This window comes from Dunckerocampus dactyliophorus, chromosome 10 (assembly GCF_027744805.1).
Source record: "Dunckerocampus dactyliophorus isolate RoL2022-P2 chromosome 10, RoL_Ddac_1.1, whole genome shotgun sequence".
Taxonomy (NCBI): Eukaryota; Metazoa; Chordata; class Actinopteri; order Syngnathiformes; family Syngnathidae; genus Dunckerocampus; species Dunckerocampus dactyliophorus.
This window is the reverse complement of record NC_072828.1, coordinates 3,782,737-4,071,094: the sequence shown is the minus strand read 5'-3', so window position 1 is coordinate 4,071,094 and position 288,358 is coordinate 3,782,737. Positions and strand designations below refer to the sequence as shown.

Genomic DNA, 288,358 nt, shown 5'->3' with positions numbered 1-288,358 from the left:
AATATGATGACATAAAAATACAACTTTTTCTTGGAGTCTTGACTTTGTTCTTGTCAAATGAAATGGAATTGAATTTGAATAATGGCTGTGTGTTGACTCCTGAATACTACATCTGTACTGCTATATGTGCACTGACTACTCTAAAGTATATCCAACTTTACTTTTGATAGTACTGTATTGTCTCTTAATAAGATATCATAAAATGTTGAGCTGTGAGGGCTGTACTGTACTGATTTTTGTATGTACAGGTACCTCCTCGGCATCCAAAAGGGTAAAGAAAAGCCTTGAGGAGGAGGAGGAGGAGATAGACTCATGGAGCACACATCCATCCTGGTATAGCACTCATGCAGCAGATGACCTCCTTTGATAATTGCAACCTCCCTTTGAATTATTGAAATACTTGAGAATGCAAATTGGATCCTTTGGCCATGAATAAGACATTAAAGACGCCATACGCTTGCTATTTTCATAGCGGAAAGTTTATCCAAGACGGCCGCTTATTATTCAATTATTTATTATTACTACACTATTACTATTTTTCTTCTTTTTAATATTACTAGTTTATTAATATTTTAGTATCATTAGTATCATTATTACTTTTTTTTTCTTTTTCTTCTTATTACTACTGCTATTTTTCTTATTATTGTTATTACTTGTACTTCGAGGAAAAGGCTTCTTGAGACGTCATCTGTACTTCTGTGAAAAAGGTGTCGGACGTTTCGCTCCTCATCCGAAGAGCTTCGTCAGCAAACTAATAAGTGCTGGTAGCTTAGGCCTTAAATACAGTAAGAGTGGGCGGAATTGGTGTGCCAACACCCTCCTCCTATTGGTTCGTTACACTAAGCCTGGGCGGAGTAGTGGTATAATCCTATCCTGTTATTCACACCTCCGATAAAAGGGAAGTGTCGCTCCCTGAATTGGGTATGAACGACTCTGATGCTGGCTTGTTAGCATCTATTGTTCTGGCTCGGCCCTGCCTTCACCTCATTTGCAAGACTAAGAGCTGTGGGTTTTGGTCTCAGTAACCTGCTGAACACAGGGTCCAAATTAAACCTCAAACCACCATTCCGATTCAATGATGGGTTCTGTTGTTTGACAAAAATAGCTTCCTTTACTCCTCTTTCAAACCATCTGTTTTCTTTGGCCAAAATCTTTACCTCGCTGTCCTGAAAAGAGTGATTGGTAGCTTTCAGGTGTAGATGTACTGCTGATTGAGGACCACTAGCATTGTCCCTGCGATGTTGATAAAGCCTTTTTTGGAGCATTTGCTTAGTTTCCCCAATGTAGTGCTCTTTGCATTACTCATCTTTACAGTGGATGGAATAGACCACATTGCTCTGTTTCTGGTTTGGAGCCTTGTCTTTAGGATGCACTAATTTTTGTCTCAGGGTATTTACTGGTTTGAAATAGGTAGGAATTTTGTGTTGCCATAAGATCCTCTGGAGTTTTTCGGAGACCCCCGCTACATAAGGGACTACCACTCCTCTCCTTTTTGCTTCTGTGGGCTTTTGGGTTTCTTTCCCTACTCTCTTCTTTTGACATTTGTTAAAAGCCCACCGTGGGTACCCACAGGTTGAGAGCGCTCTCTGGACATGTTGTGTCTCCTTTTTCTTTCCCTCAGCACTAGTTGGTATTTGTTCCGCTCTATGTTGGAGGGTCCTAATAACCCCTAGTTTATGTTGTAGTGGATGGTTTGATTCAAAAAGCAGGTATTGGTCAGTGTGTGTGGCCTTTCTAAAGACCTCTGTAAGTAGCTGTCTGTCCTTTCCAATAATTACCTTGCAGTCTAAGAAGGCTAGTTGGTTTTCTTTAGTGTCCTCGCGAGTAAATTTGATATTGGTGTCCACCGCATTGATGTGATCTGTGAAAGACTGAATTTCTTGTTTTTTTTTTATTATGACAAAGGTGTCATCCACGTATCTAAACCAGTGCCTTGGTTTTGTCCCTGAGAAGGATGTGAGAGCCTGTTTCTCCATCTCTTCCATGTACAGATTCACCACTATGGGTGAGACTGGTGAGCCCATAGCACAACCATGAATTTGTCTGTAGAATTTCCCTCTAAACTGAAAATATGTGGTGTTAAGGCAAATTTCCAGTAATTGGCAGATGTGGTCAGCACTAAGTTTTGTTCTCCGATGCAGAGTTGAGTCCTCGAGCAGTCTCTTCCTCACCACCGAGACTGCTGCTGAGGTGGGGACAGATGTGAAAAGTGAAGTCACATCATAAGACACCAAAGTTTCCTCTGGCTCCAATCTGAGGTCTTTGATGCTCGCCACAAACCCTTTTGTGTTCTCTATATGATGATCAGTGTTGCCTACCAATGGGGATAAGACTGTTTTTACATATTTCGCTACATTGTACGTGGTAGAGTCAATGCTACAGACAATGGGTCTGAGGGGAAACCCTTCCTTGTGGATTTTTGGAAGGCCATAGATACATGGTGTAGCCTCCCCAGGGTATAACCTATGATACATCTGTCTGTCAATTAGTTCTTCCTTCTCTAACTTTTGGAGACAGTGTATGATTTCTTTCTTATACCTACTGGATGGGTCCCTTTTAAGTTGCTCATATGTGTTGGCATCACTAATTAGACTTGTTATTTTGGCCAAAGAAAACAGATGGTTTGAAAGAGGAGTAAAGGAAGCTATTTTTGTCAAACAACAGAACCCATCATTGAATCGGAATGGTGGTTTGAGGTTTAATTTGGACCCTGTGTTCAGCAGGTTACTGAGACCAAAACCCACAGCTCTTAGTCTTGCAAATGAGGTGAAGGCAGGGCCGAGCCAGAACAATAGATGCTAACAAGCCAGTATCAGAGTCGTTCATACCCAATTCAGGGAGCGACACTTCCCTTTTATCGGAGGTGTGAATAACAGGATAGGATTATACCACTACTCCGCCCAGGCTTAGTGTAACGAACCAATAGGAGGAGGGTGTTGGCACACCAATTCCGCCCACTCTTACTGTATTTAAGGCCTAAGCTACCAGCACTTATTAGTTTGCTGACGAAGCTCTTCGGATGAGGAGCGAAACGTCCGACACCTTTTTCACAGAAGTACAGATGACGTCTCAAGAAGCCTTTTCCTCGATGGACAACTCCTGTACGACTGAGAGCCTACACAGACGTATTACTTGTACTATTTTCTTGTTGTTATTTTTACTACTACTATTCCCTTATTATTTTTATTACTACTATTTTCCTTTTTCTTATTAGTATTACTACTGCTATTTTTCTTATTTTCTTTTATTATTACTACTATTTTTCTTATAATTATTGTTATTACTACTACTATTACTCCTATTATTATTATTATTATGCCTGCTATTACTCATATTATTAATATTACTGCTGCTACTCTTCTTCCTGTTCTCATTATTTTCATTCTTATTACTTATTGTTTTTATTATGATTATGGCGTTTTGTTTGTATTATTATGCCTATTTTGTAGTTAATTTTCTTCCGCTGCGCCACTGTTGTCCTTGAGACATACTGCGGCCTGCCACTAGATGGTGGTGTTTCCTCACATATTAGCCTCGCCTCGCAGGCATCATATTCCGTGTTGTGTTGCGTTATTGGATGCTAGTATGTTTTCCTTATGTTTGCTGCTTGGCTATGAGAGGAAAGTGTCGCCGTAGGTCAAAGGTGAGAGATATAGGGAGTAAGAGTAATGTTTTGCCTTTGTGTTTTAAATGTATGTGAGAGGCTGCGTGTGTGAGATTACTGAAAAACACACACACTCACACACACAATTAGAGTGTGACTCATCTGACATTGGAGCTTTGTCAGACAATGTGCACTTTATGTGAGAGCTGATAATGTTTCCTCAGCAAACATCTGCACTTTAATTTTGGTGGTGGAAAAACAACATGCAGGGTTGCCATCACACTGAAGGGTAATGAGATGTGCACAGTTACTTATGTAACATCTGCATACTCAAATGACTCATTCTTTGCTTTCATATTTCCTCCATTAATGAAAAAGATCATCAGAATCAAAAGTTAGAGTATATTCTATTGCATGTCAGCAGGCATGCTTTTTTATTTTACTTCCTGTTTGTTAGGATAAAAATGTTTGTAAAAAAAGTTTATACAATAAAACTGTCTTACACGCACGTAATGTAAGTTAAAAACAAACAAATAAATCACATTAATATGACATGAAAGGAGTAACAAATAGAGTACAAATTAGTATCAATAAGAAAATAAAGCAGATTAATAACGCAACAAAGTACAATTCTACAAATACAAGTAAGTCAAGTTATTTGCGGCCTGCGGCAGTTTTTTTATTGGCCTGTGGCACATTCTAAAAATATAATTCAACAAAAAAAAGCAACAACAGCAAAAATGGAAAAATCAGCAGCAATGAATAATTTTACTACAATAAAGTTCAAAAATACATTAAGAGGGAAACAGTTGTAATCTAACCAGAAAAAGTCATAATTTTACAAGAATAAAGTAATTTTATGAGAAAAAATAACTTCATTTCACTAGCTGAAAAAATACTTTTTCTTAAATCATAATATTATGAGAAACAAACAAAATAAAATTGTAATTTTTGGACAATTAATTTGGAGAAAACTTGATATTGTAGGAATAAAGTCGTAATAATAGAAGAAGACAATTTATAAAAAAGAAAGCTGAAAAACTGCAAAAATGGGGGAAAAAACAAATTTTACAAGAATAAAGGCAAAATATGAAGAGAAAATATGTATTCTAACAAGAAAAAAGTTGCAATTTTATGACAATAACTTTGTAATATTATGAGGAAAAATAGCCTAATTTTAGTACTATAGAGTTGAAATATTAAAGAAAAAATATGTTGCTTTTAAAAGTCAATATATTGAGAAACAAAGAAAATTAATGTGCAATTTTCTGAAAATAAAGTTGGGAAAAAATAATATGCGAATAAAGTAATAGTGCAAAAAAGAACATTTACAAAAAATATTTGTGGGGTGGGGGCGTGTGCCCTGGGGCCGGGCCTGCTGGGGAGGTTGTGCTCTGCCGGGCGCTTGGGCGTTTGTCGCCGCTGCTCTTTGTGCTGTGCTGGGCCGTTGTCTGTGTCTTCGCCTCCCCCGGTCTGTCTGCGGGCTTGTCGGAGGTGGAGCTCCGGTGTGCGAGTGGTGCGCCGTCAGCTTTGGTGGCATGTGGTTGGTCTGGCTTCTGGTGGCTGGTGGGGTCCGTCGGCTGGTCTGCTGCTGGTCTCGCCTTCTCGGCTCTGGTGCTTGGCCTCCCTGCGGCTTGGGGTGTGGCACTCCTGCTCCCTCTCCGGGGTTTGCTGCCCCGCAGGTGTCGGCTGCCGCTGTGTGGTGGTTTGCCTGGCTGCTCACCCGTTTGCTCGCCCGCTTGCTCATTTGCCCGCTTTCCACCTCGCTAGCTCCTCTGTCTGCCTTGCTGGAGGCGTAAATATATATGTATATACAGTATGTCACAAAAGTGAGTACACCCTTCACATTTCTGCAAATATTTTATTATATCTTTTCATGGGACACCACTGAAGAAATGAAACTTTGCTGCAATGTAAAGTGTACAGCTTGTATAACAGTGTAAATTTACTGTTCCCTTCAAAATAACTCAATACACAGACCTTAATGTCTAAACTGCAGGCAACAAAAGTGAATACACCCCAAGTGAAAATGTCCAAATTGGGCCAAAAGTGTCAATATTTTGTGTGGCCACCATTATTTTCCAGCACTGCCTTAACCCTCTTGGGCATGGAGTTCACCAGAGCTTCACAGGTTGCCACTGGAATCCTCTTCCACTCCTCCATGACGACATCACGGAGCTGGTGGATGTTAGAGACCTTGTGCTCCTTCACCTTCAGTTTGAGGATGCCCCACAGATGATCAATAGGATTTAGGTCCGGAGACATGCTTGGCCAGTCCATCACATTCACCCTTAACTTCTTTAGCAAAGCAGTGGTTGTCTTGGAGGTGTGTTTGGGGTCGTTGTCATGTTGGAATACTGCCCTGCGGCCCAGTTTCCGAAGGGAGGGGATCATGCTCTGCTTCAGGATGTCACAGTACATGCTGGCATTCATGGTTCCCTCAATGAACTGTAGCTCCCCAGTGCCGGCAGCACTCATGCAGCCCCAGACCATGACACTCCCACCACCATGTTTGACTGTAGGTAAAACACACTCGTCTTTGTACTCCTCACCTGGTTTCCGCCACACACGCTTGACACCATCTGAACCAAATAAGTTTATCTTGGTCTCATCAGACCACAGGACATGGTTCCAGTAATCCATGTCTTTAGTCTGCTTATCTTCAGCAAACTGTTTGCGGGCTTTCTTATGCATCATCTTTAGAAGAGGCTTCTTTCTGGGATGACAGCCATGCAGACCAATTTGATGCAGAGTGCGACGTATGGTCTGAGCACTGACAGGTTGACCACCCATCCCTTCAACCTCTGCAGCAATGCTGGCAGCACTCAGGCGTCTATTTTCCAAAGACAACATCTGGATATGACGCTGGGCACGTGCACTCAACTTCTTTGGTCGACCATGGCGAGGCCTGTTCTGAGTGGAACCTGTGATGTTAAACCGCTGTATGGTCTTGGCCACCGTGCTGCTGCTCAGTTTCAGAGTGTTGGCAATCTTCTTATAGCCTAAGCCATCTTCGTGTAGCGCAACAATTCTTTTTTTCAGATCCTCAGAGAGTTCTTTGCCATGAGGTGCCATGTTAAACTTCCAGTGACCAGTATGAGAGAGTGTGAGAGTGATAAAACCAAATTAACACACCTGCTCCCCATTCACACCTGAGACCTTGTAACACTAATGGGTCACATGACACTGGGGAAAGAAAATGGCTAACTGGGCCCAATTTGGACATTTTCACTTAGGGGTGTATTCACTTTTGTTGCCTGCAGTTTAGACATTAAGGTCTGTGTATTGAGTTATTTTGAGGGGACAGTAAATTTACACTGTTATACAAGCTGTACACTGACTACTTTACATTGTAGCAAAGTTTCATTTCTTCAGTGGTGTCCCATGAAAAGATATAATAAAATATTTGCAGAAATGTGAGGGGTGTACTCACTTTTGTGACATATATATTTTAGAAGAAAGTTATTATATTTGGAAAATGTAACCCCCCCCCCCCCCCCCAAAAAAAAAAAACTGTAAAAATGGTGAAAAAAAGAGCAAAGTTGATCGTCATAATTAAAGCTGAGATGCACTTTTTTCTTGAAATATATAGAACTTCTTACAAAATATTCAAGTGGAAAATTTGCATCCTTTCATTTTTCACTTTGTGACCGTGGCTGGAAAAACGTTTGGACACCCCTGCTGTATATACGTATCATATCATATCATATATAATATAGTCCAGTGTGACTTACATGTTTTTTTTCTCTTCATAACACATTTTTTGACTGATGCATCATATATGCCAGGGACACTTACCGTTGTTAAAGTAGGGTATATATTTTCAAATACTGTATATGTTTGGATGCCCTTTTGGTGTATGTTTTGTCAGTGGAGAAAACACAAACATTTTGGCTGATTCGTCGGACTGTTAGAAGCGTTTGAAGACGTTTGGCAAGTCTCCCGCTCCCACTATGGGTGTCCCGCCCGTGAAAAAACATCCAATCGATGAACGAACCTCATGAACCTCAAGCCGTCTGTGGCTGTTGTATACCACATCGTCGTGACAGACGCTTGGCAAGACTCCCAGTCCCGCTATAGATGTCATTTAACGACTTCAATGCTTGCACTAAGATGGGGGCATCTCGTTTTCACCGTGGGCCACATCGCAGTTATGGTTACCTGCACCTGTGAAACCATATACTGAAAATGTATTATCACCTCATGATATTATTACACATCGGATTATTACAATATTCATTTTGTATCCCTTTACCAACACATTTACATTGAAATTAGAAACCAAGAACACATTTTCTGTCAAAATTGACAGAACAAATATATTTAGCAAGAAAGGCTTTTGGAAATTATTTTATTTCATTATCTTTTACTTAATGTAATAGAAATATACATTTAAAAATTACATGAATAATAGTAATAAAATTGTAATAATTTAAATAAATAAAATTTAAAAAATTTAAAAATAAAAAAATTTTAATAAATAAAAAATGCCTTTAAATAAAATTTAAAGGCATTCGGCCGTGTCCCTCGTGGTGTCTTGTGGGGGGTGATCCAGCAGTATGGGATTGGTGGCGCGCTACTACGTGCCATTCAGTCCTTGTACACCCAGAGCAGGAGGCTGGTTCGCATTGCCAGTAGAAAGTCAAGCCTGTTTCCGGTGAACGTTGGCCTCCGCCAAGGCTGCCCTTTGTCACCGATTCTGTTCATAATTTTCATGGACAGAATTTCTAGGTGCAGCCAAGGTGTCAAGGGAGTCCAGGATCTCATCTCTGCTATTTGCAGACGATGTGGTCCTGATGGCCTCATCGGGCTGTGACCTGCAGCGTTTACTGGGACGGTTTGCATCTGAGTGTGAAGCTTCTGGGATGACACTCCAAATCCGAGGCCATGGTTCTCAGTCGGAAAAGGGTGGATTGCTCCCTCCGGGTTGGGAATGAGGTCCTGCCCCAGGTGGAGGAGTTCAAGTATCTCGGGGTTCACGAGTGAGGGAAGGTTGGAGCGTGAGGTCGATAGGCGGATCGGCGCAGCGTCTGCAGTAATGCGGTCGCTGTACCGGACCGTCGTGGTGAAGAGAGAGCTGAGCCGGAAGGGAAAGCTCTCAATTTACCGTTCAATCTATGTTCCCACCCTCACCTATAGTCATGAGCTTTGGGTCATGACCGAAAGAACGAGATCGCGGATACAAGTGGCTGAAATGAGTTTTCTTCGTAGCTTGGCGGGACTCACTCTAAGAGATAGGGTGAGGAGCTCGGTCATCCGGGAGGAGCTCAGAGTAGAGCCGCTGCTCCTTCACATCGAGAGGTGCCAACTGAGGTGGCTTGGGCATCTAGTCCGGATGCCTCCCGGACGCCTCCCTGGTGAGGTGTTTCGGGCATGCCCAGCCGGGAGAAGGCCCCGGGGCAGACCTAGGACACGCTGGAGGGATTATGTCTCACAGCTGGCCTGGGAATGCCTTGGTGTCCTCCCGGTGGAGCTGTAGGAGGTGGTCGGGAACCGGGAGGTCTGGGTTCCCTACTGAGACTGCTGCCCCCGCGACCCGGATAAGCGGAGGAAAATGGAATGGAATGGAACATATTTAAATTTAAATATGTATAAAAGTTTAAAAATATATATGTAAATGTAAATTATTAATTAAATTGTTTGGAAGTGTTTTTTTTATTTTAAAAACTATTTTATAATTTTTTTACTGAATATATAGAATATATTATATATATCACATTTTTTTATTTAAAAATGTACATAACAGTAATAAAATGAAAATATGTATAAAATATTTTAAAAAATAATAATACAAAAAATTCTAACAGTTAATAAGAACATAATAATAATAACAACAAACAATTATATGAAAATGTTTAAGTATTAAATTATAAATTACTTAAATGTATGTATAAAATAGAATAAATATGAATATTACAAAATACAAATATTACAATAGAAAAAAATAATTATTAATAATTACAATAATAATTACAATAATAATTAATAAAATTATTTTAAAACATTAAAAATGTGTCTTTTTGATGTGCAATATTTGCAGGCCACAAAACGAATCTGACCCCCACAGGCCTTGAGTTTGACACCTGTGATATAAATGTGTTATCGCCTCATAATTGCACATTGAATTATTGTAATTTTCATTTTGTATCCCTTTAGCAACACATTTACATTGAAATCAGAAACCAACTGCATGTGACACAAATATTCTGGCAGCACAAATACATTTAGCAAGAAAGATGACGTGTCTTTTTGCTTTTTAAAATGTATTTATTTTCTTATTTTTTATTTTATATTTCTATATATAAAAAAGATCAAATATACATAAAATATAAAAAAATACATATATTTACAAGAAAATACTACAAATAATAAAATGATATAAAAATAATTTGGAAATTTTTTTAAATTTTAAACATTTGTAATTTAATTATTTTCTACTTATAATATAGATAGATTTTTAAAAATTAAAAATGTACACCTAATTCAGGTGGTTCGTTCCCTGTATGACCGCTGTCAGAGTCTGCAGTGATGCGGACTCTAAGTACTGTACATCGGTCCGTTGTGGTGAAGAGGGAGCTGAGTCGAAAGTCAAAGCTCTCAATTTACCGGTCGATCTACGTTCCTACCCTCACCTACGGTCATGAGCTTTGGGTAGTGACCAAAAGGACAAGGTGGTGGGTCCAAGCGGCCAAAATGAGTTTTCTCCGTAGGGTAGCTGGGCTCTCCCTTAGAGATAAGGTGAGAAGCTCTGTCATCCGGGAGACACTGGGAGTAGAACTGAGTAGAACTTCTGCTCCTCCACCTCGAGAGGACCCAGATGAGGTGGCTCGGGCATCTGGTTAGGATGCCTCCCGGACCCCTCTCTGGGGAGGTGTTCAGGGCAGGTCCAACAAGTAGGAGGCCTCGGGGAAGACCCAGGACACGTTGGAGAGACTATGTCTCTCAGCTGGCATGGGAACGCCTTGGGATCTGCCGGGAGGAGCTGGACGAAGTAGCTGGGGAGCGGGAAATCTGGGCTGCCCTGCTCGGCTGCTACCCCTGCGACCCGATCTCGGATAAGCGGAAGAAGTTGGATGGATAAAAATGTACATAAGTAATAGTAATAAAATTTAAATATATATACAGTAAAATATCAACCAATATATGTATAAATATTTTTCAAATTTAAAATAATATTATAAATAATAATTATAAAAATAATTTAAAAAATGTAAGAAGTGTCTTTTTAATGTGCATTAGGCTTTTGCAGGCCACATAAAAGGATAAGGCGGGCTGAATCTGGCCCCCGGGCCTTGAATTAGGACAGCTATGCAGTAAAAGGTTTGGATGTGCAAACAACAGATGCACTGTTGGAACGATGAGCTATTGCACCTCATGTTCAGGATGTGAACAATTTTGCCTGTTTTGATGCCCCTGCTGCTGAATGATCACATTTCTCACTTTGTTCGTTGAAGTGGCGCTCATGCACCGTGCTGCATCCTAGCGCACTCCTTCCAAATAAATCCCCTCGCATCGCCTTTTTTGGATTTGACTGCTTGATGTTAAGAAATAACCACAGATAAACGCGAGTGATTAAGATGCTGACTCGCTCCTCCCCCTCCAAACCATCCTGCTAGCTTGATGTCGGATGACGGAAAAATGGGGGGAAAAAAACAGTCATTTTACAAGAATTATTATGGAAAGTTAAATATTCTACAAATAAAGTCATAATATTATGGAAAGAACATTTATGATGATTATTTAAGAAGAAAGAAAAAAAACAACAGCAAAAGTGGGGAAAAAAACTTCTTGAAATATATGTAACTTCTTAGCATACAGTAGCTACATGTGTTGCTTTACAAAATATTAAAGGGGCAAAGTTGCATCCTTTCATTTTTCACCATGTGGCCATCCACTATGTGGGAAAAGGTTAGGACACCCCTGTCTGGCCTAGACTGTGACTCTCATTCCATGTGTTCACGGATCATCTAACGTGATCATTGGTTAGTGGTGATTACATTTTAAACTTGTGTGAGCCAATAAAGCTGGATTGCATGAACAATGGCAATTGAAGAGAGAAGGCACTCCAGCGGGTGATCAAGACCTCACAGAACATTGTTGGGGCAGCCCTCCCCTCACTGCAAGACATTTATAAAACTAGAGTCCTACGAAGAACACACAACCTCATCAAGGACAGCACACATCCACAACACTCATTATTCACACTCCTACCGTCAGGCAGACGCTACAGGAGTTTGAAGTCCAGGACCACAAGACTGGCAAACAGCTTTTACCCACAGGCCATCAGGCTTCTCAACGAAGCACTCACACACGCCGCACGCAACACAAGCACACACTCATAGCGCTTTATTTATTTATTTATTTATTGTATTAATGTCTCTTCTGTTTTTGTTGCTTAATTTATTGGTATTTATGTTTATATTTTATGTTTCTTATGTTCTTATTCTTTCTTGTGTTTTCTTTCTTTTCTTGGGAGAATGAACAGAATAAGATTTTCATTGCATGGTATAACTGCTGTTTTACCATGCACATGACAATAAAACTCTCTTGAATCTTGAATCTTGAATCTTTTCCAATTATTTGAACTATTTATTTTTTTGTCTCAGAAATATGGCTTTATACCCATAATATTTGGACTTTATTCCCTTTACTTTATTATTTTGTAGCTTTTTGTGTTTTTTTTTTTTTTGTTAAATGATATTTTTAGAATGTGCAACATCTGTGTTGTGTGGAGGTTTTTCAGTCAGTCTGTTTGTCATGTTTGCTTACTCTGACCTTGCCTCAGGCGTTGATGGTGTGCTAAACCAATCAATAAGGCGCCTGATAACATTCCCGAGTAGGCCTGGCATTGTGCGCTCGCTCATTCACTCACGTTGTGCCGATACCCAACGTTTACTCGCATACTTTTCATTTATCAGTGTGACGCCTTTTCACTCCGCCAAGACATCCAAGCCATATTCAATATTTGAAATCAAGGTCAAAATTTTGGTTAAGAAGATATTTTTTATGAGCAGGCACCAGTGGGCTTATCTCATGTCAGACAAAGCACAATGTGAGATATTCTCCTTAAAAAAATACCCCAACTGCTGGTGCACGTGCCTCGGCGCACCACGGAGACACGTTATGAAGATTAACCCACATTTTGCTCTGCAGAAACATCCTGAGAGACTAAAAATAAAGTCATACTCGTGTCCATTTGTCATACAGTAATATCCTCTTTTATCGCAATCCAGACCCGACTGTGATATGTGACTCTCTACCATGTAGGATTTCTTTATAAATGGAATATTGTGATAGTTGCAGCATAGAAACCCTGTTTACCACCTTCTAAATACACTTTTTAACATTATTAGAGCCCTCTAAACAAGAAACACCCCTATAGTCACCTCTACACTCCTATTTTCCAATGTAGTACATATAATAAGAGAAAATGAGACATATAAGACATAGAAAACCTGTTTACCACCTTTTAAATATGCTTTTCAACATTATTAGTGCCCTCTAGACGTGAAATAACACCCTTATAGTCACCTTTAGACTCCTATTACTCAATGTAGTAGATATAATAAGAGAAAATAAGACATATAAGACATAGAAAACCTGTGTGCCAACTTGTAAATATGCTTTTTAACATTATTATAGTCCTCTAGCGATTAAATAACACCCCTGCAGTCACCTTTAGACTCCTGTTACCCAATGTAGTAGACATCATTAGAAAAAATAAGACATATAAGACATAGAAAACGTGTTTACGACCTTCTAACTACGCTTTTTAACATGATTAGAGCCTCCGAGACATGAAATAACACCCCTATAATCACCTTTATACTGCCATTGCCCAATATAGTAGATATCGTAAGAGGAAATAATACAAATAAGACATAAATAAGACAGACGTACACATGTGAGCACTGGAAGACTTCCTTGTTCTTCTTCTTTTTGTACTTTGTACTATTATGTAATAATATTACAAGGACAAATAATGTTATTTTAGTAGCATAAGTTACATGTTTGACCAGGAAATAGCAAGCTCAAAAGAAGACAGCTTTTTTATGTGGAACTGACAGTTTGTGTGGATCTTGTGAATGATTGTGACTGAGCTAGGACTCAGTAATTAAAGTCTACACACGACGGCTTCATTGATTGAAAAACCAAACTTTTTCGTGCATGAAGCTTCTACTCGAGTTGGTAATTTGGCCACTATATGCAGTCAGATATAGACCAAGGGAGACAAAATGGGTGGCCGCTGGCTGCGTTAGACAGGTGACTGCTATACACAGGGTCTATAACATGTAAATTTTCTGCGGGGGATTTTTCAGTGGCTGCTATAGGCAGGTGGCCGTTCTATAAAGGTGGCTGCTAAGACAAGTTTGAGTGTATATATATATATATATTATATACTTCACTTTATTTCCGTAACATAATTTTTACTGCAACAAATAAAAAAAAATGCAACTTTATTTGTTGTTTTTTATTATGACTTAAAAAAATATACTTAATATTTTAATTTAATGCTACTAAAATGTTATTTTTCCTCACAATATTATGATGTTATTTTTAGAAAATTTAATTTTTTTAAAACTTTTTTCTCTTAATGTTTTGACTTTATTCATTCCATTCCATTCCATTCTATTCCATTTTCCTCCGCTTATCCAGGTCCGGGTCGCGGGGGCAGCAGTCTCAGTAGGGAAGTCTAGACTTCCCGGTCCCCGACCACCTCCTACAGCTCCACCGGGAGGACACCAAGGCATTCCCAGGCCAGCTGTGAGACATAATCCCTCCAGCGTGTCCTAGGTCTGCCCCGGGGCCTTCTTCCAGCTGGGCATGCCCGAAACACCTCACCAGGGAAGCGTCCGGGAGGCATCCGGACTAGATGCCCAAGCCACCTCAGTTGGCACCTCTCGATGTGAAGGAGCAGCGGCTCTACTCTGAGCTCCTCCCGGATGACCGAGCTCCTCACCCTATCTCTTAGGGTGAGTCCCGCTACCCTACGAAGAAAACTCATTTCAGCCGCTTGTATCCGCAATCTCGTTCTTTCGGTCACGACCCAAAGCTCATGACCATAGGTAAGGGTGGGAACATAGATCGAACGGTAAATTGAGAGCTTTGCCTTCCGGCTCAGCTCTCTCTTCACCACGACGGTCCGGTAGAGCGACCGCATTACTGCAGACGCTGCGCCGATCCGCTTATCGACCTCACGCTCCAACCTTCCTTTACTCGTGAACCAGACCCCGAGATACTTGAACTCCTCCACCTGGGGCAGGACCTCATTCCCAACCCGGAGGGAGCAATCCACCCTTTTCCGACTGAGAACCATGGCCTCGGATTTGGAGGTGCTGAGTCTCATCCCAGAAGCTTCACACTCAGATGCAAACCGTCCCAGTAAACGCTGCAGGTCACAGCCCGATGAGGCCATCAGGACCACATCGTCTGCACATGTAGACCGGTTGGCCAAACTCCCAAGTACCCTCCAGTACCCTTGCAAGGGTGTAGAGCTGGTCCAGTGTTCTGCGACCAGGACGAAAACCACATTGCACCTCCTGTAGCCGAGGTTCGATTAACGGTCGTACCCTTCTCTCCAGCACCCTGGAATAGGCTTTCCCAGGGAGGCTGAGGAGTGTGATCCCCCTATAGTTGGAACACACCCTCCGGTCACCCTTCTAAAAAAAGGGGGACAACCACCCCAGTCTGCCAATCCAGAGCTACTGTTCCCGACTTCCACGCAATGTTGAAGAGACGTGTCAGCCAAGACATTTCGCAATATCCAGAGCCTTGAGGAATTCAGGGCGAAACTCATCCACCCCCGGAGCTTTGCCACTGGGGAGTGTTTTGACTACCCCAGATACCTCAGCCACGGTGATGGAACTGTCTGCTTCCTCTATGGAAGGTATGTCAGTGGGATTGAGAAGGGCCTCAAAGTAATCCTTCCACTGCCCAACTATATCCTCAGTCGAGGTCAGCAGGCCCCTGTCGCCACTGTAAACAGTGCGTATCGGGCACTGCTTCCCCTTTCTGAGGCGCCGGACGGTTTGCCAGAACCTCTTCGAGGCAGACCGAAAGTTGTTTTCCATGGCCTCACCAAACTCCTACCACACCCAAGTTTTTGCCTCGACCACCACCGAAGCCGCGTGCCGCTTGGCCTGCCGGTACCTGTCAGCTGCTTCAGGAGTCCCACAGACTTTATTCATGTAAAATTAATGCTGATTTTTCCATTTTTGCTGTTTTTTTTTGTTTTTTTTTTTACTTGTCCTGTTAAATTATATTTTTAGAATGTGCCATTGTGTGGCTGCAAATGGCCCCCGGGCTGCACTTTGGACACCTCTGTCTATATTATGTTTAATTTAGGTATTATTTTCTGTTACGATTTTGGGAAAGAGGAGTGTAAAGGTGACTATAGGGGTGTTTTTTCATGCAATGATGTAATGTTAAAAATCCTATTTAGAAGGTCATAAACAGGTTTTCTATGTCTCATGTCTCAAACAGGTTTTCTGTGTCTTTATGTCTTATTTTCTCTTATGTCTGCTATATTGGGTAATAGGAGTGTAAAGGTGAGTATAGAGCTATTACTTCATGTCTGGAGGGCTCTAACGTTAAAGCTTACTTAGAAAGTGGTAAATAGGTTTTCTATGTCTTATTTGTGTGATTTTCTCTTATGTTTACTATATTGCGTAATAGGAGTGCAAAGGTGACTATGGGGTGTTATTTTGTGTCTAGAGGGCTCTAATCATGTTAAAACTGTGTATTTAGGAGGTAGTAAATAGGTTTTCTATTCTCTAACTACCAAAATATTCAATTTATAAATAAATATAATATAAATAATATCCTACTTGGCGGAGATTCACGTATCATAGTCAGGTGTGTGGAACTAGTTAACATATTTGTGTTTTTGTTGTTTTTTTTTAGATGTGTGCTGCAATGTTTCCTGAAATGCACAAAGGCCCGATGCTGCGCGTATGAAAGGTAAGGTCGATGTTTAAATAAAAAGTGAAAGAGAATGTGTGGTAAAACATGGCTCGCCCTTCAAGTGAACTCGTGTGGAAAGCTTCTTAAAGCTTTTATAGCATGTTAATCATCATTTCATCATGCGGTGTACTTCCAGGCTATTTGCAAAGTTGGAGCCAATTTTCATTGTTATCTTTGTCAAGGCAGAATGTTTTGTACTGGATGTCATTGTTAAAAAGAGTATAATGATAATAAATGACAGCAATAAAAGATGAAAGTCCATGATGGTTGGTGCTGGCGTGGCGCTCATAAAGTGGAGGGAGGGCAGCGAACAGCGTCATCAGCATTGTTGCTAACCTTGGACCCGCAGTCACAGCAACATTTTTCTTTTTTAAAGAGCACAAGTCTTCTTCCTCCTCCTCTTCTGGTTGTCAGTCAGTCAGCGTTATCTGCTTTAGACGAGACGTGGAGGCGGCTGGGTGACACCCCAAAGCTGGTGTTCAAAGGCACATCTGATATGAAGCCGCTTATCACTTCGCCACTATCAGCCTCGCTGCACTCTATGATGATGATGATGATGATGATGATGAGCGGCAGCAACTTGCACTGCCTTATTTGAAGTCAGCTCATCAAATTACACTTTTGACACCAGGGGTGTCCTAACCTTTTCCCTAGCGACGGCCACAAGGCATGCAACTTTGCCACTGACATTTACCTCCGCAAGCGTAGCGCGAAGATTATGTTTTTCCTGGCGTTTGTCTGTTTGTTTGTTTGTGTTCAAAATAACTTTAAAAGTTCTGAATGGATGACATTTTCAGGAACTGTCGGAAATGGGATATGGAAGGACTGGTTAAATTTTGGGGGTGATCCAGATCACCGTCTGGATCCAGGAATTTTTTTAAAGGATTCTTTAACATTGCAAGACAGGACTATTTTTGGCGTTTGTGCATATAACTCCACACAAAATGGTCAGAGCACTTAGAAAAAAAATACAGGACAAGTTTCCAAAAGGTTCTCCAAAATACCAAAAGTGCTTTTTTAGTTTCTCATAACATTACAACTTTTTTTAAAACTATTTTTCTTCAATATTTCAACTCTGTGCTACTAAAATATAATTTTTACTCCTAATATTACGAGTTTATTCTCGTAAAACTACAGCTGTTGTTTCATTTTTGCTGTTCTGACCCAACTATTTAAACTTTCTCCTCTTAAATTTTCTTTTTGTAATATTATGACTTTATTCCCATAATATTTTGACTTTACACCCATATTCTAACTTTTTTCCCCAATCTAATAAAAAAAAAATGCTACTTTATTTTGTATTGTTTCTCATGAAACGACAACTTAAAAAAAAAAATTAAAAATTTTCCCTAATATTTCAATTGTATGCTATTAAAAAGAGATAATTTTTCTTCCCAATATTCTGTATTTATTGTTGTTACATTATGACTTTTTTCTTGTTAGAATACTTTTGAATTTACCATAATTTCCGGTGTACAAGCCACTACTTTTTTCTTAAACTTTGAACCCTGCGGCTTATACAGCACTGTGGCTAATGGCCACGTTCCAATCTTGTGACGTCTCTTTTACTTCAGCACTACTAATCATTTAAAATACTCGCGAGTCAGTGAGGAAACGGCAGCTCTTTCTTTAGCAGGAGCCAATCACAAAATATACAATACACGTACCAATACGAGTTTAGAATAAAAAACAACTAACTATTTTAACGGTTTCCCATCATGCTCCGGCAGCCATGGCCAATGAAATGCTTTGCTGGGAAGAAATGCATGTTGGGAAGCCGTTAAAATACTTTTTTATTGTAAACTTGTATTGGTACTTGTATTGTTCTATATATTTCTTACCTACCTTTTGAGTGTTAAATTGCTGTGTGATAATTTTAGCGTTCTTTTGAAGATGACACCGTGTGTCAAGACTGTTCTATTGAGTGATGACCTTCTGCAATTTCCGATGGGTTGACAAGCTCGTTGTGAGTTTTTTCATTGCTCATGATTGTCTCCCGTCAAATAAAGACGGACTCGTGCGTGCCATAATATGCCATTTTATGACGTGGACCTATGCGGCTTATAGTCCGGTGCGGCTTATATATGAACAAATCTGGTTTTCTCTCTCAATTTAGTGGGCTTGAATGGCAGCGCGTCTTATACACCGGAAATGACAGTACTCTAAAATACAGTACTGTAAAATGACAGCTGTTTTCTTTTTTGTTTTTTGCACGGATTGTTTAAAATTCTCCAATTATTTTAACTTTCTTCATGTAAATTTTCTTCTTGTAATTATGACTTTATTCCCATAATATTTGGACTTTATTCCCATAATATTATAACTTTTTCCTCAACCTAATTTTTCAAAAATTACAACTTTATTCATTGTTTTTTTTTTCTCATAATATTACAACTTTTTTTTTAACATTTCCATTTTATGCTGTTAACATGCAATTTTTCCTCATAATACGAGTGTATTCTTGTAAAATTGAAATTTTTTTGTATTGTTACTCTTAATATATTAACTTTATTTTCAAAAAGTTACAGCATTTTTTTTCATTTCTGCTGCTGTCTTTTTTTATTTTGATTTTCCAACAAGTTCAACTTTCTTCTTGGAAATTTTCTTCTTGTAGTTCTGACTTTGGTAACCTCATTTTACAAAAATTGAAAAAAAAAACAGCTGTAACTTTACAAGAACAAAGATAAATTATTTGAAGAAAATGTCACAATTTAATGAGAATAACATTGTCATATTATGAGGAATATAACGTTATTTTAGTAGCATAAAGTTGAAATATAAAAAAAACAGCGTAAATGGGAAAAAAGAGTAAAGTTCAAAGCTGAGATAATATTTTTCTTAAAATATATATAACTTAACATATCAACATTTGTTGCTTTACGAAATATGAATGTGGCAAAGTTGCATCCTTTCATTTTCATGTGGCTCTCGCTGGAAGAAAAGTGTTGGCCACCTGTGGCTCACACAACCACACATGGTGACTATGAAATGATTACAATGTATTAAATAAATAAGAATGTACATAAAGGCGTGTTAGAGAAAAATAGTAATTTTTTCATTCACAAACATGATTCAGCCTTAAATAGTAAAAATGTAAATGCTACGCTTAACATCCTGGAGTTGAAATCAGTTTTTAAACGTACAGAAAAAAAAGTAGCAAGGAATAGGAGTGTTGTAGAGAGAGGTGGATATTGATCATGACAGAGCGGGTCCAGTGTTCACGGTAGGAGTTCATAGCGGCCCCACACTTGTCATGATTACAGTGCAGAGCAGATACACTAAGGTGCACAGGTGTGAAACTCAAGGCCCCGGGGGCCGGATTTGGCCAGCAGTATCATTTCATTAAAAGCTTGGAAGCAAATAATGCACATCAAAAAGACACTTATTTTTAAAATTATGTTATTTTGTTATTTTAAATATATATATATATATATATTTTATATGTGTGTTAATGTTATTATGATTATTAATATATATTTCAAATTTCTTTATATATATATATATATATATATTAACAATTAACATATATATATATATATATATATATATATATATATATATATATATATATATATATATATATATATATATATATATATATTAACAATTAACAGCAATTAGCAGCTATGCCCTGCCAATGATCAGATACCCTGCTGGGATAATAAGCTGGCCAAAGGAAGAAGTTCAGACCACAGATGTTAAAACACTGAAGCTGCTCACCATGCACGGAGGGTTCCACTCCAAATCCAGTATCCAGAGGCTATACGCTAAGCGCAAAGAGGGAAGCCGAGGATTAGTGAGTATCAGGACCACTATCCGAGACGAAACATTCAATCTCCACGAATACATCAAGAAAATGGCCCCAAGAGATGAAGCACTTAGTGAATGTCTCAGGCAGTGGAAACTGGAAAAGAAGGAGTTGGAGGAACCATCATGGGAAGAAAAACCCCTGCATGGGATGTACCACCGACAGATAGCTGAAGTGGCGGATATGAACAAGTCCTACCAATGGCTAGAGAGGGCTGGACTGAAGGACAGCACAGAGGCGCTAATCATGGCAGCACAGGAGCAGGCCTTGAGCACCAGAGCAATAGACCAGGTGCAGGATCCCAGGTGCAGGCTCTGCAAAGAGGCCTCTGAAAGAGTCCAGCACCTAATAGCAGGGTGTAAGATACTGGCAGGAAAAGAATACATGGAACGGCACAACCAAGTAGCCGGTATAGTGTACAGCAGGGGTCACCCATGTGGTGCCCGCGGGCACCAGGTAGCCCCCCACGACCACATGAGGTGCCTGCAAGCCTGCTTTTCATTCAGGTTTTCAGTTAATAATGAAAGAACAGTAGAAAGAAATGCATTCTGAAATACAAAATGTGAGTTGTGGACACCAGCATTTTGTTAATGTTCTGGTAAAACAAGCATATTCGCTTTGTTTGGGTTTAAAATAAGCTCAGAAAATAAATGTTACAAAAATGAGTAGCTCTTTCATTTTGTAAAAGTAGCTCTCACAAGGAAAAACTTTGATGACCCCTGGTGTACAGAAACATCTCTGCAAAATATAGACTGGAGACCCTGAGACCGCAATGGGAAACACCTCCCAAGGTGGTGGAAAATGAGAGGGCTAATATCCTGTAGGACTTCCGAATAAAGACCGATAAGATGGTTGTAGCCAACCAACCGGACATCATGATCATGGATGAGCAGCAGAGGACAGCCACTGTGATGGATGTAGCTATCCCCAATGATGGCGATATCAGGAAAAAGGAACACGAGAAACAAGAGAAATACCAAGGGCTCAAGGAAGAGCTGGAGAGAGCCTGGAAGGCGAACGGAACAGTGGTGCCCGTGGTCATAGGAGCACCGGGGGCCGTGTCCCCCACACTGGAGAAGTGGCTCCAACAGATACCTGGAGAAACATCAGACATCACCGTCCAGAAGAGCGCAGTTGTAGGAACAGCTAAGATACTACGCAGGACCCTCAAGCTCCCAGGCCTCTGGTAGAGGACCCGAGCTTGAGGTGAACAGCCACCCACCCTACCAGGGGTGATGGGGGGTGGGTGAGGGAAGAGTTTTTTTAAATATATATTTTTATTTTTAATATTTGTACAGTATAAATGTATATTTTTAAAAAGTATATTTTTAAAAACACACAACATCTTTGAAATATTTTCAATATTTTCAATAATTTAAATAATTTAAAACAAAACAACGTGCATTATTTACTTCCAAGTTTCGTGGGCCACGTGAAATGATATTTTGGGCCAAATCCGCCCCTGGGCCTCCTTGTTTGACACCCGTGACTTACGGCAATTATGTGAATGTCTTAGACGTGATGCCAGCACATCATGCTTATTAAAGATGGGTTCCTTGTATGACCTTAGGGTCGTCATCCACGGTCAGTGCTGGGTTATCGTACAAATCCAGGCTCTTCTCCCTCTCGACCTTCTCGCCCTTCTCACCCTTCTGGCAGCACTCGCAGCATCTGCAGAAGCAGCAGCAGTAGTGGCCGCAGAAGCCCATGGTGGAGGTCACCATGGCGTCCCAGGGCGCCAGTGAGTGCAGGGGCCGCGGCAGGAAATTCCAGGTGCGCAGGAAGCGGGGCAGGAAGCGCGGGCAACGGGACTGCATGATGTTCACGATCACCACGAAGATGACCAGCACGATGAAGGGCGCCCCGATGCCCACCAGGACCTGCCAACCGGCCAGCGACAGGCCGAAGACAGTGAGGGGAAACACCAGGAAGCACAGGATCAAGTAGAGGATGGCGAACCAGCGGTACTTGGCTGTGCGGTTCCCCAAACCTCTAGCCAGCCTGATGGGCACGCGTTGGAAGGGGATGGGATACCAAAGGAGAATGCCCATGATGTTGAAGAAGAAATGGCAGAGGGCAATCTACCAAGAGTCAAGACTATTAGATCGCCGAATAACAAAGAACATACACCAGGACTCTTTCTGCCATCCTACCTGCAGTGAGTTGGCGAGCGTTTCTCCGGGGCTAGCCATCGCCGCGAGGATGGCGGTGGTGGTCGTACCGATATTTGAGCCCAGAGTTAGAGGATATGCCCTCTCTAGGCTGATGACACCGATACCTAGCAAGACAAGACATAGCTTTTAGGTACACCAAGGGTGTCCAAACCTTTTCCTCCAGCCAGGGACACATGGTGAAAAATGAAAGGATGAAACTTTGCCACTTTGGTATTTTGTAAAGCAAATACTAAGAAGTAATATGCAGTGGTGTGAAAAAGTGTTGCTCCCCTTCCTGATTTCACACTTAAATGTTTCAGCTTATCAAGCAAATTGAAATATTAGTCAATGACAACACTCAAGGTACTTTGACATGATCCCGGCAGGACTGAGGATCGAACCCTATGTCACTAAAATTACGTATTTTTTTCTCATAAAATTTATTCTCGTAAAATTGTGACCTTTTTTTCTCATTGGAATGCGACTTTTTTCTTTATATTTTGACTTTATTCTCGTAAAATGACAGATGGTTTTTCCCATTTCTGATGTAGTTTTTTTTTTTATTTTACAACTATTTCAACTTTATTCTGTATTTAATTTTGTAAGTCTTTTTTTGTAAGACTTTATTTCCGTAATATTAGAACTTTTTCCCCAAACTAATTTTCCAAAAAATATTTTTTTCTGTTTGTTTCAAATAACATTACGACTTTAAAAGAAAAAAACATTTTGTCTTTGATATTTCACATCTATGCTACTATAACGAAATTATTTTACATGTTTATTCTCAGAAAAGAAGAATACGACTTTTTTTCTGTTAATATTTTGACTTTATTCTCGTAATGCGTCTGTGTAGGCTCTCAGTCGTACAGTAGTTGTCCATCAATTTTATTTTATAATTGCACCTGTTTTTTTCTGCTGTTATTTATTTTAGATTTTCCAATTATTTCAACTTTCTTGTTGTGCATTTTTTTCCCCTCATAATTCTGACTTTATTGCCATAATATTTTTACTTTTTTCCCATAATAATATAACTCTTAACCCAAACTAATTTTCCAAAAATGACAACTGTATTTGTTGTTTTGTTTGTTTGTCATAATATTGTGACTTTAAAAAAAGAACATATCTTTTCTTTAATATTTCAGCTCTATGCTCCTAAAATCACATTATTTTTCCTCTACTCAATTCTATGACCTCATTTTTGAAAAATTATGACTTTTTCTTGCTTTTTTTCCTCCTAATATTTTGACTTCATTCCCGTAAAATTGCAGCTGTTTTTGTTCCATTTCTGCTGTTTTTTCTTTCCTAATTATGACTTTATTCCCATGTATTTTAACTTTATCATGGTGACAGTATAACTTTTTCGCATACAAATTTTACAAAAATGTATTTGTTGTTTTGTTTGTTCTCATAATATTAGTATTTAAAAACTATTTCAACTTTATGCTACTAAAATGGCATTATTTTTCCTCATAACATTACAATGTTATTGTTGCAAATTTATGACTTTTTCTTGCTTTTTTTCTCTTAATATTTTGACTTTATTCTTGTAAAATGAGTGCTGATGTTTCCATTTTTGCTTTTTTTAAAATGAGGTTTTCTTGGTGAATGATATTTGTAGAATGTAGAAAAGCAGCTGAAGCCTGAAAGTGGCCCCCTGATTTAGAATCTTTGTGTTTTTGGTGTGATCTCCTTCCCGTTCCCAAACCAAAGCTGGGGGACAGCAGAATGAAAGGGTGGCTGTCCGAGCTCCAGCAGGCTTTTGGTCGTGACGTGAAGCAGAGGTAGCGAGGAGGTAGCTAGTCCAAGCAAGCCTTGGAGTGAAGCAGAATGAGCAAACTCACCAACAAGAGGTGTTATGGCTGAGGTGAAGACGGAGCTGCTCTGAACGATGAAGGTCATGCCCGCTCCCACCAGGATGGCGATGTAGCCGGTGACCCAGGCGAAGGGAAATGGGAAGTCTGCGGAGAGAGCGACCCAGAGGTGATTGTGATGAAGGCAGTTTGATGAAAGCGTGCTTTTGTTCCTGACTTTCTCCATCACACAAGTCAGGACTCGGAGGACCTGAAGGTGAGGCGGAAACATCAGAGTTGGCTTTGCCTGCGTCGCTCATCAAGCATCACCACCAAAGCAGATGTGCTGACTATCAAGCAGGCGGGACGGGACGCACACTACAGTACGTACGTTCATCCTTTTTACAAGGGATATAAATGTAGACCATTCCATACGCACCGAGATACACGAGTTACCGTACCATTCAAAAAGCATGGATTTTAAAAACAGAACCATTCCATAAAGTGTACAAACCATACGATTCAATTTGATTCTACGGTTACATTTCTTGATGTAGACATTCATCTTAAATTATAAAATAAAGAAGCCAATTGTATAAAAGTATCAACATCCAACCACCGGGCCGTGGGAAACATTCAGGCGCAGTGATAAAAAATAAAAAAAAGTGTCAAATGTTATATAAATGGCTATCAATTTTGGAAATATGGGACATTATTTATTTATTGGGTCTACGAGACGAGATTTTAATATTGCTTGAAGAAAAGTACATTTAAAAATATGACAATATATTGCAGTCTAGTAATTTAATTTCTACTACGTTACACTCTTCTGCACTGTGTATGCTAGCCTCCCCGCCTCCACCCACTGAGACAAAGAGACTGTATGACTGACAAAAGAGCTCACTCTGTTCATGCCATTGTTCTATGGAACAAACGCACCAAGGTCCTGAAACCAATGCACAGGGTGAACTCTCTTCCCGCCTAAACAATACAAGCATGCACATGGCAATATATTGGGGCCGGCAAAATAGGTCATTTTCATTTTTGTGTGACTAATTCATTTGCTATCGTCACAGGCCTAGTGCCCAACGCCACGAGAAAGTTTGTCACGTTTTAATCTGGCGAGATTATGTGACACCCCTAATTGTTAGCAATCCCCCAGTTTTGCATGTATATGTTGTTTGTGACGAGCGGCGACTTGTCACACTTTGTTGGAAGGTCCTTGAATGCACCATCTATCTTTCTCCCACACTGCACAGACAGACAACTGTATTTTATTTTTCCCTTTTTTCTTTCACCTCATATTTGGTCCCAAATGCCGATACTACTTGTAAGTGGGAATGCATAAAGGTAAGATTTGATGACCTTATTGAGTGCTAATGTGCATATTTGTTTGTTGCACCTCTATGAAAAACAAAGTCCAGGCTGGTACTGGTGGGTGTGACTCTGTATTCATTTAGTGCTTTTAATTTGATGTTGTTCCTGTCTTAGTTTTACACAATACAAGCACATAATAAATAAGATACAGTAAATGAGATGGCTATAATGTACACATGTTTTGCTGAAGTGTTGAAAATCTTTCGGTCACTAGCTAGCACACTGCTAACGCTATTTACATCCATCCTGGTCTTCAGTCATGCTAAGCTACGGAGCATGCACGACAATCCTTGTTTGTTGCACCTTGTTTAAGGACGGACTGACAAGCAGTTGCCATTCTTGTGATACCCGGTGCATGTTTCTACAATCCATTCATCGAAGGATTTATGGCAGATTCTTATCCATCCAGGAGGCTGCTACCCATGCAGACGCATCTCTCGCAAGTCAACCCTAGTTTTTACATACACTTTCTGCTGCCATACGTGCTTTTTGTCTTTTTATTATGCTTTTCTTATCAGCAAACACAACATAAGGTACACGTGTTAGTTATGAAGCACGCACTTCGCTTTATTTTGATTATAGTAAGGGAATTGCTCGGCTTTTGTGTTTCATGATTTTCAAAATGAAGCATGAAAATAACCAAACATAACCATCAAAAGTAATTTTTTGTCTTGTACCAACGTAATTAAACTATGTTACTATATCTTTATTTTTATTATCATATTTCTTTATATTTATACCAGGGTGATATAAACATTTCCCCAATGAAAGGATGCAACTTTGCCATTTGCGATATTTTGTAAAGATATGCTAAGAAGTTATATATATTTCAAGAAAAAAGTCCATCAGCTTTGGTGAAAAAGCCTGTTATTAATATCAACTTTAATATCAACTCAGATTTTTTTTTCTCCTCACCATTTTTGCTGTTTTTTAAAATGTTCTCAATATTTCAACTTTCTTGTTAAATAATCTTTGGAAATTTTCTTCTCATAATATTATGACATTGTCCCCATAATATTTTGACGTTATTCTCATAACATTATACGTTTTTCCCCAACCTACGTTTCCAAAAATTGAAACTTTATTTTGTTTGGTTTGTTTCTCATAAAAAAATAAAACTTTTTCTTTAATATTTGAACTGTACGATACTAAAATCACATTATTTTTTCTCATAATGTTACGACGTTATTCTTGTAAAATTGCAACTTTTTTTCTTGTAAGACTATATACTTGTAATTGTTACAGTTGTTGTTTCCGTTGGTGCTGTTGGGTTTTTTATCTATATATATATATATATATATATATATGTTTTAAATTTTCTTCTTTAAAATTTTCTTCTGTTAATATTTTGACTTTAGGACCATAATATTATAAAAAAAATTTTTTTACTAAAATCAATTTGTATTGATTTGTACAGATTTATACAATTGTGGCTTTTTTCTCGTTAGAATACGACTAAATTCTCTTCATATTTCGACTTTATTCTCATAAAATTACAGCTGTTTTTTTTCCATTTCTGCCATTTCCTGGAAATTATGACTTCATTCTGGTAACATTATAACTTTTTAGCAACCTAATTTTACAAAAATACACAACTGTATTACAACTGTTAAAAAAAACGAATGTTTTTCTTTAATATTTCAACTTTGTGCTACTAAAATTACATTTTTCCTCATAATATTGTAAGTTTATTCTTATAAAACTGTGACTTTTTTTCTTGCTACAAGACAACGTTTTTTTCTTAATATTTTGACTTTATTCTCGTAACATTATGGCTTTTTTTGCAACCTAATTTTCCAAAAATAACACGTGTTATAATTTCACCTTTAAAAAGTCTTCCTTTAGTGTTTAAACTTTATGCTACTAAAATGACGTTATTTTTCCTCATAATATTACGATATTCTCATAAATGTGACTTTACAACAGCAAAGCTGGGAACATCAGCAGTAATTTTAGAGACTGAAGTCAAAATATTAAGAGAAAAATATTGTAATGCAACGACAAAAGAACACAATTTTACAAGAATAAAGTTGTAATATTATGAGGGAAAATAACGCCATTTCAAAGTTGAAATATTTTTTTAAATACATTTTTTTAAAGTTATAATACAAGTAACAAAACAACAAATAAAGCTGTCATTTTTGGAAAATTAGGTTGCAGAAAAAGTTATAATGTTACAAGAATAAAGTCAAAATATTATGGGAATAAAGTCACAGTTACGACAAGAAAGTTGACAAGAAGAAAGTAAGTAGTTGGAAAATTTTAATAAAACAGCAAAAATGGAAAAAACATATTTGGAGAGTAAAATAGTTAAAAAGTCATATTCTAATGAGATAAAAAGTCACAATTTTATGAGAATAAACTAATAATATTACAAGGAAAAATATCATTTTCGGTGGCATATTAATGATTTTTTTTTTAAAGTTGTGATATAGAAACAAACAAAACATAAGTTGTCATTTTTGGAAAATTAGGTTGGGGAAAAAGTTATGTTATGGGAATAAAGTAGGGGTGCACGATATTCTTTTTTTCAAACTGATACTGATAACTTTGTGCTTCTCAAGGCCGATATGATAACTTTTTTATATCCACTTTTTTTAAAATTTAGATTTAAGTGTAGTTTGGCACACCTGAAGGTAAGAAGAACTGGAACAAATTAGGATTTGACCAACTGTACCTGTTGATTTGTCCCAATCAAGTATCATGATATTACTACTACCACATCACCAGAGTATAGAGTGGGAGGAGCCACCTGGCGTGGCCCGGCAAGGTGCACTGTATTCGGACACACACACCGAGCAGCCGGTGTGACGCCACGGAGGTCTCTGGCAAACCTTTTGCACTTTTCAAACATCGCAGTGCTGGCGTTTCCGGCGGCTGGTCAGGTTTTTTTGTGTGCTCGATGGAGTTTTTTTCCCTCATCATGGAGAATTTGGTACAACTAGCACGTGAAATGTCTTCCTTGGAAAGTGAATGTTTGTGTACAGGTGAGGTCATGGGAAGTTACATCACAGGCAGGAGAAAAAAGGAGTGCTTGTTTTGCTCACCCGGACAGTACGGGTAATTTTGCCTCATTGGAGCCTTTTTATAAATGATCAGTTATTGGAGCTATTTTTAATGTTATCAGATTTATCAGTATGACGTCATAACTCCCTCATTTCGACCTGATAATCATCGGTCCAATGATTCATTGCTGATATTAGTAATAAGCTGAGATGCACTTTTTTCTTAAAATAACGTCTTAGCATATCTATCATGTGTTGCTTTAAAAAATATCAAAGTGGCAAGAATGAAGTCAAAATATTAAGAGAAACAAGCCGCCATTTTACGAGAATAAACTTGTAATATTATGAGGAAAAATAATGTCATTTTAGTAACATGGAATTGAAATTTATTCATTCATTTTCTATGCCACTTGTCCTTACTAGGGTTGCGGGGCTATGCTGGAGCCTATCCCAGCTGACTTTGGACAAGAGGTGGGGTAATCAAACTTAAATATTAAATAAAAAACGCATTATTTTCTGAAGTCGTAATATTATGAGAAACAAACAAAACAAAATAAAGTTGTCATTGTTGGAAAATTAATTTCCAAACAAAGTTAGAATATGGGAATCAAGTGAAAATATTGTGGGAATAAAGTCATAATATCACAAGAAGAAAATGTATGAAGATTATTTAAGAAGAAAGTTTAAATATTTGGAACATAAAAAACCCTGCAAAAAGGGGAAAAAAAGAGCAAAAAGTGACATTGATATTAATCGGCATTTTCACCTTTATGACAAAGCTGAGAGAATATAAAATATAATATAATAATATAAAATATATATGACTTCTTGAAATATATATGACTTCTTATGTGGCCCTGCCTGGGAAAAGGTTAGGACACCCGTGCGTTGGCGTCTTAAATAAACAGAGCATACGTGTCAAGACAATTTCGGGTGTTTTTCTCCAGCGCCAATGAGAATTTCTTCTCGGATCAACATAAGGCACACGGTTTTGTTGAAACTGAAGCGGATTTGGAGAGCTTACCTGTGTTGAGCACCTTCTTGATGACCAGCGCCACCTGGCCCTTGAGCATGGAGTTGAGCAGCTTGACGATGAGGATGAGGCAGGTGCAGAGGACAAACAGGGACAGACCCAGGAGAATCAGGCCCACCGCTAAGTCGGGCAAGTTGGCGTTGACAAAGATATGTGTGCCTGGAAGGGGACAAGTCAAATGACAGGACATTTCGGGATACACATAGATGTCCCACTCTTGAAAATAGGGGTGTCCAAGGTGCAGCCGGGGGGCCATTTGTGGCCCATGGCTGTTTTTTTAATGGCCTGCGGCACATTCTAAAATGATCATTTAACTAGAAAACTAAAAAAAACAAACATAACAGCAAAAATTGAAAAATGAGCAGTCATTAAAAAAAAGTTGTAATCTAACAAGAAAAAAAGTCAAAATTTTACGAGAATAATATCATATTATGAGGAAAAATAATGCCATTTTAGTAGCATAAAGTTGAAATATTAAAGAAAACTTTTTAAAGTCGTAATATAGTCAAAATAGTTTTTTCTCTTAATACTTTTGAATTTAGTTTTGTAAAATTACTGCTGATTTTTCCAGTTTTGCTGCTGTAAAGTCACAATTTTACAAGAATAATGTAATATTATAAAGGAAAATAAAGTAATTTTAGTAGCATAAAGTTTAAATATTAAAAAATAATCATAAATGAAACATCAAATAGTAATTTTTGGAAAATTAGCTTATGAAAAAAGTTTGAATATTATGAGAATACGTTCAAAATATTATGAGAATAAAGTCATAATTATCAGGGAAAAAATTAAAACAGCTGTAATTTTATGAGAATAAAGTCAAAATAGTAAGAGAAAAATGTCGTCTAAGGAGAAAAAAAGTTGCAATTTTAGCAGAATAAACTCATAATATTATGAGGAAAAATAACGCCATTTTAGTAGCATAGAGTTGATATATTAAAAAAAAAGTTTTTTTTAAAGTCGTAATATTGTGAGGGGAAAAAATTAAGTTATCATTTTGGGAAAACTTGGTTGGGGAAAAAGTTACAATATAATGGGAATAAAGTCCAAATGTTACTGGAATTAAGTCATGACGTTACAAGAAGAACATTTCTGAAAATCGTTTAGGAAGAAAATTGAAATATTTGGAAAAAAAAAAGAAACAGTAAAAATGGGGAAAAAAGAGCAAAAAGTGAAGTTGATATTAGTGATAGGGATTTTCACATATTGGCAAAGCTGAGATGCAGTTTTTAAAAAAGACATAATTTTTAGCATCTTTACAAAATATGAAATATTTCATATTTAACTACGTGGCCGTGGCTGGGAAAACTTAGGACCCCCCCTGTTTGAAAGCAGTGATGAAGTTTTGAATAGTCTAGCAGTAGGCTGTGTTTGTGTGTGTTTTGTGTGTGTTTGTGTGTGTGTGTGTGTGTCACAGGGCATGAATAGCTTTTTTGAGCAGGTAGAAGGAATGTGCTGAGTCAGCAAGCAGATAAGTGAGAGGTGCTCATTGTCCAAGCATCAGCAGGTCTCCGTGTAGGAGGTCTTTCACCGTGCGCTCATATTTCCAACACGACCTTAGCTTTTGGCTTTTTTTTCTCTAAAGGTATTCATCGAGGGAGGCGAGCTTACATTTCTCTTGGTAGTCGATCCAGGTCATGTTCATCTCCGTCCACGTTTGGTTCATTTCCTCCCAACAGACGGCGCCGGCGGGGCAGCTCTCCACCGTGGCATTCCAGAAAGTCTTCATGATCAAAGGCGGGCAGAGGTCACATGATTTCCATTGGGAAGGAACTCAGCAGTCATCGTACGCCACGTTCCGCTTTCAGAACTTCCGCTTTTACTTCTTACCGTGTTGGTCTTTTTCTTGCACCATATTTTGATCAGACTCCTGTTTCTGGCGTCCGGGTCCCCGGTGGCGATGCCGGTGATGACAGATTTATCCAGCTAAGAAAGAAAGAACATAAAACCTCCGTAAACACAAAGTCAGCGTTACGTATTCTCTCACTGGAAACTATGACTTCTTCTCAAGCCACCTACAAAAGTCATATACAGTAATGCCTTGCAATATCGTGGATTGATTATCGCTCCCTCGCTATATTGAGGTTTTGCAAACATTAATCAATTAATAAATGATCACTGTTTCGTGGCTGACTTAAAAAAATACAGCAATCCTTCGTTTATGGCAATTAATTGGTTCCAGACCCCACCCCGATAGGTCAATTTCTGCAAAGTAGGATTTAATAATAATAAATGAAATATTGTTTTAGCTATGTCACAGAAAACCTGTTTACAATTTTCTAAATACGCTTTTTAACATTATTAGAGCCCTCTAGACATGAAATAACACCTCTATAGTCACCTTTACACCCGTATTACCCAATATAGTAGACATAATAAGAGAAAATAAGACATGTAAGACATAGAAAACCTGTTTATTATCTTCTAAATATGCTTTTTAACATTATTAGAACCCTCTGGACATGAAATAACACCCCTATAGTCACCTTTACACCCCTATTACCAATATAGTAGACATAATAAGAGAAAATGACATATAAGATATAGAAAACCTGTTTACAATCTTCTAAATATGTTTTTCTTAACGCTATTAGATGCCTCTAGACACTTCTATTACCCAATATAGTAGACATAACAAGAGAAAATAAGACATATAAGACATAGATAACCTGTTCATTACCTTCTAAATACACTTTTAAAAATTCTTAGAGCCTTCCAGACATTAAATAACACCCCTATAGTCACCTTCACACTCCTATTACCCAATATAATAGACATAATAAGAGAAAATATGACATTCTAAGATATAGAAAACCTGTTTACAATCTTCTAAATGTTTTTTTTTTCATTTTTAGAGCTCTCTGGACATTAACACCCCTATAGTCAACTTTATATTTGTATTACCCAATAAAGTATTCCCTCGTTTATCGCTGTTAATTGGTTCCACATCCGGTCGTGACAAATGAATTTCTGTGACATATGAATCAATGTTAATAAATGGAATATTTTTGTACTCAGAGCAGACAAAAGATGTTTAAAACCTTCTAAATAATTTTTTTTAATCATTATTAGAGCCCTGTGGACATGAAATAACACCCCATAATCACCTTTACACTCATTTAAGCAAATATAGTAAACATTAGGGATGAGCAAGAACACCACGATCTGTATCTGTTCCCCCATCTAAATTATCCCTATCACTATCTCTACTCGGTGTGACGAGGCATAAAACGGAAGTGGGCGGGGCTTAAATAGGTACATTATTTTAAGTGTGAAATTGACATGGATTGATCAGAAGTTGCAATATTTATTGTTTATAATTCAGCTATATGTGTGCTGTGTATGTGTGGAAGTGATCTGTAAGGCTTTATTTCATGATTTTTTAATGATCTGTGTGAAGTTGGTGATTCATGCAAACATCCAGTGATGGCAAACAGGGAAATAATCTGTCAGCCTTGTTCACTGTAGCTTTCTCAAAAGCACCGCCGTCAGTACTACAATCAGAATTTTCCAACTTTATATCACAAGCCAAATTATAAGCAAGCAGACGGGGAAAAAAAAAAGGCAATGACCGACACACGAGCTGTCTTGTGAAATGCATCACAAAATTTAAGATTGCAACATGCATTATGCAACATATTGAGAGGGTTGTAATATTTGACCACTCTTATGTATGTAAATATGCATATTTTTAAACGAATAGGCCATATCAACCACAAAACAGTGATCATTTATTAATGTAAAAAATGTGATATAGCGATGAATTACTGTAAGCATATTTAAGCCAATTGTACTCAATCTTGGCTTTACTTTAACTTATTCCCACGATATTTTGACTTTATTCCCATAACATTATGACTTTATTCACTTTATTTTGATCATAGCTTTGTCCCAACCTAATTTTCCAAAAGTGACAACTTTATTTTATTGTGTTTGTTTCTCATAGTATTACAACTTTAAAAAAAAAGAATATACTTTCTTTAATATTTCAGCTACTAAAATTGGATTATTTCCTCATGTTATGAGTTTATTATCATAAAATTACAGCTGTTTGTTCCATCTCTGCCATTTTTTTTCTCGTAATTATGACTTTTTTGGAATATATTTTGACTTTATTCTCTTAAAATTATAACTTTTTTGCAACCTAATTCTCCCAAAATGACGACTTCATTCTTTTGTTTTTCATAATATTACAACTTTAAAAAAAGTATTTTTTCTTCAATTTTCTTTAATATTTTAACTTTACGCTACAAAAATGTCATTTTTTTTCCTCATACTATGACTTTATTCTCATCAAATTGCAACTTCTTTTTGTTAGTTTACAATTGTTTCCTTTAATATTTTGACTTTATTCTTGTAAAATTTGCGCAGATTTTTCAATTTTTGCTGTTTTTAAAAATTAATAATCTTACATTTTCTTCTTGCAATATTCTGACTTTATTCACACAATATTTTGACTTTATTCCCATAACATTATAACTTTATTAACTTTATTTTGACGAGAACTTTTTCCCCAACCTAAATTTCCAAAAGTGACAACTTTATTTTGCATTGTTTCTCATAATAATACAACTTTTAAAAAAGAATATATTTTCTTTAATATTTAAACTCTAAAATGACATTATACTTCCTCCTAATGTTTTGAGTTTATTCTCCTAAAATTGCTACATTTTTCTCTCAATATTGTGACTTCATTCTCGTAAAATTACAGCTGTTTATTCTGTTTCTGCCATTTTTTTTCATAATTATGACTTTATTGCAATAATCTTGTAAAATTGAAAATTGTTCTCGTTAGTTTACTAATATTTTGACTTTATTTTTGTGAAATTATTGCTGATTTTGACATTTTTGTTGTTTTGTTTTTTTACTGGTTTTCTCATTTAGTTGATATTTTTAGAATGTGCCGCGGGCCAATAAAAACAACAAATAAACCGGCCGCGGGATACAATTTGGCCCATGGCCTGCACTTCGGACACTCCTGATTTACAGTCAAACCTCGGTTTTTGCACGCCCCAGTTTTGGTACGATTCCAGGAAAATGTTTGCAGAAACGGTGGCTCGCGTATGTTGGGAAATGTAATGAAGGTCCGGTACATGATTCAGGTCATGACTAGAACTGAGGGTCTTCACCTGGATGATGGATTCTGTGAGGGGGTCAGTGATGATGTTGAGCAGGTCGGGGGCGTCCTCTCCGGTCTGGATGTGGAAGGACTCGATGATGAGGAGGGTGAGCTTGTACAGGACCCCCGTGGCCACCTCCAAGGGCAGCAGAACCAGCACGGACAGCCAGTTGAAGAAGTCGTGGACGGTGGCGCCGGCAAAGGCCCTGCAGGTGACAGAAACGTCGTCTTCCGCACCAAGTACTCTTATGCTTTGTTGTTGTTTACCTGCGGAACTCGTTGCGGTCGCCTGCCTGCATCATGGCCACGATGGTGTTGGTGACCGACGTTCCGATGTTGGCGCCCATGATGATGGGCACTGCCGACTGGACCTCCAACACTACCAACATGAAGGCAGCGTGAGCCTTCAACCAAGTGTTTTTTCCGTCACCAGTCAAGACAATTTCATGTTTTCTATCACGCTCGAGCACATTTTCCTGCCGGGATCCATTTGCGACCTGCCGGTAGTTGTTTTATTCGCCCGTAGCACAACACAAAAAATAATTTATCAAGAAAATTACAAAAAAGACCGAGGAAACAAAGGAAATGGAAAAATCTGCAAGAATTTTACAAGAATAAAGTCCAAATATTAAGAATAAAAGTTGTACTCTAACAAGAAAAGGTCATTAATTTTACGAGAATCTAAATGGTGGAAATATTATGAAGAAAAATTTGACGATTTTAGTATTGAGTCGAAATAAGTTGAAATATTAAGGAAAACAAATGTTTTTGAAGTCATAATATTATGAGAAACAACAAATAAGGTAATTTTTTTTATTAGATTGCAGAAGAAGTTTTAATGAACAATAAAGTCTAAATATTACAAGAAAAAAGTTGTATGAGAATGAAAAGAAAAGTTGCAATTTGAATGTGAATTATTAAAGAAAAAAGTTTTTTTTTTAAGTCGTAATATAATAAGAAACAAACAAAACAAAAGAAAGTTGTCATTTTTGGAAAATTAGGTTGGAGAAAAAGTCCAAATATTGTAGGAATAAAGTCAAAATTACAAGAAGAAAATTGAAATAGTTTGAAAACTAAACAAAAAAAATATCAGAAAGGGAAAAAAACAGCTGTAAATTTTTGAGAACCAGGTCAAAATATTAAGAGAAAAAAAGTTAGAATAACTTGGTAATATAAGGAAAAAGGAAATATAATTCCATTTTAGTAGCACAGGGGTTTTAGTAGCATACAGTTCAAATTTTAAAGAAAAAAAATGGTTATTGCTTTAAAGTCATATTATTATGAGAAACAAACAAAGGAATGAATAAAGTTCTGTCATTTTTGGAAAATCAGGTTGGGGAAAGGTTGCAATGTTAGGAAAATAAAGTCTAAATATTAGGAATGTAGTCATGAGATGAAGATTAAATAACAGCTGTGATATTACAAAAGTCAAGTCAAAATATTAATAGAAAAAACACGTATTCTAACATGAAGAAGTGTCGCAATTTTAGGAGAATAAATTCATCATAAGAAAAAATGAACGTGATTTTTGTAGCACAGAGTTGAAATATTAAAGAAAAATATGTATTTTTTAAAAGTCGTAATATTATGATGTTATTCTTGTTAAATTACAGCTTTTTCTCATTAGATTACAACTTTTTTCTCTTAATATTTTGACTCTATTTTTGTGAAATTATTGCAGATTTTGCCATTTTTGCTGTTGTCGCTTATCCTTTTTCCTTTTCCTGTTAAATGATATTTTTAGAATGTGCCGCAGCCCAATAAAACAACAGCTGCACTTTGGACAGCCCTGGCATACAATGTTTTCATAAACAATGAAAAAGATTTAAACCTCATGTACGAGAAGAAAATCTACAAGATGAAATTTGAAATAGTAAAAAAAAAAAAAATAGAAATGGGAAGAAAAAAAACATAACAGTAGTATTACAACAATAAAGTGAAAATATGAAGAGAAAAAAGTTTAAATGTTCTACTGTTTTTTTTGTTATTTCTGATGTCATTTATAAAAAAAATTCTACTAGTTCAACTTTAATTGAACTAATCGTAATTGTGACTTTATTGCCATGATATTATTGCCATAATATTTATCATTTTACTTCGTGTTTGGAACGGTTGCTAGGCAACCGTTTTGAACTTTAGCAGTTAGCCGGTTAGCTTGACTCGCTAGCAGCAAGCAGCACTTGTAACTAGTTTATTTCAAGGAATGTGTACCTCTCACCTATCCGAGTTCAAGTTGAGGGAGCCAGCAAGCAGTCCTGATCTTATGTTGGTGAAGTGTAGACAGTAAAGTACCAAATACATTGCTCAAAAAAATTAGAGGAACACTTCGAAAACACATCAGATCTAAACTGGGGGAAAAATGATCTTGAATATCTTTCCTGATAATAAGTGGGTGATGTATTAGTAACAAAATGATGACACATAATTTGATAGAAATTAAAATGATCACCCTATAGAGGGGGGAAATCAAAGACACCCCAAAAATGAAAGTGAAAAAATGATGCAGCAGACTGGTCCATTTGGCTAAAATGTCATTGTAGCAACTCAAAATGATTCTCAGTAGTTTGTGTGGCCCCCACGTGCTTGTACGCATGCCTGACAACGTGGGGGCATGCTCCTAATGAGACTACGGATGGTGTCCTGGGGGATCTCCTCCCAGATCTGGACCAGGGCATCACTGCGGTACCTGGACGCATGGAGGAGATTCCAGGAGACAGGTAGTTACTCCAGGAGAGCTGGACAGGGCCGTAGAAGGCCCTTCAACCCTCAGCAGGATCGGTATCTGCTCCTTTGTGCAAGGAGGAACAGGATGAGCACTGCCAGAGCCCTACAAAATGACCTCCAGCAGGCCACTGGTGTGAATGTTTCTGACCAAACAATCAGAAACAGGCTCCATGAGGGTGGCCTGAGGGCCCGACGTCCTGTAGTGGGCCCTGTGCTCACTGCCCAGCACCGTAGAGCTTGACTGGCATTTGCCATAGACCACCAGAATTGGCAACTACACCACTGGTGCCCTGTGCTCTTCCCTGATGAGAGCAAGTTCAACCTGAGCACATGCGACAGACGTGAAAGGGTCTGGAGATGCCGTGGAGAACGTTATGCTGCCTGCAACATCATTCAGCATGACCGGTTTGGTGGTGGGTCAGTGATGGTCTGGGGAGGCATATCCCTGGAAGGACGCACAGACCTCTACAGGTTAGATAACGGCACCCTGACTGCTATTAGGTATCGGGATAAAATCCTTGGACCCATTGTCAGAACCTACGCTGGTGCAGTGGGACCTGGGTTCCTCCTGGTCCACGACAATGCCCGACCTCATGTGGCTAGTGTATGCAGGTAGTTCCTGGAGGATGAAGGAATTGATACCATTGACTGGCCCCCACGTTCACCTGACCTAAACCCAATAGAACACCTCTGGGACATTATGTTTAGGTCCATCCAGCGCCATCATTTTTGGGGTGTCTTTGATTTCCCCCCTCTATAGGGTGATCATTTTCATTTCTATCAAATGATGTGGCATCATTTTGTTACTAATACATCACCCACTTGTTATCAGGAAAGATATTCAAGATCATTTTTCCCCAAGTTTAGATCTGATGTGTTTTTGAAGTGTTCCTTTAATTTTTTTGAGCAGTATAGTTCAAATTTCCACTATCGTCAACAGAGCTCCTCCTCAGTCCACAGCAAGGAAAAGAAATAACCTTATTCTTGTAATATTATACCATGTTAATATTGTATTTTATTTTATTGTAATTTTTTTGCGAAACTAATTTTGTAAAAATGACAATTTTATTTGTTGTTTTGTTTATGTTTCACAATATTGCGACTTAAATAAAAACGTTGGTTATATTCCAATTTTGTGCTATTAAAATTTCATTATTTTTTGTCATAATATTATGTTACTTTCATAAAATTACGACTTTTTCTTGTCAGAATACAACCTTTTTCTCTTAATATTTTCACTTTATTCTTGCAAAATTATTGCAGATTTCTCCATGTTTTCTGCTGCTTATTTTTTGTTGTTTTCTTGTTCACTGATATTTTAGAATGTGCATTCGTGGACCACAAATGGCCCTGGGGCCGCACTTTGGACCCCCCAGCCATACAGTATTTTCCGAAGCAGAGTGGCGACACACCTAACGTAGGTGTTTGTGTAAACAAGGCCGGTAGTCTTGGATCAAATACTTCATTGTCAGAGCTAACAATATCATTCATGGTGACGCCACCCTAATTAGCACTTACATCCGGAGGACACCATGCTGACCACGATGGACGAAGACGTGCTGGAGCTTTGCACCAACACCGTGACCAGGACTCCGATCACCAGGCCGGCCACAGGGTTGGACAAGATCACGTTGTCCTTGAAGATGTCCCCCGCAGCTTTGCCTGCGCACAAGCAACGAAGTGGTGGCTTCAACAAACAATACAGCGCTCATCAGGAGGACCCCTCCAACATCTCACCTCCCACCAGCTGGAAGGCCGAGCTGAGGATGTCCAGCGAGCAGATGAACAAGTAGAGAAGTCCTACCAACAGCGCTAGCTTCACGATAGCCGTCACCACGCGCAGGATCTTTCCTTTGGTGTCCAGTTCTGCAAGAGGAAACACCGACCGTCACAACCACAACGTGGAACCGCCGCCGTCCACACGAACAAGTTCTCACCTGACCACTTGACCCCTGTGTTTTTCAGCTCCGGCAGCTCCCAGGGATCCTCCTGAGCCGGATCCTCGTTGATCAGGTCCACGGTGGAGTAGGATGGCAGGATGGCTGCATCTTTCACCTCCTCGCGTTTGTCTTCTGCAGGATGAGACAGGTAGGAACATTCTAGAAAGGAAACAATATGGACAGAAAGCGCCCAAAAGGGAAGAACGTACCAAAGCTGGGGGAGGAGTCCGTCCCCACTTGTGGTCTGGGACCCATGACTGAATCTGGGGATGGAAAAGTCCACAAAATTGGTTTGGGTTAGTCTTTTGTAGTGTTGTGAAGGATAAACCGATGCAACCGGATGTCCACTTTGACAAGCGAGAGATGCGGTGGCATGGGCAGCAGCCTCCTGGATGGATAAGAATCAGCCATAAATCCTTAATGTAAAGACATGCACCGGGTATCGCAAGACTAGCAACCGCTTGACAGTCTGTCTCTTAAACAACGCGACAGCCTGGGCTGCCGACGAATGGATTGTTGCACATGCGCATAGCTTAGCATTAGCAGCACGCTAATTATAGCTACATTATAGCCATCTTATTTATTATGTATTGTGTAAAGCTAAGGCTGGAACACCATCAAATTAAAAGCACTAAATGAATACAGACCCACCATCCACCAGTACCAGCCTGGACTTTGCTTTTCAGAGAGGTGCACCAACAATTATGCACATTAGCACTCAGTAAGGTCATCAAATCTTACCTTTATGCTTTCCCAGATAGTATCAGCATTTGGGACCAAATATGAGGTGAAAGAAAAAGGGGAAAAATACAGTATAGTAGTCAATCTTGTGTTTTCTTTCTTTTCTTGGGAGAATGAACAGAATAAGATTTTCATTGCATGGTATAACTGCTGTTTTACCATGCACATGACAATAAAACTCTCTTGAATCTTGAATCTTGAATCTTGAATCTTGAATCTGTGCAGTGAGGGTGAAAATTATGTGGCGCTTTCAAGGCACGTTTAACAAAGTGGGACAAGTGACCGCTCAGAACAAACATGCAAAAACTGTGAGATTGCTAACTATGTATCATTTTTTTAAATAACAATGGCCCATATTTCCAAAATTGATATCTCTTTAAATAAAATTTGATGTAGTTATTGACAAATTATTTTATTTTTTTCAGTGTTTTGTTTTTTTATTACTGTGCCTGAACGTTTCCCGCGGCCTGGTGGTTGGTGACCCCCGTCTTACAGCATGCTTGGGGATATGATGTGCTCTTTTACACATTTGAAAATACTCGAAGAATGACACTTTTATACGATTGGCTTCTTCAACAAATACAACCATTGAATCGTATCGTTTGTACACTGAATCGAATGGTATCGAATCGTTCTATTTTTAAAATATATAATTTTTGAATCATACCCTAACCCGTGTATCTAGATGCGTATCGAATCGTCCCACAAAGAGATGTACAGTAATCCCTCGCCACTTCTCGCTTCACATATTTTTCCAAAACTAATTTTCCAAAAATAACTTTATTTTGTTTGTTTGTCATAATGTTATGATTTTAACAAAAATATTTTTTGACTTTAATATTTCAACTCTATGCTGACTTTCTTCTTGCAAAGATGCTTCTTGTAATTATGACTTTATCACCATAATATTTTGACTTTATTCTCGTAACTTTAAACTTTTTATGATTTTTTTAATTTTTGATTTTTTTACATCAGATCACGCAGAAAATGTCACTGAATAAAAATTCATAATGTTTAATAATTCACTTTGTACAGTGTTTACAATACAGTGTTTTAAAATTCAGTGCCTAAAAAAAAATCAGTATGTCAAAATTCCAGAGTAAATAAAAATTCAGCTTCTAAAAATTCCATACTTAAAAATGCAGACTAAAAAAGATGTTTTGTTTTGTTGTTTTTTTACGTCAGATCGTGCAGAAAATGTCACTGAATAAAATTTGCAGTGTTTAATAATTCAGTTTGTCAAAATATGTTTTAAAATTCAGTTCATAGTAAAAAAAAAAATTCAGTATATCAATTCTGAGTAAATAAAAATTCTGATTATAAAAATTCCATTCTTAAAAATGCTGAGTAAAAAAAAAAAAGAAAGAAATTATTTGGATGTTTTGTTTTTTTACAACAGATTTTGCAGAAAATCCCACTGGATGAAAATGTTTTCAGGTTAAATAATTCAATTTGTTAAAATACTTGGTTTTAAAATTCAGTTCATTAAAATTAAAAGTAAAATAAAATCAAATAAATAATAAAAATAAATACAAATACAGGTTATAAAAATTCAGAGTAAAAAAAATCACAACAAATTATTATGTTTCAAAAAACACACACACACGTGCGCGCGTGCGCACACCCCCACACACACATTTTCTGTAAGACCTGTGAGGGTTAATTTGCTTCTTTATGACCAAAGCTTTCTTTAGACACTCAATTTATGTAACTGAATTTTTTTTTACATGATTTCATGTTTCATTGAATAAATCTGCAAACAAAATGTATTCCGCTTATTAAAATATAAAGTTAAAAAAAATTCAATGCAAAAAATCTGATGTTGAAAAATTCGCACATCAGGCATCTTTAGAGCAAGTCAGTGGATTGTGTCTCAGAGGCAGCCAATCAGGCATAGAGTGCATGGTCACATGACAGGGGTCTTACAAAACTTGGAAGTGTAAATAAGAGTTTTAAAACATCCAAATTATTTGCACTGATTTTTTTTTTTTGTACTGAACGTTTGCATTCATTTTTATTCTGTGAGATTTTCAGCATAATTTTGATCAGAAAGAAAAAAACAATCTGTTGACAAAACTCAACTACACAAAAATAGAAACTTTGGTAGTAAAGAAGCAAGTGAACCTTCCTCCTGTTTTCTGCTATGAATCGGTAGAAAAAGACCACACCTGCTTAATAAGCCAATGAACTCACCTGAGCAGCTGCTCCGTCAGAATGGAACCTGCTCCCTCTTCAAATGCAGCGTCTCTAAAAGGAGGTCCTGCCGGCTGGTGCTGGTGGGAGTGGGGGAGGGGATCGTGTACGTGCGTCCCAGTTTAGTAGGTGGGCGGCAGGGTGGTCTCGCGCACCTGCAGCTGCACCTGCGCCTGTTCGTGCGGAGCTCTGCCTGCCTGAGGCCGAGGAGGGCACGCTTCACCTGGGACACCTGTTGCGGGGAGTGCGGGCCGCCGGCTGCTCTTATAGCCACGTCAGCAGCGCGCAGGGGTGTCGCGCTGGGTGCAAAGGTGAAGCGCACACATGTACAGCCGGCAGCTGGGTGCATGCCCGCGTGCGATCACGTGACCGTGCAGCTATTCAAAGGATGGAAAGAGGTGATAAGAGACTTTTAGTGCACCTCCAACATGCTGCCCCCAAGTGGTGCTTAATGGAACACCTCTCATTCTTACGATAATGTTTCGGCCAAAAAAAAACAAATTTTAAATAGGAGAGATACTGGGGGCCACACCGCCCCCAAAATATAAGCACCTAGTAATATAGATGCAACAAATAAAATGTTATCATTCATTTAATTTCTTTGAAATGTTTTTTACGCGATTCCTTGACACACCTTACAGACTTTGTCTTTCCCAAGCCATCCATTTTTAATGTCCTCGACGAACAGAACACACTTTTGGTCATAACCACGGGTGACAAACCTAATGTACATGTTTTTGCCCAATTTGGCGTCGTCGTGAAGGTAATACATGTGTTTTCGTCACCACCGAAGAGGATTTCAGGTGTGGCGTGAGGTGAATGTACGTGTTTTCACACCCACGGACAACATTTCAACGCCTTTAACGAGCATAACAGACCGTTCAAGCTAAGGTACGCCGAATTGTCACCATGGAAAAGCTTTAAGGTGAAGCAAACGTATGTTTCGTAACCACTGAAGACAATTCTGAGTCTCAACGAATCCAACATACGTGTTTTTGTACTCATCCAAGACAATTTAGCGTCGTGTTTTTGTCACCACTGAAGAGGATTTCATGTTTTCAACAAGTCTAACAGACTTTTTTTGTAAGCAGTTAGAGAATAAGGTTTGTATTTTTAAATTTTGTAACCACCGAAAAGGATTTAAGGTGTTGAGCGAGGCTAATTTACATCTTTTCATACCCACTGACAACATTTCAACGTCTTTAACAATCCTAACAGGCCTTTTTCGTAACCATTTAAGCTAAGGTGCATGTTTCCGTAAGCACTGAAGACGATGTAATGTTTTCAACAAGTCTAACAGACTTTTTTTGTAACCATTTAGGCTAAGGTACGCAGATTTGTAACCACAGAAGAGGATTTAAGGTTTTCACAGAAGCAAAATTTCCTTTTTTTGTAATAACTGAAGATAATGAGTCCCAATGAATTCAACAAAAGTGTTTTCATACTCACCGAAGACAATTTAGCATTGTTGTGAAGCTAATACGTGTGTTTTCGTCACCACTGAAGAGGATTTAAGGTGTTCATACCCACTGACGACATTCCAACATCATTCACGAGCCTTTTAACGAGCCTGACAGACTTTTTGGGTAATCACGAATCCAACATACGTGCTTTCGTACTCATCAAAGACAATTTTGAGTCATCCTGATTGTAATAAGTGTTTTTCATCACCATTGAATAGAATTTAACATTTTCTACAAGTGTAACAAACTTTTTTGGTAAGCATTTAGGCTAAGGTATGTAATTTTGTAACCACTGAAGGGGATTTAAGGTGTTCAGAGAAGCAAACTTTCCTTTTTTGTAACCACTGAAGACGATGAGTAACAACGAATCCAACATACATTTCCGTACTCACCGAAGACAATTTAGCTTCCTTGTGAAGCTAATACGTGTGTTTTCGTCACCACTGAAGAGGATTTAAGGTGTTGAGTAAGGCTCATCGAATCCAAACTACGTTTTTGAGTGCTCATCGAAGACAATTTAAGGTTGCCGTGAAGCTAATACGTGTGTTTTCCTCAGTTTTCTAACCACTGAAAAGAATTTAAGGTGTTCAGTAAAGCTAACGTATGTCTTCCCATACGTACTGACGACATTTTAACATGGTTACACAACCTAACAGACTTTTTTGGTAACCATTTAAGCTAAGCTATGCAATTTTGTCACCACTGAAGAAGATTGAAGGTGTTCAGAGAATCGTGAGAAGCGTATGTGTTTTCGTAACCACTGAAGACAATTCTGAGTCTCAACGAATCCATCATATGTGTTTTCATACTCACTGAAGACAATTTAGCGTTGTTAAGTTAATACGTGTGTTTTTGTCACCACTGAAGAGGATTTAAGGTGTTCAGGGAAGCTAATGTACGGGTTTTCGTCAACACTGACGACCATTTAACGTCCTGGAGGATCCTAACATTCTTTTTTGTAATCACTGAAGCAAACGTACGTGTTTTTGTCACCACTGAAAAGGATTTCAGGTGTAAAGTGAAGCGTGTTTTTTTTAACCACTGATGACAATTTATCGTCTTCAAGGAGCCTAGCAGACTTTTTTGTAACCATTGAAGCAAATGAATGTGTTTTTATCACCACTGAAGAGAATTTCAGGTGTTCAGGAAAGCTAATGTGTGTGTTTTTGTAACCACTGACGACAGTTTAACGTCCCAGAGGAGCCTAGCAGACTTTTTTGTAACCACTGACGCAAATGTGCGCTTTTTCGTCACCACTGAAGAGCATTTCTAATGTCCAGTGACGCCAACGTACGTGTTTTCGTACACCGTAGTCCCAATGTTGCGTGTTTGGTGTGGTACGATGTTGTGAAGTACCCTACTAATCCAATGTTTTGGTGATAGCAGACACTTCAGATTAGTTAGTGCTTGAAATGATCTGCGCTCGGTTTTGTCTTGTCCCCGCTTCTACAGTACTCTGCTGGCCGCACTCGTTTATTACTCATTAGTTTTATGGAGTGCCATCGTTGCAGAGATACAGGCCACTGCAACAACAACAACACTGCAGCGTCAAATAAACGGTGTGAATATAAGTTAATGATTGAGCGGCTCGCAGTTGCTCCCAGGCGGCAATAAAAAGACAAGACAAATCACTACAGATGTAATCCTTCACTCATAAAAAGCCAACACAGGGTTCAACGGGTTGATGCCACCAGAATCAACTTTTAAAGGCTCGTTTAAGAGTGAATTGTTTGACTTGTGAAGCGTCGGTGAGTGGTTTGGAAAATGCGGGGATGTCTCAGAGCGACCTTCAGACCTCAAAGTCCAGCTGGATTAAGATAATGTAAGAGCAGCTCATCACGCTCACAATTAGGCATTGCGTAATGTCCAGGAAGAATTAGGACAAACCTCGTTCCAAAGTCACAATACCAACTTTTCTACTTTGTCGTTCTACAATATTGTCGTTTTCGTCCACCTTTGCACATTTCACACAACTCAAAACACACACCTTAACTGGCGAAACATTTCTAGCCTTTTCTAACCTTTTCCCACATCGCGGAGGGCGGCGTCGTGAAAACTGACAGGATGCGTGGATGTCGTGTAAAGCAACACGTGGATATGCTAAGAACTTACATAAACTGCAAGGACAAAGTGAAAAATCGTTCATATGAACTTTTTTCACATTTTTGTTGTTTCGAAATATTCAAAATATTTCTTCCATTTCTTCATGAATAATCTTTGGAAATGTAAATGCTGACTTTATTCCCATAATATTACAACTTCTTCCCCAACCTCATTTTCCAAAAATGTTTTATTTGTTTCTCATAATATTCCAGCTGTGAAAAAAATATTTTTTCTTTAATATTTCAGCTCTATGCTATATTATTTGGGTACACGTCCACTTTATGCTTACAAAAGGACAGCTGTTTTTCCTTTCCAACTTTTCAGCTATTTTTCCTTTTTTTTCCTCATAATTATGACTTTATTCCCATAATATTTGGACTTTATTTTCCTTAAATTTCAACTTTTTCTGCAAATTAATTTTCCACATATGACAACTTTGTTTTGTTTTCTTTCTCTAATATTACAACCTTAAAAAGCCTTTTTTCTTTATTATTTCAGCTCTATGCTACTAAAATGACATTATTTTTCCTCGTAATATTACGAGTTTATTCTCAGAAAATTTCTACTTTTTTTCTCGTTAGAAAATCTGTTAATATTTAGACATTATTCACGTAACTTTACAGCTGTTTTTTTTCCCTTCCTGCTGTTTTTTTCCCAATTTACTTCTTTTACATTTACTTTTCATAATTATGACTTTATTCCCATAATATTTGGACTTTATTTTCCTTAAATAAAAAGTTTTTCTGCAAATACATTTTCCAAAAATGACAAGAGTTTATGACTTTATTCTTGTAAAATTGTGACTTCTTTTCTCATTAGAATATGACTTTTTTTCTTAATATTTTGACTTTATTCTTGAAAAATTTCAGCTTTTTTGTTCATTTCTGCTGCCGTTTTTTTCTCCTTCACATCTATTTAAATTTTTTTCTTGTCAATTTTCTTCTCGTAATATTATGACCTTGTTCCCGTAATATTTTGACTTTATTTGCATAATAGTCTAACTTTTCCCCAACGATGCAACTAAAATGACATTATTTTTCCTCATAATATTATCAGTTCATTCTTGTAAAATTGCAATTTATTTTCTCATTAAAATACAACTTTGTTCTTGTAAAATTACAGCTGTTTTTTTTTCCCATTTCTGCTGGGTTTTTTTATTTTTTATTTTTTATTTTCCAACTTTTTCAACTTTCTACTTGTAAATTTTCTTCTCGTAATTAGGACTTTATCAATAGTTTAAATTTATTTTTCGAACATCACAACTTCTTCCCCAACTTAATTTTCCATAAATTACAGCTTTTTAAAAATGGTTTGGTTCCCAAAATATTACAACTTAAAATATATGAAATATATTAATATATATATAAATATATTTCTTTAATATTTCAATTGAATGCTACTAAAAGGACATTATTTTTCCTCATAACATTACGAGTTTATTCTTGTAAAATTGCAACTTTTTTTCTCTTTAGAAAACCACTTTTTTCTCTGAATATTTGGACTTTATTCTGGTATTCTCGGGCCGCAAATGGACCCTGGGCCACACTTTGGATGCGCGTGCCTTAAATATTCACACATAAAAAAAAGCCATTGCATTAAAAAAGAAAAATGTGCACCTTTTGAAGTGTTTTGAAGCCCAAATACAAACAACCTTTCACAAGTGCAGTCAGTGCAAGCAGCCATTGTTTTATGCTGCGCGTGTGCGTGTTTAAGTTATTAGCTCATTTCAGGGATGATAATAGAACGGTAGAACGGCGTGGTCATGCGAGCTGCTCTTCTTCAGCTGCACGAGTGCACGTAGGAGACGATTAATAATAAGATGATGGTTTATCTTGAAGCCATAAAAAAGCAGCTTCGCTAGCGTTCGTATCTATTTATCATCAGCTGCTGATAGCGTGCCTGGAACGTACACGGCTGTTTTTTTTCCTATTTATCTTTGTAAATTGAATGCGACCTTGACCTGGGGTCACGCACACGCCGGCAGGGGGTGGGGGTCGTGGGGGTGGACAAAACTCTCCAAGTGACTTTTATTTTCTTTTTTATTTGACTTGGTCACTGATTGACGGGAGCACTGATGCCATGTTTGCTGCCCCCTTCAGGAGACCCACAGAGACGACTTCTCAGATGACGACTTACCTTTGACCTTTGGAACGCCGTCCGCATAAAAGTCCTTTTCCACGCCCGTAAATCCATAAACGTCAGCCGTGTCGCCCGACCTGGAATGTCCTGGACGGAGTGCGTGGAATCTTTTTGCTTCTTTTACAAGCAGGGCTGTCCAAAGTCAACATCAGCAGTCATTTTACAAGAATAAAGTCAAAACATAGCTTGGAAAAAGTTGGCATCTAACAAGAATAACGTAAAAAAAAATACAAAAACAACTCGTAAATGTGTCATTTTTGGAAAATTAGGTTTGTGGAAAAGTTATGTTACAAGAATAAAGAGGGGTGTCCAAAGTGTGGCCCAGGGACCTTTTGCATTTGTTTTATTTGCCTGCAGCAAATTCTAAAAATAGAATTTAACAAGAAAACCAAAGAAAACCCCAACAAAAATGGAAAACTCAGTCGTAATGTTTACATTTTATGACAATAATGTCACAATAATATAATATACAAAAAATATATAATATAATATAATATAATATAATATAATATAATATAATATAATATAATATAATATAATATAAAAACAGTAATATTGCGAGGACAAATTTTACTAGCATAAACTTGGCATGTTCAAGACAAAATAAGTGTTGTTTTTAAAAGTCATAAGATTATGAAAAACAAAAAAAACACGGAAAATTAGGTTCACAAAAATTGTATGAGAATAAAAAAAAAATGATGGCAGTGATGTCCAAAGTGTGGCCCGGGGGCCATTTGCGGCGCCGGTGCCCGTTTGTCCATGTGGCCGCGGCACATTCTAAAATAGAATTTAAGAAGAAAACCCAAAAAAACAAATGTGTAACTTTATGAGAATAATGTAATATTATGAGGGAAAAGTTAGCATAAACTTGAAGTGTTCAAGACAAAAGAAGCTATTTTTTAAAAGTCTGAATATTCTGAAAAAACAACAAAATGCATAAAGTTGTCATTTTTGGAAAATTTGGTTTGTGGAAAAAATATCAAGGCGGGGTATCCAAAGTGCGGCCTGGGAGCCATTTGCGGCCGGCAGCTGCTTTTTTATGTGGCCGTGGCAAAAATGGAAAAATCTGCAGTAATTGTACAAGAATAAAGTCAAAGTATTAAGACACAAATGTTATGAGAATAATTGTTGGATGACAATTAACGTTGTAATATGAGGGACGTTTTAGTAGCATAAACTTGAAATATTCAAGACAAAAGAAGCTTTATGTAAAAGTCATAATATTATGAAAAACAAACAAAACAATGCGTAAAGTTATCATTTTTTTCAAATTAGGCACACAGAAAACGTTACAATGTTATGGGATTAAAGACGAATATTATTGCAGGGGTGTCCAAAGTGCGGCTTGGGGGCCATTTGCGGAAGGCAGTGATGTGGCTTACGGCACATTCTAAAAATAGAATTTACCAAGAAAACTAAAAAAAGAAAAATAGCAAAAATTTCATGATTTGAATAATTTCATGAGAATAAAGTCATATTATGGGGGAATTTTTAGTAGCATAAATTTGAAATAGTCAATACAAAAGAAGGCATTTTTAAGTCATAGCAGTATGAGAAAAAAAATTGATTTTTCATCTTTAGCAAATTAGGTTGCGAAAAAATGTCCAGTGTTACGACAGCAAAGCCATTATGGGAATAAAGTCACGATTACCAGGAGAAAATTTACAAGAAGCAAGTTGAAATATTCGTAATGTTAAGAGAAGAATGTCATTCTAACAAGAAAATATTCACAAATTTACAGCAATAAAACTATTATGAGGAAATACAAATATTATTATAAAAGTTGAAGTACTTTGATGAGAAACAAGCACAACAGAATAAAGTTAGCATTTTTGGTCAATTAGGTTGGGCAAAAGGAAAAAAGTCATAATATTACGAGAAAAAATATACAAAGATGATTTAAGAAGAAATATTAAGAAATATAAGAAGAATATTTGGGGGAAAAAACGCCAGCAAAGATGAAGAGAGCAAATAGTGAAGTTGATAGTAATAATAGTATTTTGTATTGTATTGTATTTTGTATTTGTACTTTATTTATTTATTTACATTGTAACAAGACTTTATGACAATTAACGTGTACAAATATGTGGTGCATACATAAGGTGGTCATTGTACCATACATTTCAAATATGAAAGAAAAAATGTTTTTTTGAAGGTGTCAAATAAAAAGACAAAATAAAGTTGTCATTTTTGGTCAAAATTTTACAAGAAAATTTATGAGAAAAGTCATAATTGAACCGCACAAATGGCAAAAAACATCTGTAATTAGAAAAATCCCCATTCTAATGAGAAAAAAGTCACAATTTTAGATGAATAAACCCGTATTATTATGAGGAAAAATAATGTCATTTCATTAGCATAGAGTTGAAATATTAGAGAACAAATACTTTATTTTTTTCAGTTGATTTGAGAAACAAAACACAATAAATTTGGCATTTTGGGAAAATTAGGTGGGGGAAAAAGTTCTATATGGGAATAAAATCATATGAGAAGAAGGACCAGTCAGCCGGGATCGGCTCCAGCATACCACGGCGACCCTAAGCAGCATACAAAAAGAATGGAAGGGTGGGAAGAAAATTGACAAAAATGATTTATTATTTGGAAAACGCAAATAAAACCAAAAACTCTAGCAAAAATGTTGAGCAAATATTCACTATTTGATACTAATAGGCTCCTTCACCTACAGAATATCACACAGCTGAGATGCACTCATTTTTTGAAATAAAACTTCTTAGCATATCTTACAAAATATCAAAGCAGCAAAGTTGCATCCTTTCATTTTTCACTGTGTGGCCCTCCCTGGAAAAACGTCTGGACACCCCTGCTTTAAAGGCTAGATGCACTCTGACCTTTAGAAAAATTTGGTGATTTTTATTAAGAGCGCCATTGCTATTTCTTATGATAATTTGCTGCCACCTGCTGGCTACAGCGTGAACTACGGTATCTTTTTCTTCTCGTCCAGTACTGAACCACTTCCCACGTACTTAGCACACAGCGTGGACGACACGTGTAATGTCCGTGACCATGGAACAAAATTTGAGTGGTTACATGCAGATACAATAGTTTTACTCAACTCACCCTACAGTTCCCACCATACCTTGCCAACGTGTCTCTTAAAGTGACAGCGTACATTACGTCGCCCCTCCTTTAAAGACTACAGCCAGTATATACATTTCTATCACTTTAAGACATCAGCATTAACATTTCTTTTTTTCCCCTCCTGTACCAAACCAAGTAAGTCATCAATACTGAACTTTCGTCTTCTTCCCTGAAATAACACTGCTCGGCTTGCGCTAGAATAACATGACGCACATGAGGTTGCTAATAACATATGTTGCCAACCTGAGCATCTGCACCCCATGAACGTGTCACACATTTTACACTCGTTCACAGGTCACGTTTAACAACTTGGCTCGCACACTCTGCCAGAGCGAGTAACCTTAACGCCTTGTGGTGGAGTCTCATGTGTCTCTGTGTCTTTGGTCGACTCCACGTCTACAGTCACTGCTGGGGTGGTCACCTCAGAATTCCTTCCGTCTGGTGTGAGGTGGTTGGGAGTGGCCAGCGGACGGCGCCTGTTCCTTCTGTGGCAGTCACCTTGAGCTGTCTCCACGATGTAGGATCTCGGTGTGGAGCTTGTGCCTTGGACAACAGCCGGAGTCGTCCACTGTTTCTGTCCATCCGATTTTGTGAGTACAGAATCCTCTGAACTCAGCGGTGGCAAGCGTCCGTACTCCATTGCGGCGGCCATGATAAAATGCCTGCTTTTGTTTGGCTGTCTCATCCGCTTGTCTAATTTTGTCCATGTCAGGCCAGCCTGGTTTCAAGTTTTCCTGCAGAATGGGCAAGGTCGTTCTGATTTTCCTGCCCATCTACAGCTCGGCTGGACTGGTTCCTGGAGAGGAGTTGGGTGTGGCGCTAAAGGTCATCAGAGCAGGGAGGGGATCATCCTGCTGTAGGATGCTCTTTACAATCTGGACGGCCCTCTCTGAATGGGTGTTGCTTTGAGGCAAGTGGGGACTTGATGTAACGTGTGCAAAGTCATAGTCATCTCACTGTCGGCCATTATCGCTCACTAACACCTCTGGGATGCCATACCGTGCAAATGTAGCCTTTAGCCTTGACACAACCTGGCTGCTGGTAGTGGTAGGTAGATGTAACACCTCCACAAATCTGGAAAGGCAATCTGGCAATCACCAGGTCATTCTGTTTCTTAAACTCACATAGAGCTACTACTACTACTACTACTACGCCACTGCTACTCTCTGCCACGGTCTTGATGGTAACTCAGTAGGAAGTAAAGGTTCTTTCCTGTGTATGTTTCTATTGTCCATAAAAAATGCACAGTTGCACTTTAGTAATGATGCTGTGTCTCATTTTGGGCCACCAAACTGACTGGTGTGGTCTCTGTCTACACTTACTTAAACCTACGTGCCCGTCGTGAATTCTTTCTAGAATCACCTTTCCAACCAGCAGGGATAACAACGTGGCTCCCTCTCACAAATAAGCCGTCTATCTCACCTAGCCCTCCTCTGACCTGGTAAAAAAAAAATCCCTCAGTGACTCTGAGACTTTGTCTATGTACAGACCCTTTCCAAAAAATTAGAATGTCATGGAAAAGTTGTTTAATTTCCATAATTCCATTCAAAAAGTTAAACTTTCATAGATTATAGATTCAGGGCCCACAATTTAAACGATTTCAAGTGTTTGTGTTTATTTTTACGTAATTTGGGCTTCCAGCTCATAAAACCCATGAAAACAGGAATTCAAAAAAATTAGAATACTGTGAAGAAATCACCATTTACTTCTCAGTTTTTGCAGGAAAAAAAAGAAAGAAATTAGGATCACATCAAATCAATCAAAATATGGTACTTTCAAAACGATATGTCAATCTTCAATGCTTGGTTGGGAATCCCTTTGCCTTAATCACTGCCTCGATGAAATGAAATATGCATGATGAAATATGCATCTCCATGCAGATCCACTAAAACATTCTGGTAGACTGTTGCGGTGCCCTTGGATTTAAGAAAGCAGAGTTTACCAACACCTGCACCGGACATTGCACCCCAAATCATGACGGACTGTGGATATTTCACACTGGACCTCAGGCAGCTTGGGTTCTGTTCCTCACCCGTCTTCCTCCAAACCCTTGAACCTTGGTTCCCAAATGAAAGGCACACTTTACTTTCATCGGAAAAGAGGACCTTGGACCACTGGCCAACAGTCCAGTCCTTCTTCTCCTTGGCCCAGTGGAGACGCTTCCTACGTTGGCTCAGGTTCAGAAGTGGCTTGACCCGAGGAACCCGACAGTTGTAGCCCATCTCCCGGATGCGTCTGAATGTGGTGGTTTTTGAAGCTGTGACTCCCGCCTCATTCCACTCTTTCTGGATCTCTGCCAGATTCTTGAATCTTCCCTGTTTGATAATCCGCTGAAGCCCACGGTCATCTCTTTTGCTGGTGCATCTTCTCCTGCCACATTTTGCCCTTCCTTTAGACTTTCCATTGATATGCTTGGACACAGCACTCTGTGAACAACCAGCCTCCTTAGCTATGACCTTTTGTGGCTTACCCATCCTATGGAGGGTATCAATGATGGTCTTCTGGCCAGTTGTCATGTCTGCAGTCTTCCCCATATTGAACCCAACTGAGACCAAACTGAAGCAATTTAATGACACCTGGGGAAGCCTGTGCAGGTGATTTGAGTTTAGTAGATGATTAGTGTGTGACACTCACTTTAAAACATTCATGCCCTGCAAAATTTGGGCTGATTTCTTCACAGTATTCTAAGTTTTTGAATTCCTGTTTTTGTGGGTTTAATGAGCTGGAAGCCCAAATTATGTAAAAATAAACAAATAAATACTTGAAATCGTTTAAATTATGGGCCCTGAATCTATAATCTATGAAAGTTTAACTTTTTGAATGGAATTATGGAAATTAAACAACTTTTCCATGACATTCAAATTTTTTGGAAAGGGTCTGTACTCGGGCCACCCAGTCCTAATGAAACTGCGTACAGTCTGCAGCTGTGAATCGTTAGCCGTGCTGTGCTCTATCTCACTGATCCTTTGTGGTGTAGCTGCTACCTGACTTATAACAGCATCTGTGTGTGCAGCTACATCGTATCACCATAACTGTAGACATGTCCTCTAGACAGAGCATCTGCTACTGGTGCATACTCTGCTACTCCACAAACTCTCATGAGCCCATCAACAGTCTCTGACATCAAATGGGGACATTGTCCAAGTCTTTGCTGTTAAAAGGGGCGCTAGGGGATTGTGGTCAGTTATCAGTCTGAAGTTGTCAAGTCCAAACAAGTATTTGTCAAATGTTTCATACGTCCAGACGCTCGCCAGCCACTCCTTTTCAGTTTGAGCGTACCTGGTCTCTGTGTCTCTCAGTTGTCCGGATGCATAAGCATAGATGCTGGTGTCAGCTGACACAACAGTTGGTTGTTGGCGTCATAGAAAGTTAGAAGTGGAGCCGTGGCCAGCAGGGCTTTGAGCTTGTGAAAAGCAGTGTGTTGCGCGGGCTCCCACACCCACTCTACGTTGCTTTTCAACAGCGCATAGAGTGGCTCACCCACTGTGGACAGCTCTGGAACATATTTAGCTAAATAGTTCACCATCCCCAGGAATCTTTTCAGTTCCGTGAGGTCGTTTGGTCGAGGAAAGTTCTTGATCCCTGCTTGACGCCTGCCTTGTCAGTAACGTGTCCCAGGAAAATAATCTGGTCCTGCCGGATTCTGCACTTGCGTTCATTCAGCTTGAGACCTGCTGCATCAGTGACTTTAGCACTGGTCATGGATTTCCTCATTTTCTCCATGAATAAGAATATCGTCCATGTACATGTCAGCCCCTCCCAGCTCCGGCAGGGTCTCAGCCATTTTCCTCCAGAAGATATCCGGCACACTTGCGATCCCAAACGGGATGCATCGAAAGGCGTACCTCCCAAACGGTGTGATGAAGGTGGTGAGCTTTTTACTATCCTCTTACAAAGGTATCTGGTAGAAGCCACGAGCTGCATCTAGTGACGTAAATCCCTTGGAACCGGCAAGTCTAGTCAGTATTTCCTCATGAATTGACAGTACGTACTTCTCCCATTTCAGTGCAGCAGCAAACTTCCTGCCTGTGGGGCTTATGGACCAGCACCTCGGCTGCGCACCAATCCATTGGTTGCGTCACCTTTTCTATGATGCCTTCACTTTCCATACGGTGCAGCTCTTTCTTCACAAGAGGAACGAGTAGTAAAGGTATCCGTCTTGCTGTGTGCACTGCATATGGTTGGGCGTCATCTTGAAGGACTGTTTTTACTGCTTCCTCCGCTCGACGCGCTTGCTCAATAACTTCATCCAGTGTCAAATCCGCTTTGAGTTGAAACTTACGAGACAGCTCCTCACCCTGGACGCCCACAACCAAGCCGTCTCTGACGTGTTCATCACGCTTGTCCCAAACCCAGTGCTTGGCCAGCTCATACAGCACTCGTATTCAGTATTCTGCTCCGCTGTCTCTCCAGGAAGCTGACTGCGTTGGCACAAACATGCCTGCTCGTGTACCGTATGACGTTACGGCGAGGAATGAAGTACTCGTCAAACTTCATGAGAACCGTGTCAAAGGTTTTCCTTTCGTCTTCAGTGGCTACGTTGAACGAGCTGAATGTTTTTTCAGCTTTGTTCCCAATGGCGTAGATGGGAATAAAGTCAAAATATCATGGGAATAAAGTCATAATTATCATAAGAAATTTTATCGCAAGAAAGTTGAAATAGTTGGAAAAATACATTTTAAAAACTGTGGAAAAATAGGTTGGGGAAAAAGTTCTATTAAGCAAATAAAGTAAAAATATTATGGGAAAAGTCATAATATTACAAGATGAAAATTTATGAACATTATTTAAGAAGGAAGTTGAAATATTTGAAAAATTAATTAAAAAAAACAGCAAAAATGGGAAAAGAGCAAAGAGTGAAGTTGCTCTAAATAATAGTCTTTTGCGCCTATATGACAAAGCTGAGATGCACTTTTTTTCTTGAAATATAAGTAACTTCGTAGCCATACACCGCTGGAAAACGTTTGGACACCCCTGCTTTAAGAGAATGTTTCTGTAGTTGTTCAAGGCTCGGCCAGCAGATGGCGACAGAGAAAGTTCATAGGTCATGTTGGAGTGGCTTGAGTACACCAATTGTTGTTCCAGTGGTTTCTCCATTTGTTTGTAAGCTAGCAGGCTACGTCCTGCTTCATGGACAATTGAGTACCGTCGAGGATGCTGAAACGTTTCTGTAACGACTTTCCCTCCTTCAATAACATTTTTTCTTCACATCCAAGAAGAGGCCCCGCTGCAGAATCTGGACCCAATTCTTCACGCCTGGCTGAGACGTACACTTCTTCTTCTCCTTTTCCTGCCCAAGGAAGTTCATATCGCTCCCCGGGGACGGCAGGGAGCGTCAATAAATTTCCAGCTTTTTATGAGGCAACTCAAAGCAGCATTGCTTCAACCACCAGAAATGATTCCCGACTCATTTTCTTCTCCCTCGTGTTTGCGCAACACGTCCGTGGCTGAGCGCACGACAGTTGTCGCTGTTGGTCGTTCACCTCTTTTACATTTGTGACAATCAAGAACGTTCACAAGAGAAAGGCTTGAGGCATGTCTGTGACACCTCTTACCTCGAACCACTCATCTCCGTCTTTAAAATGAGCACTCCTAACATTAACAGCGCTTAGCTTATTTTTACACTTGTGTGACAGTTTAAAACCCAGCCAAAAACATTTGATGTGCACTAGAGAAATATTCCCCCGCGACCCTAATGAGGATATAAGCAGTATCGAAAATGGATGAATGGATGAATATTCTCTCTGCAAAGTTGAATGGAAAAATGCTTTTTTGTGTAGTCATGTTGACAAACAAATGCAGTAGAATGGAAAATTTAATTTAATTTAAAAAATATGGATTTCATTAAATACATTTAAAAAATATATTTACACAAGTTACTGTATTATGAGAACGCTTTTGTGTAAATAAAAAAATTAAAGCTCAAATAACTCATTTTAATTCAATTAATTAAATACATTTAAAAAAATATCTCAAAATAATGCACAAGTTTTGTTTTTGTATAAATAAAAACAAAACTGCCAAGAGCAAAAAAACTGAAACAATTTAAATTAAACTAATTGAATGAATACATAAAAAAATAAAAAAAATAAAAAAATATATATATATAATGTACCAAATTTTGTGTAGATTTGTCAGTTTTTGTGTAAAAAACAAAACTGCGTAAGAGCAAAAAGCTAAAACATTTAATTGAAATTATAATAATAATAAAACAAATACACAAAATAAATGATCACAAAAAATAATGGACCAAATTATGTGAAAGATTGGTTGTTAGGTTCTCTGTAAATTAAAACAAAAAATCTATGAACATAATTTACCAAATTTTGTGTAAATTTCAGAGCAAAAAAAACCCCACTTCAATTAAACATTTATAATTTAAATAATATTTGATAATATAATAAGTATAATATAATAATAATTGATCCATTTAAAACATTGTTTCAAAGGTAATGTACAAAGTTTTGTGAGCATTTTTTGTGGAAATTTGTCAAAAGCAAAATGGCAAGAGCAAATATAAATATACAGGGAAAAAGACAAGCTTCCAATCATTCTGCCAGGAGTAAAACACGGGTGGTGGCGCTAGAGGAGCCACCAGCAGGTCTGCAGAGTCGTCATCTATTGACAAAATAGCAAAAAGTGCAGAACACAACGCAATAGAGACGTTTCAGGCTTGGATCAAAGTGGACAGTTGGCACATTTAAACAGTGTGGTCTTCCAGGGCGCAACATTTTATGGCATTTATACGTTTGGAACAGCTGGGAAAATGTGTCAAATTGAATGAGCCCTTCATGAGCTCCCCCTCGAGCGCAAAAGCCTTTTTTTTGGTTTGTCCAAATACTGTATTCCATTCACAATGAAAGAACATTTCCGTGAAGACTTTCTGTAGAGACGGACAGCGTAAATCATTGCTCGCGAGGAGGAAGACGGAGGGACAAAGATGGATGATCTGCCAGCGGACTCCCGAGTTTAAGGCCAAATTTATACCGGCGTGGTCACCAGGAAACGCTGGCAATTAAACCTTTGCAACATAAATCATGCTTTAGCGCTCGGTGGCGTCAAGCGGACAATACCGGGCCTCCGGTGCCCGGAAGACGGAATATTATTAATAGCAGCCCTGAAATAGACTCTTATGCTTCTGACTCTGAATAATATTCATGCACAGACGCGTAAAAAACAGATGGCTGTCATGGTGATTATTTATTATCAGGGACGTTCCTCGCTAAACTAAGGAACTTGGTGGATGCCCACGGATCCCCAAGCCAACGGGGGCCCCAAGGCGGCATGCTGAGCGTCATGTGAGGAGAATGAAAATAACATCTACAGTATATCAACAATGTTTCAAAGTGTCCCAGCCAGGGCCACAGAGTGAAAAATGAAAGGATGCACCTTTGCCACTTTGATATTTTGTACATATGCTAATGTCACCATTTTTGTTGTTTTTTAATTCCAAATAATAATCATCTTCATACATTTTCATCTCGTATATTATGACTTTTGCCATAATAATTTGTACTTCTTTTTGTAGTTTCTTCTTGTAATATGACTTTATTGCCATATTTAACTTTATTCCCATTTTATTAGAACTTTTCCCCCAATCTCATTTTCCAGAAATGACAACTTTATTTTGTTGTTCCCCAAATTCAAAACAAGACATTTTCCCTCCTAATGTTATGATTATATTGATTTTTCTCATAAAATTGCAATTTATCATTAGATTACAACTTTTTTTGCTGAATATTTTGACTTTATGCTTATAAAATTACAGCTACTTTTTCAATTTCTGCCCATTTTTCCTTGTAATTATTCTTGTTAAAATACAACTTTTATGCTTGTAAAATAACGGCTGTTTTTTCAATTTCTGCCCAATTTTTTTCCCTGTAATTCTGACTTTACTCTTTTCCCTCCACCTAGTTTACCAATAATGGCAACTTTATTTACGTCTTTAAAAAAATGACCATTTTTTTTCTTTTAACATTTCAACCTTATGCTGCTAAAATGACAAAATATTTATGACAACATAAGTTTATTCTCGTAAAATTGTGACTTTTTCTCGTTAGAATACAACTTTTTTCTCTTATTATGCTTGTAAAATTACGGCTGTTTTTTCAATTTCTGCCCATTTTTTCTCTGTAATTATGACTTTATTCACAAAATATTTTGACTTTATTCTCGTAACTTTCAACACACTGCTTTTTTCCCCCATTTTTGCTGTTTTGTTATTATCCAAATATATATGTGTGTGAAATGTATCAAATATCAAATATAAGAGTGTGATCATGAAAATATCGTCTTGTAATATTTTGGCATTATTGCCATAATATTCTAACCTAATTTTCCAAAAATAACTTTATTTTGTTGTTTGTTTCCCATAATATTACGATTTTTTTCCCCAACCTGATTTTCCAAAAAATTTAATTAAAATTTGTTGTTTTTTTTGTTTGTCATATTTCATGCCGCTGCTTATCGAGAACATGCAAACCCTTTTTCCCAAACTCACAAATAAAATTTGATGATCTAGTAAAAACTTTGAAATGGCCAAAATTACGCATAAAGCAAACAATAGCCTGCTACCCAAAAAGGAGTAAAATAAATAAAAATTTTTCTCAACAAGAGAGGAGAAAAAGGCAAAAATGAAACGTAACACTTCCAAGCGAGAACAATGCTATGTCATGATGAAGGGACGCTCTTGGGGCTGAGTGCTATCTTGCTAGGTGCTAGCATGCTAACTGTTAGCATGGTAGCATTTTAGGTAATTTCCTCATATCTAAATGCAAACACAGATATGGCTGTGCTAATGATGTAGGGACATTATAGGGCAGCCATGGTATTTTTGATGCTAGCATGCTAACTATCATTTAGCATTTTATTATCAAGGTCAAGTTCAAGGCAAACTTTATTATCCCCGAGGGGCAATTTGTTGTACAGCCAACAGTACCACAATAAATATAACAATAAGTATAACAATAAATACAATATTAACACAGCACCAACATTAAAAAGAGTTATTCAGCAGAACAATGGCTGCCGGAACCAAAGAATTCCTCATCCTGTTCCTACATTTAGGAACACCCTATGTGCGACCCAATGGAAGCACCTGAACTCATGCAGGGGATGACTGGGATCATCAAGGACTGACCGAGCAGCCATACCAGCTGAAAAAAGAAAATGTCAGCGCAGGCTCAATAAAAAAAGAATAAAACCTTTCCATAAAAGTGTTATCCACTTTAAAACTGCAAAGCTTACGATAAAAATACATCGTCTGATGAGTTTTACATACAGCACCCACCTGACCACCACACTGGAATGTTAGCCTGTGGTCCAGCACCGCTCCAACATGTTTAAACTGCGGAACCACCCCAGCAGCCTCAGCTAGAAAACTGTGCGTGGAAATCTCACTAAAAGTCTGCGTACGCCAGAAACCCAAAATGTGCGTACGGACAAAAATATTCAGACCTAAAAAAAAAGTGGCGTGTGGTTTATAGATTGCACCTTGAAGAGAAGTGTGCGTACGCAACTCCGCCTCAAGTCACGCCCTTTCCACGCCTCCGCTTCACCACAGAAGGTGCATGCAGAGCGCCTGTTTTTAAAGAGCCTCGACTGCATTGGAATCACGGCTGGTGGGAAGACGACGAGGATGAAGAAGCGGGCTTTCATGGAAGGGAGGTTTGGAAGACACAGCAGTGGCATAACAAATAACACGCATTAGTTCCTCATAAAATAATGATGACATACAGTACCTAAAGGTTAGTTAGTGTTAACGTCATCATTAAGTTGAAACATTTTCAAATATCCGTCTGGAATTACAGCAATTCATTTTCCATATTAATTCTTCATCCCCGTTTTTAGTCTTTGTGTCCACCTTTAAATGAAAGCTTTTTTATTGAGTTTAAATAAGTGGTCCGATATCAGGGCACGTATTTCCATTTTTAGTGAACGTGTTTCTACATTTTTCCTAATTGAGAGCACATTTTCAAAGAATACAAACTTAGCAAAAGCTTTCATTTAAAGGTGGACGCAAAGACTAAAAACAGGGATGAAGAATTAATATGGAAAATGAATCGCTGTAATTCCAGACGGATATTTGAAAATGTTTTAACTTAACGATGACATTAACACTAACTAACCATTAGGTATGTTATCATTATTTTATGAGGAACTAATGCGTGTTTAAGAAATCATTTGCGGAAAAGGAACGAGTACGTTTACTCACACGGCCCTGACACTATCCACACAAATGAAGGCCCCGGTAAATAAAAGTTGCTTTCGACGACATACTTGACATATGCGACGGAAAACTGTCAGATTTTTTGATAAATTGTCCACGGAAAAGCGACAAACGGAACACTGAGGACATATTAGCTCAGTGTCCTGATGTTTGTTATAATGAATATTAATCCAACACCTTATATTGTCACGATTCTAAAATGAAATGATTCCACTTCACCACTTAAATGCGTCGCCTGTTTGTCATGTGTCACAGAGGTGCGCACGCCAGATACAGAGGTGGCGTACCGGTGCGCACACTCTCATGTCGAGTTGTGTTTTTATAGGTACCACACTTGGCGTGGAAAACAGCGGACGCAAGCTCTTCGGACCCATTTTGTGCGTACGCAAGCTTTATAGATGAGGTCACTGGTCATTAATGACAACAGGAGAGAAGATCTTCCTAAACTCTACCGTCATCTCTTTGCTTTTAGAGAGGTTCACATTTAAAAGGGGGGTGCAACACCAGTCAATAAACTCATAGAGGGCCATGATCAGGGTCGTCCTCTCTGAGAAGGGACACAATCACCGAGTCATCTGCAAACTTGAGGATATGCCGGCGTAACCCGCCCTCTTTCGCACCGCCCACACCGGGGATTGAAAACTGGACCTTCGTAATGGGAGGCGAGGGCGCTGACCACACGACTAAAAGCCCGGACTGTCGGTCGTGTGTTCAGTGCCGCTCTTGAGGCAGAGGGAGTGAGGTTTACCAACGTACACTTGCACAGCCTCACAGGCTGGCATCCGTTACGCGGGCGCAGGTATTGAGTTTGCCGCTCATTAGTATACAACACAAAAGGGGGGAGAGGACGTACCCCCATGGCGACCCAGTGGACGATAAAAAAAACTCACACACGCTGCGAGGGCTGAAATAAAAAGTCCAACCAGGATATGAGGCGGGGCTCGATGCTGTGGTTGCTCTTCAGTCTTTAAGCTACAATATGCGGTTGGATGCAATTAAAAGTTGAGGAGAAGCCAATGAAAATGCGTCAGGATCAGATGAAGCAGCGTACCTGTCGCATCATCGACACCCCTGCCAGGCCTACAAGCAAGCTGGCATGGATCCAGATTTGCCTGAGCACCAAATCTCCCCCTTCACAACTTTCTCAAATGTTTCCATCACCAGAGAAGTGAGAGCCGCAGGTGTATAATCTTTAAGAGCCTTAGGACAGCTCATTTTTGGCACAAGAAGAATAGAATCCTTCCAAACACAAGGAATCTTTTGAAGTTGGAGAGACAACTTCAAAATAAAAGAAAAATGTCTGCCGACCGGTCCGCACAATATTTGAGGATACGACCCCACACCCTATCAGGGCCAGGGCTTTTCCTCTCTCTGATACCTCTAAAACGTTTCAGGACCTGATCCCTGTCCACCTGCACAGTGGTGTGTTCAGAGGTATTTTTAAAATCTGACAACTCCTTACTGAAATCGTGGTAATTAAAACCGTTATTAAAAAATGCTAATTTGCCAGCTCAAGATCAGGTGAGATGACATTCTGGGAGATGACACTTTTTTAGCGGCATCCCCATCATGGATTTGACCCCCCCAGGTTGGGCGAGAGTTTCCAGAGCTGAGAAGGTTCTCCACTTTGTCCTGATAGAACTTTGCAACCTTCAAGTCACGGGGGTATGCTGGAGCCTATCCCAGCTGACTTTGGGCGAGAGACGGGGTACACCTTGGACTGGTGGCCAGCCAATCACAGACAAGCCACCATTCACATCACATTCATCCCTATGGACAATTAAGAGCCGCCAATTAACCTAACCTGCATGTTTCGGAATGGAATGGAATGTAGTAGGAAACCAGAGTACCCACGCACGCACGGGCAGAACACGCAAACTCCACACAGAGATGCCCAAGCGAAGATTCGAACACAGATCTTCCCGATCTCCCGGCTGTGTGGCCAACATGCTAACCACTCGGCCACCGTGCGCCCCATTATTTGGATATAAGGAAATTCATTTCCGGGGAGTGACCAAGCTTTCACAGAAAGTAACATTTGCAGAAACTCAGTCAGTTCATCCAAATCCACACAGGCTTCTTTCAACACATCCCAGTGCGTACGTCATAACAGTCCTGGAGACACTCAGTGGAGTCCTCCGACCAAACCGGACCTAATCTTGGCTCTGGCTTGTTCCTCCTTAGGACCGGTTTGTATGACGGAAATAAACAACATTATGGTACCACATGGCATTTATAAGCTCCCTTCACGGATCCAAAACAAAGGTCCAGACATTTCGTCAGACGTGTTGGACAAGTACTGGTAAAAATGATCCACCCCCCCAACTGTGATTACCCTCACCCCATGATCCTCACACTTATATACAGTACGCCCTTCGTTTGTATTTTAGAATTCCCTGTACGGTGGTGACAAAAAGTCTTTTGATTTCTTATTTGAATAAAGCATTGGATTTAAGCACAGCAGGCTTTATATGGATGTGTTTTTTTAGCACGTTTAATGATTAAGACGTAAAACGTTACCCAACTCAGTCTGCCTGTTGGTGATGTCATTGTCTTCCGGGTATGTGCTGGTCATGGGAGCAAATACAGTTGATTTGCTTCCTCTTCGTCTTTTGCTCAGTTGATTGACTTCATTCAGTATTCAGATGTAACTCATCTGTCCTTACTTGAAACTCCTATTAAATGCCGAGTTCAGATTTTTTGACATGAAGTTGTATGACATCCCAATCAGCAGTGTACAGCAGTGTAGTGTATCAACACGGCCATCGCGGGTCTTCTCTGCTGCTTTGAAGCATTTGTCTGCTTCTGTAACCTACAAGCACAACCTATCAACACCAGCATGTCTTTTTCTTGATGGCGAACATGTCATAATGGTGTTAAACGTGTCACAGATACACTAGCATCACTATCAGCAGTCATAACAGTCATAAAAGGTATGTGTCAAGTGGCCATCTTTATCTTTAATACTATTAGTGATGTCACAGTGTGTGTGTGTGTGTGTGTGTGTGTGTGTGTGTGTGTGTGTGTGTGTGCATTCTGTGCGTAGAGAATGAAGAATGCAGAGCATCTTGACAAGTGCCATATATACTGTAAACAAAATGTACGCAGCATCACTGAGCAAAATAACTACATGCATTCCATCTATAAACGATAAACAATAAACGATAAACGATTCAGGCATAATGATTAAAAAACAACAACTACTAAATAACTCCATCAAAATTGATTCAAATGGATAGCAATTTTGGAAATATGAGGCATTATGTAATTCAAGAAAATATACAGTTTGAAATCCCACAGTTTTTGCATGTTGCTCGCGTCTTGTCCCACTTAGTTCAACGGTCCTTGAACGCACCATCTGACTTTCTCCTGCACAGATAGGGTTGTGAAAGATAAACCAATTTATCTCAAAAAGAGAAGGGACCATTTTATTTTAGTGGCTGCTTTTCTATAAGATTTACAACCGTGCACGCATATTTGGCTTCGCCTTTGACTAAATTCACTTTATGGATGAATTTGACACCCGGAATGAGTTGTGTGATATACAATATGAACTATGAAAGATAAAACATTGACTATTGAAGAGTGTGTGAACTTCTTAGACAGTGCAGCGGGTAGGTTAAGTTGTGTGTCACACATTTGTTGACTTGTGTTTGTTGGGCGCCATGGGTGAGGTCGTAGTCTGGATGGCTGCATGTGGAACGCTACTTCAACCATCAAAAGGTTGTCTCAGATCAGGCGTGCCTCTTACGTCGATCGCGAGCTACCGGTAGATCACCAAGGTAGTTTGGGTCGATCGCGTGAATGTCACTTTGTAGTTGTCATATGGCATCAGTCAGCTGACATTAAGCTCCCCTCCTGATTCGCTCTTGCTCCTCTGCGGCGTTTCAAGCTACACACGGAGATGCAATTTTCATCTTTATTATTCTGATTACAGATAAACTAAGTCAGTGATACAGTAAGATGCTTTTATCTATAACAAAAGGTATCCGTTCACTTGTAGAAAAAAAGTGACGTTTGATGAACTCCACTACGGAAATCAATGTTTTCTACACGCCCACTTCTTAAACCTTTGTTTCATAATGAAATGGAACGTGTCCATTGCTGAAACCTTTTTAATACGTTGCCTTGACTTCGGCTGCATTGTCTTTTGCATAATCATTTTCACGTCTTGTATATCAGTAATGTTTGATAGACACATATGCATGATTGATGGGCTACAGCTATTAAGTCATTGGAAATACAGTAATAATATAGTATTACATATAATATATTATATAGAATATTATATTATATAGTAATATATATAATATAATAATATAGCAATAGTGTGCCAAAAACAAATATAGAGTGATGTTAAAAAAAAAAAGATAAACGCTGTCCACTTATGGCCATGTTGTTTACATCTTTTATTTAGCTCACTTCCTGACCATGTAAGCTGAGTACAACAAACGTTTCTCACCATGAGAATTGTTGGTGGACTACAGTGGCTATAATTCACAGCAAATTGGGATTCAGCCTTATAGTGATGGTAACAACTCTTCAGTACAGACTGCATTATTTACACAATTCAACATTCTGTTCCCAAACTGGACACATTGCATGCCCTTCCAGAAAGTTGTTCAAGACTTTGTGTGTGCCTGCAAGCCCTGTGGGTAAGTTCACGGTTAAGCACATATTTAAGAACATTGCCAGGTAACATTCATGATTAATAACCTGGTGTATGTCATGTGACTGATCTGATGTGTTTGTGTGCCTTCTTCAAGTCAGCAGATTTCTACGTCTCCATCTCCTTCATGTAAGTTTTTTTAATTGTCTAATGCACATGTGTCAAACTCAGGTCCGGGGGCCAAATTCGGCCCGTGCTGCAATTTAATCCGGCCTGCGGAACTGTTTGGAAAATAGCATTGAGTTGGCCCGCCTCACGGACCTTATCAAAGAAAGTGCTTACAGCGATCTGTGTAATTAAGAGATTCCTCCAGTATCAACTACTCATCTGGCATTTTAATTTCAAAAGTGGAAAGCATGAAATTCACAAGCATTCTTAACAGATTCAGATCAAAAGTCAAAATAATTTAACTGTACACGACTGTAAACGTCAGCACCCTATTACACCCTGCCTGTCCCATAACACCTTAAAGAGGCATAAGAAGTCAAAAGTGATCATTTCAACTGCAAACTCATTACACATCTCTCGGATTGTGATGTATTTGTGTTGATATAAATACATTGAGATTGATTGATTTATTGATGTATTGTCCTATTTGTCCCCATTTGGGCAGATAGTATTGTTGATCTAAATGCTCTCGCGTGCTCAACAGATTTGCTGTGTGAGATATACTTTTACCTTTGATGTTTTGTTGTTATGCAAATTTGGAGCGGCCGGACCGGAGCAGGAGGGGATAGAGAAGAAGAGAGAAGACAACAGAGGAGGGAGTGCGGGGACAAGAGGGGGACAATAAAGAGAGAGACAAGGACAACAACAGCAACAACAATTGCGACAATAACAATAACAAAACAACAGAAACAAACAGGACTACATCAGCAAATGTGTCACGTCTTGTTCTTGGCATAGTGGCGATGACCCCAGTATGCAGAAAGCAGGCACTCGTTGCAGGAAAAACTTATCTTTAATGATGGCTGCAGCGCAGCGGCAGGAACTCGATAAAGAACGCTTTGCAGTAGCGTGTCAGGCTTACACAGACACCGACACGAACGAACGAAGGAACGAAACGAACGAAGGAACGAACCGAAATGCAACAACCCAGAAAGATGCACGCACCTGAACTAAATAGGACAACTTAAATTAGCAACAGGTGCAAGACATAAAGAAGAAAGCAAAGCAGGCGGACACAAACCAGGCAAAACAGGAAGTACTACCAAAATAAGAGCAAAGAACAGGAACTAAGGCATAAAAGTGTAAACACACTAAACTGTCACGCAGGCTAACACATAGATCGTGACAAAATGTCTGTGATGACTATAAAGACCCTGACGGAAAGAGCAAAATAATATCAACAAACACAATGATAATACTGCATTGAAACAGTCACACATAATAGTAGTAATGAAATGATGAACTATGATAGTGATCACAATGACAATACTGCATTGAAACAGTCACACATAATAGTAGTAATGAAATGATGAACTATGATAGTGATCACAATGACAAGAACTGTAATGCACATCATTGTAAAAACTATCATCATATGCTGACATCACCGTCGCTGTAATAAAACCAACAACATAATAAGACCCTGGTTAACTCAGTGAGTAATGTGGGGAAGTACGTACGTACTGTGAGTGTACATGTACATGTACGTGTGTACAGGTATCTCTGTATGTGTGCAAGTCTTCATGTATATGAAAGTGCTCGAATGTGTGAGCGCGTAATTGTAATTGTGTAATTGACTACCTCCCACCACCCAGCAAGCTCCGCCCCACACAGTCAGGCCGAGCCCCCACCACCAGAAAGCCACCGGCCCCACAGGGGCGGGCAGCACCAAGCCCAGCCCCCAAGAGCTAGCCCACAGAGCCCTCCGCCCCGGGAAGACCAGCAAGGGGCCGCAGAGAGGTAATCAATGCTATATGTATTCATGTAAGAACTTTCCATGTACTGTTTGTACTGTTTAGCAGTACAATGCTATGTCTATTCATGTAAGAACTTAAGTGATTTTGGTTCTTATCAAGAAAAGTATTTAAGTTGCCAGATATCAGCTATTAAATTCAACTCTTATGAACTATATTTGTTATCATCATTATATTTGTCCAAACAAATGTACCTTTAGTTGTACCAGCCATTAAAATGGATCAATAACCTGAAGAAACAAGGTTGCTGTCACGTTCGGTAGCGGCTGTCGAGTGTTTGACCCCCGGTATGCAGAGACGAGGCAGCAGCTTGCAAAAAATCAAGATTCTTTAATGATGACTAAAGGTTAACAAAAGGCGAATATGAATAATAAGATGATATAATGCATCCCTGTGGTTGCGTTTTCAGGTTGGGACAAAATGCGCTGGTGACAGCTGGCGAATGCGTCTTTGTTGACATACATTTTTTGAACACTTCACTTGTGTGTGGATGGACATTTGTTTTGCATCGGAGGGGGGGAAATGCATTATTTGTGTCCATTCATTCCTGTTTCAAACTTTCTACTTTCTGATAACCTGCGGATATACAATATAGTTGTTTTGCCGTGGTTGTTCGTTTCAATAAAGTCATTGTTGATCAAGCAAGCAAGTGTAGGATGACTCTGGTGGTGAGGAAGATGAAGAGGACAAAGACAGAGCAGAGGACGAAATGGTGGAAGCTGAAAAAGGAAGAGTGTTGCATGACTTTTAAGAAGGAGTTAAGACAGGCTCTGAGTGGTCAGGAGGTGCTTCCAGATGACTGGACAACTACAGCTAATGTGATCAGCGAGACAGGTCGGAGAGTACTCGGTGTGTCATCTGGAAGGAAAGTAGACAAGGAGACTTGGTGGTGGAATAAGTAGGTACAGGAGTGTATACAGAGAAAGAGGTTAGCTAAGAAGAAGTGGGACACTGAGAGGACTGAGGAGAGTAGACAGGAGTACAGGGAGATGCAGCGTAAGGTGAAAGTAGAGGTAGCAAAGCCAAACAAGGGGCTTATGATGACTTATATGCTAGGTTGGATGGTAAGGAGGGAGAGACTGATCTATACAGGTTGGCAAGACAGAGACACAGAGATGGGAATGACGTGCAGCAGGTTAAGGTGATTAAGGATAGGGATGGAAGTATATTGACAAGTGCCAGTAGTGTGATGGGAAGATGGAAAGAGTACTTTGAAGAGCTGATGAACGTGGAAAATGAGAGAGAACAAAGACTAGAAGAGGTGACTTTTGTGGACCAGGAAGTAGCAAAGATTAGTCGGGATGAAGTGAGGAGGGCATTGAAGAGGATGAAGAGTGGAAAGGCCGTCGGTCCTGATGATATACCTGTAGAGGTTTGGAAGTGTCTAGGACAGGTGGCAGTAGAGTTTCTGACTGGGTTGTTCAACAGGATCTTAGATCATGAAAAGATGCCTGAGGAATGGAGGAGAAGTGTGCTGGTGCCCATTTTGAAGAACAAGGGAGATGTGCAGAGCTGTGGCAACTACAGAGGAATAAAGCTGATGAGCCATACAATGAAGTTATGGGAAAGAGTAGTTGAAGCTAGACTAAGGGCACAAGTGAGCATTTGTGAGCAGCAGTATGGTTTCATGCCAAAAAAAAGAGTACTACAGAGGCAGTATTTGCTTTGACGATGTTGATAGAGAAGTACAGAGAAGGCCAGACGGAGCTGCATTGTGTTTTTGTAGATCTGGAGAAAGGTTATGACAGGGTGGCCAGAGAGGAACTGTGGTATTGTATGAGGACGTCTGGAGTGGCAGAGAAGTGTGTTAGAGCGGTGCAGGACATGTATAAGGACTGTAAGACAGTGGTGAGGTGTGCTGTAGGTGTGACAGAGGAGTTCAAGGTGGAGGTGGGACTGCATCAGGGATCAGCTCTGAGCCCCTTCTTGTTCGCTATGGTGATGGACAGACTGACAGACGAGGTTAGACAGGAATCTCCATGGACTATAATTGCAGATGACATTGTGATCTGTAGTGAGAGCAGGGAACAGGTGGAGGAGAAGCTAGAGAGGTGGAGGTTTGCCCTGGAAAGGAGAGGAATGAAGGTTAGCCGCAGTAAGACAGCATACATGTGTGTGAATGAGAGGGACCAAGTGGAAGAGTGAGGTTGCAGGGAGAAGAGATCAAGAAGGTGGAGGATTTGAAGTACTTAGGGTCAACAGTCCAGAGCAATGGAGAGTGTGGAAAAGAGGTGAAGAAGCGTGTACAGGCAGGATGGTACGGGTGGACAAAAGTGTCAGGTGTGATGTGTGACAGAAGAGTTTCAGCTAAAATGAAAGGAAAGGTGTACAAAACTGTGGTGAGACCAGCGATGTTGTTTGATCTAGAGACAGTGTCAATGAGGAAACGACAGGAGACAGAGCTGGGGGTAGCAGAGATGAAGATGCTGAGGTTCTCTCTGGGAGTGACCGGGAAGGATAGGATCAGGAATGAGTACATCAGGGACAGCACATGTTAGAGGTTTTGGAGATGAAGTCAGAGAGGCCAGACTGAGATGGTTTGTACATGTCCAGAGGAGAGATAGGGAATATATACTGTAGGTAGAAGGATGCTGAGTTTGGAACTGCCAGGCAGGAGACCAGGCAATTGATTCGCTGTGGCAGCCCCTGAAAAGCCGAAAGGAGAAGAAGAAGAAGAGAAGAAGATTGTTGATCAAGCACCTGTTTGACATTCTCTCAATGTTCGGTAATGATCTGAATCTTAGAGGAAACGTAGGAAATGGCTGGTTCATCATTTCATTTTCTATTTCTGTTCTTGTTTACACTTATTTTGTTCATTACTGTATGTATATTTTTATTTCCTTCCTGTTTTGCAGCAGCCTGCTCTGGCACTATTTTATTCTGGAAATGTACTTGAGAGTGATGCTGGTACGGGGGTGAGTGAGGTGGGCCACAGAATGCGGAGGCAGGAGGAGCGAATCACCGTTATTTAATACAATGCTTCCAGCAGGTAGTCACAGGTAGAGTATCAAAAGGCGCTGAGAACCCCAGGAAAAAACAGTCACAAAGACAACCAAAATACTAAAAATGTCCAGGTTAGGGACAACAGGAAGGGACCCAGCTGTGGAGACGCCGAGCATGGAAGGTAGGTGAGACGACGTGCCGTGAACAGACTGGAAAGTCCTGCAAGGAACCGGCGTCTCACAGGTGCCCCTACTTAGTCTTAAGTAGGGGCTGGACCAATTAGGTGGAGGTGTGTCCAGTTGTCCCAGCCTTTGCTGTGTCCAGCTGTGGGCGAAAGAGAGAGAGAGAGAGAGAGCATAGGGCGCAGCAGCTGGTGATCGTCACAGATGCCACATCTGCAGCATGTGCTACGCAAGCACGTAATGTGCTGTTTATGAATTGGGTCACACTTTACAGTAAGGTACACAAAAGTGCAGTAGTTACTGAGGAACTAATGAAGAACTAATGAGGAACTAATGGGTAGTGGTTAGGCTTAGGTAGGTTCATTCCTCATTAACTACTGTAATTTTGTGTCCTTTATTGTAAAGTTTTACCATGAATTGATTGGCTGCATAAGCAAAAACGTACCAACAGGATCTCGTCATTGGCTGGACTGTGTTTGTCCTGGCGTTGTTACGCCTGTCACTCAAGGAGACGCATTGCAAAATGGTACGAAAGAAATGATGTGTTTATTTTATTTACAGGTCAGGTTGGATTTTATTTTTTTGCGCTGCAGGGATTTGCGGTGCGCTGAGAACACACGATCAGTGCGCGATTCCGCACCCGCGCAGCTTAGAGGGAACGCTGGCGATTTACTCGCTGTTGTGTTCATTTATTGACATAACCTGCAGCCGTTTTAGCAGCCGCAGCTGCTTTATTCCCTCTAGCAATGCACGAGCTCCCCACCTGATGCCCTGGACATTTCATCATGGCCTCTCCAGCTGGGAGGGCCGCAGCTTCCTGCAGCATAATAATGAGCTCAAAATGTTTCATGAGCTTTCCTGTAGATGTCATATAGTCTGTCCTCATCCAATGTTTGTATTCACTGTGTACGGCTTTGGAGGCATAAGCTGAGTCTGTGTATGAGTTCACTGTCTCTCCCTCACTTAATTGGCATGCTCTAATGATGGCCATCATTTCTGCAAGTGGAGCGGTAGCTGGAGGTGGGATAACATTTGCCAATGTGCCATTGCACAGGAGGGCACAATGCCCCCTGTTGGAATAGAGTGACCATGACCATCAGTACTGTATACCTGTATATTATATTATAATATATTTATGTATATATAAGTTATAAGTTTTTGGTATGTTCAGTCTGCTTGTTTGTGACGTGTGGGAACGCATCATCCACTTGTTCTGTCATTTCGGCGGTGTGGAATGTCTGCAGGTGTGGGAGTTGTCATGTTTCTTTCTGTGGCCTCGAAGTGGATGTTGGGCGCAATCAGTAAATATTGCAACGTTTGTTTTCTTTGCTGACTGAGTGTGGATTTGCTGCTTTGCCGCTCGAGGTATAAATTGCAACAAAGTGATGTGCGTGAACAATTATGTCTTGTCCACTGGTTCTGTGTGCCGTGCCCAATCACACTAACAGCCTCTGTGCCGCTCACTCGTGGCAGAATCTCATCAAAAACAGGAACCCACCCCCTTCCGAACTAAACTTGTCACAACGGCGGCGAAAAAATTTGGAAACTTAGTTTAGTAGAGCATGCTGTGTGTGTTCGACTCAGGCTGTGTTGTGTTTTACCGCTTTAAAGGGATAGTTGGGATTTTTTGTTCACATGAAGTTGTGTGACATCCGCATCAGCAATGCGGTGCATCAACAGTGACTCACCCTCCCAATTGCTTATTTGCTGTGATTATTTAAGTAAAAAGGCTTATTAAAACAATACTCGTTCAAAAGAGTAACGCATTTGACTCACAAAAATGACTCCTCAAAAAAAGACCTGACAAAATGCTCAGTGTTATATTTGCCTCTTGCCGTTACGCTGCGCACTGTCGCCTGTGCATTCTTGTGCATGTGATGAAGACGCTCGCATCTTCTTCCACGATGTAGTGCAGCGGCCATCTTGTTACGTGTGTGTTCCACAACCTGCGTGGCCCTGTGTGAAAAAGTGAGTGCCCCCTAAAACCTAATATGATTGGTCCCCCTTAGCAGCAACAACTGCCATTAAGTGTTTGTGATAACTTGAGTCTCTTTCAGCGCTGGCGAGCAATTTTGGCCCACTCATCTTTGCAGATTTGTTGTCTTATATTTACAAGAATAACGTAAAATTATGAGGTAAAATAAATTAAGTAAGCTGAAATAATAAAGCAAAACGTAATTTTTTTAAGGTGGTAATATTATGAAAAACAAACAAATAAAGTTGTCATTTTTGGAAAAATGAATAGTGTGATAAGAAGAAAGTCAAAATATTATGGGAATAAAGTCGTAGTTACAAGACGAAAATGTGCAAGAAGAACGCTGAAAACTAAAACAACCACAGCAAAAATGATAAAAACAGCAACAGTCATTTTGAGACGAGCCTTAATGTTGTTTTTGTTCAGCAGTGGTTTTGGTCTTGGAACTCTGCCATGCGGGCCGTTTTTGCCCAGCGTCTTTCTTATGGTGGAGTCATGAACTCTGACCTTAACTGAGGCATGTGAGGTCTGCAGTTCTTTGAATGTTGTTGTGGGGTCTTTTGTGACCTCTCGGATCAGCTTTTGCTGCGCTTTTGGGGTCATTTTTGTTGGCAGGCCACTCCTGGGAAGGTTCACCACTGTTCCATGTTTTGGGCATTTGTGGATAATGGCTCTCACTGTGGTTGGCTGGAGTCCCAAAGCTTTAGAAATGGCTTTATAACTTTTCCACACTGATAGATGGGGGGAGGGGGGTTAATCACTTTTTCACACATGGCCATGTAGGTTTGGATTTGTTTTCTCCCTTAAATCATTTAAAAACTGCGTTTTGTGTTCAGTTGTGTTGTCATTGACTAATTTAAATTGTTTAATCATCTGAAACATTTAAGTGTGGCAAACATGCAACAAAAAAAGAAATCAGGAAGGTTTTTCAGAAACAGTTTTTCACACCACTGCATGTTCCACTTTCATCGTGTCCTATTATATGGTTGGAAAATGACTTTTTTGTCTTTTCAATAAAGATATTTCAAAATAATACGTATTTGAGCTGTAATTACGATATCGTGAAACCGTCAAACGGCGATATTTTTATCATACCGTCACCACCTCATGCCAACACATGCTACTTCTGTCCCCATAAAGATTCCAGCTCGGACGGGAAACGGCGCTCAGTGACGCTTTGTGTAGTCGTCTTTGTCCGTCAGTCACAGAGACGTAACTTGAGCCGCCGCGGGGGCCGACTAACGAGGCGGCTCGTGTCTCTGGTGTTCTCTTCGCCGTCCTAGCGGGATGGAAGGAGCGTTTCATTGCCGTCTAATCCAAGCCGACAGGCCATTTTGGGGCCATTAGCCATCAGAACGTTGCAGTTTAGGCCTCATTACGTCCATTTGCTTTTGATGTTTTGCACCGCGAAATTGCGGATCTGTTCGGTCCAATTTGATGTCACGATAACCAGATGGCTGGCGCCCAAACATGGTCGTCTTGCACCGCAACACGGCGGGAACCTTGACGCGCTCCATTGGCTGTTTATGGGCTCCTGATAAAAGACTAAAGTGTTTTTCATTTACCCCAATGAGCTTTCTGAAGGGGGGGGTGGCGATGAATCAAAGTGAAGCATGACACCCTAGGGGGTTGGGCGGAGGGGGGCGGTCCACAAGCGGACTCGATTACATCCAACTTCAAGTGTCCGGCAGGGGGCCGAGGTGTTGAGGTTTTGTCGTCAGAGTGCGGGTAATAAAAGTTGGGGGCAGGTGGGCGGCCGTGCTTGTTTTGGGTTTGGGTTTCCTTCATCTCTCAGCACCAGTTATCAGCTCGGACCTTGACGCTTCTTCTCGTCTTGTCCTCGAGGCCGCGAGCAAGTCCACTTGAACACAAACACAACAAGCTGAGTGATGGCTTTTCATTTTGGGTGACACCCATCCCCCACAGGGGGGCAACGCAGGTCTGAAGCCGCCAGCTGCAGACATCTTCACGTATGAACCACAAAGTGCTGCACATTCTTGCCAAATCGAGTCGAAACGGGACACCATGAAGATTGGACGTCACAGAAAAAGTCTAAAAAAAAAAGGAAAAGGCAACTGAGGTTTGACGTATTTGACTTTATGGATATTTATTTACACAAAATTATGTTTTATAAATCATTTTTTTGTAAATATTTATCATGCACGAAAAAGTTAAGTATCTGCATTTTCAATATTTTCACGTATGTTATCGCCATTTCATCGTTTATCATTTTCCACTTAATCATTTTCCTTAGGACTGCAATGAATTATTCGGTGTAATTATTGAGCTGATGTGAGGGAATCAAGGACGTCGGGCTGATAAATCCGATAACATTAAAAGTAACTCCCATAACCGTTCATTTTAAAGAAACGCTCCAATGAGGCGAGATTACCGCTACCGTGAGGGTGAGCAAATCAGGCGCTCCTTTCCCCCCCCCCGTGACGTTAACGGCCTGTCACAACTTCCCCTGAGCTCGCTTTTAAACACACATTCACTTTCCGAGGAAGACATGTCGCATGCTAGTTGTGCCAAATGCTCCGTGATGGCGGGAAAAAAAAAACATGGAGAAAAAAACCTTATCAGCCACCTGAAACGCCAGCACAGCGGCGTTTGAAAAGTAGCGTCACTCCAGCTGCTACGTGTGCCTGAATACAGTGCACCTTGGTGGGCCACGCCAGGTGGCTCCTCCCACTCTATACTTGGGTTTTTCTGACCTCTGTAGCGGCACACCGGCTGCTCGGGGCATGTGTCCAAATATAGCGCACGTGGCTGGGCCACAGCAGTTGGCTCCCTGTGTTCTACGCTCTCGTTCCTCTGACAGTAGTGATGTGGTAGCAGTAGTCATAATTAGGGATGTCCGAAAATGTAATTTCGGTAGATATCGGTATTTTTCCTATAATGAAATCTGATTTTAGAAACGGCTGCATATACGGCCTATGGGCTCCCGTACTGGCCATCGTCAAGGCATTCAGTGCGGTCACTACGTGGAAATACTTCGTCACGTCCTGTGTTAATCCTCGCAGTCGGAACTGGACTTGCGTGTTTTGAAACCATGGGCGTGGGTTGTGTTGCCGGCGCTGATAGCACTGACGTTAGCCAACCATTAGCTTGTTTAGCAAAAAAGTCAATATCTGACCTCCCCAGTCATGATATATTAGGACCAAACAGGCACGGTTGGTCAAAACCTAATTTGTTTGAGTCCTTCTTACCTCCAGGTGTGCACAAACTACATCTAAATTTAAAAAGTAGATATCGTTATCGGTCATCGGTCTTGAGAAGCAGAAAGTTATCGGTATGATTTTGAAAGAACGGAACGTATCTCTTGTGTTTTTATTAAGCATTTATTTCAAAAGCTAAATTGGAATTTTCCCCATCATCCACAATCCTTATGAGACATGAACACACATGTCTTTCTCTTTTCCGTACGTTCTAAAGATCTAAAAACAGCTAAAAGAGGCAGCTAATAAATGCATGTAATGGGACACACCTATTCCGCCTAGAGAGCCCGCTATTAAAACACCCCCAACAACCTCCAACAAGGTTTTATGGTTTTCCATCCATGCTGTGAGCATGTAGGAACAGGCACATTCATGATAACAGCATTTTGCTCATTTTAAGCATTAGCGGAACTTCCTTCCTGGGCGCATTCGTGTCACATAGCAGCATATAAAGGAACGCTACACCTCGCGTTAACTTTTCCAAACTCAAAAACAAAAACACAACAGCAGTAGCAGCAGCTCCAATATGTAGCGGTACCTTTCGCTAGCGGCCTGAGGCGTTGTGAGCGAAGCTAGTCATCAGCCGGCGAGTAGCTAGCCAGTAACGTAGTTCTTGGGCATAACGATGTTAATCACGATGATAACAATGTCGCCTTAACTTTGTTAATATGCAGGTCACTTTAAGTAAAAGGAGCGTTGCTGGCGGACCACCCATTCCCAACCCCCGAATGCAATCCCCGCACAACCGCCGCCCTCCAAAAAAGGTTGAGAAAAAAGTCATAATATTGAAGAAAATTTACAAAGATTATTTTAAGAAGAAAGTATAAATATTTGGAAAATAAAAACAAAATGTAAAAATGTACATTTTGCAAGAATAACGTCAAACTATTAATAGAAAAAACTTGTAATCTAACAAGACAAAGTCGTCATTTTACAAAAATAATGTAATATTATGAGGAGAGTAGCATGTTAGTAGCATGAAGTTGAAATGTTAAAGAAATAAACAAAAGTGAATTTGATAGTAATAATAGGATTTTTCACCTACAGTCAGGGAAAAAATGATGAGAGCGCCCTCATTTCTTCAGTTTATTGATGCATTTTAATGGCTGGTACAACTAAAGCTACATTTGTTTGGACAAATATGATGATGCTAACACATATAGCTAGCTGATATCTACCAACTTTCGTGCTTTTCTTGATAATAACCAAAATCACTTAAGTTCTTACATGAATAGTTCTAGCATTGTACTGCCAACAAATTGAACTCTTTTGCGCTATTTTTGTTGTCATTCTTATATTTTATCCAAACAAAGGTACCTTTAGTTGTATCAGGCATTAAAATGAATGAGAAACTGAAAAAACAATCATTTTTTCCATGACTGTATATGACGAAGCTGAGATGCAGTTTTTTCTTGAAATATATCAAACATCTTAAGCATGCGTCACTTTACAAAATAAGTGGAGGAAGAGGTTGGACACCCCTGCTTTAAGGTCTTTGGAAATCTTCCAAATGGTGTCAGAAGTGCTGCAGTGTGTGTGATTGTCTACCCGCAAGTAGTGAAGCATCGAGAGTGTTATTTGCAGGTGTGAACTTGATAAAGAGGCCATTGACCAGCTTGACTTCTTCGCCTCACAGCCGCCCTGACACCTGGGGAGGGTCAACGTCGTGAGCATCCACGAGTCCATAAATCACAAAGCGGGCACGCAAACAACTTTATTAATCACGACGAGATGTGAGGGAGCTCACGGCGGGATGCAAATCAATGCCCGTCGGCGACGCAACGTCACTGCGGGTGACCTCGCCGTCACGTGACACCCCCGCGCCCCCCCGCCGCCCGCTCATGAAACCGACGACTCATGAAACCCGACGCTTAGGCAAACAAATCGCGGCGCCGCCGCAGCAACACCTGTTTACTTATCATTTTATGCTAACATTATATAAATATGTTGGCAACGTCTGAGACACCACATTGGAGCCTGCAGGCCGCTGAAGGTCAAACAACACAAAGAGCTCTCTGTGGAAAACACACACACACACACACACACACACACACACACTGTGTGGTGTTCACAGTTTACACAGCAAACTTCACGTCTTCTCCCATAAATATTCTAATATTCGAAGCGTCATCACGTTCTTCCAGTAGCCAACTAGAACTCATCCAAACGTATCTATTTGATGCAGTTCTAACGTGTGCGTGAAAGGATGCAACTTGGATATTTTGTCTGAAAAAAGTGCATCTCGGCTTTGTCATCCAGGTGAAAAAAGCCTACTATTAATATCAACTTCACTCTTGGCTCTTTTTATTCCCATTTTTGGTGTTCTTTTTCTTAAATAGTGCTAATATTTCCGCTTTCTTTTTAAACAATCTCCATGTTCTTCTTGCAATATTAGGACTTTATCGCCATAATGTTAGGACTTTTTCCTCAACCTAGTTTTCCAAAACGGACAACTTTGTTTTGTTTGTTTTTAATATTACAAGTAAAAAAAATATATATATATTTTCTTTCATATTTTAATGTTATATGAATAATAGAAATTTGATTCATATAAACATGAATGACTTTCCCCTCATATTGTGACAAGTTTAATCTCATAAAATTGTGACTTTCTTCCTGTAATTCGGACTTTATTCCCAGAATATTTTGGCTTTATACCCGGAATACTTTTTCCGTAACCTTATTTCCTTTATTTGTTTCTTATAATATTACAACATTTAAAAAATGACTTTCTTGGATATTTCAACTCTGTGCTACTAAAATAATTTTTCCTCAGAATATAACAAGTTTATTCTCGTAAAACTGCGACTTTTGTTCTCATTAGAATAAATTTTTTCCTCTGAATATTTTCACTTTCTTCTGTTTTTTCTCTTTCCAACTATTTCAGCGTTCTTCTGGTAAATATTTTTCTGCTAGCTATGACTTCATTCCCGTAGTATTTGGACTTTTCATATTCAAACTTTTTCCCCAACCTAATTTCCCCAAAATTACAACTTTATTTGTTGTTTTATTTATTTCTCATAATATTCCGACTTAAAAAAAACCCCTAAAAAAACGTCTTTCTTGAATATTTCAACTCCGTGCTATTATTTTTCCTCCGAAAATTTCAGTTAATTCTCCGTAAATTGCAAAATATTTCTCTTAATATTTTGATTTTGTTCTTGTAAAATGACTGTTGCTGTTTTTATCATTTTTGCTGTAGTTGTTTTAGTTTTCAGCGCTCTTCTTGCACATTTTCGTCTTGTAATTCTGACTTTATTCCTGTAATATTTTGACTATTCATTTTTCCAAAAATGACAACTTTATTTGTTTGTTTTTCATAATATTACCACTTTAAAAATGACGTTTTGCTTTATTATTTCATAATTTTACCTTCTTCTTGTAAATATAAGACTTTTCTGCTGATTTTTCCATTTTTCTGTTTTTTAAATTTATTTATAACTTTTATTTTCTACACACGGCCCCCCTCACCTGAAATAATTAGCATGGGTGCCCTTCCCAGTCGCTCCAGAGGGGGGCGCTGTCACAAAAGACATGGCCCCCTGCCAGCTTCACTTACTGTTGTGTTTTTTGTTGTTTTTTAAAATACTTAAATTATTCAGAGTGCAACACTTCCAGCAGGTGCGACATTGTGCCCCAGGTTTTTCTTTTCTTTTTCCTTTTTTTCAAGTTGCATATTGACTTTTTACAAGCGTCCTGTGCCGCAGAGCAAGCGAGTGTTTTCACTTCCAGAGGAGGAAACCTGAGCTGGGAATGAGTGGGAATTTTATTTATGAGCCTTGCTGGGCTGGGGAAGGAGTGCTCGGCTTCTCCTTTTTTAAACGTGCACATGCACGACCCCACAGGACTGACTTCATCGTGCCTTTTTTTCCCACCCATTTCATTTTTATTCGATTTTGTTTTGTGGCAAAAACCTCCACGCCAGTGCTGTGAGGTCTCACCGTGGATGTGAGCAGCCGGCAGAGACGCTAAAACACACTTTGTGTTCACTTGAAACCCATTTTTATCTCTCTTAACTTCTTTTTACACTTGCATGGCTCGACTGCTCTCTTCTTCTTACCTACTGCTTCACTTCTTTTTACGCTTGCATGATAAGGTAGACTGTTTTATTGTTTTCATTTTTTTACTCTCACTCTCTTTTTACACTTGCAACATAATTACTCATTTTAAATCAAAATGGTTTACGTCCTAATTAGTTAGCCTCTTTTTACACTTTTGTGATTGTTATTCACTCTAAATCAAATTTAAAGTGGACTATATTTTTAGGGCTGTCGAAGCATTACAATTTTAAATTAGATTAATCATGGTTTTCAAATGAATTAATCGTGATTAATCACCATGTCACACTATCTCTGAAATATGCCCATTTTTACTGTATTTTATTGAACGAAAGCTAAATGTTAGGGCAGCATTATAGATATTTGGATGTATTAGCAGCGGCAAATGAACTGGAAATTGATGGCACACATGTCTGAAAATCTATTTGCTGTACCCAACACTGGTTTCTTTAATAGCAGAATATTTGAATCAGACTTCAACTGTCTTATTATGAGCAATGAGGAGTTGCGTTCAAAGACACCACGTCACTTAAGTTGAATTCACATGTTTTGAGTGAATTTTCTGGGATTTCCGAGCACACTTCAATGCAGCACATTGTCCTTCCGCATGAAGACCAAGTGAGTGATAAGAATATCCACTGGTTTCTGTTTATTTAGGCCACTCATACACGCGTAATAAAGACGTTGTGATGTTCGGAGTGTCCATGAATGCGTCTCGCTGCCTGTCTTGTGACAAGGAGTCGCAAAGTGTCGTTGCAATGACGAACGGATTAGAGACTGTTTGTTTGGAGCTGGAGATCCATGCATGGTGTTGGATTGCACTGCTGTTGATGTGTCAGGTCTGAATAAAGTTAGAAAAGAGCGGCAAACTGAGCTCCGCTGTGCTGCCGTCTGTCGTCCTAGCCGAGAGCCGTGTCTTGCCATGATGCGTATGTGTTCATTTTGCTAAAAAATGTAACGTAATCAATGAAATAAATTAGTTACCGCCGCTGACGCGCTATTTTTGACAGCCCTAGTTTTTATTGATTTTACAGTAGGTACTGTTAGCTTCTTTTTACACTTGTATGCTAAATAATCATTTTAAATCGAAATGATGATTGACTATTTGATTTTTTTATGCTTTTCATGTACTAAGGTTCCAAGCAACACAAGATGAGATGTAGATTTCCTGTGCGAGCACAAGTAAAAATAACAGTAGACTTGATGGAGGTTGTGGGAAGAATTGAAATTTACGGGACGCATCCTCAGTAGTGTTCCTCTGGGTCATAGGGTGTTTCGGCCTTTTACACTATGCACCCTCACCAGAGGCGGCCCGCTGTAGGGTGATCAGTCCTCATCTTGCGTCCCATGTCCAATTAGCCATGAGAATCACCTTGGACATCTCATGGGACTATGCGTGGCAAGGGCGTCCTGTTCCCTGAGTCAAGCCTAAGCCGGCCGCATACCTCCTGTCAACCTACTTGGCCCAACTGGGGTCGTTCCTCTTCAGCCAGAGCCACTGGCTGCTTCTTTCCGATGCAGCTTTGACGGCTGCGCGCTGGTTCTTGCCCTTAACTCCCAAGTCCCTCAGCAGTTTTGTGGTGGATGTTCCCACAAACCCTCTGCACCCAACCTCCACTGGGTGGACTTCCGTGTTCCAGCCACGATGCCTTGCGTCGGCGGCTAAGTCGGCATACCGCAGATGCTTCCGCTCAAAAGCCTCCTCCATAGAATCCTCCCAGGGTGCGGTAAGTTCGATTATGTACACCTTCTTTATGGAGGGGGACCAGAGCACCAGGTCAGGCCTCAAGGTGGTGGTGGCAATGTCTGAGGGGAACACCAGCTGTTTGCCAATGTCTGCTAGCATCTTCCAGTCACGTGCAAGGGACAGCTGGCTTCTCTCTGATGGAGTTGAGTTACTTCTGGTAGCTGTAGCCCCTTCATGGACAAAGGCCGTTGCCCGTGGTGTTGTTGGAGTGTTAGACATTGGCAGTGCTAGGGCGTTGGTGCTGGCTCGTTTTTCCTCCAGTGTAGCAGCAAGGCTCTTTAGGACTTGGTTATGGCGCCAAGTGTATCGTCTTTGAGCAAGGCTGGTTTTACACCCCGTGAGTATATGCCGGAGGGAGGCTGGCGTGGAGCACAGGACGCACCCGGGATCTTCCCCAAACCACTGGTGGCGATTAGTTGGTGTTGGGAGGACGTCATATGTGGCCCTGATGGCAAAGCTCAGGCCCCTTGCTTCCATGGCCCACACATCCTTCCAGCTCTCCCACCGTGTCCACAGTCCCTGTTTGCCAAGGGCGACTGCCTTGGCCCATCTTGCCATCTCCTCCTGACGTCGCACTTCCTTCACCACCATCTTCCTCCGCACTGGAGCAGTGGCATTCCTCCAGGCTGGGCGGCTAGTTGTTAGGCCAAGGCCTCCCCTTCCTTGCTGAACGTTCCCTACGATATCAGCATGTCTAAGAGCTGCTGTTGCCTCCTCCACTGCTCTTGCGGGTCTCCACTTGCGCCCAGTAGCCAAAGTCGGTGCGTTTTCTCTGATCACTGGGTCTTTGGATTCGTTCAAGGTCATCTGCAGGCGTGTTTTGGCACACTTGAACTCCTCTGTAAGGCTCGTGAGGGGTAGTTTGAGCACACTGTCTCCGTAGAGGCCTATGGTGGTGAGGCAACGTGGGACACCAAGCCACTTCTTGATGTGGACAGTGACTTGCCTCTCTAGCTTCTCTACCGTTGAGATGGGCACCTCATAGACTGCCAGGGGCCACAACACATAACACCCGGGGTAGCAGACCAAACTGGAAACACCAGGCCTTTAGCTTCCCAGGTAGTTGGGTTTTGTCAATTGCCTGTAGGCCTGCTTTGATGTCATTACGCAGTTGCTTCCCCTGGTCTTTGTCTTTCAGGCTAGCATCATAGAGCCTTCCAAGGCTTTTAACTGGCTGCTCAGATATGGTGGGGATTGGGTCATCACCGATGAAGAACTGCAAGTCAGTAAGCGCTCCCTTCACCACTGAGGTGCTGCGTGACTTAGATGGTTTGATCTTCATGCGGGCCCAGCTGATGTTCTCCTCAAGTTTTCTGAGTAACCTTCTGGTGCATGGGACGGTGGTGGTCAGGGTGGTGATGTCATCCATGTTGGCTCTGAGGGGAGTGAGGCGCCGGCCAGAGTCGAGTCTTTGTCCTCCGACAACCCACTTTGAGGCTTGGATGATGACCTCCATCGCCAAGGTGAAAGCCAAGGGAGAGACTGTGCATCCGGCCATGATGCCTACTTCAAGGCACTGCCAAGAGGTGGGAAATTCAGGCGTAGTAAAGCAAAATTGCAAGTCCTGAAAGTAGGCTTTGTGGTAGTTATCTTCTTTTTACTTTTGTATGACAATTATTCATTTAAAATCTATCATCTATCATTTAAATTATTTTTATTTCAAGTGTTTATAACGTACTCTTCATGGTAGCTAAGTTCTTTTTCCACTTTTATTACAGTTCATCATTTCAAATCAAAATGAAGGTTGACTATTTTATTGTTTTTCTGTACTAATTAGTGGTGGTTAACTTCTTTTTCCACTTGCATGACAATGTTAGATCAAGGTCAATGTTCTTCTGCTAATCGTGACTTTATTCCCATAATATCATTTTCCTCATAATACTGTATATTAGGTTATTTTGGTAAAACTACGACTTTTACTCGTGAGATGTAACCTGTTTTTCTTCATAATTTGACTTTGTGCCTGTAAAGTTACTGAAGACTTTTCAATTTTTTGCTGTTTTTTGTAGTTTTCTTGTTAAATGATATTTTTAGAATGTGCCACAGGCCAATTTAAAAAAAAAAAAAGCCGCGGGTCGCAAATGGCTCCCAGGCCACACGTTAGACACCCCTGATGGAGACGGTGATGCCTTGGAGGTTGCTTTCGCTTACACCACCCGTCAGCTCCCGAGAGGACAAAAACATCATTTTCCAAAAACTGCTCTAAACACGCAACAGATTCAACTAACTTTTTTTTTCCTTTTTTTGCATAAATCTAAAAAAAACCCCAAAACAAATATTGAAATATTTTCAACGATTTAGATTTAATTTCCTTTGAAATAATTAAATATTATTAATTGAAATAATTAAATTATGACTTATTTTCATATATATTTTTTCTGTTTTTAGCACATATCTTTCAATCATTCAATTATAAAATATATTTAACTATAATTTAAATAAATATTACTAAAATAGCCTCTCACCCAAAGTCAGCTGGGATAGGCTCCAACATAACCCTGCAATAAGTATTCAAATGAAATTATTATTTTAAATTAAATTCAATTGTATTATATTTTACATAAATATTTATAATATCCATCCATCCACTTATTTTCTATGCCGCTTATCCTCATTAGGGTCGCGGGGGCATGCTGGAGCCTATCCCAGCCGACTTCGGATGAGAGCTGGGGTGCACCCTGGACTGGTCGCCAGCCAATGGCAGGGCACATAGAGACAAACAACCATTCACACTCACATTCATACCAATGGACAATTTAGAGTCGCCAATTAAGCTAACATGCATGTTTTTGGGAATGTGGGAGGAAGCCGGAGTACCCGGAGAAAACCCACGCACACACGGGGAGAACATGCAAACTCCACACAGAGATGCCCAACGGAGATTGTAACCCAAATCTTCCCAATCTCCTCACTGTGTGGCCAAGATGCGAACCACTAGCCCACCGTGCAGCCTATTTATAATATATATTATATGAATATGTTGTATACAGTATTTATAAGGCGTTATAGTCCATATATAACAAATGTCTGTGGGTTTATATTTAAATACACATCAGATTAGTAATGCAATGGATTTTGATGCATTGGTGGCGCAACTTACTGCCCCTTCATGTCCCTCGAGGACAAAAAAAGCCCTCTCCCAAAAAACATAATACATAGGCATTTTTTTCTACTTTTTTTTCTCAACTTCAGTCCATAAAATACCAAATATTTAATAATTAATTTAATAGCGAGTGACGGGCTTGCGTTAGTTGCCTTTCGCGAGGCCTGCTTCATGGAGGCCATTAAGGGGGAGGGGCATAGGGCAGGCCGTGGGGGTGTGGGGTGCTGGCGGCCCTGGCCACGACCCTGAGACAGAAGGTCAGAGGTCACGCAGTCCATTAGTCGCCTCGTTATGTGGCTCGGCTTCACATCTTCACAAGCAGAGCGTGTGTGTGTGTGCATGCGTGTGCAGCATTAGGGGCAAATAGGAGAGTGCCCCACTACATCCACCATATACAGCATATATACAATGTATATATACTGCTCAAAAAAATAAAGGGAACACTTAGTCAGTCACAATGTCAATCACAATGTGAGCGAGAATGCTTGTTTGTCTCTATGTGCCCTGTGGACGCCATAGTGGATGTGGCAAGAGTCGGAGCGGAGAAGATGCCTCATTCATGTGATTTGGCCGTTATAACATCGTTTTGAGAGCATCATTTGCCGACGTTGTGGAAAACACCGTGTTCCCGCCCACAATTCATTCATTCATATGTCTATGGGGTAGCGATAGTGTGCTTACGCGAGATGTTGTTTACAGCCACGTCGAGAAGCTAATTGCTGATGCTGTAACCGTCAGCTTCACAACAGACAGGAGATATGTCATGTTACACATATCGGTATCGCTTGATACTGGAAGTGGAAATTGAGAGTTGGGACAATATCGGATATCGGCAAAAAAAAGCCAATATCGGACATCCCTAATTAAGGCATAAAAATTAAATACGAAAATGATAAAAAATATATGACGGATATATTATCAACTTGATTTTGTGACTCCGAGCGGCGTTCTGATTCATTCCACTGCTGCTCAAAAGATGTCAAGTGGGGGCGGGACACTCGCACGCTTTTTCTTACTTGGGACACAAAAATCCGTCCGTGGTCTGCACTTGATTGTGTTCCCAAAACAAATCACATCATCAAAGCTCTCACGTGGACCAAAGGTCGCCACAACAAACAAAGTTGCACGCCTGGCAGCAGCGCTTTATGGGTTTAGTCATTGATTGATTGATTGATTGGATGGAACGTGCTCCTCAGCGCTTGTCACTCATAGACACAACACCTCCCCAAGCCTGTCATGCTCACTCTGATAACACACACAAACACACTTTGCATCGACAGACCACCAAGCAAGTCCATCTGACCTCACAGTGACCTGCCGTGAACTCTGACACACACACGCACACACGCACACGCCCCCTCACAGACACACACACACACACACACTCCTGGCTTTCGTTCTATGGAAAAAGAAATCCTGGTCGAAGATCCTCTACATGCTGTTTTTAAGAAGATCATGTAGCTGACATAAGATCTCTGCTGGTTGGGAGGACATACAGCAAAGAAAAAGATCTTCTATATGAGAGGACCACTCTGCCTTTACTTATTAAGAACCTTGTTCAAAAACTCTATTCAAAGATCCTCTATATGACAGGGGCACTCTGCTGTTTTGAAGGACCTCCTACCAAAAAAAAAAAAAAAAGATCCTCTACACGACAGGAGCACTCTGCCGCTTCTAAGAACCGATTACAAAACACCAATCAAAGATCCGCTATACAACAGAAAAACGCTGCTATTTTTAGGGATCTGCTGCAGAAACACTTCAAAGATCATCTATGATAGGAGAACTCTGGCGGTTTTAGGAATCTGCTGCAAAAACACAGATCAAAGATCATCTATATGACAGTAGATCTCTGCTGTTTTGAAGGACCAACTACAAAAACTCCAGTCAAAGATCCTCTACATGAGTATAGGAGATATCGACTGGTTTTAGGAACCTCAAGTCAAAGATCATTTTTATGGCCGACAGCCTCTGCTGTTTTGAAAAAACGACTTCAAAAAAAGATCCTCTACATGACAGGAGCCCTCTGCCGTTTTTAAGAACCTACTACAAAAACTCTAGTCAAAGATCCTCTTTATATACAGACTCAACATTTGGGAATCTGCAGCAAAAACACAAGTCAAAGATCCTCTAAATAACGGGCGATCTCTCTCTCTCTCATCAAAGATCCACTGTTTCTAACCCTTCTACCTACCGCGCTACTTCTCTAGTAAAGATCCTTTATATGACAGAGTTGTGCTGTTTTTCAGCAGGACTATTTTTGTGTTTTTCTTTTTGAGTGAGCCGCGTTGGCTTTGCGTCAGGAATGGAGTCGGTGGGTGGGGGTGTAGGACAACAACAAGGTTTCTGTTGCAAACCAAATTGCGAAGTGGTATTTTTGGACGGGACTCCCTGGCCTTGCTGATGTCAGAGAACTTACGAGTCCCAAATTGAGTTAGTTGAGTGCCCTTGTGTGACAGGTGGAACAAGGTCTTCTTGCTACATGTTCTTCTTCTTGGTGTGACAGGTGGAACAAGGTCATCTTACTACATGTTCTTCTTCTTGGTGTGACAGGTGGAACAAGGTCATCTTGCTACATGTTCTTCTTCTTGGTGTGACAGGTGGAACAAGGTCATCTTACTACATGTTCTTCTTCTTGGTGTGACAGGTGGAACAAGGTCATCATACTACATGTTCTTCTTCCTGGTTTGACAGGTGGAACAAGGTCATCATACTACATGTTGTTTTTCCTGGTGTGACAGGTGGAACAAGGTCATCATACTACATGTTATTTTTCCTGGTGTGATAGGTGGAACAAGGCCATCATACTACATGTTCTTCTTTATAAACAGTCCTTTTTACAGCCCAGAGTTAGCTATCTTTTTGTACCTGACAGTTTTCACTGCCCACTTGCAGCCTTCCTCAGAGACAAACAACTGACAGGAAGACAGCAACATCTGTATAAATCAGCTGACATGACACGGCACAGGAACACCATGTGAGCACTCTCAGGTAGACTGCAAGCAGGCAGTCGAAACTGTCAGGTACAAAAAATCTAACTCTGGTCTGTAAAAAGGACTGTTTAGAATGTATGAATGTTAGACCAAATTAACCTCATTGGACTACATGTTGTTCTTCCTGGTGTGACACGTCGAACAAGGTCATCTTACTACATGTTTATCCTTGTTTGACGGGTGGAACATGGTAATCTTACTTCATGTTCTTCCTGGTGTGACAGGTGGAACAAGATCATTGTACGACATGTTCTTCTTCCTCGTGTGACCTGTGGAACAAGGTCATTTTACTACCTATTTTTTTTCCTGGTGTGACAGGTGGAACAAGGCCTTCCTATCTACTACATGTTCTTCTTGGTGTGACAGGTGGAACAAGGTCATCTTACTACATGTTCTTCCTGGTGTGACAGTTGAAACAAAATCATTTTACTACATTTTCTTCTTCCTTGTAGACAGGTGGAACATGGTCATCCTACTACATATTCTTCTTGCCGTGACAGGTGGAACAAGGTCATTTTACTACATGTTCTTCCTGGTGTGACAGGTGAAACAAGGTCATCTTATTACATTTTCTTCTTCCTTGTAGACAGGTGAAACAAGGTCATTTTACTACATTTTCTTCTTCCTTGTGGACAGGTGGAACAAGGTCAACTTAATACATTTTCTTCTTCCTTGTAGACAGGTGAAACAAGGTCATTTTACTACATTTTCTTCTTCCTTGTAGACAGGTGGAAAAAGGTAATCCTACGACATGTTCTTCTTCCTTGTAGACAGGTGGAACATGGTCATCCTACTACATGTTCTTCTTCTTGCCGTGACAGGTGGAACAAGGTCATCTTACTACATGTTCTTCCTGGTGTGACAGGTGAAACAAGGTCATCTTACTACATTTTCTTCTTCCTTGTAGACAGGTGGAACAAGGTCATCTTACTACATGTTCTTCCTGGTGTGACAGGTGAAACAAGGTCATTTTACTACATTTTCTTCTTCCTTGTGGACAGGTGGAACAAGGTCAACTTATTACATCTCCTTCCTGGTGTGACAGGTGGAACATGGTCATCCTACTACACGTTCTTCTTCCTTGACAAGTGCACACAATGCCAACCACGCTAACCTAAGCGGCTCACACAAGTTTTCGGCGGCCTCGCTCTCGCCTCAGGTGTGTTTGTCTTGTCCGGCCGTTGGCAGGACAGCCCGCGTTATTTACGACAGCGTTGGGAGGAACATGGCCCAGAAGAACCTTGAAGGTCTTGGCTCTGCTGCAGTAATTCACCACCGTCGACTCTCATCTCAGCAGCGTCGTAAAACACCTCCTGTTTTATTCGCGCACGTCGCAGCCCGGCTGTATTTTCAGAAAGGGACATCATCTATTCCGAGGACGTGTCCACTTGTTGCGGCCTAAAAGGTCATTGGCGTAGTCAGCATGTCTTTTTCCGTGGCTTGCGTTTCTCTTCAAGTCCCGTCTCCCTGCTTGGTGGGGCTCGAGCAGGAGTGTCAAACGTTTCCCTCCAGCATCTTGTCGTCTCTCATCAAAAATTATTAATATCAACTTTGCTCTTTTTTCCCCATTTTTGCTGATGTTTATGTTTTTCAATTTTTCCAAATATTTCAGCTTCCTTCTTAAATAATCTTTCTATATTTTCTTTTCACAATATTATTTCTTTTTTCAAAACTTTATTTTGTTTTGTTTGTTTTTCATTATATTATGACTTTTTTCCTTTAATAAAGTCTCTATGCGACTAAAATGACATTATTTTTCCTCATAATATAGTTTATTCTTGGAAAATTGCAACTTTTTTCTGGTTAGAATACGACTTTTTTCTCTTAATATTATGACTTTATTTTTGTAAAATCACAGCTGGTTTGTTTTCATTTCTGCTGTTGCTTCTTTTTCTATTCCAACTATCTTTGTAAATGTTATTCTTGTCATGATGACTTCATTCCCATGATAGTATGACTTTATTCCCAGATTTCGACTTTATTCTCGTAACACTATAATTTTTCCCCAACCTAATTTCTCAAAAATTACAACTTTAATTGTTGTTTTGTTTTGTTGTAAAAATTTGGCTTTTTTCTTTTATATTTCAACTTTATGCTACTAAAAATATAATATTAGGATGTTACTCTCATAAAATGACACATTTTTCTCTTTTTCTCTTCATACATTTTTTTTTTTTAGTTTTTTGGGTGAATAATATTTTTAGAATGTGCCGCGGGCCAACAAAAAATGGCCACAAATGACTGGACAGGAAGTAAATAATATTTGGAGAGAGGCTGTTATTAACTACTGTAAATATAAAAAGATTATGTTCATAATAAATGTTTTAAATTTAAATTAATTTAAATGAATCATTATTTTATTTATTTATCTTATCATGATAATGACTTGGAGTTCATGAGAAAGTGGAAAGAAAAACTATGCACCGCATGCTCATTTCGGAGCAGCAACAGATCCAATGTCTAAGGAGCAAAGTGCTGAGTCGGCATTGCTAGATCTTAAACAACCACGTGACAACCGGCAGTGGAGTAGCAATGCTTTATTTTTTTCGTATTTTTCCAGTCCAGCCAGTAGCAACACTTTAAAGCGCACGCAGAGCTAGCTAAAGCTGCTCATGATAATTGTGTTGCCTTCAGGCGCAGGAGCTAATTAGACCCTGGTGGTTCTTTGCTTGTGTAGACACCCGCATTCAGTCAGGTTCCAGCTTTCTGTTTCGATGGCCGTGGCTCTAATACTGTCCCGCCATGAGCATACGTTTGTAAACGTTCCATTTTTGGGCAGAACATTCCTGCTGCGCAATGTTGAGTCACGAGGCGCAAGCTGGAAGTCACAAAAGGCGCGTCCACAATGAGAAGCCTTTTACGGGCAGAGCGCACAATCACCTCTTGTTGCTTTCAGCCGTCCGCAGACACTCAATGGCGATGTGTTCAAGGCCTCTCTCTTCTGCTTCTGTGTGGGCCCATAAAGCCCGGCTGGTCATGTGACAGATCGTAGCGGGTTCAGTGCCGCCACCAAGTTTGTAGGAGAACTCCATTGCTCTTACAGGTGACCTGCGAACCACCCCTCACTCACTTGACTGACGGCTTAGAGGAAAAAAGACAAAAAGCAGGAGTCTGAAAGCTCTTTTGGAAGATGAAATATTCTAATCTGCCCCAGTGGGAAAAGATTTATCCGGCAAGACTGCGCCACGTTAAGCTCCGAATAATGACGACACGTCCTCAATGAGACTTGCTCTTCACGAAAGCCATTCTTTTCATGTTACCAAAAAACACTTGGACATTTTCCATGAAACTTGGTGGCGAGCTAGCTAGCACCTTTGCAATGTCAATCACCCGCAACATCCTGGCTAACATCTGCATGGAAGTGTAAAAGTCCCAAAAGTCCCAACATGCTCGCCATCCAGCACCTGCAAATTGGAGGATTTTTGGTGAAAATAAATAAATAAATAATTTATTTCACTTTTTTTTTTATGTTTTGTATTTTAATTTTAATTTTGGAAATTTGGCAGCAGTGTAGCCCATTTTCAAGCCAAGAACCCACAACATTTTAACTCGCATCCATGGATTATTGTTACCAAAAAAGAGTTTTTATCTGAATTTGAATTATTTTAATTTTATTTTTAGAAACTTGGGGAGCTCATATTCAGCGCAAGAACCCACAACATTTTGACGAGCATCTGAATAAAAGGGTAGATTTACAAGAATGAGCTCATAACATTATAATGATTTTATAAAGTCGTAACAGTATCAGAAACAAACAAAACAACAAATTTGCCATTTTGGGGAAAATAGGTTTGGAAAACGTTTTAATATTACGGGTATGAAGTCAAAATATTATGGGAATAAAGTCATAATAATCAAATGAAACACAACATCAGAAATCTGTAATTTTATGAGAATAACCTCAAAATATGAAGAGAAAAAAGTCACAATTTTCAGAGGAAAAATAATATCTTTATATAATAATAACAAAAATAATATAATTTATATATATATATATATATATATATATATATATATATATATATATATATATATATATATATATATATATATATAAATAATATATTTTAGTACCATAAAGCTGAAACGTTAAAGAAAGGTGTCATTTTTTTTTAAGTTGTAATGTGATAAATAAAACAACAAATAAACTTGCCATTTTTGGGGGAAATTGGGTTGCAAAAAAAGTTAGAATTGTACAGGTATAAAGTCATAATCATAGTCATAGTCATAGTCAGACATTTAAAAAAAAAACAGCTGTAATTTTAAGACAATAAAGTGAAAATATGAAGAAAATAAGTTTTATTCTAACGAGAAAAAAAGTCACAATTCCCCGAGAATAAGTTCTGAATATTCTGAAGAAAAATCATGTCATTTTAGTAACATAAAATATTTAGTCATATTTCTATGTAACTAGCCGCTACGAGAGAACAGATAACTTTTGTTATCAACATAAGCAATAAATATTCAAAATAAATAAATAAATAAATATTCAAAATTAAAATTAAAATTTAAGAAAAAAACCAACAGCAGAAATAAAAAAAACAGCTGTAATTTTACAGGAACAAAATGAAAACATGAAGAGAAAAAGTATCCTACACAGAGAGCAAGCTGCAATACTGTATTACTGTATTATTAATACTGGCTCGTATTAATAAAGATGTGGACAGCCAATACTTGTTTCAACGGTCACCCTAAAACCGGTGACGATGGCGTAGCGTTACACCCCTGGTCGTAAGCCCCCCCAAGGATTTGATGAAGTTTGGCCTTGGTGGAGGTCTGCGCTCCACTCAGTGCGCTTGTAGTTGAAAAGTGTCATTGTGCAGGTGTCACCAGGGACCAGCATTCCCATGCAGGTCTCAAGAGAAAGCAGCTCACTTGAACCGGAAACGTGTCAATTTGGGAACGCCGCAATGAATTGGAGGAAGGGTGGCTGGGGGGGACGGACAAAAGGGGTCAAAGGTTTTTGTGCGTGTGGTTGAATGGAGGCGCGGTGACGGCGCAATGAAGACAGAGCGCCATTTAAAGGGCCCACAAAGCTGTGCGTGGAAATAAACAGGCCCACGTCCCCATGAAGTCCATCAAAGAAGATGGTAATGTCCCCCTCCCCTTGAAAGGACACACCGACTCCCAAGCGCCCCCCCCCAGCCCCTTTCACTGGCCGTGAAAGAATGTGCCGTCATAAACACGGCCCGTGAAAAACACACATAAATTGAGCTTTAAATATTTGCTGCCCCGGTTACAGCGTTAACTCATTAGCCGCGTTGCCATGCAGGCCCTCCTGCATTGTGGTGGTTATTTGTAGGTGGGGGGGCGGGAGGGTCATAAGCTGTGTGCTGCCCTCCATGAGTAAAAACAGGAATCAATAATGGCGTCTGCGGGGCAGTGGGAAGCGCGTCCGACCGTGAACGGAGTCTGCTTCGCTTCCTGGACAAACCCTGCAGTCAGGCAGCAAGCCAGCGGGGGGCGCCCAAGTGTCAGGCCTCCCACCTTGCCCCTCCTCCGTTGGCAAAGTCTGTATGAACGTTGCAACGTTGCTTACAACGTTGAATCGGCGAGACGATATCATCACCACATTATGTACATTATTTGCTGAGATGTATTTCACGTTTCTGTTGTCTTTTGATGAACAAAGCTAACAGCACTAGCTTATGCCGCTTGTCTGCAAAAAAAATCAACAGTAATAACAAGAATAAAGTCAAAATATTACGAGAAAAACAAGAAAAAGTCATCATTTTGCGAGAATAGTGTAGTAATAATAGTTGTAATATTAAGAAAAACAAACAAAACAACAATCAAAGGAAATTAGGTTGTGGAAAAAGTCATAATATTACGGGTATAAAGTCCAAATATTATGGGAATAAAGTAAGGACGCTCCAATCAGGGTTTTATGCTGCCGATTCCGATCACCCATGTGTGAACTTGCAGCTTTCTCGTGGGGCAAAAACAAGCTCCAAACTAACCGCATTGCTTGTTTGTTTTAAAAACATAATGTCACTGTGGTAAAAAGTCACATTTGGAGTCCGACGACCAGAAGCTAGCTGGTGAGCTAGTTAGCTGCCGCCAGTAAAGCTTTTACACAAAGATGCAAGATAAGTCGGACGGCAATAAGTTTGATAAATAATATAAATATAATACAAAATCATATTCACTAGGTATCGTACACATTTTAATTCCTGTGGGGAAATTTAATAATAATTCAATTTTGAACATTTTTTTCTAAATTTTTCAGTGAAGATAACTCTATTTAGAAGAGATATTTTGTTATTTATTTTTCAATGAGATATTTAATATATTAATTATATTATATTCATTATTATTATTTTTCTATACTATGAATATAGTTAGAAATATAAAGTCATATAAATAAGAAATATAAATAAGAAATTCAGTCAGTGACAAAAAAACGAATAAATAAAACAGACAATAGACAATTAAATAAATAATTAAATACAGCTTTTTAAACTCATCACACAGCAACTTAACACTCAAAAGGTACCTAGGAAATATACATTACAAGTACCAGCACAAGTTAAAACTAACAAACAGCAGCTATTTTAACATCTACCCATAATGCATTACTGCCAGAAGAGCAGTTCATTGGAAGACCAGCAGCATAGAAAATGGTGGATGGCGCTGCAATGCTGTCTCTGTCCACCAGAGGGAACCAGAAGACTCGGAGCCCAGATGCCAGAGGGAGGCTGACGTCAATGCAGCGTAATGCATTATGGGAAACCTTTAAAAGAGTTGTATTTTTCACTTGGTACATGTTTGTAGATTTGTCAGGTACACAGTTTGAGTGTTAAGTTTCTGTGTGATGAATTTAGTGTTGTTTGTAAAGTGTTCATAGTAAGATGACACTGTAAGTCAGACTGTGATATTGTTATACTGTTACATACAATTACCTCTTGTGATTTTCAATGGATTGGCAAGCTTGTTGTGGGTGTACTGATTGGCTCCTGCCAAAAAAAGAGCTCCCGTTTGCTCACTGACTCTCGAGTGGCACAGTATTTAAACAATTAGTAGTAATTCTGAAGTAAAGGAGATGTCACGAGATTAGCATTTAGCCATAAACTAGCTTCACCGCCGTATAAGCCACAGGGTTGAAGGTTTAAGAAAAAAGCAGCGGCTTATACATCGGAATTTACGGTAAATAAATAATAAAAACAGCCTTTTAAAAAAATTGGGATTTTTTTTTAATTTTTCAGTGAACATAAATATATTTACAAAATAGATGTTTGAGGTATTTAAGGTATTTAGGTATTTTTGAGGTATTTAACACATACTTTTTACTTTTTTTCTATACTTTCTATACTTTTTCTATACTTTCTATGACATGAATACAGTTATAAATATACAGTCTGGGTCCATTTTTTGTTCATTTCTCATTGAACAAAACTATATTTAGAAAAAATATATTTTATTATTTCTTTTCCAATTACGTGCTTAACATATTCACTATTTTCTATATTCCTTCTAAATATGCAAGCTCATATTCAAATAGGTCTTATAGTCCTTTTAATTGAATGAATTTCATGTAATTCAGTTCGAGACCAAATGATGAATATACTGACTGAATGAAGGAAATGAATGAGGATGTTGAAGTGAAAAATGGACGTACACATAAAGCAGGAGGTGTGTGTGTGTGTGTGTGTGTGTGTGTGTGTGTGTGTGTAACCGTGGCGCAGATGCTAATTAGCATGATGAGGCCTTGGCGGAGGTCTGCGCTCCACTGAGGACGTGAGCAATGTTTCTAGCGGATGAACAAATATTGACTGTGTTTTTCAGTCTCCGGGGGAAATAAACACATTGCCCCCTCATGTTCCCCCACCAGCTGCGGGTATTAGTCGACACACACGCGCTCACACAGATGCATGCAGAAAATCTGCTTTACGACGTCCCACACAGCACACAGGACAGGTGTTCCCTGGCAGTGTTCCCAGCGACGGACACATGGTGAAAAACGAAAGGATGCAACTTTGCCCCTTTGATGTTTTGTAAGGCAACACATGTAGCGATGCTAAGACGTTAGATATTCGCTATTTCAAGACAAAACTGCATCTTCGCTTTGTCATCCAGGTGAAAAAGCCTCTGCTATTTTTTTTCCCAAATAATCTTTGTAAACTTTCTTCTCTTAATATTATGATTTTATTCCGTCATATTTTCAGTTTTTGCTCAACCTAATTTTGGAAAAATGACAACTTAATTTTGTTATGTTTGTTTCTCATAATATTACGTAAAAATATTAGATTTAAAAAAATAATATTTTGACGAACTTTCAAAAACAATACATTTTCAGCTTTATGCCATTTTTTTTCTCATAATATTAGAACTTTTTTCTCTTTTCTTTCGTAATATTTTAACTTTAGTCTTGTAAAATGACAGCTTTTATCCCCCCCACTATTTCAACTTCCTTCTTGTAAATTTTCTTCTCGTAATTATGACTTAATTGCCCTCAAATTTTGACTTTATTCTTGTAACATTATAAGTTTTTCCACAACAGAATTTTCCAAAAATAACAACCTTATTCGTTCTCGTTGTATTATGGCTTAAAAACTAAACTAAAATGATATTGTTTTTCCTCATAATATTACAATTTTATTCTCTCAGCTTTATGTCTTGTTAGTAGACGTTAGTAGACATTCTTGTAAAATGACAGCTGTTTTTTACATTTCTGCTCAGGTTATCCGCGACATGTAATGGATCGTGGCGCAGCGCCACGCAAAAATAAAAGCATTTTTTTTAACGTGAAAACAATGTTAAGTAATACACTGTATGAATGAACATATAGTGGTGTGAAAAAGTGTTTGCTCCCTTCTTGATTTCTTATTTTTTTGCATGTTTATCGCACTTTAATGTTTCAGATCATCAAACAAATGTAAATACTAGTCAATGACAACACAACTCAGCACAAAAATAAATGAAACTTTTTATCATGAAGAGAGAAAAACATCCAAAGCTACATGTCCCTGTGTGAAAAAGTGATTGCCCCCTAAAGCTAATAAGTGGTTGGCCCCCCTTAGCAGCAACAACTGCAATCAAGCGTTTGTGATAACTTGCAATGAGTCTCTTCCAGCGCTGTGGGGGAATTTTGGCCCACTCATCTTTGCAGAATTGTTGTCATTCAGTCACATTGGAGGCTTTTCCAGCATGAAGCACCTTTTTAAGGTCATGCCACAGCATCTCAGAGGTGGACTTGCTGGTGTGTTTTGGATCATTGTCCTGCTGCAGAACCCAAGTTGCTTTCAGCTTGAGGTCACCAACAGATGGCCGGACATTCTCCTTCAGCACAATTCATGCTTCCATTTATCACAGCAAGTCTTCCAGGCCCTGAAGCAGCAAAACAGCCCCAGACCATCACACTACCACCACCATATTTTACTGTTGCTATCACGTTCTTTTTCTGAAATGCGGTGTTACTTTTACACCAGATGTAATGGGACACACACCTTCCAAAAAGTTCAACTATTGTCTTGTCAGAACACAGAGTATTTTCCCAAAGGTCTTGGGGATCATCAAGAAGTTTTCTGGCCTTAATGTTGTTTTTGTTCAGCAGTGGTTTTGGTCTTGGAACTCTGCCATGCAGGCCGTTTTTGCCCAGTGCCTTTCTTATGGTGGAGTCATGAACACTGACCTTAACTGCAGTTCTTTGTATGTTGTTGTGGGGTCTTTTGTGACCCCATAATGAGTCGTCGCTGTGTTCTTGGGGTAATTTGGTTGGCCGGCCACTCCCGGGAAGGTTCACCACTGTTCCATGTTTTCACCATTTGTGGATAATGGCTCTCACTGTGGTTCGCTGGAGTCCCAAATCTTTATAACCTTTTTTTGCATGTTTGTCACAATTAAATGTTTGCGTTCATCAAAGAAATTTAAATATTAGTCAATGACAACACAACTGAACACAAAATGCACTTTTTAAATGAAACGTTTTATTATTAAGGGAGGAAAAAAAAATTGCCCCACCCCAGAAAGAAAGTAAGGGAAGGGATTCATATCGCTAACCAAGTTCCTCTCCTCAACAGTCAATAGTTGTTGTTTTTTTCTTGAAATAATAGCTCTGCGGGGAGGGGGGTGGGGGGGGAATCACTCCCTCTGCACTTGTGGAGCCCGCCCCCCATCCCGCTGCGGAATGTCTCGTTTGGATCACCTCCCTCTCCGCTTGGCAGCTTCCCGACAGGTCCCAGTTGTGTGTTGTTAGTGGTTTACCACATTGCTTGGGGGGGTGGTGGGGCTTTTCGGAGTAAGTCATGAATTGGCAACAATGTGGTGCATGTGCACCAAAGCAGAAGCTTTGGGGGAGGAGATGTTATCTGCAACATGGATGGACAGAGTGAGCCTATTTGCCATCCTTTTATTGGAGCGGGAGGGGGTGAGAAGGCCATGGAGGAGGTAAATATTGTACAGAAGCCACCTCTGACCCAGAATACAAACGCTGGGGTGGGCGTGTGGTGGAATGAAAAGAAATGTGCGACATTTTATTCCTGTTTGTTTACTCATGGCTCTGCAAGCTTGAAGCGGTGCTTTGTGACAAAAGTCATGGCTAACGCCTTTCACTCCTGTAGCGCTTTTCCACCTCCAAGGCACTCAAAGCGTTTTGACACTGCTAGCACATTTACCCACTGAGGACGCAGCACCAGGAGCAACAGGGGCTTCAGTATCTTGGCCAAGGCTCACGGGAGGACGGAAGATCGAACGTCGGGGAAGTTTGGAGACGACCACTCGGCCACCTGAGCCACGCCGCCCCAAGTCATGTACTCAGATCAACAAAAACAGCATTCAATGTCGGTGACTGTCATAACATTCGATGTGCTCCAAAACCATTTAGAAGTAGAAACATGAAAGCGTAACTACGGTGGTGCCGTGCATTGGTAAGTGGCGTACAAGTGTAAAAAGAAATTCAGCACCTTTCACAGTAAAGCATAAACGTATGAAAAACACACATTCACACAGGAATTCATGAATTCACTTGTAACCCAATGAGGAATTTTAAAGCATAAACCAAATAAAACCCTCAGTTTTTTAATTTATTGACAGTAATTCCTCAACGTTAATTTGTTGATAAATGAATTTCCGCAAAGTAGGATTCCTTATTTATAAATGGAATATTTAGGTAGTTACAGCATAGAAAATCTTTTAAATACGCTTTTTGACATGATTAGAATAACACCCCATAGTCACCTTTTATTACCAATATAATAAGAGAAAATAAGACATACAAGTAGGGATGGCCAATAATATCGGCACACCAATATTATTGGCTCGATATTGGCATAAAAATGTAATATCAGTCAATATCGGTATCGGGATTTTTCCCTATCATGAAAGCCGATAATAAATATAATGCTGTATTTAGGCCTATGGGCTCCCGTGTTTGCCAGCGTGCAAATGATGTCCTAGCTTGCGCCTTCCAACCATCCATTTTCTCGATACGCCGCTTATCCTCACTAGAAGGAATATAACAATTCCAGGAAGAAGCGACGGTAAAATCTGACACTGTGTGTGCGCTCGATTAGGAGAGTCCATGGGGACGTCCGTGAAAATGCTGCTTTTTCATGTGATATCGGGTGTATTTCCCTTCGAATACATGTTTGTTAGGTAGACTACTTCTTCCTCTTCACTTTTGTTCCCCCTCATTTTTCAAGTATCTGAGCATACACTAAACGACCTGAGCATTCTTTGGACCTCGGTGAGCGGCATCATACGTGCACAATGTAGTATCGCACCTGTCCAAAACCTGAGAACTGAGAACTTCCATTCTGTCACATTTTCGATATGAGTGGTGTCAAACAGACGGCAAGGAGGATTCCAAAATGTAGTTTCTTTATTGTCAACTTCAGGCAAAACAAGCCATGGTCTCCTACAATCAACCATCTGAATCTTGTAGGACACCCCCACTTTTATCATTTCATTTTCCATTTCCATTCTTCTTTACCATTTGTATTGTTAACTAGGTATACTTTCATTTCCTTATTTGACTTTCACTTTCTGTTTTAAAGCAGCCTGTGGTGGCACTATTTCATCCAGAAAATGTACTTGAAATTGATGCCATGTTTGTTGTATATGTTTACAAAACAAAAACAAAACAAAAAAAACCTCTCAACCGACCTTTCGGTCCCTTCAGCAACACAAACTCGGCGTAACACTTTCTGTATCCGCCACACTCGGCCATCAAAATAAAACATGCGCAGTTACGCCACGCATTCAGTCCACACGTTTCACTCCGAAAACTGGCGTGCTACTTTGGCTTTGCAGCAGGTTTCTTTCTCATTCCAAAAACCCCACCCAGCTCCACCTCTTGTTCTGTTTGCACATACTCAGCCATCTGTCCAGCCATCTATTTTCCATGCCGCTTATCCTCAGTAGGGTCGCGTGGGTACGCTGGAGCCTCTCCCACAGCCGACAGACTCCAAAAGACCCGCTTTTGTTTTTACCTTAGCTTGGTGACTCCCTGTTGCCCTGCTCGTTTGTTTCACCATAATACAGGGTTAGCAAGCAGCATTAGCTATATGCTAACCCGCAATACAGCGGCATGTACTCCGTAACGCGCTGTTAATGGATTGATTGGCTGTGGAAGTAAATACGTGCAACAATGGCTGCATACTAGTGTTCATCATTGTGTTATATGTTAGCTCTTGTTAGCTCTATGTTAGCAAAATGGTACAGAATAGACGTTAATGTGTTTATTTCATTGTGTTTTGTAGGCAGCATGAGAACTCGAGAGCAGTGTGCGATGAAAGTTAAGTCCAACTTTAAGCCTTTCAAATTCATGGATCGGAGCTTCAGGACAAGATAAAAGGTATGTAGGATATTTAAATTATCTTAAATATCTACAGTATCTGTAGATGAAATTTCATATGCGAAATATGTTAATTTTGGCCCGGAATTACTGTGAACATGCAATTTGTCGTGTGGCGGGGAAACCAATACAGCGTGCTGCTGCACAGTGGAGGAGCTACGCGGTGGTCAGTCACCCCTGGTCACTCTCCGGCCACCCCACTGGCCTTCTACAAGGTTCAGGTATCAACTTATTGCCACCCCCATGTGAGTAGTGGTCTCACCTTGGCCACACCAGTGAAACGTTTCACTGCTTCCACACGAAGAGTGCAAGGCCAACATGAAAATTATAACTCTTGATTTTCTTCCCCGGACGTTTTGATGCTAAAAAAAAATGTAAATGGCTACTCTGTTGACTTTTAAAACAAATGTCACAGCCTAAGTCTATCAAGGGAAAGGCTTCTTGAGACGTCATCTGTACTTCTGTGAAGAATGTGTCGGACGTTTCACTCCTCATCCGAAGTGCTTCGTCAGCGAAGTCTAATGACAAGTATTTCGCAAATGTTGTACAATGTTGTACTATGTTGTACTATGTTGTACTATGTTGTACAATGTTGTACAATGTTGACCAATGTTGTACAATGCTGTACAAAGTTGTACTATGTTGTACAATGTTGTACAATGTTGACCAATGTTGTACAATGTTGACCAATGTTGTACTATGTTGTACAATGTTGTACAATGTTGTACAATGTTGTACTATGTTGTACTATGTTGTACAATGTTGTACAATGTTGTACAATGTTGTACTATGTTGTACAATGTTGTACAATGTTGACCAATGTTGTACAATGTTGACCAATGTTGTACTATGTTGTACAATGTTGTACATTGTTGTACTATGTTGTACTATGTTGTTTACAGCAACATTGAGAAGCTAATTGCTGATTCCATCGGCTGCACAACAGATTGTTTATTCCAAGACAGGAGATATATGATGTTACACATATCCGTATCGGTTGATATCGGTAACGGAAATTCAGAGTTGGACCCTATCATATCGGTTATTGTCAAAAAAACCAAAATCAGACATCCCTACATATACAACATAGAAAACCTCTTTACAGCCTTCTAAATACACTTTTTAATATGATTAGAGCCCTCTAGACATGAAATAGCACCCCGTAGTCACCTTTACACTCCTGTAAAGGATGAGCATACATCTTTATTTGCCGTAGTACTGCGTGTGCGTGTACATGTGTGTGTGCGTGTGTGTGTGTGTGTGTGTGTTGTTGGATGGGGGTGTTGTTTGAAGTCGAGGGGTCAAAAAGGCACGGGCAGATCTTTTTCCTGTCATTGTCTAAATGCAAACACTGTTCTTGCAGTGATTAAAAGTGTCTTTAAAAGCGCAGGTGGTCCTTGGACTCCCTTCTTACGCCTCAATCAGGGGTGTCCAAAGTGCGGCCCGGGGAGCTGTTTACAGCCCTCGGCTGTTTTTTTATGGGCTCACGACACATTCTAAAAATATCATTTCACAACAACAGCAAAAATGATCTGCCAAAATTGAATCAAGAAAAAAGGAGTAATTTAACAAGAAAAAGTGGTCATTTTTGGAGAACAGAATACTTTTGAACGTGGATGCAAGCAGCAAACGCCAAAACTTGGAAGGCCGTGAACTTAAATGCACATGTCTCGTACTTCAGCAGCTGTAGACAGCGTTTCCCCGTACATTCACAATTCCCATAATATTCTCACTTTATTTATTTTCCCCCAACCTAATAAAATAAAATGACAACTTTATTTTGTTAGTTTTTCATAATATTATGACTTTTTAAAAAAATCTTGAATATTTCAACTCTACGCGACTAAAATGACGTTAGTTTTCCTCATAATGTTACAACTTTATTCCGTAAAATCACAACTCTTCTTCTCGTCAAACTACGACTTTTTACTCAGAAAACCACAAGTTTTTTTTCATTTTTGCTGTGTTTTTTTTTTTTTGCAACTATTTCAACTTTGTTTTTATAAATTTGCAGCTCCTAATTATGACTTTATTCCCATAATATTAGAACTTTTCCCCCAACCTAATCAAAAAAGACACATTTATTTTGTTTTGTTTTTCATAATATTATGACTTAAAAAAACATATTGTTTCTTTCATATTTCAACTTCACGCTACTGAAATCATATTATTTTTACTTGTCATTTACACTTTTTTGTCATATGAAGACAACTTTTTGCTTTTAATATTTTGACTTTATTCTCATAAAAATACACCTTTTTTTATTTTCCAACTATTTCAACTATCTTATTGTAAATTTTCTCTTCCTAATTTTGCCTTCATTCCAGTCATATTTTGGCGTTATTCTCCTAAAATTAGACATTAAACAGCCATACCCCTTTTCCACTGTAGCGAAATTTGGTGTGGGTGGGGGATTAAGTTTGAGGCCGGGGTGGAACCGTGTTGCCTGCGATCTGACTCCGACACCCGTTTTCTGTTCCATTGTCCCGGGGAGCCGTGTCATTACGTCACGGGGGTTACGCCTCCGATCAGGAAATAACAACAGGAAATTCAACCGTCAACCATTTTTTCATCAAAACACACAACTCACTCTAGTCCTTGACACTGCACATTATTCACAGGTAAAAATAGAATTATAAAGGTGCAAAAATGTAAAAATTAAGTTGCAAAAAGCAAAACATTTCCACATAAAGCTAGCATCCTAACGCTAACAGCAGGCTAGTATTTGTGCCGTTAGCATTAAATTAAAGAAAAACAACTTAAGGGAGTCCATGCAGGTCTGACTTGTGCCTGGGTCTTCTTTTGTGATGGCTTTCGGTGGAGTTTATTTAACCCACCAGCAGGTCTTTCGGTCTTTCTTTTGGTCCCTGTAGTCATTCTTTAATTTAAGTTTGTTGTTTATTTGTTTGAAAGACCGAACAAAACCCGCAGCAGCCATCTGCGTCTCTGGTGCATTCCAGTAGCCTGTTGGCCGGGTTCTTGTCGCCGTTTCAAACTTCTCTCCACTTCTTCGGTTGTCCAAATGGACAAGAAACAGAGGGTGTCCTCTGGTGTCCATGTTTTGGGGGCCGTGATAAAGATGGGGTTAATTCGCCCACTTTTTTTCGGCAACCCCACCCACCTCGCTGTGCAAACGGTTCGCCCACTCGGCCCAGCGAGCTTTTGGAGCCAGAGTTGAACCAAAAAAGGCAGCTTCAGTTCCAACCAACTGAGAACCAGCTCCAAAAAAGCTCCGAAGCAGGCACAGTGGAAAAGAGGTAAAACTGCAGTCGGGACACTCCTGCCATAATATTTGGACTTTATTCTTATAACAGAACTTTTTCCGCAAACCTAATTCTCCAAAAAATACAACTTTGTTATATGTTTAGTTCGTTTTTCAGAATATTACCACTTTTTAAAAAATAGCAGCTTTCTTTCATTTTTCTGTGCCGCTTGTCCTCACTAGGCAGTATGCTGGAGCCTATCCCAGCTGACTTTGGGCAAGAGACGGGGTACTCCCTGGGCTGGTCGCCAGCCACAGTACCCGGAGAAAACATGCACACTCCAAACAGAGATGCCCAAACGGAGATTCAAACCCAGATCTTCCCGATCTCCAGACCGCGTGGCCAACATGCCAACCACTCGGCCACCGTGCTTCCCCAATTTTAGCTTTATGCCACTGAAATTATTTTTCCTCATAATATCAGACGTTTATTCTTGTAAAATTACAACTTTCTCTGCTTAGATTACAACTTTATTCTAATATTTTGACTTTGTTCTCATAAAATGACTGCAGATTTTTCCACTTTTTTCCGTTTCTTGTGAAATGATATTTTTAGAATGTGCAATGGGCCAATAACAAAACAGCCACAGGCTACAAATGGCCGTGGGGCTGCATTTTGGGCCCCCGTGTCTTAGAAGATGCTTAAGGTTTTCCTCCACGTGAACTCCAGTTCCTTCTGGAAGGTGTGGCGTTTAATGAGCGGCATGAGGCGCGTGTCACCGTCACGCTTCCCCGGCCAATTCGCAGCTGGATATTTCGGCCTCACCTCTTCACCCTCGGCGTAATTTATCTACGCCCCCTGGGGTGACACGGAATGGTTCATTCTACAAAGTGAGGAAAAACGCCGGTTGTTGAACAGGATTTAGTTGTCACGCATGACTTCCCCACACGTCCGAGGGGTACCTTGGCGGGACGGGGCCTGAGCAGCCACAACGCCAGCCTTTTTGTCTGCCGGGTGTTTTCTCTGCTGTCAGGAGGGAAGTGTGATAAAGTTGCCTTTTCTCTGCGGGCACACAAGGCGATTGTTTTACGCCGGGTTACAGGAAGGTCGCATCGGAAATCAATGAGGAAGCAGCTCCGCTTGCTCGCCGCTCTATTTTTGAGCGGGATCCTGGGAGAGGAGCCGGGATATCAGGGGACGGATCGTTAGCGTGACAGATGGACGTCCTGGTGATGAGCACTGATTTATCCTCACAAGTACACCAGGCTCTATTTGGCACAGCTCTACAATTCCAGGGTAGAATCACACATCCTTTGCAAAACAACCTTTCCATCAAACCCATCATGCAGGCCAAGTCTCCTGCATAGTCAATAAATGCAATATGAAGGCAAGTTAAACTAAAGCACGGGTGTCCTAACCTTTTCCCACATAGCGGAGAGCCACATCGCGAAAAATGAAAGGATGCAACTTTGCCATTTTGATATTTTATAATAGATATGCTAAGAAGTTATTTATATTTCAAGAAAAAAGTGCATCTCAGCTTTGATGACAAAGCCTGTTATTAATATCAACTTCACTCTTTGCTCTTTTTTCCCATTTTTAACATTTTTTTCCAAATATTTCAACTTTCTGTTTAAATAATCTTTGTAAATGTTATATTATGATGTTATTCCTGTGATATTATAACTTTGTTTTGTTTTATTTTTCATAATATTACAACTTCTAAAAAATAATGTCTTTTTTCTTTAGCATTTTGCCTTTTATTTGATTTTTCCTCATGAAATGGTTCATTCTCATAAAATTGGGACTTTTTTTCCTTGGAATACGACTTTTTTCGCTTAATATTTTTACTTTATTCTCATGCAGCAGTTTTTTTTCCATGTTGTTTTTTAAATTTTCCAACTATTTCAACTTTCTTCTTGTAATTTTTTTTCGGAATCATGACTTTATTGTCGTAATACTGTAACCTTTTCCCCAACGGAATTTTTCAAAAATGACAATTTAATTTTGTTTTGTTTGTTTCTCATAATATTACAACTTTAAAAAAGAAATAATTTAATTTAATTTTTAATATTTCAACTCTATGCTACTAAAATCTTAATGTTATTTATTTCCATAAAATTGCCTCTTTTTTTTTCGAATGCAACTTTGACTTTATTCTTGTAAAATGCTGTTTTTTTTCATTTCTGCTGGGTTTTTTTCCCAACTATATCACTCTTCTTCTCGTAAATTTTCTTCTCGTAAGTATGGCTTTATTTCCATGATATTTTGACTTTATAGTCGTAATACCGTAACTTTTCCTGCAACCTAATGTTCCAAAAATGATAACTTTGTTATTTTCTTTGTTGTTCATAATTTTCCAACTTTGAAAAAAAAAGTCTTTTTTTTAATATGTCAATTTTGGCAGTAAAATCACGTTGTTTTATTGCATAATATTAACACGTCATTCGTGTGAAATTAGAACTTTCTCGTTTTTCTATTAACATTTTGACTTTATGAAAAAAAGTAGTAATTTTACAGGAATAAAGTCCAAATATTAAGAGAAAAATGTATCTTAAAGAGAAAAAAAGTTGCAATTTTACAAGAATAACTCGTCATATTATGAGGAAAAATATTTCATTTTCTTAGCATACAGTTGAGATATGAGAGATTTTTTTTTTTAAGTCAGAATATTTTGAAAAACAAAACAACAAATAGAATGGCAACTTTTGGAAAATTTGGAAAAAGTCAAAGTGTTATGGGAATACAATCATAATTTACAAGAAGAAATTGTTGGAAAATTTAAAAAAAACTGCAGAAATGAAAAAAAAACAGCTGTAATTTTACGGGAATGAAGTCAAAATATTAAGAGAAAAAGTTTTTTCACTATTTTAATGAGAAAAAAGTCACCATTTTACGAGAATACACTCGTAATATCATGAGGAAAAATAATGTCATTTTCGTAGCATAGAGTTGGAAATAAAGTGAAAATATGAAGGGAATAAAGTCATAATATTACGAGAAGAACATTTTCAAAGATTATTTGGAAGAAATTTAAAATATTTGGAAAATTAAAAAAATAGAAGAACACAAAAATCATTTTACAAGAATAAAGTTAAAATATGAAGTGGAAAAAGTTGAAATCTAACGAGAAAAAGTCATAATTTTACAAAAAATAACATTATGAAAGAAAATAACATTTCAGTAACATAAACTTGAAACATTAAACACAAAATAATTTGAATTAATTTAAAAAATCAATTAAAATTAAATACATTAGGGAATTAATTTTTTTAAAAATAATTAGAAAGTTGTCATTTTTCAAAGGTTAGGTTAGGAAAAAAGTTATAATATTGAAGAAAGTTAGAAGTGATTTTTTTAAATTTTATTAAAATGTTAAAATGTACAAGAATAAAGTCAAAATATTAAGAGAAAACAAGCGTCATCTACAGAGAAGGAGTCGTCATTAAGAGTGAAGTTGATATTAATGACAGACTTTTTCACCAAAGCTGAGATGCACCTTTTTCTTGAAATATAAATAACTTCTTAGCATATCTGTGACAAAATATCAAAGTGGCAAAGTTGCATCCTTTCATTTTTCACCACGTGGCCGCTGAGAAACGGTTTGGACACCCCTGAATGCAATTCAATTCATTAGAATGTTATTACAATATGTGTTATCAACAATAACACATGCAGGGTTTTTGTTAAAGGGGAAGTTGGATTATGCGGACTAACGTTTGCAGCGGGAAACATCCAAGTGTTTGATGTCTGTGGCGAGCGCCTGCAGACAGCCGATTGGCTGCAGTGATCCAGCAGCGCTTGAGAAAACATCAATTCCACACACAGATTGTTGTCCTCTTTCGTCTGGCGGCCGGTGGTTTTGGCTGAGCCGTCTGGAACCAGCCCAGCCCGATGTGTTTAGCGGGCTGTGACGCGGTCCAGGCCTTTGTAGATCCCTGTCTTCAGCGCCGGCGCACGTCTCCGGGGAGTCGGCAGATTGATGCCGCTCTCGCTGAACTCTGGGATATCCGTGTCCTTGGCAGGGCGGGATTTTGTGGGTAGTGGCGGGGCTGGAAAGGCTTGTTAAACGCGAGCATGAGATGACACGATGCGCCGGCCTGTGCATGGCGTCGGCGTGTCATTGCTTGCATCTGTTGGAGGGCGTGCCCGCCTTTGGTGTTTGTTTGGATTAGTCCACAAATCCTCCAACTCCTTTGACGAGGACACCAGTGGAGAGGATGGTTTGGGCTTTCACAGGACCTTGGCCTGACAAAGAACCCCATTCATTTTTCAACTATATCACACACGCTAGCTGAAGCTAGCAGCGGCCAATATTGTAGGGCAACGCGTGAGCCGTCCCTCGCCATTTCACCCGTCCAATTTCACACCTTCATTCTGGTTTTCGCTAATATCGTCCTTAATGAACCGCCACTGTGAAAAGGAAATGAACAGTAAAGAAAAGGAAAAAGAAGGAAATGAAACAAAATCAAATCAAAATGAAATGAAACATGAAATGAAATCAAAGAAAAAATAAAATGAAAATGAACTGAAATGATATAAAACAAAATCTAATAAAATAAATAAACAAAATAAAATATATGAAATAAGAAATAAAATAAAATAAAAATTAAATAAAATCGTATAAAATTAAATAAAACAAAATAAAGCGAAACAAAATGAAATTACATAAAATTCAATTCAATTTAAAAATAAAATGAAATGAAAATGAAATCAAATCTAATTTGCTGCTTCCTCATTGACTGAGAGCTCATGATTCGTCAAACAATGATGCTTAAGTAAATGTGCGTCTTCATATGCAGTCAAACAAAAAATGGATTTGAAATGCTGCTTTTATTTACCAATCAAAGAGTTGTTGTCATAAAAGTATCCGTCACATTCCTGCAAACAAACAAAACTCTTGAGAACCACAAACAAAACTTCCGAAAATGCAAATATAAATGATAGTTTCATGAGAAACATTCTTTGATTTGTAAAGAAAAGCAGCTTTTTTAATTTTTGATATAAACAACTTAGTTGGCAAATAAAAAACACACACATTTCTCTGCAGGGTTTTTGGCCTAAATGAAGCATTTTCAAGCCTAAAAATGTAAATGAAGTAAATTAAGTCAAATACCAATGTAAGGCATTCAGAAGATGCATTCAAAGACATTACAGTGGTCAGTAATGTTACATTGATGAGACAATAGCCACTGCAAGACGTGCTGCCCAACAACAAGGAACTTTATGTATTATGTCTTATATTCTCTTATTATGTCTACTATATTGGGTAATACGGGTGTAAAGGTGACTATAGGGGTGTTATTCCATGTCTAGAGGGCTCTAATAATGTTAAAAAGTGTATTTAGAAGGTTGTACAGTAAACGGGTCTTCTATGTCTTATTTTATATGATTATGTCTACTATATTGGGTAACAGGAGTGTAAAGGTGACTATAGGGGTGTTATTTCATTTCTAGACGGCTATTATATAATATTATTACCTTTTAATAATATTAAAAGGTGCATTTAGAAGGTGGTAAACAGGTTTCCTATGTTTGATATATCTGATATTCTCTTATTATGTCTACTACGGTATATTGGATAATAGGAGTGTAAAAATGACTATAGGGGTGTTATTTCATTTCTAGAGGGCTGTAATAATGTTTTAAAGCCTATTTAGAAGGTGGTAAACAGGTTTTCTATGCTCTAACTACTAAAATATATCCATTTATTTTTTTAAATATTCCATAAATAAGGAATCCTGCTTCACAGAAACTCACTTATCACGTTTGGGTCTGGAACCAATCAACCGTCAGAAACGAGGGATGACTGTGATCAGTTCCAGAGACAAACGATACGCCCCCAGCTAGATGAGCCCACCTCGTGTACACACCCGCCACACAGGCTTCGCTACACATCCTGAAATAAAACTTACAGATGTGGAAGCTGACATTAAAACTTTTTCCCCAACCTTATTTTCTAGAAGGTACTACTTTATTTGTTGTTTTGTTTGCTTGCCATAATATTACATAAATATGCTTTATGCTTCTAAAATGATGTAGTGACTGGTGTAGTGTAGGTGTCACTACACCAGTAGTGACACCTCGCCACACCACACCCGTGAGCTACTAGCCGGCTCGCGACTAGCTTCACCACACACTTGCTCCCAATGCCTCAGGCCACTAGCGAAAGGTAGCGCTGAATTTTGGAGCTGCCGCCACTGCTGCTGTGTTTTACTTTTGAGTTTGTAAAAGTTAACGCGAGTAGCGTTCCTTTCTATGTTGCTATGTAAAATGAATGCGCCCTGGAAGGAAGTTCCGCTAATGCTTAAAATGAGCAAAATACTGTAAGTATTACATGTTATCAAAAATGTGCCTGTTACTATAAAACCATAAAATCTTGTTGGAAGTTTTTGGAGGTGTTTTAATAGCGGGCTCTCTTGGCGGAGTAGGTGTGCCATATTATGTGCATTTATTAGCTGCCTCTTTTTATCTGCTCTTATATCTTTAGAACGCACAGAAAAGAGAAAGACGTGTGTTCATGTCCTCACATAAGGATTGTGGATGATGGGCAAAATTCCTCCAAAAAGTGCAGTTTTCCTTTAAACAATAAAAAAAGAAAATAAGTAAAATAATAAAACCATTAAAATAAATGATGACTCATTACGCTCTACGAGTGAAATCATGGCTTCGTATCGGACAAACATGACCTCAAATGATCAATATTTTGATATGAGCGTCGATTTTAGAGCACAAAGTGCTGATCAAAAGTACTGATATTTTAGTATCGATCCGCACATCACTACTCCGCAGGAATCCATGAGGCAAGTGTTTGAGATTCCCGGGACTATCAACCCTCGGAAGGCGAGAAGATGACGGCACATAGCGTGGGTTTGTCGGAGGATCACCAAACATTCTGATACAAAGTCTTTCCTTCTCTTTTCTCCGCTGGCAGTGGATGGAGCCTCTTATTAGGTCAGCGGAAAGAGGAAAATTAGCACAGCTCCCCCAGGCTGGGATTTATCCCACATCTCTTCCAATTAGCTTCCAGAGCTCAGGGAGATAATTGCGTGGATAGAAGCTCGCCGCCGCTACGTCCCCATCTCATTCCGCAGCCAGTCATGCACACAAGAAGAAAGTTCAAGTGACGACGGCATCAACATCCCATCGCTCCCGCTTAATCCAGCTCCAAGCGAGCCTGCTAAGTACTGGCATACGCTAGCAAGTTAGGACATGTGTTGTCATTTAGCGCGCTATCATCTTAAAGAACGGGGAGGGATTAGCGTCCTTGCCTTTTTCATCCTATAATCCACACTCCTCAAATCCCAAACTTTTAGCGGCTTCTCCTCTCCGAATCGACCTCAAACGAGGGCGCCGCCGTCCCGTCCAATCAGGCGACAGGTGACGGCTGAAATTCATGGCGGAGGGGAGAGAAGTTGGCCCGGAGTGGCCGGCGGGGAGATGAGCTGTGGGCTCAAACGGTGGCTGTCGTCAAGGAGATTAAATGACTTCATAAATATACCATTCCACCTCGCCGCCGCCACGTATATCACTGGGCCGCATTAATCAGCGTCGGCCATCCCGTGGTGCCGTAATTGCATCCCAGGATGAATCTGAGGGAACTTTATCTTTCCGCTGGTAACGTACATCATGTCACGGATATTTCATGTGTGACTGATGGCCGCACCCTTCGGAGGGTGCGGGAAAATAAGGGAATATTTACGACGTTACTTACTACACTCTCTGGAAGCACGTCTGCTGAGAGAGCTGGATGAAAAACTACTAACGCATGGTGGTATTTTTTAGTGGATGTCAAATGATTAAAAAATTCAATCGGATTAATCACAGTTTTTAAATGAATTAATCATGATTAATCACCATTAGCAGCTATGTCTGAAATATACCCATTTTGACTGTACTTAATGAACAGAAAGATAAATGACAGGACGGGATTAGGTATATTTTTGCGTGTATTAACAGCTGCAAGTGAATTGAGCATGTCAGTCAAGCTAAATCAAGCTAAAAGATACCACACAAGTCTAAAAAATCTATTTCTTTAACACTAGTCTCTTTAATAGTAGCAGAACATTTGAATCACACGTTAGACCGCGTTATCATGAGCAATGAGAGGTTGCGTTCAAAGACGTCACGTAATTCAAGGCAGACGTACTTGTTTTGAGTGTATTTTCCAGCATACTTTAATGTATCAAATTGTACATTCAAATTAGGAGTTAAGAAGGGAGTGATAAGAATGTCCACCTCATGTTTTTATTTATCTTCCTTTTTATTTACACACACACACACACACACACACACACACATATGCATTATAAAGCCGTTTTTGGATATGCTGTTGGAATTGTACTGCCGTTGATGTGTTCAGGAAAGAAATTAGAAAACGGCATCAGACTCTGTGTGACTGTGTGGGGACACTCCATTGTGATGCCGTCTGCCGTCATAACAGAGGCACGCTTGCGCATGCGTTAATGACACAAAAAAATGTAACATCATTAATGAAATAAATTAGTTACCGCATTATTTTTGACAGCCCTCGTATTCTTACTACAGCATTTCTAGCCGAGGGACGATACTGTACAGCAGGGGTGTCCAAACCTTTTCCAGCCAGGGTCACAAAGTGAAACATGAAAGGATGCACTAAAGTGTAAATATTAGGAGTGTTCGACAGGCCTGTCACGACAATAAATAAATAGATTAATCTCACAATAAATAAAAATGAGGTGGATACTTTTGTCATGTGCATGCGTGTTTGTTTCCCTCATCTCTCTGTACCACACAGGCTGGATGCCAAGAGGCTTCCCTCTGCATGTGTCTGTGTGTCTTAGTTCTATAGTGGAATGAACGGCGAGAGTGAACCCTCATCTCAGACATTCAGCATCTTCTTCGGAGGCGGGGCTACTAGTGAGTGGATACACAGAGAGTTCTGCGAGTTAGGAATAAGGGCAATATGACATACTGTACAGTTTTCCCAACTGGGAAAAAAACTACAGATGGAGGCGGAGCGGAGCCTTCGTCCCGACAGTCAACACTTGCATAATTGCATAATTAATTTAGTTATTGCTGTTAAAGCACTATTTTTGACAGCCATAATAGTTGTTTTCTACAACTTAAAAAAATACTTATATTTTTTAAAACTTTTGGAACTAAAATGACATTATTTTTCCTCATAAGATAAGTTAAAATAAGGTATGCCTCCATTAGTCCCACTAGGAGCAATTTCAGGTTTAAAGCCGCAAAAGCAGAGGACGAAAGCACACAATAGCATAGAAAATGCAAAATATCCATCCATCCATCCATCTTCTACTGCTTATCTGAGATCGGGTCGCGGGGGCAACAGCCTAAGCAGGGAGGCCCAGATTTTCCTCTCCCCGGCCACTTTGTCCAGCTCCTCCCGGCGGATCCCGAGGCGTTCCCAGGTTAGTTGGGAAACATAGTCTCTCCAACGTGTCCGCGAGGCCTTCTACCGGTCGGACTTGCCCTGAACACCTCCCCAAGAGGCATTCTGACCAGATGCCCAAGCCACCTCATCTGGCTCCTCTCAATGCGGAGGAGTAGCGGTTCTATTCCTCGTCTCTCCCAGATGACAATGCTTCTCACCTTATCTCTTAGGGAGAGCCCAGCCACCTTGCGGAGAAAACTCATTTCGGCCGCTTGTACCCGCGATCTTGTCCTTTCGGTCGCTACCCAAAGCTCATGACCATAGGTGAGGGTAGGAACGTCGATCGACCGGTAAATTGAGAGCTTTGCCTTTTGGCTTAGCTCTCTCTTCACCACAACAGGCTGATGTAAAGTCCTCATTATTGCAGACGCTCTCAGTGGGTACCTAAACTCCTCCACTTGGGGCAGGATCTCATCCCCGACCCGGAGATGGCATTCCACCCTTTTCCGGACGAGAACCATGGCCTCGGACTTGGAGGTGCTGATTCTCATCCCGGCCGCTCCACACTCGGCTGCGAACCGATCCAGTGAAAGTTGAAGTTCCCGGTTCGATAAATCCTGCAGCCACCAAACCGGAACCCCCAAAGCCCTGAAATTAGAAATTCCGTCCATAAAAATAATGAACAGAATTGGTGACAAAGGGCAGCCCTTGCGGAGTCTAACCCTCACTGGAAACAGGTCCGATTTATTGCCGGTAATGCGAACCAAACTCTGACACCGGTCATACAGGGAACAAACAGCCTGAATTAGCTGCTCCGATACACCATACTCCCGGAGTATTTCCCACAGAATTCCTCAAGGAACACGGTCGAATGTCTTCTCCAAGTCCACAAAACACATGGTTGGGCAAACTACCATTCATCCTCAAGGACCCTGCTGACATTGTAGAGCTGATCCACAGTTCCACGACCAGGACGAAAACCACACTGCTCCTCCTAAATCTGAGATTCAACTACCCGGCGGATCCTCCTCTCCAGAACCCTTGAATAGACCTTACCAGGGAGGCTGTGGAGTGTGATTCCATGATAGTTGGAACACACAGTACCTCTGCCAATCCAGAGGTACGGCCCCCGATGTCCACGCGGATCTCATCCACCCCCGGGACCCTGCCACCGAGGAGCTTTTTGACAACCTCAGCAACCTCAGCCCCAGAGATAGGAGAGCCCACCGTGGAGTCCCCAGGTCCTGCTTCGTCATAGGAAAACGTGTCGGTGGGATTGAGGAGGTCTTCGAAGTATTCTTTCCACCGATCCACAACATCCCGAGTCGAGGTCAGCAGCACACCATCCCCACCATGCACAGTGTTGACTGTGCACTGCTTCCCCCTCTTGAGATGCCGAATGGTGGTCCACAATCTCTTCGAAGCCGTCCGGAAGTCGTTCTCCATGGCTTCTCCGAACTCCTCCCATGTCCGAGCTTTTGCCTCAGTGATGTCAGAGCCACAGACCGCTTGGCCTGCCAATACCTGTCAGCTGCTTCCGGAGTCCCATGGGCCAAAAATCCCGATAGGACTCCTTCCTCATCTTGACGGCATCCCCCACACTGGTGTCCACCAGCAGGTTCTGGGATTACCGCCACGACAGGCACCGACCACCTTACGGCCACAGCTCCGATCAGATGCCTCGACAATAGAGGCACGGAACATGGCCCATTCAGACTCAATGTTCGCGACTTCCCTCGGAACATGGTCGAAGCTCTCCCGGAGGTGGGAGTTGAAACTCCTTCTGACAGGGGACAAAGTCAATAATGGAAGTGCGGCCTAGGGTGTCCTGGTGCCAAGTGCCCATGTGGACACCCTTATGCTTGAACATAGTGTTTGTTATCGACAATCTGTGACGAGCACAGAAGTCCAATAACAAAGCACCGCTCGGGTTCAGATCAGGGGGGCCGTTCCTCCCAATCACGCCTCTCCAGGTCTCGCTGTCGCAGCCAACGTGAGCGATGAAGTCTCCCAGCAGAACAAGGGAATCGCCTGAGGGAGCACTCTCCAGTACTTACCAGAGAGGTGACATTCCATGTCCAAGAGCTAGGTTCTGTAGCTGAGGATCGGACCGCCAAGGTCCCCGCCTTGGCTGCCACTCAGCTCACTCTGCACCTGACCCCTTTGGCCCCTCCCATGAGTGTTGAGCTCATTGGAGGGGGGGCCCACGTCGTCTCTTTGGGCTGTGCCCGGCCGGGCCTCACCTAGGACCTGTTTGTCGTGGGTGACCCTACCAGGGGCATAAAAACCCCTGACAACTTAGCTCCTAGGATCAGTGGGACACACAAACTCCTCCACCACGATAAGGTGGTAGCTCAGGGAGGAGGAGTGCAAAATCAAGGTCATACAAATCAAGACGTTATATACACAAGTTATTTACAGCATTTACAGGTTTATTGCATGATTATTGCACGGTTATTGTGCAGGATTTTTAAAGTAGTTCATATTATGGAGTCAGGAAGGAAAGACCTGTAATACACACACTTTGGATGTACCGTCCTGTCACTAACCTCCTTAGTGCAGTAAGTGTGTGTTGGAGGGGGTGGGAGTATTTCAGGTTTGTCGTATAGGTAAAAAAAAAAGCCTATCAATATCAACTGCTCTCTTTGCTCTTTCTTTTCCCTTTAAAAAAAAAAAAAAATCTTTCAGATTTTCCAACTATGACTTTATTTCCAAAATAATTTAACTTTATTCTTGTAAAATTACAGCAGATTTTTCCATTTTTAAAGTTTTTTTTTATTATTGTACGTTCCAACTACTTGAACTTTCTTCTTGTAAATCCTTTGATAATTATGACTTTATTCCCATATTTTTTTTACTTTACTCTGGTAACATTATAACTTTTTCTCCAACCTAATATTTAAACTTCATGCTACTAAAATGACATTATTTCTCCTCATAATATTCCAACCAAATTTTGGTGAAATTACGACTTCTTCTCGTTAGATTGCAACTTGTTTCTTTAGTATTTTGACTTTATTCTAATTATATTTGGAGAATGTGCCGTGGCCCATTTAAAAAACAGGCCGCACTCAGCTGTCTTATACAGGTACATACACTGCTGTACACTACTACAACTACTACAACTACTACGACAACTATGCTACTACAGCTACAATGACTACTACTACTACTACATCTACTACAACAAGAAGAACTACTACTACCATTACGATCACAGTTGTGTGACACCTCCCAGCCTCGTCAGTCCTTGTAGAAGCAAAAAGAAGGAAATAAATGGACTCATGACACTCGAGTCTTTGCAAAGCTCACAGCCCCACAATGCCACACTTGACTCTAATATCCCCCCTCGTGGCTCTGAGCCCATGAAAAGTAACTCACACACACACACACACACACACACACACACACACACGCACGCTTTGCAGCTGAAACCTTCAGCGGCTATTCTGGGCTGCGGCACCATGTAATTAAGTTCCTGTCGCTCTCCGCTCTCAGACGTTGTCGACATAAATGCGGGCCCGGTTTAGTTAATTAGTTCCAGTGTGCGACCACGCTCACACACGAGCTAAAGCGCTGTGCTTTGCAGAGAGGAGGATGGAGGGAAGGGTCATACATAAAAGTGGGACATCAGTCCAGAGGAGGGGGCGAGAGAAAGTCTGTGTCACATTTATGAAGGGGGAAAAGGGGACGGCTAGTTGTTTTTTTTATACATTTAATTTAGCATCCAACTACAGCAGGGTTGTCCAAAATGTGGCCCGGGGCTCATTTGTGGCCACTGGCTGCTTTTTTATCTGCTTTTTTATTGTCCCCCAGCACATTCTAAAAATATAATCTAACAAGCTCCTTCCTGAGCCACCACCTTATTGTGGTGGAGGAGTTTTCGTGTCCCTATGACCCTAGGAGCTAGGTTGTTGGGCCTTTTATGCGCCTAGTAGGGTCACCCATAACAAACAGGTCGTAGGAGAGGGATCAGACAAAGTGTGGCTCAACAGACCCCAATGAAGGCAAAAAACAATTGGCCTAATTTTCTCTCACCGAGGTCCCCCTCTGGAGCCAGGAGGCAGGCCTGGTAGTGGGGAACGATGGCGAGGGTCTGCGGGCCAAAGCGGTCAGGTGCAGAGCGAGCTGGGTGGCGGCTGAAAGCAGGACCCTTTCCGATCAGAGCCTCGGCTGCAGAAGCTAACTCTTGGCACGTGGAATGTCACCGCTGTGGTGGGGAAAAAGCCTGAGCTGGTGCGCGAGGTGGAGAAGTTCCGGCTAGATAGAGTCAGACTCACCTCAACGCACAGCAAGGGCTCTGGAACCAGTCCTCTCAAGAGGTGCTGGAACTTATTCTACTGTGGCGTTGCCAGCAGTGAGAGGCAACAGGCAGGGGTGGCAATTCTTGCTGCCTCCCCGGCTCAGGGCCTGTGTGTTTGAGTTTAACCCGGTGAATGAGAGGGTAGTTTCCCTTCACCTTCGGATCATGACTGTTGTTTGTGTTTATGCGCGAAACCGCAGAATACCCGCCCTTTTTGGAGTGGGTATCGTGGCCATAACGAACACCATGTTCAAGCATACGGGTGTACACATGTGCACTTGGCACCAGGACACCCTAGGCCGCAGTTCGATGATTGACTTTGATGACTGACAGGTACAAGCAGACCAAGAGGTCTGTGGCTCTGGTGGTCGCCAAGGTAAAAACCCGGACATGGGCGGAGTTCGGAGGAGCCATGGACAACGACTTCCGGATGGCTTTGAAGAGATTCTGGACCACCATCTACCATCTCAGGAGGGGGAAGCAGTGCGCTGTTAACACCGTGTTTAGTTGGACTGTGTGCTGCTGATCTCGACTCGAGATTTTATGAACTGGTGGAAGGGATACTTTGAAGAGTTCCTTAAGGCCCTTATTGCTGTTGGGTGTCTTGGTTGACACAATTCTGCAGCTTCACATGGACATTGGGAGGGGTGCCTCTGCACTGGCTCCTTTTTAAGAAGAGGCACGGGAGGGTGCATTCTAACTATCGTGGGATCACACTTCTCAGCTTTCCCGGTAAGGTCTATTCAGGGGCTCTGGAGAGGAGGATCCACCGGATACTTGAATCTCAGATTGAGGAGAAGCAGTGTGGTTTTCGTCCTGGTCGTGGAACTGTGAACCAGTTCTACACTCTCAGCAGGGTCCTTGAGGGTGCATGGGAGTTTGCCCAACCAGTCTACATGTGTTTTGTGGACTTGGAAAAGGCATTCGACCGTGTTCCTTGAGGAATTCTGTGGGGAGTACTGTGGGAATATGGGGGACCAGACCACCTAATTCAGGGTGTTGGTTACCTGTATGACCGGTGTCAGAGTTTTAGCCGCATTGCCGGCAATACGTTGGACTTGTTTCCAGTGAGGGTTGGACTCTGCCAGCGCTGCCCTTCTGTTCATTACTTTTATGGACAAATTTTCTAAACGCAGCCAGGGAGCTACGGGGTTCCGGTTTTGATGGCTGCAGGATTGGGTCTCTGCTTTTTGAAGATGATGTTCTCCTGCTGGTTTCATTGGGCCGTGACCTTCCAGTCTCCCCTTGCAGCCGAGTATGAAGCGGCCGGGATCAGATTCAGCACCTCTAAGTTCGAGTCCATGGTTTCTCGCCCAAAAAGGCATGTTCGACCTTTAGGAGGCCTGGTGTCCTGAAGACCCAGGACACGTTGGAGAGACTATGTCTCTCAACTGGACTGGGAGGAGGAGGAGCAAGGAGGAGCTGGACATTGTGGGAAGAGAGGGAAGTCTGGGCTTCCCTGCTCAGGCTGCTGACCCTGTGACCCGACCTCGGATAAGAGGAAAAATATGGATGGATGGATAATCTAACAAGTAAACTAAAAGAAAAACAACAGCAAAAATGGAAAAATCAGTAGTAATTTTACAAGAATAAAGTCAAAACATGAAGAAAATAAGTTGCAATCTAACGAGGAAAGACGACATTTTGTGGGAATAAACTCCTAATATTATGAGGAAAAATAATGTTATTTTAGTAGCAAAGAGTTGAAATATTAAAGAAAATAAGACGTTATTTTTTAAGTCATAAAATTATTAAAAACAAACAAAAAAACAAAGTTGTCATTTTTGGAAAATTATGTTATAATGTTACAAGAATAAAGTCAAACTATTACTAGAATGAAGTCGGGAATTATGAGAAACAAAACTATATAACGTGGTAATTTAAAAAAAAATAGAGAAAATAAACTTTTTGAGAAATTATGAGTAACCAACAAAACAAAGAATAAAGTTTTAATTTTTGGTCGCCGAAAATATTGCATATTACAAGAATGAAGCCCAAATAATTGGGGAGTCATAATTACGAGATGAAAATCTACTAGAAGAATGTTGAAATATTTGGGAAAAAAACAGCAAAAATGGGAAAAAAAGATCAAAGTTGATATTAATAATAGGCTTTTTCACCTACATGACAAAGCTGAAAGGCACTTTTTTTTTTGTTTCCCAGCGAGGACCACAGGGTGAAAAATGAAAGGATGCAACTTTGCCACTTTGATATTTTGGAAAGCAACACATGTTGATATGCTAAGTAGTCATATATAGTTCAAGAAAGGAGTGCATTTGCCATTCCAGGAATGAATTGAATTATCTTTGAAGTGTAAGAGGGGGTCATGCTAAACACACCTTAGCCTTTTAGTCACGGACATGAAGGCCTTGGCGCTGTCCATCCATCAACGCTAACCCCTTGCTGATCTGACCCGCTGTTATATCTTCCTCCCACCACGGCATCACGTGTCCGCTTCCAGCTGTCAACACGAGGAAGCCGCTCGGAATTCCCCCGAGCTGGAAGGATGCTAAACGTGGGCCCGGTGCTTGTTGTTTGACACCCTGCGTATTTTAGTCCGCCAACCTAATTACATACAAATCAACCAGGTGGGTGTGGCCCGGCCCCACGTTCCACCCCCGAGCCGCGGCATTGGTTTGTCGGGCGATTCCGCAAACCTCACTTAGCCATCGTCGCACGCCGCATATCTGCCACTTTCCCATGCCCTCTCGCTGTTCTGGCGGCCAGCAAATTGAGGGATGAAGATGATGATGGACAGGAAGAAAATACAGGACTTGTGGTATCGTGTCGCAGCTGTGTATTATTACCTACGTATTATTTATGCACGACAAAACCTAGCGGTCGCATGCGTTCCTTCCCACGCAGCACATCAGTCATTCTACTCAACAGACAAGCTTTGAAACGTCACATTTGTCACATCCCTGGGAAGCAGCGAGCGTGCAGCGTCCGAGGACCAGCGCTGAGGCACTTTTTTATTGGCTCACAGCACATTTAAAAAAATACTATTTTTTACTAACAGCAAAAATAGAAAAATCAGTAACTTCACCAGAATAAAGTCAAAATATTAAGAGAAAAAAGTTGGTATCTAACTAGAAAATTCATAATTTTTCCAGAATAACAATGGAATATTATGAGGAAATATTAAAGAAATAAGAGATTATGTTTTTGCCCGGAACACCTCACCCACGGGATCTTCCCCCTGTAGACCTACCACCTGCGGGGGCAAGCATAAGGGTGGCGGTCGAGGGCGGGCGCTTGGATGAACTGGTCTTCGGCGGCCAAATCTGGTTAAAAAAAAACAGCTGTAGTTCTATGAGAGTCAGGTCAAAATATTAAGAGACGTCAAACGTCATATTCTAACAAGAAAAAAAGGAGAGTAAACGTGTATTATGAGGAACTAATGTCATTTTAGCAGCATGGAGTTGAAATATTACAGATAATATATCATTTTTTTAAAAGGCGTAAAAAATAATAATAATAAAGTTGTATTTTTAGAAAATTTAGTTGGAGAAAAAGTAAAATTTTATAAGAATAAGGTCAAAATAATATGGGAATAAAGTCATAATATTACGAGAAGAAAATTTACAAACATTTTTTTACGAGACTAAACTCGTAATATTATGAAAAAACACAATGTCATTTTAGTAGCTCGTAGTAGAGTTGAAATATTAAAGGAAAAAAATGTTTTTGTATGTCGTAAACAAACAACAAAACAAACAAGTTTTGGAAAATTAGTTTGGGGAAACACAATATTATAGGAATAAAGTCAAAATATTATGAGAATAAAGTCCTAAAAGGCCACAAAAACCTTTACAATAGAAAGTCGAAATTGTTGGGAAAATTAAAAAAAAAAAAACAATATTAGAAATGGAAGAAACAGCTGTCATTTTCTGAGACTAAAGTCAAAATATGAAGAGAAAAAAGTCATCTTCTAACCAGGACAAAAGTTGCAATTTTACGAGAATAAGCTTGTAATACTCTGAGAACATTTTTGTAGCATAGAGTTGGAAATATTAAAGACAAAATAAGTAGTTTTTTATGTCGTAATATTATAAGAAACAAAAAAAATAAACAAATTAGTTTGGGGAAAAAGTTATAATTTTATAAGAATAAAGTCAAAATGTAATGTGAATAAAGTCAGAAATATGAGGAGAAAACATTTTTCAAGAAGAAAGATTACATTTTTGGAAAATTAAAAGAAAAAAAACACAGAAATGGAAGAAACACTGTAATTTTATGAGAGTAAAGTCAAAGTATCAAGACAAAAAAGTAACATTCCAACCAGAAAAAAAGTCACGATTTTATGAGAATAAACATCATGAGGATACATGATGACATGTCAGTGGCATAGAGTTGAAATATTAAAGAAAAAATCTGTTTTTTTAATAATCACATAATATAATCATATAACAATATTATATGAAACAAACAAAATAAATAAAGTTGTCATTTTTGTAAATTGAGGTTGGGGAAAAAGTTAAAATATTATGGGATTAAAGTCATAATGTTACCAGAAAAAAATTCTGAAGCGTACTTAAAAAGAAAGTTGAAAAAAAGTATTTGAACATGCATGCCGGTTCCAATGGAATACATCTCATGAATCATTCTTTCACAGTTCCACATGTCCAAAAGGAGGAGGAAGAAGCAAAGCTTATTTAATCCTACCCCCCATCCATTCCACATCTTATGCAGTACATTTTATTTACTTCCTGTATTCCATGTCATATTATTCCATATAATAATCAGTGTAATAATAAATAAGAAATAATAAAAAAACAAACCTGACAGAACAATCATTGTGATGATCAAGACTCTTCTGCCTTGTATTTAGCAAACATCAACTGCTTGTATTGTTTATGAATTTGCTCATCTCTGTACATTGTTTGAGTTCCTTACTCAATCCGTTCCATAATTTAATTCCACATACTGAAATGCTGTGGGTTTTCAGCATTGTCTATATAAGTGTTTCAAGTGTTTCAAGTTTCATTTTCTTCTAAGATCATATTTCTCCTCTCTTATAGAGAAATACTGTATGATGTTTTTGGGTAACAAGTTTTTGTTAACTTTATGCATTATTTTACCAGCTTGAAAATGTACTGAATCAGCAAATTTTAATATCTGTGATTTTAAAAATAAAGGGTTTGTATGTTGTCTATACTTGATGTTGATCATTATGAATGATCCTCACAGATCTTTTTTGCAGTACAGTGAGTGAGTGAAGGCTGCTTTTATAATGATTATCCCATATCTCCACACAATACGTTAGATATGCTAATACCAAAGAGCATTAAAGAATGTGGAGTGATTTATGATCAAGAACATGTTTTGCTTTATTCAATATAGAGATATTTCTCACCACCTTTTGTTGTATATTATTAATATGAGATTTCCATCTCATTTTTTCGTCTATTATGATCCCCAGAAATTTGTTTTCTTTCACTCTTTCAATGTCCACTCCGTCTATTTGTATTTGGTCGTACGTGTCCTTTCTGCTATTACCAAATAGCATTATTTTAGTTTTACTTAAGTTCAAGGATAATCTGTTTTTATCAAACCATGACTTTAATATGACCATTTCATCCTTGACCTTTTTAATGAGTTCTTGTCTGCTTTCCCCAGAACAAAAGGCCAACCATACCAACTTTAAGTTCTTTGTCACTTTACCAATGTCGTTGATATACAAATTGAACAGTTTTGGTCCCAGTTTTGTATCCGTATTGACTACCTGCTAGTAATTCATTATTATTAATAAACTTTATTAATAAAGTTGAAAAAAACAACAACAACAACAGCAGAAATGGGAAAAAAGAGTGAAGTTGATAATAATAATAGGCTTTTCACCTATATGACAAAGCTGACATGCACTTTTTGTCTGAGCATATCTCCACGTGTTGTTGGACACCCCTGGGCTCAGACGTCTCGTGACTCGTGAATGAGCATGTCCAGAGAAGCGTCCATATCTCATTTAGGACATTCAGAAAACAAGTCACAGTCCCGAGGTTCTTCCTTTCCCAACGCTGGAAAGAGTACAAAGCGGGTGTTACCTGATATTCTGCACCCCTGTGTCATAGGTTCCTCCAGATGGGATTTTTTTACCCCGCCCCCGCAAAAACCTTGCGACCTTTAGAAATGTGTGTGATCCTGTGAACACCCAGAAAAAAGCTTGTTTTGGTTGTTGGAGCAGTTTCCTGCTGTTTTGACTGCACCGCATGTGAGCTCATACTCTGACATAAATGAAGTCCATCAGGGAGGCGTATTAAGCCACAAAAGAAGACAAAAAAAGTGTGTTATTCAAGAGGAAACGCTTGACTTGCACCATGATTGGTGGAAGCGACACATCTGATGAATTACAGCTGCTCCGTCAGACGCCGCCTTCTCTGCTTCAGGACGTGTTTCGTCCAACCATCAAGAAAATGTGTCTGCTTCTCTCTTTGCGCTTTTTTATATTTTGCAAATGGTAATTAATCATGATTAATTCACTTGAAAACGGTGATTATTTTGATGACAAAATGTAATCATTTGACAGCCCGACAATAAAAAGAAAAAAACACACAGTCTCTTGAAAAGCTTGTCCCTCCAAATATAAAATAAAAAAGAATTTCAAACTAAAATATTTTTGTTATTTTTAACCCAAAGAACCCCAACAAAAACCCCCGACAAAACCTCTTGTGATAAGTGAATTTCACCAAGTAGGATTTCTTATTTATAAATGTAATATTATAAGAGACGTTTCAAAGCATATTTAGAAGGTCATAAACAGATTTTCTATGTCTTAAATGTCTTATTTTCTTTGATGAGGTCTGCTAAAATTATGCATGAAGCAAACAATAACCTGATACCCAAAAATGTCATGCAATACTTTTCTACAAGCGAGGAGAAATACGATCTCAGGGAAAAAGTCAAACAAGGCACTAAGATGAGCCAGCTCAAGAAACAATACAAGCAGTTGATGTTTGCAAAATACAAGGAAGAGAGTCACAACAACTTCAAGAGCCTCGGAAGCTTTGCTTCTTCCTACTGCTTTTGGATGCGTGGAACTGTGAATTGTATTTTGTGATTGTTCACATGTTCATGTTCAAATCAAATGAAACCATTACCATTACTATATTGGGTAATAGGAGTGTAAAGGTGACTACAGAGGTGTCATTCCATGTCTAGAGAACTCTAGTACAGTGTTCCCTTGTTTATCGCGGAGGATAGGTTCCCTAAATAGCCCGCAATAAGTGAAATCCGTGAAGTAGCCAACTTCATTTTTTACAATAATTACATATGTTTTAAGGCTGTAAAACATGTTTTTTATGTCTTATATGTCTTATTTTATCTTATTATGTCTACTGTATTGGGTAATGTAAACGTGACTAAAGGAGGGCTCTGATAATGTTAAAAAGAGTATTTAGAAGGTTGTAAACAGGTTTTCTATGTCTTATATGTCTTATTTTCTCTTATTATGTCTACTATATTGGGCAATAGGAGTGTAAAGGTGACTATGGGGTGTTATTTCAAGTCTCGGTGTTTCCAATAATGTTAAACAGCATATTTAGAAGGTCCTAAATTGGTTTTCTATGCCTTATTATGTCTATAGCATTGGGTAATAGGAGTGTAAAGTGTACTATAGGGGTGTTATTTCATGTCTGAATGGCTCGAATAATGTTAAAAATTGTATTTAGAATGTGGTTAACAGGTTTTCTATGCTCTAACCACCAACATATTCCATTTATAAATAATGATTGCTACTTTGCAGAAATTCACTTATCACAGTCGGGTCTGAAACCAATTAACTGCCATAGACGAGGGATGACCGTAAACTCCAAATCCTTGCTAATTCCATGTAAACCATGTAGACTGTCACACGGTCATTGGATGTTGCACTGGAACATCTCCGGTCCCCAGGCTTGACCCGTGTCCCAGAGACAAGAGGGCCAAAGACATCAAGTCAAATTGAGCGCAGCGGTTAAACTATTCAGAAGTAATAATGAGCCATTAAAGGAAGAGTTGGATGACTGCGACACTGGCCGAGCCCCAAGTCACTCCGCGTGAAGTCAGGACACACACACACACACACACACACACACACACACACACACACACACACACACAGAGGGTGATGACTGGCTGATGACATGAATGTGCACCAAGGCTACTTTAGCACTCAATCACGGATCACGTGCAACGGCGCCTGCCGGCCCTCGAGAGGACGCCGTCTAAAGACTTGGCGAGGATTTCTATCGCTGTCACATTATGTCAACACGCTCGTCCTTCACTCGCAATGAGGCCATTAGGCTGCCGCCCAAACACACCACAATTCATTCCAATGGAACACTGAGCGCTGGGGTGTACAAAGTGCGGCCTGAGGGCCATTTGCGGCCCGAGGCTGTTTTTTTTCATTGGCCCGTGGCACATTCGAAAAATATCATTTAACAGGAAAACTACAAATAAAACAACAGCAAAAATAGAAATATCATCAGCAATTTTACAAGAATAAAGTCAAAAGATGAACAGGAAAAAGTTGCATTCTAATGAAAAAAGTATTATTATGAGGAAAAAGTTAGTAGCATAAAGTTGAAATATTAAAGAAATACTTTTTTTAAAGTCATAATAAAAAAGTAAAAAAAAAAACAAAGTTGCAAATTTTGGAAAATTATTTTTGGGACAAAGTGATAATATTATTAGAATAAAGTCAAAATATTATGGCAATAAAGTCATAATTACAACAAGAAAATTTGCAAAAATGAAGTTGAAATAGTTGCAAAATGAATAAAAAATAAACAATGAAAAAACAGCTGTCATTTTACAAGAGCAAAGTCAAAATAGAGAAAAAGTTGGATTCCAAGGAGAAAAAAAGTCACAATTTTCCGAGGATAATTTGAATAGTTGAAGAGAATAGAATAGAGAATACTTAAAGAAAAAATACGTTTTCACATATTGTAAAAAAAAAACAACCCCAAAACATATCAGTATGAGAAGCAAGTTATTGGCCCGCAGCACATTCTCAAAATATCTTTAAACAAACACACAAACAAAACACAACAACAATGGAAAAACATGCAGTCATTTTACAAGAATAAAGTCGAAATGGTAAGAGAAAAAAGTTGTCTTCATGAGAAAAAGTCGTAATTTTTTGAGAATAATGTCATATTATGAGGAAAAAAATGTCATTTTAGTCGCATGAAGTTGAAATACTAAAAAAAAAAAGTTATTTTTTCAATTCAGAATATTATGAAAACAAACAAAAGAACAAATAATGTTGTAATTTGGGGAAAATTAGGTTGCATAAAGTTATAATGTGAGAATAAAGTAAAAATATTATAGGAATCAAGTCATAAGAAAATTGACACGAATAAAGTTGAAATAGTTGGAAAATTCAAACAAAAACTATGCAAGAATGTAAAAAAAATAGCTGTAATGTTACTATAATAAATTCCAAATATTAAGAGAAAAATCTCATATTCTAACAAGAAAAAAGTCACAGTTTTACAAGAATGAACTGAATAGTTCATGAAAACAGAATAAAGAATATTTGAAATATTAAAGAAAAATACGTTTTGTCTTGTTTTTTACGTTGTTGCTGTGTTGTTGTTCAAAGATGAGCGATGTGGTCAAAGAAAGCCCACTTAGATTTCCTTCAGGGTTTTTGTCATTCCAATTATTAGCAGGACTTCAATGCAGCATAATCCTAAAATGTGCAAAAGGACAACTTCTTCTCCTGAGAGAAGAAGGAGAAGAAGAACAAGAACAAGAAGAAGAAGCAGGAAAATAAGGAGGAGAAGGAGGACACAAAAAGTGGAAAAGAAGAAGCAGGAGAAGGATAAGGAGAAGAAGGAGAATGGGAAAAAGGAGAAGAAGAATAAGCAGCAGGAGGACGTTTTCTTCACCACTTCTCCTTGTTCTTCTCCTAAGGGAAGAAGGAGAAGAAGCACAAGGACAAGACGGAAGAGGAAAGGAGAATAAGGAAGAGAAAAAGAAAAAGTGGAGAAGAAGAAGAAGGAGGACAAGAATAAGGAGGAGAAGAAGGAGAAGAGTGTGAAAAAGGAGAATAAGGATAAGGAGGAGTATGATGACTCCTGCTTCTTGTCCACTTCTCCTTGTTCTCCCCCTTCCCCTTCTGCAAGGGACAAGAAGAAGAAGCAGGAGAAGGAGGAGGATGAGAGAAGGAGAAAGGAAAGGAGAAGGAGAAAGATAAAAAGGAGCAGAAGGATAAGGAGGAGGATGACTCTTCTCCTTCTTCACTTCTCCTGGTTCTTCTTGGACCAGAATGAGGAGGAGAAGGGAAAGGAGAATAAGGAGGAGAAAAAGGAAAACTGGAGACGAAGAGGAGGAAGGAGAAGACTAAGGAGGAGAAGAAGGAAAAGGAGAAGAAGGATAAAGAGGAGGACAACTCCTGCTTCTTCTTCCTCTCCACTTCGCCTCCTTCTCCTTCTCTGACTTCAGTGTCCATCAGTCGTGGAGCATTTGTCCCTGATGATAAACGTTGAGGATGTCTGCATCACGTGTATGCTAGCACGTCTTCCACGTCTTCCAAAGCATTTTCACGACACCCCATAGGGGGCGCCACATACGTCATTTACACTCACGACCATTGTCGGCCATTTTGAACATCAAGACCACCTCATCCTTGGCTCCCTGCCGTTTCCTTCTTTTCCACACACATAAAGGTCAGCCCACGTACGTATGGAACGACCCCCCCCCCAGCCCCACCCCACCCCCCACCACTTTCTTTCCTAATTGAATTCACGGCGGAGACAAACACGTGTTAATTGGGCGAATAACGATGACAGCATTCGACTATTCAGAGGCCGGCCTTAAGAAATGCTCCATGCCGGCCTGTTCTTCACAGCAGGAGGTGGGGGTAGGGAGGGGGGGTCCCTACAGTCCTTTGTGCTCTTTTCTTTGGGAGGAAGCAATAAAGTAATAAAAAGTCCTGTGTGCTCTCGCCCCCCCCTTTGGCCTCATTGTGGAAAAAAAGAGGGCGCTCTGAGACGGACCATAACCACGAACAACACTGCGTGTGTGTCTGTGTGTGTGTGTGTGTGTGTTTGCCGTGTGTGTGTGTGTGTGTGTGTGTGTGTGTTTGTTTTGCGTGTGTGTGCGTGTTTACTTGCGATTGTGCTGATACGCATCAACGCTCCCCCGAGCCCACTTCAACGGCTTTTTTAATTCTTAAATGCTGAGCAGGTAAAGCCGGCCGTTATTAAAACGGCGCTCGCGTGTCCGTTTCCTCGTCAACACACAAGCGTCAAGTTGGCCGGAAGGACGCTCGCCGCTCCGTATATCGCCGTCTCTTCTTTTATTGCCTTCCTCCGCCGGCCCGTCAATAAGAGTGGCAAATATCTCCTGGCTTCATATTGCAATATCAATTCTTTATGAGGTCATATGATCGCAAAAGCAAAAACAACTGCTGAGGCTGCGAATGTCCGCTAAGGGAAGGTGACGCGTCGTAATGTAGCGTTGGCCGCGCTAGCGAGGTGGGCACACTTTTCACAGAATGTAAAACGGGACATGAAACAACGTAAAACGCAGACTAGCAGTGTTTCCAATACATCCATTTGTTTGTGTCTTCATGCCTGTGCATGAGTCAGTGAAACTTGAGTCTGTGACAAGCACCCGCGAGTCATTGGGACCCAAGTGTTTATCCCGCAATCGGTGAAACTCGATTCTTCTTCGATTACACGTGAGTCCGTAAAACTAAAATCCTTGTGGAGCACCTGTGAGTCAGTGAAACTGAAGTTTTCGTTGAGTGCATTTGAGTCAGAGAGATTGGAGTCTTCGTCAAGCGCCTGTGAGTCAGTGAAACTCAAGTGTTCATCAAGCTCCATGAATCAGTAAAACTCGAGTATTCATCAAGCGCCCGTGAGTCAGTGACAAACAAATCTTCGTCGAGCACCAGCGAGTCAGTGAAACTCAAATCTTCGTTGAGTACCCGTGAGTCAGTTAATCTGGAGTCTTCGCCAAGCACCCGTGAGTCAGTGTAACTTGAGTCTTCCTCTAGCACCCGTGTTCCCTTTGTCAAGCAACTGCAAGTAAGTAAAACTTGAGTATTCGGCGAGCTCCTGTGAGTCAGTGCAACCAGAATCTTTGTCAAAACTGCAGTCTTCATCAAGCACCCCTGAATTAATGTAACGCGAGTATTCGTTGGGCACCTGTGAGTCAGTGATACTGGGGTCTTCACAAGTCCATGAGTCAATGAAAGTGGAGTATTCGTCAAGCACCCATGAGTCTTTGTTGAGCGCCCATGAGTCAACGAAACTCAAATATTTATCAAGTGTTAGCTAGTCAGCGGCACTGGAGTCTTTGTCGAGCACCCATGAGTCAGTGAAACTCAAGTATTCGAGCGCCCGTGAGTCAGAACAACTGGAGTGTTTGTCGAGCACCCGTGATGCAGCTCAGGTAAGAAGGAGCGTTGAATTGATGTGTTGCTAAAACACAGTTAGAATAATTATGACAGCTAACCTGCTCGTCCATTTTGTATCCAGCAGTAACAAAGGTGAGCAAGTGAATGGAGAAGAGAACCCGTGAGTCCCGATACACTGAAAAACGGGAGTTTTGAGCGACTGGCTCATGGCAGAGACAGACTGGACTTTCTTGGGGTGAGGCTGACTGTGTGTTGAGGTTAGCTCAAAAGCTACATCACGCTCCAGTGGCCTCGCAGCGCTAAAAGCACATTTCACAGGCCCGCACTGAAACACGGGAAGCGTTTTCATTGCTCGCTGTCTGAGCCCAGACTCCCACGTCATCAGGTTTACACCCTCAGGACGGACACCGACATCTTCCACGTTTCCCTTGGAATGAATTCAGAGCATCTAAACAATCCTTTTTCCTCAGCCTACGTAAACACGTCACAAAGAAGACCCTCCTCCAATCAGTGGCGACTTGTCGTGGTTTTTTGTAAAAAAAAATCCTCAGGTGTTGCGACGTCGTCATGGAGCGTTTCCGCCACATGAAGTCATGTCGGTCCTTCACAGCTGTCGTGGAAAAAGCCACCGCTGCTCAGGAGTACCAGCACGTACTGAAGGGAGGAGGACCTTGTCATGGAGCGCTGATGATGTGTTGGAAATAATCCCAACCTTCACTTTCGCTTCTTTGCTCAAATTTGATTCGGCACTTTTCTTCTGAGTTGATCTGTGTAATCTTGTGTCATGTGATATGATGTTACGTTATGTATTGCATGAGTCAGTGCAACTCCTGCCAAGGACCCGTTCAGCAGTGAAACTCGAGTCTTTGTCTAGCACCCGTTAGTCAGTGAAACAGCAGTATTCGTTGAGCACCCATGAGGTCGTGAAATTGGAGTTTATGTTGAGCACCCGTGAGTCGGTTAAACTCTTGACAAGTTCAGCAGTGAAAATCGAGTCGTAGTCAAACACCTGTTAGTTGGTGAAACTTGAGTATTCGTCGAGCACTCATGAGGCAGTGAAACTGGAGTCATAGTCGAGCACCAGTGAGTCAGCGAAAATCGAGTTTTTGTCGAGCACCCGTGAGTCAGTGAAACTCAAATCTTTGTCCAGCACCCATGAGTTAGTGAAACTCTTGTCTAGGACCCGTTCAACAGTGAAAGACAAAGTTTACATTCAGCACGCTTTAGTCAGTGAAACTGGAGTCTTTGTTGAGCATCCATGAGTCAGTGAAACACGAGCACCTGTTCACCTTGAGTATCCATCGAGCACACATGAGTCAGCGACTCTCAAGTATTCGAGCACCCTTGAGTCAATGAAACTCGAGTCTTTTTGTTGAGGACCCGTGAGTCATTAAAACTGGAGTCTTTGTTGGTCACCTGTGAATCAGTGAAACTCGAGTATTCATTGAGTACCTGTTCACCAGTCAAACTCGAGTCTTGTTGAGCACACGTGAGTCAGTGAAGGTTGAGTCAGTGTTGAGCATACATAGTCAGTGAGACTTGAGTATTCATCAAGCACCAGTTTATCAGTGAAACGCGAGTCTTGTCGAGTACCAGTGAGTCAGTGAAGCTCGAGTCTGTGTTGAGCGTACACAGGCAATGAAACTTCAGTATTCATCGAGCACCCATGAGTCAGGGAAACTCGAGTCTTCGTGGAGCACCTGTGAAGTAGCATTTATTGTTGATATGCTAACAAAAGCAAATGTTGGACTAAATGTTAAGCTTAAAGGCAGCAATTAGAATCCAGTGCAGTGCAATGAAGCACAGTAAAGGTACAGACTTTAGTGAGAGAAATGAACATACGTGGTGTGAAAAAGGGTTTGCACCCTTCCTGATTTCTTATTTTTACACTTAAATGTTTCAGATCATCAAACAAATTTAGTATTAGTCAATGACAACACAACTGAACACAAAATGCAGTTTTTAAATGAAACTTTTTATTATTAAGGAAGAATAAAAATCCAAAGCTACATGGTCCTGTGTGAAAAAGTGATTGCTCCCCCGTTAAAACATAACTTAATTGAGATCCATCAGTCTGGAAAAGATAATAAAGCCGCTTCTCAAGCTTTGGGACTCCAGCAAACCACAGTGAGAGCCATTATCCACGAATGGCGATAACATGGAACAGTAATGAACCTTCCCAACCAAAATGACCCCAAGAGCGCAGCGACAACTTGCCAAAAAATAAAGAAATTAGGAAGGGAGCAGGCACTTCTTCACACCAACGTATGAGCATACACTAAACAGTCTTTATAGCTAATTAGCTAAAACACAAAGAGGTGCATAATTGGAGAGAGGCTGTTATTTCCTGCAAGTGAAAACTCATTTACTGTACATCCTAGGTTCCCAATGTGGAGTACGCCAATTGTCGTAGGGGGTACGTGAATTAAAATAAAAAACAATTAGCGCCTAACTCTCACAATTACAAGTGTGCCTGAATGCCTCATAGCGCAGAGCGCACAGTCAGAGCAGAAAAAGGAACGAGACACGGCGTGACGTTCGTTGCTCCGTGTGAGTTGTATGAATAAGTCAGTAAGTGTGGTTAATCTTGAAGATTTCATTTATGTTGGTGTTCCAACCCCCGCACGGTGAAAACCTGTCGATGTACTGTGTCTGCGTGTCAGGATGAGACAGCGGAGATTCCCCCGACAATGAGGCTTTACCGCTGGATTGTAGTTTTGTACTTTGGATGCTGCTTTATCACGTTTGTTCAACTTTCCCTTTCAAATTCATATGCAGACTTCATCCAGCAAGTGGACGAAAGTGAAGGTCAGTTCAACCCATTCAAACATCCGGCTGAAATAAAAGATATGTACTTTCAACAGCTGAGTAGCGGCATTTTAAAGCACATGCAGAGCTAGATAAGCACATGTACTTCAATTTCTCCAAATCCTAGTACAAGAAGAAGTACACTACCCTTGCAAAAGTGCGTGTGGAGCCATCATGCTAACAGCGCTGCTAACACACACTTAGTTAATAGTGGTAGCGGTGTCTTCCTGAGTTATGATTTGTGGAAAAAAAAAAATCCCACCACTTGTGGAAAAATGCTTGTGGAGCTGAGCGCCCGCCGTAGGCACCGGTGGGAAATTCCCCATCTGGCCAGCAAAAGTGCGGTGGTGTATGCCGGGAGCTGCATCTCCTCCTGTGTAATTAGCAGACGGGAGTAGCGACTTTAGCATGCTCCTCAGACCTCACGCAAACGGTATCACTGCCGCCAAGACCGGCCTCTCTCCTCGTCGTCTGCGTGTGACAAATGGCAGAAAGAAAACAGATGCTTCCCCCCCAGAGGCCGATGAATCAGCCGGCGTGTTATTTTCATCCGTGTGTCAATCTTACTAAGACTTTTCATACCGGGGTCGTAAAAACCGTTGGAAATAAATTACGCTTGAAATGAAAAGAAATGAAGCGAGCGTTTGTTTCCCCACCGTATATTCAACTTCAGCTAAAGTGGAACATATTTTCAAAGGTACCCGGAGGTTACGTACATCCTTGGGGAGATGAGGGCCCATTCATCTGTGGAGGGGGGCGTGGGGATGCAGCTTTGCTGTTTTGTAGAGATATGCTAAGAAGTTTTAGATTTATATTTCAAGACAAAAACTCATCTCGGCTTTCAACTTCACTCCTTGCTCTTTTTTACGCATTTTTGCTGTTGTTGTTTTTGTAAATATTTCAACTTTCTTCTCAAATGAACTTCATACATTTTCTTTATTCCCATAATATTACAATTAATAATATTATAATATATTACAACTAATAATATTATAATATATTACAACTAATAATATTATAATATATTATAATATATTGCAATTAATAATATTATAATATATTACAACTAATAATATTATAATATATTATAATATATTGCAATTAATAATATTATAATATATTACAATTAATAATATTATAATATATTACAATTAATAATATTATAATATATTACAACTAATAATATTATAATATATTATAATATATTGCAATTAATAATATTATAATATATTACAACTAATAATATTATAATATATTACAACTAATAATATTATAATATATTATAATATATTACAATTAATAATATAATAATATATTACAACTAATAATATTATAATATATTATAATATATTGCAATTAATAATATTATGATATATTACAATTAATAATATTATAATATATTACAATTAATAATATTATAATATATTACAACTAATAATATTATAATATATTATAATATATTGCAATTAATAATATTATAATATATTACAACTAATAATATTATAATATATTACAACTAATAATATTATAATATATTACAACTAATAATATTATAATATATTAGAATATATTACAATTAATAATATTATAATATATTACAACTAATAATATTATAATATATTACAACTAATAATATTATAATATATTATAATATATTGCAATTAATAATATTATAATATATTACAATTAATAATATTATAATATATTACAACTAATAATATTATAATATATTACAACTAATAATATTATAATATATTATAATATATTACAATTAATAATATTATAATATATTACAACTAATAATATTATAACTTTCTCCCCAATGAAACTTTCCAAAAATGACAACTTTAGTTGTTTTTTTCTTGTATTTTTTTTTAAATATATTTCAACTCTATGCTCTTAAAATGATTTTCCTCATCATATTAAGTTTATTCTCCTAAAACTGGGACTTTTTTCTTTTAATATTTTGACTTTATTTCTGCGGTTGTTGTTTTTTTAATTTTACCACCATTTACTTTTTCTTTCATTTTCTTCTCATAATTATGACTTTATTCCCATAATATTAAAACTTTTCCACCAACTAATTTTCCAAAAATTACAACTTTTTTTTTTTTATTTCCTCATAATTACTACTTAAAAAAAAAAGTCAAAGGTCTTTTTTCTTTAATAGTTCAATTCTATGCAACTAAAATGAGATTACTTTTCCTCATAATATGCAGAGTTTATTCTCCGAAAACTGTGACTACTGTCCTAATATTTTGACTTTATTCTCATAAAATTGCAGCTGTTTTTTTTTCATTTCTTCTGTTTTTTAAAATTTTCCAACTAATATTCTTCTTGTAAATTTTATTTTCGTAAAGATGACTTTTTTCTCTTAATGTTTTGACTTTATTCTCGTAAAATGACTACCGGTAGTTGTTTTTTTTTTTTAATTTCTGCTGTTGTAATTTTATTTGATGTTTTTTTTAACTCTCTTATTCTCGTAATTACCAAAATATTTTGACATATTTTGAATTTTTTCTGCAACCTAATTGTTCAAAAATGACAACTTTATTTGTTGTTTTGCTTGTTTCTCATGATATTACGCCTTAAAAAATGATGTTTTTTCTTGTCTATGCTACTTAAATGACATTTTTCCTCAGAACACGTAAACGTTTACTCTTTTAAAAATGTTTTCGTATTAGAATATGAATTTCTTCTCTTCATACTTTGACATCATTCTTGTAAAATGACTGCTGAACTGCTGATTTTTCAATTTCTGCTGTTTTTTCCCAACAGGGTGACCATTATGTACATATATGTATATCTATATAGATATAGATATAGATAGATATATATAGATATATACTGTATGTACATATGTATGCATGTACTGTAGATATAAAATGACACATTTAAAAAACGTAGTGTAAATACGGGTACTGCATCCATGGACAATACTGCACATACTGTATGGACAATCATGAGCAAATATATCTACGTCGCCCCCTGTAGGTCTGGAGTGAAATGGCAGCACAACGTGGAACACGTTCATCCCAGGCTGGCGTTCCCGAGCCTCCAGATGTTCCCTCTCTCTCCTCCCCCCAACCAGCCCGAGCCGGGACATACGATCCGGCGCTTATTAAAGTGAGCTTACGTGTAATTAAGCCTCCCCGATGGCTTTTCGCTGGCGCTTCATTTTAAGCCTCTCGCGCCGGCTGTCGGCCTCCCGGTGACGAGTGGGGGGGTGGGGGGGGGTAATAGGTTTTATCGTGTCGCGCTGAAAAAAAAAATGACAGGCTGTTGAAAAGCAAACAACTTATTCTTTCCAAAAGTGAACTCTCCCTGGTAAAAAGAAACTTGGATGTGTTGAACCAAGGTCATCGTCAAGGTCAGGCCGTTCTGAAATCGAGCGCTCAAACAAAGCATCCCACGCGTTGCTGACTCCGTTGTTAATCCACCGCACGAGTCCAACCGTGTTCCTCGTGTCTTCCTGACAAAACGTGCTCCAACTCACTCCCACCCGGAAGTCGTTGCCCCCCCCCCCCGCGTTGTACCTCAGCACGAGTCCACAAGAAACCACAAGAAACACGACTGAATCTCTGCTGGGGGTCAATCTCGCCGCCACATCGCAGTCTTTGGCAACAATCACGTCTTGATTGGTGGTGTCGAAAGTGCAGCCCGGGTGCCGTTTGCGGCCCGTGGCTGTCCTTTTGGGGGGGGCCGTGGCACATTATAAAAATAGAATTTAACAAGAAAAGTAAAAACAGCAAAAATGGAAACCTTACAAGAACAAAGTCAAAATGTGACAAAAAAAAGTTGCAATCTAACGAGGAAATAGAAAAAGCCGCAATATTATGAGGAAAAATAACATCATTTTAGTCAAAATAAGACTTTTTTTTCAAAGTCGTAATATGAACATTTTGGGAAAATCGGGTTGCAGAAAAAGTTATAAAGTTCCAAGAATAAACTCAAACCATTAAAAGACAGAGAAATATTCATATTTTGATGAGAAAAAGTCTTCATTTTACAAGAACTGTAAAAATAATGTCATTTTAGTCGCATAGAGTTGAAATACTAAAGAAAAAAGTCATAATATTTAAAAACAACAACAAAACAACAAATAAAGATTAGACAGTTTCTGAAAATTAATATTATTATTTTGACGAGAATAAAGTCCAAATATTATGAGAATATTCTAACAAGAAAAAAATGTAGGAGAATCAACTCGTAATATCTTGAGTTGAATTACTAAATAATTCATTACTAAATAAGTGTTTGTTTTTTAACTAAAAACATCACGAGAAACAAAGAAAATGAATAAAGTTGGCATGTTTGGAAAATGATGTTGGGAAAAAGTTATGATATTGTGGGAATAAAGTCAATATTACAAGAAGAACATTTACAAAGATTGTTTTAGAAGAAAGTTCAAATTTGGGGGGAAAATGGGGGCGAAAGAGCAAAGAGTAAAACACGTATACTTTGACTTCTTAGCACAGCTACTTTACAAAACATCAACGTGGCATCAAAAGTTGCATCCTTTCGTTTTCATTTGGGACATCCCTGCTCGATGTGCCATCATTCTGCAAACACAGCCGCACTTGAAAGAAGCACAAAGGATTTTAAAATGAGACAACTTTTCTTATTTCAGGCAAAAAAGTCTGCACGCGCGTTCCAACCCAGGTTGCCCGAGTGCGGTGCTAACGTGCTAACCACTCGGCTAACATGTTAGCTATGTTGGTTCTTTTCAATCAGCATGACGCAAATTACGTGGCTGGAACTTTTTTTTATTTAAAAAGAGTGGGATTGTATTTAGATTCACTTCATTTAGGAAAAGCTACTGTCATAAACACTAACAGAACTCTTTTTTGTCATGATTTGCTTGTAATTCACTAGTTTTTACTTTTATAAACTACATCAAAGTCAAGTAAGATTTTCTTGAATCAATTAAATAATTTTACAGATTTTATGACTAGATTTAAGTTAATAAATCTTGGTACGCTCTAAGAAATTTGCTGTGCAGCCTTCACATTGCTCCGAAATCAGCAAATCTTTACATTTATTTTCTGTGTGTGACTCCATTCTTAAACTTAGAAAGTTTAGAAACCAGTTTTGTTCTTAATTGAAGACAAATATTCTTCATCTGTTGTCTGTTGAATAATCAAAATAGCTTGTTTTTAACTTGTTATTAGAAAAAAGAACACATTTCTGGTAAAAAAAAAAATATATATATATTTTCCTAAGAATTGGCTAGCTGTGCTTTCCTAATATAAGTTTATTTTTCTCAGATAAAAATTGCAGTGTTGTTCCGAAATCAGCAAACCTTGTGATAGATTTTCTGTGTGTGAGTCTTAAATGTTCTTAAATTTAGAACGTGAGGTAAGCTGTTTTTGCTCTTAATAAGGCAAATCTACACAAACGTATTCATCTGTTGCTGAAGAAGAATCCAAATGAACTTTTTAGCTTCTTATTAGAAAAAAGACCACATTTCTGGCAAAAAATATCTTCATAAGAATTGGCCAGCTATACTTTCTTAATACAAGACCATTTTTCTCAAGTGAAATTTGCTAGACAAGTTATTTTTTCTTTTTAGGAAGAAAATTAACAATGGTTGCTTAAAATGTGACTTTTTTACTTTCTTGAAGTTTTGTTTTTGCAATGTACACACGGCAAAAACAGCCACACTTGAAAGACGCCCAAATGATATTAAAATGAGGCAACTTTTCTTATTTCAGGCAAAAAATGCTGCCAATGGGCTGAGCAAAATTAGCTTGACTAGAATTCTTATAACTAGAATATTTTCTTGTGACTTTTAAGAAAATAACGAGTCCTAAAATACGCAAGTTGTTCTTAATCACATCGCTAGCTTTAAGTCAAATGTTGTTACAATGCAAGGAGAAAGACAAATGCACTACAAAAACTACATTTCAAGAAAGTAAAAAAGTCCCATTTTAAGCAGCCATTTCTTATTTTTTTTCCTAAAAAGAAAAAATATCTTGTCTAGCAATTTTCACTGGAGAAAAACAGTCTTACATTAAGTAAGTACAGCCAGACAATTCTTATAAAAATATTTTTCTTTTTTCTAATAACAAGCTAAAATTGGATTATTTGGAATATTTGTCTTAAACCGGTTTCTAAACTTTCTAAATTGAAGAATGGACTCACACACAGAAAATAAATGTAAAGATTGGCTGATTTCGGAGAAATGTGAAGGCTGCACAGCAGATGTCATAGAGCGTACCAAGATTCATTATATTCAATCTGGTCATACAAACTTAAATCATTAAATTATTAAACTTGATTCAATAAAACATGACTCTCTTTTTGCTCGTGAATTTACATGCAAATTGTGACAAAAAAGAATTTGATAGTGTTCATGCCAATGGGTTGTCCTAAATGAAGAAGTAACCAACATAACTACATGTTGTCTGCATGGTGGCTGAGTGGTTAGCATGTTAACCCCACACTCAGGCAATATGGGTTCAAAACCTTGTTTTGCTCAGCCCATTGGCAGCATTTTTTGCCTGAAATAAGAAAAGTTGTCTCATTTTAATGTCATCTGGGCTTCTCTCAAGTGTGGCTGTTTTTGCAGTGTCGTCATTCTGTTTGTGTTTTTGTGCGTATGTTTGTGTGTCATTCAGTCATTCAGTGTTTGTTTCCGGAGCAGATTGATGATGAAAACCGAGCTTCTACTGTCCTTCCACGCCCAGGACTTCCCTGTGGGAACATGACATCCTGAAATGACTTTTTGGCTGGAGGATACACAGTACTTAAAGGAAAAGCGCACTTTTTAGGGAATTGTGCCCATCATCCACGATCCTGATGTGAGACATGAACACTCACGTCTTTCTCTTTTGTATCTTTTTATTACGAGCACGAAGTAGTCTACTTACACGAGTACTACGTACCACCTGCACACGACATAGAAGTGGGATTTATACCATTCTTTGCTCCCTGATGAACTTCAAGTGTACCCCCCCCCCCCCCCCCCCCCCCCCCCGCCTCCCCCCTGCACCTGCCACAACACAGTCCAGACTACTTTTCCACTTTGTGCTTTCATCAGTGCAAACCCCCCGATTGGCTTGATAAGCGCTCGCTCATTCCAACGTTGTGCTTCCAATCAACAGCTGCGTCGCCAGGGAAGCCAAAGCAACTGTGAACAATTTGGTGATGATGGCGTACGAGCCGCGTCGCCAGGAACAATCTCACGTCGTCAGTGGTGAATGGACTTTCGCTTGTATCGCGCTTGTCTGCGCTTTTAGCACGTTTCGCTACTGATGACGCAGCATCAGGAGCACCTGGGGGGTCAGCATCTTGCCCAAGGGTACTTCCACACGGATGGAACTAGCAGCCTTCAGGTTGGGAGGCGACCTCGCCAACGTGACGGTTGGCTTCATCGTCTAATTTGCATGTAAAACCCATGGAAATGGGAGCTGCTCGATACTGCCTTTCTTCCAGATATGCGATATTAGCTGAGGCGTCACCAGATAAAACGTGACAATGTGGAGTGAGGCCTGCGATGATAATACATGAATTCATCACAAGAGAAATGAAAATGAACTGGATCAGCTTTAATACACTGCCATGTGCATGCGTGCATGGTTTCATCGTTTCCCGCCTCCAAACCGGCATGACGAGAGTTCACTCTGTGCATTGGTGTTCAGCACCTTGGTGCGTTTGTTCCATGCAAACAACAGCATGAACGGAGGGAGTCCTTTTATTAGTCATACAGTTCCTTGTCTCGGTGGGTGGCGGCGGGGCCGCGAGCATACACACAGAGTGCAGAAGAGTGCAAGATAGCAGAAATTCAGTTAGTAGATTGCAATATATTGTCATATATTTTAAAAAATATTTTGTATTCTACTTTTCTTAAAAGTAATGTTAAAATCATTCTAGCAGACCCAATCTTGTGTGTCGTCTTGTCTCGTAATGTGAGTGCCTCGTGACACTCTTAGATACTACCATCCATCCATCCATCCATCCATCCATCCATCCATCCATCCATCCATCCATCCATCCATCCATCCATCCATCCATCCAGCCATCCATCCATCCATCCAGCCATCCATCCATCCATCCATCCAGCCATCCAGCCATCCATCCAGCCATCCATCCATCCATCCAGCCATCCATCCATCCATCCATCCATCCATCCAGCCATCCATCCATCCATTTTCCTCCGCTTATCCGGGTCCGGGTCGCGGGGGCAGCAGTCTCAGTAGGGAAGCCCAGACTTCCCGGTCCCCGACCACCTCATCCAGCTCCACCGGGAGGACACCAAGGCATTCCCAGGCCAGCTGTGAGACATAATCCCTCCAGCGTGTCCTCGGTCTGCCCCGGGACCTTCTCCCGGCTGGGCATGCCTGGAACACCTCACCAGGGAGGTGTCGGGAGGCGTCCGGACTAGAACCCGAGCCACCTCAACTGGTTCCTACGATGTGAAGGAGCAGCAGCTCTACTCTGAACCCTTCCAGCTCCTCACCCGATCTCTCAGGGTGAGTCCAGCCACCCTTGGGAGGAAACTCATTTCAGCCGCTTGTATCCGCCATCTCGTTCTTTGGGTCACGACCCAAAGCTCATGACCATAGGTGAGGGTGGGGACACAGATCGACAGGTAAATTGAGAGCTTTGCCTTCCGGCTCAGCTCTCTCTTCACCACGACGGTCCGGTACAGCAGACGCTGCGACGATCCGCCCCTTGACTTCACGCTCCAACCTTCCCTCGCTCGTGAACAAGACCACCAGATACTTGAACTCCGCCACCTGGGGCAGGACCTCATTCCCAACCCGGAGGGTGCAATCCAAAATATAAGACAAATGCAGTCGTCCCTCACAATATCACGGTTCGATTATCGCTCCCTCGCTGTATTGCGATTTTTCAAAAATCAATCAGTTAAGAAATGATGGCTGTTTTGTGGTTGTCTATGGGGTTTTATTAGTCCAACAATATTGAAAGACACAAGTACTTGTATACGTAGTCTTGTGGCCACTAGGCGTCAGTAGTGCTCCGTTATTGAGACAGGACATTAGATTAGCATCACACTGCGTGGAGTCAGCCATGTCACATCCGACATGATAGAGTGAAAACAAGTTCTCCTCCCATTCCGTGTGGAAGTGGTAAGTTTTTGGCTTCTTTGCACTTCTTCCCCACTCTGTTTTAAACCCTTTCTTAAGTTTAGAATCAAGTAAATAAATTGCAGGCTAATTAGTTAGCTCGCTAGCTTGCGAATGGTTGTCTCTTTTGGCCCCCCAGTGATCCCGTAGCCTGCGCGTTACCAATTTGGTGTAAACAAAGAATAATAGGAGTGTAAACAGTAGGAGTGTAAAGGTGGCTATGGTGACTAACTACCAAAATAATCAATTTATTAATATCGAAAACTACTTTGCAGACGTTCACTGATCACGGTCGGGTCTGGAACCAATTAACTGCGATAAAGGAGGGAAGACTGTACTGTACTGCGATATTTAATACAAGTTGTAGAAAAAGTGCTAAAACACTGAGCGTGAGTCTGATTCTTCCTGGGGTGTGATGTTAGATGAGGGCAGGGGTGTCCGAAGGTTTTTCCAGCGAGGACCGCATAGTGAAAAATGAAAGGACGCAACTTTGCCACTTTGATGTTTTGTAACAGATATGCTAAGAAGTTATTCATATTTCAAGAAATAAATGCATCTCGGCTTTGTCATATAGCCGAAAAAGCCGATTATTAATGTCAACTTCACTCTTTGCTCCTTGCTGTTGTTTATCAATTTTATATTCATTTTCTTCTTAAATAATCCTTATACATTTTTGTCTCGTAATATAATGACTTAATATCATAATATTATATTATATTATATTATGACATAATCATTTGACCTTATTTCCATAATTTTGTAACTTTTTTCCAACCTAATTTTAAATTTGTTTTTCATTATAATACTTTCTGTTGCTTTGTTTGTTTATGGTATTACGACATTCAGAAAATAACACTTTTTTCTTTAATATTTCAACTCTATGCTAAAAAAATGATATTATTTATATTTATATTTATTGTATTACTATTATTTTATCTGATAATATTATAAATTTACTTGTAAAAACGTAACGTTTTTTCTTGTTAGAATACTACTTTTTCTCCTAATATTTTGACTTTATTCTCGTAAAATTACAGCTGTTTTTTCATTTCTGCCATTAAAAAAATGATCATGACTTTATTCCCATGATATTTTGACTTTATTATTGTAACATACATTATACATTAACTTTATTGTTGTTTTTTTGTTTTTCAAAATATCACACCTTAGAAAAAATAATGTCTCCCTTTCATTTTTCATCTGTATGCTGCTGTTGAAAATGATGTTATTTTTCCTGATAATGTTATGACTTTTTCTCATTAGATTTTTTTCTCTTTATATTTTGACTGCATTCTTGTAAAATTTTTTTTTTTTTCTTGTTTAATTGTATTTTTAGAATGTGCTGCCGACCAATTAAAAAAACAGCCGGAACGCACTTTGGACACCCCTGCTTTACAATATTTAATGATGTCTCACTCGTGCGCCGATACCATTGTCTGCAGAAAAAGTGATACAAATATGATCCGCTAATTCATTTTATGTCAGCCTGCCGATATTATCGGGCATCCCTACTGAAAAGCAAAGCAAATTTGTTTAGAAATATAAATCATTTTTTTTTCGGGGGTTTTCTTGATGTCACAAAAAAGACAGAGGATTTTTTCTCCCTTAATTAATAAAAAGTTTCATTTAAAAACTGCATTTTGTGTTCAGTTGTGTTTGTCATTGACTAATATTTAAACTAGTTTGATGATCTGAAACATCCACCGAGGAATACATGTAGCGTTACACGTAGCGCGTAGCAACATTAGCCAGACAGACATTTGCCAGGTGTTGCTTCTCGTGTGCTACATTGGACCGTTGAAAGATTTTGTAGCTCAGCAAAATGGCCGACATAGTAGACAACCTGCAATGGACCTGTGCCACCCTAACGACATTCCCAAGAACATCTGGCCCAACAACAGGTCTCGTGCTCCGCTTTTGTCCCAATTAGCATCTCTGCCCTTGTGCACACACACACACACACACACACACGCACACACACACACACACGCACATTGTGTGCCGTGTGTGCGTGTCGCCAACCTGCTCGGATGCCATGCGAGAAACTTGAAAAGAGCGCAATTGAATCTGGCCGATTTTCAAGCAGGGCATTTATTTTTACAATCTCCAGCTGGACGGCGCTGGTGTGGAAGCAATCAGCAAACACAAAAAGACGAGGGGGGGTGGGGGGGTGGGAAGCGGTCACAGATTCGTATGTCACTAAGCCTGGGGGATCAAATACACAAGTACTTATGTGATACTGTACCCGTCAGGACAAATACCTTCAAGCCGAAGACACATTTTGTCCTTGGCGATGTCCACAGGGACTTAGAAGGCATGACAATTCAGTATCTTAAAAGTGACTTGGAATTTTAACCGCAGCCTCAACGCATTCCAATTAGTTTGGATTTTGGAATTTTTCCCACAGGAAATAATGGAAGTCTCTGGAACCTTGGTTTCCTTTCCAAAAGGGCAGACAAAAACCAAAACATACGAAAACAGAGGCAGTTTCTCCCAAAGGAAATCATGTCAGTTAGTGGTTCTCAGTCATTTCATATCATGCCACCCCCCCGGGGGAAATACATTTTTTCAAGCCCCCCCCAGGTCTGAAATACTGTTGAGAATTGTTATTTCTATTTTCATATTTGTATTTATGTGTTTATTTCATGTTGTTATATTTATTGTATTGTATTGGTTGATTTGACAGGAACATTCATTAGCATTGCTGCAAATGCACCACAATGAGCCAAAAGGCTATTTGTCAGCCCTTTTAAAAGTTGTCTTACTAAAAAAAATCGATTTATTTAGTTATCTGTACAAACTCCTGTATGAATTGCTGGCACCAGCTGTGGTCAAGCATGAAGAAAGACACAGACCTGGCAACCTTGAAAAAATAGTATAGTATAGTATAAAATAGTATAGTATAGTATACTGTAGCGTACATCCCCCTACCTTTCACGCCCTCCGACACCTCTCCACATCCCCCCCAACACTTTAGCACCCAGCACTTTCAAAATCAACACTTTAGAACAACAGCACTTTAACACTTCAACACTTTAGCAATCAACACTTTGGCACCCAAGCGCTTTAGCAATCAACACTTTAGCACACAAGCACTTTGATGCTCAACACCTCAGCACCCAGCACTTAACAATCAACACTTCCAAGTACTATATCATTGAATACTTTGGTACCCGGTATTTTAATAACCTTCAGCACCATGCACTTTAACAATCACTACTTTATCACTCAAGCACCTGATCACACAGGCACTTTAGCACCTCAACACTTTTGCACCCAGCATTTCAACAATCAGCACCTCAACACTTTAACACTTTGGCACCCAAAACTTTAACACTCAACACTTAGCACCCAAGCACTTTAACACCTCAGCACTTTAGCGTCCAGCATTTTAACAATCAGCACCTTAACACCTCAACATTTTATCACCCAAAGCGTTAACACTCAACATTTAGCACCCAATAACTTTAACACCTCAGCACTTTAGCACCCAGCACTTTAACACTCAGCCCTTTAGCACCCAAGCACTTTAACACCTCAACAATTTAGCGCCCAGCACTTCAACAATCAACACTGTAGCATCCAAGTACTTTAACACTTTGGCACCTGGTATTTTAATAATCAACACTTTAGCACCCAACACTTTAACAATCAACACTTTAGCACCAAAGCACTTTAACACCTCAACACTTTAGTACTGAAGCATTTTAGCACCCACGCACTTTAACACTTCAACACTTTAGAACGCAAGCACCCAAGCACTTTGACACCTAAGCACTTTAGCACATTAGGCTCCCCAAATGCATGGTCTTGTCGAGTGCACATGCTTTTAAGTCTGCTGTTGTACTATTTTTATTTATTCATTCTTCTCTTCTTGGATGTGCAATGTTGTTCCTGCTGTACTTTGACATCAACCTGCCCTCAGGGACTAACGATGGAGCTACTGGCTATAATCATAATAATAATAATAATAATAATAATTGCATATTAACATGAACATTCACTGCCTTTCCAAGGAGGAAAGCTTGAGTGCGGTGGAGTTTCAGGCATGAAAGTTCCTAAACGCGTGCAAGGAATCGTCTTCATTTGAGGAGGATCAGGCTTGGCAGGAGCTTTGCACAAAAGAGGAAGTCAGAGCTTCCAGAAGCGCTGCTCACCGCACAGAGCCTGATGGATTTGTGAATAAACCCGACGTCTAAAAAAGCCATCGCCGCTGTCTTGCACGAGCCTCGTGCCCTGAAGCCACCCTCGCTGTTCCGCATGTCGAGCGCTTTCGTCGCGGGACTCTCAGAGGGCTGGCCTTACGGCGGGCCCCCAAGCTCCTCTTTGCAGCTCGTACATCCAGCAGTGAGGCGATGCGCAGTAGACGGGATGAGATCTTCCGTCTACGTTTTACCAGGATACGCCCACTGGGCACTTCATGAAATCCATCCGTGTCAATCAGAACAGGCGGAATTTTGATGCAAATCTTGTATTGAATAGCATCAGATTTTGTGCTTAATTTTGTGACAAATGTTTCGTCAGCTTGGATATACAATAAAGTAGTCAGTGTACAGCTTGTATAGCAGTATGGATGTAGTGCAACACACAGCCATCCATCCATCCATCCATCCATCCATCCATATCTGGCACCACAAGTGAGTTGCACGATTACTGCGTCTTGCCTAGAGTCAAGCATGATGTATGAGTGCTGCCGGTGTAATGAGCTGCGGTTGATTGCGGGGGGAGATGAATTCCAACATACCTTGCAACATTATTGAGTCACGGTGATGTATAGCGTCATTGTCTGGGCTGCACGAGTGCTGCAAGTACTGGGGGAGCTGCAGTTCAATGAGGAAAACATCCATCCATCCATTTTCTATGCTGCTTACTCTCATTAGGGTCTCAGGAGTATGGACTGGTCGCCAGCCAATCACAGGGCACATACAGACAAACAATCATTCACGCTTGAGGAAGACATGAGTGTGTGTGAATATCTGGCAACATGCATGAGTAGCATGATCATTGTGTCTTGCATGGTGCACGAGTGCAAGGTGGAATTCATCTTTCCCCTCAATGAACCACAGCTCTCCAGTGACGCCAGCACTCGTGCATCGTGCTCGGCTGTAGGCAAGACAGGGTGATCACGCTGCTCGCTTGTGTTGCCAGATATTTGCACAACAATGGCTGTGTGTTAATGCTACAGATGCTACTGTGAAACACACCATCCATCCATTTGCTTCCGCTTATCCAGGTCCAGGCCGCGGGGGCAGCAGTTCCACCGGGACGATCCGCAGGCGTTCCCAGGCCAGCTGGGAGACATACTCCCCCCAGCATGTCCTAGGTCTGCCCCGGGGCCTTCTCCCAGCTGGGCATGCCTGGAACACCTCACCAGGGAGGCGTTTTGGAGGCATCCAGACTAGATGCTCGGGCCACCTCAACTGGCTCCTCTCGAGCCAGCTTTACCTTCCGGCTCAGCTCTCTCTTCACCACGATGGTCCGGTACAGCGACCGCATTACTGCAGACGCTGCGCCGATCCGCCTGTCGACCTCACGCTCCCCCCTTCCTTCACTCGCGAACAAAACCCAGAGATACTTGAACTCCTCCAGCCGTGGCCAGTCTTCACTTCCAACCTGGAGGGAGCAATCCACCCTTTTCCCACTGAGAACCATGGCCTCGAATTCAGGGGTGCTGAGTCTCATTCCAAAAACTTCATACTCAACTGCAAATCACCCCAGTGAACGCTAAAGGTCACAGCCTGATGAGGCCATCAGGAACACATCGTCTGCGAATAGCCGAGGCAAGATCCTAAGGCTCCCAAACTGGACTCCCTCCACGCCTTGGCTGCGCCTTTAATTCTGTCCATGAAAATTCTGAACAGAATTGGTGACAAAGGGCAGCCCTGGCATTCGCCGGAAACAGGCTTGACTTACTGCTGGCAATGCCAACGAGGCTCCTGCTCCGGTTGTACAAGGACCGAATGGCACGTGCCACCAATCCCGTACTCCTAGAGAACCCCCCACAAGACACCGCGAGGGACACGCTCCAATGACTTTTCCAAGTCTACAAAACACATGTAGGCCGGTTGGGCAAACTCCGATGTACCCTCCAGTAGTGCTGGTCCAGTGTTCCGCGACCGGGACGAAAACCACATTGCACCTCCTGTAGCCGAAGTTGGACTAACGGTCGTACCCTTCCCTCCAGCACCCTGGAATAGGCTTTCCCAGGGAGGCTGGGGAGTGTGATCCCCCTATAGTTGGAACACACCCTCCGGTCACCCTTCTGAAACGGGTGTAAAAGGGGTGTGCAGCTTGTCTTTTAGTCAAAAACGTATTTTAAGCCGCTAGTTTGTGTGGAAGACGTCACTTGTTTGACATTGCCGATCGCTCACTGAACATTTTGAAAATGTGCTTTTTCCCCATCTTCTTATTTATTATTTCATGACTAATCAAAAAGTGTTGTCATTGGCTTAAATTATTTTTCTGTTACCTTGATTTCGGCTGCGTTATTTTCTTGATAATTGTCTCCCTTTTTGTATATTTGTAATGGTTTCCAGACGCAATGCTAACCCGTGGTACAACATGGACTGTGTACGTGAGCAATTGGACTGAATCAATGAATTTTGTGCAATGATCTTTATTGTCATCCTGCACTGAAATGTGAATAACCTGTTGACCGGTAAACTTTTTGACAATGCAAATTTGAAATATCAATGCATGTTTTTTGCGTAAAACTGGTAAAAGTGATGTTAAACGCTCATTTCTCCATGACGGACGTCATGTTTGTGGCATTGTTTTCGGAATGCGAAACTGTGCGTGTTAAAAAGTAGGGGTCTAACGAGACACCCAACTCTCGAGACGAGACGATTCACGACACTGGGTCCACGAGAATGAGATTTTAACATTAATTTTAAGAAAAGTAGAAATGATGAAAAAATAGGACTGGACAACCGAGTCACAAAACAATGCAGATGTGTTTTGAAATGGTTATTGTCCAACAAGTTGATGGACAAAACAAATTGTCAATATTTTTTTAGACCAAATAAACCAGTGCTATTCATTCATTCATTCGTTTTCAATGTCGCTTAATCCTCAATCCTCCTTAATCCGCGGGGTTATGCTGTTAGAATGTTCGAATAATAAATAATAATATATCATAATAATGCAATATTTCCTTTCATATGTCATCTTTTACTCTGAAAAGTTGCACAATTGGCATTTGTGACAAGTACTTTGTCACAGGCAATTCGTACAGTCTGTCAAACGTTTGCAGCATTTCTGGAAATGCTGGCTTATCAACTGTATTAAAGAGCAGTATTTCTTTTGCGATGATTTTCTGTGAATGTACAGTACACAATTTAGCATTTTTCGTTTGCATTTACTTTGACGACCGAGCGTCTCAGTGAGTGTTGGCTATGTAGAATCTCGATGCATCTCGATGATTTTTTTGCGCAGATGAGAAAACTGGGTCGGGTGGATATGTTTTAGGTGGGCAAGATTGTTGTGTTGCCTTTGATGTTGCTACCAGTTTGAAGTAATTTGGCATCCTGGTCCATTTGTGTGGATGGGCTCACCTTGCTCATTATCAATATTCCTACACGGGGGTTGAGGCATTTGGTTTTGCAAACGTCTTTTTCCCTCCTAACTTCTACAACGTTACCTTGCATTGCTCCTGACAATGCTGTGTGTATGCTAGCGTCCCCTTCACCCCACAGAGACAAAGCTACTGCATGATTGGTCTCACCCTGTTCTCTGTTGTTCTATGAAGTGTGGAGGGTGCTGAACCAATGCACAGAGTGAACTCTCTTCCTGCCTGTTTGGAGGCGAGAGACCAGGAAAACGGACACGCATGCACATGGCAGTATGTGGAGGTCGGCAAAATTAGCACGTTCTTTAATTAATTTATTTATTATAACGGGACAGCTTTTCTCTGAGTGGCAAATCTTGTCACGTTTTAATGTCACGAGATCTTGTGAAAAAAAGGGATTGCCCTCCAAGCATAATCTCCTCTCCCCCATCCCTCTTTGCAAAAGTAGGTAAAAGTGATGTTAAATGTTTAGTTGTCCATTCATTTGTCATTTGAAATTATTTTTGCATCATTTTCTGCATGTATATAATTATTGTCTTTAAAATGTGGTTTGTGTTCAAATTTTTGGGTGTCTGGAAGAGATAAATGGGACTTACATTATTTTCTCTGGAAAAACTTGCCTTGGTTAGAGTCCCTTTTGGTTTGAGTCGGACCTTCTGGAAGGAATGAATGACGCTAACCAAGACACCACCGTACATTTGTGTTGTACTGCGATTGTCCAGTTGTGCAGGATCAGGGTGGTGTGGTGGTGGTGGTCTTTGGACTGGGGGATTTGTGGGGTGGGGGCGGCTTGGACATTGTTTATTTGCAGAACTGGCCCTCGCAGCGTCCCGACATGCTCCCTCCCCGAGTGCACATTGAGCTCGTATTAGTGTTGTTTGAAAAGGAGGCTATTAAAAGCAATGACCTTCATTAAAGTCGTATTAGGGACAGATGCCTACACCGGGGGGTGGGTCAACGAGGAGGGGGCGGGAGTGCAGATGCACGAGTGCTTGTGTCAACAGCTCTCTCTCTTTCCATGAGATTACAACCACCTGGCCCCCAAACATTTTAATCATGGATGAAATTCATTTATATGTTGCAGTAATTGCACTTAATTGCTGCTTTGAAGGCGAGCAGCGGCATCTGGCTCGCACGTGCTTTAGCGCTTTAGCGCTTTAGTGCGAGACTTTGGCCAACTTCGGGCCGTTCCGTCACACATCCCGCCTCGGTAGCTTTCCTCCACGTGCTCTCCAGCCTCAGTGGAAGGTGTTTTCATGGGATGGTGCTATTCTTTTTAGGAATTCAAGCAGCTCCAGCTTATCCAGCTGTGCTTCCACTTTTCCGGCAGTACGCTTTGTTCCATGTGGCCCACAGACGCACACCAACACACACTTGGACCTTCCATCCAGCAGGCACGCACCCTCACACGGCGGAATGCTGGGAATTAGCTTCATTACAGACAACCTCGCCAATGTGCACGCGGCCAGCGCAGGAAGTGTGTGTGTGTGTGTGAAGTGACGGGGGGGGGGGCGCACAGGTGAAGTACATCAAGTAGCAGTTAAGAGTACACGGCTGGAAAAGTAACACAATGCAACATTTCCACCATAACACCGTCAACAGCTTCAAAAATGTAAAACGCAAGCATGTGATTTCTCCGAGCCGCCCAGAGAGGAAACAGGATGGTGCTCAAGCAGGGGGGGTCCAAACCTTTTCCAGACAGGCCCACAAGGTGACGAATGAAAGGATGCAACTTTGCCACCTTGACATTTTGCTTCTCATAGAATTAAGACTTTTTTCCCGCGAGAATGTGACTTCTTTCTACAAATATTTGGACTTTTTTCTCTTCAAAAAGGTTTTTTTTTAAATTTTATTTTTAATTTGTTTTTTTAAATGAACTATTTCAACTTTCTTCTTGTAATTTTTCTTCTCGTAATATTCTTGACTTTATTCCCATAATAGTTTGACTTTATTCTCATAACATTCTAACTTTTTCCACAACCAAATTTTCCAAAAATGATTTATTTGTTGTTTGGTTTGTTTCTCGTATTAATAACGTAAAAAATTGATATCATTTTTCCTCATAATATTACAAGCTTATTCTTGTAAAATTAAGACTTTTTTTCGTTACAATATGACTTTTTCTCCAAATATTTACACCTTATTCTCCTAAAAATTGCAACATTTTTTCTGCTATTGTTTTTTTTTTAATTTAACTATTTGAACTTTTTTCTTGTCAATTTTGTGCTCGTAATGAAGACTTTGTTCCCAGAATATTTTGACTTTATTTTCATAACTTTTTCCACAACCAAATTTTCCAAAAATGATAACATGATTACATATTTTTTCTTTAAAATTTAAACTCTGTGCCACTAAAATGACATCATTTCCTTTCATAATATTACAAGCTTATTCTTCTAAAATTAAGACTTTTTTTTTTTAGAATCTGATTTTTTTTACTCCAAATATTTAGACTTTTTTGTCTTAAAAATTCCAGTTGTGTTTTTTTTTGATATTTCTGCTGTCATTTTTCAAAATGAACTATTTAAAGTTTCTTCTTGTTAATTTTCTTCTCGTAATTACGACTTTATTCCCATAATGTTTTGACTTTATTCTCATAACATTCTAACTTTTTCCATAACCAAGTTTTGCAAAAATTATAACTTAATTTGTTGTTTTGTTTGTTTTCATATTACCAATTAAAAAAAACATTTTTAATTTAAAATGTAAACTCTGTGGGACTAAATGACATTATTTTCCCTCAAGTTTATTCTCGTAAAATTTAGACTTTTTTTTTTTTTAGAATATAAATTTTTTCTCGAAGTATTTGTACTTTATTTTCGCAGAAATTCCAACTTTTTTTTATTAACTATTTCAAACGTCTTCTTGTAAATTTTCTGCTCGTAATTATGACCCAGACTATCTTGACCTTTTTTTTTTAAACTTTTTCCCCATCCTCATTTTCGCAAAATGACAACTTTATGAGTTGTTTTGTCGCCCCGTCCAGGCCTGAAGACAGCTGGGATAGGCTCCAGCCTGCCCGCCAACACTCGTGAGTCCAGGCGGTACAGAACTTGGATGGATGGATGTTGTTTTGTTGGATTCTCAGAATATTTCGACTTAAAAAAACACATCTTTTTTCTTTCATGTTTCAACGTTTTGCTCCTTAAATAGCATTTTAAATATCATTTTACCTCCTAATACGAAAACCTTATTTTCGTAAAATTATGACTTTTTCGTTAGATTACGTTTTTCTCTTAATACTTTGGCTTTTTTGATGTAAAATTGCTGGCTTGTCTTGCACTTCTCTAGCCTCGTCGGACCTGATCTGGATGGTGTCGCGAGTGAACAACGGCAATTGAAGAGAGAAGGGGTTGTGACGATTCCAACAGCGGTGCCGGTGAATGACACGTTTCTTTTCTGATATTTCATGCTGAACGAGTCTTGCTGTCGGTGATTTGATGTGTGCGCTGTGACTTTGCACGCGGTGCCGTCGACAACAACGTAGCCGCTGTGGCACACATCAGACAAACTTGCAAGCGTGTGCAGACCGGGACACAAGTTCCCACTGAAGTGAGGATTATTATTTTCTGTCATCTGCTGAGTGATGTTCTCATTTGCGCTGAGAGCCTGTCACTCAGCGTGTGAGCCCCCCCCCCCTCCCCACACGCACGCCCCCAGCTCACCCATTGGCCTCCTCATGGCGTCGCTGACGCTGATGCGTCACATCTGGAAGCTCTTCCCTCTTGGATGTGTTGCAGAGACATTCCGTGCGGGAAGAAGCGGAGGAGATTTGCAGACATGAGCAAACGATCCCGTCCCGATGTGGATGGGATCAGCTTGCTTGAAAGCGAGAGCGCATCAAAACGCCAGCAATTTGCTTTTCCGGGCTCTTTGAAGGCCTCCGTTGCCGCCGTGTGAAAGGTCAAAAAGCGAGAGCTGACATCGTGACCTGTGCCGAGTCCAATCGTCATCAAGTCCCGGAGACACTTGTCAGGGGGTACTCACACTACACCGTCGGCACCGTGATACCCCGGCACCCCCTCCCTCTCCTGCGCTCACACTCGCCATTCTTGTTACGACACGTTTGCTATTCTGATGTTTGCTATTCGCTTATTCGGAGTCACCCTCACCATTTCATCAATCAATCATTCGATCAAATCCAGTTCATGTGTTCATTCATTGCGCACAAATGTGGTCGCAGGTAGACATGTGCCAGTTATGAACGAGTCCTTCAAAACAGAAGACTGACTCACAGACTCGAATTTCACTGACTTACGGGTACGTCATGAAAACTTGAGTTTCACCGCCGACGACTCGAGTTTCGGTGACTCACAAATGCTTGCCGAAGACTTGACTTTCACTAACTCATGGGTGCTCAATGAAGACTCGAGCCTCACTGACTCATGGGTTGTCAACGAAGCCTTGAGTTTCACTGACTCACAAATGCTCGACAAAGACTGGATTTTACTGAATAACGAGTCATTGATGAAGACTTGGGTTTACTGAAAACAACAAACACTTGACAAACACTCAAGTTTACTAACTCACAAGTACCCCGTGTAGATTCAAGTTTCTCTGACTCATGGGTATTTGATGACGAGTTAAGTTTCACTGACTCAAGGGTACTTGACAAAGACTTGAGGTTCACTGACTCACAGGTGCTCAATAAAGACTTGTGTTGACTAACTCATGGGTATTTGTCAAAGACTTGACGTTCACTGACTCATGGGTACTGGACAAAGACTCAAGTTTCAGTGACTCATGGGTATTTGACAAAGACTTGAGTTTCACTGATCCATGGGACTCAACTTTTACCGACTCACAGGTTCTCGATGAAGAGTCGTGTTTCACTGACTCATGGCCATTTGATGAACAGTTAGACACAAAGACTTGTGTTTTACTGACTCACGGGTGCTCTAAGATGAAGCGATGGCATTTCCAGTCATTTCATGACTACGTTGTGCGCGTGCAATCGTGCCCCCCTCTTGCAAAAAGAGAGGACGTGTGGCGTGAACGAGCCAAACGTAGCAGACTTTAGTGTGAAGTGGGCCTCGGGACTGGAAGCTGCTGAAGCAAAACCGCTTCAGCGCTTCCTAAGAGCCTCAGTAGCAGCAAACACGTCCTGCAGGTGCAAAGATGTCACTGACAGGAAGTCAACCCTCCTGCACACAAAGCGACACTTTGGATGATTGGCGTCCGTCCCCGTCAGCGACGCCGACAGGACGATCTGCTTCCAGTTAGCTAGCGCCACCGTTCCCGTTTGAGGCGGATCCTATTTCAGGACATGCTTTTAATGGAAATCAAACTGAAACACGTTTTCCGGCCCAGAACAAAGGCGGAGCACGGCAAGCGGTTGCAGCGGCGACCCCAGCTGGAGCGGGCCCCTGCGAACTTTCCTCTTCCTGCGAGCGCGCTAAAGAAGCCTGACAAATTTAGCCCGACGTTCCCTTTTGTGGCGGCTCCAGTTTCTCCTTGTTTGGAAACGGATCGACTGCGACGAGCTCGCCTCAGAAGTCCACAGACGAAGACACAAAATACCACAATTTATTCTTTCAGTTATGTTGAAGATGGACCGGCAGGTAATAATCTGTCCCAGAAGGTCCGTCAAAAAACAAATTATACTGAAACAGGAACTATTCTTCCCAGAAGGAATCATGTAAATCCTATTAATCCATTCCAGGCACACAAATATCAACAAAAACACATTTGATAGAGCAGGGGTGACATTCTAAAAATATAATTTAACAAGCAAACAAAAATAAACCCCAAAAAATACAAGAATAAAGAATAAAGAGAAAAAAAGATGTAATTTTATTAGAATAATGTCATAATATTGAGGAAAAATAATGTTATTAAAGTTGAAGTTGAGTTGTTACTTTGAAGTCGTAGAAGAAGACAAAGAAACAAAATGACGAATGAAGTTGGAATTTTAGGAAAATAAAGTTGTGAGAAAAGTTAGGAAAATAACCTCAACGTATTGTAAGAATCAAATCATCCTTACGAGAAGAAAGTAGAAGTAGTTGGAAAATGTACAAAAAAACAGCTCTCATTTTAGAAAAACAGCGCATTCCAGCGAGAACAAAAGTTGCAATTTCTTGAGAATAAACTTAAACTAAATAATATTATACTTATAATGTTATGAGGAAATTTTAGCAGAATTTTAGTAGAATAAAAATCGTAACATTTTGAGAAGCAATAAAAATAGCTGTCAAAAATAAGATTGGGAAGTTAGGATATTATGGGAATAAAGTCGGAATATTACGACAAGAAAATGCAAAATATTATTTAAGAGGAAAGTTGAAATATTTGGAAAATTCAAGCAAAAAAACAGCAAAAATGGGGGCAAAAGAGCAAAGCAGTTGATATTAATAACAGGCTTTTTCGTTGATATGACAAAGCTGAGATGCACTTTTTTAGCACTGTAATACTGTATGGCTTCTTAGCGTAGCTACATGGGTGGCAAAGTTGCATCCTTTTATTTTGCACTCGCTTGGAAAACGTTTGGACACGCCTGCTATCGAGAATAGTTCTACTTTTAAAGTGCGGTTGTTCCTCTCGGTTCAAATATCGCGCCCTCGCTATATCGCCGCATTTAAGATGAATTCATGAATAAATGCTGGCTGTTTCGTGGTTGACTTCGGCCTATTATTAGTAAAAAAAATCTTGAAAGACACGTTATTTGTAGTGTTGTGGTCACCAGGCGTCAGCAATGTTATGAGATTACCTTTCGCACTGAACGGAGGCCGGCCACTGAGCCAACAGAGCCGAGCCGACATGCCGTGGCTGACATCGAGGGACAAAAAGGTTCTCCTCTCATTCCGTGTGGAAGTGGTACATTTCTGGCTTCTTTGTCCTTCTTTCCCACTCGGTTTGAAACACCTTAAGTTTTTAAGTGAATTGAAGAGACTAACTAGTTGGCTCGGTAGCTTGCTATGTTAGTGCCAGCTGTCTGTTATGTCCCTGTCACCTTGCCGACAGGGCTGTAATAATGATGAAACCCATATTTAGAAAGTCATAAACAGTTTTTATATGCTCTAACTACAAAAGTATTCCATTCATTAATATTGAATCCTATTTGGCGGGTCTGGAACCAATGAACCACCACTGACCACCACTGACGAGCGACGACTGTAATGAAATGGATATTTCACTTGCCTTTTAGCTTTACGGAAGACTCTTGTTGGCGAAGATGGCGAGGAGCGAGCTCGTCCTCGAATTCTCACCTTCTTTATCATTGTTTTGCAGCAGGGCTCAGTTTTAAAAAAGAGCACCGAGATTCCATCACGAACACGTGGGATTTGATCGGCCACTCGATTACGCAGGCAAACCGACTAGCTTGTTCCGCGCAATGTTTGGCCGTATGATAACTGAGCCACTAGCCCAAAACGGCGGGGCAAAACTTTTAGAAAAAAAACAGACTGTGCAAAAAGAGGAGTGTACGAAAAGCGAGACACTCCTGTACTTCACGTACCGACGGGCAAGTGAGTTTGTTAACGCATGGACGAGAAGATAGGGCGATAAAATAAGTACTTGATCCCCTGCTGTGTACGTGTAAGGCCACCCGCTCACAAGGACATGAACAGTCCACCGTTTTTACAATAAAAAAATAACCTGAAGTAAAGGTTTGATTTAAGTACACCACTCTGCACTTCCAAATATATGCATGAATAAATCCTGCTGCTTCAGGGTTGAATACGACCTATTATTACTCCGAAATATGCATATTTAAGCAAATGTTACATATTCTTGGCTTAAATGTGGCATTTTCAAGCATAAAAATGGGTAAATGAAGTACAATACAAGTCTAAGGCATTCAGAAGACGCATTCAAAAGATGTTGTGAAGATATGCAGCATTCCAGACTGGCCACTAGGTGTCAGTAGCGTTACTGTAATGTTGCATGAGACACACACGCGCCAGACGTGAGGGGCGGAACAGGCTTTTATAGGCACGATGATCCCTAACAGGATACTGTTGCAGACGTAATCCACGACAAACTAAAACTCAACTCACATCCTGTCCAAAACCGGAACACATTTACAGCAACACAAGTCTCATTTATGTCTTATTTCCTCTTATTATGTCTGCTATATTTGGTAACAGGAGGGTAAAGGTGACTATAGGGGTGTTATTTCATGTCTAGAGGGCTCTATAATGTTTAGAAGGTGGGAAACAGATTTTCTATGCCATAACTACCAAAATATTCCGTTTATAAATAAGGAATCCTACTTGGTGGAAATTCACTTATCACAGTCATGTTCGGAACCAATGAGCCGCCATAAACAAGATCGATATGATTTCCTTTGGGAATCATTTTCTGCTGAAAAGCGAGGCGCCACCGTACTTCCACGTGTGGACTGTGGGCGGCTGGTGAGATCGTTTTGAAAGCGTGATGATGTCTGATTGTGAAGGAAAACCACAGAAGAAACCAGAGGCCATAAAACAGAAATGGAGAAACGTTGCAGCGTCCAACGACACGTTTCCATCAACGCGGCCAGGAAAGGGTTAATAGCAGGAATCCCATGAAGAAGATTGATACTCCTCCTCGGAGAAGATACCTCTGCTGGGGGTCAACATACAAAATGTCAACATACTGTACTGTAGCTTCCAGGCGCGAAGAAAGAAAACTCATGGTTTTCACATTCAACCCGCTAAAGTGCGAACAGTATCAACATGAAAATCAGCAATGGTTTTTGGCGCACAATTTGGAGCGCCTGACAGGCAGACGCCCATGTGACGTCAGGATTCCGTCTGCATCGTAGCCCAACCATCTCCAAATGTTTGCAGATGAACGTTTGGACTACACAAAGCAGGCAGGGTGTTTGTATGTATTTGAATGAAAGCATCGTCAGTGAGGAATGGATGGAACTTCCCGTACATCCTGGTGAGATGGAGTTCAATAGTGTCCACTCACGACTTTCTTTGACCCCATGGCGGGTTATTTAGCAGTCACAATCAAAACTGCAAGGTTTGCGAGTCGCGTAGGCTGCTTTATTTGAGCACTCCATTTCAGGAAACGAAACAGTACAGGACACACGGACTCGTTTGCTACGGGCAGTATTGTAGGTCACGTGAGGTTTGAGTGCACGTTAAGATGAATAGGAAGCTTGTTGCGCTAGAATGATGCGGGAGAGGTTGGGGCGGCTGCGAAGTGCCTCCATGAGGAGAAAGATGTCACGAAAACCCTTTAGTCGTCCAATCAGTCCAAATGAGCCGTCCAGTCTGCGTCTGGTGCGGTCTAGGACACTGCTGCACCTGCTGGATGCCAGGAGGCAAGAAAAACAAAGGGGTGATGGTCCCTGATCCCGGGTCTGCTTCAGTGTTTCCACTCGGTAATAACTTGAAATACGTCCCATCAGCATTTCTACGAACTGTGTGTGTGTGTGTGTGTGTGTGTGTGGTTTATGAGGATGTGAAGGTCTCTCCTCCTCCTTCACTCTTCGGGCTGAGTTATGAGTGTTGGGATCAAGGCTGATGTCTGGCACCATCCTCACTTCCTGATTGGATCACGCCTCCAGCCGTAAATCACGTCACATGACCGCCGCGTACGAGCGCTCCTTCCTGCTCGCTTCTGTTCACATATAACACTTCCATTATTATTATTAATATTTTAAATATATGACCATATCTTTATTTCATGTTCATTTCATATAATGATTTTTATTTATTATTGTATTTTTTATTTTATTTTCATTACTTTTAATAATTATTTTTAAATATTATGTCCATAAATGACTTATGATAATATATTTTATTGTATTGCAATAGACTTGTCCCATCCATACACACATACAGTGGCGTGAGAAAGGGATTTCTTATTTTTTTGCATGTTTGTCACATGACGGGGGCGGCGTGGCTCAGGTGGTATAGGGGTCGTCTCCCAACCTGAAGGTTGCGGGTTCAAACCTCCAGTGACCATGTTGAAGTATCCTTGCAAGATACTGAACCCCCAGTTGCTCCTGAGGCTGCGTCATCAGTCAGTAAATGTGCTAACAGTGTCAGAGTGGCTTGGAGGGGAAACGCGCTATACAAGTGAAAAACCATTGAAACCCTTCAGATCATCAAACAAAGGTAAATATTAGTCAATGACAACTGAACACAAAATGCAATTTTTACACTAAACTTTTGATTATTAAGGGAGAAAACAAATCCTAACCTACATGGCCCTGGATGGAAAAAATGCCCCCCCCCCCGTTAAAACATAAGTTAACTGAGATTAATTGAGATCTATCAGTGTAGAAAAGGTTATAAAGCCATTTCTAAAGCGTTGGGACTCCAGCAAACCACAGTGAGAGCCATTATCCACAAATGGCCAAAACATGGAACAGTGGTGAACCTTCCCAGGAGTGGCCGGTCAACCAAATATCCCCTAGAGTGCAGCGACAACAGGTCACAAAAGACACCACAACAACATCCAAAGAACTGCAGACCTCACTTGCTTGGCAGAGTTCCAAGATGGAAACCACTGCTGACCAAAAAGAACATTAAGGCTCGTCGCAATTTTGCCAGAAAACATCTTGATGATCCCCAAGACCTTTAGCAAAATACTTTGTGGTCTGATGAGACAAAAGTTGAACTTTTTGGAAGGAGTGTGTCCCATTACATCTGGCGTAAAAGTAACACTGCATTTGAGAAAAAGAACATCATAGCAACAGTAGTATATGGTGGTGGTAGTGTGATGGTCTGGGGCTGACTAATATAAATTAATAATATATAATATATAATATATTTGTTTGATGATCTGAAACATTTAAGCGTGACAAACATGCAAAAAAGAAATCAGGACCTTTCACACCACTGTATACAGTTGTCCTTTGCAAAACTGTGGTTCGTTTGTCCCTCGTTATATCGCAGTTTTTCAGAAAGGAATTAATTTAGAAATGATGGCTTTTTGGTGGCAGACTATGGTGTATTATTAGTGAAAACATATGGAAATACAAGTGATATGTACAGTAGTATTCTGTTCACTACGCGGCAGTAACGACACAAAACATTGAGACATTAGCTTACATTACATTACCTTAGCACTGCATGAAGTCCTGAAGTCAGCCATGGCATGTCTGACATGGTAGAGTGAAAAAAAAGTTCTCCTCCCATTCCGTGTGGAAGTGGTTTGTTTTTGGCTTCTTAAGCTTAGAGGAAATCAATTCAAAGCTAATTGGTTAGCTCGCTAACTCGCGGCTGTTTCGAGACTCTGCAGCATCAGAGTTGCACAGTGTGTTGTAAACAATGGATAGGAGTGTAAAGGTGACTATAGGGATGTTATTTCTTGTCTACAGGGCTCTATTCATGTTAAACACCCCATTTACTGCAGAAGGTCATACACAGGTTTTCAATGCTGTAATGACCAAAATATTCCATCAAATCCTATATCGCGGAAATATTTATTTATTGCGGTCGGGTCTGGAACCAATTAACTGCTATAAAGGAAGGATGACATGAAAGATGCAGTTTTGTCTTGAAATATCTTTAACTTCTTTACACGTGTTGCTTTGTAAAATATCCAAGTGGCAAAGTTGCTTCCTTTCAGTTTTCACTAATGGCCCTCGCTGGAAAAACCTTTGGTCAGCCCTGCACTAGACTAGTACTGCATAGTCCCTCATAGTACCTCATAGTAGCAGAAAGTGGTGGCTTTAGTACCGCATAGTCCCTCACGGTACCTCATAGTAGCAGAAAGTGGTGGCTTTAGTACCGCATAGTCCCTCACGGTACCTCATAGTAGCAGAAAGTGGTGGCTTTAGTACCGCATAGTCCCTCACGGTACCTCATAGTAGCAGAAAGTGGTGGCTTATGCGAATGGAAAAGTACATCCAGCAAATCGAGCAGCACAGCAGAAAAGAACACAACTAACTTTTCAGCTTTTGTGCTTGTCGGACATTTTTACTCAATTGAAAGTGTACGTTCGCATGCGCACACACACACACACACACACACACACACACACACACGCACACACACACACACGCACGCGTGCGCAAAAGCTTTGCAGGCTGTTGATGGAGTGCACTGAATGTGGGAGTCTTTTCATACAGGAGGACCATGACCTTCGTTCTTCTTTCTTTTCACTCGTCTGCTTCTGTGTGAGACACTGACAGCCAGCGCACAAACACTGTGTGTGTGTGTGTGTGTGTGTGTGTGTGTGTGTGTGTGTGTGCGGTTAGGAGTCACGGTCAACAAGACAAGAACAACACATTCATTTCATTTGTTTGACCAGTGACTTCCTGTGTAAGATGGATGTGTTTGGCCTCAGTAGCTGCTCTCGCTGACAAGTACACTCGCATCCATGCACCATTGTCATGCACCGCACATACGTGTGTACATGTGTGCACGTGTGTGTGTGTGGTCTGGGTGATCAGGTTCAGTGTGCTTCATTCACAGACGCAATCCTCGTCCAGCCTAACACCTCCCGCAGGGGCCACAGTAACCTGGGGGGGGCTTCTCTGCAAAGTTAGCACCCCAGCTTTTGTGTGTGTGTGTGTGTGTGTGTGTGTGTGTGTGTGTGTGAGAGAGAGCAAATGAGCACATGAAAGGTGCGTATCTCGCGCCGCTCCTCTGGCCGCACTGACAGGAAACAGACCCCCGGCCCAGGCGGCGGTGTTGTGTTACGACGCTGCACTTCAACGCAAATTCAAAACATGAGCGACGGAGACAATGGAGCCAATGTTGTTATGTCAGCGCTCAATTCCACACCTTCTTCATGTTGTCATGAAAGAACAATTAGACTTTCTGGAAAGCTCGCATTGAATTGCAGCCGTTTGGAGTTACCTTGTTAGTTTTGCAAAGGATGTTCTGTCCAAGGCTACAAAGAAAAGCGGGAGTTGTTCATTTGGAGCATAAAGTTGGACATAGTTCCACACGTTAGCTCACACTTTCATACGACGGCGTACGAGGGCCACAATGACAAAAATAACCACAGATTTAAAGAATGAAGATGGAAATTTATGAGAAAAGAGGTTGGACATTTACCAGAATGTAGCCGTAAATTTCCGAGAAAACAAGTTGTAAGTTTACGGAAAAAAGTCGGAAATTTATGAGAAAAAAAAGTATACATTTACGAGAAAAAAAGTCTTTGCCCAAGGCCGAAGGTGACATAAGTTCCACCTTTTCATAGCTGTCTTAGGCGATGCCTGTTATGACAGAGTATAAAAATAATCTCAGATTACGAGAATAAAAATGGACATTTCCGACAGTAAAGTGGTACGAGAAAAAAATCGTAATATTACTAGAATAAAGTTGTAATATTACAAGAATAAAGTTATACATTTACGAGAAAAAAAATGGTACATTTACAAGAACGAAGTCATACATTTACGAGGAAAAATGTTTACGACTTTTTCTCGTAAATTTACGAGTAAAAGTTGTATATTTATGAGAAAAAAAGTCATAAATGTACAAGAAAGTTGTAAATTTTACGAGAAAAAGTCTTAATATTGCTTTTGCCCAAGGCCAAAGGTCACACAAGTCACCCCTTTTCATAGCTGTCTGTTACGACAGAGTATTACACTAATAAGAATAAAGTGGTCAATTTCCGACAATAAAATGGTACGTAGAAGAAAAAACTCGTAAGAATAAAGTCATAATATTACAAGAATAAAGTTATAAATTTACAATAAAAAAGATGTACATTTACAAGAATGAAGTCATAAATTTACGAGAAACAAAGTTGTACATTTACAAGAAAAAAAGTCTTAATATTACCTTTGCTCAACCCAAAGGTTACAAAAGTCCCCCCTTTTCATAGCTGTTGCTTACGACAGAGTATTAAAATAATCTCCGATTTTGAGAATAAACTGGTAAATTTCCGACAATAAAGTGGTACATTTACAGGAATAAAAATCGTAACACAAGAATAAAGTCAGAATATTAAAAGTATAAAGTTGTAAAGTTATGATAAAAAAGTTGTACGTTTACAGTACAAGAATGAAGTCATAAATTTACGAGAAACAAAAAAGTTGTACATTTATGACTTCATTCTCGTAAATGTACAACTTTTTTTTATCGGAAAGAAAAAAAAGATGTACATTTATGAATATGAAGTCAAAAATTAATGAGAAAAAAATCATAAATTTACAAGAATGAAGTTTTAAATTTACAAGAAAAAAGTCGTAAATTTATTTTTTTTTTTAAGTCATAAAAGTTGGGACTTTCCAATAAAAAAGTTGTACATTTACGAGAATGAAGTCATAAATTTACCAGAAACAAAGTCGTAAATTTACGAGAAAAAAGTCCTACATTTATGAGAAAAAAGGCAATAAAGTGGTAAATTTACGAGAAAAAAATCCTAATATTATGAGAATAAAGTTGTGATTTTACAAGAATAAAGTTGTACATTTATAAGAAAAAACATGACGCTACAGGCATTGCCTGCGACAGCTATGAAAAGGGGGGCGTTATGTGACCTTCCTTGGGCGTGTGGAGGGGGCGGGGTAAGGAAGGCGGACGTGAGACGGGCTAGCCATGCTAATCTCTTTGACTTTAACTGCTCTGTTTTGCTGCCACGTTATAAATAAAAGCTTGCCTGAAGAAAGAGGAAATGTTCCTATGCTCCGTTTCCCCACCATCACACGTAATATTACCACTTTATTCCCCTAAATGTACAACTTTATTCTCGGAATATTACGACTTTTTTCTCCTACATTTACAACTTTATTTTGGAAATCTGAGATTTGTTTTTTTCTTCTTCAATGTGGCGCTAATACGCGGTCGTATTTTCCCAATTCAACATGTCCAAAACAGAAGTGGGAGAAAAAACCCCAATTAAAAACCTGATAAAATAAAATAAAATAAAATAAAAAAAGCTAATAAAATAAATGAACACTTTTTGAAAAAAGAACATAAAATACAATACAGATAAAATAATGAAAGAGCAAATAAAAAATAGCAAAGAAAATCAATTCAAATAATGACATGATTAGATAGATACTTTTTTTAATTATATCAAATATAAAAGACAAAATAATAAAACTAGCAAACAAAATAATTTTGCATAAATAAAGAAAATAAAGCTGAAGAAATACCGGAGCTCAGAACGAAAACTTAAGATGAAATAAAAGATAAAAGAATAAATAGCAGCATTATGAGAGTAAGCATAACAGCATTGGTCCATAGAAAGGCAATCTTTGATGTTATCGTGATCATTGGAAGCTTCTTCGCTCATCGGGATGGTAAAACTTGAAAAATGTGCTTATTGTCAGAAAGCATGAAAGGTACAATAAAGGTAGTAGAACTTCTTCATGCACTTCATGTCAATCACGCTGGAATGCAAGGACACGCCCTCAAGGTCAAGGTGGGACAGCGCCAAGTTCAACCTGGAAAACCTGAAAAACCGTGTGCCTCCAAAGTTCAAAACGTCAGCAAACCCCAGCGATCGTCTGGAGGAGGAACTGCACTCCTTTCTTTCCTTCAGTCAAGCTAAAGCGTGATGATAACCATAGAACACCCGTTCATCCCGTGTCTCCAAAGGGCGAGTAGGTTCACACTTTCAACCCGACATCTGCTTCACAAAGTCACAGCTCATGTTGGAATTCATCTTTCCTTCAACGAGCCGCAGCTCCCCACTGCCGGCAGCACTCGTGCACGTGACCACCACTGTGCTCCACTGTGGGAAATACCCGGTGATGATATTGACACACATTTACACGATCATGACTGTGTGGACATTCTACTGCTATACAAGCTGTACACCGACTGCTCTAATGTCCAAGAGCGTCCAAGAGGCACAACGCTCATGAAGGTCCAAAAGGAACCAATCAGGACTCAGTTCTTCCACATTGAGCATTTGTCTTGGAAATGTCTGTGCTGAAATTCTTGTCTGCTTGGAATGAAGTCAGGATGGTCTTAATGAACGTGAGGACAAGCTAGAAGCTCCAAATGGACGTGAGGACAAGCTAGAAGAGCCTAATGAACGTGAGAGCAAGCTAGAAAGTCCAGATCAACATGAGGACAATCTATAAGATCCAAAAGGATGCGGGGACAAGGTAGAAGGTCTTAATGAACGTGAGGGAAAACAAGAAGGTCCAGATAAATGTGAGGACAAGCTAGAACACATGTGTCAAACTCGTGCCCTGGAGGGCCGAGACGCTGCAGGTTTTCTCTCCAACCAGTTTCTTCAGCAGCTGATTGAATTGATGAGCTCCTTCCCTCAAACTGAAGGTGCTGATCATTAAAATCACCTGCTTTAGTGACTCGGCCCTCCATGGCACGGTCCTAATGGAGGCGAGGACAAGCCAGACGCTCCAAATGGATGTGAGGACAAGCTAGACGGTCCTAATGGACGTGAGGACAAGCTACAAGGTCCAAATGGATGTGAGGACAAGTTACAAGGTCCTAATGGACGTGAGGACAAGCTAGAAGGTCCTAATGGACATGAGGAGTGACGGCACTCAGCACACATCAGCTGAGACGACCCACATGTAGACCAGCTGATGTCCACTTCCTGTCCTCCATTCATGGCTTCTCCTCCTTTACTGGAATTAGCCGCTGCTCACGTGTCCCAAAGTGGAGCAAAAGGAGACAACGTTTCTTCTTCTGTGGTTTTTCCTTTCCTCCATCCTGGCTTTGCACAGACATGCTCTTCCTCGCGGCTCCAAGGCTTGCTTCCATTTCCTGGAGGACGTTGGACTATCGGGGGTCCTGGCAGACCCATAAATGTCAGAAAAACCAACTTCTCAGAGGGGTCCATTTTTGGTAGTTCTGTCAGGTCGGGGGCTGGGACACAAAAATGGCAAAAAAGGAACCTTTTCAGAGGGGTAGAATATCAGGCATTATTTTCAGACCCGGACCTGGTGCAACTTCTTTTATTTCATGTCGTTTCCATAGACTCACAGACCCCCCCACACGCTCATCGGGGTCCTGGCAGAACCCAAAAATGGCAAAAGAAACCCCCCCCTTTTCAGAGGGGTCAAGTTTCGGCCACTTTGTCAGACATTTTGGTCGTGAATCTCATTGTTTTCATGTCATCAGACCCAACAGTTTTCTGGTCCGGGTGGGGAAAATCTGCTATCGGGGGTCCCGGCAGACCCGTAAATGTCATTGGTAGTTCTGTCAAGTCTGGGGACTCAATGCAAGATTTAATTGTTTTCAGGTCGTGTCCACGGCCCCCGCCTGGTCCGGGAGGCGGGCAAAACTTCCTGCAGTCATCGGGGATCCCAGCAGGACTAAAAATGCTCTTTTCTAACGCGTCACTTCTCCCACTTTGTCACAAATCTTTGCTGTTCGTATTATTAAATATGTAAATCTTTTTTTTTTAATAATTTCTCCATTTTGTCATCAGGTCCGAAGTCCAGGAGGTGGGGGAAACCTCCCACGCCCTCATCGGGGGTGTCCCGACAGGACACAAACATGTCAGAAAAGCTGCTTTTCAGAGGGGTCGACTTTCAGCTATTTCGTCCGGTCCGGATGTCGCAAAATGGTATTTTTTTTCATGTCACATCCGCGACTCCTTTCTGCTCCCGAATGTGAGATGAAACCTCCCACAGCGTCATCAGGGTCCCACTAGAAAAAGCACTTCTCAGAGGGGTAGATTTTTGGTAGTTCTGTCAGGTCGGGGGCGACCCGGTGCAACATTTAATTGTTTTCAGGTTGCGTCCGCGTCCGCTTTCTGGTCCAGGAGGTGTGCAAAACCTCCCGCACCTTCATCGGGGATCGCAGGACGTCTAACTTTTCCGAGGGGGGGATTTTGGGCCAACATATTGGTTGCAGCTTCACGGCAGAACCTTTGATCTTTTGGGACTCCAGGTGCCGACGTCTGTTACCATGCAGACAGCCAAACACAACCTGCTCCACCTGTTGCCACGACAACACCTGTCCTACGCGGAGGTCAGTCTGGTGCCTGGGGAGGGCTCCGGTGCCGTCGGTGACGTGACGGCGGTTTGCAGGAAACGCCGAGGCGGCATGCTAATGACAATCCTGCGTGGCGGTGCCCGGGCCCGTCTGGCCGCGCTCGCAAATGTTGGGCTTTTCCAGCGAAAACATGCAATTAAAAGCACATGGGGCACGTCAGGGGTGCACACGGGCAAAAAAAACAAAAAAATGGAAGAAGAGTGAGGTCATGCTTGACTGGGAAAGTCCCCGGAGAAAATCACATGTTGGCAGAGCAGAGTGGGAAAGTCACATTGTTACACGTCTCTTTAACGCAGGGGTGTCCTAACCTTTTCACAACCTGGCCACATGGTGAATTTTATTGAATTTTTCAAATATTTTCACTTTCTTTTTAAATCATCTTCCTAAATTTCCTTTTCGTAATTTTATGTATACTTTATTCCCACAATATCAGCACTTTTCCCCAACCCGATTTTCCCAAAACTTTATTTTGTTTTGTTTATTTCTCATAATATTAGAAATAAGTAAAAAAAGTAAAAAAAATAAGTAAAAACAAAATTTCTTTCTTTTATTTCAATGCTTCACTATTAAAACGACATTAGTTTTCCTCATAATATTATTTAGTCTCCTAAAATTGCCACTTTTTCCGTTAGAATATGACTTCTTTCTCTTAATATTTTGACTTTTTTCTTGTAAAATGACAGCTATTTTTTTTCATTTCTGCTGTTGTGTTTTTAATTTAAATTTAAAGTATTTCAGCTCTCTTCCTGTAAATGTTCTTCTCGTGATTATGACTTCATTTCCATCATATTTTGACTTTATTTTCGTAATATTCTAACTTCTTCCGCAACCTAATTTTCCAACAATTACAGCTTTGTCCATTATTTTCTTTGTTTTTCATACTATTACAACTTTAAATAAATAACGTCTTATATTTTTTCTATATTTCAACTGTAGGCACTAAAATGAGGTTGTTTTTCCTCATAATATCATCACGTTATTCAAGCAAAGTTTGAACTTTTTCTGGAAAAAAACGGCAGCAATTTTACAGGAATAAAGTCAAAATATTAAGAGAAAAATGTTGCATCCTAAAGAGGAAAATGTCGTTGTTTTGTTTTTTTCACACGAGACTCATAATATGAGGAAAATAATGTGATTTTAGCAGCATAGAGTTGAAATATTCAAGAAAAAACATGTTATTTCCTTTCTATTATTAATATGAACTTCATTCTTTTTCATTCTACTTCAATAATCTTTGTAAATTTTGTTTTCATCATACTTTATTCCCATAAATTTATGACTTTTTCCCCAACCTACCTTTCCAAAAATTACAACCTTAGTGTTTTGTTTGTTTCTCATAATATTATGACTTAAAAAAACATATTTTGATGTAATGCTTCAACTTTATGCTACTAAAATGAGTTTTTTTTCTTATAATATTACAAGTTTATACTTCCAAAATTGTGCCTTTTCTCGTTTTTTCTCTTAATGTTTGGACTTTGTCTCCATTTCTGCTGTTTCTTTCTTTCTGCAAATGTCCTCCTCGTAATTACGACTTTGCTCCCGTAATATTTTGACTTTATTCTCGCAACATTATACCTTTTTCCGCAAGCTAATTCTCCAAAAATTACAACTTTATCCATAATATTCCAATTTGATACTACTAAAATGACGTCAGTATTCCTCATAATATTACACAGATTACATATTGTTTTCTCGTAATATTTGGACTTTATTCTAGTAAAATTACTGCAGATTTTCCCATTCTTGCTGTTGTTTTTGGTAAGTTTTCTTATTAGTTGTAGAATGTGCCACGGGCTGCACTTTGGACACCCCTGGTGTAACATGAATGTAGCACGTAGCAAGACATTAATACAGTTTGATTTTTTTGCACTTTTTCCACATATCCAACGTAATCGATGCCACATGTGGCATACAACGTCGTAACATGAAGGAGTGGGACAGGAGGACAGAAAAGTTAGCAACGCTAGCATAGCTACGTGATGCCACATGCTAACATTTCATTTTAGCATCATGCGAGGTTCGTATATTCTTTGCTGAAGAAAAACTACAAGATCAATCTTACAGCTCCCACGAATGCCGCCTTTTTTAAAGATGCGTAGTGAAGCCTGCTTACATTAAAAAAAAGTAATAAAAATCAAAACTACATTTCTAAAACATTAATAATAAAAAGGACTTCTCTTCCACACAATTCCGTTTTCTGTTGTCGTGTGTCCCACAGATGCACCAAAGACGCCTCAAAGGATGGTGTGGGCGAGCTGTCGTGTAAGCAACAAGTGAAGAGAAAGCTAATCCTCACAACCACACGCTGCATTATTTATTGACTCTTTACTGACAAACTAGACATTCTCACAGAGCTAAATGCGGGCCCAAACCATCTGAGGCACCTTTGCGTGCGAGCCAATGGAAGGCTTTAATTAGCCGTCACCAGGAATAGAAGACGCATCAACAAACAGGACGCAAACACTTTTGAACACGTTTGGCAAACATGCCATTAGACGAGATGAAATGATGACAGACATCAAAGAAAGACGTGACACAGTACAAACATGCTAACCTCAAGTGAAACAACAACAAACAGCTACCAACAAGAAAATTCCCATGCAAATTTGAAATGGGTCTGCTACCTGCTGCTAAGCTCTGCTGCGGCATCTAAGACCGACTTGGTGGCTTTTGGGCAGCATGTCAATGAACAACTAACACCCAGCATGCTAACAAGTTGTGCCGATATCTTGTGATGACATCAGTACATAAGTTATCTTCAGTAGGCAGTTGCTAAAGTGCTAAATGTCAATGTGATACGCAAAATGCTACCACAAGCACCTCACAAGGTGGGTACGATGTAGATAAAGTGCTAACTGCTACCTAATTTAATTTTGAGAGAATCCGGACAATATCTACATGCTAACATTGCTAACAGCTAACATGCAAACCTCTACCATGCTAGCATTGTGTGGACTCACTGTATCTAGCCGTTCAAAGTCAAAGTTGCTTCAATAAACAGTTGCTAAAGTGCTAAATGTCAAAGTGATCTACAGAATTTTAAAATCCTAACGCAAGCACCTAGCAAGATGGGTACTATGTACACAAAGTACTCACTCCTACCTAAATTAATTTTCAGAGAATCCCAGTAATATGTAAAGGTTAACAATGCTCCTAGCTAACATGCTAACATCCAGCATGCTAACACTATCTATATATCAAGTCGAGTCATGGGGCAATCATTCAGCAATTCTTACTTGAAAAAATGTGATAAAAAATGATTGCAACCATACAAAAAAACATTTATTAAAAGACAAATATTTATTTCATGGTATCATCAGCATCAGAGGCAGACCCATGGAGAAATAGAAAGACAAAAAGCCTTTCTTGCTGGGATACAGTAACATGTTCAGCACCTTCAACGGACACGTCCAGCATGAAGACGCGTGATTGCTCGGCAGTACCGCTTCCTACCTCAGGAGGCAGCGGTGAGGCCTGATACGGTACGCTTCACGCTAAGGAAGTTAGCATGTTCTTCTCATTCCAATGACATTTTCCATAATAATGCAATGTGTTATTTCTACTAAAGACAGATAATGACAACACAGGTGGAATACTGTACTACGATACATACAGTACTGCGCAAAAGCAACGACTGTTATTGACAAAAACAAAAAGTTAAGTACAGTTAGAAAAGGTCGTGCATGAGCCAAGGAAGAAGACGTTCAAATATTTCAGCTTTCTTCTTAAATATCGTAACGTTTGGGGATGCTCTGATCAGTATGTTGATACTGATAATCCATTAGTGACATCATCCGATACCGATCACTTGGATTGACTGTACATTTTTCAACTGGTTCATGATGAGTGTCATTAGCCAATTAATTAAGACTAAAACATATTCAATGACTTTTTCAAGAAGACATATGTCACTGGTGAAACTTCCAGCGGATGAGGCGGCTTCTTTAAGGAGACTGTGGATGTGGGAGTACATCGGTGGAGTTCTAGCAGGACTTCAGGAAGCCTGCAGCGGGGCTCCAAGTGAGAGCACTCGGCCAACCCGGTGTCTTCCACGGCTGTGAAAGACTGCTCGTCTCGTCCTATCAATTTTGGCTTTGGCACGCCTGTGCAGCGTGAAGGAAAGTGGGCGGGGGACGCGTCTCCAAGACGTTAGAGCAGGGATGGGCAAACAGCGGCCCTCGGGCCACATCAGGCCCGCCGAGCGTCCTAATCCGGCTCACCATTTCCAAATTCCACATGTCAACACTCAAGGCGCACAAAGTAACCGACCTACTGCACCATGTGGGCGTACAATATCTACACGCAAAACCCATGCCAAAAAAACACCCATATATTCCCACCGCAAGGCATGCTGGGTAGCTTGTGGTACTCTTTCTCCCAACATTTTGCCATGTTTGTCGCATTTTTGCTCGATTGCAAAATATGTTGAGGAGGTCATCAGAGAAGCAAACAAGGAGGAGTGAACACCCTCTTGATATCCAACGTTTCTTGTTCATAGTTCATATTGTTGTTGCAGCTGCACTACCCAGCATGCCTTGCGGGCATTTGGAAATAACAGTTTTAAGTTGCGTGTTATGTTCAGCGCTTAGTTGTTCATTTCTGTGATGCGTTAACTTGTTTCATTGCACCGTGAGCAAGTATGCTGCATACCACCTATGAATAGCAGCCAGAGGTGATCGGCTCGCTCGTGATCAGCGTTGAAAGGCTTCGGTTTATCGCGTATGCCTTTAAAAAAGAACATGTTTCCTTTCATATTTTAAATCTATGCTACTAAAATGGCATTATTTTTCCTCATAAAACTACTAGTTTATTCTCCTAAAATTGTGACTTTTCTTGTAATATTTCGACTTTATTTTTGTAAAATTGCAGCTATTTTTCACTCATTTCTGCTGGTGTGTGTGTTTTTTTTAATTTTTGTTTTCCAACTATTTCAACTTCCATGTTGTAAATATTCTCCTCGTAATTCTGACTTTATTCCTGTAATATCTTGACTTTATTCTCGTCAGGCTGTAACTTTTTCCGCAACCTAATTTTCCAAAAATGACAACTTCATTTGTTGTTTTGTTTGTTTTTCATATTATGACTTTCAAAAAAATATATTTTTTCCACCACAACTTTTCAAACAACCTAATTTTCTCTATTTGTTATTTTGTTTTTCAAAATATTACGACTTAAAACAATGTTCTCTTGAATATTTCAGCTCTATGCTAATAAAATGACGTTATTTTTCCTCATAATATTACCAGTATATTATCCTAAAATGGCAACTTTTTCCTTATTTTGACTTTATTCTTGTGAAATTACAGCTGTTTTTTCATTCCTTTCTGCTCTTTCAACTTCCTTCTTAATAACGACTTTATTCCCACAATATTTTGACGTTATTCTCGGAGTAACAAGTAACATATTCCACAACCTAACTTTCAAAAAATGACAACTTCATTAGTTTTTCATATTATGACTTTGAAAAAGAACGTCTTTCTTTGACATTTCAACATCATGCCACTAAAAGGACGTTATTTGTCCTCATGATATTACGACAGTAATCTGGTAAAAATACGTTTTCCTGGTTGGATTGTAACTTTTTTCTCTTAATATTGACTTTAGTTCCACAATATTTAGACTTTTACCTCAGCCTAATTTTCCAAAAATTGCAACTCTATTTGTTGTTTAGTTTTTCTTAACATTAAGACTTAAAAAAATGTTTTCTTTAATATTTCAACTCTATGCTACTAAAATGGCATTATTTGTCCTCATAAAATTATGACGTTAATCTTGTAAAATTACTTTTAATTACGACTTTTTTCTCTTAATATTTTGGCTTTATTCTTGTGAAATTATGGCAGATTTTTCCATTTTGCTTTTTTCCGTTTTGTGCTTTTGTAGTTGTCTTGTTGAATTATATTTGCACAATGTGCCGGGGGCCAATAAAAAAACAGCCGCGGGCCGCACTTTGTAACTCCCTGGCGTAGAATCATCAGAGCACCTTCGACCTCCATCAAGCAGGAAGTAGTAGCAGGATGTAGACTTGTAAGGTCATCATGGCCGTTTGCACAGTACTGTATATTTAAATATATATATCCCGTATAAATACACACAGTATACACACACATGTACTGTATGCACTGTATACAGATGTAAATATCATATTGGACGAGGTCAGACACTTACGCTTGACGGAGCTCCAACGTGAGAGCAGGGAGATGGTCAAACATCTTGACCGTGAGCGACCAGGACTAACGTGGATGTGTCCAAGGCGCTCTTAGCTCTCGGTTTCGCCGTGGACGTTCTCCATGTGCACTTTGAGGTAATCGTTCCTGGTGAACTTCTTGTGGCACAGCTGGCACTCCGCCATGGGCCGGTTTGGGTTGTGCGTCAGCTTGTGTCGACTCAGCATCTTCTTCAGGCTGAAGGACAGGTCGCACACCTGTCAGGGGGGGGGGACAAAGCAATCTTAATCACAGACAGAGACATCTTCCCCCGACATCTTTTGCTATTTTAGTGATGCAGGCCTCCACAAACGAGGCGTCTAAATGCCCCAATCGTCCTCCTCCCGTCACACTAATCTGTAATTACCTTCCACAAGCTAACGTCTGTACGCTGAAGCATCCGCTAAACAACGACAATCCCTGTCAGATGATTCCAGAAGGTGCATAGCGGAAACAACTCTGACCCCCAAAGCACCTTTAGGTGTCCATTAGGGATGTAAATCTCTTTGTGGTCCACAGTTCGATGACAATATATTGGAGATGAACCGTGCATGTCGTTGAAATGATTTGCTCTTATTGTGTGAGTGAACATGGTGTGATGCATGAAAACTAGGCTTGTCAAAAGTAGCGCGTATTACGTTACTTTTTTTTGTGTAATGAATGCATACGCATCACGGCAAGCCACGCCTCTTATGTGGCAACAGACACAGTGTGGGTCCCCAAAGAGTCTGTTGCTCTTTTCTAACTTTATACTGACCTGAACACATCAAGAGCAGGACAATTCCAACCCCATATACAGGAAGTAAGTCCAACTCCAAACAAACACGTCTCTAGATGCACGTTGAGATGCATTCACGGACACTACGAACATCACAGCAACGTCTTTATCATGCGTATGTGTGGCCTAACTAACAGAAAGACAAAGAAAAACGACAAGTGATATTCTTATCGCTCACTTTGCAACTCTTAATGCGGGAGTACCGTTTGCTGCGTTTAAGCGTGCTCGGAAATCCCAGAAAATAAACTCCAAACATGTGAATTCAACTTAAGTTACATGGTGTCTTTGAATGCCACCGTCTTTGCTCACAATAACGCGGTCAAATTGTTCTGCTACTATTAAAGACACTAGCATTGGGTAAATAGACTTTCAGACGTGTGTGCAACTTTTTAGATCGATATTCATTTTCAGGTAAAATAATACATGCAAATATACTTCATTATTCCTGTCTTGTCTTTTATCTTTCTTTCAATAAATTACAGTAAACACAAGCATACTTCAGACATAATTGCAGAGCATGATTAATTAATTTGAAAGCTGTGATTAATCTGATGAAAATTTGTAATCATTTGACAGCCTTAATGAAAACATAAAATAGATGAAAACAAGACGATGGAAAAGCAGTGAAAGTTTATCTGCGCTTTCCCTGCTTATCTACCGCTGCGACGCAAGAGAGTTAGCATCGCCGCAGTCTTCACGCGCCCACAGTGATACCAACGGCGAGAAAATCATGCAGAGCGATTGAGAGGGCAACGTTTTTGTGATGCAACTGTATTACTCTTCTGAACACATACTGTTTTGAGAAGCGAAACGTTTAACTTAAGAGACCCCAGCAACTAGCTGGAACTAATTTCCTCCACAACGAAAACCGACCAGAACTCGGCTCTTGGGACGAAGCGGGGGCAAGTCACTGTTGATGCGCTACACTGCTGATGGGGATGGCATACAACTTCATGTCAAAAAATCCCAACTATCCCTTTAAGAGACTGAATGTCAAAGGTTGCTAGTCTTGCGATACCCGGTGCATGTCTCTACAATCCATTCATCTAAGGATTTATGGCTGATTCTTATCCATCCAGGAGGCTGATACCTATGCAACCGCATCTCTCGCTTGCATCGCTTTATCCTTCACTTGTTGTGTTAGCATTAGCTTTGTACGAGCATCTGTACTTATGCTATGGTGAAAACGCTTCAACGACCAGAAACTACGTAGAGTGTAACCTCTGAGGGCGGACAAAATTGGAAAGCAAACTCTCCTATTGAGCTCCAAAGCAATTTGGAATAATCATTTCCCATTTCAAAAGCGTCTTTGGTATAAAGGCCATGTTTTGCTTTTACTTCACATTGTCAAGCAAGTGTAAAACAAGTTCACCAGTACTCCATTTTTCCAAGTCAAATCCTTTGTTATATTCATATATGTATGTTATGTATACTTTTTCCACAGTTTTAAAACCGCTGTTCATAGTTGGTTAACTCATAGTTGGTTAACTCATAGTTGGTTATCACAGGTGGTTAACTTGTTTTTACACTTCTTTGACAGGTGAGCATGCGCAAATATTATTTTTGTTACTATTATTAAACAGGTTCAAAAAATACATTACCTGAAGACTTAATAACGATGTCAGGATGGTGACAGCTTGGATCAAACCCCAACCCAGGGGTGCCCAAAGTGTTTTTTAAATTTTAAATCTACCCCATGCACATTCTAAAAATACAATTTAACAAGAAATAAACCAAAAAAAAAACAGCAAAAATGAAAAAAACAGTACTTTTACAAGAATAAAAACAAAATATTAAGAAAAAAAAGTTGTAATCTCACAACAAAAAGTCATCATTGTACAAGAATAACATAATATTGTGAAAAAAATATTAAAGAAAAAAAATTAAGTCGTATTGTTATGAGAACCAAACAAAATAACAAATAATGTTGTAATTTTTGTAAAATTGGTTGCAGAAATAGTTATAATTTTACAAGAATGAAGTGAAAATACTGTGGGAATAAAGTCATAATTACGTGAAGAAAATTCACAAGAAGAAAGTTAAAATAGCAGAAACTGAAAATAAACAGCTGTCAAAAAGTCAAATTCTAACCATATATTATTTTTATATATTATCCCATATTTTACTATATAATATATAATAGAAAGTGTCAATTTTACATGAATGAATGAACTGAATGAAAAAATAATGTCATTTTAGGAGCATAAAGTTGAAATCAAGAAAAAAGTCACGAAAACATATGTTTTTGTTTTTTTTGTAAAAGCCTTACTATTTTTGGAACATTGTGTTGTGGAAAAAAATTGCAATTTTATGAGAATAAAGTAAAAATAATACAGGAAAAGAAGAATAGAATAGAATAAGAAGAACATATTACTTTTTAAAAAGCCGTACTATTATGAAAAACAGAAACAACAAAGAATAATGTTGGAATTTTCAGAAAATTACATTGCGGAAGAATTTTATGACAATAAAGTAAAAATATTATGTGACCAAAGTCATAATTACGAGATGAAAATGGAAAAAGGTTGAAATACTTTAGAACAGCAGAAATGAAAAAACAGGTGTCATTTCGCGAGTATGAAGTCAAAATATTAAGAGAAAAAAAGTCATGTTCTAACCAAAAAAAAGTTGCAATTTTACGGGAATAACTTATGAGGAAAAATAACGCCATTTTAGTAGTATTTAAGTCTTGAAAAAAATGTGTATTTTTTTTAAATAGTGGTACTATTATGAAAAACAGAATAAACAAAGAATAAAGTTGGAAGTTTTGGAAAATTAGGTTGGAGAAAAGTCATAATATTACAAGAATAAAGTCAAAATATTGTGGGCATAAAGTCATGATTACAAGAAGAACATTTAATTGAAAAGAGTTAAAATATTTGGAAAATAAAAAAAAAAACAACAGCAAAAATGGGGGAAAAAAAGCAAAGAGTGATGTTGACACTAACAATAGGCTTTTTCACCTACTGTATATCGCAAAACTTCTCAGCATACAGTATCTACTTGTGTTGCTTTACAAATATCAAAGTTGCATCCTTCCATTTTGCAGTATGTGGCTGGGAAAGGTTTGGACACCCCTGGCATGGAGATTTAAAAATAGCCGTGTTGATGTGCACACAGCGTAAACATGATGAAGTCAGTGTTGACTGGAGATCAGCACAAATGTGATCACTATCTGCTTGATCACTACAGTATCTGCATCTACACTGGATCCTCCCCACATCTGGACTCACTCCAGCGCCTCTCACACACACACACACACACACACACACACACACACACACACACACACACACACACACACACACATACACACAGACCAACAGGATATCATGGTAGGGTTTTCCTAATGTGGAGCAGCCAGCATGTCCTCCCAAAGACAAAGCATGAGTGTGGCGGCCAGAACCTACAAGAATATGTGCTGTACTGTGTTGTCTGTGTACTCACGTCACACTGGAAAGGCTTCTCTCCTGTGTGGGTCCTCATGTGTTCGTCCAATCCTCGCTTCTGACTGAAGGCCTTGTTACACTCGCTGCATTTATAAGGCTTCTCCTGCAACACACACACACACACATTGCCAAAGAACCCCCCATGATGTAAGCGAAACTTTTTCATCAAGTTGGAACACAAATATGACAAGTCTCTCGCACTTGCTTGCTTCACAAACTCCTTCCTCAGGCTTCGCTACACGTCTTAAAATGACGCCCGGAGCCCTGCCGACTATCCGGCGGTCAGCTACAGACGTGGGGTTTGTGTGTTTTTTCTTCAACGCATATACTAACCTAGCATGAAGCTAAAGTGTAATGTTAGCACCGTAGAATCATATAGCCATGCTAGCGTCGCTAACGTTTGGCTTCATTGGTGTTGGGGATTTGTAGTCCTGATACAGGACTAGATTTCCCAAAATGTAGTCTGAAGTAAAAATTGTACTACTTCAGCGGTATTTGACGTTGGAGGATCCAGCCATGTTTATTCACAAGCTAGCAACATTTCACATCTTCTATATATCACATGTTGTATATATAGCATCTAATACGTTGGACAAGTGACCACTTACAGTCTATATACTGTAAAAGTGGCTCAAGTACACAATATATACAGTACATCAAAAGTATAAAAACTCTAAAAATATGTTTCATATATATCAAATATTCATATATAAAAAATAAATATAAAATAAATGTAGAAATGTATATATAATTAATTAATATATAATTTTATATTATAATATTATTATATGATTTAATCATTTATATAAATATTACATTAAATACATCAAAAATATATAAACTCTAAATATATATATATATATATATATATTTATTTATATACAATAATTTATATAAAATATACAATAATATATAAATACATCAAAAAAACAAAATATAATGTATATAGAAAAACATATATATAATTTATATACAATAATTTGTAAAAAATCTAAAGTCATATAATTAATCAAAAAATTATCAAATTAAATATAACATACAAATATAAATATGAAAAAATACACACTTGGAAACCAAAAAATAAAGATATATAATTAACAATAAATATATATGATATATACTGTATATATAATATATATATTACAAATGTACACTACAAAAATATGTATTTAACCTAAAATATAATAAATTATGTAATTAATAAGAAGTCAAAACAAATATAATATAAACTGTATAAAAATATACATATAAAAAACAAATAAAGCACACACTCGCAGACACACACAGCTCATTATCATCAAACCCACAGACACACACACACACACACACATACACGCACACACACAAAACGGTGTGTGTTCCCAGAAGTGCTTACTAAAAACACTTTTTCACACTTCCAACACTATTGTGTGTTCAGTATATACATTTGTTAAAATATACTACAACATGGGACCTGGAAAGAAGACAAACATAACACACACACACACACACACACACACACACACACACACACACACACACACACACACGCATACATACACACACACCGTGTGTGGAAGAAGTGCTTTGAACATGTATAAATATGGCGACACTCGCCTTCCTGTCAGTCAAAGCTCCTGGCCGACGCCCCGACTGGTGTTCCCGTAAAGCGTGGCAAAATGCCGAGGAGATTGCGGGTGAGCGAGACGCAGCGATAGCAAAGGCTTTGGCCGTGAGGAGGCCCGTTGCCATGGGAACCCAGTCAATGCAGGAAGTAAAGGGGCCTGAAAAGCACTATCATGTGGGCAGGGCACACAGTGACACAGGATACAAAAGGTGTGTGTGTGTGTGTGTGTGTGTGTGTGTGTGTGTGTGTGTGTGTGTGTGTGTGTCCAGCATTCAGTGATGACTTTACCGCAGGAAGGAATTTCTTTTCCATAAAGGAGGGGGAAAAAAAGAAGCAGAGGGTCAAAGGAGAAAGGTCAGAAAGCACATGGCCGTGCTTGGAGAGCACGCGGCGTTCCCACAATGCACCGCCGCTGCCATGACCCCGCTAACATCCCACATCTGTACCTGCTGACCTTCACTCCTCAGCAGCTGTTCAGCCTTTCACCTTTGACCCCCACCTCTACTCAGCAGCAGCGGCCACACTCACTTCCTGGTGTGTCACCCTCAATACCGGCGCACATTTGTAAAGCAGCGTGCAAACAGGAAGTCTACTTTCTAAACATCTACACTGACATTAAAGGGACAGTTCCCATTTTTTTCTGCTTAGTTGCTGGGTCATTTAAATAAAGAGTTTGTCTTCTCGGAGTAATATGCATTCTAAGCAGTAATACATTTGCATCATGAAAATCAGACCTCACAAATCACTCGCCGTTATATTTGTCCCCTGCCGTGTCCCCTCTCTATTTGTGTGTATGTGATGATGACGCTCGCATATTCTTCCGTTGTGGAACACACGTAAGCAAGATGGCCGCGGCGATCCGCCGCGAATGAAGACGTGAGCATCTATCACACACACACGAATGCAGAGGCTTTGAGGAGGCATTTTTATCACGGAAATGTATTACTCCTTTGAACACATTTCGTTTTGAGAAGCCAAACTCTTTATTTAAATGACCGGGGGGGGGGGGGTAAGTCACTGTTGGTATAGTCCACTGCTGATGGGGATGTCATGTAACTTCATGTCAAGAAATCCGAACTATCCCTTTAATATTCAAACACTAAATACATGTTCAATATAAATAATAAATAAAATAATACATGTACGTATATACTTATTATTTATGCACATATTCACCACAATAAGTCTGAACATAATGTAAAATATCATAAAAAATTTTCATTGCGCTTTATTTTGATAAACATGCACCGGAATCGCCTGTCTGCCCTTTGCGCTTGCGTACGTGTATATGTGTGCGACTGGTCTTGTGCCTGTGAGGCTGTGCAAGTGTGCGTTGGTAAACCTCACTCCCTCTGCCTTGAGAGCTGCGCTGAACACGCGGGCGACAGTCCGGGCTTTTGGCCGTCTGGTCAGCGCTCTCGTCTCCCATTGCGAAGGTCCTGTTTTCGAGCCCCGGGGCGGGCAGTGTGTCAAGCAGTGCGGGTTACAATCGGCTAAGCTTATCTATGTCAGTGTGGGTGACTGCGCACGTTTTAATCTCATTCGACTTTGTTTACACATTTTGCCTGGATTGAGAGACAGCGAGCTTGCTCGTTTTTGTCCCATGGGAGAGCTACAAATGGCTATCATGTTCATGCTAACTTAGTTTTTTAAAGTGTCACTTAACAATCTTGCTCTCTTGTTGTCATGAATACTTACAGCTTGTCTTCAAAACCTAGCTGTGTGTCTGAGTTGTTCAACAGTTTTAGACAGTGATGCTATCACACTCCAACAGGTAGCTCATATGCTAGCAGTAGCTCACCAGCTGATGTCGAGTCAAAGAATATTTGCTTCACCTCTTAATTTAATGACAAATGAGCACACTGAGTGAAGATGTGATTTGTAAATACAGTACAAGTAATTATTATTGTTAAAGGATAAAACACAAATAGCTCCCCTCTCCTTTCTTTTTGTCAAAGTAGTTTTAATAGTGCTGCAAGTTGGATCACCTGTGCTATCATAACCCTGGACTCTCAATTGATACTCTTTATACACCACACATTTCTATGACACAAATATTTAAATTGTTATTTTGTTAATTGTGTTGTGTTGAACGTATTACTCTAAAATCCAATTCAATTTAGGTTTGTGTCAAATAGTACAAAATGTACTTTTTTACTAGTCGACATATTAGACTCTAACTATAAGTTTCTCTCAGCAACTTTGCTCTTAAATTAACAGTTTTGTAATGTTCGCGGTTCATGTTCTGCTGGTTGTTGAAAAACGTTAAATAAAGTTAAAAAAGAAGTCCTAAAAATTATTATTTGTCATACTAAAAAAAAAATTACAGACACAACAGCGATACGACACAGAGGCGGCAGTCCCATGCAGCCCACCACCACAGCTTCAGAAAATACGAGGGGAAACCCTGGACCATGTGATGGGAGAACGATGCATGATAAGTTAACAAGTCCCAACAACAAGATAACATGTGGAGGCGAGCCCGTATGTAATTATTACGCTGTCTAGACTTTGACAGAAGCTGGCCAAAATAAAATATTAAAATGATTTTATTTTGATGACGTGATGGCCAATTTTAAATTCTCAAAAAAACTCAAAATAAAAAAAAGGTTTTAGTCAACAAAAACATTTTGGTTTCGTTTTAGTTGGTTTTAGTAAAAAACAAAAAATGTGAAAAAATAATGAATGTCAATTTATGTCAGTATTGGAAATTAGATGAGGAAAAAAAAACTAAGTACTGTCTTTGTATACAAAGTACACCTATAAAAGTCAATACCAAATCAAATGTAGGTATATCATATCTTAAAAAACATAATACCCATCGGATGTCATGCATTTTAAATGTCCCCAACTACCAGTCCGTGGGCAGTGCAGAACTGTGCCGCGGGTAACTTTCAGGTACAACACTTTCAAAAAATTACACTTGTACATTGAATTTTATGTAAATGCATATCAATTTTGGAAATATGGGCCATTATTTTATTTAAAGGGGACCTATTATACTACTTTTCGCGCCTTCGTATTGAGTTCTGGACTCCTATAGACACACGATAACCAGCACAGAAAGCTTTCTACATTTCCAGACTCTGCACCACTTCCTGCAGTGTTTCCTGCCTCCCGCCCAAATTGTCTGTGTAATGTACTCCACCCCGGCCCTCCTCGAGGTACGCCTCCCGCCGAGCCCACTCCGCTGTGATTGGTCACACTCTCAAATGCTCCCGAAAAAAACCCTCTGTAAAACACAGCGTGCAGAGCCGTCCAAAACTGCTTTAAGGTTTCACTTCCAAATGCGCAAACCTTATTATCTGACATGTTGGCTTTGTTTAACACGAGAATACAACATTGTAACAACATTTATCGGTCAGAAAAGAGGACAGGCATAATAGGTCTCCTTTAAAAATAATGTACAGTTATAAATCTCATAGTTTTTGCGTGTTTTCAAGGTGCAGATATGGGGGAAACATACAGTATAGTAGTCTTTTTCTTTCACCTCATATTTGGTCCCAAATGCTGATACTACAGTATGTGGGAATACGTAAAGGTAAAATTTGATGACCTTACTGAGGGCTAAAGTCCATATTTACTGGTGCACAACCTCAAGTTAATTCATGTTAGCACACACATCAAACAGCCACGTAATAACCTTCTCTCTGAAAAACCAAGCCCAGGCTCGTACTGGTGGATGGTGGCCTTGTATTCATTTTGTGCTTTTAATTTGGTGTTGTTACTGTCTTAGTTTTACACAACACATGATAAACAATTTACACTAGATCTCTATAACCCCCCCACCCCTGATCCTTCTGAGATTTTTGGGAACACAAGGCGGTCTGTGGGTCCAAAAAGGTTGAGCACCACTGTGATAGACCACCCACTAACATTTTCGTCCAGTCTCATCTTGTCAACGAAAACTCACATACGACTGGTCACGTTTTACTCATCAAAGAGCCATGATTTCCTCGTCGCCATCTCGTTTTCGTCATAAAAAACAAGGTTCTACGAAATCATTTTGTCATCGCTAGCGAAAACAACATGATGTCCAGCTTTTACAACTTCCCCTACACTCACACCTCAGTTTGGATAAAACTTCAACGCACAAAAGCAAGACCTCTATTTGGACTTTTGGGGTTTTTTTCAACTTTTTGTGGCTCCAAGGAGTGTTTTGGGAGGTGCTGATTGCAGCGGCCCGCCACGAATATCCTCCCCTAGCGCCAATCACACGGGTCATTTAGAGGGCATTCACAGGCAAGGAGACCCCATTCAGACATTCCTTGTTGAACTTTTCAATGTATGTTTTATGTTGTCACACAATCAGCACCGTACCTACCCTTGTGTTCCACTCACCTGTGTCTTTACATTTCAGCATCAACCTGAGCTTGGATAAGACCGCCACAACTAAATCTGTACCACCACAAATAGATTTGGCACTAGCTGTTGGCCCTCAATCATAAACACATTACAACGAGACTGTCTGTGAATGCAGCTTGTCGTTCCAACTCCGTACAGTAGGTGGCTGCTTCTGAACACACCTCATACACACCAGGTCTGCTAGAGAATAAGAAGACGCCACAGGAGGGATCGGTGTCGCCAACTTAGCCACTTTGTCGCTATACACTCCTCATCCAAATGTCAAGAGCAGTTGAGAAATGTCAAGAATTTGCATTGTTGGTTCTTAAGGAGGTTCAAAGTAGAGCAAAATGGAAAAAGATGAAATGTGACTGAGCCAGATGCCATTGGCTGTCTGTCAAGACACCAGACCATCCTCGGCCCAAATGAAGGTTGTTACTGGTGCTGAGTGCAGTCCAATAACCTTCAGACACCATCTGCCAGAGAAGGCTTTTAAAAAGAAGCAAGCTATTCAAGCTTGACGGTCCTGATGGCTTCCAATGTTACTAGCATGACAAGGAGATCCCACCTGAGATGTTTTCCACACGGCACAGTGGAGAAGGCGCCATCATGATCCTTCAATGGAACAATGAAGCTTCAGGTTGTGCAGGGGTGTCAAATGGCGGATGGCTATGTGGAGATGTTGCAGGGGGCGTCCCTCACAACTGAAGGCCCTCGTCTGGGTGGAAATGACTGACTTTTTCAACAGGACAACGCTGCACTTCACAAAGGACTTCTTCCAGAGGAATAGGCTCACTCTTTTGGACCATCCTGCGTGTTCCCCTCATCTAAATCCAACTGACAATATTTGGGGATGAATGGCAAGGGAAGTTTACAAAAATGGACATAGGGTTAGGGGAGTCCGTATACTTTTTTTGTTGTCTTTTTCAAAGCGACAACTCTAGTAACGTTTTCTGGTCTTTTTTGACAGTTTTGGAGACTCTGATATAAACCCACTTCTCAACGAGCAGCGGGGAAAAGCCACGCAGGCACGGTGAGAACATGCAAACTCCACACAGAGATGCTCAAACAGAGATATGAACTCAGATCTTCCAGATCTCCAACATGCTAACCACTAGGCCACCGTGCATCGGTCCATCTTGCTTGTGACATAAAAAAAAGGAAAACAAGAAGCGACAGAGCAAAGCTCGTTTGTGTTTCTAAACATATTTGTTGTTCACTTTTCATGTTTTTTTTTTACTGACTTGTGGTCTCCTACGATGTTCATAAAAATAACCGCAAAAAAAATTCAATAGTGTTTCTCACTCAAGTCTTTTCTTTGATCACGGCTGCAAAATGAACCAAAATGGAGGCAATGGAAGTTGCAAGTGGCAGCATTTTGATAAAGAAGGTGATAAACACTATTGAATTAAGTAAATAACTCGTGACAAAACAGAAAGGTGGTGATCTTGCTGTCTGATCGCTGTCTTTGTCAACAATCACATCTTCAATGAAGGTAAACATAACCTTCAATGATCCTTAATCAGTCATCAAATATATGCATTTACAATTGTTTTATGCATGTAAAACTATAAAATCCTGTTTTTTGAGATATAGCATAACTGTGTGAGCTAGCAAAGAAGAAACACGGCCGCTCTAATCATGTTTTCCATGGTTGTACTGTGGCTGATGTGCTTACAGTATATGACAACAATGCAGACGGGTTGAAAAAGACAAAAGACAACACGCCACCTCTGACATATGAAGGGATCATTGTTCACATAGTTAGTCATGGATTCTCAAGGGATCAAAGGAGAAGTGTTCAACTCACTCGAGTGTGCGTGCGGATGTGCATCTTCAGGCCGTCGTTCTTGCTGAAGGCTTTGTCACAGTAAGGACACTGGTAGGGACGCTCGCCTGCAACACAAAAGCAAAAATGTTTCCAGCAAGGAATTCAGTCCAGTAGGCGTTTAACATGACATATTGAATTCCTCACTTAAATGTTTCAGATCATCAAACAAATTTAAATATTAGACAATTATAACACAACTGAACACAAAATGCAGTTTTTAAATGAATGTTTTTATTATTAACGTAGAAAAAAAATCCAAACCTGCATGGTTGTGTGAAAAAGTGATTGAATCCAATTGAGATGCTGTGGCATGACCTTAAAAAGGTGCTTCATGCTGGAAAAGCCTCCAATGTGGCTGAATGACAACAATTCTGCAAAGATGAGTGGGCCAAAATTCCTCCACAGCGCTGTAAGAGACTCATTGCAAGTTATCACTTGATTGCAGTTGTTGCTGCTAAGGGGGGCCCAACCACTTATTACGTTTAGGGGGCAATGACTTTTTCACACAGGACCATGTAGCTTTGGATTTTTTTCTCCCTTCATAATAAAAAGTTTCATTTAAAAATTGCATTTTGTGCACAGTTGTGTTGTCATTGACTAATATTTACCTTTGTTTGATGATCTGAAACATTTACTGTCGGTGTGACAAACATGCAAAAAAATAAGAAATCAGGAAAGGGGCACACCACTGTATTCAAGTAAATTCTTCTAATATTATTGTTATTGTAGCGTCTACACGGGCTATAAGAATGACAAGGAGGTGGTCGATCAGCAATCACTGTATTGAACAAAACATTGTGAGATGCAATGAAGCCAAAAGAATATCAGCAAATGTTTAATTTTATTTGAACATGCATGCCGGTTACAATGGAATACATCTCATGAATCATTCTTTCACAGTTCCACATGTCCAAAAGGAGTAGGAAGGAGCAAAGCTTATTTAATCCTACCCTCCATCCATTCCACATCTTGTGCAAATAATAGTAAATAAAAACAAGCATGACAGAACAATAAATATAATAATTCCTATAATAATAAATAAATAAGATGAAGACAAGCATAATAAAGCAAGTTCAACACTCTTCTGCCTTGTATTTAGCAAACATCAACTGCTTGTATTGTTTTGCTCATATATGCTCATCTCTGTACATTGTTTGACTTCCTTACTCAATCCATTCCATCATTTAATTCCACATACTGAAATGCTGTGGGTTTTCAAGGTTGTTCTCGCATATAAATGTTTCAAGTTTGATTTTTCCCTAAGATCATATTTCTCCTCTTTTATATAAGGGTTTGTATGTTCTCTATACTTGGCTCACCCATCTTTTTTGCCGTACAGTGAGGGAGTGAAGGTTGCTTTTATAATGATTACCAAAGAGCAGTAAAGAATGTGGAGTTATTTTTGCTTTATTTTTGCTTTACTATTATGATCCCCAGAAATGTATTTTCATTCACTCTTTCAATGTCCACTGCGTCTATTTGTATTTGGTCGTACGTATCCTTTCTGCTATTTCCAAATAGCATTATTTTAGTTTTACTTAAGTTGAAGGATAATCTGTTTTTATCAAACCATGACTTTAATATGACCATTTCATCCTTGACCTTTTTAATGAGTTCTTGTCTGCTTTCGCCAGAACAAAAGGCAGTGGTATCATCCGTAAATAATACCAACTTTAAGTCCTTTGTCACTTTACAAATGTCGTTGATATACAAATTGAACAGTTTTGGTTCCAATATTGACCCCCGGGGTACTCCACACGTAATATTTAAACTTCCAGATGTGTATTCTCCTCGCTTTAGAAATGTAGCTAGGAGAATATCAGTCAACATAGTTGTCTCCACACATGCAGAGCACCACACGCACACACACACGTACAAGAGCTTAGCCTGATGTGTTCACAGCTTCCCAGACAGTCGGACAAGACATAACTCTCAACATGACACATAACTTCTGTACAGCTACATTATGATTGGTGTTGATTGTAACCACCTGCGACTTTTGTGTTGTGTTACGACTTTGTGATGTCTGACTGTTCGGTGTGGCCCTGAACGCGTCAGACAGAGCGCTTGTGTGTGTGTGTGTGTGTGTGTGTGTGTGTGTGTGTGTGTGTGTGTGTGTGTGTGTGTGACTTTCTTCAAGCTATATTCGCTGATACTCTTCAAGCTATGGTCGCTGATATTCTGTTGGCTTCGTTTGCTGATACTTTATGGCGACATTTGTCAATACTCTTTTGGCTATGTTTGCTGATATTCTTCTAGCTACATTCACTGATACTCTTTTTTCCTGGCTATGTTTGCAGATACTCTTTTGGCTACGTTTGCTGATGTTATTCTAGCTACTTTTGCTGACAACACTAAAGCACAGACATGGTATTGGAACCTTAGCCATAAAGGTGTGTGTATGTGCTATATTTGACAGACAGACAGACAGACAGATAGACATATGATGATATGTGCTATAAGTGCATCTTAAAGGTGTGTGTATGTGTTATAAGTGCATCTTAAAGGTGTGTGTATGTGCTATAAGTGCAGCTTAAAGGTGTGTGCATGTGCTATAAGTGCGGCTTAAAGGTGTGTGTATGTGTTATAAGTGCAGCTTAAAGGTGTGTGCATGTGCTATAAGTGCGGCTTAAAGGTGTGTGTATGTGCTATAAGTGCAGCTTAAAGGTGTGTGTATGTGCTATAAGTGCGGCTTAAAGGTGTGTGTATGTGCTATAAGTGCGGCTTAAAGGTGTGTATATGTGCTATAAGTGCAGCTTAAAGGTGTGTGTATTAAGTGCAGCTTAAAGGTGTGTGTATGTGCTATAAGTCCATCTTAAAGGTGTGTGTGTGTGCTATAAGTGCATCTTAAAGGTGTGTGTATGTGCTATAAGTGCATCTTAAAGGTGTGTGTATGTGCTATAAGTGCAGCTTAAAGGTGTGTGTATGTTGTATAAGTGCATCTTAAAGGTGTGTGTATGTGCTATAAGTGCATCTTAAAGGTGTGCGTATGTGCTATAAGTGCATCTTAAAGGTGTGTGTATGTGCTATAAGTGCATCTTAAAGGTGTGTGTATGTTGTATAAGTGCATCTCAAAGGTGTGTGTATGTGCTATAAGTGCATCTTAAAGGTGTGTGTGTGTGCTATAAGTGCAGCTTAAAGGTGTGTGTATGTGCTATAAGTGCATCTTAAAGGTGTGTGTATGTGCTATAAGTGCGGCTTAAAGGTGTGTGTATGTTGTATAAGTGCATCTTAAAGGTGTGTGTATGTGCTATAAGTGCATCTTAAAGGTGTGTGTATGTGCTATAAGTGCATCTTAAAGGTGTGTGTGTGTGCTATAAGTGCATCTTAAAGGTGTGTGTATGTGCTATAAGTGCAGCTTAAAGGTGTGTGTATGTTGTATAAGTGCATCTTAAAGGTGTGTGTATGTGCTATAAGTGCATCTTAAAGGTGTGTGTATGTGCTATAAGTGCAGCTTAAAGGTGTGTGTATGTGCTATAAGTGCAGCTTAAAGGTGTGTGTATGTTGTATAAGTGCATCTCAAAGGTGTGTGTATGTGCTATAAGTGCATCTCAAAGGTGTGTGTATGTTGTATAAGTGCATCTTAAAGGTGTGTGTATGTTGTATAAGTGCATCTTAAAGGTGTGTGTATGTGCTATAAGTGCATCTTAAAGGTGTGTGTATGTGCTATAAGTGCAGCTTAAAGGTGTGTGTATGTGCTATAAGTGCATCTTAAAGGTGTGTGTATGTTCTATATGTGCAGCTTAAAGGTGTGTGTATGTTGTATAAGTGCAGCTTAAAGGTGTGTGTATGTGCTATAAGTGCATCTTAAAGGTGTGTGTATGTGCTATAAGTGCATCTTAAAGGTGTGTGTATGTGCTATAAGTGCAGCTTAAAGGTGTGTGTATGTGCTATAAGTGCATCTTAAAGGTGTGTGTGTGTGCTATAAGTGCAGCTTAAAGGTGTGTGTATGTGCTATAAGTGCATCTTAAAGGTGTGTGTATGTGCTATAAGTGCATCTTAAAGGTGTGTGTATGTTGTATAAGTGCATCTTAAAGGTGTGTGTATGTGCTATAAGTGCATCTTAAAGGTGTGTGTGTGTGCTATAAGTGCAGCTTAAAGGTGTGTGTATGTGCTATAAGTGCAGCTTAAAGGTGTGTGTGTGCTATAAGTGCGGCTTAAAGGTGTGTGTATGTGCTATAAGTGCATCTTAAAGGTGTGTGTATGTGCTATAAGTGCATCTTAAAGGTGTGTGTATGTGCTATAAGTGCATCTTAAAGGTGTGTGTGTATGTGCTATAAGTGCAGCTTAAAGGTGTGTGTGTGTGTGCTATAAGTGCATCTTAAAGGTGTGTGTATGTGCTATAAGTGCGGCTTAAAGGTGTGTATATGTGCTATAAGTGCAGCTTAAAGGTGTGTGTATGTGCTATAAGTGCAGCTTAAAGGTGTGTGTATGTGCTATAAGTCCATCTTAAAGGTGTGTGTGTGTGCTATAAGTGCGGCTTAAAGGTGTGTGTATGTGCTATAAGTGCATCTTAAAGGTGTGTGTATGTGCTATAAGTGCAGCTTAAAGGTGTGTGTATGTGCTATAAGTGCAGCTTAAAGGTGTGTGTATGTGCTATAAGTGCATCTTAAAGGTGTGTGTATGTGCTATAAGTGCAGCTTAAAGGTGTGTGTGTGTGCTATAAGTGCGGCTTAAAGGTGTGTGTATGTGTTATAAGTGCAGCTTAAAGGTGTGTGTATGTGCTATAAGTGCATCTTAAAGGTGTGTGTATGTGCTATAAGTGCATCTTAAAGGTGTGTGTGTATGTGCTATAAGTGCAGCTTAAAGGTGTGTGTATGTGCTATAAGTGCAGCTTAAAGGTGTGTGTATGTGCTATAAGTGCATCTTAAAGGTGTGTGTATGTGCTATAAGTGCAGCTTAAAGGTGTGTGTGTGTGCTATAAGTGCGGCTTAAAGGTGTGTGTATGTGCTATAAGTGCATCTTAAAGGTGTGTGTATGTGCTATAAGTGCAGCTTAAAGGTGTGTGTATGTGTTATAAGTGCATCTTAAAGGTGTGTGTATGTGCTATAAGTGCAGCTTAAAGGTGTGTGTATGTGCTATAAGTGCAGCTTAAAGGTGTGTGTATGTGCTATAAGTGCATCTTAAAGGTGTGTGTATGTGCTATAAGTGCAGCTTAAAGGTGTGTGTGTGTGCTATAAGTGCGGCTTAAAGGTGTGTGTATGTGCTATAAGTGCAGCTTAAAGGTGTGTGTATGTGTTATAAGTGCATCTTAAAGGTGTGTGTATGTGCTATAAGTGCAGCTTAAAGGTGTGTGTATGTGCTATAAGTGCATCTTAAAGGTGTGTGTATGTGCTATAAGTGCATCTTAAAGGTGTGTGTATGTGCTATAAGTGCAGCTTAAAGGTGTGTGCATGTGCTATAAGTGCATCTTAAAGGTGTGTGTGTGTGCTATAAGTGCATCTTAAAGGTGTGTGTATGTGCTATAAGTGCATCTTAAAGGTGTGTGTATGTGCTATAAGTGCAGCTTAAAGGTGTGTGCATGTGCTATAAGTGCATCTTAAAGGTGTGTGTGTGTGCTATAAGTGCATCTTAAAGGTGTGTGTGTGCTATAAGTGCATCTTAAAGGTGTGTGTATGTGCTATAAGTGCATCTTAAAGGTGTGTGTGTGTGCTATAAGTGCGGCTTAAAGGTGTGTGTATGTTCTATATGTGCGGCTAATCGAGACCTGGTTACTGGCAGAGCAAGCAGTGGTTTGTGGGCCACATGTACTATCTGCTGCACAGCAAACGTTTGTCTTGGCTAAAGAAGTCCTGGCACGCAGTCGTGACAAGTGCAACCGGCCAAAAGCTTCGGGGAGCACTTCAGAGGCGGCGTGGAGCAGTTGGATCGAAAAGACTCAAACCAACCCCCTACCGATCCCATGCAAGAAGGCCCGCTGACGATGACAAAAGGGAAAGTGACGGGCTGTCAGTCAAAAGTCCGGTGCTGACACATGGTTCTGTTTAGTGTGTGCTGGTGCGCTGCCACTTGATTGCTGATGTATGGAAGCAACACCAGACCACTACTTTCTTAGAGCGCACACAAAGAAAACTTTTATTGCTTTAATATACTTTTAGATTAAGATGTGACCTAACCAATGGAGATCAAGTCTATCATGTCATATTTCTTGTTTTTTGGTTTTCCTACGCCCTCACTTTGCTTTTTCCACTAAACGTTGGCCAAAAACGTTGCCTCGGTTTTGGTACAATATCGTGTGTAACAAGCTAGTCCGTTTGTCCTGTAACTGTACTGTACCCTTACATGAAATGCAGCACCCAAACAAAGTCGCTGACTCACCAGCCGTGCATTTTTTAATTGAGTACGGCTGCTAAATATGGGGCCAAAGAAACTTACAAGTGGCAGCAATTTGATGCAGAAGGTGAGAATCTCACCAGGATGTACGGGAAGTTCCATCCGTTCTTCATTTACAATGATTTCACAATTTCTGCACGTAAAATGACAATTATTCTCCAGAAAATGTCCTTTTTCTTCATATTTTTGGGGATTCATTGAGCTTACATTATTAATTAATGTAGTGCATCGGTTTTTGTACATTAATAGTCGTGGGCAATACCAAGATTTTTCTGATTCGATACAATTTTTGGCATTTTTTCGATATCAATACCAATGCAGATTCCTTTTTTTTTTTTTTACACAATACAACCTAAATAGTGATGGGCAACTCGGATATTTTTAATTCTATATTATACAATAGCGATGATTTTTTTTTGGCTTACCAATACCAATACTGATTACTTTTTTTAATACTTTTTTTTTAACACAATGCAATCTAAACAGTGATGGGCGATGCCAGATTTTTTCGATTCGATACAATACCTATGACTTTTTTTTGCCATTTATTTAATATAATTACGTTTCTTTTTACACAATGTAACCTAAATAGCGATGGCCGATGCCAGATTTTTTGTATTTTATTTGATATGATACAATACAGATTATTTTGTGGCATTTTACCAATACAATTACTTTTCTAAACTTTATTTTTACACAATGCAAACTAAATTAGTGGTGGGTAATACCAGATGTTTTTTATTCGATACGTTACCTTACAATACCTGAGTTTTTGGGCATTTTTTTCAATACCGATACCAATGCAGATTCCCTTTAGTCTTACGCAGTCCCATCCATCCCTTATTTATAGTTTTTTGCACGTGAAACTCAAATGATTCTGCATGAAATGTATTTTCGTTCATATTCGTGTGTGTCTGGAAGGGCTTCATTGGATTGACATTATTTCCAAAGGGAGGAACTGCATTGGTTTTTGTATGCTTTGGTTTTCGTTTTGGAAGAAATTCATGAGGAAAACCGCGGTGCGTGTGTACTTTAAGGCATACAAAGTACAATCTACTTATTTCATGTTTTTCTGCCAGTCCAATGAAAGATTAGCACCATTGCGTAGTTTGATCCCAATCTGCTATCATGACAGCAACATAAATGTCTCATCAGCGACTAATTGTTGCAGAGGCAAGCCAGCGCGCTTATGGACAGGAGGGACTGTGGAGGTTAATTAGCTGGGTTTGCTCGGGGAGTGGAAAGGCAAAGACGTTCATTAAAAGCAGATCCATCATGGGAACGGAGCAGGAAAACAATTTTATGCCGTGGTGTTGATTTCTCATCTCTCTTCTCATGCACAGCTCAGCATGGATTTCAAGGTGTTTCGTTGACCACATATAAAAGGTGTAGGGCGAGGCATTCTCTATTTATTGTATTTATATGATATATTACAGGTTTTTGTGTCATTACTTCACCAATAAATAATGATGCTTGATGAAAAGAATAGATACACAGTAGAAAACTATCATGTCTGAATTCAAGTGAAATATCTGACGGTGTGGGCTTTTTTTCAAATTAGCCATTATTTGTACTCATGCAGTTATCATGTTGTTCCTCATTTTCTTGACAAAATACCTTAATACATTCCTCTAAAACTGCACCTTGGACACAAAAGCAACCACATTTATACAAATACAATTACTTAAGTGAATAAATGAAGGAATAAATACATAAGATGTAAATAAAAGTGTAAAAAAAAAATCTAATACAAATAATGTAAATAAAAGGGTAAAAAACTTTTTAAAAACCCCTATAATAAATAGTTAAATAAATAAAAAGTATAAATAATATAAAAAATAAATAAAGATGACTTAAAAGTGTAACTAGTTATAAAAAAAAAATAAAAATGAAAATTATTTGAATAAATAAAATGAATAAAATGACCTATGTAAGTGTAAAATATAAAAATTAAAATAACTTAAATAAGTGTAAAAAATAAAAACAAATGACTTAAATAAGTGTAAATAATTGTAAAAAAATAAATTACAATGACTTAAATAAGTGTAAATAAGAATAGAAAAATACTTAAAAATGAAAATTAATTTAAAAAATAAATGAAAAATGTATTGAATAAAAGTGTAAAACATAACAGATAAAAATAAATGACTTACATGAGTGTAGACAAATTATAAAAATACATTTAAATGAGTTAAATAAAGTGGAAATAACAGTAAAAAAAAAAGTGAGCATTTATGAAGTGACCATTAGAAAATGTTTTGAGGTTTTGAGCAGCCCTGGAATATATCAATCACGGCTATGTCAAATGGCATGGAGTCAATACGCATGTCACAAAGCCTGTCCTCTAACACAAACACCAAAAGGGCTAACAGGTCGAACTCCAAGGTCATAAAAAGCGCACGCTCACGTTGGAGTACGCAGCGCTAACGTGACACACGCGGTCTGATTCCACACTGCAACATGTGCGCGGGGAAGTCGCTAATCTGTCCCAAAATCCCCTCGCCGGAGACTCCAGGAGGCCTTTTTTGTTGACAAACAGGGAAATGTGAAGCCCAGATGTGTTTTGAGAGGGACTAAACCCAATGCCTGGTGTAGCGTGTGTGTGGTATCGGGTTCAGGCCCAAAACGCTTGCGGCGGGGAGTCCTGGGGAAGGCATTAGCGTCCTAATAGTGTCTAAGCGCAGTGTGCCAGTGTGCGCTGTGGCTTGGATCTGGTCCCTCCCAGGAGGTGGCTATTGTCCGCTAATGCGCCGCGCAGACAACCACGCCCTGGCGAGCACGCACCCATCAGCCCCCTTAAGCTCGCTGCTTGGGGACATACATCTGGGAAAAGCATGGCAAGGTCACATGGTCACTAGCCGTTCAGAAGAGTTGGCGTGCTTTTGTGCTTTTCCGTGGAATAAAACAAGAGCAGGTCTCTTGTAGTCAACGCTGCATTCCAAAAATACTGGGAGGTTACATACTTCAGACCTCCGAGGAGGAAAAACGCTTAGCAACGCAGCTCCAGTTCCTACTCGCAAAGTCAGCCAAATCCCCCAATTTTCACCAAAGTGAGGTGGGACGCCGCCTGCGTGAAAGGGAATCACGGAAGCCTGCAACACGTTGAAAGCGATTGCCGCTATCCGGCCACTATTTCATACATCACATTAGATTGAAACTAATCTCATTTTATCAATGATCTTGATTGCTAATACTCTTCGGGCTGCGTTTGCTGACACTCTTCTAGGTACCTTTGTTGATATTCTTCTACCTATGTTTGCTGATACTCTTTTGGCTACGTTTGCTGATACTCTTCTAGCTACATCCATTGATACTCTTTTGGCTACATTTGCTGATACTCTTCTAGCTACGTCCATTGATACTCTTTTGGCTACGTTTGCTGATACTCTGATATTCTTCAGTCTACTTCTACTGATGTTCTTCTGGCTTGACACTCTTGTAGGTACTTTTGCTGATATTCTTCTACCTACAGTATGTTCGCTGGTACTCTTTTGGCTACGTTTGCTGATATTCTGCTAGCTAATGGGCTTGGTTTTGGTATGTTTTGGTTTTCGTCGAGCCTTTTGGAAGCATTTGATGCTGAAAAGCAAGGTTGCAGTGTATGCGTCCTGCGAGTGGGTGGCGACTAGGCCGATGTGCGGTCTGCTTTGGGTAGCTTTAGGATAGGCTAGACGAGTGCTAGGGAAAATGGATGGATGGAAATTAGGAATACCGACCAAAAAAAGCCATGATTTTTCCTGGATATGGTGAGGACATCTTCTCATCATCTCCAAAAGGTTTGTCCAATCATGGCAGGCGATGCTCGCTAACCAATAAAGAAAGGGATGAGCACAGGAGCTGCTTGGCGTCGTGGCCTAGCGACTGTGGTGTTGTTATGCAGGCGGTGGGTTTAGTGAGAGTTACTGTAACAAGAAACCAGCACTTATTCTCCAGATTGGGCCAGATTGTTTGGGGATTAAGGAGGGGGGCCGGGGGGCGGCTGAGGCGCTGAGCCCGGGCTTTACGATGGTAACTGATTTAGCATGTGCTGAAACGCAACACCATCTCTCTGACCCCCGGGTGTCTCCCCGGCCCCCTCCCGCCGTGGCCCTCACACCCCTGGTCTGCTAATCGATCCGTTTGGCATCCCCCCTACCGTGCGTGGCGCATGTGCACGGACGGGCCTCCGGTCTGTTTAGCAGATGGTGGGCTTTGTCGCCGCACGTACTTACGGAGAAGGCTTTGTAGCTTGGGGCTGCGGCCTGAAAGACATTAGTGCTGTCTGTCACAATGAATCCCTACCTTCCTATGCCGTCCTTCTTTTCGGCCCCCATAGGCATGCGGCGCAGGTAATACGATAACAGCGTGGTAAGAGATTGGCTTTGGTGCGCCACAGGAACGCCCGACAACTTTCCAACTTGACCTTTCCATTACGAGCAGCGTCTCTCCGCTTCCTCAAACACTTCTAGCACATGTCAGATAGCCACACACCTTAGCGCACATGCTACCTCATCATCACAGCAACACATTTTCCACAGCCGAGGCATGGGCCATCAGGACTAAAATACATATCAACATACGTATTCTCTGGCATATAAACGTTCATAGACGCTCCTCCTTTGGCTGCTGACCTACTGCATCATTTCCTGTTTAAAAACGTGTGCGTGCACGATGTAGTTGGTCTGTGGAGTTGTTGGATTATTGCGGGGGTGTCCAATCGTTTCTCTGTGAAAAATGAAAGGATGCAACTTTGCCACTTTTGATATTTTATAAAGCAAAGAGGCATGGGCCGGGATGAGGTTCTGACGGCATGATGACCTTAGGCAAAAATATCACGGTTTGACAGTACTATAATTACAGCTCCAAAGTGCGTCATTTTGAAATATCTTTATTGAAAAGAAGAGATGGAAAAAGCGTGCGTGAAGGCGTGCGTGCGAAAAGGCCTGCGTGCTAGGCTAAAAGCTGGAGCGACTGGGCCACCGCTACCGGGCCTGCTGCTGGCCAGCGTCGAAGACAGGATGGATGAGCTGCGAGCAAGGATTGCAGCTACGTGAGATCGGAGAGTGCTGTGTGCTCGCGGAGGCCTGACTGGACGGAGGATATGCCGGACTCGGCGGTCCGGTTGGAGACATTTGCCGCTTGCCGGGGAGAACGGACTTCATCGTCTTGTGGACACAGAGCCTCGGGACTGTTCTCCCCGAATGTTATCAGCATGTAGGCTTTCCCACGAAGGCAAATAGCATCCTGTACCAAGTCTACAGCAACATGAAAGGTGCTTTGAAGGCTGTTCCAAGTCCCCATTTTGGAAAAGCTAATGTCTCTTCTGTTGTTGTTGCTTAATTTATTGGCATGAATGTTTCTTCTGTTCTTATTCATTTTCTTGTGTTTTTCTTTCTTTCTTTCTTTTGGGAGAATGAACAGAACAAGAGTTTCATTGCATAGCAGAACTACCTGTTCTACTGTGCATATGACAATAAAACTCTTGAAACGTGAAATAAATGTATGCACGGATGTATAAATTAGGGGTGTAAATGTCTTTGTGGTAGATGATTCGTTACGTATCCAGACACAAGGGTTTCGTAAACGATATATTTTAAAAACAGAATTATTCGATCCAATTCGAATCTGTGTACAAACGATACGATTCAACGGTTACATTTGTTGATCTATAATCTATAATTCTATCTGTTGCATGTTTACATAGCAACCTGTCCCACTTCTTTCGACTGCCCTTGAACACACCATCTAACTTTGGTCCACACTGCACAGATAGACTACTGTACTGTATTTTTCTCCTTTTTTTCCACCTAATACTTGCTCCCAAATGCTGATGCTATGTGGGAATGCTTAAAGGTAAGATTTGATGACCCATTGAGGGCTAAGCTACGGCGCATGCGAGACAATCCTTTCGCCAGCAGCCCAGGCTCTCGTGTTAAGAGACGGACTGCCAAGCGGTTGCTAGTCTTGCGATACCCGGTGCATGTCTCTACAGTCTATTCATCTAAGGATTTATGGCTGATTCTTATTCATCCAGGAGGCTGCTACCCATCCAAGCTTGTCAACCCGGATATCCGAACCCTAGTATAAATAACAAACATTTCTAAATAAATAATAAATAATTCCTAAAGGGGTAATTTGGGTTTTTTTGACATGAAGTTGTATCATCCCCATCAGCAATGTAGTGCTTCAACAGTGACTTCATCCCGTGGGCAGAGTTCTGGTCGGATTTTGGTGTTCCGGCTAGTTGCTGAGGGTCACTTAAGTAAAGCATTCTGCTTCTCAAAAAAATATGCATTCATTTGCTTGTGTCACCAACTTGCACTTCCGCTGAAAACCCGCTGAAAACCCACAGCATTTCAGTATGTGGAATTAAATCATGGAATGGATTGAGTAAGGAACTCAAACAATGTACAGAGATGAGCAAATTCAAAAACAATACAGGCAGTTGATGTTTGCTAAATACAAGGCAGAAGAGTCTTGATCATCACAATGATTGTTCTGTCATGCTTGTTTTTTATTATTTATTATTACAGTGATTGTTATATGGAATAATATTACATGGAACGCAGGAAGTGAATAAAATGTACTACACAAGATGTGGACGAGATGGGGGCTAGGATTAAATAAGATGATTCATGAGATGTATTCCACTGTAACCTGCATGCATGTTCAAATAAAATTAAACCAAACCAAACCAAACCATATTACAAGTTCATGCTTGTAAAATTGAGACTTTTTTTCTCGTTAAAATACAACTTTTTTCTCTTAAATTTGTGGCTTTATTCTCGTAAAATGACAGCTGTTTTTACGACTTCTCATTTTGTTTTTCTTACATTTTCTAACTATTTCAACTTTCTTGTTGGAAATACTCTCTTTTGAGTTTATTGTTGTAATCCAATCCAATCCACTTTATGTAAATAGCACATTATCTCAACCCTGTTTCCAAAGTGCTGCACACACTAGTAAAACAGTAAATAATAAGAAGTAAAAGTACAAATTACTACAGTAAAAACTAATGAATGAAATAAAAACAAAGACATTCAAAACAATACAATATTTAAAACAATAAGTAAAACAAAGCAATAAATAAAAGAAATAGGTAAAAATAAAAATAAAAACTAGGATAAATAAAACCCATCCAAACTAAAAAGAAAAGAATAAAAGACAGAGGACTACACACGACTCACGCTGAGTTAAAAGCAAGAGGATAAAAGTGACGAGACTTCAAGCATTTAACTGTGAGTAAAATGAGTCGTTTTTTCCATTTCTGCTGTTGGTGGTTTTTTTGGTGTTTTTTGTAATTTTATTTTTAATTTATTCTCATAACATTATATTTTTCCCCAACCTAATTTTCCAAAAATTTTGTTCGTTGTGTTGTTTGTTTCTCATAATATTACGACTTTTAAAAAATAACGTCTTTCTTTAATATTTCAACTTTAATACTTCAATATTTTTAATAGCACTTTTAATATTTGAACTACTAAAATTTATGTTATTTTTCCTCATAACAGTACAAAGTTCTCTCATAAAAAAGGACTTTTTCTCTAAATATTTGACTTTATTCTTGTAAACTTACTGCTGATTTGTCCAATTTTTGCTGGGTTTTTTTAATTCTTTTTTTTTTTTGTTTTCTTGTTAAATTATATTTTTAGAATGTGCTCAGGGCCAATAAAAAAACAGCCACGGGCCACACTTTGGGCTTTCTATGGTTAAGGTGGTGCAGTCCTGGCACAGTCATTAACGCTTTATAGGACCGTAACCACGACAACAGTGGAGGCAAACAATCTGTGTTCCAGACTCTCCAAGTTGATGTTGAAAATGTACTCCTGTACTTTCTAAGTCACGTCTGCACACAATTAGTATCACAAATGATGATTATTTGAACAGAAAGGAGTAAAAAAAAAAAAAAAGGAGGTTTATTGGAAGTTGTCTCCTTGCCTAAGCGAACATGTGAGCGCTGTGGCGCGGCTGTGATGTGGTGCCAGGGCCATCTCAACACGCAGCAACGGGATATTTGCAGGACAATCAGAGAAAATGACAAGCTTGTTTGGTGAATTACAGCAATGCTTCATCATCAAAGCCGCAGCACTTTGCTTTTTGGGGGGAAAATCTGGAAGCGCATGTTGATCTGGATTTGCAAAGAGGCTACACTGGCAGCCGTTACACGCGACATCATTTTAGCATGACAACGGTGGAATGGTTTAAACAGTGATGTGGACCTGATGATGTTATTCGGACTGTCACATCGTGGATTGTTCTTAGTATTCCAACCTGGGCTGTGACGAATTACTGGCATGGGGAGTCTGACTAAAGTGTTTTGCATTGCGGGGGAATATTGAAAACAAGAATGGGCTGTATCAGATGCTCTTTACAAAGCCTGCTTCAAGATGGTCTTACGATTTATGGCAGCTGTGCCAACCGTGCTGACTAGAAGTGGCCCTTTTTTCATAGCCGAGCTTCTCCTGTTACTTACACTATACATGCAAGTGTATACTGCATATAATGTAACATCTTTTAAAATGTTCATTCAATTTTGGAGTAGTTTTTGTCAAATTTTTGCGAAGACCATGCCTCACCTTTCGTACACTCCAGTTTTCGTACGATTCGGTTGTCATCAAAAATGTTCTTAAATATTTGCTAAAATTTTGTATACGTTTTTTTGTGCGCTTCGGTTTTCATACGATTCATTTTTTTTCAAAAATTTTGCCTCAGCTTTTGTATGCCTCAGTTTACGTAAGATTCCATTTTCATCTCAAGTTTTCCCTAAAGTTTTGCCCTGGTTTTCGTACGCCACAGTTTGTGTAAAATTGGGTTTCGGGCAAAAATGTTTCCTAAAATGTTTTAGTTTTTGTGCGCCCCAGATTTCATAAGAATTGATTGTCATTGAAAATTTCTGTTAAAATTTTGCCTCAGTTTTCATACGCCGTGGTTTTTGTTCAATTCAGTTTTCATCAGAAATTTTTGCAAAAATGTTGCCTCGGTTTTTGTACGCCTCAGCTTCTGTTTTTGTTTGAAATGTTTGACTCAGTTTTCGTAGATTCTGCTTTTGGCAAAAAAATTTACGAAAACTGTACCTCAGATTTTGTTCGCCTTAGCTTGCATAAACCTTTTTCTTTGGAAATTTTTCCTAAAAACCTGCCTTGGTTTTCGTACGCCTGAGTTTGTTTAAGATTCTGTTTTCAGCAAGAATTGTTTCCTAAAAATTTGCCTAATTTTTCACAGGCTTCATTCTGTTTTTGGTGAAAATTTTCCATAAAGGTTTGCAGGACAATCAGAGAAAATGACAAGCTTGCTTGGTGAATTACAGCAATGCTTCATCATTCAGCTTTTTTTTCGTAGTCTAGCTGCTCCTGTGACTTACACAGTATATCCAAGTGTATATATAATAAATACTGTATACATGTTTATATGTAATGTATGCTTTAAATGTTCATTCATACCGACCGACATGACGCAAAGAGTGAACATTAGTGTGGATAACTGCCAGAGGGCGCTCTAGGCTTGTGACAACAGCAGTGATGTGTAATGAGATTGGGAACTTGGTGAACTTGTTGACTGTGAAATTGCTTGTTAGGTCCATTTAGTCTATTCAGCCTTCCAGGTATGTTCTTGATGCTATTGTGCGGCCAAATACGTTAATTTGTTATGTCGGGGTGTCCAAACTTTTGTCTCCACCAAGGGCCACATAGTGTAAAATGAAAGGATGCAATTTTGCCATTTTTATATTTTGTAAAGCAACACATGTAGATATACGTTATATACATTTCAAGAAAAAACTGCTTCTCAACTTTGTCATAAAGGTGAAAAAGCCTATTATTAATATCAACTTCACTCTTTGCCCTTTTTTCCCCTGTTTTTGCTGTTTGTTTATATTTTCCAAATATTTCTTCTTAAATAACCTCTGCAAATTTTTTTTCATAGTATTATGGCTTTATTCCCAAAATATTTTCACTTTATGCCCATAAAATTCTAACTTTTCCCCAACCTAACTTTCCAAAAAATCCCAATATTAATCATAAAAAATACATAAAAATGTATTTAATATTTCAAGCCTATGCTACTAAAATGACGTTATTTTTCTACATAATATTCCGACTTTATTCTCCTAAAATTGCGACTTTTTTTCTCGCTATTATACAACTTTTTTCTCGTAATATTTTGACTTGATTCTCATAAAATTACAGTGGTGTTTTTTTTGCATTTTTGCTGTTGGTTTTTCCCTACAACTACTTCAACTTTCTTGTAAATTTTGTTCTTATAATACTATGAATTTATTCCCATAATGTTATGACTTTAATCTCATAACATTATAACGTTTTCTCCAACTTCATTTTCCAAAAATTACAACTTTATTAATTATTTTGTTTGTTTTTCATATTACGGCTTTCATTTCATTAATATTTCAACTTTATGCTACTTAAATGACATTATTTTTAATCCTAATATTTGGTTATTCTCATAAAATTACTTTTATTATTAACTTTTTCTGGTCAGATTACAACTTTTTTCTGTTAATATTTCTGGCTTTATTCTTGTAAAATGACTGCTGAATTTGACATATTTGCTGTTGTTATTTTTCTTATTTTTCTTGTTTTTTTCTCTCAGCCAATAAAAAACTGCCCCACTTTGGACACCATTGCCTTGTGGTGATTTCAATCCACTTTGAAGAGAAGATGAAAGATTCCCAAAAAGGGCACTGGTAGCGCATTGGTACAAGTTTTCATGCAGCTAGTTCCCAGCCTGTTCCCCAACGCCCATCCCGACATCCAGGCTGGTCCCAAGCCCGAGCAAATGGGAGGCTAGCATTGGGGAAAGGTATACAAATCATGCAAGTTTGACTTATTGGTCCAAAGTCTTTTTGGGAATGCTGGAAAAGTCTTGCTATTTGGGATTTGAGGTTCAAGAAGCACAGAAGCCTGGTTTGTTCTAACGGCGTTCCCAGAGTTTACACTGTCCACCGCCACTTTTCCAATGATGTCAGAGTGACACGGCGTTACGGCCTCAATATTCCTCCCCATCCCGCATTGTGGCGCGCACACACGGGGGGGAAAACACGGCACTCTCGCTGCGCTGTGATGTGGAGACGAGCCCATTTGCAGAGGATAAAGGAGCCAAAAGAAGAATTGAGCAAAAGGATAGAAACATCCATCAAGACTACCGAGAGGTCGCCGACACGCCGATCCACTTTCTGACAGCTCACATTTTATGGCTTGTTGGTGATCTCATAGCGGCCGCTCCGAGAGGCCGCGCCAGCCTTTTTGTGGCACGACAGCTAATTTGTTGGAGTTGAGCGGGATCAAACAAGAATGAAAGGAAACTAAATCCAAGCTAAATATACAGCGCGCGTCTTGCCGACTGCGCCGAGATTTACGTCTCCGCATTTCATGTATTCCGTTTCTCGCTTGACCCCTTTTTCTATCATCGCACTGGGAAAGGGATAGGGATTGGAAACCTCCGGGGGATCCTTCCAAAGTCCTCAGTGTTTAGCAGGTAAATAATCAATGCTGGCTCGTTCCTGTCGAAGCAGGAAGACAAACACCACCAAGCTTTCCTGCTCATTTCAAGGTCTTCGCCTCAGCTGGAGGTCGTCTTTTCAGAGATTCCTTCCAGTCTTTAAAAAACTTCTTACTCGGGAAGGGGGGTATGGCCCAAAATCCACACTGTGATGTATACTGCCGCCTCTGGCGATAACGATATACATCAGCATATGTTCTTTGGCGTATAAATAATCAAGGAAGCATTTCAAAACTGCTTTCAAAGGCTCCTCCTCTGCGATAACGTGCTGTTTTATACGCCTCAGCTTGCATAAGATTCTGTTTTGGGCGGAAATTTTAGCAAAAATTTTGCCTTGGTTTTTGCCTCGATTTTCGTACGCCTCAGCTTGTGTAAGAGTCTGTTTTCGTCTGAAATTTTAAGAAAAATTTTGCCTTCGTTTTTGTATACCTCAGCTTGCGTAAGATTGTTTTTGGCAGAAATTTCCCCTAACATTTTGCCTTCGTTTTTGTACACCTCAGCTTGTGTAAGAGTCTCTTTTCGTCTGAAATTTTTGCCAAAATTTTGCCTTGGGTTTCGTATGCCTCAGTTTGTGTAAGATTCTGTTTTCGTCTGAAATTTTAGCAAACATTTTGCCTTGGTTTTTGTACGCCTTAGCTTGCGTAAGATTCTGTTTTCAGCTCAAATTTTTGCAAAAAATTTGCCTTGGCTTTGGTACGCTACTTCCTATGGGAAACCTTGCCTCGGTTTTGGTTCTCATTGAACCTTTTGGAAAGGAATTAATAACGAAAAGCGGGGTTCCGCTGTATTGTGGTCAGTATGGTGGCATGTTGCTTTAAAAAAAAAAGAAAAAAAGCCGCACAGTTCGGTCAGTATCCCCGTGTAAGAGACACACATGTTACGGCTGGTCTCCATCTTTGTCAGCAGCTTGCTTTGCATGTGTGTGTGTGTGTGTGTGTGTGAGGCAGCAGTGAATGTAAAGCAGTGTGTCCCGGTCTTGATTGTATTTATGTAGAATAAACAAAAGGGAGGAATGCTGGGGGAGGGGTGGGAGCCGAGGGGGACACCTCAAAGAAAGAAAGGAGCAAAGAGAGAAAAGACCACTCCAAGAAAGCATCCAGCCGCACCACCTTTGACCGCGGCTGGCTGTAAATCTCCCCCCTTCTTCTATAGGTGGAGATGTTTCTGTGCATGTTTGTTGTGTTTTTGTACGATGGGAAAAAAATCAACTGTGAGTCAAGGTCACCTTGTTCTCAGACAGAAGGAAGACTGATTTTTGTAAAGTCACATCAGTCCAAAAATTCATCACAAAGAGGAAACAAAGATACATAAGTTGCACTGGACTATTTCGCATTTATTTTGAAATTTTCTTCACACATTTAATGTGGAAAGGCAAGTTATTCAGGGACACAACAGCACACACAACAACAGACTGAATAAGTGGCCGCTACGTTCACCGAACACTTATTCAAACCACACAGGGGTGCAATTTTAAGAGAATAAACTTTCTTATATAAATATTATGAAGAAAAATAATGTCTTTTTAGTTGCAGAGTTAAATTTTACAGAAGATGTTTGTTTTTTTTGGTATACTATTACAAGAAACAAAACAAAATAAGGTTAGGGTTTAGGTTTAGGGGTTACAGTTAGGGCTCAAGGTTAGGGGTTGCAGTTAAGGTTAAATTTAGTTTGGGCAAAAAAATTATTATGGGAATAAACACATAATATTTGGGGAATAAAGTCATAATATTAAAAGAAAAAAATTTATGAAGATCATTTGAGAAGAAATCTGAAATTTTTGGAAAATTAAAAAAAACAGGAAAAATGGGAAAAACAAGACAGAAGTTTTTCATCTATATGGCAAAGCCGAGAGGCAGGTTTTTTTTTAAAAGATATATAACTTCTTAGCATATTTACAAAATATCAAAGTGGCAAAGTCGCATCTTTTCATTTTTCACTATCTGGCCTCGCTAGAAAAACATTTGGACACCCCTGAGCTACACAATAGCATAAAAAAAATATACCTGGGAGGCTAAATGAACATAATCTGCCAGCAAGTTAGCGGTAAGCAAGTTCACCAAGCTCCTGATCTCAATCCACATTCCAGCAGAGCGCCCTCTTGTGACTGTCGACAGTCATGTTTACTCTTTGCTTCATGTCAGTCAGGATTCATTTAAAAAATGTTAAATTCGTCAATAGATTAAAATATTTAATCATGATTAATCACATGTTGGCCATAATTAATCACAATTAATTGCAAATATCCATCCATCCATTTTCTATGCCGCTTTTCTTCATTAGAGTTGCGGGGGCATGCTGGAGCTGACAATACATGTTTTGTATATCTAATAAGTGTAACTTTCAAAGATCACTTTAAAGTTTTCAATACACATACCAACATGAGACTGCATATGTTTGACTTATGCTAATTTTGGTTTATTAAAGATTTTTTTAAACAGCTCAACACAAAATGGAGCTCAATGTATAGGCAACAAACACAATGCAGTAGACATTGGTAGAGTAAACTGTCCGTCACTCAAATATCATTCTCTTCAAGCTAATCATCTCCCAAAATATAATTGCGACTAACATTACAAATAAAAAAAGTTTTGCAAAAAGAACTAAGTGAAATGAAAACAGGGTGTTAGAAAAATAAATATGGACAACTTATAAAAAATAGAGTGCTCAAGAACAGTCAGTAGTTTACAGATCTAGGACTGCGCTCATACACTCTAGTACGGTCAGGGTAGACCTTAAACCTCACTTCAAAACACTCTTTTACACAGACATACACACACAAACACTCTTTTGCACACACCTTTTTTAGTCTGGTCACTTTAACGACGTGGACGTATGACACAACGTGCAACTTTTATTCCGTCCTCTTTGACAAACACAGCAGTGCAAACACAAACACTAATAAATCGCTAATAAATGATAACAACAACGCTAATAAATTCCCTTGTGTGACTTTACTGCCATCTGATTGAGTGCTGTGTGTGCGCTAGCTCACCTCCTCCTTTGTCACATTGACACAAGCCCCTAATAGCTGTCCTCAGCTACGCCTGCCGATAACTAGCAGCTCGTAATCCAAATTTTAGCTCACAGTTCAAAGCAAAAAATCAGTCGAGACAATAAAAACATACCGGCTGTGCTCCAGCACCTTCTCTCTGGCATTTGAGAGGCAACGTACTCCGTGACAACTCAACTCACAGCGACAGTGGCTACAAATAACTTTGGTCTTGTGGAGTGACCCTCTGCCAGGGCTTTGAAGCTCAACTTACCAATCAAAATACCCTTTTCTTCCTCCATTTCTGACGAATATTTGTTCCTGCGTGTGGCTCCACATCACCTCTGCCACACCGCGATGTTTCCTCAAACTACGGTGTGGGCTGAGGGCCAAACAGGACGTGCAGATGCTAGTCAAAAAATCGTGGCGTTAAAGGGAATTTTCCATTTGAGACTTTGACAGCAGTGCATGTGCCGTAAGTTGCAAGTCACTCCCCCCAGAAAAGTCTGAAAAAGTCAGGTGGTACTTGCAAACCTGCAGACAGGCAGCTCGTCCACTCCACCAAGCAAGCCAGAGGTTTTCTCCTTGTCACTCACACACACCAACACACACAACAGTGATCTGGAGAGATGTATCCATGACACAGAGACCCGCTAAGGGGGAAAAGTATCATCAAGTTTGTTAACAAGTGAGCAAACAGGAGGAGCTGTGATACTAATTTGAAGATATTGCTGATCAATGATGGACAATTTCTTGTCTGTGGCAGCCCAACACAGGAAGATTCGGTGCTCCCTTTTTTCCTTGTCTTTAGATTTGGCGTGCTTGTCCTCAGTCATAAACACATTATAACGGGACTGCCTGTGAATGTAAGCCTGTCGATCCAACTCCGTACAGTAGATGGCACTGTAACTCTGCTTCACACTTTTTCACACGCACCTGTCACACAGCCCGGGCTGCATCCAGCGTCAGCACATCCCCACTCACTGAGAGTTAATTCGAGCAGCGCTAGCCACTGAGCGAAAGAGCCCTGCGCATACCACAGAATGGTGCATTTGTTTAGGCCTGTCACGATAAAAGATAAATCGAATAATCGAACGCTAAAAATAAAAATAAGTGCGATAATTATGAGCCCTCAATAAATTGACGTGTATGTATGCGTACGTGTTTCATCTGCTCGTTTCTCTGTACCACAAGGGCTGGATGACCAGAGCCCTCCTGTGAACCCTCTTGTCATCTCATTCAGCCTCTTTGTGGGGGCAGGGCTGCTAGTGAGTGGACACAGGATGCGAGCACTAAATTATCCTTGTTAGAAAGCATATGCTAACATGACTGAAGGCACAGAAGCGATGGTCTCTAAGCGCACGCAACAGCCCCAGCGTGGGAATATTTCGGCTTTAAACAGAATGAACAAGGTGAGCGCATGAACACTGACGAATCGATGTTGCATTTGTTTGAATGCAGTGACGGGGAAAAAGGGGAACTTGCGCTGAGAGACAAAGTGGCGAAAACAATGGAACATTAGGTGGGAACCGACCACCTCGGGAGAAAGTGCTACCCTGGCTTTGAGCTTCTTCACAAGTCTGCCACCACGTGTCCCCCTGCGTCTACATTTTCCTGGGAAGCGACAGCTCCTCCCGCAACAGGAACTCCTGGCATGTCAGCCAGGTAGAGGGACGCAGTTTGTTTGGCCCCCCGTACTCTTGTTTCGCTTAAAATGTCCTGGATTTTTAAGTAATTCCTGACTGATTCTGATCATACACCAGCAGAGAGTCAATGGTCTTCACAACAAATGATAAAACAAAGATAAAACCGATCACAGTGAGCTGAGGGAAGCGGCGAGCCAGACACACTGTCTTGTATTATGCCACAAAAATAATGAAAAATTGCCGATAAATCGATTATCGACGATAATTTGTAGCACAATGATCAACCAGCAAAATGTGTTATTGTGACAGGCCTACATCTGTTCATCAATAAAGTGGGATATTAGACCTACAGTGACACGTACATTATCTTTAAAATCAGCGCACACATACACACACAGAGCCCAGGAAACATCAAGAATGCTAAAGGGCTGGCATTTATTCACCGGCACCTATTACACAGAAGCTTGCCATTCAAATGAAAGTTGACAGAATAATGTCACACACTCTGTCTTAACATGACTGCAAGACGGCGACAACCAGGAGAGAACACGACAGAGGAAAAAGAAAGATGGAGGAGGGAATTAGGAAGCCATGTGTGTGTGTGTGTAGGTGTGTGTGTGTGTGTGTGTGTGTGTGTGTTAGTTGTTCAGTTGGTAAGGAGACACACAGGAATGCGTCAAGGCAGTTTAATGAACATCCCAGCGCTCTATTGGGACTGGACCTTATGCGCCACATTTTAACATTAGAGGAAAGGGAAAACAATCTGCATAGAAAAGCATCAAACTACTTGATGAATCATCACAGTCTTAACCAACATCTTGTGCTGCTGTTGCGCCTGAGTTGTCTACTTTTTCTATTCTTCTCCCAGGTTTCACGCTTGTAAACCAATACTCACTCTGACAGCAAATTTGATTTAGCTTAAGTCATACGGTCATACGCTCAATTTTCGTAAGCCCCAGTTGTCATATCACTCAGTTGACGACCAACATTTTCTCATGAATGTTGCCTTGATTTTCATACACCCCGTTTTTTGTACAATTCCATTTTCATCGAATATTTTTGCTAAAATGTTGCCTTGGTTTTACATTTGCCCCAGTTTTTGTCAATTTTCATTGAAAATTTTCACCAAAATGTTGCAGCTGTTTTTGTAAGTCACAGTTTTCGCACAATTTGGTTTTAATTTAAAATATTCGCTAAAATTCTGGATCAGTTTTTGTACAATTCTGTTTTTGTCACATTTTCGATAAATTATGCATTAGTTTTTGCACAATTCAATTTTTGCTGAAAATTCTCACTCAGCTTTTGCCACAGTTTTCACAAGATGCGATTGACATAAAAAAGTTTCACAAACGTTTGCCTCAGTTTTCATATGATGCGAGTTTCATCAAATATTTTTACAAACATTTTATCTTGGTTTTCATACACGCCTAGTTTTTGTGCAGTTTTCATTGAAATTTTTCAGTAAAATTTAGCAGCTTTGCAGCATCACTTTTCGTGCAATTTCGTTTTCATTGGAAATTTTCACTCAAATTGTGGATCTGTTGGATCCAATTTTTGTACAATCTATTTGTGTCAAATGTTCGCCCAACTTATGCCCTAATTTTCGTACAATTCAATTTTCGTTGAAAATTCTCACAAAAATGTTACCTTTGTACGCCTCAGTTTTCATACAATATGACGCAATTGTCATCAAAAATGTTCTCTAAACTTTTCCTCAATCTTCATATGATGTGCTTTTCATGTGATATTTTTGCTAAAATGTTGGTCGGTTTTCATAGACCCCATTTTTGTATGATTCAGTTTTCATGCTAAAATTTTGCAGCTGTGTTTGTACGTCAGCTTTTGTACAATTCAGTTTTCACTGAAAATTTTCAAAAAAAATTTTGGATCAGTTTTTGATGATTCAAATTTTTGTGCAATTCTGTTTTTGGCAAATTATCGCTACAATTATGCCTTGGTTTTTGTACGATTCCATTTTTGTCAAAAATTCTCACTAAAATGTTCCATAGGATGCGATTGGAAAGTTTCGCTAAAATTTTGCCTCAGTTTTCGTACACCTCAGTTTGAGTAAGATTCAGATTTTGTCTGAATTTTTTTTCCGTATGCTGCAGGTTGCGCAAGAGTCTGTTTTCGGCAGAAATTTTTGCTAAAATTTGCTCTAAATCTATTTTGCAGAAAATGTAGTCAAGTAAAAAAGTACAAAGTATAAAGTAGGGTTCCAATATTTATCGGGCTGATATGAGGAAATTATGAAGTCATACAGATAAATTCGATAACATTAAAAATAACTCAGACAACCGATTGCTCCAATGAGGCGAGATTACCCATACTGTGCGGGTGAGCATATCAAGCGCTCCTTTTTTCTCCTGCATGTTACATTAACGGCCTGCCCTAACTTCCCCTGAGCTCGCTGGAAAACAAACATTCACTTTCAGAGACATTTTGCGTGCTAGTTGTAGCAAATGCTCCATGATGAGCGAAACAAATCCCATCGAGCACACAAAAAACCTCATCAGCCGCCTGAAACACAACATCGCTACAACCCCTGGGGCTTGTTGTGTCGCGGCGTTTGAAAAGTGAAAAAGGTTTGCCAGAGACCTCTGTGGTGTCACACCGGTTGCTTGGAGCGTGTGGCGGAATACAGTGCTCCCTCCCCTCTATACTATGGTTCTCCTGATAGTAGTGATGTGGTAGTAATGTCATCATATTTGATTAGGACAATCAGCAGGTCAAATCCTAATTTCTCCAGTCCTTTTTACCTCCAGGTGTGCACAAACTACAGTTAAAGCTAAATTTTAAAAGTAGATACAAAAAAGTTATGTTATCGGTATCATATCTTGAGAAGCAGAAAGTTATCGGTATCGATAGAATTATTATTAGAAAAAAAATACATTGTGCATCAGAAGGATAAAGAATAGGGCATCTTTCAATTTTATTAGTTTTATCAGTCCATCCGATCTTCTCATTTTACAAAAAAGGTTGACGACAAAAAACTATGAGGAAAATGATTGGTCCAGGAAACAAACGCCGCTGTTTGCACTGATAGCACTGACCTGTATGGCTGCGGATGTGGACCCTCAGTGTGCCGTTGCTGGCAAACTTTTGTCCGCAGTACGGGCAGATCTTCTCCTTCTCGCCCGTGTGCGTCTGGGGAAAGCATATACAAGCCACACCTGGGTTAATTTGGTTAAGTTAAGGACAAAATTGCTTTCCAACATCACACGGCACAAAAAGTCAGAGTTTACCGTGTGGATCTGTGACAAATTTAAAAAACATTAATCGATGATTAATGCATTACCCAATTAATCAACCAAACTATTTTGGTATTCAATTAATTGTTGTTTGATATAAAAATGTCATCCCTCACCACTTTCGAATAGCGCATCGTCACTCTATCACAGTTTTCCAAAAATATACTTGTAGTATATTAATAAATCATGCTGTTTCCTCATTGAATAAAGCCTATTATTTGTCAAAAATCTTGCATATTGAAGCAAATTTGACATATTTTTGACTAAAGGAAGCATTTTTCAAGCATAAAAATGGATGAATGAAGTAAAATACAAATATAAGGAATTCAAAAGACACATTGAAAGATGGAGACGTAGTATTGCACACTGGTCAGTAGGTGTCAGTAATGTTACTGTAATTTTCAGTGTGACACACAAGCCAACAGGCTATTTTTTGTATTTTGAATGATCTCATAACCGGCACAATTATCCCTAACACAGGCTGTAACCCACTTCCCGTCCGCCCCCGCTCGGCTCCCCTAGTGCGAGAACATATTTACTGCAACACGCACAAGCACAAGTCTCATTTACGTCTTTTATTTTCTCTTATTATGTCTACGACATTGTGTAATACGAAGGGGCCACTGTTTTTGAAAAAACTGTTTAACAAACAAAAAAATACACATCAGCAAACAGCACAAATTGAAAAATCGGCAGTAAATTTACAAGAATAAAGTCAAAATATTCAGAGTTTTCATCTAATGGGGAAAAGTAATTTATGACACTCATGTTGCAATATCATGAGAAAAATGACAAAAATAATAATAATTTTAAAAAGGACCATGAAGTTGAAATATTAAAGAAAGAACACTTTTTTTTCTTACAGTCGTATGAGAACAAACAAAACAATGAATAAAAATGTAATTTATGGAAAATTTGGTAGTGGAAAAAAGTTACAATATTACAAGACTAAAGTCAAAGCATTACGGGAATAAAGTCATAATTACGAGAAAAAAAATGATGAGAAGATTGTTAAAATACTTGGAAAATGTAAAAAAATCTAAATGTATGGAAAAAATAGCTGTAATTTAAAACAGTAATACAGTAAAAAAAAATATGTGGATAAAGTCATAATTCCCCCCAAAAAAATTTTAAGAAGAAAGCTGTAACTTTCAGAGAAAAAAGCCAAAAAAAGAGACAGAAGTCATGAGAAAAAAGTCGCAAGTTTGCAAGGATATACTCTGAATATTCTGAAAATAACATAACAATTTTACAGGTGAAATATTAAAGAAAAATACTGTAAGTCTTTAATATTATGAGAACACCCCCAAAAAAGGAAGGTGTCATTTTCGGAAAACTAGGTTGTGGAAAAATAATAACATTATGGAAATGAAGTCAAAATATTATGAGAATAAAGTCACAATATTACAAGAAAAAAATGTACAAAGACATGAAGAAATGAAAAACAACAGCAAAAATGGGAAAAACAGCAGAGAGTGAAGTTAATAGTAATAATTAGGGGTGTCACGAGACACTCAGTTCACGAGACGAGACAATACACGAGATTGGGTCTACGGGAACGAGATGAGATGAGATTTTAACATTACAACATTAGTCGTAAAAAAAAAAAGTACAATGGACAAATATAAAAAATGTCTGACAATATATTGCAATCTACTAATGTAATTTCTACCATTTCTGCACTCTGTGTGTATGCTACCGGGCCCACCTCCACCCACCGACACAAAGAGACTGTATAACTGACAAAAGGGCTCACTCCATTCATGCCGTTGTTCTATGCAACAAAAACCAATGCACAGAGTGATCCTCCTCCTACCTGACGAGGAAAACAGACACATGGCAATATGTTGAGGCCAGTAAAATTACTGAGTTCATTTTCATTTATTATGTGATTAATTCATTTATTTATTATCGTCCCAAGCGTAGTGTCCACGAGATAAATTTTTTTCTGACAAAATAACGACAAATCTTGGCTGGAAAAGGTCTGGAGAGCCCTGATTTATGAAATGTAAACATGGAAAGAAAGACGGTACCCCCCAGACACCTCTGCCTTATTCTCACTTCCTCTCCTGGCTTGTTAGTTGTTACATCCTGTGTGCGTGAAGGCAGATCATTTTCCTCCTGAAACAACCGTGTCGGCCCCACCCACCCACCCTCAAACGTGTCGGCCTCATAACTCAGCCGTCATGCCAAGTGCAGTGCTACAAACCACCAGACACTCGACTGCACACAAACACCTCCATGCATACGCCAACACACGTAGTCCACAAGCAGCTGTGCTTTCTTGTTTACGTACACGTTACTGTTGTACAGAAAACACAGCGTCGTAAACTCATTGCCGCAGGGAAAGGCAATGCAACCGCTTCGCTTCCACATGGAATGACTGGAAAAGATTTTACACCCACTACCACTGGAAAGCTTTGTAACCTGTAATTTGCACTGACAGAGAGGGGATGACCTGGTACAGTTTGCTAAATGTACAGTACATGCACGTACACGCTCACACTCAAAAAGCACCAAGACGGAAAGCACCGGCTGTGACGCCAGGCAACTCTACAAAATACACACCCACTCCTAAACTGATAAACACTCTATCCACATTGTGTACATGACAGCCCTATGCCAAAAATGGATTCAAATTACAAAGTGGCACTGCAAAAAAAGTGAAGAGATATTTATTTTTATTACCGTATATTTGATGTTTCATAATTACCATCAAATTCACACAAGAATGCAAGAGTGCGAATGCGCACTGATCTAGCACTAATCTAGCACGATCTAGCACTGATCTTGTGTTCTCAGCGCACAGCAAATCCTTGCACCGTAAATAAATAAAATCCAACCTGATCTGTAAATAAAAAAACAGATAACAATTTATTCTGTACCATTTTGCAATGCAACTAACACAGAGATCCTGTTGGTACATACTGTATGTACTTAAGCAGCCAATCAATTCATTAACGGTACGTTGCGTAGTGCATGCTGCTGTTTTGCAGGTTAGCGTTTTGCAAACCTAATAATGGTAATGGTAATGGTCTTTCACTTGTATAGCGCTTTTCCACCTCCAAGGCACTCAAAGCGCTTTGACACTGCTAGCAAATTTACCTACTGATGACGCAGCATCAGGAGCAACTGGGGGTTCAGTATCTTGCCCAAGGACACTTTCACACAATCACAGGCGAACCTTCAGGTTGGGAGACGACCCCTCCACCACCTGAGCCATGTCGCCCCTGGTTGGGCCACCCTGAGCAGCAACAACTGCAATCAAGCGTTTGTGATAACTTGCAATGAGTCTCTTACAGCGCTGTGGAGGAATTTTGGCTCACTCGTCTTTGCAGAATTGTTGTCATTCAGCCACATTGGAGGCTTTTCCAGCATGAAGCACCTTTTTAAGGTCATGCCACAGCATCTTAATAGGATTCAGGTCAGGACTTTGACTCGGCCACTCCAAAGTCTTCAGCCATTCAGAGGTGGACTTGCTGGAGTGTTTTGGATCATTGTCCTGCTGTCCTGAACCCAAGTTGGTTTCAGCTTGAGGTCACCAACAGATGGTCGGACATTCTCCTTCAGCAGAATTCATGCTTTCATTTATCACAGCAGCAAAACAGCCCCTGACCATCACACTACCACCACTATATTTTACTGTTGCTATGATGGTCTTTTTCTGAAATGCGGCGTTACTTTTACGCCAAGTGTAAGGGGACACACCCCTTCCAAAAAGTTCAACTTTTGTCTCATCAGACCACAGAATATTTTCCCAAAGGCCTTGGGGTTCATCAAGATGTTTTCTGGCCTTAATGTTGTTTTTGTTCAGCAGTGGTTTTGGTTTTTGCCCAGTGTCTTTCTTATGGTGGAGTCATGAACACTGACCTTTACTGAAGCAAGTGAGGTGTGCAGTTCTTTGGATGTTGTTGTGGGGTCTTTTGTGACCTCTTGGATGAGTTATCACTGTGCTCTTGGGGTAATTTTGGTTGGCCGGCCACTCCTGGGAAGGTTCACCACTGTTCCATGTTTTCACCATTTGTGTATAATGTCGCTCACTGTGGTTGGCTGGAGTCCCAAAGCTTTAGAAATGGCTTTATAACCTTTTCCACACTGATAGATCACTTTTTCACACAGTGCCATAAAGGTTTGGATTTTTTTCTCCCTTAATAATAAAATGTTTAATTTAGAAACTGCATGTTGTGTTCTGTTGTGTTGTCATTGACTATGATCTGAAACATTTAAGTGTGACAAACATGCAAAAAAATCAGAAATTAGGAAGGAGGCAAACACTTTTTCACACCACTGTAGTTCCATGTTTTGTCTGAGGTGGACAAAAAAGAAAGCTACATTGTGAAAAACGCCTTGCTGACCTTTTGAAGCCACTCATACAAAATACCGCAGCATGGAAGGTGAGCTACCTCAAGTTGTCAGGATTTGGACAAGTGTGATACTACAAGTGTACACGTCTGATTGCTCTCACAGAGGTCGATGCTCGGGTCGTTTGTGTATATGCTCAGACACGCGAAAAACTAGCGGGAACATTAATGACAAGGTCGAAAAGACAGTCACCACCGCCACTTTGCGTTTCCAATTTTACAGCATCACTTGACTTTTTCCACAGCCTAATTTTTCAAAAATGACGACTTTGTTATCTTCTATTTCTATTATCTGTTATCTATCTATCTATTTGTTATCTTCTCATATTACAACTCAAAATAAAAAAGTTTTTTAAAAAAAACATTAATATTTCCACTCTAAGCTACTAAAATGACTATTTTCACGGGTTAATTCTCGTGAAAATGTTTTTTTTGTTAGAATACAACTTTTTTTTCTTAATATTTTGACTTTATTTTCATAAGATGACAGCTGTGGGTTTTTTTCTCTTCTGCTCTTGTCTGTCTTCTTTCTTCTAAATTTTCTTCTCGTAATTATGACTTTAGTCCCATACCATCCATTTTCTATGCCGCTTCTCCAATTTAGGGTCGCAGGAGTATGCTGGAGCCTCTCCCAGCTGACAGGCGGGGTACACCCTGGACTGGTCGCCAGCCAATGGCAGGGCACATATAGACAAACAACCATTCACACTCACATTCATACCTATGGACAATTTAGAATCGCCAATTAAGGTAACACATAATACAGGAAGTGAATAAATGTGTTGCAACTAATGTGAAACGGACAAGGGGTAGGTATGAAATAAGCTTTGCTTCTTCCTACTCCTTTTGGACATGTGGAACTGTGAATCGTACTATGTGATGTATTCCACTGTAACTTGTATGCATGTTCAAATAAAATGAAACCATTACCATTACCATTATCATTACCATTGACTTTATTCTTGTAAAATGCTGATTTTTCAGTTTTTGCTGTTGCTGTTTTAGAATGTGCCGCAGGCCTCAAATGGCCACAGTGGTTCACACTTTGGGCACCCCTGTACTACAGTACACTGTAAATTCTGCATAAAGATGACCTATTCCCAATCTCCTGGAAGCCTTGACACAATCTCCCCTGACACTTGACTTATTGATGAATATTTTCTAGTGCTTTGAGACAAAAATATGCCACATTTGCTGAGTTCCAGCTTTGAAAATGTGCTTGTGATGGATAGCACTCATCTTACGAGAGAGGCTCTTCTTTTTTTGTCAATCATTTCTCAGCTGAAGCAATGATTGAAAGCCGTTTGTTTTTTTTAAGATAATGGCCGTGAGATCAAACTGGGACGGCGGGACGTTTCTTTTGATTGACATCATGCGTGCAGAAGCAGACGTGGCGCACTGCAAACGCAAACGCTGAGCCTAACCTGCCGTGGCATTGATAAATATTTGTCATTAGTTCAGGAGGGCAAAGTTTGCAGCGCAGCAACGATGACGATGGAAGCCAAACGAGCGCAGCCAGCAGGTTGTCGTCTCCTCTGCGAGCTGACTTTGATCACGGGCTTGACTCGCAGTGCCGTACACACGCCCCCAAAAAAGCAGCTGGCGCGTCCGCGTGCCGTCCTACTGCTCGGAGACGACCCAAGAGACGTGTTCTTCTTTAGCGCGTGCCAAGACGCTGCTTGATTTGGGCCTGGATCCACACATTGTCAGCTTCAGGGCTCATCATCTGCGGTGGGATCGGTTTGGGGTTTGAAAGCCCGCAGAGCTGATGGACTAACTGCCAGTTTTAATCAAGGCAGAACAAGACGCAGGGCTTTTATGGGCCTCGCCGGTCAAGATGGATGTTTCTGCCAGCTTTGACAGCCCTCACAATAGCTAGACTTTGCAAAGTCACTTAGTTGATTCTACACATACAGGCTGATTGTCCACTTTTGCATTTCTTTTAGTGCAGGAGTGTCCAAAGTGTGTCCCGGGGGCCATTTGCGGCCTATGGCTGTTTTTGTTGATCCGCAGTACATCAAAAAATATAATTTAACAAAAATATAATTTAAACAAAAAACCTAAATAAAGAAATAAATAAATAACAACAACAAAATGGAAAAATCAGCAGTGAAGTCAAAATATTACAAGAAAAAAGTTGTAATCTAAAGAATAATGTCAGAATTTTATGAGGAAAAATAACATCATTTTAGTCACATAAAGTTGAAATATTAACAAAAATATTAGATATTTTTAAGTCATGAGATTATGAAAAACAAAACACCAAAAAAAGTTAGAATATTACCAGAAAAAAGTCCAAATATTATGGAAATAAATAAATAATTACAAGAAGAAAGTTGAAATAGTTGGAAAATAAAAATGTAAAAAACAGCAAAAATTGAAAAAACAGCTGTAACTTTAACAGAAAAAGTGAAAATATTAAGAGAAAAAAGTTGTATTCTCACGAGAAAAAAGCTGCAATTTTACAAAAGTAAACTCATGACATTATGAGGAAAAACAATGCAATTTTAGCAGCATAAAGCTGAAACATTGCAAATAAAATTTTTTTAGGTTGTAGTATTATGAGAAGCAAGTAAAACAACAAATGAAGTTTTCATTTTTGAAAAAAATAGACTGGGGAAAAATTTCCGGACCTGACCGCGTTAAATGAATTTCCGCAATATAGAATTCAATGTTAATAAATAGAATATTTTCGTAGTTCGTAGGATAGAAAACCTGTTAATGACCTTCTAAATACGGTTTTTAACATTACTAGAGCCCTGTAGACATGAAATAACACCCCACCTTTACACTCTTATTATTCATTGTTTACAACACACTTTAACTGTAATGCTGCGGGGACTCGACACGGCTAATCAGTTAGCCTCAAACTTATTTCTTCTAAACTTAAGAAGCCAAAAACTTACCACTTACACACGGGCAGGAAGGAGAACTTTTTTTCCACTCTATCATGTGAGACATGCTATGGCTGACTTGATGCAGTGTTAAGGTATGTGTTGTAAGCTAATGTGTCATTCCTGTCGCCTAGTGACCAGAATACTACATATCACTTGTTTTTCAATATGTTTTGACTAATCAATTCATTTCTGAAAAACCGCCATATCGCGAGGGAGCAATAATCGAACCACGACATTGCGAGGGACGACTGTATTTCAACTTCCATTTGTAAATTTTCTTCTCATAAGTATGACTTTCCTCCCATAATATTTTGACTTTATTCTCCTAATTTTATAACCTAATTTTCAAAAAATTACAACCTTATTAGTTGTTTTGTTTATTTCTCACAATATTACATGTTCTGAAAAAAATTATGTCTTTTTTTCTTTAATATTTCAACTCTTTTGCTACTAAAATTACATAATTTTTCCACATAATATTCTGAGTTTATCCTTGTAAAATTCCAACTTTTTTCTCATTAAAATATGCATTTTTTTCTCTTAATATTTTCACTTTATTCTTGTAAAATTGCTGCATTTTTCCATTTCTGTTGTTGCTTTTAGTTTTTTTGTTAAATTATATTTTTAGAATGTGCCGGAGGGCCACAAATGAACCCCAGGCTGCACTTTGGTGACCCCTGTTCTAAGTTGTGCATCCGATCCAGATGGAAATACGTAGAAATAAAAGGTGAATTGTTGCGCTCTGCTCTCGTATATCATCTTATGGTGTCAAACACAAATGTTTTCAGCCTCCAAATATAAAGGAATTGGCCTCACTGTCCCAATACTTCTGTAGGGCAGTGTGTATGTCAAAAGTGGAGCAAGTACACAATTGCACTTCTTGGAGACAGGTGTAGACAAACGCAGTTCATTAGCATTAAAGCTACACACACACACACACACACACACACACACACACACAAGAGGGCGTGTTCCCAGTGGCACTTCAGTAAATTTTTTTTTCACCTTCTTGTGGCTCTTGAGGACGGACGGCGTGACGAAGGCCTTCTCGCACAGGTCGCACTTGTATTTTTTGTGGCCGTCGTGCACCACCTGGATGTGCACATTGAGCGTGTCCTTCCTCTTGAAGGTGGCGTTACACTGGTCGCACTTGAAGGTCCTCTCACCTGCAGACAGACACACATGAAGACATGAGGAAAAAATTCTTGGGGGGCATCTATACTGTTTGTCATCACGCACAGCCGAAGCCAACTTCCATTTGTGTGAGGTGGTTACGCGGACATAAAAGACGGCGGCAATGCATTGGAAGGACACTTTGACAAAATGTTCAACTCAGCATGAAATGCTTGTGTTTGCTGAATGGAAGTAAAACGCTCAGAGAGTAAATTGGGCCACAATCTGTTTTTCCTCTTCTTCCACAGAGCCCTTGTTCCCATTACACGGGGATTATTCCATTTCCACAGCCTATTTGCTGCATGTACAGTGTGTGCGCTCCAAAGAATGTTCCAATTCAAGCATATTAATAACCTTTCCTGGCGCCTGAATGGGGAGTTGACGTGCTGTCATAACCTCGTAACGCTACATTTTCATTTGTCAGTGCGGTGGACACACATTTAGCTCGCGTCTTCTTTAGCCACCTGCAAATATTGATATTCCGATAGCAGCTCTTCCTGCTCTAAAATCAATTCTCAAATGAAAATATAGATACTCGTGATACTTCAGTCATTTGCGGTAATATCTGTCTGAGGCGTTTGTCTGTTGAAAAGATGACGGAGCATAAAAGGAGGCATGTGTGAACTGCAGGGGTGCCACGAGACACCGGACTCACAATGCACGAGATTTGGTCCACGAGAACGAGACAAGACAAGATTTTAGCATGAATTTTAAGAAAAGTATGATAAAAAAATATGACTGGACAAACAAAGCTTTTATTTAACCGAGTCAAAAAACAATGCAGATGCATTTTGAAATTGTTGTTATCCCAGATTAACGTTCGAAGATATCATTGTCAACACTTTTTGAGACCAAATAAAGCAGTGTTATGATCATCTATAATAATAATATTAATACAGCTCACTGTTTTTGTCTTGTCTACTTGTCACTGTCTACTTACATCAGGGCTGTCCAGCTGTCCTTTGATAGTTATAGTTAAAAAATCATTTTAAAAAACATTATACATATACTTAAAGACCAGTCTTTATGTTTTTATTAGTTATTAGTATTAACGTTTTAGCTTTTTCTAGTCACATTATGCCTTTTTGCTGTATTTTTCCACTTTTACTGGGTTTTTGTTTATTTTATCTCTGCAAAGAGCCAAGTTCCACACTTTGGACACCCAGTGCGTGTTTTGCCAGAAAGGCAAGTGTGTCCAAGCTCTGCCTTCTTGGCGATGTTGATCAGGGCTGGGTTGCATTATGGAGCGTTTTTTTTTTTTTTTTTTTTTTACAGCTTTCAGACATGAATTGCACACCGTCACGGAGGGGGGGCTCAATCCCGTGCGCCTGCTCGGCAGATGCTTCACCTTTGTTGATGGCTTGTATTTAATTACCGAATAAATGCGTGTTGCAAGAAACACTTAAATGCGCACCCTTACTTGCTAAATATAGCGACCATGTCGCTGTATTGTCAACACGGATCTCTTCTATGTATGACGTGTCTTATGAAACGGAAGCAGTGATCGCGGATGCTTGAAAGTTGGAGCTGAGCGCCAATAAGGGTGCAGACAAGTCCAAACATCTACCTGTGTTGACCTGACAAATCTTTAAGTAAAGTTGATCAAATGTAAAATGACTACAGCTTCTGCTTGGACATCAACAAGTAGCAAGCAGCTGTTTAACTTCGAAGGAAAAAACAGCCACACGTCACTCACTGACGTCGACACTGTGAACACCAAAGTAGGTTGGATTGCAGGCTGTGCCTAAACACTTCATGTGCGCTTCCAATAATGCCTTGAACACTCCCACGTCCATATCACTGTACTATCATTCATAGTAGCCATGCCATACTTCAGTCTGATTGGCTTCTGGACTTGACTGTTCTCACAATACAGCTTTTCTCCAAAAAGAAAATGTTTTAATCTCATCCCATTGTGAATAAAGTTTTCACTCTTAATCATTAATTTCAATTGTTTTATTATTTTTCTTCTATTATTGTCTTTTTTGTTTTAAATACAATCTTCATATATTTTATATGATTTAGACTTCAGGGTTTAAAATAAATAAAAGGCTTAATCCTCTGGGTTTGTGCTTGTTTTTTCTCATAACTTTGGCTGTGTTACTCTATAATGGCTTGATTCTTCCAAAGCTGTTTTTATGAGAAGAATCATAAAATGCAAATTTAAAATGTGTTCCTAGGTCAACCAGGCGTCCAGGCCAAATTTCCCACCCTTTCAGGTCCCGAGAGGTCAATAAAAGTCCACTCCCAAAAACTGCTATAAAAACCTACGTTTTCAACATTGTATATGTATTTTAGGGTGGTTTCAGGGTTTTTTGGAGCCATGGTCTTAAAACCTTTGATCAGCTGACGAACATCCTATTTCACTTTAATGCTTATTTGCAATAAATTGTTTACTCTAAACTAAACTGGATCAAGGTTTTATGCTGCCGATTCCGAAACTGATCACCCATGAGTGAAATTATCCGATTGCAATACCAATCACATTGATTAAGTGTAAATTTTTAAATGTTCTATTGGCTAAATGATATGAAAAAAAACATAAAATGACCTTTGTTTAGACAAAAACATATTTGACTTACTTTTTCAAAAGAACTTATATCCCTGGTGAAACTTACAGGGGGTGAGACGCCTTCTTTGAGGAGACTTTGGATGCGGGAGCAAACAGCTTGAAACCCAGCGTCCTCCACCACCGACGAAGGCCGGCCATCCAGTCCACCAAATCCAACCACTTTTCGAGCTATCCGCCTTAGACCTCCGACTGCCACGCACATGCAGGCGTGTGTCCAACGCAAGCCACATTAGCCGCCGTCCCACCGATGATCACATCGCGAGCCTCCAAAACTCACCACACCCCGCCAAGTGCAAAGTAAAGTTTTAACATGCCACCCCGGCGAGATGTTTTTCATGTCATGTTTTGCACAGTGCAAAATTTATATCACTCTCACAAATGACAGGTAATTCCCACACGGCAGACATGATTGTTTAGGCTTTGGCACGCCTCCGCCGTGTGAGAGAAAGTGGGCGGGAGATGCTTGCTACAGGCTGCATACTGTAATACTACAAGCTACAGGTGATCAGCTTTTGTTATTGCCGTTGAAAGGCATATGCCGCTTTGTCACGGAAATCGGAGCACCCCGACTCTAAATATTTTTTATCTCACTCCCATTTATTCTTTTTGCATTTTGAAGCTCTACTTAGAACCTCTTTAAGATCAAACAGTAATAAAATGTACATTCTTGACATGCAGCACGCCCAGACGGGCTACAGAGAGGTGGGGTGGAAGTAGGGGGGCGAGCTGGGCCTCCAGCAGCCTGTATGGAGTGCCTGGAAGCCGGGGGAAATCGGCTTAGGGGTGTCACGAGATCAAAACGTGATTAGGGAGTGGGGGAGGCCTGCTTTTTTCCATTTTTGCTGGGTTTTTTTTTCTATTTTTTGATAGTCTTATAATGTGCCGCGGGCCAATAGAAAAAACAGCTAAAGGATGAAAATGGCCCCAGGGCTGCACCGTGGACACCCCTGTACTACAATATATCGTAAATTCTGTAAAAAGACCAATGATTCCCTATCACCTGGCAGGCTCGACTTTAATCGAATACAATAATCCCCCATTTATGGCGGTTAATTGCTTCTGACAGCAATAAGTGAATTTTCACGAAGTAGGATTCAGTATTAATAAATGCAATATTTTTGGTAGTTAGAGCATAGAATACCTGAAACCATAGAAAACGTTTTTTTTTACCATTAAGCACTCAAGACATGAAATAACACCCCTATAGTCACCTTTATACTTGTATTACTTAATATTGTAGATATGACCAACAATAATAAGACACAATAACTCAAAGTTAGCATCGGGAAAGGTTTTTGTTGTTGTAGTATCTGGACCATAATGTGCGTGGATCGCATGGCATTACAAAAAACAAGATATCAACCCATCATCCATCCTCGCTATGATGTTTGTCACTTCATTAATATACAGGACAGCCAGTCTGACATGAATCTGACATACATACGTACACTGTGAATATACTGCTACCTTGGTTTACCCCACATTGTGCAACTCCTATGCACAGGCTACGGGAAGAAAAGGCCGCCGCTTTAACCATAGCAATCTACAGCAATGTACTTGGCCTCCAATTTATTTATTCTAAACTTAAGAATTAGTTTGAAACAGAGTGGGGAAAAAGGACAAGCAAGCCAAAAACATAACAATTCCACACGAAATGGGAGCTAAACTTTTTTTGGAGTGTATGTATATATTGTTTAGTTTCTTCATGCTTACACTACTGTGCGTCAGGGTAGGCCGCCTCATATAACTGCCAGTATTTCCATACTGTAGCTGCAAGGATCTCCTGGTCGTCTGCCATTTTTTTCAGCGTGTCTCCGTTAGAAAAAATTGGAGGTGCGCAGAGCGGAAATTTTCCGCATGAAAAGGGCCGCACGGAGCCACACATAGCCACACGGACCACGTGGATGCGGTAAGCATACAACAGGCTTTACAGCGTTGTGGAAGAATTTTGGCCCACTCATCTTTGCAAAATTGTTGTCATTCAGTCACACTGGAGGGTTTTCCAGCATGAAGCGCCTTTTTAAGGTCATGCCACAGCCTTTCAATAGGATTCAGGTCAGGACTTTGACTAGGCCACTCCAAAGTCTTCAGCCATTCAAAGGTGGATTGCTGATGTGTTTTGGATCATTGTCCTGCTGCAGAACCCAAGTTCCATGATCTGGGGTGCTTTTTCATTCAGTGGAACACTGGAGCTTCAGGTGGTGCAGGGTCGTCAAACGGCGGTCGCTTACGTGCAGATGTTGCAGCGGGCATTCCTCATGATTGAGGGCCCTCGTCTGTGTGGTAACAGCTGGGTTCTTCAACAGGACAACGCTGCAGTTCACAATGCTCACTTGACCAAGGACTTCTTCAGGGAGAATAACATCACTCTTTTGGACCATCCTGCATGTTCCCCTGCATGTTCCCCTCATTCAAATCATGGATGGCAAGGGAAGTTTATAAAAATGGCCATCAGTTCCAGACAGTTGATGCCCCTCGTGAAGCCATCACTGAAGTGATGAACAAGAACAGTGGAGCGACTCATTACTGAGTCCTACTGAGAACACTTTTTGTTCTGCTTTGAAGAGGTTTTTTTTTTATTTTTTGAGCGATGGTCTTAATATTTTGATCAGCTGATAAACAGACTATTTCAGTTAAATTGTTGTTTTCAAATAAATTACTTTTTCAAAGTGCTCTTTGTCTCACTCCAACTTCTTGCTTTTGCATATTGTAGCTCTACTTAAAACCTCATTAGGATCCAAATGTGCAAATTGCAAATTCTACAATTTTTCAACTGGTCTTAAGATTTTGATCAGGAGTGTATATCATGATATACACTATATATATATATATATATATATATATATATATTTATATATATATATATATATATATATATATATATACTGTATATATAATATTATTATATAGGCCGTGTCATTTCTGTACTTGCGGTTAAAAGTTAAAAGGAGCTTGGTCGACCAATAGGAGCAAGTGTTCTTACTGTTGTGAATGAGTAGGTGGCGCTGTAGAGAAAAGGGCGTCCGAAAGAGGGCCTTGCACTCCTCGCACTGGAAGGGTCTTTCCTCCGAGTGTGTCTGCAGAGAGAACAGAACGCCGTCAGCCATGTTTGTCCAAGCGAATGGCGGCGAGGGGGATCATCTACCAGACTCCATTTCGGCTTTTGTTGACTTGATGAAGACAAGCAGCTCGGGCGGGATTAAAGTTCAAAGTGCTTCTGTTGGCGCCCCCTCCCCCAGGCTGCCCCCCGTCTATCTGCATGAGTGACACCTCAAATCCCAAAGTAAACAAGGACCCCACAGATTGCTGCCACCACACAAACCCCGACTGATCTCACAAACTGATCATCTCACCTTCTTGTGGTTCTTGTAGACGTTTCGGTGAGCAAACTCCTTCCCGCACAGCTTACATTTGTACGGCTTGTCCTCGCTGTGGATGATCTTGTGAGCCGTCACCTGGTCCAGGCGCTTGAAGGAGCGGCTGCAGATCTCACACGTGTACGGACGCTTCTCTGTCGCCGTGCAAACGCAGACCGCCAGGTGTCACAAGGAGGGTGGGGGCAAAAAACGAGGACCGATCTAAGATTGATCTCACCTGAGTGTGTGATCATGTGTCGCTTGAGCTGATTGGTGGAGATGAACTTCTTGTCGCACGCGTGGCAGTCAAATATTTCATGTATCTGTCAGGCACCACAGAACAAAGTTGGAAAATTAGCACCGCGCCAACATTTCCTGTACATTCATTTCTTTGTGGCGGTCCTTCACAATTACATTTGCAGCGCCACCGAAAAATTTGGAGGTTGGCAGTATTTTTTTTCATGATTGTTTTTTAGATTCGCCGCTATCTGCTCACCTTGGCTCACAAACACATTATAATGGGACTGTCTGTGTGGCTTGTCATTACAACTCCTGGGGCCATTTGCAGCCCACGCCTGTTAGGTTATTAGCCCATGGCACATTCGAAAAATATAATTTCACAAGAAAAAAAAACAGTAAAAATGCAGAAATCAGCAGTAATTTTACAAAAATAAAATTCTAAATAGTAAGTGTAAAAAAATTGCAATCAAACGGCAATGAGGTGTAGTTTTATTTTTATTTATTTTTTATTTATAATTTTATGAAAAACAAGCAAAACAGCAAATACAGCTGTAATTTTTGGAAAATTAGATTGTGGAAAAAGTTGTAATATTACGTGAACAAAGTCAACATATTAAAAAAACGTCGCAATTTTATGAGAATAAACTCATAACATTATGAGGAATAATAATGTTATTTTTGTAGGAGCGCAGAGTTGAATTTTGAAGAAAACACATGTTTTTTTTAGGTCTTAATGTGAGAAACAAAACAACAAAGTTGTAATTTTTGAAAAAATAGGTTGGGGAAAAAGTTCTGATATTTTGGGAATAAAGTCATAATATTAAAGGAAAAGTTTACTTTATTTGGAATTTTGCCCATCATCCAAAATCATGAACTGAGACATGAACACACGTGTTTCTCTTTTCTGTGCATTCTAAAGATGTAAAAATAGAAAGAGGCAGCCAATTAATGCAAGTAATGGGACGCACCGATTCCCCCTATTAAGCCTGCTACTAAAACACCTCCAAAAACCTCCAACAAGGTTTTATGGTTTTAAATCCATGCTGTGCGCATGTAGTAACATGCACATTTGTGATAACATGTAATACTTAGAGTATTTTGCCCTATTTTGGTCATTTTAAGCATTAGCGGAACTTCCTTCCTGGGTGCATTTATTTCACATAGCAACATAGAAAGGAACGCTCCACCGAACATTAACTTGTCCAAACTCAAAAACAAAAACAAAGCAGCAGTGGCAGCTCCAATATGTAACGTTACCTTTCGCTGGCGGCCTGAGGCATTGTGAGCGAGTGTGTGGTGAAGCTAGTCGCTAGCCGGCTAGTAGCGAGCCGATGTGGTGTGGCGAGGTGTCGCTACGCCCATAATGCAGTTCTTTGGCGTAACAAAGTTTATAAGAATTATAATAACAATGTCCCTGTAGCTTGGTTAATGTGCAGGTCACATTATGTAAATGGAGCGTTGTTGGCGCTTTTTGGAGGTGTTTTCAGAAGGCTTTACAGGCGGAATAGGTGCGTCCCATTACGTGCATTCTTAGCTGCCTCTTTTCAGCTGTTTTTACATCTTTAGAACACACAGATAAGAGACAGTCGTGGATTCATGTCTCACATAAGGATTGTGGATGATGGGCAAAATTAAAAAAAAAAGTACACTTTTTCCTTTCAGTGAAGAAAAAGAAAGTTTAAATATTTGGAAAAAAAAACTGAAAAAAATGGGAAAAAGTTGCCATTAATAACAGGCTTTTTCATCTACTATATATGACAAAGCTGAGATGCATTTTTTTCTTGAAATAAATACATAAAACTTATTAGCATATCTACATGTGTTGCTTTCCAAAATATCAAAAAGTGTTAAAAGTTGCATCCTTTCATTTTTCACTATGTGGCCCTAATTTGACAACGTTTGGACACCCCTGCTTTAACTGTTGTTTACAAAGTGCCCGCAAGGCATGCTGGGTACTCCCTTGGACATGAGAATGTAGCGAGATATTGGATGTACATCTTGACAATCAGGGCACACTTACATGGAGGACGCATCATGAATGGAATGTTTTTTGTTTGTTTTTTGGTTTTTTTGCGTGTTGCAAGGCGCGTGCACGCACGTCCGTCGCTGCACAAAAAATTAGACACCGTAAGTATAAACTTAGCCTTGTGTTGTTAATTCAGGTGTAAAAAGATGCGATCGTGTTGCACATGTCTTATGACACAAAACAAAAAGCTCTAAAAAGTTTGACCAGTTTTCTAACATGCACACACGACGGTCAAATAGGCAAATTAGACGATGATGTCAACCCAGTGCCACAGAGACGTTGCAGTCCTGTGGGAAACACCGCCAAAATGGCCAAACTTCAACATGTAGTGTTGTAAAAAAATTGTGTCGTAAAATCAATGAAAAAAATCAGTCGATCAAAGACATTTTGTCACATAATTAAGGAATAATATACAGTATATATACTGTATATATACAGTATATACTGTATAATAATAAGAAATTGCGTAGCATACATTTCTCCAACCTTACCTTTCTATGTTCTTGGAGATTAAGAGAGGAAGAACACTTCCTGTTGCATATCGTGCAGGTGAGTTTCCGTCGTGCACTCCCTAAAGTTAAAAAAAAAAGAAAATTTGAGATGCACGAGAACTACTTTCCAAACCTATACCATCCTCAAGTCGGACATGATAGCGATAACAGATCAACTTTTTTTTTTTTTTTAGCTTTAACTGTTGTTTGTGCACACCCGGAGGTAAGAAGGACTGGAATCAATTAGGATTTGACCAAGTGTACCTGTTGATTTGTCCTACCAATATCATTACTGCTACCACATCACTACCATCAGGAGAACCAGAGTATAGAGGGGAGGGAGCCACCTGGCGTGGCCCAGCAAGGTGCACTGTATTCGAGCACACTCACCGAGCAGCCGGTGTGACGCCACGGAGGTCTCTGGCAAACCTTTTGCACTTTTCAAACACGGCGGCACAACAAGCCCCAAGCGTCGTAGTGATGTGGCGTTCAAGGTGGCTTTTTGTGTGCTCGATGTTTTTTTCTCCCCTAATCGCAGCGCACTGGGTCCATCTAGCACACAAAATGTCTTTCTCTGAAAGTGAATGTTTGTTTACGGGTGAGCTCAGGGGACGTTGCGACAGGCCGTTAACAACACAGGCAGGAGAAGAAAGGAGTGCTTGATTTGCTCACCCGCACAGCACAGGTAAACTCGCCTCATTGAAGCCTTTTTTAAAATTGTCGGTTATCTGAGCTTTTTTTAATGTTATCGAATTTATCGGTATGACATCATAATTACCTCATATCAGACAATTATCGTGCACCCCTAAAGAAAATGACCAAAACACATTTCCTTGCGATGCAAATCTCCCCCTTTTCATTTCAAGCGTGGAGCCTCACATCTCATTCTGGGATCATCTGGATCACATGACCCCAATCCGTCCCGTCTGATGCACTTCCCCCAGCTTTTGCCCAAACACACACATACACACACACGGGGGTCCTTAAATCTCAGCTGTGATATCAAGGTCTCAATCTGGGTTTGCCTGAGATATCAGCTGTCCTACATCCTGCCCTAAATAGCCAAATTATCTGGAGGAGCGGGAGGCCCCCCTGAAGGTGCAGGTCAGCAATTATGCAGCAGCAGGAATAATTAGAGATTAACACAAGCAGAGCTACTGCTGAAGGACGTTTCAAAAAAAAAAAAAGAGCCTTTCCGACCTGTGTGAACGTTGCCTTTGTGTTTCTTCAGAGCGTCCTTGCTCTTGAACCGCTTGCCGCAGCTCTCCTCCTTGCAGATGAACCTGGCGTCTCCTTTGCACGCCTCCTTGTGCTGCTCAAAGCTGCAGAGCCAGACGAGAGAGGAGCGTTCAGCGTTGGGCTTTCAAAGAGGACGGCAAGGTGCCTTACCTGGACTCTGAGCTGAACGTGCTGTGACACAAAGAACACTGATGAGCCTTGGAGTCTCCTGAAGGGTTCACCACCTCGGAGCAATGCAGCACACTGGAGGAACGTTGACAATACAAGCACATTAGGCACCAAATGGCAACTTTCACAACACAGCCTTCAACAAACTGTCTTCTAGCTTCAGGGAACATGGCTTGGCTTGGACGAATTTGAAGCTGAATGGAAATGTTCCCATTGATGTGCTAAAAGGGCACGTTATGCCTGTTAGTGAAGCGCAGTTTAGCATGAAAATATCAACACACACCAAGCGACTTCCTGCTTTTATGCTAAGCTAGTTCCTAACCAAAACATGATTTCCTACCCTACTAGTATTTTTACCCGTCTAAAGATTTTCTAAAGAATTTTAAGGCTAAAACACAACGCTTCACTTTTGGCCGAGACAGACAAACTACTTCAGCTTTTTATGCTAAGCTAAGCTACACAGAAAGCTCCTGTGTTATTACCTCCGCCAAAGCAGCGCAAGCGCAGCACCAAGATTACGCTTTTGCCAGCGTTTATCTGTTCGTTTGTTTGTCTGTCTGTGTTTAAAATAACTTGAAATGTTCTGAATGAATTTAGGTGACATTTTCAGGAAATGGGACACGGAAGAGCTGATAAAATTCTGGGGGTGATCTGGGTCACCATCTGGATCCAGAATTTTTTGAAAGGTTTCTTCAACATTGAGAGATAGGACCATTTTCGGCATTTGTGCATATAACGCGACAAAAAAAATGGTCATGGTCGTTTTTTAGCCTTCTCGATACATTGTGCTAGATGTTAGCATGACAATGTTAGCATGTTAACATTGCTAGCATTCTAACTTTAGCATACTAGCATTTTTTGGTATTTTCATGAATATGAACTTAACATATACATAAACACTTAGCACTATCATGCTACGTGTTAGAATGCTAGCATAAGCATGTTAGCATTGCTAGCATGCTAATATTAGCATAGTCACATTTTTTGCGATTTTCATGAATATGAACTTAAGCAGTGCCGCACGGTGGCCGAGTGGTTAGCATGTTGGCCACACAATCAGGAGATTGGGAAGATGTGGGTTCGAATCTCAGTTGGGCATTTCTGTGCAGAGTTTGCATGTTTAGCTAACATAATTATTCTAACAGTTTTAGCATTTTCAGAGGTAGTCACTTAGCATTATTAAGCTAGGTGTTAGCATGTTAATGTTAGCATGTTAGCATCGTTAGCATTATTTAAGTCATTCAAAGTCTTCCATGGTAGGTTTTCATGGTCAAGGAATCTAAATATGTAGATCAAATAAATGTAGGACTAATATTTATGGTGTAAATCACAATATGGGGGGGGAACAGTGGCAATTGGCAGAGGTCTGCGCTCTCTGAGTGCTTTTCTAGTATTTCAAATACTTTCATCAAAAAATCCAAACTATCCCTTTAACAGCCCCTGTTGAGGGTTGCAAAAAGCCAAATAAAAAGCTAAGTGTATTCTCTCAGTTCTGAACTGACGTTTGGCACGTGTGTGCGGGTGAAGCTTGTTTCGCTCTCGCGATGTGCTCATGTGAGCAGACTCGGCGGCGCGTACACACGCACACGTGCGGCTGACAGCAAAGGAAATGAGCGTGAGCGTTGGAGGCGTGAGGTGATGAGGCGAAGAGTGGACTCACTGGCGCTGCAGAGCTTGTTTGACGGGGAACTTCTTGCCACAGCTCCTACATTTGAACTCCTTCTCCTCGGTGCTGGGCCTCTGGTGGAGGCTCTGCAGGTGTGCGGCCAGGATCTCCTCACTGGGGAAGCTGCTCTCACACAGCAAACACGGGTGGTCTTCCTTCTTGATGACTAACTCTGCAGACGAGCAGGGGGGGCCATGACAGTGAACACACCGCCAGGAAGGATCAGGCTACATCTCGGAGGAAGAACGTAGGTACCCATTTCAACCAGGTGCTTGGCCTCTTTGCTGTTGTCATCTTCATCCTTGGTGACCTCCTCCTCTTCCTCGTCCTCCTCCTCCATGTCGCTGTCCAGGAAGCCAATCAGGAGTTCCGTGTCTGTCTCGATGTCGTCCACAGCCAAGTAGAAGATGTTCTCTCCATCCTGGAACACAACCACCACAGCAGGACTGCATGACTACAGCTTAGGGCGTTTGTGAATAATACCTCGCAATCGAGTGTTTTTTTCCTTGAAATCTAAAAATCCTAAGTTACCGTCATTTTCGGACTATAGAGCACAACGGTATGTAAGCTGCACCCACTAAATTTAAAGAGAAAAAAAGACTTGTACACACACAGGCCGCACCAAACGTCCATGTTGATATTTATTACAAATAAAGATGTTACACAGTAAGATTTTTCAAACTTTGATGAAATAAATGCTGATTTCAAAGAGTGTTGCACGGTGCCGAAAAGGGAATATGATATTGCTAGTTAAACTAAGTCGATAATTTTGCCGGTCTCGATATATTGACATGTTTGTTTTCCTCCTCTCTCTACCAAACAGGCTGCATGCCGAGAGGGTTCACTCTGTACATTTGTCTCAACACGGGGGCCCGCTGGTTCTATAGCGGAACGAACTGAGTGAGCGAACCCTCCTGTCAGTCATTCAGTCTCTTTGTCTCAGTGAGGAGAGACGCGCTACCGAGTGCACTACTTGCTAGCGAGGTGTGTCGTGTGCTACGTGATCGAATACTTTGTGATCCGACGTCAATTTCGGCCCGTTTGAGCGTCGTCATATTGTGACGTGAAAAAGTGTACCAAACGCATTTTGCCGCATCCAAAACACGTACTTTGACTAAACTTCCACAAAACGTAACACCTCATTAAACGTAAACAGCGTATTCCACATACAATGTTGCTAAAAGCCAATCAATATTCAGCCAATAATGAAAATGACATTGATTCAAAATAAGAACTAGAAAAGCACTCGGAGAGCACAGACCCCCGTGCCAAGCGCCATAGTTCCCCCCATATGGTGATTCACAGCAAAATAATAGTCCTACATTTTTTGCATCAGTCTTTGATATGTTGTAGAACCTGTTGGAAACTTGTCCTGTATTTTTTTTTCCAAGTGCTCTGACCATTTTTTGTGGCGTTACATGCACAAATGCCGAAAATGGTCCTATCTCAATGTTAAAAAATCCTTTCCTGGATCCAGACGGTGATCCGGTTCACCCCCAAAAATGTTATCAGTTCCTCCATATCCCATTTCCGACACTTCCTTCAAATTTCATCCAAATCCATTCACGGCATTTGAACAAACAAACAAAAGCATAACCTCCGCGTTGGCAGAGGTAAATACTGTAATTTGTGATTTTTAGTTAAGCGCAATTTTTGCTGAAAAAGATTGAGAGTCCATTTTATTTTCTTTGGTTTTTTCCATCTTAATTTATTATGTTATTTGTTCATTTCATGGATTTTATTTAAAAGTACCTGACATTCCATTTACAATGTTAAATAATAAAAGTTAAAGTTGCCTTTAATGTGGCATATTCGCATTATTATGCCATATATTATTACAAAATAATGTTGACAATAATATTGTTTATCTGCAATAATTTGTGGAACAATTATTGTCCTGCAAAATTTGTTATCCTGACAGGCCTATCATAATTCCTTCGTCACACACTTTGTCAGTCTCTCTCTCTCTCTCTCTCTTTCTCTCTCTCTCTCTCTCTCTCTCTCTGTCTCTCTGTTGTTGTCACTCTTGATTGTTAGGTTTGAATCTCCGTTGGGCATTTCTGTGTGGAGTTTGCATGTTCTTTTATCCAGCCTTTCCAAACCCGTTGGTGATAGTGGACGGCTGGCAGTCTGAGCAGTCCAAGCTGAAGTTGTACTAATTCTATACTTGATCAAACTTACTTAAGATGCGTCAGACATCAAAACATGATATTAGCTTCCACTTTACTACTGTCTGAAACTGCATTCAAAGCATCATGGAAAATGTAGCTTTTAGCTGTAAATTAGCCGCATCACTGTATAAGCCACAGGGTTCAAAGCATGAGAAAAAAGTAGGGTCTTATAATTAATAAATTACGATACATGAAATTCTATGACCAATTTAGACGTTTTTGTTCACTTTTTATTTTTTATTTTTATTTTTTTAATTATTATGATTATTATTGTGGTGGGGCAAAAGTGTAAATAAAGTTTTTGAAATAATTCATCTTAATATCATTTTTAAAGATTTTGTAAATGTTCTGTCGCACTAGGTTGACACACACATTCATAACCTAACCATTTTAAAGTAATGAAGTGATTTTTTATGTCATTTTTCAAGCATTTGTACATAATACATTGTAATCAAGGTTTCTTCCTTAAATACTGTATAAACACTGGTTACATGAAAATATTACTGTCAGGCCAATTTATACACTCCTGATTAAAATTTTAAGACCAGTGGAAAAATGTACATTTTGGACAGTTTGATCTTCAGGACCTTCAAGTAGAGATTGAAAATGCAAACAGGAGAAATAGGAGTGAGACAAAAACATTTTGAGTAAGCAATTTATTGCAAACAAGCATGAAAGTGAATAGGTTGTTCATCAACTGATCAGTTAAGACATTAGAAATAAAATGTAAAAAAAAAGGAGTGAGTAATGAGTAGCTGCGCCTTAATGAGGTGAAAAATGGGTTTGGGCATGCTTGATGCCAGTGTTTCCAGGAGCGGTTTCCATTGTTTCCATTCCACTTAGCGGGAATGTTGCTCCAGGTGGTGAAGATAGCTTCACGGAGGGCATGCACTGTCTGGAACTGATGTCCGTTTTTGGAAACTTCCTTTGCCATCCATCCCCAAATGTTCTCCAAATTGGATTTAGATGAGGGGAACATGCAGGATGGTCCAAAAGAGTGAGCATATTCTTCTGGAAGAAGTCCTTTGTGAAGTGCAGCGTTGTCCTGTTGAAAAAGCCAGTCATCACCACCCAGACGAGGGCCTTCAGTCATGAGGGATGCCCCCTGCAACATCCACACATAGCCAGCTGCCGTTTCACACCCCTGCACAACCTGAAGCTCCATTGTTCCATTGAAGGATCATGATGGCGCGCCCCCTCCACTGTGCCGTGTGGAAAATATCTCAGGTGTGATCTCCTTGTCATGCCAGTAACATTGGAAGCCATCAGGACCGTCAAGCGAGAATAAAACCTTCTTCCACCTTTCAATGTCCCATGTTTGGTGCTCTCCTGCAAATTCCAAACTTTGAAGGAGACAAGGCCTTTGAAGAGCTTTTGTCTTCTTAAAAGCCTTCTCTGGCAGATGGCGTCTGATGGCTATTGGACTGCACTCGGCACTAGTAACAACCTTCATTTGGGCCAAGGATGGGCCCATGTCTTGACGGACAGCCAATGGGATCCTCCGGCTCAGGGCAGCGCATTTTTTACATTTTTCGACTGCTTCATTTTGATCAGGAGTGGTTTTTTTTAGTTAAATTTGACTTTGTTTTTTTTTTTAAAGCACAGCACATTGGTTGGAAAGGTTCGACAGTGCAGCTGTACCTAATGAAGTGTCCAGTGAGTGATAATGAAACACATTGAGGCCGGTGCAGTGAAGTGAAATGCTTGTGATATATGAGAGAGGTCTGAGCATTATTGGGGACGGCCGCCGAGTGTCAGGTGAGCGCAGCGTAAGCTTGGCGTCGTTACTTCGTGACCGTGAGGCCGCGGTTCAAGCGGTCAAAGCGCACATGTCAGGCTAATGACATCAGAGCTTCATTTTGCTGAAATATGCATAAATAACCATTAGGAGGAGGAAGGCAGCACAATAAATGTCAGCGCTGATTGAAGGCAGAGCTTTGAGAGGTGCTGGTGTGACCTTTAGGCCGGCAATCACCTGGGCCCTTGACCTGGTTTCTCCTCATTCATTTAATCTTTCACAGCAAACCGCAAAAGGTCAGATTGCTCACGTAAAATCATGTCTTTTGTTCCTTTAGCTGAAAAGGCCTAAAGTTGTTTGAATGAACGATGCCACAATGTTATTGGGATCAATGTTGTTGAATGAATGCTCCAACAGTCTTTCCTATGCATTCACTTGTTATCAGATTTGTTATCAACATTTGGCACTCGCTCATGTACACATTATAATGGGACTGTCAAAAAAGCAACTAGCGACTTGGTCTGATTGGACTCTGCGATTATAGAGATAATGAATACCTGACACTAAAGTTACAGTGGTGTGAAAAAGTGTTTGCCCCCTTCCTGATTTCTTTTTTTTTTTTTTTGCATGTTTATCACAAAGCTTCAGATCATACACAAATTTAAATGACAACACAACTGAACACAAAATGCAGTTTTTAAATGAAACTTTTTATTATTAGGGGAGATTAATTGAGATCTATCGGTCTGGAAATGTCATAAAGCCATTTCTAAAGCTTTGGGACTTCAGCAAACCACAGTGAGAGCCATTATCTACAAATGGCGAAAACATAAAACAATGGTGAAGCTTCCCAGGAGTGGCCGGCCAACCAAAAGACCCCAAGAGCGCAGCGATGACTCATCCAAGAGGTCACAAAAGACCCCACAACAACGTCCAAAGAACTGCAGGCCTCACTTGCCTGAAGTTAAAGTCAGAGTTCATGACTCCACCATAAGAAAGACACTGGGCAAAAACGGGTTCCAAAACGGAAACCACTGCTCAACAAAAACAACATTAAGGCTCATCTCAATTTTGCCAAAAAACATATTGATGATCCCCAAGACCTTTGGGAAAATACTCTGTGGTCTAACAAGGCGTGTGTCCCATTACATCTGGCGTAAAAAATATGGCGGTGGTAGTGTGATGGTCTGGGGCTGTTTTGCTGCTTCATGACCAGGAAGACTTGCTGTGATAAATGGAACCATAAATTCTGCTGTCTACCAAAAAATGTTGAAGGAGAATGTCCGGCCATTTGTTGGGGACCTCAAGCTGAAAGCAACTTGGGTTCTGCAGCAGGAAAATGATCCAAAACACACCAGCAAGTCCACCTCTGAATTAGGGGTGGGAATCTATGGCCACTTCACGATTCAACATGATTACGATTCAGAGGCCTGCAATGCTACAGTATGATAAAACAATTATCAATGCATCTCAATGCATATTTTTCTGCAATTAATATAGTTTGTCAATTTTTTTAGTGCATTATTTTATATATATATATATATATATATATATATATATATATATACTGCTAAAAAAAATTAAAGGAACACTTGGAAAACACATCAGGACACATCATACCCCAGGACGCCATCCGTAGTCTCATTAGGAGCATGCCCCCACGTTGTCAGGCATGCGTACAAGCACGTGGGGGCCACACAAACTACTGAGAATCATTTTGAGTTGCTACAATGACATTTGAGCAAAATGGACCAGTGTGCTGCATCATTTTTTCACTTTCATTTTTGAGGTGTCTTTGATTTCCCCCCTCTATAGGGTGATCATTTTCATTTCTATCAAATGATGTGTCATCATTTTGTTACTAATACATCACCCACTTATTATCAGGAAAGATATTCAAGATCATTTCCCCCCCAGTTTAGATCTGATGTGTTTTCCAAGTGTTCCTTTAATTTTTTTGCGCAGTATATATATATATATATACATATAATTTCTTTTTATTCACTGTGTACTACCATGACAAAGCATATTTGTAATGATCCGGCGTGGGTGAGCTTCTTTCCGGTTGCGGGGGCATCTCTGGGCCTGCTAGTGTGTGGCCCCCGGTGCCTGTCTGCCTGTCTGTGGGGTGTGATCTCTCACCGGTCTCGGGGGTTGGCTGTCCTCCGGCCCGCCAGCGCCCTGTTTCTGGTTGGGATTGCCTTTCTGCGGCCCCTTGCTGGTTTTCCCGAAAGAGAGGGCTCTCTGGGCTGGCTCTTGGGGGGTTGAACTTTGTGCTGCCTGCCCCTGTGGGCCTGGTGGCTTTTTTGTGGTGGTGGGGGCTCGGCCTGGCTATTTGGGGCGGGGCTTTCTGGGCGGTGGAGGGGGGCCCCTCTCCTTTTATGTATTTTCAGTGACAATTACACGCTCACCCACTCGCGCACTTTCATATACAGTACATGAAGACTTGCACACATACAGAGATACCTGTACACACATACATATGCACACTCACAGTACGTACGTACTTCCCCACATTACTCACTGAGTTACCCAGGGTGTTATTATATTGCTGGTTTTATTACAGCGACGGTGATATCAGCAATATGATGATAGTTTTTACAATGATGTGCATTACAGTTATTGTCATTGTGATCACTATCATAGTTAATCATTTCATTACTACTATTATGTGTGACTGTTTCAATGCAGTATTGTCATTGTGATCACTATCATAGTTCATCATTTCATTACTACAATTATGTGTGACTGTTTCAATGCAGTATTGTCATTGTGATCACTATCATAGTTCATCATTTCATTACTACTATTATGTGTGACTGTTTCAATGCAGCATTGTCATTGTGGTTGTTGATATTATTTTGCCCCTTCCGTCAGGGTCTTTATAGTCATCACAGACATTTGCTGATGTAGTCCTGTTTGTTTCTGTTGTTTTGTTATTGTTGTCGCAATTGTTGTTGCTGCTGTTGTTGTTTTCTTTTCTCTTCTTCTCTGTCCCCTCCTGCTCCGGTCCGACCGCTCAAAATTAGATTAAATAAATTAAATAAATTCTGTATAACAGGGGAAGTGTATCTCACACTTTTCCCTGGCAGAGTAAATTTGTTGAGAACGTGAGGGCATTTAGATGTACAATTCTATCTGCCTTAAAGGCTGGACAGGACAGGGAACAAAAAAAAAAGGCTTTTCATGCTGGAAAACCCTCCAATGTGGCTGAATGACAACAATTCTGCAAAGATGAGTGGGCCAAAATTCCTCCACAGCGCCGTAAGAGACTCATTGCAAGTTATCCCAAACGCTTGATGCAGTTGTTGCTGCTAAGGGGGGCCCAACCAGTTTTTAGGTTTAGGGGGCAATCACTTTTTCATACAGGGTCATGTACCTTTGAATTTTTTTTTCATTTAAAAACTGCATTTTGTGTTCAGTTGTCTTGTCATTGACTAATATTTACATTTGTTTGATGATCTGAAGCATTTCAGTGTGACAAACATGTAAAAAAATCAGAAGGAAGTGGGCAAACACTTTTTCACACCACTGTATGTGCGACCTATCGAAAGGCGTGTGTCAGTAAAGCGGCTTCGACAACCACCCATACGCTCCTCGGAATAGACGTTGCAGAAAGTTCTCCACAAACTGTCATAACCAAAATTCTTGCTCTCTTTCTTCTTCATCTGCTACACAGGATCATTAGGTGAAGACAATATTGACTCCCATTGCACAAAATCCTTGAAATTGCCACAAATGCGCCCAAGAGCGCACATACACTGCAGCATTTTTTACTTAAACACACAGCAATGCGTGTGATGTGTTTTTGCGCATGCACGTCACTTCCCAGACGTTTTGCGTTCACAATGACAAGTTGCTTTCTTTTTGCTAATATGAATGACCACATAAAAATGGGAATTTTAACAAAAACTCCAAATTGGGCATCATATTGGGCATCAATGTGAACATAGCCTACATCACATTCAATCCACATTTTTGCCAACATTTTGCTTTTCAAAGGCTGTGCTCTTAAACTTTTGATCAGCTGATGAACAGCCTATTTCACTTTAATGCTTGCAATAAATTGCTTACTCTTTTGTTTTGGTCTCACTCCTATTTCTTCTCTTTGCGTGTTGAAGTTCTACTTAGTACCTCCTTAAAACCCAACAGTGCAAAATGTACATTCTTGACATTTTTCAACTGCTCTTAACATTTGGATCAGGAGTATATCAGTGGTGTCCTTGTACTAACATTTTCTAATTTTTCGCAACAAACCAACCAAAAAGACTTTTCAGGTGCAATTAAGATTTAAAAAAAAAAACGCCTTTTTTCCTGCAGCTCCATTTCCTCATCTGCTCATTTCCTCACTTTGACAACTGTGCACAGCGGAAAATGCAGAACGGATACGCGTATGCAGGACACACACCGCCTGGCGTCCGCAGTGACTGCAGGGACTTAAAGGATGCTTTGTGCGCTTGAGAGGAAACGCACCTGAATGGCCGCCAGGTTCTTCTGCTCCTGCGAAGGTGCCTGGTGGACGAAGCGTAGCCAGTTGGCGTAGCGCGGGTTGCTAGCGTCCAGGATATACAGAACATCCCCCTTACTGCCACGGACCTGGAGGAGGAAAAATTAACAATCATCTTTTATTCGTAGCCAGAAGAAGCAAATCCTCTATGACCGGCACATGATGGATGTCTCAATATGGCCGCCACTGATAACTACATCATCGTGTGTGTTTCAGCTTTCACATATAACACCAAAGATACATTTCTACTGCTAAAGCTGCCACATAACTGCTTGTGTTAATACTTAACAGACTCCTTGTCTTCTTCTCCAACTAATACAAATAAAAATTACACCTGTCACCGTTTCCGACAATTCAATTATGAACATATTATAAGAGAAAATGTGTGTTTTTACATGAAATGATTTGAATTTTATGTTTACTTGTTCACTTACACAGCTATGGTGATGGCTCTGAGCTGCTTTTCTTCCAGTACCTGGATTATGTCATATTAGAGCCATACTGAAAAGAAAAACTATGCCACGACAGGAAAATCGTAAAATTGCAGGGAAAAAGAAACAAGTCGTATTGTTTCCATGTAATATTAAGAGAATAAATAAAATTTTAAGAATCAAATTCAATAGACTTGAAGTTAATGAAATATATTGTTTATATATGTGAGCATATATTTTCCTCATAATTCAACTTCAATCTTGTAATGTCTCAAAAAAGTATTTTAGTTTAAGTTGTGAACTTTTTTGTCCTGAAATATATTATATAAATTAAACATTTACCCGGTTTGCTCCCACATTTCAAAAACATGCATGTTAGGTTAATTGGCGACTCTAAATTGTCCATAGGTATGAATGTGAGTGTGAATGATTGTTTGTCTATATGTGCCCTGCCATTGGCTGGCCACCAGTCCAGGGTGTACCCCGCCTGTCGCCCGAAGTCAGCTGGGATAGGCCCCAGCATACCCACGCGACCCTAATGAGGAGAAGCGGCATAGAAAATGGATGGATGGAAATTAAACATTTACATTTAAAATTTCAAAAATTCTCAAAAACATATAAAAATATATAGCTTTTTAAATAATTTCATTTTTTACCCTTAAAAAAAGACACAATTTTCTCAAATATCTACAACTGTATTGAAAATACATGACCATCCCTCGCCACTTTGCGCTTCAAATTCACAGCTTCACTCCCTCACAATTTTTGTCAAATATATTAGTATATCATGCTATTTCCTGGTTGATTAAGGCCTATTATTAGTCAAAAATATGCATATTTAAGCACAAGTTACTCGTTTTATGGCTAAATGAGGTAAAATACAAATATAAGGCCATGAGGTGTCAGTAATGCTACTGTAATGTTGGGTGAGACACACAATCACCACACTTAATGGGCAGAACAACAGGCTTTTATTGCACATTTGAATGATCCCACACAGACTACTGTAGCGTGTAGCGGCCGTAACCAATGCCAAGGTAAAAATGAACTCTCAACTCACTTGCAGTTCGCCTACCACTCACCCCCCCGCACCAAAACACATTTAGAGCAACACACACAAGGATGTGTTCTATTTATGTCTTATATGATGTGTACTATATTGGGTAATAGGAGTGTTAAGGTGGCTATAGGGGTATTACTTTATGTCTAGAGGTCATAAACCGGTTTTCTATGCTCTAACTACCAAAATATACCATTTATCAATTCGGAATCGTACTTTGCGGAAATTCACTTATCACGGTCAGTCTTGAACAAATTAACCGCCATAAACGAGGGATTACTGTACAGGTGAGCCCTACTTTTCACAGAGGTTACGTTGTGGAACCACCAGCAAATAACTAAAATTCATGAGTAATTGATATGCCCATAAAAATTTTGATTTTTTACACACGGCTCGCTCCTCCCCCTCCGAACCCTTCTGCTAGCTTGACATTGACGTTTTCCTCTGATTTCAATCAATATTCGTAAACTGTATAGCCAGCCACCATTAATCAATGATAATGTAAGATGATCCATGAACAGATGGAATGGGAGTTACGGAAGAAAAGTTTTAAGTTTCAATTTCGCATGTCACAGCAACTATGGTGCGTTCAATGGACGCCTAACAAAGAAATGAAATCTCAACGCTTGAGAAAAAAACATAATCAGTGAAGCATAAAGACATAAACATGTAAAAATTGTGGGCTTTTTAATTTAATAGTGGTACGGCAGTCCTTCGTTTGTGGTGGTTAATTGGTTCCAGGTCCGACCGGGATAAGTGAAATTCCGCAAAGTAGGATTTGTTTTTTATAAATAGAATACTTTGGTAGTTAGAGCACAGAAAACCTGTTTACCATCTTCTAAATATGTTTGTTTACATTCTTAGATCCCTCTAGACATGCTATAACACCCCTATAGTCACCTTTACACCTCTATAACCCAATATAGTATACATATAAGACATAAATAAGACTTGTGCTCCTGTGTGTTGTTATAAATGTGTTCCCGAGGGGATCTGAACGGTGGGTGGACAGGAAGTGACGTCGGGGGTTCAGAGTTGAGTTTCAGCTTGCTGTGAGTTAGGGCTGCAACAGTAGCCCATGTTTTTATCAGGGATTTTTATTTGGGATTATTGTGCCTCTACTCCCTGAGCTACCACCTAATCGTGGTGGGGGGGTTTGCGTGTCTCGATGATCCTAGGAGCTAAGTCGTCAGAGGGGTTTATGTCCCTGGTAGGGTCATCCACAACAAACAGGTACTAGGTGAGGGACCAGACAAAGAGTGGCTCAATAGACCCCTTGCCCGGAAGCGGGTCACCGGGGCCCCCTCTCTGGAGCCAGGCCAGGAGGGGCAAGATGGCCTACACCAATGTTGCACGGCCGGGCACAGCCCAAAGAGGCGACATTGGTCCCATGAGTGGTGAGCTCATGGGAGTGGCCAAAGGGGTCAGGTGCAGAGTGAGCTGGGTGGCAGGCGAAGGCGGTCCGATCCTCAGCTACAGAAGCTAGCTCTTGGGACATGGAATGTCACCTCTCTGGAAGGGAAAGAGCCTGAGCTGGTACACGAGGTTGAGAAGTTCATGCTAGATATAGTCAGAATCACCTCTACACCTCACCTAGTTGCCAGAAGTGAGAGGCGACGGGCAGGGGTGGCAATTCTTGTTGCGGCCCGGCTTGTGTCCTGTATGTTGGAGTTTTACCCGGTGAACGAGAGGGTAGTTTCCCTCCACCTTCAGGTGGGAGGACGGGTACTGACTGTTGTTTGCACTTATGCGCCAAACAACAGTTCAGAATACCCACCCTGTATTGCCAGCAATAAGTCGGACCCGTTTCCAGTGTGGGTTGGACTCCTCCAGGGCTGCCCTTTGTCACTGTTACTGTTCATTATATTTATGGACAGAATTTCTAGTCAGCCAGTGCGTTGAGGGATTCCGGTTTGGTGGCTGCAGGATTGAGTCTCTGCTGTTTGTAGATGATGTGGTCCTGCTGGCTGCATCGAGCTATGAACTTCAACTTTCACTGGATCGGTTCGCAGCAGAGTGTGAAGCGGCCAGGATTAGAATCAGCACCTCCAAGTCCAAGTGTACGGTTCTCGCCCGGAAAAGGGTGGAGTGCCATCTCCGGGTTGGGGATGAGATCCTGCCCCAAGTGGAGGAGTTTAAGTACCCTGGGGTCTTGTTCACGAGTGAGGGAAGGATGGAACACAAGATCAACAGGCAATTGGTGCGGCATCTGCAGTGATGCGGACTCTACATCGGTCTGTCATGGTGAAAAGAGAGCTGAGCCAAAAGGCAAAGCTCTCAATTTACTGATCTATGTTCCTACCCTTACCTATGGTCATGAGCTTTGGGTAGTGACCGAATGGACAAGATGGAGTTTTCTCCGTAGGGTGGCTCGGCTTTCCCTTAGAGATAAGGTGAGAAGCACTGTCATCCGGGAGAGACTCGGAGTAGAACCGCTACTCCTCCGCATTGAGAGGAGCCAGATGAGGTGGCTTGGGCATCTGGTCAGGATGCCTCTCAGATGCCTCCCTGTGGAGGTGTTCTGGACAAGTTCGACCGGTAGAAGGCCCCGGGAAAGACCCAGAACACGTTGGAGAGACTGTGTTTCCCAACTGGCCTGGGAACACCTTGGGATCCGCCGGGAGGTGCCGGACGAAGTGGTCAGGGAGAAGGAAGTCTGGGCTTCCCTGCTTAGGCTGCTGCCTAAGTGGTAGAAGATGGATGGATGCATGGATGGATGGATGGGTGGATGGATTATTGTGCCTGTTGTGAAGTCAGCTGTACATGCGTGCTGTACGTAGTGCCTCTAATATCATCTATTTAGGGCTATTAGGGTGAATGACATGCGTTTTCTGTCAAATTATTTTCAGAGAACAAAACAAAAATAAAAAATTCCTTTTTTTTTAACCAAAAATCTGCAAAATTTACATGGCTATGAATGCGGAATCGCAAATTTGTGGGTATCCACTGTACAAATACACAGTTTCCCACCCTAAAAATACAACTTCAATCTCGCAAATATCCTGCTTTTTTGTCAAAAATATACCACGTTACACTCTTTAGTTCATGACACTTTTATCATAGTGTCATTATTTTGTTTTTTTAGAGAACCACCCCTCCATCGTATAATGTTTGCAATTCCCACCATTATATTTTACCATGAACATGCTAATAGTGATGTTCTTTCATGTAACTTTGTTTGCAGGGGGGGGGTATCAGACGACCTTCCAAGGTTCTCCAGAAGTCCTGCCTAAAGATGTCGCCCATTCCACCGCAGCAATTCCAGGTTCTGATGCTGTAAGAGCAGCTTCAATGGCAGTGTGGAGTGGAGCTTCTTCGCTCCTCCTCTCCTCTTACTCTCTGGCCCTCTCATCTTCCTCGGTCCTTTTCTGTCAGGCCTCTCTGGCCGCAGATGCAGATGCAGATGCAGATGGCGCTGACCCCTTCTTCTGTGTCTTCGGCATCTTGGAGACTAAATGTTGGCACTCGTCCGTCAGCTTGACTTTACGTCAGAAATCAGTGCGCACAACGTGCATTTTAAGTGCAGAGCACTTGCTTACTCGGTACGGTGCACATGAGTTCTGCGTGCTCATTGGACAGTTGAACTGGGGAAGTGCCGAGTAAGCATGGACAGCGCCACTTATCAGGTGCGTGCCTACGGAGTCAGTGCGTTGTGCGCTCATTGGATGTAGAGGGCACGCACGTCAACCGTACTTGGAGCGAATCGGGTAGCCCAACGCAGCCCGAATGCAGCTAAAGTTCCTCCTGCACTACAAGTGTTACGGCGTGTCTGCGTGCTCCCAAATCCGTACTGAGGAGGCACTCACCACGTACGGATCCCCCAATTTTGCCCATGTTTTTGCAAGTGGACAGCACGCACTTGCAAGTACGGCAAGCTGGGACCGGGGCTTTGTTCAGCAGTAGTGATGAGTGATACCACCGATTTCATTTCCGATCCAATACTGTGTAAAATTCAGGCGGGTATCGGCGATACCCATTCTATGCAGACACTTTGTGCAAATTCAGCTAATGTGCCTGGTAAACTTTAAAAAGTATTTAAGTGTATTTCATATCATAGCATAAAAATTACATTTGATTAATTAATACTGCACTTTTTAAAAAATTTTGCCCATCATCCACAATCCTTGAACACACAAGAACACACAACTCCACACAGTGTCACCTCCAGAAGTTCTCCAACGACACAGTCATTGTTGGTTGTGTTTCAGAGGGGAATGATCTGGAATACAGGACGGTCATCAGGGACTTTGTCAGCTGGAGTGAGCTTAACCAGCTGCAACTCAACACCAGCAAGACAAAGGAGATGATCATTAACTTCCAGAGGAAAACATCTCACTTCACACCGGTGAACATCCAGGGAGCGGACATAGAGTTGGTAGACAGCTACAAATTCCTGGGTGTTCACCTTAACAACAAGCTGGACTGGTCCGTCAACACCCACGCCCTCTACAAGAAGGGCCAGAGTCGCCTCCACCTGCTGAGAAGACTGAGGTCCTTTGGTGTGTGCAGGACTCTTTTACGGACCTTTTATGACTCTGTGGTGGCCTCAGCCATCTTCTATGCTGTGGGCTGCACGGAAAGGGACAGGAGCAGGATCAATAGACTGATCAGTAGAGCCAGCTCTGTCCTGGACGGTCCTCTGGACTCCGTGGAGGAAGTGGGGGAGAGAAGGATGTTGGCTAAGCTGACATCCATCATGGACAACACCTCTCACCCGCTACATGACACTGTGGGTTCCCTTAGCAGCTCCTTCAGCAGCAGACTGTTACACCCACGGTGTAAGAAGGAGAGGTTCCGCAGGTCCTTCATACCGACCGCTGTCAGGCTCTACAACACCTGCACCACTTGAACCATGTTGTAGTCACTATGTATTCTTTACTTGCGTATCTTGCCTGCTGCTGTAACAAGTGAATTTCCCTGCTGTGGGATTAATAAAGTACAAATACAATACAATACAATACAACACATATGTCTTTCTCTTTCCTGTGCGTCCTAAAGATATAAAAGCAGATAAAAACAGACAGCTAGAGCTTTCTCTTTTACTGCACGTTATGGGATCCACCACTATTAAAACATCTCCAAAAACCTCCGACAAGGTTTTATGGTTTTATATCCATGCTGTGACCATGTAGTCACAGGTACATTCATGACAGCATGTAATACTTACTACAGTATTTTGCGTATTTTGTTTGCTTTCTCGGCGCATTGATTTCACATGGCAACATAGAAACGAACACCTACGAACACCCAAAAATAAAAACACAAAAGCAGCGGCAGCATTTTGAATATGTAACTTTACCTTTTGGAAGTGGTCTGAGGTGTTGTGAGCGCGGCGCTGACGCGCTGTGGGCGAATCTGTGGTGAAGCCCCTCACTAGCCGGCTAGTAGCTACTCGGTGTGGTAGGGCTGTCAATGCGGCAGTAACGTAGTTCGGTCGGCGTAACAATGTTAATAATAATAATAACAATGGCGCTGTATCTTGGTTAATATGCACGTCACATTATGTGTAAATGGAGCGTTGTTGGCGCTTTTTGAATACTTTTTCAGGTGATTTTATAGGTGGTAAGTAAGTCGCATACATGCAGTAATGAGCTGTCTCTTTTTATCTTTTTATATCTTTAGAAAGCACCGAAATATCCATATTTCCGTATCGATCGGCACATTAATAATAAAGGACAGCATTAGCATTGATGTACAAAGTTCATCACCTCCCACATGAGCCGGGTGTCAGAACCTTCATCCAGCTCGCACGGAAGCTTCTTCTCACCTGCAAAGGGTCCAAACTTCTCACCCTTTAAGAAGAAAGACCAAAATATTTTATTATAATACTTTTTTTGTAAAAAATTAAAAAAATAAAAATAAAAAATACATAAAAGCGTACTGATGATTGTGTTAACAGTCGTTAGCGCCATCCTTTTGCAGCACTTCCGGGGGGCGTGGTCATCGAATGATGGTTCACAAACGTCATCCTTACATTGAATGCATTGATTTGAAATAGAGGCTACATGAACATATCCTATTATATGCCATTGAGATGTAACTTGGCGTAAAGTTGACTTTTCTTCGTGTTTGGCTAGCGAAGTGTAAAAGGAGGACTGGGAAACGAGAGGAGAAGAAAAGGCGTGGGGGGGGGAGTTGTGTTGCTACGTGGCACTTCACGTCACAACTCTCGCACTCTGACAGCCAAGCGGCGACCAAACACTCCTAATTCACAACTTGCGCAGTCTTAACTTAACCAGGGTCTTGTAGAAAAGTCCAAACAACGAACCTTTTTCACTCTCCTGGCCGTGAACAGACCGATTCCATCCTGGACCTTGGACGCCTTCAGGGAGAATCTATGCGGCACGTACATGCCCAGCATTGTCTTTGCTGCGCAATTCTACTCAAGGACAACAAGACGGACGTCAGACGTGTCGGACGAGGCGAGGAGCCATTGTCATTTTGAATTTGGAGCGGATCTTGTCCTCAACAGGCAGCCAGGTTGGACTTGTTGCTGCTCCACAGGCAGGAAGACGGCGGCGCGCCCTGATTGGTCCAAAAAGTTTGTAACCAGAAGCTACCTTTGCTGTTATGACTGTGAAGCTACAAGGCACACAACACTGAAGTACATGAAGAGCCATTAGGAATAACTAATAAACACAGTTATCCCTTACAATTTCTATACTGTGTACACATTACACAATCAAATGTGTCCCATCAGCCTGTTTGCAATAAGATTACTTCCTGGTTCATAGACTTTGATAAGAATGGATGCAACCATTGATGGCATCGTAACAATATGCGTACTGTTCAAACGCCGTACGGAACCTATGGTTTGGGAGCCAAATGTGGCTCTTCAGATGACTGCATCTGTCTCTCAGATGTTAGTTAACACAAGAAAATGTATTTACATTTTTTATTTGCTGACATTACATAAAACACTACAGAAATCACAGTGTTAAAAATATAAAACTTTCTTATGCATTTTATTTTTTCATGAACTCTGTGTCAGGACACGCTGTCTCCGCTCTGAGGAGCCTCCGGACCACGGGTGGCCAAAGTGGCCCGTGGGTGTTTTTTTTACTAACCCGCAGCCCATTCTAAAAGTACAATTTCATATGAAAACAATAGCAAGAATGGAAAGCTCAGCAGAAATTTTACTAGAACCAAGTCTAAATATTCAGAGAAAGAAGTTGTAATCTAATGGAAAAAATGATAAAGTCGTAATATTATGAGAAACAAACAAAACAACAGAATTGCAATATTTGGAAGCAAGTTGTGGAAAAAGTTATAATGGTACAAGAATAAATTCAAACTACTGTGGGAGTAAAGTCTTAATTACAAGAAGGAAATTTACACGAGGAAAGTTTAAATAAACAAAACAGCAGCAGATATGAAAAAAATGTGTTTTTTTCTGAGAATTTGTAAATTTGAAAATGTTCCGAGCGAAAGGTTGTATTCTAACAAGAAAAAAAAGTCGCAATTTTACAAGCATAAAATAATATGAGGAAAATAACATTTTAGTAGCGCAGATTGGAAACGTTAAAGAAAAAATATGTTTTTTTTATCGTAATATGAGGCCGCCTGCGATTGGCTGGCGACCAGTCCAGGGTGTACCCCGCCTTTCACCCAAAGTCAGCTGGGATAGGCTCCAGCATACCCCGCGATCCTAATGAGGATAAGCAGCATAGAAAATGGATGGATGGATGGAATATGAGGCCGCACGGTGGCCTAGTGGTTGGCATGTTGACCGCACAGTCAAGAGATCTGGAAGATGGGTTCATGTCCTCGTTTGGGCTTCTCCGTGTGGAGTTTACGTGCTCTCTCTCCCTGTGCATGTGTGGGTTTTCTCCGGGTACTCCAGCTTCCTCCCGCATTCCAAAAATATGCATTATTAGGTTAATAGGAGAATCCATGCAGTGGGTATTAGGGAAAAATGTCTGTGAAGAAATGTGAAGAAAAAGAGCAAAGAGTGAAGTTGATGCTAATTTTTCACCTATATGACAAAGCTGAGATGCACTTTTTTCTTGAAATGTCTCCTGATCAAAATGTTAATGCAGTTGAAAAATGTCAAGAATGTACATTTTGCGCTGTTGAATCTTAAGGAGGTAAGTTGAACTTTAAAATGCAAACAGAAGAAACAAGAGTGAGACAAAAAAAATAAGAGTAAGCAATTAAAGTATTAAAGTGAATAGGCTGTTCATCAGCTGGTCAAATATTTAAGAACACACCATTTAAAGGGCAAAATATTGGCACAAATGTGGATTGAATGTGATTTAGTGTCAGGTATGCACACTGTCATTATCTCTTGATGGCAAAGGCAGAAAAACGTTCTTCTTTGAATGCGATTGGATTGTTGAGCTGCATAAGCAAGGACTCTCGCAGTGCACCATTGCTGCTGAGGTTGGACGCAGTAAGTCAGTCATTTGAAACTTCAAACATCCTGAGGATGATGGAACAAACAAGTCAAGTGACTTTGAGGATCCCATTGGCTGTCTGTCCAGACACGGGACAATCCTCGGCCCAAATGAAGGTTGTTACTCGTGTTACTAGTCCATCATGATCCTTAAATGGAACAATGGAGCTTCAGATTGTGCGGGGGCGTCAAATGGCAGTTGCCTATGTGTAGATGTTGCAGGGGGCATCCCTCTTGACTGAAGGCCCTCGTCTGGGTGGTAATGACTTTTTTTCAACAGCACAACGCTGCACTTCACAAAGGACTTCTTCCAGAGGAATATGCTCACTCTTTTGGACCGTCCTGCGTGTTCCCCTCATCTAAATCCAATGGAGAACATTTGGGGAAGGATGGCAAGCGAAGTTTCCAAAAATCGACATCAGTTCCAGACAGTGAATGCCCTCCGTGAAGCCATCTTCAGCACCTGGAGCAACATTGCCACTAGCCTCCTGGAAACACTGGCATCAAGCATGACCAAACCCATTTTTCACCTCATTAACAAAAATGGTGCAGCTATTCATTACTCACTCCCTTTTTCAACATCTTATTTCTATTTTAGGCGGGGTTTGTTTTTTTTTTAGCTATAATATTAAACTTTTGATCAGCTGATGAACAGCCTTTTTCACTTGAATGCTTGTTTGCAACAAATTGCTTACTGTAAACATTGTTTCTCTACTTAGAACCTCCTTAAGATCCAACAGTGCAAAATGTACATTTTTGACATTTTTCAACCAGTCTTAAAATATTGAACTGGAGTGTATATAACTTCTTAGCATATCTATATGTGTTGCTTTCTAAAATATCAAAGTGCATCCTTTCATTTTTCACGAAGATGTGGACACTCTGCTCCAGACCAACAACTTCCAGCTCCCAACGTCAACACCTGCACAAAAAGAGCAGTTCGGATTTAGACATTTGAAGGTGTGTGTGTGTGTGTGCTTTGGACGGATGTTGTGGAAAGAGATTGGTTGGTTGGTTGGTTTAATTTATTTCAAACACGCATATGTCCGAAAAGGTAGGCAGAATCCAAAAGGTAGGCAGTCAGAGAGACAGCAAAAACGTCTTTGAGAGGACATGAAATAGCTGAATAAAGTGGACATTCTCTAAAAATGAGACATCGGTCTGGTGGTCTTTGCATCTGTTTATGTGGCTATTGACTTTGTGGATTATATGGAGTATTTCTGTTTATTTCTACTATGCAAGCGGTCACATGGATGACACGTGTGCTCACGCATGAGTAAGTGCACCGTAGTGGACTTTGACATTTTTAGTCTTTGAAGATACTTCTATGATGCAAGGTGGCGGGATGAAGGACGCCGTGATGTAACGCATCCCACACGTCTGCTCGTGCTGGAGCATAGTGTGCGCTGGGACTTATTGGGTTATTTCGAGTCTCGCCATTTCTTTTGCACGATTCCATGTCTTGTTTGGAGTCTTTCTATTGTGCAGGACAAGTGTGAAGCGTGGAAGTTCTGGGTTTATTTCTATGACGGTGTGATTGCATGAGTTATATGACAGGTCAGTGTTTGCAAGAAAGGAATGAGCAGACTCTACTTCCTGAGGAAGCTTAATTAAGTCCTTCAATGTGTGTAGCCAGCTGCTGGAGATCTTCTACCAGTCTGTGGTAGCTAGTGGCCTTCACTTTCCTGTGGTTTGTTGGGGGAGCAGCACCAGCAAAAAGGACACAAACCGAGTGGACAAACTGATCCGGAAAGCCGAACAGCTTGTCGGCACTCAGTTGGAGGCGTTTGTAACCGTGAGAGACAGGAGGACACTGGACAAACTGCTCTCCATCATGGACAAACCCACCCACCCACTCCATCGGACAACAGAGGGGCAGCGGAGCTCATTCTCCAGCAGACTCCTCCAGTTCCGTTCCCACCGTAAACGCTGCAGGACTTGATTTATTCCACACTCCAACGAGCTCTGCAATACCTCACCTGCCTGTAACAGATACAGTAATTCACAACGTTATAGCGCTGTACTGTCTGCTCTCTTTGTATAAAGTGTACATTTACTTGCATTTACCATACGTCTACACACTATTTGCAAATATGCAAATCTTGTCCATCTTATATTATTTTTATTTATATTCATTTTATTTTATATTTTATTCATATTGCATTGAACTTTTTTAGGAGTGTTCTGCAATTGAACTACTGTAACCAAAGACTTTCCCTTGTGGATCAATAAAGTCTGTGTAAGTCTAAATCAAATGTCGGGTGTGCCTGAGTGAGCCTGCCATGGTTGGGCTTTGATTTATTGGCTTATTTCCAGGTATTCTATTGATTTCAGTGATGCAAGCTGAAAGCTTTCATAGAAAAAACTGAAATGAATTATATCTGTGATATCCCAACTAATGTTCCGTCTAATTTGCGCACAAAACACAATCCAACCTGAACTGTATAACAATTTATTCTGTACTATTTGGCAATGCAACGGAGTAAGTGCCAGGAAACAACAACAAGCGGAACACATAACACAATGATGAGCACCGTCCAGCCAATGAGAAGATGCTGTTTGCACGTATTTACGACCACAGCCCATCAATTTATTAACAGCGCGCACATGGTACATGCCGCTGTTTATGGCAGGTTAGCATATAGCTAATGCTGCTTGCTAACCCTGTGTTATGGAGAAACAAACGAACAGTGCAACAGCATCTGCAAAAGCACTGCTTTATAAAACATGCTGCAAAGCTGGACTGAATGTGTGGCGTAACCGTGCATTGTTTTACTCACTGATCTGTACTAATATATCTGGATAGACCATACGTCGCACGCGCCCGCGCCAGCCGCTGAAGCCACAGAGAGGCCATCTTACCACTCACATCTCGTACGTAGCAGACTACATTGGCACAGCGTACATAGTGTACAAAGCAGATGAAGAGGCTAGCAGAACATCTATATTTTACATTAAAAAGCGGGGAGATTCTCCCATTCCTTCAAGTAACGCAACCTTCGTCCCTTAAAAACGATTTGATACGTTATTCTCTATCTTTTGGCTATATTAAATGTACTTTTTCCCCTTCCAATTCTCATTGCCTTTGGGACAAAATTCTACTGTGCACCCTGGCTCAGCACTCCCCTATAGCAATGATAGTTTTACTCCTCTAGAAAGAGATTTTCATTTGAACTGCATTTAAAATCCATGGTCATGATCCTTTACTTTTTATTCTTACTTTCATACAATTCACTATGCTCTCGTCTGTACAAAATATGAATCATAAAAGAGAGACTTTGGACTAGTTTTAAAATCATTTAATATTTTGCTGAATTTTTTTTGTTTGTGTTATGAAATAGAAATACCCTCTTTTCTGATATAGAAATATATTTTAACAAAAACCACAGGAATAATATGTAATATAATATGTAATAATATATAAACATTGTCTCCATATGGGGGTTCATTTGAAATTTGAGTAAACAAAAAAAAAAACATATTTTTTTAGATTTGCAAGCAACCGCAAATTATTTCGTAGTCTTGTTGCTGTTGTTTGTTTACATATCCCCCACGGCCCCCCATGTAAAGTCGTTATGACTCAGGTATGGTATGATATCGACAGAATTTGTAAAAATGATCATACAAGTACCCGAGTCCTTATCACTAAGCTCAAGCACACCTGTTGTGCGAGGTTAGTCTGAAGACTAACCTTGCATTTAGTGTGAGTGGGTAACAAACTAACAACAGACTTAACAACGCACAAGTTCTAACATAAGTCATTGTCCGAGAAGTGTTTCTTGTGAGTGGTAATATGGCGGCCGCGTGGCTTCACAAGTCATTGACCAATGGTGTATCCGGACTTATTAGTACAGATCAGTGGTTTTACTGCCGTGCTTTTATTTTGATGGCCGGACGTACAGTACTGCATACAGGAAGTGTTATGCTGAGTTTGTGTTGCTGAAAGGACCGAAAGGTCGGTTGTGAGTTCATTTTATTTTATATATATAGACAAAAGTAAACATATAAACAAACATGGCATCAATTTCAAGTACATTTCCAGGATGAAATAGTGCCACAACGGGCTGCTTTAAAACAGAAAGTTAAAGTCAAATAAGGACATTAAAGTATACCTATTTAACAATTTAAATGGTAAACAAGATAATAAATTGAAAATAAAATAATAAACTCGGGTTTTCTACAAGATTCAGATGGTTGAGTGTATGAGACCATGGCTTGTTTTGTCTGAGGTGTAGAATGAAGAAAGCTACATTGTTGAATCCTGCTTGTCTGTTTGAAAACACTCATAGACAAAATAGAACAGAATTTTGAACTTACTCAGGTTTTGCTATACTACAGTGTGCACGTCTGATGCCGCTCACGGGGGTCGTTTTTGTGTATGCTCAGATACTTGAACAATCAGAGGGGACATTGACCCCAACCACTGTGCTGTGGCACATTAGTGTGCCATGAGAGATCATCAGGTATGCCACCAGAAATGATGTAATTTCACTCATTTGGGCAGGGTTTCTTTTATTATTTATGCACATTTTTGCTGGGTTAAAGCGCAATTAGAACCACACAAGAGATAATAAAACATTTCACGAAATAATGAAAGACCAATTGGTTTAATTTTTCTAGAAATCAATCGTTTTATTTCTTAGACTGACATTGTGTAAAGGAACGAAGTGCATTTTCTTGGGTCTGATGGACTTATGGTGGTGCTTTTGTAGATGAATTTATCCATCCCACACTGTAACTATTTATTGGAGAAGAAGGGAAATCGTAGTTATTTTACTAAGAAGTTACTAAGACTAAATGATGTATTACATTATGGTGATGGCTGTGCAATTATAAATCCTAAAAGTACCCAGGCTGACTAGAAATAAGACAAATATTCTTTATAAGACATTGACTTCCTGCAGTGTTCAAAGTGAAATGAAGACACCTTCTGTAGTGGAACACATTACTCCCAACTAAGTGAGCGAGACACACACTTCCTTGTTCCATTACCCAGTAGTGTCTGCTAGAAATGGGCAGCTACTGATTAGTGAGCTGAAATGTTTTTATTTTCCATTTTCGTAACTCGCAACGCTGTGTTTTTGCAGATGAAATAAACCCTTTATGAAGTTGCGTTACCGTTGTAATAAACTGCCACACATTGGACAGTAGTCATAATAAAGAGAAAGCTAGCCCTCCACGTGGCTAACGGTATGTTAGTAAGATTTACACACGCACACACACACACACACACATATACAGTGCATATATAGATATATATACAGGTATATACATATATATGCCTCCCTCTGTCTGCAATGGTCTTTTTTCCTCAGGGCTCATTGGATTGGCTTAGCGGGATGTGTGTAGTTGTGTGTGTAGTTTGTGGACAGCGGCAAACATCTGGACGCTGTCCCGTACTCCAGTAAGCCTGATGGTCTTTAATTAAAGACAAATTTGTCTTCAGTCATCTGCTTTGTCCATTTGTGGGACATGAATGTTTTTTTTGGACGGGATACCTAAGGAGATTTATGATAAAGAGTGAGCACTCTGTCATTTGAAAGCCATATCTTCTTTAGCTCGACAACGCATATAATATATACAGTGGAACCTTGGTTATCGCCAGTAATCTGTTCCAGAAGGTCCAAATCCATTGTTTTTTTTTTTATGGGACCAGCGGATCATGTCAATCATATCAATCCAATTCATCCCTTCCAGAAACCTAAAACACATTTTTACAGCATAGTATAACAATGATAGTTTGACACGCATAAAACTAGTCTGAAAGCATAAACACGTGGTGGGAAAAAGTGTTTGCCCCCTTCCTGATTTCTTATTTTTTTGCATGTTTATCACACATGTTTCAGATCATCAAACAAATGTAAATATTAGTCAATGACAACACAAATGGACACAAAATGCAGTTTTTAAATTAAAGTTTTTATTATTAAGGGAGAAAAAAATCCAAAGCTACATGGCCCTGTGTGAAAAGGTGATTGCCCCCTAAAGCTAATAAGTGGTTGGCCCCCCTTAGCAGCAACAACTGCAATCAAGCGTTTGTGATAACTTGCAATGAGTCTCTTACAGCGCTGGGGAGGAATTTTGGCCCACTCATCTTTGCAGAATTGTTGTCATTCAGCCACATTGGAGGCTTTTCCAGCATGAAGCACCTTTTTAAGGTCATGCCACAGCACTCCAAAGTCTTCATCCATTCAGAGGTGGACTTGCTGGTGTGTTTTGGATCATTGTCCTGCTGCAGAACCCAAGTTGCTTTCAGCTTGAGGTCACCAACATTCTCCTTCAGCACAATTCATGCTTCCATTCATCACAGCAAGTCTTCCAGGTCCTCAAGCAGCTAAAACAGCCCCAGACCATCACACTACCACCACCATATGTTTTACCAGATGTAATGGGACACACACCTTCCAAAAAGTTCAACTCTTGTCTCGTCAGACCACAGAGTATTTTCCCAAAGGTCTTGGAGATCATCAAGATGATTTTTTTTGGCAAAATTGAGATGAGCCATAATGTTGTTTTTGTTGTTTTTGCAGTGGTTTTGGTCTTGGAACTCTGCCATGCAGGTCGTTTGTGCCCAGTGTCTTTCTTATGGTGGAGTCATGAACACTGACCTTAACTGAGGCAAGTGAGGCCTGCAGTTCTTTGGATGTTGTTGTGGGGTCTTTTGTGACCTCTTGGATGAGTTGTCGCTGAGCTCTTGGGGTCATTTTGGTTGGTCCGCCACTCCTGGGAAGGTTCACCACTGTTCCATGTTTTGGCCATTTGTTGATAATGGCTCTCACTGTGGTTGGCTGGAGTCCTGAAGCGTTAAAATGGCTTTATAACCTTTTCCACACTGATAGATCTCAATTAAATTCTTTCTCATTTGTTCTTGAATTTCTTTACATAATATTTATTCTCCTAAAATTGTGACTTTTCTCATTAGAATAACACTTAATATTTTCACTTTATTCTCGTTAAATTACAGCTGTTTTTTTTTATTTTCAGCTATTTCAGCTTTCTTTTTCTCAAATTTTTTCTTGTAATTTTCACTTTATTGCTATAATATTTTGACTTTATTCTCATGAAAGTACAGCTGTTTTTTCATTTCTTAAAAAAAATTCCAATTATTTCAACTTCCATCTTGTAAATTTTCATCTAGTAATTATGACTTTATTTTAGGGGTGTCTGATATTTTCCAACACTCAATTTCCGATTCCAATATCAATCGATACCGTGGCCGCGCTGGATGGCTCGACGACAGCCAGTACGGGAGCCCACAGGCCAATATGCAACAGTTTTTTACATCGGTTTTCTTTATAGGGAAAAACCAATGCTGATATTACATTTTCACGCCAATATCAAGTCGATAATATTGGTGGGCCGATATTATCGGACATCCCTTCTTTATTCCCATAGCATTTTGACTTTATTCTCATGAAATTACAGCTGGGTTTTTTTTGTTTTTTTCCCAGTTATTTCAACTTCTCGTACATTTTCATCTCGTAATTATGACTTTTTTTCCCATAATATTTTCACTTTATTCTTGTAATATTATAACTTTTGTCCGTAATCAAATTTTCCAAAAATGACAATTTTGTTTGTTGTTTTGTTTGTTTGTCATAATAAATGTCTTTTGCCTGTAATAAAAATGACATTGTTTTTCCTCATAATATCCATCCATCCTTCCATTTTTTGGACCACTTTAGTCCCGAGGGGAAGTGTGGAGGGGAAGTGGAGTTTTCCTTGTAATATTACATTTCAACAACATTTCTCTTGACTTTTTCTCAGTAAGTTACAACTTTTTTCTCTTATATTTTGTCGTTATTCTCATAAATTGATTTGCTAGCGTCATGCTGCTGGGATCTAGCCGTGAGTGGGACCTCCTCCACAGGATTCCAGGCCAACAGGAGCTTAATGGAAGCCAGGCGGGGCCTCGCTACGTCTCCTCTGATTGGCAGCAGCGAGCCGTGCTGGTGAATGAATGAAAGGGAGTTGGGCTTTTTCTTTGGCATCCACCTGAGACGGCTCCTAATTGCAGGGTCTGGCTTTTCTCTTTGTGACGGTTGTGCAGGAACTGCAGGTGGACCAGTCCTCTCCAATTTGGTGGCTGTGGGTCAGTCATGACATGTACACAAGAGCGATGTGAAATATCACAGTACATAATGGCAAACCCTTTTCCTGCACACTGACATTTAGTGCTGTTGCCCCGGATTGAGTGTTTTTTTTATTACATACTTCTCTGCTCCTACCTTTAAATGTGTGCTACACAACCACACTACACACTGTAGTACATCGTATGTGAGCAATACCCAAGTACTGTACGAGGGATGTAAATCTCTTTGTGACCGACGATTCAATACGTATCTGCATACACGGGTTACGACGCGATATATTCAACGGTTACATTTGTTGATGTCCACGTTCGTCTGTAAAATGTGTACTGACGCCAGTTGTACAAAAATGGGCATTCTAACAGTATTTTCAGATGCATAAAAGAGCACGTCATATCCCCAAGCATGCTGTAAGGCGGGGGTCCCCGACCACCACACCGGGCCGCGGGAAACTTTCAGGCACAATAATAAAAAGTAAAAAAAAAAAATTAAAAATAATCATTCGTAAATAACTACATTGAATTTTATGTAAATGGATATTAATTTCGGAAATATGGACCATTATTTTATAAAAAAAAATAATCTACAGTTGGGAGTCCTACACCTTTTACATGTTTATGCCGTTATTCGTACCAACTTCACTCTTTTTTGCTGTTGCTTTTTAATTTGAAAAATAATTTTTAGTATTTCAACTTCCTACTTAAATTTTGTAAATGTTCCCCAACATAATTTTCCATAAATTGCAACTTTGTTTTGTTTTTTTTGTTTTTTTTTAAATAACTTTAATTTTTCACTTTTTTGTCTTATTTCTATTTCAACTGTATGCTATCAAAATGACATTTTTTTCATAGTATTACAAGTTTATTCTCAAAAATTTAAATTTTTTTCAGTTTTCTTCTTGAAATTTTGGCTTTATTCCCATATTTTTATTTTATTTCTTTAACATAACTTTTTTCGCATTTTCCAAAAATGACAACTTTATTCTTTGCTTTTCATAATATTACGATTTCTAAAAAAAAAAAAAGTTGTCCAACGTTGACGTTATTGTTCCTCATATTACGAGTTTATTCTTGTAAAATTAGGACTTTTTTATTGTGAGAATACAACTACTTTTCTGAATATTTAGAGTTTATTAGATTTATTTCTAAATATGTTTTATTATGAGGTATTATTGCACTACAAATTGGGAGTGAACCGTTCCGTATTGTTTTTTATTTATGTATTTATTCTTATTCTATTTTCTTAATTTTCTTTCCTTGATTGTTTTGTTTTGTGATTACGTGATTAAGTTTATCTTGACATTTTTTGGGAGCTGCTCGAAACGTGAATTTCTCTTGGAGATTTCTATCTATCCATTTTTATTTTCGTAAAATTTCAGCTGTTTTTTTTCCATTTTTCAGTTGTTTTTTTTTTATTGTCTAAATATTTTAACTTTGACTTTATTTTTGTATCATTTGAACTTTTTCCCGGAACCTAATGTTCCAAAAACTCCAACTTTATTTTGTGTTTCTCATAATATTACGACGTTCAAACAATAACGTGTTTTTTCACTCGCTGCCAAAATGACATTTTTTTCCATATTACAAGTTTATTGTTGTAAAATTGTAGCGTTTTTTCCTCGTCAGAATACGACTTCTAATATTTTGACTTTATTGTCATAAAATGACTAGTTTCTCTTCCCAGCTACTTCAACTCAAATCCCAACTTTCACATTTTCTTCTTGTAATTCCGACATTATTCCCGTAATATTTGGAACGTCTTCTAACATTATAACTAGGGATGTCCGATACTGGTCCGATATCCGATATCCAACTCTTAATTTCCGCTTCCGATATCAACCGATACCGATATATGTAACATAGACACTTGTTTGTTCTCCTACTATTATCATCTTTTAAGTAATATATTCTATCCTATGGACTTTTGACGTGTCATGAGGGTGAGGTCCCACATCGGTGTGATTCCCTGTTTACCCGCTGAGGAAAGAAGCCTTATGGAGGCGGCAGGGCGTCAAGCGGCTAGCAAGGAAGTGGAGATTCAAGCCTACTATTATCGTGGCAAACGTGAATTCACCCCTGCCTTTGGTGCTCATAAAGTATTACTGTTCCAACATCATTAAAAAGCAGCTTTTAATATGTCAACTTTCATTGTGCTTGGCGTAAAGAACACGACACCCGAGGTGACAGAGGGATTACTTCTTCTATATTTAGTGTTTATGTACATGAATACTGGCAGGACAACTGTACATGCGACACACACGCGCACACACACGCAGGCACACACACAGACACACATTGATACAGTGATAATAATTCAGTTACACAAGGGAATGTCACGATAACACTGGATCAAGAGAGAAGCGGTATAAAATAATTTAAAGGACAGGTGTGGAATACGCAGCGACAGATCTATACACGCTAGCGACGCTCGGTCTCCTGGTTGCGACGTCATGCAGCAACGCAGCAGATGAAGACGCCAGGAAGTGTAAACATAAATATACAGGCGGACATCTCTAGCGACAGTCCCGTGAGTCGTCTCCTGACTTCTTCCAGAGTTAAATAAACTTATTTCTTATAGATATCTTTTTCCAATAGATTTCCTCTGTGCGCAGTCACTTAGCAGTACTTCCTGGTTTTCACCAGTTTGCTCTGGTATTTGACCGAGTGGCCGCTGTGCGCCACCACGTAAACGTCCAGCAGGTAGGTCTTGCCGGGCTCCAGCCCCGCCACCGTCTCTGTGGTCACAGCTTTCTGCAGGTTGGGGCTGTGGAAGTACTTGCACACCACCTTCTCCGTCTTGCGACGGGTCTCGGGCCCGGCGCAGCGGTTCTGCTCCCGCCGCCGCTGCTCCTCGCCGTAGTTGTCGGCCACCTCCCTGCGGTAGACGCAGTACTTGTTGCGGTCCTGCGTGCCCAGCCAGGCCACGGTGACGGAGGAGCAGGTGCGCAGCTTGTCGAAGGCCTTGATGCGCGTGTCCTCCGGCAGGGACGGGAAGGGCTGCTTGCTGCCGGGCCGTGTGGTGGCCAGGACCTTCAGGGTGGAGGCGCCCTTGCGGCTGCCGCGCAAACGGATCAGGTACTTGGCCTTGGGCTTTCCTCGCAGCTGGAACTGCCGCACGCCTTCCACGTTCTGGGAGAGCAGCAGCTTGCCGTCTCGTCTCACCTGCACCTGCACGCCGTCCAGGCAGGCGTGCACAAAGAGCGTCACCCTCTGGTGCGAGGACACGGGAGCGAAGCGCAGGAACTTGCTACCTTTCCTTTTGATGAAGACATCGGATACTTTGCCATCCTTCAGCTCCGCCGTCTTCTGGCGGGCTTCTTCTTTGGTGCGGGCGAAGGTGCCCACGTAGGCGGTGCTGGTGTTGGTGGCGGAATTGACGGCAAAGACGTCAAAGTAGTACTGTGTGTCAGGTTTCAGCTCGGACACGGTGAAAATGTTCTTGTTGCCGATGCACACCTTCTGGATGTCCGACGCTTTGGGCTTGACGGCGTACGCCCGTGAGATCTTGTTGCTGGCGAGGCCTCGGTCCTTGCCCGTGCCGTCGGGCGGCACAAAGCCAAAGCGGGCGAAGTCAAACGGGCTAAAGTCTCTGCCGGGCTTCGGCGCCAGCATGAAGGCGTCGTCGGCGCTCAGCTTGGCCTCGGCGGCGCACATGCTCTTGAAGTTGTGCTCCTTGTTGATCACCACGCAGTACTGGACGGGCTGGCCCATCAGGAAGCCGGTGGGCGTGGGCTTCCAGGCCAGGGTGACGGTGGTGCGGCCCAGAGCGGTGACATCCACGCGAGGGTCGTAGGGCAGCTCCGGGTAGGGCTGGTCCGACTCCGGCGTGGTGCTGGCGTACGCTTTGAAGTTGCTGTCCTTCTCTGTGGACAGCAGCTCCAGTTGGTAGAGGCCGGACGGCGTGCTGGTGGCCACGTAGGACTCCACGTCGTTGCCCTTGTAGCTGAAGAGCTCCGTCCCCTCGTCCACCGTCACCTGCTGCTTCTGTTGGTCCAACGGCTCGGGCTCGCCTGCAAGCACAAGCACACCTCATCATGAAATCCTAAAAGACTTCATCTTTTATTCCAGTCTGTCGTCGCGAGAGACAAAGACTTTCCAGACAAGCAAAAGGTGTCGACGCAGCGAGGTCACCGGGCCGACTCACGGACAATTAGCCGCAAACATGTCGGCCGTGTTTGCAGTGCAAACATTCCTCCAAAAGATCACAGCCCGGCGTTTGCTTGGCTTCTCCCGGCGAGCGGCGCTACAAAGAAGCGCCTTGTGGCTTGGGCTCCAGCGAGAAAGCATAATATTATCCTGGAGCCTTCTTGGCGGCGTGCTCAAAAAATATCCAACGTCCTCTCCCAGCAGAGTGCCGAACACAACCTCGGCTTCCAAATGTCTTCTCCGCTTCGGGAGACACTCTCCAGCGCTGATGGATGAGGGTTAGGGTTACGGTTAGGCTTAGGGGTGAGGGGTTAGGCTTAGTCTTCTAAACGCGGAAACCACAACCAAAAAAAACGTGGTATGGCCAAAGAGCGGCCCGGGTGCCATTGGCGGCCCAAGGCTGGTTTTGTTATTGGCCCTCGGCACATTCTAAAAATATCATTTAACACAAAAATGGAGAATTATCTGCAGTCACTTTACAAGGTGTTGTCATCCATCAAGAAAAAAAGGCATTTTACAAGACTGCTGTCACGAGACTATGAGGAAAAATCACTGTAGCAGGATAAAGTTGAAATATTAAGAAAAGACATTATTTAAAAAAAATTGTAATATTACAAAAACAAAACAAAACAAGAAATAAAGTTAAAGAAAACTGAGTTGGGGAAAAGCTATCATGTTACGAGAATAAAGTCCAAATGTTATGAGAATAAAGTCATAATTACTGGAAAAGAAAGTTGAAATACTTTCAAAAAAAAGCAACCAAAATGAAAACCAAAAAAAAAAACAGCTTTAATTTGACAAGAATAAAGTCAAAATATTAAGCAAAAAAAAAGTCGTACTCTAATGAGAAAAAAGTTGCAATTTTACGAGAATAAACTCATAATATTATGAGGAAAAAATATACATACATACATACATAAATATATATACTGTATGTATATACATACATACATCCATATACTGTATATATATATACAGTATACTGTATATACATACATACATCTATATATATATAACATATATATATATGTATATACATATATATATAAATATATATATATGTATATACATATATATATAAATATATATATGTATATACATACATATATAAATATATATATGTATATACATACATATACACATATACTGTACATATATATATATACATATATATATATATATATATACATATACATATATACATATACATATATATATATACATATACATATACCTGTATATATATATACAGTATATGTTTCTTTATAATGCCATTGTTTTTCCTTTCTTTTTCAGTTGCTGCCATGAATTGGACTGGGGAGCAACGCGCTTTCATTGTGGAAACGTTTATCAAAACAAACGAATCTGTAACTGCAACACAACGAGCGTTCCGTTTGCACGCCAATCTTAGTAGCCATGATCCCGTAGCAGCGCCAAACACCATCTGGTTATGGTCACCAACTTCACAGCTACTGGATCTGCATTGAGTGTGTGGACAATCATGGATCCCATTTGACTGATTTCATTTTTAAAACATAATGAAACAGAATGGCATTTATATGTACTTTTCGAAAATAAAAACACTTTCTTGTTTCTTTACTTTATTTGCCTTTTATTTAACCTACAAATGTGTCAGATCATTTTGCCTGACCCACATACTGAACCATATATATACACATATACATATGTAAACATACATATACATATATACACATACAGTATATACTGTATGTATATATACAGTATGTATATATATATATAGATATACACATATGTAAACGTACATATATAGACATACAGTATATACTGTATGTATATATACAGTATGTATATATATAGATATACACATATGTAAATATCTTCTTCAAATGATAAATTGCCATCATCAAAGCTCCAGCAAAGACACGAAAAGAGGAAAAAAAGCATGAAAGGACGTCCTGAGGTCAACTTGTCCCACCTGAAGCTTCTCCACTGGCTTCTTCAGGAAGCTCCTGCAGCGTCAGCTTCCACTCCAGAGGAGCGTCACACGGCGTCACCGTCACCGACAGAGGCGTGTTGTCTTCTTCCACCACAAAGTAGTACCTGAGGGAACAGCAATATTAGCGTGTATCTTTAACGATATCATGTATTGATGGCACTGATAACAGCATCAGCTGATACTGTGTGGACAAAACATGGACAAAACAGGACAGAAACGTCTAAAATATGTGAAAAGGGTATTTTAAACAATAAAAAAGAAAATACCGTAAATTCTGGTGTGTAAGCCAAACCCACTACATTTAGAGGAAAAAACAGATTTGTTCATATGTAAGCCGCACGGGTGTATAAGCCGCACGTGTCCATGTCATCGCATATTGTGACACACACAAGTCCGTGAGGACCAGTCAGCTCTTCATTTGACAGGAGCCAGTCATGACCTATGATAAAACTCACAACCAGCTTGTCAACCCATAGGAAATTGCAGGAGATTATTACTCAATATAAGAGTCTGACTCACGGTTTCATCTTACAAACATTAAACTCATCACACAGCAACTTAACACTCCAAAGGTAACTAGGAAATATACATTACAAGTACCAACACGAGTTTAAAATAACAAACAGCAGTTATTTTAACATCGAACCATAATGCCTTGCTGCCAGAAGAGCAGTTCATTGGAGGACAAGCAACATAGATGGATGGCGCTGTAGTGCTACCTCTGTCCACAAGAGGGAGCCATGAGAGCCCGGAGCACAGAGCCCAGAGGAAGGCTGACGTCATTGCAGCGCCCCAATGAATGCGTTGCTCAGAAGCAATGCCTTGGAAAACTTTAAAATCCATCCATCCATCCATCTTCTATACCGCTTCTCCTCTTGAGGGTCACGGGGGCATGCTGGAGCCTATCCCAACTGACTTCGGGCGACAGGCGGGGTACACCCTGGACTGGTGGCCAGCCAATGGCAGGGCACATATAGACAAACAACCATTCACACTCACATTCATACCTATGGACAATTTAGAGTCTCCAATTAACCTAACATGCATGTTTTTGGAATGTAGGAGGAAACCGGAGTACCCGGAGAAAACACGTACGGGGAGAACATGCAAACTCCACACAGAACTGCTCAAGGGAGAATCGAACCAAACTTTAAAATGTTTTTTTTTTCATTTTAAATTTGTGTTGGTACATGTTTGCATATTTCCGAGGTATCCTTTTGGAGTCTTAAGTTGCTGTGTGATGAATTTAGTGTTGTTTTCACTAAGATGACACAGAATCAGACTGTTAGGTTGTTATACTGTTCTATATAATGACCTCCTGCAATTTCCGGTGGGTAGACAAGCTCGCTGTGAGTGCACTGATAGCTCGTGATTGGCTCCTGCCAAAGAAAGAGCTACCTCACTCGCAAGCGGCACAATATTTAAACAATCAGTCGTAGTTCTGAAGTAAAGGAGATGTCACAAGATTAAAATTTAACCTTATATTAGCTGCACCGCTGTATAAGCCACAGGGTTCGAAGTTTAAGAAAGAAGTAGCGGCGTATACACCGGAATTTACGGTAAATAAATAATAAACCCATTCAAATAAATGATGAATTATTAAGGACTACTACAAGAATTTAAACATTATTCACAAGTCACACATGGCTCCGTTTACGATCGTTCATTGTTTCGACAGACATGACTCAAGCATGAAAAGTATGAAATGTTTTGATTTGAGAATCGCCTGAAGAGCTGAAAGTGGAAGTATCGACATTCCAGTATCGATCCGCACATGACAAGTGATAACTCCTAATAAAACTACACAAAGACATTTGAATTGATTATGTATTTACAGTATTATAATATGTTGATTATTTATTGAAAAGTGTTTGCCCCCTTCCTGATTTCTTATTTATTTGCACATTTGTCACACTTCAGATCATCAAACTAATTTAAATATTAGTCAATGACAACACAACACAACACAACACAACACAACTGAACACAAAATGCAGTTTTTAAATTAAAATATTTATTATTAGGGGAGAAAAAAAATCCAAACCTACAAGGCCCCCCCTCCCTGTTAAAACATAACATAAGTGAGATTAATTGAGCTCTCAGTGTGGAAAAGGTTCTAAAGCCATTTCTAGAGCTTTGGGACTCCAGCGAACCACAGTGAGAGCCATTATCAACAAATGGCCAAAACATGGAACAGTGGTGAACCTTCCCAGGAGTGGCCGGCCAACCAAATGACCCCAAGAGCACAGCGACGACTCATCCAAGAGGTCACAAAAGACCCCACAACATCAAAGAACTGCAGGCCTCACTTGCCTCAGTTAAGGTCAGTGTTCATGACTCCACCATAAGAAAGACACTGGGCAAAAACGACCTGCATGGCAGAGTTCCAAGACCAAAACCACTGCTGAACAAAAACAACATTAAGGGCAGAAAACATATTGATGATCCCCAAGACCTTTGAGAAAATACTCTGTGTTCTGACAAGACAATAGTTGAACTTTGAACTACTAGTTGAACTACATCTGGCGTAAAAGTAACACCACATTTCAGAAAAGGAACATCATACCAACAGTAAAATGTGGTGGTGGTAGTGTGATGGTCTTCAGGGCCTGGAAGACTTGCTGTGATAAATGGAAGCATGAATTGTGCTGAAGGAGAATGTTGGTGACCTCAAGCTGAAAGCAACTTGGGTTCTGCAGCAGGACAATGATCCAAAACACACCAGCAAGTCCACCTCTGAATGGATGAAGACTTTGGAGTGGTCTAGTCCAAGTCCTGACCTGAATCCTATTGAGATGCTGTGGCATGACCTTGAAAAGGTGCTTCATGCTGGAAAAGCCTCCAATGTGGCTGAATGACAACAATTCTGCAAAGATGAGTGGGACAAAATTGCTCCCCAGCGCTGGAAGAGACTCATTGCAAGTTATCACAAACGCTTGATTGCAGTTGTTGCTGCTGAGAGTGGCCCAACCAGTTGATAGGTTTAGTGGGCAATCACTTTTTCACACAGGACCATGTAGCTTTGGATGTTTTTTCTCCCTTAATAATAAAAAGTTTAATTTAAAAAGTGCATTTTGTGTTGAGTTGTGTTGTCATTGACTAGTATTTACATTTGTTTGATGATCTGGTCTGATCTGATCATGCAAAACATAAGAAATCACGAAGGGGGCAAAAAGTCATAATTTTATGAGAATTATGTCGTAATGAGGAAAAAACATCATTTTAGGAGCATAAAGTTGAAATATTAAAGAAAGATGTTATTTAAGTTGTAACGTTAGGAAAAACAACAAATAAAGTTGGACATTTTGGAGCATTACATTGGGGATAAAAGTTTTAATTTTACAAGCATATAGCGCCAAAATATTAAGACAAAAAAGTTGTTTAGTTGTAATATGAGAAACAAACGCAACATTTGAAAAATCCAAAGCAAAATTGGATTTTGCCTTTGCAGGCTGTGCTCTTAAACTTTTGATGAGCTGATAAACAGCTGATAAAATGATTGTTTGCAATAATTTGCTTAGTCTAAACACTTTTTGTCTCACTCCCATTTCTTCTTTTTGCATTTTGAAGCTCTACTTAGAATCTCCTTAAGATGCAAAATGTACATTCTTGACATTTTTCAACTGCTCTTAACATCGTGATCAGGAGTGTATGTTCATACTACTTGTATTACGAGAAGAAAATTTACAAAGATTACAAAGGAAGAAAGTTGAGATACTGCGGTGCCTTGGTTGATGTCATTAGTCCGTTCCAGAAGGTCAGACTCAAACCAAAGCGGACTCTAACCAAAGCACATGTTCCCATAGAAAATAATGGAAATCCATTAAGATTATTATTATTATTATTATTAGGATGGAAACAAAGTCATTAAAAAAACAACAGCAAAAATGGGAAAAATAGAGCAAAGAGTGAAGTTGATAGTAGTAAAAAGGCTTTTTTTAACCTATATGACAAAACTGAGCTGCAAAATATATGAAATATACATAACTTCACTTGAAATATATTTAACTTCTGAGCATATTTACTTTGAAAAATATCAACGTGGCAAAGTTGCATCCTTTCATTTTCTGCTATGTGGCCCTCGCTGCAAAATGTTTGACCACTCCTGCTACATATAATTTATATACAGTATAATGTGTTACTAAATTTTTTCCCGCGTAGCTGTCTATCAATCCGGCGCATCGGGGGTGACACTCTGTGTTTCTACCCATCTCCTTTTACAACCATAACAGTCATTTCTGCTTCCCACAACAAAACATAAGCATTCAAACTTATTTTGGCATGTTTAGCGTGTTTAAACTATAATTATAGCATATTAAATGTGCTTTGGGTTAACATTTTTGGGTGTCTGGAACGGATTAATTGGATTTGCATTATTTTCTATGGGAAAATTTAGTCTGTTTAGTCCGTTTTGGTTTGAGTCTGACCTTCTGGAACAGATTAGTGACATTAACCAAGGCACCACAGTATATATAAAATCAGATTTGCTGCTTTCTTGTTATCCTGCAGATGAAAAAAAATGTTTTCAGATGAAGCACAACCTGACTACATTGTGGAGGCATATGCTTTTCATTGCACAGTAATGACAAATATATTCAAGTGTATGGATGGCTTACCTTTTGGGCGTATCCCTGAAGAGGTAGCCGCTGATCTCGGCTCCATCGGGGATGACGGAGGAGTCGTGGAACAGCGACTTGTCTCGGATCTGCATCTGGAAAAGTCCTTCATCTCGCGTGGGAAGCTTTTGCGGCACAGCCCCCTGAAGAAACACCAACAGCAGCAGCAGGAAGCCCGTCCTCCAACCTTGATACTGCCTCATCCTGCAAAGTACACACAGTATTTATCACTTGTACTGCATTTTCTCACAAAGCTAGCAAGGCTAACGCTTGGAAAACAAACAGCATGATTGGACATGGCATGTGCCGAGCAGGCTTCATCAGTTCATGCTGAAAGACTACATAGGACAGCTATAGTCTCTTGTCAGACAAGCGCTTCACCAGTTCATGTTCAAGGATGAACTGTAGTCTGACTAGAGACAAAGTAGATAGGACAGCTGTAGTCTAACTAAAGCTGTCCTATCTCGTCTTTGAGCAAGAACTGATAAAGCTGTAGTCTGACAAGAGCTGTCTGATCTAGTCCGCTCAAGAGACTAGAACTCCAGTCAGACCAGAGCTTCACTAGTTCATTCACAAAGTAGTCTAACTAAAGGTGTTCTATCTAGTCCTTGAACATGAACTGATAAAACCTGCTCGAATAAGAGGTGAAACATCTTCTATGACAACCCAAAGACTGGATAGGACAGCTCTAGTTTCTAGACTATAGATGTCCTTAGTCTTTCAGCATGAACAGATAAAGCCTGCTTGGACAAGAGGTGACCACAACTGTCCCATCTAGTCTTTGACCCCGAACAGATACAGCCTGTTCGGATGAAAGGCAACCATAGATGTCCTATCTAGTATTTAAGCATGAAGAGAAAAAGCCTGGTTGGATGAGAGGGGACCACAGCTGTCCTTTCTAGTCTTTGAGCATGAACAGGTAACGCCTGCTTGGATGAGAGGCGACTAGAGCTGTCCTACAGTATTTCATTTTTGAGCATGAACTAATGAAGCCTGCTTGGATGAGGGACAACCACAATTGTCCAATCTAGTCTCTGAGCATGAACACATAAAAACTGCTTCAATGAAAGGTGACCGCACCTGTCCTATCTAGTCTCTGAGCATTAACAGATAAAGTCTGCTTCAATGAAAAGGCAACCGCATCTGTCCTATCTAGTCTTTCAGTATGAACAGATAAAAAAGGCTGCCTGGATGAGCAGCGACCACAGCTGTCCTATCTAGTCTTTAAGCACAAACAGATCAAGCCTGCTTGGATAAGAGGTGATCACAGCTGTACTATCTAGTCTTTCAACATGAACAGATAAAAAAGGCTGCCTGGATGAACAGCGACCACAGCTGTCCTATCTAGTCTTTAAGCACAAACAGATCAAGCCTGCTTGGATAAGAGGTGATCACAGCTGTCCTATCTAGTCTTTCAACATGAACAGATAAAGCCTGCTTGGATGGGAGGTGACAACAGTTGTCCTATCTAGTCTTTCAGCATGAATTAATGAAGCCTGCTCAGATAAGAAGCCACTAGAGCTGTCCTATCTAGTCTTTGAGCATGAACCGATGAAGCCTGCTTGTATGAGAGGTGTCCTATCTAGTCTTTGAGCGTGAGCTGACCAAACATTTTCTAAGCAAACCTGAGTTACGATGCATTCAATGCCTGACTGTAAAATATGCAAATTCTCTGCTCGTTGTCGTGAATTTGCCAAAAGGTTTCCTTGAAACAACGTCTGACGTGAGCTTTGCTGTACTTGACGTTTATTCATTGTAAGCTTGCAAAGAAGGTCTTTCATGAGGAAAAAAGAGTCTTCCTGGTGAGCATATGAGCTTGATCGTGTGTGTTCGCCGTGACGTGAGAAGAAAGCGCGTGCGCGGCTTTCTCCTTTGCCTGGCAGCTTGGCGATGGCGATAATGAAGATGCGAAACGTGTGTGATAGCACACACTTTTTAACCGTGGCGTGAGAGACAAAAAGTCCAAGCCATCACTCCGGGCGGATGGAGGGATTAAACTGAAAACGCGGACGTTGCTTGAATCTCATAAAGCGCTTAAAAAAAATCCCCCCCAAAAAAATCCCCAAATGTGTGCTCTTCAACTTTTATTGGCACACAGACGGACACACGGTGCGGCAGGGAGGATCTTCTCACGTATCCGCCGCCCATCGATTGGCTGCCATTGATTGCAGCTGATGGGAAGCTTAAATCCCCGCTGATTTCATCAGCGTAATGGCGGCAGATTAGCCGGATGCTTTACTGCCATTTACTGCAACCCTGTCCTTCACATGACCCCCGGTACCAGCGACTCCTCCCCTTCATTGCATAATCACGCCTCCTCCGCACTCAACAACACACACACACACACACACACACACACACACACACACACACACACCTGGGGCGCATTCTGCATGTGTTGAACATGAAAACTCAAATGGAAAAAAACAGCAGTCATTTTACAAGAATAGCGTCAAAATATGAACAGAAAAAAGTTGCAATCTAACAGCAAAATGTTGTAATTTTACAAGAACAGCCTTTTAATTACATAAAGTTGAAATATTAAAGAAAGACAGATTTTTAAAAAAGTCCTAATATTATTAACAACCATGAAGACAGCTGTCATTTTTGGAAAATGAGGTTGCAGAAAAAGTTAGAATATTACGAGAATAAAGTCAAAATATTATGGGAATAAAGTCCTAATTATGAGGAGAAAATAAAAAGAAAACAGCAGGAATGAAAAAACAGCTGTAATTTTAAAGAAAAAAGCTGTATTCTAACGAGAAAAAAGTTATAATATTACGATTTTACTGTCGTAATATTATGAAAAATAACGTCATTTTTGTACCATAGAATTGAAATATTAAAGAAACATTTTGTTTGTTTAAAGTTGTAATATTATGAGAAACAAACAAAGCAAAATAAAGTTGTCATTTTTGGAAAATTTGTTTGGGGGGAAGTTATATTATTATGAGAATAAAGTCATGACATTTTGAGAAGAAAATTTGCAAGAAGAAAGTTAATATAGTGGGAAAACTTTAAAAAACAGCAGATATGAAGTCAAAAATCAAGACAAAAATGTCGTATTCTAACGAGAAAAAGTCACAATTTTATGAGAATAAACCTGTTTTATTATGAGGAAAAATAATGTCATCTTAGTAGCAAAGAGTTTAAATAGTTAAGATAAATGTTCGTTTTTTTAAAGTCATAATATCATGAGAAAAAACCCCAAAATAAAGTTTATTAGGTTGGGTAAAAAGTTATACCGTATTTTCCGGACTATAAGTCACTCTGGAGTATAAGTCGCACCAGCCAAAAATGCAACGTGAAGAAGAAACAAACATATACAGTATACTGTAAATCGCACTGGACTATAAGTAGCTTTTTTGGGGGGGAAATTTATTTTATAAAATCAGAGACCAAGAACAGGCACTTCATCTTGAAAGGCAAGTTATAGTCGTAACAATAAAATGGAGAACAACGGTCTAAATACGTGAATAGGTGGTATGCTAACGTAACATATGAACAGTTATTCATATAACTATGGCCTAAACAACAGAACTAGTTTACTTGCAGCTTGTAATCTGCAGAATAGGATTTTCTTTTTGGGGGCATTTGTGTTCCATCTTTCTCAGTTGTCTTGAAGAGTGGATGTGTACGTTATAAATTTTCAGAGGTACATGAGTGATAGGAGTAGCAGATACTGGCACACAAGCCTAGAGCGCCCTCTCGTGGCTGTCAGTGTGAAAAAAAACATGTAAGTCGCTCCGGAGTACAAGTCGCAGGACCAGCCAAACCATGAAAAAAAATGTGACTTATAGTCCGGAAAATACGGTAATATGATGGGAATAAAATCAAAATATTAGGAGAAAAAAAGTCATAATCATGTGAAGTCAATTGAAAAAAAGAAATTGAAAAAAGGGCTGTAATTTTACAAGAATAAAGTCCAAATATTAAGAGAAAAAAGTTGTAGTCTAACGAGAAAAAGTAGCAATTTTACGAGAATAAACTCGTAATATTATGAGGAAAAACAACATCACTTTAGTAGCACACAACAGAAAGTAAAGAAGTAAAGGAAATATGTTGTTTTTTAAAGTTGTAAAATTAGAAAACAAATTAAAGTTGTCATTGTTGGAAAATTTGTTTGGGGGAAAGTTCAAATATTATGGGAATAAAGTCATAATATTACCAGAAGAAAATCTGCAAGAAGAAAGTTGAAATCGTTGGAAAATTAAAAAAAACAGCAGAAATGAAAAAACTAGCTGTAATTTTATGAGAATTAAGTCTAAATATTAAGAGAAGAAAGTATTCTAATGAGGAAAAAGTTGCAATAAACCTGTAATATTATGAGGAAAAATAATGTCATTTTAGTAGCAAAGAGGTGAAATATGAAAAAAAAATGGTATATTTTTAAAAGTCCTAATATTATTGAGAGACAAATCAAAATAAAGTTTATTAGGACGGGGAAATGTTACAATATTATGGGAAAATTTTAAAAAAGCAAAAATTACAAAAAAGAGCTAAGATTGAAGCTGAAATTAATAATAGTTTATGAAAAAGCTGAGATGCAGTTTTTTCTTGAACTATAGAAACCTCTTAGCATATTGAAAAGTAGCATCCTTTCATTTTTCACTGTGGGAATAAGTTTGGATGAAGGCGCCTTTATGTTGCCTTGACAACAAAACTCACATGAACGCTCAGAAAGAAGGAAGAAAGCTGGCATGTGCACGCCAGGCCACTAGTTGGCGACGCTACGCTTTTCACCACACCTTTGTCTGCGTGGAAATGTCGAATTTGCCGCAGGAGTGCGATCGTCCTTGTATATCCCACGTGGAAGTTGCCAAGTGCTCCAGTGGAACGACATATGCTAATTAGCTCATGCTAATACGGATTATAAAGCAAACCTAGATGAATTTCCTCCACGTCGTCTTTAATAATCCCTTCTTTCTGTTTCAACGACTCTTCTGGACTTTTCCGCCATACTTTCGGACTTTTTCATCTTGTTTCTCCGATGAAGCATCGTAGCTCTGCGGGTATTCTGTAACAGTGTACTCATATTTCACCCAAATAACTACAGCATTTACATATATGAATAGTATGAATGGAATTACAACATAAAACACAACAAACATTTTTAAAAACATTGTTAAGTTTTTATATACATTTCTAAAAATCCTAAATATACATTTTTTATGTTATGAATGTACTTATTTTATTAAGCCCAACGAAATATCAAACAATCTTACAATACATTTTTTGAAATAAATGTACGTATAAAAATGTACATGGTTTGATATTATATCAGGACTGGAATAGAAATACTTATTTTTAACACAAAATAGTCATCTTTATTCACTTTTGTTTTCTTACATCAATTCATTTTTAAAAAATGTATACGATTATATATTTAGAAATGGTATAAATGTATTTATTTTTATAACACGAAATACAAAAAAAATTGTCTTTATTTAAAAAAATGTTAAATATATAAAAATCTACATGATTTATTTGTTTTGTTTAGAAATGTACTTATTAAAAGTCATTATTTTTATAAAACACAAAAAAGCAACAAAATAGAAAATAATTTTTATTACAATTTTTAAAAAATGTATAAAAATGTACATGATTTGATATTATATTAAGGACTGGTACAAAATAGAAAACAATAGCCTTTATTCACCTTTTTTAAATAAATGTATACAAAGGTACATCATTTTATATTTTGTTTAGAAGTTGTTTACTTATTAAATATCATTATTTTTATAAAAACACAAAAAGCCACAAAATAGAAAATATTACTTTTTTATCAAATAAATGTATAAAAATGTACATGATTTTATATTTGGTTTTGAAATTTAATTATGTGCGTATTTTTATAAAACACAAAAAAGCAACAAAATACAAAACAATATTTTTTATATAAATATATTTAAGAAAAATGGTTAAAATATGCACAAAAGATGGCATTTATTTCCGTGTTTTTTTATTTCATAAATGTATAAAAATTCTCCCAATTTAAAAAAAAAATGTATGGAAATGTCCTTATCTTATCTGTTTTTTGTCATCTTATCTAACAAAAAAAAATCCTAAATTGCACAAAGTGTCTTTTTATTGGACGTAAAAGTGTATTTTTATTATTAGTATTTTCTTTTTCTGTATGCTTTATGTGCAGGTAAGTAATTTTTATGATGTACAGTACATACAGAAGCCCAACCCCCCCTTGCCCTTATAATAAGTGGTACTTTGAACCGTCTTTGGTGGGTTGGGGGGGGGGCAGTGTGTGCCTAAGCCTGTCCCACTGCGCTTGAGAAGCGTGTCCTCGGCAACAAAAGACGTGTCTTTTAATACCGCCGAGCTTTTTAACATCAGCACGTGGGCCACTTCGGCCGAGCCCCCCCCTCCCCATTGAAACCGCTGACCCCCGCCCCCCCCACCCCTTGCACGTGATTTGTTACTTGTGTCTGCTGACACTTTCACCTCCAGCGTCTTTGTCACATTCGTGTCTCACATGTGACTGCAATGATGTCATCGCAAGACCAAACCACACCACCCCCCCGCCGTGCACGCACACACACACACACACACACACACACACACACACACACACGAGTGCTGAGCAGCAGCGTTATGCTTACATACGTACACAGATAATGATATACACAGAGTACATTGGTACATACAGTACTGTAGATACAGTACATGCACACATAGACATAGATATGCATGCATAGATACAGTACATACACACACAGACATAGATATGCATGCATAGATACAGTACATGCACACAGACATAGATATGCATGCATAGATACAGTACATACACACACAGACATAGATATGCATGCATAGATACAGTACATGCACACAGACATAGATATGCATGCATAGATACAGTACATACACACATAGACATAGATATGCATGCATAGATAAGGTACATACATACAGACATAGATATGCATGCACAGATACAGTACATACACACATAGACATAGATATGCATGCATAGATAAGGTACATACATACAGACATAGATATGCATGCACAGATACAGTACATACACACATAGACATAGATATGCATGCATAGATAAGGTACATACATACAGACATAGATATGCATGCATAGATACAGTACATGCACACAGACATAGATATGCATGCATAGATACAGTGCATACGCACATGCACATGACATAAGACATGAAAAAGTATCAGCATCTGGAACGTGTAGATGGAAGTTTTAATGACGTGAAAAATGAGTGCATGATTACAGTTTGATGGGGGCGGGGGGTCAATGTTTGACGTTTCCACGCTTTTCTTTCGCTTGCATTGCTTTACGCTGGCAAAGGCGCACGGTGGCACAGTACAAAGGACACGCGTTGGCTAAGTTGGCGCCCAAACAGGAAGTCGCGCCTCCACTGGAGAAGCAAACATTTTCATTCTTGCCGACAAGCTGCCAAAACGACCGTCTCGTTCACTCCGCTCTGCTAACTACGCTCACACTCGCCTTGTGACAAACTCATGAAAAGTCTTCTGCTTTTCATTGCCGTTTACCCAAGCCGTTTTTTCAAGCTCATTCTTTCATCAAATATTCACTTTTGCGCGCAAAAGCCAAGAAAAACTGTCAGAAAAGCAACGCAACACATGCTTGTGCTGTCAACTTTGCAATAAACAAGCGAACAGGGCCAAAAAGTCAACCCCAAACATCAGGAAATGTACCGTCTTTGTCTGCGACAGCAGCAGAGGAATTGGCCATTTTGCTTTCAGCTGGTGTTCTCCAGGGAACTGAGCATTTTTCATAGTCAAAACACTAAAAACATTCAAACAGCCACCCACAAAGTTTGAAAAATTCAACCCCAGATGGTAGTAGATGATAGTATTTGCCCATCACAACAATTCACACAAAAATGTCTAAAAAGGAAGTGGCTATTTTCCTCACAATTTGCCACTTTTCTTAGTCAAAACACTAAAAACATGCAAGTGGTCACCAGCAAAGTTTGAAAAGTTCAACCTTTGTCATCAGTCTGTCTAATACAACATTGTGCACAAAAATGTCTAAAAAGGTAGTGGCCATTTTACCGACAATTTGTCATTTTTCTTTGTCAAAACACAAAAAACATGCAAGCAGCCACCCACAAGGTTCTAAAACATCAACCCCAGATGGCACAAAATGTAGCATTTTTGTTAGGAATGTCCTGATCTGATCTTCAGGATCGGGATCGGCTACTGAGCCGCTGTATTTTGAAATCACCGGTTGCCGTATAACGTCCTGACCTTTGAGCCACACTCCAACACGGCAGGTGCGGTAATGCGCCTCAAAGCTGGTTGCCAATCGACTCCCGCCACCCGCAAGAAGAAGAAAATGCAACACGCCCATGCAGACATGTCCGCGGTGTACCGTGGTCATTAGCTTCACGTTGGACGCTGGATATTCAGCCCCGTAGCTGCAGCGGTACTTCCCTCTCAATGTGCCCGGACTGCTGTGTCTTGGTGCGGGGAGCTTGCATGGGAAGTGCCGCTCTAAGTGCTGGTTGTTTATACTACTGTTGTGTTGAAGAGAGTTTGTTAAGAAAAAGTAATATATTCAAAATCACACATCAAATTGATCTATAACCATGTCAAATGATTAGTCCTACCCTAAAAGTATTTTGCACGCCCATTTTTTCCAATTTTATCTTTTATTGGATGGACTTTTACTGGATCTTTTATTGGATTAGGGACCTGACTCACAGAGGTTTGTTACAAAAGCCAAACAATATTGTTGGTCATGCTGTGTAATAAAAAAGTAAGTTCAGCAACACTTTGGCTGCATTATTTTTAATGCTACAAAGAGCTATTTTTATAACCATATTCAATTCCACAAATTCATGTTTGGAACAAAAGCTTCTTATTAATAAAAAAAAACCAAAGGTTCGGTACCGGATCGGATCAGGTCGGCCAGACCATAAAAAAAATCTCATGGTATCACAGGCCAAAATATGTGGATCGGGACATCCGTAGTATTTTCCCTTCACAGCAACACACACAAAAATGTCTAAAAAGAAAGTGGCAATTTTCAAGACAATTTGTCAAAACACTAAAAACACACAAGTGGTCACCTGCAAAGTTTGAAAAAGTCAACCGTTGTCGTCAGTCTGTCTATTACAACAACGTGCACAAAAATGTCTAAAGCGGGCCACTTCCGCCAGAAAATATGTCATTTTTCCCAGTCAAAACAGTAAAACATGCAAGTGGTCTCCTACAAAGTTCCAAAAGGTCCACCCCAGATGGCAGAAAATATAGTGTTTGCCCATCACAACAACATGCACAAAAATTTCTAAAAAGGAAATGGCCAATTTAAAGAGAATTTGTCATTTTTCTTAGTCAAAACACTAAAAACACTCGAGTGGTCACCTGTAAAGTTTGAAAAAGTCATCCCTTGTTGTCAGTCTGTCTATTAAAATATTGTGCACAAAAATGTCTAAAAAGGAAGTGGCCATTTTATAGAAAACTTGTCATTTTTCCTAGCCAAAACACTAAAAACATGCAGGCAGCCATGTGCAAAGTTTGAAAAAGTCAACTCCAGACAGCACAAAATGTGGCGCGCACAAAAATGTCAAAAGAGGAAGTGGCCATTTTGCTTTCAGTCGGTGTTTTCCAGACAACTGAGTATTTTTCATAGCCAAAACCCTAAAAACACGCAAGCAGCCACCCACAAAGTTTTAAAAATTCAACCCCAGATGGCACATAATGTCGTGTTTGTGGATCGCAGCAACACGCACAAAAATGTCGAAAGAGGAAGTGGCCATTTTGCTTCGAATGAGTTTAGTTTTTGAATTTTCTTTCACAATGCGGTGTTACACTTTGGGAGTCACGGCAGCTGAAACGTAAGTTCCAGCGTTCTGTATTATTTATTTCATTGTCTTTCTCACAAACCTTTTCATGTCACAAAATGACGATACGCAAACCGGCTGAAATGGACACCGGATGGTGTTTTATACACAACAGGCACAAGAAAGCATTCCACACGCTGGTAGCACTTTCATGCCACCGAGTATTAGGGCCTCATTGGAATACAAAATCTGAGATTTACAGGATAAAAGTGTACGACTTTTATTCTGGTAAAGTTAAGAGAAAAAGCATCGTAAATGTACGAGAATAAAGTCATAATACGTGTCAGGGGAAAATAGAACACAGTTCTTCAAGGAAGGAAACTTTCCTCTTGCTTCAGGCAGGCTTTTATTTATAACGGCACAGCAAAACAGAGCAGCTGAGCACAAAAAGATTAGCATCTGTTAGCATCATCCTCCTCGCGCCTCCATTACCCCGCCCCCTCCACATCCGTCCCCCCTTTTCATAGCTGTCTCAGGCAAAACATAGAGTTACGACTGTTATTTTCATAAATTTACGAGTTCATTCTCATACATTTACGAGTTTATTTTCGTACATTTACGACTGTGTCCTCGAAATCTCTGATTATTTTAATACTCCGTTGTAACAGGCATTGCCTGAGACAGCTACGAACATGGGGGACCTTTGGCCTTGGTCAAAGGTAATATTACGACTATTTTTCTCGTAAATTCACAACTTTTATTCTTGTAGATTTACGAGTTTTTTCTCATACATTTACGATTTTATTCTCGAAATCTCAGATTATTTTAATACTCTGTTGTAACAGGCATTGCCTGAGACAGCTATGAAAACGGGGGATTGATGTGACCTTTGGCCTTGGTCAAAGGTAATATTAGAACCGTTATTCTCACAAAATGTACAACTTTATTCTCGTAATCTCAGATTATTTTAATACTCTGTCATAACAGGCATTGTCTGAGACAGCTATGAAAAGAGGGGGACTTTATACTTTTTATACTTTATTCTCATAATATTTCACGTTTTTTTTCACGTAAATTTAACAACTTTATTCTCGTAATATTACGAGTTTTTTTCTCGTAACTTTCAGAGAATTTTTTTTTTATTCTCAAAATCTCCGATTTGTTTTTCTTTTCAATGTGGCCCTCATACTTTCCGGAGAATCACCCATTTTGTGTTTGCTTGCTTGTTACTACATTCGCTTGCAGCACTCGCTTGCGCCTCGCTAGCGCCAGCAAACACGCACGCACACGTCAATTTATCGCGGCTGGCAAAATTATCGAGTTTGTTTTTATTTATCGTGGCGTTGATCGATTTATTCATTGTCGCGACAAGCCTAATTGGAAGTTGAGAAAACTCAGCGGGTATTTGTATCACAACAAGACGCACAAAAACGTAAAAAGAAAAGCCACACTTGAAAACAAACATTTCCCTCTACACTGGCCTTTTGTGGAAAATTTCTGGTGAGTTTTCTTAGTCCAACCAATAAAAAATATATATCAGCGATGTTTTGGACGGATGCAGCCACCAAAATAAAGCCGTTGGCGCTGTGGCTATTTTACTGTGAAATGGCGTTTTTCGGGTCGAACAATTTCGTTGTTACGCCTGTCTCGCTAAATATGTATTTTATGCTAGTGCCACCTGGCTGCGCGTCCTACAAGCTGCGCTGACGGAAAACAAACAGGAAACGAGCGATTTTGCTTTGTGATTTTTCCGCAAAGGCAAGAGGAAAGACTTCCTAAGAGTGCAATCAGATTGTGTCTCCACAACCACTAGGGGGCACACGCGCATACTGGCTGGAGATTGTTATGATATGCTAGCATGCAGGTACTTTTTTGTTGACATTTTAGCTGGGCAACAACGTCTCCATTCATTGACAAGTTCTGGGCTTTTTTTTTCCAACTCCAAACTAGTCCCCACACTTTATTTTGACACTTTCCTTCCCTCCAGCTCCTTGTCAGCATGGATAAGCGTCCTGACCGCTGCCACATGGAGCTCATTAGCTGAATCAAAGTTGGATTTCCAGACAAATAAAGACGTATTTAGACATTTCACATCCGACAAGAAGCCTTGCTGCGACTGGCCGGACTTGAAGTCAGAGTGTTTTCTTTCAGGGGAGTCTGAGGCAGATTAATGGCGGCCGTCATGAGCGAGGAGGCACGCACTGGACCTGGACCAGGACCTGCTCCCGAGCCAAACCAAAGCAGCTCATTCATGATTCGGTAGAGCTGTGGAGAGGGCCTTGATCCAGGACCCCGGATCCGGGTTCCGAGCCTTCGCATTCCCCCAAATCAGTCTGGGCCCGACTCCTCGCCATCCACGACATCACTCGCAGTTCTGGACGTTTCCGGATCATCAGAACCAGGATAGCATGATGAACGTGATGGAAGCCCAGTTTCCTTCCCGTCCGTGCCGCGTGGACTCGGCACCGCATCCTGGAATGGCGCTTTATACCCACCGGGTCAGCTCACGTGACAAAAAGATGGGCGGAGAAATCTCTGCGCCCGCTAGACGCGGGCCCGCCTTGTGGGAAAAGCGTCGGCGCTGATCGGCTCCGAAAGGCAGCAGTTTGTGTGCTTGAAATCCAACATGGACAAAGAAACTAAACGCCGTCACGACGTTCTCCACACATGGTCTCCTGTCAACAAGCCTGTTTTCTGTTGTCTCCTGTTTTGTATGCATTTGTTTTATTTTTTAATTATTTCATCATTTTATGGCTTTTACTGGGAATTTTTGGAGCACCTCAGAACTCATGTTCAAACAGCCCTATTGTTCACCGTTTTACGATATTACAACTACGTTATATATCTTCTTAAGTGTTTATCTACATTTCATTGATCTAGAATGTACTGCACTGTTGGAGTGCTTCAGAAATAAACTTGCTATGCACAGACTTTGTGCGCATTCCTTGCTCATGAGCTGATTGGAACCTCACTTTTCTCCATTTTCGTTACACTTGCCTTGCGTGCTCTTAGTCAAACGCTAAAAACATGCAAGTGGCCGCTCGCAAAGTTAAAAAAAAGTCAACCCCAGACGGCCCGAAATGTAGTGTTTGTTGATCACTCGTAAAAATGTCTAAAGTAGACGTGGCCATTTTGCTTTGAACTGGTGTTTCTTTGACTGTTTTTTTCGCCAAAACACTAAAAACATGCAAGTGGCCACTCACTAATTTCCAAACAAGTCAAACCCAGGGCCGTACAAAATGTAGTCTGTTTGTCGATTAGAACAACATTAGGTGGTCATTTTGCTTTGCTTTGTGTGTTTTTGACAGTTTGTCATTTTTCTCAGTCAAGTGGCCGCTCAAAAAGTTTAAAAAAACATAAGTCAACCCTAGATGACAAGAAATGACTCTTTGTTGCTCACACACAAAAATGTCTAAAGTAGAAGTGACCATTTTGCTTTGAACTGGTGTTTTTTAGACAATTTATCATTTTTCTCCGTCAAAACACTAAAAAACATGCAAGTCGCCGCTCGCAAAGTTCAAACAAGTCAACCCCAGACAGCACAAAATTTTGTGCTTTTTGATCACGGACAAAAATGTCTAAAGTAGAAGTAGCCATTTAGCTTTGAACTTGTGTTTTTTAAGAAAATTTATAATTTCTTCTTAGTCAAAACACTAAAAACATGCCAGAGATCACTTGCGAAGTTCAAAAAGATCAACCCCAGACAGCACGAAACTTAGTGTTTTTTGATCATGCAAGTGGTCATTTTGCTCTGAACTGGTGTTTCTCTGACGATATGTCATTTTTTTCTTAGTCAAAAGACTAAAATCACAAAAAAAGTCCACCATGTGGCCATTTTGCTTTGAACTGGAGCTGCAACAATTAATCGATTAATCGATGGTTAAGTTATTACCCAATTAATCGACAACTATTTTGGTAATCCTTTAATGTTTTTTTATTTTTTAATTAAAAAATGTAAATATCCTTTAATTTCAGCCTCTCCAATGTGAATATTTTTTTTATTTCCTTGCTCATCCATGAAAGCAGACCTACAGTATTATCTTTGTGTTTTAGCCAAAATAAGTTATTCACACATCTCAGCTTTAACTTTGGAAAACAGTGATGGGCATTTTTGCCTCTTTCCTGATATGTTGAGGACCCAACCACTGACTCTTGGCGTTTTTATTTTGGTCCATCTATGGCCTAACCCATGACTCCAATCATTGAAACAACAAGCTTCAGATTATTTGACTAAAAAAATGCTCATGATTGTATTTTTGTGTACATTTACTGTTTTACTGAAGCTATCGAACATTATTTTAACAGAATATTCAAGCGGCAACCTGATGTTTGTGATCTTATTTGCTCTGTCAGTTCAAATCTTCTATTTCTGAATAAAGAGGAAGAAATTAAAAATGGGTTAGGGTTAAATCCGATTTATCGATTAATCGAAGAAATAATCGACAGATTCATCGGTTATTAAAACAATCATTAGTTGCAGCCCCACTTTGAACTGGTGTTTTTCAGCCAATTTTCTTAGTCAAAACACTAAAAACATGCCAGCAATCACTTGCAAAGTTCAAAAAGATGAAACACAGACAGCATGAAATGTACTGTTTTTTGATCACGCACAAAAATGTTAAAAGTAGAAGTGGCCATTTTGCTTTAAACTGGTGTTTCTTTGACTATTTGTCATTTTTCTTCGTCAAAACACTAAAAACATGCACATGGCCACTCACAGAGTTGAAACAAGTCAACCCCAGACCGTACACAATGTAGTGTGTTTGTCGATTGAAGCAACATGCACAAAAATGTCTAAAGAGGAAGTGGCCATTTTGCTCTGAACTGGTGTTGTTTAGACAATTTATCGTTTTTCTTAGCCAAAAGACTAAAATCATGCAAGTGGCCACTCACAAAGTTAAAAAAAGATCAAGCCCAGACAACACGAAATGTAGTGTTTTTTGATCACACACAAAAATGTCTAAAGTAGAAGTGGCCATTTTGCTTTGAAGTGGTGTTTTTCAGTTGCCATTTTTCATTTTGTCAAGTGGCCACTCACAAAGTTACAAAAAAAAATAGTCAACCCTAGATGGCAAGAAATTAATAATGTTTGTTGATCACGCACAAAAATGTCTAAAGTAGAAGTGACCATTTTGCTTTGAACTGGTGTTTTTTTAGACAATTTATCATTTTTCTCAGTCAAAGCACTAAAAAACATGCCAGTCGCTGCTTGCAAAGTTCAAACAAGTCAACCCCAGACAGCACAAAATTTAGTGTTTTTTGATCACGCACAAAAATGTCTAAAGTAGAGGTGGCCATTTAGCTTTGAAGTGGTGTTTTTCAGTTGCCATTTTTCATTTTGTCAAGTGGCCACTCACAAAGTTACAAAAAAAAATAGTCAACCCTAGATGGCAAGAAATTAATAATGTTTGTTGATCACGCACAAAAATGTCTAAAGTAGAAGTGACCATTTTGCTTTGAACTGGTGTTTTTTTAGACAATTTATCATTTTTCTCAGTCAAAGCACTAAAAAATATGCCAGTCGCTGCTCGCAAAGTTCAAACAAGTCAACCCCAGACAGCACAAAATTTAGTGTTTTTTGATCACGCACAAAAATGTCTAAAGTAGAGGTGGCCATTTAGCTTTGAACTTGTGTTTTTTTTTTTTTTAGACAATGTATCATTTTTACTTAGTCAAAACACTAAAAACACGCCAGCTGTCATTTGCAAAGTTCAAAAAGATCAACCCCAGACAGCACGAAACTTAGTCTTTTTTGATCACGCAAGTGGTCATTTTGCTCTGAACTGGTGTTTCTCTGACTATTTGTCATTTTTTCTTTGTCAAAATACTAAAATCACAAAAAAGTCCACCCCAGACGACATGAAGCGTCGTGTTTGTGGAACACGACATGACGCATAAGAGTAATATACTTTGCGTATGTTTTACGTCTACATGTTTGTCCACGTTATGAATGGGCTATCTATTATCTGTGGATGCTATGAATGGAGATGATGTCCTGGGGGGTGCATTGTGGTGGTTTACATGTTCTCTTTAAGAGAGAAATGAATGAAATAAAGGTTATTTTTGTCTGCAAAGTGTACGTGCAGGCCCATAAGAGCAGCGAAAGCAGAAACGCTGACTGAATTCTTGGACTTCTTGGAGTTTTCATATGCAAATGACGGTTTAGTTACGGTATGCTTCCCATTTGAAGACTTTTTTGTGTGTTGATGATTCATTGTGGTTTGAGTCGACTGCTAAACGCACTTATTCAAACTTTTATCCCCCCCCTCTCTGTCCCACATCCCAGCCAGCCTCCATACCTTCCTTGCATGCATTAGGAGCTACAACTGTTTCAATCACGTAATGAAAAGGTTTGGTCATCTTTGCAGGTGCGTAAAAAGCGGCGCTCGTCCATCTCCACGGCGGAGCCCTGCAAAGAGCTACACGAAAACAAACAACAAAAGTGCATCGTCTTTCCTATAGTGATGCGTTCACTGACCGCAACTTAGACGTTGCCTGCGAGTTGAGTCTTGAATGAAATGTCTTTGAAAGTTTGGAGCATCCAGGAAGAGGCAAACCACACACACAAACACCCTTTAACTTGTCTGGGAGATGTTCCCAAAGAAGTGACGCCACAAAAATGTCCATAAAAACGAAGACTTGATGTCTCGCTAGGAAAGACGCCGGTCGCGTTCGGCAGAAAGTCAAAGTCTTACCTTGGAAAGAGAGAGTCGTTGTTCTGTGATCAATCTTCTTCTTCTTCTGCTCTTAAAGTGAAGAAAAAGTAGCGTCCCAAGTGTCCGCTCGGTAGTCCTCGCACTCCGGTCGCCTTCAAGCTTCTGCTGCGCTTTTTCTCTTGCAGCTTCAACTGCTCGCTAGCGTGCACGAGTGCGTGTGTGTGCGTGAGTGCGCGCGCGCGCGCGTGTGTGTGTGTGTGTGTGTGTGGGTATCCCGTTGGCTTGGCAGTACATGTGTCCCTCCCCTGCCGCTGCTCCTGCAATTGAATCCTCCACTGGATTGGATTGGATTGGATTGGGGGGGGCCACAGGACAAACCCACCCCTGAAAGACACACAAAAAATTGCACTGGTGTGTGTCCAAAGCATTGTAATGCATGCATCAAACATCACTTGCGTGCTTGTAGCCTGTCAACAGGTCAAAACAACTTTGTGCTCTGCATTAACTACAAATGATGACAGACACCCTTGGTTGGCACAAGCAGGTTTCACCACTGTACTTGTGTGATGCACAAGCGACTGAAGGGGCAGTGCCCCACTGCAGACGGACCTTTTTGTTTGTTTGTTTTGTGTGAAGAAGGATTCTTTATTTATAAATGTTATATTTTGGTACTTAGAGCATAGAAAACCTTTTACCACCTTCTAAATGTGTTCTTTAACATTATTAAAGCTCTCCAGACATGAAATAACACCCCTATAGTCATCTTTACACTCATATTATTCATATAGTAGACATAATAACAGAAAATAAAACACATAAGACATGGAAATCATCTTTACGACCTTCTAAATGCGCTTTTTAACATTATAAGAGCCCTCCAGACATGAAATAACACCCCATAATCACCTTTATACTCCTACTACCCACTACAATAGATGTAATAAGAAAAAATAAGACATATAAACCATATACAAACCTGTTTATGACCTTCTAAATATGCTTTTTAACATTATTAGAGCCCTCTAGACATGAAATATCACCCTATTGTCACCTTTACACTCCTATTGCCCAATATAGTAGACATCAAAAGAGAAAATAAGTTATATAAGACATAGAAAACCTGTTTACCACCTTCCACATGCGCCTTTCAACATTATTAAAGCCCTCGAGACATGAAATAACACCCCTATAGCCACCTTTACACTCCTATTACCCACTATAATAGACATAAGAAGAGAAAATAAAACAGAAAAGACAGAAAACCTGTTTACCACCTTCTAAATGCTCTTTGTAACATTACTAGAGCTCTCTAGACATGGAATAACACCCCTATAGTCAGCCTTACACTCCTATTACCCAATATATTTCATGATAAGACATACTATAGACTCACACTGACATTGGGAGGAGAGAGGAGACTAACCCCAACCCTATTGTCTCATTAATGTAACATTACTGACACCTAATGACCAGTGTATAATACTACATATCATTACAACATCTTTGAACGTGTCTTCTGCCTTATGTTTGTATTTTACTTCATTGAGCCATTGTTATGCTTGAAAATGCATTACTTAGGCCAAAAAGTACATAAAATTTGCTTCAGTAGGCTTTTTTTTTTAAAGCGCAAAACAGCAATGATTTATGAAATAATATATTTTTGAAAAACTGCGATGGAGTGAAGCTGAGTAATTGGAAGCGCAAAGTGGCGAGGGACGACTGTATTGCTAGGCCACATTGAAGGTCAAATAAATCATGCAAGGTGAATAGTGTGAAAATGCCAATTGTGTGGTTATGCCACCACACTAGGTCAGAAGGTTACGATAAGATAGACCAGGGGTGTCAAAAGTGGGGGGCAATTTTTTTATCGGCCAAAATATTACAAGAAAGAGGTAGATAGCATAAAATTGAGATATTAAAGAAATGAGGCAAAAGTAATTAAAAAAAAGTGGTAATATTATGAAAAACTAAATTAAATAATTTCAAACTTGTCATTTTTGGAAATTTAGATTGCGGAAAAAGTAATAATCTTATGAGAATAAAGTCAAAATATTATAAGAATGAAGTCATGATTACAAGAAGAAAATTGACAGGAGGAATGTTGAAAGAGTTGGAAAATTAGAAAAAAAAAAAACAGCAGCAAAAATAGAAAATAGTCCAAATATTGAAAAAAAAAAGTCATATTGTAACGACAAAACAGAATACATTCGTAATATTATGAGGGCTAATAACTTCATTTTAGCAGCACAGAGTTGAAATATTCATGGAAAAAATGTGTAACATTATGAAAACAAACCAAACAAAATAAAGGTGTCATTTTTGGAAAATTAGGTGGGGGGTGGAAAAAGCCATAATATTGCGAGAATACATTTTATAGAGATTATTGAAGAAGAAAGTTGAAATCTGTTGGGCAAAAAAAGCAAAAAAAAGAAAGCAACGAGTGAAGTTGGTATTAATGATAGGCTTTTTTTTCTTTCTTTTTTTGTTCTTTCTTGAAATGTAACTTCTTAGCGTAGCTGCATGTATTACTTGACAAAAAAATCAAGGTTCATATTTCACGATGTCTGGAGAGACAGATGTTTATTGTAATGTGCTCAGTATGGGACGGTAACAGAGAGTAAGGTGCTTTTCCTGCTTTGTAGTCTACGTACCTCCTCCATGCGAAAACTGCTCATCATCCTCAGCAGAGATACTTTAAAGATGGCGAGAAAGAAGAGCTCAGCAGGTCTCCCACGTTGTTACAGATCATTTCCTAGGAAGGACACGAGCGCAGGTAAGTCAACATTTGCGCAGAGATAAGACTCCATTTGGGGGGTGGGGTGGGGGTCAAGACGATGTAGATTGATGGTTGATGCTGCTCTTCCTTCCACTCAACTTCCTGCAGGAGTGGCTGACTTAGATTTGTAAGCAACTGTATGCAGATGTCGTCATTGTTCACAAGTGACAAATGACTGACATTTAGGCCTTGAAAACTGCCGAAACTTGCACAAACCTTTCATTTGGAGTGATGAAGCAGCCTGCAAGAAACAAGAGGCGGTGACAAAAGTTGGTG

General features: G+C 40.0%; 3 protein-coding genes across 7 annotated transcripts; all 3 read right to left on the bottom strand.

Annotated features, from left to right (window-relative positions):
• Positions 1 to 20,202: 20,202 nt before the first annotated feature.
• Positions 20,203 to 42,717, bottom strand: LOC129189105 (sodium-dependent phosphate transport protein 2B-like). Of its 2 annotated transcripts, none has more exons than XM_054790454.1 (13): positions 40,258 to 42,717; positions 39,726 to 39,779; positions 39,514 to 39,648; positions 39,314 to 39,442; positions 39,095 to 39,238; positions 35,120 to 35,231; positions 34,863 to 35,058; positions 31,564 to 31,659; positions 31,345 to 31,456; positions 29,725 to 29,892; positions 24,370 to 24,486; positions 22,529 to 22,653; positions 20,203 to 22,456 (listed from the first exon to the last, which is right to left on the bottom strand). In XM_054790454.1, the coding sequence occupies exons 2-13, from the start codon at positions 39,769 to 39,771 to the stop codon at positions 21,917 to 21,919; spliced, it is 1,920 nt and encodes a 639-aa protein (XP_054646429.1). In that variant the 5' UTR covers positions 39,772 to 39,779; positions 40,258 to 42,717; the 3' UTR covers positions 20,203 to 21,916. The 2 variants fall into 2 exon arrangements, with proteins under 2 accessions (XP_054646429.1, XP_054646430.1); XM_054790455.1 differs by having other exon boundaries at positions 42,451 to 42,717.
• A 78,419-nt stretch (positions 42,718 to 121,136) lies between these two features.
• On the bottom strand, positions 121,137 to 248,146 carry prdm5 (PR domain containing 5). Of its 4 annotated transcripts, none has more exons than XR_008572739.1 (17): positions 247,899 to 248,146; positions 247,339 to 247,422; positions 240,106 to 240,228; positions 231,979 to 232,144; positions 231,718 to 231,895; positions 230,040 to 230,132; positions 229,851 to 229,972; positions 228,651 to 228,730; positions 226,132 to 226,216; positions 225,891 to 226,048; positions 225,521 to 225,614; positions 219,798 to 219,958; positions 211,337 to 211,430; positions 185,802 to 185,887; positions 178,040 to 178,144; positions 173,777 to 174,032; positions 121,137 to 121,251 (listed from the first exon to the last, which is right to left on the bottom strand). XR_008572739.1 is itself a non-coding variant. In XM_054790468.1 (16 exons), the coding sequence occupies exons 1-16, from the start codon at positions 247,989 to 247,991 to the stop codon at positions 173,868 to 173,870; spliced, it is 1,887 nt and encodes a 628-aa protein (XP_054646443.1). In that variant the 5' UTR covers positions 247,992 to 248,146; the 3' UTR covers positions 170,379 to 173,867. The 4 variants fall into 4 exon arrangements, 2 of the variants coding, with proteins under 2 accessions (XP_054646443.1, XP_054646444.1); XR_008572738.1 differs by lacking the exon at positions 121,137 to 121,251 and adding an exon at positions 123,870 to 123,984; XM_054790468.1 differs by lacking the exon at positions 121,137 to 121,251 and having other exon boundaries at positions 170,379 to 174,032.
• A 5,723-nt stretch (positions 248,147 to 253,869) lies between these two features.
• On the bottom strand, positions 253,870 to 288,069 carry ndnf (neuron-derived neurotrophic factor). Its single transcript, XM_054790768.1, has 5 exons — positions 287,958 to 288,069; positions 285,346 to 285,690; positions 268,855 to 269,058; positions 264,218 to 264,342; positions 253,870 to 262,124 (listed from the first exon to the last, which is right to left on the bottom strand). Exons 3-5 carry the CDS (start codon positions 269,055 to 269,057, stop codon positions 260,731 to 260,733), a joined length of 1,722 nt encoding a protein of 573 aa, XP_054646743.1. The 5' UTR covers position 269,058; positions 285,346 to 285,690; positions 287,958 to 288,069; the 3' UTR covers positions 253,870 to 260,730.
• Between the last annotated feature and the right edge of the window lie 289 nt (positions 288,070 to 288,358).

What these genes read in the sequence shown, in the direction of transcription:
- prdm5 (XM_054790468.1), bottom strand. Translation starts at nt 247,991, where the DNA reads ATGCTGGGCATGTACGTGCCGCATAGATTCTCCCTGAAGGCGTCCAAG. An exon ending in AGAACCTGGCGGCCATTCAG is followed by an intron (nt 232,145 to 240,105) that starts GTGCGTTTCCTC and finishes GTTGTGTTCCAG; the next exon opens with GATGGAGAGAACATCTTCTA. An exon ending in CAAGCACCTGGTTGAAATGG is followed by an intron (nt 231,896 to 231,978) that starts GTACCTACGTTC and finishes GCTCGTCTGCAG; the next exon opens with AGTTAGTCATCAAGAAGGAA.
- LOC129189105 (XM_054790454.1), bottom strand. Translation starts at nt 39,771, where the DNA reads ATGGGTCCCAGACCACAAGTGGGGACGGACTCCTCCCCCAGCTTTG. An exon ending in GGCCTTCCAGCTGGTGGGAG is followed by an intron (nt 39,239 to 39,313) that starts GTGAGATGTTGG and finishes GCTTGTGCGCAG; the next exon opens with GCAAAGCTGCGGGGGACATC. An exon ending in GATCGACTACCAAGAGAAAT is followed by an intron (nt 29,893 to 31,344) that starts GTAAGCTCGCCT and finishes GTCCCCTTCCAG; the next exon opens with GCACACATATCTTTGTCAAC.
- ndnf (XM_054790768.1), bottom strand. Translation starts at nt 269,057, where the DNA reads ATGAGGCAGTATCAAGGTTGGAGGACGGGCTTCCTGCTGCTGCTGTTG. An exon ending in TTCAGGGATACGCCCAAAAG is followed by an intron (nt 264,343 to 268,854) that starts GTAAGCCATCCA and finishes CTGTTCCCTCAG; the next exon opens with GTACTACTTTGTGGTGGAAG. An exon ending in AGCCAGTGGAGAAGCTTCAG is followed by an intron (nt 262,125 to 264,217) that starts GTGGGACAAGTT and finishes TTGTGCTTGCAG; the next exon opens with GCGAGCCCGAGCCGTTGGAC.